Source organism: Miniopterus schreibersii, assembly GCF_964146895.1.
Source record: "Miniopterus schreibersii genome assembly, chromosome: 16".
Classification (NCBI taxonomy): Eukaryota; Metazoa; Chordata; class Mammalia; order Chiroptera; family Miniopteridae; genus Miniopterus; species Miniopterus schreibersii.
The window spans coordinates 1,646,567-1,916,449 of NC_138116.1; the positions used below are offsets into that span (position 1 = coordinate 1,646,567).

The following is a 269,883-nucleotide window of genomic DNA, read 5'->3' on the forward strand; positions in this document are numbered from 1 at the left end:
GGGCTCGGCCATGTGTCAAGGCCACGAATGCCCGGACCATCTGACAGCAGAGGACAGAGAGAACCAATTAGGCCTTTTGAGCAGGGATGTGCCATTTCGAATATGGGGGCTGCAGAAAGCCCAATCAGCCAGGCAGCTGCCTTGCTCCGAGACAGGCATTTATCTGTTGTTGAGCTGCAGGGCCCAGCAGCTAACTCCAAATTATACCGCACGGTCCCCACTGGCCAAGACAGATCAACGACCCAGACAGGCCGGAGGGCCAGAAGCTACTAAGTGAACAGTAGCCACTGTCTCGGGCCCCGTCCATTGTCGTTGGCTCTGCAGGGAAGGCAGCCGGCGGGCAGAGGCCTGGTGCCCAGGAGCTGGGATTGCGACCCTCTCCTTGCTGCCTGCGACTCTTCCAGGCCTCGCCAAACCCCAGATTCCATGTCAAGCTTTTTGCCTCATATGGAAAAGCAGGAAGGACAGTCAGGTACCGGGAGGAACATCATTGCTCCAGAAAGGAAAACCAAACTGGGACCAGTTTTTCACTTGCTTTTAGATTGAGAATGTCTTCGAGGGTGCAGCCCACCCCCAGCCCTGCCCCCGGCCCTGTCCATTGGTGGCAGTCTCTGGGCACTATGTCTGTCTGTCTGTTTGTCTTTTGTTTGGACACAGGATGGAGGCCCTGTCCAACCTGCTGTTCTGTTTGGGCCAGTCTGGGCCTTCTGGCCTGCCCTTGGTGCTGGGTGCCAGCCCTTGCTGCCCTCCAAGGGCCCTGTCAGCCCAGAGGGTCCCCATTCCACTGGCCCTTGACCTTGGCTTTCTTTCTGCCCCCCCTTCCCAAGGCTAGAGACCCTCCCAGACCCTACACCAGGGTCCCTTCCCCTAGGTTAGGAGAGCCTGGGAGGGGGGACAGGGATGACCTGCTCTTCTGATTTTAGGCAAATCCTGAACTGACCCCAGACAGTGACGGTCCCTGTTCTTCCACCAGTGTAGAAACGTTTAAATCCATTGAGTCGGTGACCTGGACAAACGCCCCAGCGGTGGGCCCTGTGCGGCGGCTCCCCACCCTGGGGAAGGCAGGCACCCCATTTCAGGCCCTCATAAGGGATGGGGGAATGTGGGCAAAGTGCAAGAGTGGCCGGCAGAGGAGTGTGGGGGGCTCCCACCCGCCTGTCCGGAGTCCCATTTATGGGGATCCCTGGCGGTGTCCTTTCTGGGCCAGGGCCAGGGCCAGGGCGGGCAGGGGTCCTGCCAGGGGCCGCTGGCTCCCGGGTCTGGAGGAAGGGAGCCGAGGCGGGCTCTGGGCCGGAGGGTGGCGCTCGCGGGGACCGAGCGAGCGCCGTGCCCACCGCCCTGGCGCGGGGGGTCCGCGGGGCCGGCGCTGCGGGCGCGCGGGTGCGTCGGGCGCGGGCGGCCGCCCTCCCGGCTGCGCGGCCTCGGAGCCCCCCCTCGCGCGCGGCGCGCACGGCCCGGCCGTCCCCGCGCTCCAGGCTCCCGCCGCGCGAGCCGGAGGGACCGGGGAGAGGGGGAGAGGCGAGGGGGAGGGAGAGGAGCGCGCAGAGAAAGAGAGGCGGGCGGAGAGGCGGCGGCGCGGCGGCGCCGGGAGGAGCGAGTGCGGAGCGCGGAGCCCGCAGCCCCGCTCCCAGGACAGCGGCCCGGCCCCGGCGCCGGCCCCTCGCGCGGTCGGAGGAGACGCGGCCGCCGCCGGAGCCCAGCCCGCGCGCCCCTCGCGCCGGCTCGCCCGCGCCCGCGCGGCCCCGGGACGCGCTGCCCGCTCGGCGGCCGGGATGCGGCCGGGGCATGGCCGCCGCACCGTCACCTGCCCGGAGCGCTGAGCCCGTGAGTACCGGCCCCGCCGCGCCGGCCGCGCGGGCGTCGTTCCCATCCCGGGGTGGGGGTGGGGGTGGGGGTGGGGGTGGCGCGTCCTGGGAGGGGCCCGCAGGACCCCGCGGGGGGAGGCGGGGCTGGTGGGCGCGCGGGGCTGCAGGGGGCAGCCGAAGGGTGGTGCCCGCTGGGTCAGGGGTCCCTGCGTGGGGTCGGGACTCCCCGCGTCCCTCCGGCGGGGTCCGGGCCGGGGTCTGACCGGGCAGGAGGCCGGAGGGGCGGTTTGGTGAATGCGAAGGCAGGCCCGGGGCTCGCGCTCCGTGGAGACGCCGGGAGTCCCGCGCTGCGCGGCCGCGGGGCTGGGCTGGGGTCGGTGCCGCGGGCGGTGGCGGCTGCGAGGAGGCGGCACAATGCCGGCGGCTCGGGGAACCCCGGCGGGGCGGCCGCGGCGGAGGCGATCCCTGCGCTGCGCAGAGCGGCGGGCGGGAGCGGGGACCCCCGGGCGCAGCGCGCTTCCCGGCCGGCACCCAGGCCCGGGGAGGGAGCGCTGCCCGGGTCCCCTGGAGGAAGAGTTGTTGACCCCAAGGAGTTGCGGGGAGGAAGGGGCTGCCCGGCCCTCGGAGTCCCGCAGTGCGCGCGGGCGGAGCCGCGGGGTGGGGTGCGGGGCGAGCAGGTGCGGAGCCCCCGGGGGCCGGCCGGGGGCGATCCCCGCGAGCCTGCTGAGCGCGCGGCGCGGGGGAGGCTCCACCCGCAACACGGGCGCCGGCTCCGGAGCGCTGGCCGTCCCCAGGGCCGGGCGCACCGGGTCCAAACTTTCTGCTCCAGCGGCCCCGGGAGGCTGCGGGTTTCGGGGTTGTCCTGGGGGCTCCTTCCCTCCGGAGCGCGCGAGGCCGGGGTCGCAGACGCCTGGCTCAGAGCTCCCGGGGCTGCATTTCCGCAGCGCGCTCGCGGATTTGGGCGGGGACATGGGGACCCTGCCCTGGACCCGAGCCAGCAGCCCGGGACCAGGGTCTCGCGTGGGGTGGCCGGTGTCCCTGGGCGTCCACAGCTCCCTCCCTCCCTCCCAGTGGCGACGGGTCCAGTGCGGTGGGGAAAACTCCCCGGTGCCCCCTCTTTCCAGCTTTCCCCAGGGACTAGATTTATTTTTTACTGGTCACTTTGAAAAAGGACTCCGGCGGTGCGGCTCCTCCAGATGCGCCAGACACCAGGCGGTGGAGGCAAATGACAGGGACGTGGCCCCCATCCCTCCGGCGATCCCCCCAACACCCCGGCCAGGGGTGAAGCCGCTTGCCCAGCACCCCAGGTCGCTGGTTTCCTGCTGAGACGCAGCTGGGCTGGGGATACCCTGGGCGCTCACCGGGCAGCCAGGGCGCCTAGCGGCCCAGCAGGTGCAGGCCAATGGAATGGGGTCTGTGTCATGAGGTTTTTCAGCCCGAAGCCGGCTTTGGTTTTACTGGTCTGCAAAAAATAATAATAATTTTTAAAAGTGTTAACATTGCGACAGCACCTGCCCGTTAAGTGCGCAACGCAGATTTGGACGGGTGTCTTAATTAGGCTGCGTGGTTAACGGGGGTGTTACGCTAATTAAAACCAGACCCTCTAGGTGAGTGAAGAGGGTGAGAGGAGAGAGGGAGAAAAGTTGCAGCCAAAGCCCTCCTGATGAAAGCGGGGTGCAGGTGCGTGGGGGCATTACCCTGGCGGAGGAGAGCCCTGGGGTGGGGCTTGGGGGGCTGTGTCAGGGGTCGAGGGGCGTCCCCTCCTTCCCCGCCTCCACTCGTGGGCGCTGAGCTCCCTTAGGCGCCGAGGACCAGGAATGCCGCCTCCGTCCCTCCCTGGAGTCTGGAGGCCTCCCTGCGTGGGCTCGGGTGAGGGAGGCACCTCGCGTTCCTGGAAGCAACGCTTAACTCTTCATTCCCGGCTGGGAGCTTCTGGGAGGGGCAGGGCCGTCCCCCGAGTGGGTGAGGCGGGGAACCCTGAGGGGTGAGGCAGCAGAGGCCGAGCGAAGGGCGTGCTCGGGCGGAGAGGCCTGGGCGCGGGGAGGGCTGGCCAATGGCCTGTGGGTGGTTTGCGCTTGAGGGCTGGGGTTTTCTGGTAGAGGTTCCAACAGCCATCCTTCCCCCGATAAAAAGAGGGCGACTTGAATGAGCGCTCCGACCCACTCTCCAGGATTCTGGGGCTTGGAGAGACCTGCTTCCACCCGGGAGCCTTGGGTCACCTCAGGTCGCAGGGAGAAGCTGGGAGTCCAGGAAAGTCCTGGCAGGCCCAGCCTCTGACTACAGGCCGCGCTGGGCCTTCCCTGCAAACGCCTCTCGCCTGGTGCCTCGGGCAGGAGCCAGGGCAGAGCCTGGGCGTAGTCACCGCCCTTCCGCAGGGACCGGAGGCTGAGCTGGAGCGCAGGCGGCCGCCTGGGCGCGCCCCTGCCGCTGGGGGCGCAGCGGGCGCCGGCACCAAGGACGGGGCCAGGGGCTCGCAGCCTGCTCTCGGCCCTCCCGCCTCTGACGCTGTCCTGGGGCCGCTGGGGAAGGGGAGGGCTCCAGAGGCCCACGTGGAGCTAGGAGAGCCCAGGGCCCGCAGAGAGGCAGAGCAGGAAGGAGACAGGTGGGAAGACCCCTGGGTACCATTTCAGGGTGGACCTTCTGTCTGTCCCCGGCGCTCACTCGACTTTGAGCATTGCCCATGGCTCTTCGGAGACGTGGAGACATATCAGGGACCTCTGGTATCTGGGGATGAACTGGGATGGTAGGGATGGGAGAAAAATGCCACCTCCAGTCCTAGGTCCTCGCCAGTCTGGTCCAGCCCGGGTGCTGCCTCCTTCTTTGATGGCCCCCGCTATTCAACCCTGACACGAGCCCCCATTCCTCTGTGATGTGTCGAAGTTGGGGGCTCGCTCCTGCGGGCAGGGATGCTGGCGGATGTGCCCACCCCCTGCCTGTGCGATTAGGAGTGAAGCAATGTGCACGGGAAGGGAGCTCCTGCCCACCCAGGGGTGTCAGGGCGGCCGCGGGGCGGTTGGAAGGGGGTCCGGAGGAGCGAGCGGGGAGGGTGGCCACAGTGCCGAGCTCGGAATTGAAATGTCGTTTTTCAGCAGCTGCGGCGCGGGGCTTCCCTCCTCCAGCGTGTCTCTCCGCGCGCGCCTGCAGTTTTTGGTCGGCTGTCTCTCTCTGGTTATTTATTTCCACACTCCCGCTGGATCCTCTGTTATCAAGACAAATGGAACCTGACTGGAAGCTGACATTGGGTGAGGGATTTTTTATTTTTAAACAAGTGAAGGAGAAAAACCATCCTGAGGCTTCCCCCGTCCCGCCCCTCCAACAGGGATGCTCCCCCTTGGGCACCCGCCTTTCCCCGAGCCCCCCACCCGCAGCACAAGGTACCCGCGCTCCCAACACGTCCCGCTGGCACCCACGCCTCTCACTGGCCGCAGGACCCCCCGCTGTCTCTCAGAGCCGCGGGCTATTCCCACGGGTGCATGGAACATTCCGGAAGCCCAGACATCTTCTTTTCCGCTGCCTCTCTGAAGTGGCTTCCTCTCTAAGCCATCGCTGACTCTTTTTAAAAATTATATATTTTAAGTTTTTCGTACGGCCCAGCAACCAGACATTACGTAACTTAATATGTGATCGTCCCGATAAATCCCGCACCCACCCAGCACCGCGCCCGTCAGCGGAGCGTTAGCGGCCGCGTGCCCTGTGCCGCGCCTACCCCCCCCCCCTCGGCTATTCTGTGACGACCTTCACCTTTTTGCCCCCCGCCCGGCCCCCTTCCCATCCGGCAGCCACAGAAAGTTCTCTGTATTTGTGAGTCTTTCTGCTCTGCTGGTTCGCTGGGCTTGTAGACTTAGTGGCTGATAGGTATTTATTGCCCTGTTATTGGTCATGTTTCCGATCTCCTTAAAGAAGACCCTTTCGCGTTTCGCGTCCTGCCCGTTTGGCGGCCGTGAACTCCCTTCGCTTTTTCTCGCCTGGGAAGCTCTTTGTCTGTCCTTGGCTCCCAAATGACAGCTTTCTGGCTCCGTCTCCCCCCGTCTCTCACTGTCCGTGTCTCTGCTCCCCTGTCCTGTCCTCTCCGCCCGATACTTTCCGAGTGGCACTGAGCCGCCTGAGAGAGGCGAGGACGCCCTGGGCGCCTCAGCGGGCGGCAGTGCCCAGGACCCCCGGCGGGGCCTTGCTCTGCGCCGGGGATCTGCAGCCAGGAAGATGAGATCCCCGCCTGAAGAGACACCTTGAGACGTGGACCGGTTTGGCTTATAAAATTACACATTTTAAGCGCAACGTGCTTAGCAGATTAATTTGCTATCACAGTTTCTCCAACACGGGAGCCGACACCCAAACATGCCTTAGAAGGTGACTTGAGATAATAAAGAGCCGAAGATCTGTCGCTTCATTTGAAAGTGTTTCCTCCAGTAGCCGGGCCTGGGGGGGCAAGCTCGCCGTGCGCACAGCGCGTTTCGGAAAGTCGCGGAGTGTCGCTGGAGCGGCGCCTGCTGCTCTCGCAGGAGCAGGGTGGCCACCAGGAGGGACGGCCAGCCAGCAGCGTCCTCCGGGCATGGGACAGGACAGCCGATTTTATTTTAAATTTGGGGGCCTGACGGCGCGCTCCCCTGTGTGACGGGGGCGTCTTCCTTTGCATCTAGACTCCACTCGCTCTGTGTGGCTCGGGTTCCTGCCGATCCTCCGGGAGGTGGGCTCTAACCTGTCAGCTCAGGTTGGATGCGGTGGGTCTTAGACTGTGGTTTCCTCTGAGGACCAAGAGCAAAGCCGCTCTTGTTGGAAGGGGTTTTCTTTTCGGGTTTTTTTTTTTTTTTTAAGGTTTAATTGTTGAAAGTCAGAGCATGCTCCTAGCAGTAAAAACGAGGGAGACTATATACGTTTTTAGCTGACTTTCCCCACATTGCTTTGGTTAGTGGTTGTACGAACAGCTTTCTCCCGACTCCAGAATAACAGGCGTGGGAGAAGCAACCGCTTGGCTCCCCCCAGACCCACGCCTGGCTGTCGGCACTGGGCGCAGGTCTCTTCCAGGCGTCCGCGGGATGCTCAGGGGAGTCGGCCGGCCCTTCTGGTCCAGCGTGGAGCTGGGCGGGGCCTGGAAGCCAGGCCGGGAGGCAGGTGGGCAGGTGGGTCTATTTTAGCCCTTTTAGAAAACAATCCGCTGGCAGGGGAGCAAACTGCCTGGGGACAGCCACCTGCCACCAGCCGGGCCGGGCACCGCTTCTTCCAGTTCCTTCTGGGGAGGGCTCGATGAGATCGCAACAGGGATACTTCATCTGGGAGACAGGAGACTCCCGGTGCGCCTCTATCTGTCCGGGGCATCTTGTCTCACTTCGGGATTCTTCCTCCACAGAAACAGACGAGCAAACAGGAACCCAAACCCCCAAATAAGGTCCTCTCCCGGGGCCGCTGGCGCAGTGCAGGGGCGCGCCGTGCTCGCCGAGGGCACATTCGAGCTCCCCTGCGGAGGGAGCACAGGGCCCTGCTCACCGGAGCCTCCTCGCTTGTGACACCAGATGGGACCGAGGGGTGACCATGGCAGGGAAGGTGGCCATTCCCCCCTGAAACTCATGTCTTTGGGCACCAGGCACGTGATGATTTCGGGGCTGGGCGTCGTATCTCTTAGGCAAGGATGATACCGTTCTCGGCAGCGAAGCCTTTTATGTAAAAACGGGAACCTCTGTTGAAGCCAAAGGACACAAAGTTGACTTGTGTGGGTGTCACTCAGAAAATGATTTAAGGAGGCGCAAACACCTGGGCGCCCTTAGAAATGATTTCTCGCTCAACTTGTGAACTCGGGGCCCTCTACTGGATTCAATGGGAGGTGGCTCCTACGTTTTCCGGAACTTTCATGGGAAGGACCGGGCGCAGGGCAGGGCTCCCGGGGCTGGACATGAGAGCGGCTGGGCACCTAGAAGTCAGATCCCCCGCTGGCTCCCGTTCTCAGGACGTGAGTGAGGCCCTGTGTGTGGGGCCGTGGACCCAGCGGTCGTCCTGGCCTGGGCACCCAGAGCGTGGAGGGGCTCCCGCCTGCCTGTGGTGTGTCCCCTCGATGGGCCACTGCCCCCCCAATGCCTCCACCCCTGGAGGAATGCCAGGGGAACCCCTAAGGCAGGCGGGTGCCGCAGCAGGGCTCCTTGCTTTGCAGGCGTGGCCTGGATGCGAAGGGGTAGGACCCTGGGTCAGTGCCCGCTGGATTTTCCATGGGGGGTGGGGGGGGAAGGAGGAAAAAGACCCCTGACACCCCAGCCCCAGCCCTGCCTGGGCTCCTCTGGACCTGGAGTTGCCCCATGGCCCTTCCTCTCAGGCCCACCCCTGCCTTCAGCTCGGAGACCGTTTTGGTTCTCAGGACTCGATGCATGACACACCGAAACACGGTTTTGCAAAACCCATTAGAAATAAACATAAAGTGCATGGGGTTTACTGGAATACTGAGTCCCCCTCGTTGAAGGGACCCTGTGAGGCCTGGCTGGGGCCCCCGCTGCAGGGACGGGGAGGCGGAACCGGAGCCCAGGTCACCTCTCCCAAACTCCTGGTAGCCTGGGATGCCCGCTGCCTACTTGCTGGGTGCTGCCCACGGCTACCTTAGTCACCTAATTTGGGATCTTCGCAGAAGAGAGAAGTGCCGGAGAAATTTAAGGTGCGAATTATTGTTTTTGATGGTGTAATATTATCATCAACACCCCAGACAGCCAGGGCCGTATCCAGGCTCAGCGCCCAGAAGTCTCTGATACGCTGATGGCTGGGAGCTTTTACCTGGTGCCCCGGGGAGGGACAGAGAAGCCGCAGGGTGGTCTTGTGTGATGGGGAAGCCGGTCCCCTTTGTCCTGTCTGCGAAAGCCCTTGGGTTGGGGTCTGGGACAACATTACAGCGTGAGTCCAGGCCACCTGCGTTTTCCTTTCTCACGGGCAGATCTGCCCCTGGATGATCAGGGTGGATGCACCGAGACTCTGCACTCTTCCGACGTCCAGTGTCCCCCGGCCAGAACTGGGGTCCTCCGACACAGTCGCCCTGGTATCGGAAAATGCATGTCCAGCTGTGTCCACGAGTTGACAATATTGCAAGGATTAATATCCGCTTCCCTGACTGGTCCATGCTTAGCAGGTAAAACAAATGTCACATGGGGGCTCCCCCCCACGAGGGTTGAAATCTCATTTTAAAAGTAGAACCACCCTGGCCGGTTGCTCAGTGGTTAGAGCGTTGGCCTGTGCACCAGAGGGTCTGGGGTTTGATTCTTGGTCAAGGGCACGTACCTGGGTTTCAGGTTCAGTCCCTGCCCTGGTCAGGGCATGTGCGGGAGGCAACCAATCCATGTGCCTCTCTCACATCGATGTCTCTCTCTCTCTCTCCCTCTCCCTTCCACTCTCTCTAAAAAGCAATGGAAAAAATATCCTCACTCCTCAGGTAAGGATGAAAAATAAATAAAAAAAATATAAACTAAAATAATAAAATAAAAATGGAACCTGTGCAGAGCAGATGGCAGAACTGAAACCTGGCCGTTGTTGAGGGCGTCAGTGTTCACATGTTCACAACGCAGCCTCCGCCCCGCCCGCCCAGGTGTCCTCTTTTCTTGTCACAAGTCACCACGGAGACCAACTCAGGGAGAAATAGCCACCCCCCTTCCGGCCATGGACACGATAGCGTTTTGCTCAGATCCTAAGAAGAACACTCCTAAGACCAGACTGGGAAATTTCGAACCCCAAGGATAATTTGTCAGAGAGCCGTGGGGGCTAGGAGATGAGGGCTGTGAGGAAGTCTTTCGGCGATAACCGTAACTGGAACGCTCACCGCTCGGAAATGCATTCATATGTCCTGAAATCACAGAAAGTGCGGAGTCCGCTGGAGGGGAAGGAGCGTGCCTGGCGCCTGAGGCCCAGCCCCTGGGCCAGCGCCACCTTCGGGCTCCATGCCTGTCTCCTACAGAGAGGTCGCCGTGCCCACAGCTGTCGTCCAGTTGTACACACAGTGAGGACGGGGTGGAGAGATAGGGTGCCCTCCCCACGGGGTCCCTTCAGGGCTGTGCGGTTTGCCAGCAAGGCAGGGGGCACAGAGACTCGCCCGGGGTCTGGCCCACTTTGTGGGAGAGTCAGGCTGCTTGGGAGCTGGGGCCTGGGAGGCAGGCGAATAGACGGGGCCAGGAGGGCGGGGCCCAGGGCACCCCGTGCACCCCCGCCTGCCTCCTCCCCCTGACGCTGCAGAGACAGTCCTCTGCTGTGTGCAGCGCGAGCACAAGGCCACAGCGCTCAGCTCTCCGCCCTGCCCGCTCCGCTCCGACCTCAGCAGCCTTTCTCCCCCTGCCCCCCTCCGCCTCCCCCCCTGTCACCTTCAGAGCCAGCAGCCGTCCGCCGGGATGCAGGCGCGGGGTTGGCTGCCGCAGGTCAGGGAGCGCTGAGCTCAGAGCAGCCAGGAGGAAAGATTTACGGTGCCTCCCTGCCCGCTGGATGGACAATTAAAGCCGTGCACGGCTGGAGGACAGCGGTGTCGTTGGGAGTCAGGACAGTCGGAATGAATCAGTCACCTTCACTTAGACCCCGAGCTGGCTGCCTCCGGGGCCCTTTAAGGCTGGAGGCCCCCTTGGGGGTGGGGTTGACGGCTCCGGAATGGACCATTGAAGGGCCTGACGTACTCTGAGCGCCACTGGAGTTGGGGCCTGAAGACCCCAGGGGTCTCCTCCCAGAGGGGAGATGAGCTGTGGGGTCTTAGGGGGAAGTTCTGGGTCACACGTTTGCAGGGTGTTCTGTCTCCTGAGCACCTGGCGCCCATGAGAGCCACAGAGTGGAATGCTTGTGGGTCAGAGAGAGACCCCCACATGAGATGAGTGTGCATGTGTGTGCATGTGTGTATGTGCGCATGTTCGTGTACACACACGGTTATGTGTATGTGCATGGCACGTGTGCACACATGCATGTATGTGTGCATGACACATGTGCATAGGTGCATGGTCTATGTGCACACGTGTAAATGTTCATGTATACACACATGTTTATGTGTATATGCACACACAGGCACACGACACACGTGCACACGCGCACATATAACATGCACACATGCTCGTATGTGCATAGGTGCATGTGTGCATGTGTGCGCGCTGTGTGCGGTGTGCGCTTCGCTCCTGGACACTCGCAGGCTCTGCTGTGTGTCTAAACCCACACGTGGCTCCGCCAGGCTGCGAGGAGCTGGGGCCTGAGCTCCGGCCAGGCCCAGGGGCCCTGCTCCTTCCTTGGTTCGCCTTTTATCTCAGTGCCTCGAGAGCCTGGCAGTTTCCTCAGGAAACTTGGTCTTTGTGGGGATGAAATGCCAAGTGCTCCCGGCCCTCCTCCTGGCTAACTGATGATGTGAGCTCGCGTGGGAGCCGTGTCAGTCCTGGGAGCGCCCGCCGCTCGCGCCTCCCCGGCCTGGTTCCTGTGCGGCCCTGGCGTTAGCGGGGGTCCCCGCCAGCGCGCCCGCCTTTCGCTGGCTCGGACACTGCAGTTACTGCGCCGCAAGGCCGAGAGGCCGTGTAGGACTTTTCTGCCTTTAAAAAAGTGTCCCTTTTTTCACAGCCATGTCCCCAGCCCGTTGGCACCACAGCTGTGACACGGGCCTGGCGGTGGCGTCAGGTCCCGGATCTGTAACAAACCAGGTTCGTGCCGTGGACAGCGCGGCGGGCGGGGCGCGCCGGGCTCCCGGGGTGCGCCGAGCTCTGCCCACGGCCGGGGTGGCGCGCGTACCCCCCCCACGCGTGAGCATGTCCCCGGCGTGGAGAGCCCGCTCCCGTCAGCTTCACGGAGCGGCGTCAGTGCCCCGGGCGGCGGCCCCCGTGGACACCCCCCGGGCCATCTGGGCCCTTTGAGGGGCACCGGGCATTTCTGAGCGTGGGCAGGCTGTGGGGGGGGTAGTTTACGCGCGTGCGTGTGTGAGTGTGCGCGACCCTGCGCGTGGGGTCCAAGCTCTTGCAGGGGCCCCTGACCCTCTCCCCGCATTGGGGCATGTGAGCGGGGTGTTGGGATTCTGAGGTTGTGGATCCCCAATAGCAGACTCCTGGGTGGGGGGGCGCTGAGAGGGGCACGCGTGGGAGGCACCCGGTTCCCACGGAGAGCAGGCCTGGGCGGCGGGGAGGGCGCAGAGCCGGGGCCTGGGCGCGTGGTGCGCCGAGGAGACGCCGCCTCCCCCTCGGAAGGCAGAAGTCTAGGGGCAGAGCCTGTACCCCAAACTCGCCAAAGGGCCACTCGGGGACCGTCTTATCTTAAAGAGGGAAGAACTGAAGCCACGCAAGCACGAAATAACTACCGACAACTCGCAAAGTTACTTTTTTAAGGTCGTGAAGCTGCCGTGGTTACCCGCCGGCGTGGTTTCCGTGGTGGGAGCGGGGCGCGGGGCCGGGCACCGTCCTCGGGGTGCACGGGAGGGCGGGGACGCGCGAGGGTTCCAGGGACCGCACCCCGCGAGCTTCCAGTGCCTCGTGGCTGCGACGCTGGAGACAGAAGCGTCTCCCACGCGAAAGTAATTATAGCCGCGCAGGGAATCCGGCGCCGCGGGCCCTTCGCAGCGGGCGGGCGCTGGCTTGGCATCCGGGGTGGGGTGGCACTGACTTGGGGGGGTGGCGGAGCTGGCTGGTGCCCGGCCGGGGGTGCAGAAGCATGTCCGCACCGGCGGCCGGAGAGCGCGTGCCCAGCGCCCGCTGTGGGGTGAGAATCTCGCAGGGGCTTTGGGGAGAGTCCATGGGGATGGCGGGAGAAAGAAGCCAGACCGAGAGCCCTCTGTCCACACTCCTCTCTACGCAGACTGGGAGGAGGTGGCCTCCTGCTGTCTGCCCGGCTGTCTGGGGACCCGCAGGGAGCCCCGGTCCAGGCTCGGCCTGTGTGGCTGAAACACCAGCTAAAAAGGGCAGAGACCAGGCTGTGGGCCGCTGTGTCTCTGTTGCCGCCCCCTCGGGGCCTGACTGCTTTTCTTACACGGATGGACAGGATGGCTGGCTGTTTTTGGGTCCAGGCCAAGGCCCAGTGAGTTGTGGGGCGTCTGCTCCCTGCTGACCATGGGGGTGAAGCTGTTCTGTTCTCCCGGGAAGGCAGGAGCCAGCCCAGGCCGCGTGGGGCGCTGAGCAGATGACAGTGGACGCAGGGACTGAAACTGGGCAGTAAATTCTGGGTGTTGGGGGCTGTTGTGACAGGTGAGGGCCCTGGCACTGGACCCTGCAGCCGAGGATTAGCACTGAGGACCCCAGAGGGCTCATTTTCGGGGCTCTGGTTTCCTCCCCTGAGCCTGGCCGAGAGCAGAAAACCCTTGGTGGGAGGGCCTCCCCTCCCTCCCCTCTTTCCCGGCGGTCCTGGCCCATGCCCGGCGGAACCCCGCGTCCCTCTGGCACACCTGGCTGGCATGGCTGCATCTTTCCCTCACCTCCGTGCCAGTCTCGCTTTTCCACAGACGGGCGGTGACCTCAGGCTCTGGCATCGTCGGCTCCCTGGCTGATTCGGGAGCCTGTGATTTAAGGGCCGGGGTTTTCTCAAGGAAGCGTTTGGGGTGAGTGAGCCCGGGGTTCCCGAGGTCTCCTCATAAAGTCCTTCTGGACAGCAAATGCTGAGGCGGGGCAATCGCCTCTCTCCTGGAGAACCCCACGAGCTGCTTGGCCGGTTAGGTGGGTGGTGAAGGTGAATGGGGAGGCTCTGGATCCTTCCACGGTCCCGGGCAGAGCAGCATGTGGGGCCGTATCTAAGGCAGTGGGCATTGGGGACATACGTGCGTAACGTCCCACGAAGGACGGGAGAGCCGTCCTCGGAGGCCTCTCCTCCTGGATTCCTCCCGCCTGACTGTCAGCATCTGTCTTTCCAGCACTTTTCTGGGAGCTGCCATGAGCCTGATAAGGAGGCATGAGAACCAAAGGTCCCGGTGGTGTTTGCACCTGTTGCCGTGTTCGGTTGTACATTCTCTGAAGGCAGGGCCCTGTCGCCCCCAGAACACGTAGGACGGCTCTCTACTCACGGCAATTTCTCAGTCAGTATTGGGGGGTTCTGACAGCTGGCTGGGTAGGGTGGGGAGCGGGCCTTGTGCCTCATTAGGCCTCTGTCCCGCTGGCCGGCTGTTGAGAGGCCCCTGCGGGTTTCTGAGCCTTGGTTATGTCTCTAGCAGCCCGCCGAGTCCTGGTGGCGTGGGAGGGTGTGCCCAGGGTCTGGGGCGGGGGGTGCGGCCCGAGGGGGGAGGAATGCGCTGCTCCGTCGAAAAGCCACGGTGGTTTCTGGCCTGGCGAGGACACAGGCCCTGGTTCTGCCCCCGGGGTTGGCCACAGCGAGGCGGTGCCCTGCCGGTTCAGTTGGGCTGCGTGTCCAGCCATATCCGCTTCCTTCCCTGCAGCCTGGACGTGCACCGAGGATTGTGTGCCACCGTTTTCCCAGAACCAGGGTCAGCTGCCAAAGAGAGCAGATGCCTCCAAAAAGGGGGCCTTGGATGTGTTTTTGAGCCACCCCTCTGTGCTGGGCTCAGAGCAGGAAGTAGATGGAAGGGAGGGAAAGTGCTTAGCAGGTGCTGGGCTGTTTTGGAAGGTGCTGGAAGGTGCTGAGCTGTTCTGGATGGTGCTGGACTGTTTGGAAGGTGTGGGATGGGACTGTTTGGAAGGTGTGGGACTGTTCTGGAAGGAACGGTTTGGAAGGTGCTGGCTTGTTCTGGAAGAGAGCCTGAGGCTCCTCTGGGTGCGTGACCCTGGGCCGGCTGCATCCTCAGGGTCAGTGTAGCCCCTCTACAGGGGAGTCAGCTTGTGATCATTGATGCTAACGGCAGGCAGAAGTGAAACGGGGAACTCGCTGTGGCAGATGAATCGATATTATTTATATTTAGCGTGCGCTGCATACTTCTCTGCTGGCAGATTGGCCTCCACAATTATACGTTGCGGGATCCAAGAATCTGCTGTCCTCGGGCCAAGGGCTGTCACCTTGCCGTCCCTCTAGGAGGGTTGTTGGAACGCACGAGAGCCCCTCGTGACTTGGCGGCCGGCTCAGAGGGAAGCGCCAGGGCCATGCTTCCCAGCACCTGCCCCGTCCTGCTGGCGGCTGGCACAGCACCTCTCAGAGTCCCCCCTGCGGCTGACACCCCCCCACGGTAGGGGACGGGTTAGAACCGGTCACGAAAGAGCAGGCTGCTCAGCCCCTGGGTTTGTGCAGCGGTTTCAGGCGGGTGCGGGAGGCGGGCCGCGGGCAGTGCGGGTGTTCTCACGGGGAAGCGTACAAACCCAGGCGGTGTCCTTGCTGGGTGCGCCTGTGGGTGAGGGGCTGGGCCTTGGGTGGAGGTGCGGGGGTCTGCGCCTGGAACACACCTGTGCTTCTTTGGGGGGCCCCTGGAAGGCTGTGCGGTGCCCCCGCCCCCCACTTTAGCATCTCAGCCTGGGCACCTGTCCTCTTGGCACCCAAGATTAAAAAATGACCTTGATGTCTAAGGTGCTTTATATTAGACGGTGTAGCAATTTGAGCTTTTATATTTAAACGATGGGCTGTCTCACGCTGCCCTCCCGGAAGGGCGCTGTGGGGTCACCGGACTCAGGGACAGGAGCAGGGGCCCCGAGGCTTGCTGGCTGTGCTCAGCGCTCAGGGGCCCACAGTGGCCTGGGGTGGCTCTGCCCTCCCTGTGATTGGTCAGGGTCCTGTGGTACCTGCATTTAAATATCTAAACAAACCAACGGTGGTGGGAGCGGTGGTGGGAGCAGGAAGGGCTCGGAGAGGGAAGCTTCTGGAGGATGTCTCGGGGTCTGGACACAGGTGTGTTTCCTTCTCTGTCCTTCCTGTGGCCTGGGTGCTTCTGGGGGGCCCCATCCCACAGCTCCATGCGCAGAACCTTCTAGAATGAAGGCCTTGCTCCTGGACACCCCCCCCCCCAGTCTCAGAAAGCTCCCCTGGGATTAGGGAGCCTTCTGGTACCTTCTCGGCCCTTAGCTCTTGGTTCTGTCTCCCATGACCAGGCTCTCACCTCTCTGGCACATAATAGGTGCTTAATAAACGTTGCAAGAAAGCGCTAGGGGACTGTCCTTTTGTCCTGAGGATGCAGACAGACAGCTTTATTTTCCCCAGTTACCTCTCTCCCTCCATATCCCCCTGAACCTTAATACAACTAATATCAGGTGGAGGGAGGGACGGGGGAAGGAGGAGGGAGAGAGTGGTTGACGGAGTCCTGCCTCTCCTCCGAGTAGGGTTCGGTTTCTGTCCTGGAGCCTGCTGGCCCCTGTCCCTCTGTTTCCTCGGTTGGCCTCGGGGCTGGGGCAGGTGACCTTCCATCCAGCCCGGGACCTGAGTGTGCACCCGGTGTGGCCGTCGGGCTCGGCCGTCTCCCCTTCCTCCGCGAGTCACGTAAAAAATCAAGACACAGAAAGGAAACTGACATTGGTAGGAGACGCCTCGCGTCAGAGTTATCTAAAGCGCTCCCCCCACCTCCCCCCCGAAGCTAGGCTGCGGTGGACCCGGGAATGGAGGGAGGGTCCTCGCTGCGCCCCCCGCCCCCCCCATCGCTCTCCCCTCCGCCCTCTCCCTGCCCAGGAAGGACTTCCCAGGGTGTCAGGGCCCTGTGACCTGGTTCTGTAATAAAGAGGAGGCTTATTAGAATTAAGGCCTAACAGCGTTAAAAAAGCAGACTCTGCAAGATTGAGGCCTTCGGGGAATTGTAAATTCTCAGCAAAGGCCTCATTTAAGGATCCGAATAAAAACTCGACACGCATGTGCGGCGAGCACACATGAAGGGACCCTCGGAAAACAAAGGAGCTAAATGAAAGGAAAGAGAGCAAAGGGGGAGGGGGAGGGCAGCGGGCAGGGTGCTGCTGACCGGGCCTGGTTGGATGCGGGCACCTTCTGGGTGGCACCCCTGCCGGGGTGGGCAGCCCGTGTCCTCCGTGCAGGTCTCTCTCTCTGCACCTGTACTGTCCTGTCATGCCACCTGAGGGCCATGACACCACCGGGGGCTGTGACACCCACTGGTGCCATTCTGGACTGAGGGGCTGGGGTCCCTCCTCTCTGTGCCAGTCTCCAAGCTGTGCCCTTCCTCGCCTGGCTGCACGAGCTGACTGTGCGCTGGGGCTGCTCGGGGGGGTGGGGGCTGTGGGCCGCGCCTGGCTCCTTCGGGGCAGCGAGGAGGCGCGGGGCAGGGGGTGTGGCCTTGGGGTGGAGCCCAGGTGCAGCTGTCACGGAGGAGATGGTTCTGGAGGCGCCCAGGTGGACTCATTCCAGCGGTGACTCCCAGAGCCTTGGCCCCTGGCTGCCCTGTCCCCAAGGTGGACATGGAGAGATGAATGCCAGCTACCCTGGCTCCCGGGCAGACGCTCAGGGGTCTCCTTGGGTGCTTCTTTCCTGGTAGGACTGACCCTTCATCCCCAATCCCGGGGCGGGGTCCTGGACAGCAAGGCAGGGTCCAGCCAGGCCTGGGCCACGCCGCTGTGAGCTGAAGACACGTGGCTGAAGGGACAGGAACAGCTCCTCCCTCTAGAGCTGGCTTGTCAGCAGCTGCTCGCAGCCCTATTTCGTACTCCTGGGAAGGGGCCCCGGGATTCCTGGTATGTCGGCCCCACTCCTGAGCCCCTCTTGTCTTAGGAGGTTTGTTGATTTCTTTGAGGCTTGGGGCAGGGTCCACTCAAGCCCTCTGATGACGTGGGTCACAGTAAGAACGTTTCTCCCAGGACTGCGAGGATGTCCCTGTGTCCCCCCTTCCCTTCTGGGGAGAAAGGGGCCACTGGGACCCCAGGGAGTGGGGACGGAGCCTCCGGGTGGGGCAGGTGAGCATGTGCAGTTACCTGCCTCACCGTCAGGGCTCCTAGGAAATGACCTTCATGGTATCCCTGACCTCCAGGCTTCCTTCCCGGGGGTCCTCTCCCTCCTCGTGGCCCGGATGAGGTGGGCTCCGCAGACCAGTGCTGTAGCCCCCCAGGGCCCCCAGGGAAGGCGGCTCGCGTTTCGGGCCATGAAAACCATCCGAGGGGGCTGGGAAGGAAATGACAGTCCCAGACTTGGCACCGAATGGGTTGCAGTTTTCGGAAGCGTACCCGTGTAAAGAATGAGCTCGGCTCTGCAGGAATATTCATTTGCCTCTCAAGGGGCAATTATGTGCAATCCTTGGCTTTGCCGGCTGCTGAGGTCGGTCCCTCCGCCCTCTTCAAGTGACAGCGCGGAGGTTTCAGAGTAACCGTCCTTTACAGTGTTGGCGTGTCTGTGTCTGCCACCACCTGGGCCTGGTCCCCGGGGTCCCTGTCCCGGCATTAAGATCAGGATGGTAAATGAGGAGTGTGTGCGGAGGGGGCAGGGCAGGGGGAGGGCAGGTCGACGGGAGGGGGCGATTGAGGCACCGGTGAGACACCTGGAGGGGAAGGGGAGCAGCCAAATGTGTGGGTGGGCTGCTCTCTGGGGCTCCCTAGGGCCTCCGTGCCCACCCTGGGGAAATTCCCAGGAGGACGGGAGGGCAGCGAGGGGAGGGGCGGGGTACCCTCCCGGTTGCACCCCACCTCTTTCCTTTTTAAATCTGAGGGCTTCTTTCTCTTGGAAGCTGTCACTACACATAAACCTCTCACTGAGGCACGTTCGTCCCTTCTCCCCATGTCAACACTGGCCTCCACCAGGGACTGCCAGCGTCCCCACCCGGCCCCGGGGCCTTCGAGCCTGGAGGACAGAGCCCCCTGTGGGAACATGCAGGACAGACAGACTGAGCGGGTGCCAGGGCGGGCGGCCGTCCTCACCGCCATCCTCGGGCCCCCGTGAGGGGGACCCATGGCGCCTCCCCGCCCATCTCGGACGGTGCGTGTGGCCCACGCGCCCTCCCAGGTGGCTCATCACATCGGCAGAGGTCCCTTCTCCTCGCACGGTCTCCTCGTTCTCGGGGCTGGAGGGGGCCTTGGAGAGGTGGGGCCCCCAAGGCTGGGTGTCCTGGGTCTCTGTCCGTCTTTCTGGCTCGCACGCACCTGCCACAGAATTTCTGGGGCTGGCCAGTTGTTGAGTGGATTTTGAACAGCCTTGCCAGGACCAATTTCTCCATCTGCAGCGGCAAAAGGAAAGAAAAGTACCCTCCAGCGTGGAATTTTCCCAGCTATTTCAAATGGGTTTCATTTCTGTGTGCTTGGCATTGAGATAAGAATTGCCGGCCTTGCACGGATGCAAATTCAGAGCCGCAAAAGGAATATTGACAGCAAATTGCAGCCACAGCACCATCTCTCCTGCGATCAAAGGCCCCGGATGTCGCTGGAGGAAATGCAGCATCTGAAAAGCTTCAAGAGAACACACTCGGCAACAAACAAAACAAGCCTCTCTGGAGGAGCCAGAAGAGAATGCTCCGAGAGCTCTGCAGGGACGTTCCAAATGGCTCCTTTCGTTTCTGATTGAAAATATATTAGAAGAAAAAAAATGTAAACCAGAGATCTCACCAAGGAAATCAGGGATAAACCCTGCCAGAATGACGTTCGCTGCCTGTCTCCGCGGGGTTCTGTGTAATAAGAGAAGCAGGAGGAAGCTGTGGAGCATCTTCATGCCTCTGAGGGAAGAGCGTATCAGTCAGCTACAGCTGCATAACAAGTGGGTCCCAAAACTCGGTAGCTTGAAACAACAGTGTTTCTCCTTACACACGAGTCCACACAGGTCAGCTGGGTACTTTCGCTGATCTGGGCCATGCTTGACTGATCTCATGTGGGTTCACTCATACAGCTGTGGTCAGCTGGTGGGGGGGGGGGCTGGAGGCCAGCTGGACTTGACTGGTTTCTGTTTCATGTGGTTTTCCATCCTCTAGAAGGCTGGTTTCCAAGGCAGGAAATGGAAGTGAGCTTTCCTGTTGAGGCCCAGGCTTTGAGCTGGTGCACCATCACGTCCATGCACGCACACACATACATCTGCACACATGCATACACCCCCCACATGCACACAATAAACAGGCACACACATGCACACACATCTGTGCGTACACATGCACACTTGTGTGTGGAAGGCTCTAGCAGAGGGTCCACCTTGCCTTTGGGTCAGCATAATTCATTAAGAGAAGGTTCTTCCAACTGGCCTGGCTCCAGGGCAGCACCTATGGACACCCAGCCACGTCTCTCTGGGTCCAACTTCCCAACTGCGTGGTTGGAATGGGAAGAGATGCTCCCCTGCCAGGTCCGGAGCGGGAACAGGTGACACCTGCCTCCCCAGGCTGTGGGCACCAGAACAGCCTCTCCCCCGTCACTAGCGGGAGACCAGATGGAAATCCGATCCCCTGTTCTGTACAGTGGGGAAGCACCTGCAGCCTGGCTGGAGGCAGCGGAGAGCATCTGTGGGCCCCGCGGCCTGTAAAGGAGGTGCGGCTCTGACCTTGGCGCACACAGGTGTGGAAGTTGGACAGGTGAGCGATTTGGGGGCGCTCACAGTCTCTCCGGCTCAGCTCATCTGTTCCCATCCATGTGTCCAGCTCCTGGGATTGCAGTCCATCCCCACCGCCCCTCATGGGGGTCAGTAATGTGGGTGAAGGTCAAGGGTAGCCACAGGAGAGGCTCAGATGAGTCCAAGCCTGGGCAGAAACCCTCCTCCTTGGTCTGGAGCCCACTGGCCTCTGAGATGGCCTAAGCGCATTAACCCTTACCCATGTTGGCCTTGGGTTGGCGTTGCTGAGACAGACTCATTTTTTAATCCTAAATATTGGGCACCTTCCTCCCCACACGGTGGAATTCTCACGTGGCCACGTGACCTTCTCGGGTCAATGACCACAGTCACTGATTTGCGGCAGGAAGTCGTGTCCGTCACGCCCGGGCAGGAGGTTAAGATGGAGCATGGTTCGCTTTGCGCTCTCTCCTCTCTGCCGTCACCATGGAGAATGTTCCAGGTAGCGGTTGTTTCCCGAGCCCGGGCGCGAGGGACTCAGTGGTGACAGAGATGTAGTGAGCATGAGGAATCTTTGCTGCTAAAAGCCACTGTGGCCCCTTGTTACGGCCCCTCCCGTGGTCTCTCAGCCCTGCCATGGCGGCCCCTCTTCTTAATTCAGTCTCGGCCGGTGCCCAGGGTGGCACGGGCTGTTAGAACGGGGTGACTGTTGTCTTTGGTCTGTTGACGTTGCCTGTCTGGAGGACAGGATGAGCTCTTTGGCCTGTGAATGTGACACTGTCCAGTGGGGGACTGGGGGACAGTGGGGGACTGAGGGATAGAACCAGGGTCATCAAAGGGGAGGGCAGAAGGAGGCGATGGCAGTGCTGGGGTTAGGAGTGGGGAGTAGAGGTGGCACCGGGCAGTTCCAGGTGGGATGGACCAGGTGAGCACAGGTGTAGAGGGAGGACTGGGCAGGTGGCCTGGAGGACAGCAAGGAGACCGGGCCGCAGTGCATAGAGTTGTGGACAAGCTCTCGGAGGTGCGATTGGGAGGGCATCGGGGCAAGGTTACCCCTGAGAGCAGAGGTCAACCCCCCTCTAGAGAAGCGAACCCCGGGCGGGCAGGAACTGGCTGTCCAGTGCAGCTCCGATGCAAGCGGGCAGCCAAGGCCAAGCGTGTGCACGCGGTCACCCAAGTTCTGCTGCTTCCCGACGGCCCCTTTAGCCTCGTAGCCCCCCCACTGCAGCGGAGAGCCAGCCGGGCCCCCGTTTCCCGAGAGACAGCTCAGCCCCGCTCTCCTCCATCCTCCCTGCCCCTCGCCCCCCACCCCTCTGCCCTGCCCCGAGCTGATCCCAAGGCCCCACAGTGCTGTGACTATCAAGACCCCCAAAATGGGGGCAGTTCTTGGTTTTGGGGGAGCTTGAAGCTAACTGGCTGATTTGACATCCCCTCTCTTGTGGGCTTCTCTGGGGGGAGCGATGGGGTGTCCGCCTGGTTACCAGGCCTGCACATGAGCCTAGCGCTGCACAGGGGACAGGGAGCCCCGTCACACCACGTGGCAGGACCAGAGGAGGTCTCCGGAGGTCACGGAAACGGCCAGGCGAGGGCAGGAGTGAGAGGCAGGGTGGGCAAGAGGCAAATGGGGAGGCTGAGGCCTCTGCGTTCAGAAAAGACAAAGAAACACAGAGGCTCCTGGGAACAGCGTCCTACAGCCGGACACGCAGGGCTGCAAAAGACGGAGGCGTTAGGGGTGGCCGGGGGCCTAGTCTAAAATGCAGCCAGCCCCCCCCCGGCTCCTGGGGGCCGCGATGGACCAGGGGGTCCGCAGCCAGGGCAGCCGTGCGGCCGGGGTAGGTGCTCGGTGGAGGAGAGGCCTGCTGTCGGCCGTGGGCGTGGGCCCCGTGCCAGGAGAGCGGCGGGATTCTGGAATGATCCGCGGTTCCCTCAAACCCACACGCCAGCACCTCCCACACCAGCTCCCTGCGCCTCTGACTTGCTAGAAGGAGCTGCAGCTCGGGTTGATTTTTAGGTTCTTTTATTCTATGTTTTTAAAGCTAAGCCCAGGGACTTCCTCTCCCATAGATGCTGCGCATTCAGACGACATCTTGCCGAGTGGTCTCTGGGCGGGTTTCTCGGCCCAGGTCGGGTTCTGGGGCGGCCGGCGGGTCCCAGCCTTTGCCTTGGGCCTCCAGGGACAGGGCCATCCTGTGTGGGTGGACAGTGGCCATCAGGGGAGGGCGGGCAGGGGCCCGGCCCAGGAGCATCGGGCCGTGGACACCAGCGCTTGCCCTCACTGTCCCTTCTGTCCACATGCCTGGCCGTCTGTCTGCTTTGCATTCCTGACTAACCAGGAGCTATTCGAGGACAGGGCCTGGACCTTGGCCCTCCCCGAAGCTGCTGCGGTTACTCAGCTTCTGACTTCTTTGAACTGTGAGGTTGCCCTGGCATCGCCGAAACCCTGGTGGGCGAGGGAGATGCGAGGGAGGCACCCCAGACGGCCCTTGCTGTTGGACGGGTTCCCGCCGCCCCCCCTCCCCGGCCCTCCGCCTGCTGCCCCTCTGGCAGGCCAGCCGGTTCCCGGCGCGGGAATGAGGATGCTCTGGGGCCAGGTGCAGGGTCAGCGGGAGCCCGAGCTGAGCGGATGCTTATTTTAGGAGCTTGTGGGCAGCGCTGCCCACGCCGGGCCTGCACGGCGGCCCCCGCAGAGCCACCCCGTGGCCGCGGTCCAGAGCCACCCCCGTGCCAGGGACCTAGGCTGGCTGTCGGTCAGAGCTCAGGCGTGGAAGGCGCTCGGGCCCGATGCTGCTGGGCCCGGAGACCACCTTCCCTGATGCCCCTCCCGGCCCCTCCCGGCTCCGCGCCCCCCTCTCCGGGCTGTGCGGGGAGGAGGGGGGTGACCAGCTGCTCCGGGAGCCGGAGCCAATTCTGAACTGGCAGGAAGGAGACGCCGCAAGATGCGTGTGCGCCGGCTCGGGGATCGAAACTGGCGAAGCCGGGCCTGTCACTTTTAACACCGCACTTTCGGAAACTTCTGCCTCTCGTGGGGACCTTGGCACTGGACGTATAAGTGGTTTTACCCCCTCTTGCCCATGTAATATCATTAAGATGGCTTTAAGTTGAGTCTGGCCGGCGTGGCTCAGTGGTTGAGCAGCAGCCCGGGAACCCAGAGGTCACGGGTTTGGTTCCGGTCAGGCGCTTGCCCGGGTTGCAGGCTCCCTCCCCAGCAGGGGGCGGGCCGGAGGCGCCCGTTGATCGCGCGCTCTCATCAGCGTTTCTCTCTCTCTAACCCTCTGCCTTCCACTCCTTAAAATCAAGGAGGAAAACATATTAAAAATACTAGGGCAATTAAAAAATGAGCTTGTGTCTTCCTGTTTGAGGGTAAGTGTTAAATCATCGAGCTCTAGGACGTTTTTGGGAGATGCTCCTTCCCCCGAAGTGTGTTTTCTGGGCCACCTGAGTCCCCTCGGGCCTGTGAAGAACCCACCGCCTTCCTCCTGCTTTGGGGCCAGGTGGCTTCCCTGCCCCGGCGCACCGCGTCTGAGGCCTGGGTGTCCCCGTGACCTCACCAGGTTCTCCAACACGCCGGGCCCCTCTGCTCTGGCGGATCCACAGAGAAAACCCGACCAGGCGGGGCTGGGAGTCAGGTGATGGGGGAGCGGGGAGGGGAGGGAGGAACATTCCACAGGGAGACCGGAGGGCGGAAATGATCCCTTAGACCGGACAGCGAGGCTCTGAACACATCCAGGCTTGAGTCACTGCGTTGGAAAATCCCAGATGTGCCCCTCTCAGCCGCAGTCAGTCACACGGCGTGGCCACAGCTGTGGGGTGGCAAGCGCCCGGCCTGTTAAGGGCACAGGTGCCTGTTCTCACCTTGCAGGGGGAGGGGTGGCTGAGCGTGCAGCTGGCGCAGAGCTTTGAAGGGCCCCTTCTCCCGGACCCTGCCCGAGGGCAGGCCCTCTCCCCTCTCCCCCGGGTGTCTGCAGCCTCCCCGAGGCAGGTGTGGCCGGGATGCGCCCAGGATGCGCCTGTAGCGGGTCTCCCCCGCCGGCCCTTCGTCCTGGCCTTGTCTTTCTCCCCTTTTCATAGCCGCGGGCGGCGGGGAAGAAGCAATCTCGGGTGGCCTGGCTCGGCCTTGCCCCTCCGGGAGCCTTCAGTGGAGGTGGGTGGGTTGGGGGGCCAGAAAGAAGGTGGAGGGGCCCCGGCACAGGGACAAAGAGGTCTCATGCCACCGGGTGATGGGCCACCAGCTAGAACCCAGGACTCCTGTTAGACTTGAGTTTTAGATATACAGTCATTGTGTAGAGTAAGTGTATCCCAGACATTGCAAGGGGCACCCTATCTTAAACGTTTTCACTGTCTAACTGGAATTCCAGTGTCTCTGGCCACGCTCTATTTTTATTTGGGGGTCACCGCGGGCCCCAGAGCCCGGGCGCAGCTGCATTCCTGAATGCAGCAGAAACGCACACGTCTGAAAACTGCTGTAGGCAGTCGAGTAACAGGACAGCTGCCGTCCCTCGCCCCTCTGTTAGCCTAAGAAATAAGCTGATAAGACAGGACGCCACTGTGGACCACCTCCTGAGGACAGGGTCCAGCTCCCAGGGCCTTTGAGCTGGACTCAGCCAGATCCCACCTCTCCCTCTCCCTCACCCTCTCCCCCACCCTCACCCCCACCCTCCCCCCCACCCTCCCCCCCACCCCCACCCTCCCCCTCCCCCCCACCCCCACCCTCACCCCCACCCTCTCCCCACCCTCACCCCCACCCCCACCCTCACCCCCACCCTCACCCCCACCCTCACCCCCACCCTCACCCCCACCCCCACCCTCACCCCCACCCTCTTCCCCACCCTCACCCCCACCCTCACCCCCACCCCCACCCTCACCCCCACCCTCACCCCCACCCTCACCCCCACCCTCACCCCCACCCTCACCCTCACCCCCACCCTCACACACTGACGTGGCTGAATGCCTTAGGGCCCACCACGAAAGGAAGGGGTGTGGGACACACCACGGGCTACAGCGGCCACTGGGGACTATGCCAGTGATATCAGCCTCTGTGTCCCAGGAAATATTTGTAGCATTGACTGGTTAAATTAATTAAGGATTTAAAAAAAATTTTTTTTTTATAGCCAGGGGCTGACATGACAGAATCTGCTTATTTTAAAAAGCGCTCTCCTTGGAGAGGGGGGAATGGGCTGGAGGCGCAGGGCTGGGCCACGTGTCCTTGACGTGAGGCCCGTTGTCCCAGCTTACAGTAGATGTTAAGGAAACAGGTTTTAGAAGAATGAACCGTAGGCACCGTCTGCTCCCTGGGGTGGGGGCGCTGCCTGGTGACCGAGGCACGGGCCTGTTCTGTCCTTCGGGAGATGGCGCGGGGCTTTCTGCTCTCCCGTGGCCTCTGGGAGTTTCGGTTCCTCTTGGGACGGGATGGGGCTGGGCAGCTGGGGCCACCAGGGTGCTTTGGTCCGACGGCTCCGAGGGACGGGAGGGGGAAGCTGGGCCCCACGTGTCAAGTTCAGGAACATCCATCGTCGTTGGCCGCGTTTCCCGAACCCCGATACCCAGCAGCCTTCCCCTGATGCGAGGCAGCGAGATAAAATGAGATGCTGCGCCGGGGACTTAAAACTTAATTAAAACGATACATCACAGATTTAGGGCTCTGGGCTTAACGCAACGGATAGAATTATTCTAATGCACTTGTTTCGGTCGCCGTGTAGGCGGGAGGGAGAGCGGGAAGTCCACGAGGAGATCAGAAACACCTGCTGGCCCTGGCCGGTTGCTCAGTGGTTGGGGCTCGGGCTCTCGGACTGAAGGGTCCGGGTTCGATTCCAGTCCAGGGCACCTACCTCAGTTGCAGGCTGGATCCCTAGCCTCGGTCGGGAGGCGATCGATCAACGTGTCTCTCTCACACTGATGTTTCTCTCTCCCGCACTCTCTCTGAAAAGCAATGGAAAAAATATCCTCAAGGGAGGATGGAAAAAAAAAATAGAAACAGCTGCTATGTGATATGTACGAAGGGGTCCAGCCGTGAGGAAGACCAGGGTGATGATGAAGGGTGACACCCTCGGGGACAGGCGGATTGGGGACGGACGGGGCAAGGCCCGTCCTCAGCCGGGCTTGCTGGAACCGAGTGAGGCCTCCACGTGGAGGCCTTGTGCTCCCTGCGTGTGTTGGGGGCTGGCAGACTCCCAAGGGGCTCCCCCCCGCTGGGGACGTGGGCCTTCCTGCCCCCGAGGGGCCACAGCAGGAGTGTGGGCAGTGTGCCGGCCCCGCGGAGGCCGGGCCGGGCCGTCCTGGGAGCAGCCGCCCAGCCTCCCGGCCTTTGCGGCATTCGTTCGGTCCACGGACCTCTCTTAATAGAGAGCTCGGAGGGAAAGGTCAGGCGCCTTCGCACATATGAATCTCAAATTGATTTTCAAATCCTGAGTTCATCGAATTGGAAGAAAAGAGGGCGTTTCTATTGACTCGGCCGGGCCAGCCCTGCCTTGGCGTGAGCCCAGAGACAAAGGCCTGGCGAGGACGCCGCTGATGACAGCCCCGCCGCTGATGACAGCCCCGCCGCTGATGACAGCCCCCCCCCGCCGCCCGGCCGCGGCTTCCTCTGCCTGGGGGGCGGCGAGGCCCCCGAGCTGTCCCGTGAGGTGGACGGGGATCCGTCTCGTTTGACAGAGGAGGGGACTGAGGTGCCCACGAGCCAGGCGGTGTTCCCAAGAGGAGGCCAAGCAAAATCGCAGGCGGTCTGCCACTGAGGTGCAAGACCGGAACCTGTCCCTCCAGGCGCCTGCACCAGCCGTTAACCCTGCCGCTGGCTGCCACGTGTCCCCCGGAGCAGTTCTCAGCCGGTGGTGCTCACCCTCCGTGGAGTGGAAGAGCCGGGACTCTGCTTCTGTAGGATGGGCAGCCAAGGCTTCTGCCCCCGGCGTCCAGGGCGGCTCGGGCCCTTCAGGCCCAGGGGCGAGTCAGCGTCGAGGCCAGGGAAGCCTGGGGAGCTGTTGAGGAAGACTCTGGCTCTGGCCACTTGTGTGTGTTTTTTTTAATCTTCACCAAAAGATATTTTTCCCATTGATTTTTAGAGAGAGTGGAAGGGAGGGAGGCATGGGGGGAGGGAAAGAGAGAGAGATGGCACATCAATTGGGTGCCACCCACACACGCCCAGAGCGGGGGCAGGGATTGAACCTGCAACCCAGGTACATGCCCTTGACCGGGAATCAAACCCTGGACCATCCGGCGCTCAGGCCGACGCTCTGACCGCTGAGCCACGCCGGCCAGGGGGCCGGCCCCTTGTTTCGGTGGAGGTTCCACACCCAGCGTGGTGGGGCCTCGGTCGGGACTGTGGCAGCCCTTTCCAATAACTTCATTCAAACCGCTCCTAATTGGTTGAACAACAAATGGAGGCTGATTAACAAGTGGATGGAACTGGGAGGGAGGTTTCGCGATGTGCCCGGGGCTCCGTTATCACCCACTTCCTGCTCATTAGGGCGGCGGGTGACTCTGATGGGGACAGGTGGCAGAGTTATCAAATCTGGGCCTGACACAGAGCTGGGAGCCGTGGCGAGAGCATTTTGTAGACACAGACTCAGGATCTAAATATATCTCAGCAGTCAGAGTGATGTGGGGGAGGGAATCTAGCAAGATACATTTCACTAGGAGTAAACAGAAAGTACTTTATTTGGGTCTAAGTAGCTAAGCTCTCCCAGCCGGGTGCTGGGTGAGGCAAGGCTAGGTGGTGGCAAATACAGGACTTAGCAAACCACAGGGTTAACCAGCAGTGTCACGGGGCTGCACTGGGAATCCAGAGTGGCCTATGGTCATATTAACAGAAGTATTATTTCTGGAAGAAAGGAGGATACTCCGCTCTGTCTTTACTCAGATAAAAGCACTGCTGGGTTCCCATCTTCAGGTCTTTGTGCCCCACTTTTAAAAGGGACTTTGAAGACCCGAGTCAGCTTCTAAAATGAATTCCACAGCTGAAAATATCATGTGCTAAATTTATTCTCCGTTACTTAAAATATTTTTTATGATTTTAGTAAATATAGGGTGTTCCCCAAAAATGCATACACATTTTGAATAATTACTCCAATGTTTCTTTTCAGATTTAACCCATTGGAATTAATGATTATTCAAAATGTGCATACATTTTTTGGGGGGGACCCTGTATTTTCTCTTTGCAAAAAAAAAAAAAAAAAAAGAGAAAGCACAGAAAATATAACGATAGGAGCAAATATTAGCCTTAACCGAAATCTTCCCACCCAGAGATAACTACTTTAACATTTTGGTATCTTTCCTACTAGTCTTTAAAAAAATATATGCAGCCCGGCCGGGCGTGGCTCAGTGGTTGAGCATCGACCTGGGATCCAGGTGATCAGGGTTTGATTCCTGGTCAGGGCACATGCCCGGGTTATGGGCTCGATCAATGACTCTCTCATCATTGATGTTTCTATCTCTCTCTCTCCCTCTCCTTTCCTCTCTCTGAAATCAATAAAGATATATTTAAAAAATAAAAAAATATATGCATTTTAAAACAAATTTAGGGTGATGTTCACGTATAGGCTATATCCTGTTTTCACTGAATGTTATATGGTGAACATTGCTCCACGTTTTTAACCAGAACCACCATACGAGTGACTGCGGATGTGCCTGCTGACGGGTGTCCTTCAGATTCATACTTGGTTGCCTCCTTCCCGACCGTTGGCTGGCCGGGTGGTTTCCAGTTTTCCCCACGTTGTAAATAATCCCGCGATTAACCTCCTTGTGCTATACCTAGATCGGGGCCTCCGATAGTGTCTCCGGATCTATTCCTAGAAGCAGAATTCCGGGGGCAGGGAGCACAGGCACCCCCACCGCTCCTGAAACAGCTGGCCTCGGTGTGCCCGGGCCATCGGCCCTGCCCGCCTGCCCGCCAGCGACCCGGCGAGCCCGCGCACGGCCCGCTCCGCTGTTGTCTTCGGAGGCCTCTTCCCCAGGGGAGCAGGAGGAAATGTTATCCCCTGGTTTCCATTTGTTTCCTTGATTGTCCTGAGGGGGCTGACTTGCCCGTGGGCCCTCCCCCCACCGCCCGGTTGGTGGATGCCCTGCAGCCGGCCAGCTCCCGCCCCAGCACAGCACTGTCCTCCCCCACGGGGCACACATCCTGGGGTTTCCTGGAAGCGGGGGCTGTGTCACCTTCACTTGGCCCAAAGTGCGGGGAGGAGGCTGGCTTGCTGAGCGGGAGGAAGTCAGGTTGGCGTCCTCCGGCCAGGCGCCTGGAGAGTTTGGGCTGAGGGTGGGCAGGTGTGGGTCAGAAAGAGCTGGAGCGGCCTGCCTGCTTTAAATGCTGGGCATCCCCCTTACCTGGGTGACCTTGGGCAGGCCACCGGCCTTCTCAAGAAAGCCTCGGGTCCCCCATCTGCACTGGGACTGAGCGTCGGTGGGGGTGGGGGGGCAGGCGCAGAGCAACACGCCGCTCGGAGCGTTAAGCAGGGTCCGGCCGTGGTTAGTGGTCGTTTACCCTCCGATACCTTCCTTCCGAGTATCGTTATTTCAGTTTCCCGCGTCTGTGTGAACGCGTACGTGAACCACGAGAGAACACGCTTCCTCAACTCCGGCCTCCGTCCGGCCCAACACATGCTTATTAAGGGCGCAGCCTGCGGCAGGGTGAGCGCCGGCCACGCGGGGAGGAGACGCGCGCTGACCCAGATTCCAGGCCGCGGGGATTCCGCGAGGCGCGGGGAATTAACGGCGCTGCCGTCAGACCCGTTCCAGTTTCAGCAGTGCGACACCCTTTCCCCAAGCCAGGGACTTTAAAAAAACGCTAACCCGCGATGCTGGCGAGGATGTGGCGAGGCAGGCACTTCTGAAATCGCCCTGAAATTGCCCCGGCCCGTTGGGCTCAGTGGTTAGAGCTTCGGCCTGCGGACTGAAGGGTCCCGGGTTCGACTGGGTTGCAGGCTCCGTCCCTGGCCCTGGTGGGGGACCGGGGGGGAGGCAAATGGATGTGTCTTTTCCTCTCTCCCTCCCCCTTCCACTCTCCGAAAAGCAATGGAAAAAATATCCTCAGGTGAGAATTTAAAAAAATAAAAAAAATAAATAAAATCACCGTAACGTCAAGTGTCCCCTCTGTGGGTCAGAGACAAATATGCTGAGGAGCGTCTGAGTGTCTGTCTGCACTGACGAGGGTGCTGGCCTGGGGGGAGGAGGGGGCCCTTGCCCCGCAGACACCACGTTCCCACGGGACGGTCTCGGCGCCGCGCGCGCCCGCCTTGGGCCTGATCAGCCTGTCCCTTCTCGCCGAACGTTTCCCAGAGGTTTCTGTTTCCCCCCAAAGCCTCACGGGCTGTTCCCCACACGCCGAGCATCTCGGTGGTGGTGGGCTTTGTGGGTCATCCGCCCGGTTGGCTTGTTGCCTCAGGTGAGCTCCTGTCAGACGCTCCTGGAGGGGACGTCGGGAGGAGTGAGGCCTCCGCCTCGCCTGTTTCATCCCGACCGGTGTGTGGCACGGAGGCGGCGGGCGGGCGGGCGGGCGCCGCTGGGCGCGGGGCCTCGGCCCCAGGTTCTGATCCCGCCGCGGTCTCCCCTGCAGGGAGGGAGGCCGGCTCCCAGGTGCCCTGTGGACCTGAAAGTCCTGCAGCTCTGCTGAGTCTTCCCTGCTGGGATCCTGGGGCGGGGGAGCCCCTCGCCTGGGTCCGGCCACCCCGTGACCACATCACTGGGGTCCCTGGTCCTGGTGGCTGGGAGGAGGAGCGCTGGGCATGAAGGCAGCAGGGCCCTGGCCCCTCCGCCACGATCCGAGCCCGTGGCCCCCCCCAGGCACTGTGGCCGTGGCAGCCGGGCTGGTGCTCCGTGCGGTGCTCTGTGCGGGTTTTCCGAAGCTGCAGGGGATGCCGTGGTGTAAAATTAGTGTTGCCTTGTTGGCCTCTTTCAGGCTAATTCGGAGTGAAATGTTTTAGCAGTGGTGGGCTGATTCTATCAGGACGACAAGACCTAATTAAATTCCCTCCGACCGTCCGGCGGTAAATTATTTATATCCAGACAGATGCAGTCTAACCGCCAGCGTCCAGCTCAGCTCAACGTGTATCTTCCGTGGTTTTTCGAGGGGAGGGGAAGGAAACGGGAGACCCGAGTACCTGAGCGAGGAGGCAGATGTGAGGGAGAGCTGCTCGCGGGGCTGCCTGCTGATGGGGACACCGAGGACGTGGGGGGGTCCCCGACAGTTACGGCCTCCCTGACAATCTCCTCCCGCTTGGGAATGAAAAAAAAACAACAGGAGTCAACAGACCATGGAAAAGTCATTGTTTAGCATGATCTCAGCTGTTTGGGGAGAGAATCGATTTCGCTAATGAATTTGCTAATGCATGTCACAGAGACGTCCTGCCCTGCCCCTCGGCCTGCGGTGGCCGCCGCATGGCCGCCAGCTTGCATTTTGGGATGGAGCGATGAGCCTGGTCTCACTGTCCGTCTCTGTGTCTCGCCCATGGTGGGCCCATCTAGGATACACCTTGGAATTCATCAAACCCCCACCGCCACACACCAGGGGACAGCATCTTTGTCAAACGTTCCCACCTGTCCCCACCAGGTGCAGGTGGGGATGGAGACTTGTCCTGCCCTGGGCCTTGGGAAGAGGTGAGGGCTGCCCTGGGGACGTTGGCTGCTGGCCTGTGCTGAGGTCTATGCTGTGGCCAGCACCGTGGCCTGTGCCACGGTCTGTGCTGTGGCCCGCGCCATGGCCCACGCCGTGGCCTGTGCTGTGGCCTGCGCCGTGGCCCATGTTGTGGCCTGCGCTGTGGCCTGCGCCGTGGCCAGCACTGGAAAAGGACTCCGTTTGCGGTGCTTGGTTCCTCTGAGGGTGAGGACACCCACCTCAGGGCCCTGGCTGTGCTCGCTGCAGACCCTGTGTGTGGCCCCGGGGGCTGTCGCAGACACACAGCACTCTTCAGCTTCAGTGGTGACACTGTTTGGCTGACGCAGGGGCCCCGTGGGGCCTCCCACACCCCCTTGTGCTCTCCTCTCAGCAGCTCCCAGCAGGCCCACGCCGCCTCCGCACCCAGGGCCTGGGGCTGAGTGGTTAACTGGCTGACTAACCCAGTCCCCACAGCGCAGGGCGAAATGGCTGCTTCAGTCATTTTCCAGATGTGTCCAGTGACAACTTTGTTTTCCTCCCAAGCAGTGAAAAGCTGAGGGGGGACCTTGCATCAGATGGAATCAACCTTCTAGACACCTTCGGACTGGGACGTCTCACCTCAGCCCGGGCCTGACAGTCCTGTTAGGGACAGTCCACCCCTGCTGTACCCCGCCCCACGCCTCCGGGGGCAGCTGAGCGGTAGGAGTTTGACGGGTCCTCATGCACATGCTGGTTCTCCGAATCGGGCGGCTTCCCTGACTCTGCAGTGGGCACAGACTTCTGTCACTGAGCTTCCCCCCCAGGGCACATGGCCTCCCACGGAAGGGGGTGGGGACGTCACAGCACCCTCCCCCTCCCCCATGTTGCATCCCAGCATGTCCAGCCCAGACTCCGTGGCTATCCGACGTGGCCGCCTTCCCTCGGCTGAGGTTCCCCCTGCTTGGGCAGCATCTGTTCCAGGCTGGGATTTTCCTTCTCTCCTGGACTCGAGTATTTTCAGTGTTTCTTCAAGCTGAACCTCAGCTTACTTGGGAGCCACTGCTCTTCCTGCAGGTCATTTCTGTCACCTGCCCCTCCCATTTCCCAGCCCCATGGCAGCACCTGCCCACCCGCCCGCCTGCCCGACTCCCGGCAGATCTTGCTGCTGACCCACTTGTCTTCCAGACCATCAGCTCAGATAGTAGATGAAACTGGAGCCTGTGGTGGTCGGGGTGGCCTCCCCGGAGACCCCCTCCTGCCCGATGCCATGGCACCTGCCACGGGCCTTGGTTTCCGTGGCCCTGCCTGCCCACACAGGCTAGGAGTTCCAGCGCTGTGGCACATGGCCAGGGTTCGAGTCCCGCCCCACTGCCCATCCTCCAGTCTGAGGAAGATGGAGCCGGGCACGGAGAACCCTCACTCTGGGCTCAGCAGCCCCGGGAAAGAGGCCTTGGCCTCGGCCACTCACCGCCCCGCCCGCTCTGGCCGACCCCACCTGCAGGAGGATATGGATCCCCCAGGGAACTGCCACCTCAGGGCGTTTGAGTCTGTGCCACACACTCGTCAAATATTTTCTTATTTCGCCTTTGTCAGTAAATATTTTGCCACACACACACACGCACACAGTCTTTCCAGTTAGCTGTGTGGAATCATAAAGTGGAACCTTCCACGCCCCACTGAGAACCTCCAGGGACAGTGCTTAGCTGAGCGCCCGCGAGGGCGAGTGTGGGCGAGGTGCCCAGAGGCTGAGCGCGGCTCCTGGCGGCGGCCGGCTGTGTGGCCAGGACCGGGGCGGCGGGGCCGCTGGGCACACGCAAGAGGAAACCCACGTCCCAGGGGGAGCTGGTCGGGATAACGGGACGTGGAATGAGATCGTCTTTCGGGGAAAGAGTTACGGGTTCCTTCTAGTTTCCACGGAAGTGTGTGGAAGGGAGGGCAGGAATCGGGGACAGCCGGCTGGAACGGCACCGGGCACCCTCCTTCCCCTGCGCCCTCAGGGAGAAGTGTGCAGGGGCCGGGGCAGGGTCTCCGGATGACAGGCGGCCGTCCTGGCGCAGCCCTGGGGTGTGCTCCCCGGGCTTCCCGTCACGTCAGGGCTCCAACGAGGCAGGTTTGGCCTCTTGATCCCAAACCCAACGCAGGATCTCCTGCTTTTCCATCTGAGGTGCTTGCTTGGAAGTCGGGGAGCCAAGGGGCAGGAGGCCTGGACCCAGTGCTTCCTGGAGCTGACTTCTAACGCCCTGTCCTGGTGCGAGCGCCGGGGGAGCCTCAGAGCGGGCGCCACATCGCGTGGACTTCTTATTTATTAAAAAATAAATGTCTTTATTGATTTCAGAGAGAGGAAGGGAGAGGGAGAGAGAGAAACATCGATGATGAGAGTTGCCGATCGGCTGCCTCCTGCACGCCCCCCGACTGGGGACGGAGCCTGCAACCCGGGCCTGTGCCCTGACCGGGAACCGAACGGTGATCTCCGGGTTCGTGGGTCGACGCGCAGCCGCTGAGCCACGACGGCCGGGCCTCTCTTTTTTACAAGTAGGAGCTATGAAGGATGGTCTCCGCCGTGCGAGAAAAGCAGAGCTGTCCTCGCCTGCTCCCTGCCTGCGCTCCTGCCCCCCAGCATTCGTTACCGTCTTTCTAGAACAAGAAGTTTTATTTGTAGGAGGTTTTTTTTGCCCTTAATGATACGGTGGGTGGTGGTGGTAGCATGTTTTAATTCTTTGTTCCTTTTAATCCCTTGCCGCTTGGGGGAGGTGACAGTGTTGAGTTTGGGGTGCGGGTGTGGGGGGAGGCGTTCTCTCGGAGAGAACGGTGAGCAGATGTTACGCCCCCGTGTCTAGAGGGCGGGGGACTTGGAGGACGGCGCTGTGTGGGGGTGAGGAAGGACCCGAGTTATGTAAGAGCCCGAGGGGGTGGCTTGGGGACGCCGATGGGGCCGGGGAGGCAGGCTGACCCCCTCCTCAGGCCTTCAGGAGGGCGGCCAGGAGCCTGGTGGCCGCGGCGTGGCAGGCCCCACCCGCAGGTGGGCGTCAGGGTGTCATGGTCGGCGTGGCAGGTGGGAGACGTGGAGGGTGGAGGAGCTCCGGCAGGAGGCCGTGCAGGGACCCGCCCCTCTTTCCCCGTCTCAGTCCCCGGCAGCCAGAGACAGACCTCCCGCGGGTCCCCAGTGCGCCTCCACCGACACCGGTGACCAGGAGCGGCCCAGGGGCACACGTGCGGGGGCCTGCCGGTGCCGGCCCCTTACAGACAGGGCTCGGTCTGATCCTGCAGGTGGGACCGTACCTGCCCAGGTGACACGGAGACACTGACGGGGCCACGCCCACCAGCTGCACAGTCACCCGCTCTCGGGGCCGCGGGGAGCACTCCGGGCTTCCCAGGCCGAGCGCGCAGACAGAGCACGTGAAATAGCTGCTCCGTAACGTCCTTCGGGGCTACGCACACCAGCATGAGACTGTCCTGGACAGATTGGGCTACGTAAAGTATACTGTTAAAGTTAATTTCCTCTCTCTTTTTTTAATCCTTTAAAGGGTGGCTCCTAGAAAGTTTAAAGTGGGCCACACGCCCTGGCCGTGTGTGGCTCAGTCGTTGAGTGCCATCCCATGAACCAGGGGGTCACCGGTTCGATTCCCGGTCAGGGCACATGCCCGGCTTGCAGGCTCGATGCCCAGTAGCGGGCGTGCAGGAGGCGGCCGATCCGTGTTTCTCTCTCTTCTCTCTCACGTCAATGTTTCTCTCTCTCTCCCCCCACCTTCCTCCTCCCTCCCTTACACTCTCGATGGAAAAAATGTCCTCAGGTGAGGATTGATCAAGAAAAAAAAAAGAGGGACCACCCAGGTCCCCTCTGCTCTTCCTGGCCTCGAGTCACCGGAGCACAGAGAGCAGAGCTGCTGCCCCTCGAGGGCACGAGGCTCGGGGTGCTGCCGGCGTTGGCACAGGGTGCAGGGTGGCGTGTCGTCGGCCCCTCTTTTTACGTCCCCATTTGTGACACTGTCCTTCGGTTCCTCTCCCCTGCTCCCCGTTAAGCTGTTAAATCACTCCATTTATTTAGTGCGCGTGTTTCTGAGAGCTCATTTTTATCGCGGTGAAAACCGGGCTAGCTCGTGGCCACGTAATGGAATTGCATAAGTACGCCTCTAGCTTGGAATCTAATTTATTTCTCCTGTTCATTACGGGGCAGAGGCCATTACGAAATGTATAAATATCCCCCCCCCACCAGTGCTGGAATTGAAAGGCTGGGGCTGGGGCTCCTTCTGTTCCGACGACGCGGCCCTGATTCAATTTGAAGCTGGTTAGAGCTCAACACTGGGGCATAATTGACAAAGATCGGTGTGGGCCACGCTGCTAACGTCTCGGCCGGGGCTCCCGACGCCCGGGACTCGACAACACACGGGCTGAGCGCTGAGACCTGCAGAGCCTGGGCCTCTGGGGGAGGCTGGGGACGCCCCATGCCCAGCAAGGGTGCAGCAAGGGTGCCCTGGCTGCAGCAAGGGTGGCCGGTGGAGGCCACATGGCACAAGCAGGACTAGCTGGGCTGGGGACATGGCCAACTTGAAATCAGAAAGGAGTCCCTTCAGGAGCCCCCGCTGGGCTGGCCTCTTCTAGCACAGGTGACTGACCCACCGGAGCTCGGGGTCCTGCTCTAGGAGCCCCCAGCAGGGTGCATTTGATGTGATTGCCCGACTCTCAAACCGCAGCTAAGCCCGAGAATGTCCTCCTGGACGGTGTGTGTCGTCACCAGGAGAAAAAAGTGTTATGTTGGCTCCAGTGGCTGAGACCTGTGAACTCTCTTCCGTCCCCTCCCCTGTCGTTCGGGTTGCCAGGTAAAACTCAGGATGCCCAGTTAAATCTGCATTTCAGATGAACAACAAAGACTTGTTTGTATAAACATGTGCCGGATATCACGTGCGTCACACCTGTATTAAAAAACACCTGTTGTTCATCTGAAATGCAAACCTAACCGGGCGACCTGTGTCATTTGCTCAACCTGGTGGCCCTGTCACCACACAGGACAGATCGCCACAGACCCGGCAGCTTCAACAGCAGACATTTATTTCTCACAGTTTTGGAGGCTTGAAGTCTGAGATCAGGGTGCCGACGGGATCAGGTCCTGGTGAGGGCTCCCTTCCTGGCTTGTAGACAGCCGCCTGCTCGCTGTATCCACAAATGTTGGAGAGAGAGACAGTGTGCTTGTCACTTTTTATAAGGGCACTGATTTATGGGGGCCCTACTCTTATGACCTCATCTAACCCTAATCACCTCCCGAAGGACTCATCTGCAAATACCATTGGCTTAGGGCATCAACACATAAATTCTGCCCTCAGGGACACATTCAGTGCATCACCCCTGCAGTAAGAGGTCAGCCCTGGGGAACCGTGACGCCGTTTCCTGGTGGAGATGTCACCCGCCGAGGGGCACTCTCTTTTGAGCGTCATGTCCTCAAGTCAGACAGCATTCTTGGTTTTTTGATATTGTAGACTTTGGACTAAAGAGAAAAAAAAATTTTTTTAACCGTCTTTTCCTGCAATCATAAAGCTGATTTGGTTCCAAAGGGCATTTTCCTACTTAATGCTTAATTGCAATGTCCTGTGTTGTATAAGTGTCCTCACCTGTCCTCAGTCATCCTTTCAGTATGCCTGGGCGAATTCAGCCATAAAAAAAAATGATGCTGCAGCCTGGCCGGCGCGGCTCCGTGGTTGAGCATCAACCTAGAAACCCGAAGGTCGCAGTTCGATTCCCGGTCAGGGCACCTGCCCGGGCTGCGGGCTCGATCCCCAGTCGGGGGCGCGCAGGAGGCAGCCGATCAGTGACTCTCATCGTTGATGTTTCTCTCTCTCTGAAATCAATAAAATCATTTTTAAAGAGACGCGTAGAGGAATACCTAATGATCTAGCATGAGACACAGTTAAGTGAAGAAAAGACAAAATGGATGGTACAGTGTGATCCCACCGGGAGCCGCAAATACGCATCCTGCGCGTAGGCAAGCCCGGGAGGGCGCGTGCACTCGGAATGTTAACAGGAGTTATTTCAGGTTAGTGGGATTATGGGTTATTTTAAATTTTCTTTCTTTTTTGCATATGTGTAGTTTCTAAATTTCCTACTGCGAATATGTTTTTATTTTATAATAAGTACAAAATCATAACCACGGATCTTGCCAAAGGCTGCTCAGTCGCCCCTCCTACCCTGTACGGCTCCGCGCTCAGCCCCAGGTCCCAGGGGGAGGGGCACCCAGAGCTGCCCTCCCCCACCCCTGGGACCCGGCGCTGGGCCGAGCTGACCCCGCTTTTCCCTAGCGATGAAATGACCCCAAGGCCCTCCCTGACAGGTGCGGTTATCCTCTGCCCTGCCCAGGAGCAGGAACGCATCCCTGTGGCCTTGCATTTGCCCTGGGGTTTCAAAAGGTCACCGTGCAGGTGATCCGACAGTCGCCGCCCTGCCCAGGCCACACCCGTGTCCCCTCTCCAGCGTCATCAGGGTGGGGGACAGAGGCAGAGCCCCGGGACTCCCCTGGCTGTTCTGTCCCGCAGAGCAGCCGTGGGAGGAGGCTCCTGCCCTGAAGGCCGGGACCTCTGTCACTGACCTGGGTCACCTTCCTCTCCTCTGACCTCTCTCCAGTGCAGTGACCTCAGACCTCGGATCGGGGCACGTCCCTCCCTCGCCTCCCGCAACGTACGGGCCCCTCCACCTGCAGTCTCGCGCCTGCTGTCGTCCTGCTTGGAGAGGCCTCGCTCCCTCTGTGGGGGCCGGAGCTCTGCGTGCCCCCCCCCAGCTTGCCGTAGGACCAGCATGTGATAAGAGTGACAGCAGAGAAACTGAGCCTGCCCCCCCCCCCCCTTCCTGGCTGTTATTCTGTCTCCCGGCGGTGACCCCTTCTTAAAACTAGCGTTCGCTCGGCCCACCGCTGGTCAGGCGGCAGCGGGCCAGGAGCGAAGCGTCTCTGGGATGAAGGTGAGTCACTGAGGACATGATTGGATTTACAAAAATCGGTTTGACACAAATTTTTAGGAATCCATCTGGGCTCGGTGAGAGGTAGAGCCATTCCCTCGTCTGGCTTCCCGGGAAGCTTCTGTTCTGGGGAGAGTGGGTGTATTTGCTGCCAAAAGAGGCTGTATTTTTAGCCAAATGTGAGAAAGGGAAGGGGGGGGGGCGCCCGGGGCCCAGGTCCCCTGGGTGGGGGGGCACGTGCTCGAGAAATGGTGGTGCAGGGGTGGCCTTCGGGGCTGGGTTGGGACCAGGCCTTGGAAGGGCCGTCACCTTTTTACTTTGGGGGAAGACGGTCCCTTCCGCGAGCGCCTGCGGGGCTGGGACGCGGCGGTTATTGCGTCTCCTCCCCCAGCCCATGCCGCCCGCAGATAAAAACTCAGAAACAAGCAGCCACCGCGGGTTCTAAATTTACAGGGCGCTTGTCCTTCGAGTTGCGTAAAACTGAAGCTCCTCAGATGCCGAGGACGCCGAGGACGCCTGGGCCCTGCAGACAGGCTGTGGGTGGGAGACTGGGGCTTGGAGAGTGGACGAGGCGGGCTCAGCGGTGGGACCCCCGGGACCCCAGGGCCAGGAAGGCCTCGGAGCAGGGCCCGCAGCTGAGTGTCACCCGGGTGAGCCAGCAGCGCACTCAGTTGTAGGCATTACGTTCTCCCTAAGTCTGATTTTGCCTTGAAACTGCTCCGGCCACTGGATTTTTATCTTGCCTCCTAATTGCCCCCCTGGTTTGGGCTTCCTGTCCCTGCGGCACAGCGGGAACGCGGCCCCCGCTCCGTGGCGCGTTCGCCCAAAACCCAGCGTAAAATCGCGGTCACGGAGCAGGTGCTCACCGGGCCGGCCTCCCCAGGGTTCCCTGGGTGGCTGACCCCTCTCCAGGGGTCAGTGTCTGTGCTCCCCACTGACCGTGACCCCTCCGGGCGCTGGATGGAGGCAGACTAGCTCCCATTCAGGGGGCGCGTTGGGAGCAGGGCCTGCGAACCTGCTCGGTCAGGGCCAGGGAGCGGGTATTTCCGGCACGTGGGCCGGACGGTCCCCATGGCAGCAACTCGGCTGTGCCGTGGTCGCAGGAAAGCCACCACGGAGGACACGTAAGGAGGCTCACGGCTGCGACCTGGTGACACTTTGCTGTGAAGACAGGCTGTGAGGCTGTGGTGGCAGAAGCGTCCTCGGGGCATGAAATGGGGTCTTAGGAGAGACAGTCCGGGGCTGGCCCTGGGGGTGTTTTCCTGCCCCCCCACCTGCTCACGCCGTTCCCCAGGCGGGTACTCGGTGCCCCTGCCTTCAGCCTGCCAGGTTTCCCCGAGGCCCCGGAGGGGGAGCGAGGGCACAGTGGGCGTTAAAAATAGACGCTGCCCCAGTTACACCTGGGAAGTCGCAGGCGGGGGGGGCTGCTGGGCGACATCCCCGCTGCGGGAGGTGTGGGCGCGACTCCGCACCCTCTGAGCCTCCAGGGGGATTCCTCCCTCTCCTCCGCCCCTGGTGGCCTGCGGCCCTGGGGGGTCCTCAGCTTGTGGCTGCAGCACCCGGTCCCCGCCTCTGTCGTCCCCTGGCCCTCCGCCTGTGCGTCCCTGATGGCCTCTTGTAAGGACACCATCCTATGGACTGGGGCCCCCCGACTCAGCGGGACCTCGTCTTTACCTTCATCTCAATCCCATCTGCAAAGGTCCTGTTTCCACACAAGGCGCCAGGGGTTAGGATTTCACTTTTCAGGGAAGGGGACACCATTGGACCCGCTGCACATACCGAGCAAAGCTTCAGGGGGGCGGGATTCGGAGTGTTGCTCTCCTGGAACCCGGCCGCGCCCGCCCTCCCTCCTCGGGGGGCCCCCCTCGCTGGTCCCAGGGATGGGCTGCCTGCAGGCAAACACCCCAGACTCCGTCCCAGGTGCACACTTCTATTATTGTGGCTGCCAGCACGCCAGGACCAACTGGGTTTACAGAAATAAAGCGCATCATCTGCTGTGTGCGCTGCGCCCCCCGAGGCAGGTTATTAAGGGGAAGCGGGGAGTGTGGGAGCAGATGGAGGAGCCCAGGATTTGCATACGGCACCATTTGCAGGGCTCGAAGCCCCCGTGGAGGGACCATGGGTAGACGTTTACCGCGTGGGCCCGGTGGGGAAACAGAGTCACACGATCAGCCACGAAGGCGGATACGCGGGAGACCACGGCCGGCGGGGCGGGGAGCGGGGAGGGGAGAAAAAGCTCAGCGGCATTAAGCACCCCCACATTGCACCGCTGCCCCCGGCCATCTCCAGAACTCTGCCGTCCTCCCAACCTTGAAACTCGGTCCCCACTGAACACTCACGTCGTGGGCCGTCCTGTCCTCGAGGTTCGTCCGCGGTGTCCTATCAGCATTTCCTTCCTCTGTGCCTGGGGGGTGGGGGGGATTTCGCTGCATAGATGGGCCACGTGTTCATCTGTTGATGGACGTCGGGCGGCTTCCCCCTCGTGGCGACTGCGAATGTTGTGTAGAAGTCCCTCCTCGAGACCCGCGTTCAGCCGCTTTGGGTAGATGCCCCACAGTGGAATCGCGGGGAATTTAAACCTTTCATTGTAACCCGTTACTCCCGTGTCTGGGGCTTGCTGGTACCTCTTGGGGGGACGCAGACACAGGGCACGAAACGAAGCTCCCGCTCCCGGTCCTCCTTTTACTCATCCAGAGGGGCCAAGTCCGACACCTGCGTGTCCAGGGTCCATCTCTGTCCCCAAGGGGCCCGCAGCTGGGAACCTCCCAGCTCCCCCCGGGCGCGGGTGAAGGAACGCAGCTCCCAGGGCACAGGGGCATGGAGGCAGCTGCCCGGCGGGGTGCCCCCGCCCCCCCCCCCATGGCTCAGGTGCTTACCGAGCACCTCCGTGCCACGCAGAGTGGGGGGGACCGTTCCCGGCCTCAAGCGGCTCAGCGTGAGAGAGAGGACACTGAATGCAGGGAGGACACTGATCCTGGGGCGTGGAGGTGAGCAGGGGTGGCCTCTCAGGTGGCCTCCGAGAGCGGTTGGAACACAGGAGGGGTCGTCATAGCTTCTTCTCAAGACCTAGGGAACTTTTGCTCACGAAAGTCTGTGGTGAGCCCCCTGATGGGTAAACACCAGTGACATTCTCTTCTTTACTCAGATGAGACCCGGCCTCCTGAGCGGAACCCCGGGGCCTCCCTGGGGGAGGCAGTGTGTGCATGTCCGTGCATGTGTGTACATGCATGCCTGTGTGTAAGTGCATGCATGTGTGCATATATGTGCACGACTATGCATGCATGCTCGTGTTTGCACATATGTGCATGGGTGTCTGGGTGGGAAGACTTTACTTCAAGTTGACACCACCTTAACATGACAGGAGATCTCTTAAGACATGAAAATGTGTCCTGAAAATAGCTGGAGGGAGCAGATGGAGGAAGGTAACTTGGGGGGTCTCCGCCGGCTCGGGCGGCTATAATAAGAACTCCATAGACTGGGCGCCCGAACAGCAAACGTACATTCCTCGCGGTGCCGAGACGTGTCGGCTCCAGGAGTCGTGGGCTCGCTGTCCGCGGGCTCCTGGGTGTGCAGGCCTCTCGCTGTGTCCTCACACGGCAGAGAGCCCGTCCTGAGGGCTCCACCTGGTGACCTAATCACCTCCCTAAGACCCCCCTCTACCGTCACACTGGGGGCAGCTTCGCCATGCGGATTTGGGGGGACACGGATTCAGTCCCACAGGGCTCCTGGCCCTGGTGACAGCAGGAGGCTCTGTGTCTGGAGATGCAGTTTGTGTCTGCGGCCACGGGGAGTGGATGTGGAGGGACAGGCTCCAGACTCTCGGACGTGGGCACAGGGACGCCCCCAGCAGGGCCTTGGGCAGAGCACGTTCCAGAAGGGGCGTCGGGGGCAGGCTCCTCCTCGAAGGCGGAGGGGCACGTGGGGCGCGTGGGGCGTGCGGTGTCTCTAAAGCACCGTTTCCCCGCGTTGGAGGCAGACACGCGGTTTAGGCTCATTTCCAGGCACCCGCTGTCCCCTGGCTATGAGAGGGGGGACCCTCTGTGTCCAGAGGCTTTTTTCTGGTGACTTCAAGAGGTTCTGACAGTGAGGACAGGGCCGGCTTTGCCCATGTCCACCTGCAGAGCCACCCTCGACTAAAAGCTCCGCCGTCACTGTCTGGGAATTAGAGCAAGGGCCTCACATTGTCACCTTGTTCTGAGGCCTGAGGTCCCGGTAGCTGGGCCCGATGGGGGTGACTCTCTGCATGGCGAGGCCTCCGGGAGGAGCCCCGTCTGGAAGTGACCCCGCCGTGCACGCTCCCTGCAGCCGCCGCTAATCCCGTCCTTGAGCCTGGCCGGCCGAGACCTAGTGGCAGGTGCTGGCCTCTCGGTGGCGTGGTGCCGGCTGCCCCCGGGCCCCAGTGCCAGGCTCAAGTGGCCGAGGACATTAATCACTCTCAGGCCCGTGTCCCTGGGCCTGTCGGGCAGAGGGAAGCTGGCTGCTGGGCCAGCTCGGGGGGCAGGGAGGGTGACGCGGAGCGTGTCTGTCTGCTGGCGGAGCAGGCTCTGGGGTTTTAATGAGCGTCCCTGGCTCCGGCCCCCGGCCCAGCCTGGGCCCTGGGGGAGGGCAGGTCGGTTTCCTGCGGCTCAAAGCTGCTTCCTCTCTCAGCCTGACCTGCCCCCCCGTCCCCACTGCCGTCCCCCGAGATGCTCCGCTCCTCCCCAGCTCTGCCCGACGGGGAGACGCCTCGGTGCCTACGCCTGCCCCGCTCGCTCCGTCTGCCCCAGCAGAGCCTGGCGGTCACGGCCGGTGCCACGCTGCTCAGCGAGCCCTGTGCTCAGAGGAGACAAGGCCGAAAGCCGGGACGGGGCAGGCCCTGCCCCAGGGAGGCGCCCCCGGTCGCGGCCCAGTTCCCGCGGCCCCGCAGGGCTTCAGGCAGCTCCCTTGACGCTGGCCTCAGTTTCCCCAGTGGCACAGGAGAGACTTGGGGCCCACAGCAGTTCAGGTTCCCCACGACCGCTCTCAGCCCCGGGATCTGCTAGGAGGACTCGGAGCTCAGCAAAGTGGTTCCACTCCCAGGAGCAGAGGGGCCCAGAGTAAATCAGCAAAGGGAGGCGGCGGGGGCAGGGGCCAGGAGAGACGGGCGAGAGCCTCCGGGTGTCCTCTCCGGGTGGACAGGGGTGGACAGGGGTGGACGGTGCTCCCAGCAACAGTGGACACCACCACCACAGAGCATCGCCAGCCAGGGTCGCGCACCTGAGACAGAGCTTTTATTGGGTCTGGGTCACGGACACATCACTGACCACCCAGGCGGCTGACCTCGGTCTGCAGCCCCTCCAGAGGTCCCGCTGGTACACGTGGCTCAGTGGCCCCCCCGCCCTAAATCACACCGTTAGCACAGACTGTCGGGGCGGCCCAAGGCCCCCAGGTAAACAGAGATGCTCTTATCAGGCAGGCCCTTCCGAGGGCTCAGGGGGACCTCCCAGGAGCCAGGGACAAAGGCTAAATCTTTTTGGGGGTAAGGTTAACCCTTTACTGCGCAGGCCCCAATGATTCCGGCAGTGCAGGCAGGAGAGGTGAACGAGGAGACCCCCTGGGGCCGCTTCACCCCGATCTCAGCCCGGGGGGGGGGTGTGCGGGGTATCAGTGAGCCCCAGGAGGACGGGCCCCTGCTCCGTCCCTTCGTGTCTGTGAGGGGCTCTGTCCCCCTGGCACGTCCTGAGTCCCTGGGGCCTGTCTCTAACTGGGTGGGCTGCGTGGCCGGGGCCATTTGGGAACGAGGGGCCCTGGGAAACCTCCAGCGTCCCCCGCTCGTCCCCTGGTCTGCCTGGAGGGCGCGCCCCGGGGCGGCAGTGGGCCTGCGGGCTCCCGGGGACAGTCCACCTGCCGAGAGGGCAGACGCCCTCCAGGAGACGAGCCTCGTGGAAGCAGCTCTGTGTCGTGTTCCGGGTTCAGAGCTCAGCGGGCTCCCCACGCCCAAGCGGGTGGGTTTACCTCCGGAGCCTCTGTTTGGGGGCCCGGGGGCCCCAGGCCTTTGGGGGACCCTCCAGCGCTGAGCCTTCTCCTGGCGCTTCCTGGCGCTTCCAGCCCCTCTGCACCTCGCCTGGCAGCCCCGGGGGGGCCCTTCCTCTGAGGAAATGTCCTGTGTGTGCCTCTCCACCCTCCACACGATAGGAAAACAATTTTCCAAATTGTTTCTCTTGGGAGCAGGAAACCAGGAAAACGTGCTCACTGGGCCGGGGCCAGCTCGCGGTCCTGCTCAGGCGCCCAGTCCAGCCTCACGCAGATCCCCGGGGGGGGACCCCAATGTGTAGATGGGGAGGCTGGGGCCTGGCTGATGGTTGCAGGCCATCCTTCCGGGCCCCTCCCATCACTATTGGGGAACCCAATGAATATCGAGCAGATTCCCCCCAAACCCAGGCCCGAGCTCCACTGGTCCCCGGGACCCTTCTCTTGCTGTGTCCTGCGTGGGTGTGAGGTGAGTGGCAAGTCCGGCGACCCTGGGCTGTTCCCACACCTTCCAGCTGGACTCCAGCTGGGAAGCAGGTCCCCACCCGGCCACCGTGCCGACTCCGGTTGCCCCCCTTTCCCTGGCCTCCCCTCTCCCCCCAACAGCAGCACCTCTGCGTCTTCCAGCGGCCGTGAGTCCGCGAGTCGGGCGGCGCACTCTCCCGGGTGATGGATCGCTTTCATCGCCTCGCCCGGTGATTAATTTCCCGTAATGGTCCCAACACCCAGGCTGCGAGAGGAGCGAGAGGAGAAACCCTACCGGATCCACTTTGTGCCGGGAGTATAAATGAATTAGATTTAATTTCTGTTTAATTGTTTCCATAGCTCAGCCTCTGCTGACTTCACAGGATAATTTATTTTGGGGCCCGGGAAGGAGGGGGCGGCTCTGCCCGTGGACACTGTTTAATTACACCTGATCGTCTTATCTCCTCGTGATTACGGGAGGCGCTCGGGCCTCGCGGCCTCCGTCTGCGCCGGGCTGAGTCCCCAGCAGACCTGGGCCAGCGGCGCTGGAGGCTGGAGCAGCTCCGGGGAGCGAGGTGTTGAGTCGGGACCGCAGAGGGGGTGCCTGGAGCTGCTGGCTGGACAGGGCCTTAGGAGGGACAGAGGGGAATGTGCCTTTAGAGGTGGAAATTTCCCGATGTTGCTGGTGCCTTTAACAGAAGATAACTGCCCCCCCCCCCGCCCATGGGCACGGTGGGGTTTGCAGCCCTGCCTCCTCAGGGGTGCTGAGGTCAAGGGTGGGGGGGCAGGTGGGGCTTTCACTGCCCCTCTTCCCAGGTGGTCCGTAGGGCTGGGCTGACAACGGTCCCTCCACGCTGAGTAATGGAGCACCTAGGGGCCCCCGGCCCCCGGGAAGGGGCCCTGCATCCCCCGCTGCCCCTCCAGGTGCAGTGTGTTCGCTCTCGTTTACGTTTATTGTGGTAGAACGGGCATGGTTCAGACGTCCCCGTTCTGGCAGTGCCTACGTGTCCGGCGTGGCATTAAGCATATTCACATGCTGTGCAGTCATCACTGCCGTCCATCTCCGGAGCTTTTTCATTTTCACAACCTGAAACTGTCCCCGTGAAACACTCACTTCCCCTCCCCTCCCCCAGCCTCTGGCATCTACCACCCTCACCCTGTCTGTGGATTCGGCCGCCCCGGGTCCCCCCCGTGAGCGGGATCACACTGTACTTGCGCCTCTGTGTCTGGCTGACTTCAGTCAGCATCATGTCCTCAAGGTCCATCCACGGAGAGGTGTCAGAACGTCTGTTCTTTTAAGCCCGCGGCTACTCCACTGTGTGGATGGACAACGCTTCCTTTCCCCTTTCACGGGCGAAGTCACGGGTTGTGCAGGTGACTTTGGAGAATGCATTTGGAAAGGTCCGGAGTCCACGACCCATCTGGCTCCTCTGAGCTCCTTGTCCAAGTCATCTGAGTGTCCCCTGACCCTCACGTCATGTCAGGAGTGTGGCAGAGATCAGGGCCCTCGAGGCCCCCCTCTGCGGATGACCTCGGGCCTCGGGCTTGTGCACAGCTGCGGCCACTCTGCCCCGGCGTGAAAGTCAGGGGCAGCTCTTCCCGAGCCGGCTCCATCCCATCCTCACCGCAGACCCACGAAGAGGACGGTGCCTCCGCGTGCAGGTGGGAGACTGAGGTCAAGGGTGGTCAGCACCAAGCCTCGAGCCCATGTCTTCCAGACTTCGTGGTAGCACCTGCTACCCGACTTCGTGGTTCATCTCAGGGTCACCTCCTCCACCTCGCCCTTCCCGCCCCAGCCCCATCCCACGCGGGCGGACCCGTGGCTCCCGTGGACCATCCTGTGCAGGCCTGGCCCTCAGAGCCCTCAAGCACTTACCGAGTTTCTGTGACCATCTTCCTCTGCAAGACCGAGGGCCTACTGGGCAGGACTTTGCCCCTGAATTATCTGCGTCCCAGCACCAAACACAGGGTGTTAATACCCGAATGAGTGGGTGACGTGTCACACAGCGCGTCAGCCTATGACACACACACGTGCTGTTTCATTTGTGTGGCATTGGAACATCCATGTTCCTGCAAATCCCCCTCCCCGCGGGGTTCTGCGCTTTCATCCTCAGGAGGATGCCCCGGCCTCCCCGGCTCCCTCTGCTGGTGAGCGGGTGCTGTACTCCACCTTGCGGGATGGCAATGGTCCCACCAGGAGCGTCTGCCTGTCAGCGACCCAGGTGTAGCCAAGTCTCTTGGCTCCTGACGCACGTGGCTCACGTGGACTTAGCCATCCCCCGCCTCCCCCTCTTGTTGCGGAGCCGCTGCCCGGGGTGCGCGCTGGCCTGGGGGAGGTGGAGCGAGTCCTGCCCCTCCCTGGGGCTCCCAGGGGCCCTGCCTGGGCCCTGGCTGCCCTCCCTTCCCCTCCCGCACCTGGCTAGCACGGTAACCGCCAGGAGGAAGAAGCCCAGTGCCTCGGAAACGTCCCCGCTCTCATCCCCGCCATTAATCACCAGCTCCCGGGGCGCCAGGCCCCTGTTTAAGAGGCACCGGTGGTTCCGAGGTGAGCGAGGCTCTCCAACCTCCGCTGTTAATCTGCTCCCTGCGAGACAGGCTACCTCACTCGTTAATCACTCGCTGTAATTACAGCCCCGACTTTGCGCCGCGAATGTTAATTGACGCGCCCGCTGGAGGGCTGTGCAAACACGTGTCCTTCCCCCGTGGCCCCCGACGCCAAGGTCATGGGATTTGGCAGGACTGACGGCGCATAGAAATGAGCGTGCCGTCCGAGGGCGAGGTGGCCGGCTGCCAGCAGTGGCTGTGTGCCTCGCTCTCTCCCACGTGTCCCGCATGCCTGCCAGACCAGGCCGTGGGTCCACGTGGGCCACGCTGGAGAGTGAGGGCCGGGGAGCAGCAGGCCGGGGATCTCGGGGTTCAGAGCTGAGTCCCCTGGGGGCTGCGGAGGGCCACCCGGGCCACCCCTGCGTGGGCAGGGTCTTCCTGCCTGTGGGACGGGCAGGTGGCTTTTCTGTGGAAACTGTGTCCACGGCTGGGAACCTGGCTGCTGTTTCCTCAGGTGTGTGAGGCCACGTGCGCCAACACCTGGAGGCCGGAGGTAGTTTTAGGGGCGGCCCTTCCATTTATTCCTGCTGCGAAGTTTATTTTCCTGATTGTGAAAGTGACATATGCTTATTAGAAATGATGTCGCAATGCCTCCTTTTCCAGGCGTTGGAGCCCGGCAGGAGGGTTTTGCTAAATTACCTTACAGCTGGGGAAACCGAGGCTCAGAGCGGGCTGGAGAGGCCAGCTCAGTGGAAGCACAGGCTGGAACCTGGGCCCTTGCTTCTGACCTGGAGCTCGGGTCCCCGGGTCCGCTGAGGCCCCGTCAGGCTCTGGGTGGCCTAGCTGCCACTCCGTCTCGGGGACCCCTTAGTGTAAAGGGAGCCAGAAGGGAGCTGGGGCCTGCAGCCAGGGCCCCAAGAACAGAAACATTCTCAATATCGGAAGCGAGGACCCTCGGTCCCACTGAGGGCTGCTGGCTGCCTCCTGGGGGTGGGGTGGCTGCAGTGTCACAGCCAGTGATGCCAAGAAGTTGTCCGGGGCTCAGCCCTTCCCTGCAGGCCTCCGGCGATGACGGGGCTGGTGGGGAAGCCCACAGACTTTCACTGCTTCACAACCCCGGGGCCCTGGGCCGGGGTCTCAGCCCCCCAGCGGGGCAGCCGTGGGAATGGCCAACGTAGGGACCGGCCACTGCACTTCTCCACCCTCCCCTGCTGACTCGTTTCTCCGCCGTGACCCGAGGCTCCGTCCTGCCGAGACCTGCTGAGCCGGCGACTATGATCCCTGCCCCTCCCTGCCCCAGCCTCCCAGCCTGTGACGAACAGGACGCAGTGAGGGCTGGGGTTCGGCTCGGTGCCTCCGTCCTCACGGCCTCTCGCACCGTCTGGGGCTCGGGCCGTTGGTTGCTGGCCGGGATGCTCCGCGGACCGGGGCAGGGCTGCTGGGACCCGGGCCCGACTGGCTCCCTCCTTGAGAAGGTTGACAGCCCTTGGAACCCAAGGTTGGCCAGGACGCGGAGGTCACCCGGGCCAGCTTCCTGCCCAGCAGGCACCTGCTCCCAGCTCCCCCGACAGATGGCCGCACAGCGGCTCCTCGACCGGCCCCGTGATTTATGGCTTAGTGATCTCAGGGCCAAAGGACAGCTGAGAGTCCTGTACCTTTCTCCTGTCCTCAGAAGGGACCCGCAGTCATTGCCACCAGGCAGGAAGCTGGCACCCTCGGGCCCCTTCCACTCCTGACCCTCCTATTCTGTGTCCCGGGCGTCTCTGTTGGAGGACAGCCTTGGGGTGCAGGCATTGGGCGGTGTCTCTGGCCCTTCACCCCTCCTCCGGTTTCTCTCTCCCTCCTCACATGCCTGCCTCTCTCGGTACCTCCACCCATCGCCTGGGAGCTTTAGAAAGTCTGCTCTGAGTGTTTGGTTTGGATGACAGTGGGGATGGGGGAGCACCTGGGGATGTTCACGGGCAGGGGCAGGAACGCCGAGGGGACGGGTTCTCTTTGACAAGTGTGCTGCTCCCGGTGGCCTCGCTGGAAGGAGCGTGTAACAGTCCCCAGGGAGGGAGGCCGGGCGCCGGGCCTGGGGGCTGCAGGGGTGGGGCCGCGGGAGCAGGAGGCCAAGTGCTGCCGGAGTGGGCCCAGGCAAGACCCTGCGCCGTATTTATCACCTCGTATTTTCTTCGAGGGCCCCCCAAGTCGTGTCAGCTCCAGGGTCCCGAAACCTGGCTTCACCTGGCCTGAAGGCCACTGTGGCCACCCCCAGGAGAGTGACCTCACCCAGCCCGTCCTTCAGGAAGAGAGGGAGGAGGGCGTCGTGGGAGACATGGCGGCCGTGGGTCCCGGTCTGAGCTGGGACTCGGGGTGAGAACAGGAGGGGTCGTGGGACAGGATGGCACAGCGAGCCCGAGAATGGTCCGGCCGGGGCACCGGGGCTCGAGGGCCGGGCAGAGCGGCACGCGGGTGGCACAGCCCAGGCGCGGAGCCACCTGCACTGCGCGGGCCGCCGGCAAGAGGGGCTGGCGGTTTGTTTTCCGCAAGGGTCCTCCTGTCCCCAGCGGCGTGGTCCTTGGTGGCAACCGAGTGGCTTTGAAGCCGCCCTCTCTCCTCTTGTTTATTAACACAAGCGTTTGCTTTGTATCAAAAAAAGACATTTGCTTCAAAGGCATTTAACTTTTTCCTCCTTCAGGTCGAAGGAAACGTCCTTCTGTCTCTGAGACCCTGAAGCCCTCTCGCTGACACGCGTCCCCGGCACTGTCCACCCCGAGCACGTTCCGGGAAGGACCCCCGAGGGGCTCCCCGCTGCAGGAGACCAGCGGGCCTGCCAGCGCCAGGTAAGGCCGAGCCCGCCACTCCTGTCTCGGAGGCTGCGTTGGTGTCACCGTGGGATTCTCTGCGCCGGGGCTCTGGGGCGTCCTGCTCGTGTTCGTGCGCAGACCACAGTGCCGTGGCCTCGGGGAGACTCGGGTCCCCAGGGGTGCGTCGGGCGGAGTCGTGTGAGGGGCGGCTGCTCCCTGTGCCCTGAAATCTGCCAGCCTGGCTGCGGAGGAGCTGAGCGGGGAAGGCGGGGGGACGGGCGTAGCCTCCATTGACTGGTGTCCGCGCGAAATGCCGGAGAGGCCACCCCTCGGGGCTGCGGACGCTTCCCGTCGGGGCTTCACCCGTGTGTCGGGGCGCGTGCGAGCGTGTAGGAGCTGCGCAGAGGGCGCGCTCGGGGCGTAGTCTGCGCCCCACCTCAGACCCCGCCTGTCTGCCCTGGCGCCCGTGAGGGGCACCGTGCGACTTCCCATAAGGACCTGCTCCCCGCACCGTCCATCACGCCCGCTCCTGTCTGCTGGTTTTTAAACGCTGTTAAGCCGGGATCCATCACAGGCACCCTCGGGCGCCGCGCCGACACCCAGGCTGCCCACATCGAGGCAGACGTGTCCCGGGGCGGGGAGGGCGAGCGTGGCTTCATCTGGCGACACCGGAGCTAATGGGATGGATGCTTCTCCGACGCTTGCAGTGGGTACATTCCTGCCACCCCGGGGGCCCTGGCTGCTGCTGCTGGGACAGGTGACCCCCCCGGAAGATGCCCTGGGGCTCCTTCCTCACCTGACCGCTCCTGTGCCTGGGGCCCGGATTTCAGGCCTGGAGCTGCAGCCGGCCTTGGGCGACCGGCTCCTTCTAGAAACCCCCTCGGTTCCTCTTGCGTCACTAAGCGCGTTTGGAGAAGACTCGGGAGGTGTGCAGAGGGCAGCTTTAGTCTCCCCGCGTCTCCTGTAAGGGTTCGAGGAAGGCCTGGCCCGGTTCCGCCGCGCTGGACTCCCCTGGGCTCAGCATCCGTCTCACTGACTGGGGCTGGGTTTGCCCCCAGGGGCCCCCCGTCCGCCCCACACGACGCCCGACCTCGGTGGCATGGGCGACATCTCGTACCACCTGCCTCCGGCGTCTCCTCTGTCTGCCCCGCGTTGGTTGACGAAAGGGTAAAACGGCTGCCTGGCACTGGTGTGACATTTTTTAAATAGCAGAACAGGCCGATGTCTTTGCTCGGTGGCTTCTGAGCTGAGACGGAGCCGCCCAGGGCCCGTGGGCCAGGGCGGGTCGGGAGGGGCCGTCAGCACGAACCCTCAGAGCTGGAGTGCAGCCGTTAGTCACTCGCGTGTTGAGGCATTAGGGACAATCGGGGGTGAGAAGAGCTTCCAGATGTAGCCGGAGGCGCTGCTGGCGGCTCCCCAGATGGAGACGGTGCGAGGCGAGAGGCAGGATCCACCGGTCTCCTGGGAGCGGGGCCTGCGGGGATGGGGAGCCTGTAGGCGGGGCTCTGGGGCCAGGCGCTCTGTGGGCGCGTCCGGGGCTGCCCCGGGGACCGGGGGGCCTAGAACAGCAGAGGTTTCCTCTCTCCTTTTTTTTTTAAAAATATATCTTTATTGATTTCAGAGAGAGGAAAGGAGAGGGAGAGAGAGAGAAACATCAATGATGAGAGAGTCATTGATCGAGCCCATAACCTGGGCCTGTGCCCTGACCGGGAGTCGAACCCCGATCGCCTGGATCCCAGGTCAACGCCCGGCCAGGCCGCAGATGGTTCTGAGTGGCCTTGTGTCCTGGTGATGCTGAGTCCCGGCGGGAGGGCGGAAGCGCGCAGGGTTGGCCCCCTGTAGCTGCCAGGGGATGTAGTCAATGGGGATGGCGACGTCACGGAAGGGCCTGGGGCACTCGGAAGACGCGGCCGCGTTCAACACAGATCAAACAACACCCCCGTGGACATGGGGGGACACACACCGTGAGCCCAGCGTCCCTAAGGCAGTGCCGGGGGCTGGAGACGGGTCGTGCGGACGTCCTGGGGCGATGAGTGTGTGAGGAGTTGTCTCGTCCAAGGTCCTCCTCTCAAGGTTGACAGGCGCGGTCCCTGCGCATTGTCACCCCCCCGTGGGCTGGGTTCCACGAGGACACAGCTACAGTGGGTGAGGAACGGGGGGCCCACCCAGAATTTGAACCCACAGGGGCTCTCGGGACAACAGGGGCCCGAGGTGTCTCCTGTGATGCGCGTCCGAGCTGCTCAGGGTGAGGCCGCGGACCAGAGTCCCCGTGAGCGCGGCCCGGTCCCGGCAGGATGCGGGAGACGCCGGGAGGAAGCGCGGGGTCGTCTGTGGCCATCCGAAGGAGCAGTCCTATGTCTGCTGAGTCGAGTAACAAGAAACCGGCGTTGGCCCTGGTCCGGTGGCTTAGTTAGTTAGGGCATCACCCCGTGTACCAAAGGTCGCGGGTTCGATTCCCGATCAGGGCATTTACCGGAGGCAATTGATCGATGTTTCGCTCTCCCATGGATGTTTCTCTCTCTCTCTCTCTCTCTCTCTCTCAGAAAAATCAATAAAAAACCATATCCTCAGGTGAGAATTAAAAAAAAAAAAAGAAATTGGGGTCTGTATTTTGTAAGTCTTATTTATTCTATTTTTCCAGTAACTCCTTTTGTGTAGCTTAAAAAACACCCCAAAACATAGATCTACCATGAAATAGAAATAAAGCAAGTCCTTCACCGCGGACTGTGTGAGAGGCGCCGACGGAAAGGGTGCAAAGCAGACCCCGGGGCTGGAAGCTCTGCCAGCTCCTGGGAGATGCGGGGACACCCCAAGACTGCTCAGAGCCGGGCCACCCGGCCCGAGGGAAAGAGGAAAGCTCCCGGGGATGTCGAGTCTCGGCAGGCGCTCTGTTCAGACGCCCGACCCCATGTCCATCCCCAGGGCGGGCGGATGAGAGGCCTGGGGGGGGGGGGGGCGCCCACTGAGGGACACCCTTCCCCTGCTGTGGGCGCAGGGGCGGCCCAGTGCGGAACCTTCCGGCTGGGGCGCTGGCCTCCGGCCGCTCCCGCGCGTTAACATGCAGCGAGCGTGGCGCTCGGAGAAATTTAGATTTTTTTCCGCGTGTGTGCTTGCATGTAAATGCGGGTAGGTGCTGTCCTGATTGATGGCAATTAGCATTTTCTAACGGGAACAGATGTTCCGATTGCCAGGAGGCTGGTACCTAACGCCCACGCGCCATCTGCTCGCCGGGCAGGGCCGGAGGGAGCGCCCGGCCCGCCGCCCTCCAGGCCCCGGCGGCGTGGACCTGACAGGATCGCGGGCGACTCTTTCTGGAGGGGAGAGAAAAAAAATAATAATAAAGATGTTTCCAGGGTTATAAATAGTTCCTGCTGCTTATCATGGGATGGAGCGCTCTCCCCGAGCAGCAGCTCAGGTTTCTGCGCGGCGCGAACAAAGGGAGGAGCGCGGCCCCCGCTCCACGTCGGGGCGGGAGGCCCGGAGGCCACGGTCCCCCCAAGAGCAGGGGCCGGGTGAGGGTGGCGGGGAAGGGGAAGGGAGGCTGGCTCATTACGCAGGACCCGTCGCCGCCCTGGGCCGCGCGGTGGGCGGGCCTCGGAGCTGGGCCCACCTGCCTCCCCACTCCCTCCCGTGGCTGTGAAATCGGGGGCGTAGCCACCCAGCTTCTCCGGCTTCTGCAAGGGGGGGGACAGTGCCGGCCTCGTGCCCAGCACATGGCCGGGCCTGAGGGGCACTGGCTGGCCTTGTCCTCAGCTGTCCGAGGGGCCGTGGGAGGCAGGTCCTGGCCTCGGGGTGCCTGCTCCTACCCCTTCTCCCCGGGCCAACCGCGGCGCCGGCTCTTAGCACCCCCTTCCAGGAAGGGCCAGGAACCTATCCTCTCTTTCTCTTTTTCCCTTTTTGGCTTCTTAGAGCAAAACCGTTTGTCTGTTTTCCTGCTATAAAAAGCGTTGCCTCCCTCCTGTCCTTTCCTCCCTCTCCGGGCGCCTGGTAACGGGCGGTGGCCTCCCCCGGCGCCTGCGCCTCGCCGCCTCCTGCAGGCAGCTGTCTGCGGGGGAATCTGTTGCCTGTCTCCGACCGCCCGACAGATGTACCGGGATTTAATTGGGGCCCGGCAGCCCGGCAGCCTCCTCTGTGGGCTCAGACCCCCACTCTGCCAGGCTCATCTGTGTCCCTGTTGTACCCACTGTCGGTCTTGGTGGCACCTCCCCCAACCCCTTGGCGGGCGTGGGGGCCCACCCATCACCGCCGGTCCCGCCTTCTCCGCTCCCTCGATGACATTTCCCTGGCAACCTTCCTGCGCTTTGGCGGAGGGGAAACAGACTCGTTCCGTCCCCGCGGCGGGGAAGGGAGCGAGGGTTAGTGATGTCACCGGCTCGCTGAGGGATCTTGAGTTCTCCGGTGTGTCCCCATCTGGATTTCCTGGTCTGAGTCCAGCAAAGCAGGAGTGAAGTTCCCGTAATTGGTGGCTGCCAGAGCCTCAGGGTCAAACCAGGAGGCGATCGGTTCTGCAGAGCAGCCCCAGGGAAAGTCACGGGTGCTGCCGCTGGTGGCCGTGGTGGCCGTGGTAGTGGTGGCCGTGGCGGTGGTGGCCGTGGCGGCAGCAGGATACTAAGAGGCTTGGCCCTGCCCCGTCCTCCGCGGAGCACACGTGGGCTGAGTGTCTCCGGCAAAGGCAGGGGAAGCCCCCCCCCGGCTGGAGAGAGCCTTTGGGACTTTTCAATAGGTGGCCAGTGGGTCAGGCCGCGGCCTCGCCTTGGAGAGGTCTCTTCTCCACGCGCTCACTCTGAGCTTTCGCTCTGCATCCGTGGCCTGCGCCAACCACCCCAGAGACGTTTATAACCTGGCCTCAGGGTTTCTCGGCCTCTGCCCTCTGGACATTTGGGGTGGGGTCAGCCCTCGGCGGTGGGGGCCATCCTGGGCGTGGTAAGGTGCTGAGCGGCGTCCCTGGCCTCCACCCCTCCCAGCGGGGGTGACGCAGCCGTGTCTCCAGACAGGGCAGTGTCCCCTGCGGAGGCAGTGACCGGCTGGGAACCGTTGTTAACTGGTCCCGATGACTTCGCCTCCAGCCTCTGACATTTGGGGGGTGGGGGGTTTCCTGCGTGGTGGACACTCCAGCTTCTGTGAGCATTTACTCCTGTAGCAGAGCTGTGCAGGGGTCACCGCTGCTGTTTGTACCCGCAGAAGGGACCCCACAAAGCAACCCACATAGTCCCAGTGCCCACCCTCAGGGACAGGTGTTCTCGTACCTGCTGGGTGCTGAGGGGTCTCATGCTCAGCCTTTGGGGTGTGGCCATCACGGGGCAGGTCTGGAGGTCTCTAGAATTGGGGCAAGCCAGGGGCAGTGGACGTGGCCTCCCCAGGAACACGGGACAGCCCCCGCCGCCCCACCCCCACCTCACGTCCTCCTGCCGGAGCCCTGTCTCCTCAGCACCCATGCTCTCCGGGGGGTGGTGCCTGTGTCCCCCTGAGCGCACGGCCCCAGGACTCCCTTTCCCTGAGAAACACGGAGGCCGGCCTGAGAGGGTGGGGGGGGCACAGCCTCTGTTCTTCCAGCTGCCCCCACGGGCCCACTCGCTAGGGGGACTGCCAGCCCTTCCCGGATTACACGGCCAGCCTCCAAATGCTGGGCCCCACAGAGGTGACGCCTCTGTCCCCAGGAGCCCCACGAGCTGGCCTGGCCTGCTGGCCGCATCGGGCCTGAGTGGGAAGTGTGTGGGTGTGTGCAGGCTTTGCAGGTGTGAGTGGGCATGTGGGGGGGTGCAGATGTGTGCAGATGTGTGTGGCCCCACCATGGCCGGGTTCCACAAGCCTCTCCGCCCCCCAACACCAGCGTGCCCCCCTCCCAGTGGGTCTGGGGAGCAGCCACAGGGCAGGCCAGACGCCATCTCTGCTGGGACTTGAGCTCACGGGGACGCGGTTTGCCTGCCCCCTCGGCACCCCTGCACTCCCAGCACCTGTGAGGGGACCTCAGACTGCGTGGCTGGTGGGGAACAGGTACGTGGGACCCAACTCGGTTCCCAAGGGCCTGGTCACTCCGTCTCTGGGACGTGAAAGGAGGCCCCATTTCTAAAGCGCTCTGAGAATGTTAGGAACCCGGTGGGCTGCTCGCCCAGCTCGGTCTGCTGCTCAGCTGGAGCCAGTTAGCTCATGGTCCAGGTGGTCAGCACGCCGGCCCCGCGCTGAGTTAGGCGGAGCCTCACGCGTTCAGCGATTCTGCGAAGCCGGCAGAGCCCCCCTCGGAGGCTTGTTATGACCGGGGGGCAGGGGGTGTCGGCGTCACTGGTCAGCCGGGTGCTCGGGAGGGACCTGTCTTGGGTGTTCAGGCTCAGGCGTCCAGACCTCACCAGGACGCCCTCCCGGTCCTCTGAGCTTTTCCCTTTGTCACCTTTCTTCACGAGGCACCTGCTTCCCTCTCACACACCCGCCTGCCCCGCTCCTGCAGCGTCCTGCTTACTCATGGCCACTCAAGGTCAGCAGAGACTGAGCGTTAGGGGAGGAGAGCTCGGCTCGCCTGCCCCCCGGCTAATCAGGTGTGTGTGCGTGAGCGTGCATGTGCGTGTGTGTGCGTGCACATGTGTGTGTGCAATGTGCTGTGTGCAGTGAGTGTGCATGCAGTATGCTGAGTGTGTGCACATGCATGCCGTGTGATCATGCACACACATGCTCATACCCGTGTATGCACACTCGTGTGCACTGCGTGCTTGTGCACACGTGTGTAAAAATGAGAGTGAGCCCAGACCTCCTAGAACCCTCTTGAAACCCCGGGCCCGCCCCCTGCAGACCCCAGTCGTGGCCACTGCCTGCTGGATAGAGCCCCCGGGGAAGTTACTGGACATCTTGCCAAAGGAGAGGAGATTTGCAGCGTGTTACCCACGTTTATTAAAAATCAATGACACAACAGAGCGATTCCCTTCCGTCTCCCTGAAACAGTATCCACCGCGGGAGCAGGTGGGTGCCCGGGCTGGGGGCGGGGTGGCCTGGCCCCCGAGCCCTGTGAGCGCCAGGCTTCCAGCCGCGCCCCGCCCCCGCGTAGAATAACCCGCTGGTCCCGGGCCCATCGGAGCGGGATTTACGGCCGGGCCGCGCAGGCCTGCCGTGCGCCTCTCTCGGCTTTATTCCTGCATCCATCACGCAGCCCGGCCTCGGCGCCAGTGGGACAGTTAATCAGGCAGACTTTCCACCCTGTCATCCTGGGATTCTGCCGGGAGAAAACGTGAACCGTAAAATTAAAATCGCGGGGACTCGGGAATTGGGGAAGCGAGAGATTTCCCAGCTCTCCCCCCTCCAGCCCCAGACACACCAAAATCCCGAGCCGCAGGACCCTGCACCCTGAATTGGCTTCCTCCTGCTGCCCCGGGCGAGCTCCAGGCCTGGTCCCCCAAACTCCACCCCCATCCCTTGCCCGGCCCTGCTCGGCTCTCTGCTCCTGGCCCCAGAGCCAGCCCTTCTGGAGGGAATACAGGTGACCGCCTTGGCTGGAAAGGTACCTGGGGGATGCGGGACCGAGTCTGGCCTGGAGTCTGACTGGAGGGGGAAGGGCGGGTCCCGGCACAGGAGCAGCCTCTCGGGCACCTGGGTGCCGTGCCCGCCCGGCCGTGCCCGCCGCCCCTGTGGTCCTGGGCCAGGCTCCGGGAGAGGGGGGCCCAGATGGGAGCGGCCCACGTCCGTGCAGCCTGGCTGTGCCGACGGGTGCGGGGGCCGCATTTTCCAGCCGTTTCTGGAGATCCCAGAGAACTGGATCAGCTGCTAGCGTGGGGACGCGTGGCCTCGGCTCTGCTCATGTGATCTTGGAGAGGAGGGGGTGGGTCACTTCCAGATCCTTCCAGGCCCTTCTGTGGAAAGTGAGGTGTATTTTATTTAATGTTTAACTTTATATTGTGGAGGATCTGGGGAAAGGGGAAGAGGGAGAGGAAACTGGAGTGCTTGGGGGCCCGTGGGATTTGGACCCTACGGTCAGCCGCCCCGTCCAGCAGCACGGGGGGGGGTGGTCAAAGCTCCCCATCAGCTCCATGTGCAGCCCCAGGGGTGGTGCGTGTGCGCGTGTGTATGTGGGTGCATGCACATGTATGTGTGTGCAGCAGGGTGGGTGTGGCAGGCGCTGGGACAAATGTCTTCCCAGATGCCTAGAGGGCCAGGCAACCAGGCCAGATGCCTTCTTGAGAACCCCTGTGCCAGGAGATCCAGGTTTCAGGGTATGCAGCCGACGTGGGCCTGGGGTGGGGGTGTCTGGAGAGCCTGGTGCTTAGGGATGGGGTCCTGCGATGCTGCACTGCTTGGGAGGCCCCTGAGAACCCGCCCTCCGTGACCCCCGAGCCCGGTGTCGGGCTGGTGGCTGAGGGTGACAGTGATTGGCAGCTTCGGCTCAGAGGTGCCGCGGGCGCTCTCGCCCGGCGCAGCCTCCCTGCTCTCGTCGTTTATTTAATCATCTCTTTATGATTCTGGAGGAGTCGCCCGAGGAAAGGGGAGTGAGGGGGTTGGGCAGAGAGACCCCATCCAGGGAAGGAGCTTTGAATGAGTAATGTTCCCACGGGCGGCTGTTGGTCAAGGCCAGGCGCCTCCCAGGCTTTGGGAACGGGCCAAGGCCAACGTCCGACCTCCAGGGGACAGGGACTCCCCGAGTCCCGGGAGGGCCGCGGTGGGGCTGACGTTGGAAATTTGGAAGGAGGGGGGCTCGATTGCCCTGAACTTCCCAAGGTCCCTGTTAAGGAGGGGAGTCAGGCCAGCTCGGGGGTGGAAGTCACAAAAATGACCAGGCCACCAGCAAGGACCCGCCTCCTGTCCCTGTCCCCTGGGAGGCAGAAGCGTCACAGGCCCTGGATAGGAGCTGGGGGGAGGCAGTGGGGCAGCAAAGGGAGCTAGAGAACTTGACCATCCCAAATGGACCAGCTGCTTCGAACCAGGACGGAGGCTGGACTTGGAGGGTGCCCTCTGCCACCAGGCCCCCTCTCGGACCCCCCTCTTCCTCTGGGGATGCCCAAGGCCGAGTGCACATTTCAGATAACTGCCCCCTCCCCCTGCCCCGCACGGGGGGGGGGGGGGGCTGCTGCTGCTGATCTGCCCGCCCCTCCGGAGCTGGGCGTCCTGGGCAGCACCGTGCCCCCTCGTCTCCGCAGTGCCCACACGTGGCAGATGCCTAGCGGCCGCCTGCTGAGTGAGCAGCCGCCCACAGCCCTGGGAGACCCATCTGCCGCGTGCACCCACCCGGCATGGAGAACGCCGAGTTGGCCCCGGGGAAGCCAGGAGCCAGCTCTGCTCCCACACAGGCCTCCAGGGAGGGCGCTGGGAGGAGGGGGCACCGCCGGGGAGAGCGTGATTGTCACTTCCATGCCTCGGAGCATCCGAGACCCCGGGACGTCCCCCGGTGACGCGTCCCTGGGTTTGGAATGCACTGTGTGATTTGGCTGTTGTTGTAGATTTACCTTCCTAATTATGTTTGGCTTAGAACAATGTTAAAATTGTTTTGCATTCCCAAGTGCAGGGAGCGGGGCGTGGGAGGAGGTGGCAGGGGATGCTCGAGGTGGCAGGGAGAAGGCACGCGGGAGCTGAAGGCTCCGGGAGGCGCCATGCGCCGGGGACACGGAGCCGCCTGTGCAGAGGGCCGTCAGCAGGCAGGAGCCAGTGTGGGTGCCGACGCCCGCCGAGCCGGAGGGGCCCGGGGCCTGCGGGAGGGCCGGCGCTCATCCGCGCGCTGTGTGCCGGGCACCGTGCCGAGCACATTCCTCGAGTTGACCCATTTAACCCACAGCCACCCCGATGCGGCGGGCGCCACGCCACCTTCCTTCCACAGAGAGGTCAAGTGAGGCTGGTGCGTGGCTCGAGTCCCCTGCCACAGGCCGTCTCCAGGGAGAGGGGGGTTCCGAGCCCAGCCAGTTTCCCCAGGTGGCCAGAGGAGATGGTCCAAGGCTCGGGCATGTCTTACCCAGGGAGGGTGTCTCCTGCCATCCTTCCAGCCCTGGAGGGCGGGTGTCACCCTTAGGGGAAAGCGGTTACTTTCACGATGCCACCCTCACCTGGCCAGGTGGGGGAGGCCGGTCCAAGCGCAGCTCTGGTGGGACCAGCTGCGGGGGGTCCCCAGCTGGATAAAACCCCGGGGGGCCTTCCTGTCCTTTTGCAGAAGAGAAACGTGGGCTCACAGAGAGGCCACCTTCCTCCTCACCTTTGCACGTGGACGCAGGTGCCTTTCGAGTTCGAAGGCCCGTTTCTCACGTGCTCGGACCAGAGTGTGCCTGGAGCGGGACAGCCATCCTCCGAGGGTCGCTGCTTCCCCGGGGGCCCCCGCGTGCCTGGCCCTCCCGACCCCGCGGCCTCACATGCCCCACGAGCCGTCTCACGAGATGCAGGTCTCTCCCCGTCGATGTTCTGAAGCAGGATCAGGTCTCCCGGAACGTTGCAGTTAGTGTGGCTTGAGGAGGAAGGAAGCCACGTCCAGCGACCCCGGGGACGCTCCCGCCACCTTCCGGCCCTCAAGGACTCCGAGGCCCGTCAGAATCCAAGGTGTGACCCCGTGGAGCAGACAGACAGGCAGACGGACGGAGGGCCCCGGGGGACAGGCGTTAGCTGGGACACGCGCGGGCGGCAGGCCGGCCGCCCCCCTCACACTCTGAAACCGTCCTAGCGCGAGGCTTCGCCTGGGACGTCGGTGCCTGACCCGTCCTCCTGTGGAAGGCGGGGAGTTGCTCACAACTAAAGAGTAATAGCGACGCGGTGAGACGGGGCCTCGCTGCACCTGCCCCTCGCACACGGGGTGGGGCGCGCAGGCTGTTTTCAATCATCTCCATGGCGACAGAGACGCTGTTCACGGGGAGTTTTCCCCTTTTCCGCAAGGCGGTCGCTGACTTACATTTTATTAGAAAAAGCGGCTGCCACGTCCCTGACGTGGACAGAAGTGGGACCGGGGGGCGGGGAGAGGCTTTGGGGATGCTGCCCGGCGGGAGCGGGGTACGAGGCGTCCTTCCAGCTGCCCGAACCCGGCCCAGGGGCCCCCGAGCCCGTCCTGCACCCACCCCTGCGAGGGCACCGTCTCGCCCCGCCCTCCGTGCCCGCCACCCCCACTCCCCAGGGTCCCCTCCTTGCTCGGGGCAGCCGAGCGGGTCCCAGCGTCTCCGCGTCCAGCACACGCGAGGCCAGGGGCCGCCGGCCGAGGGCCCAGCGCCCAGGGCCACCGGCTGTGCCGCGATGGCGGGGCAGCTGAGTGCCCCACGGAAGCCGAGGTGAGCGGTGCGGGCCGGGCCGGGCCGGGCCGGGGGGACGGCGGTGCGGGCTGGGCCCCGGTGGGCTCGCCGCTGGCCGCCGCTGCCCAGCTGAGCCTGCCAGAGGGGGCGGGAGCTGGGGTCGGTCTCCGGCTGCGGGTCGGCCAGCACCTGGAGCCTCCCCCCCGGCCCTGGCCGTGGACGAGCCACGCTCCGGTGTGCTCGGGCCGCGGGGGGGCAGGACGCCTGGGGGCCTCGGTGCCGGGCGGGAGACGGGTGGCCCACGGCGTCCTACAGGCTCCTGCGCTGTCCGGCCCTTGGAGCCCCGGTGGGCGGGGCATCGTTTGGTGCTTTAGTCCCTCCCTGCGCCCCTCAAACCACTTTGGGCCACACGGGTTCAGAACGCCGTCTGGATGCAGCTGGTCCTTTTTTTTTTTTTAAAATATGTTTTGATCGATTATTTTAGAGAGGGAGGGAGAGAGAGAAACATTGATGAGACAGAAACATCCATCGGCTGCCCCCGGCACGCCCCCTGCCGGGGAAGGAGCCTGCAACCCAGGGAATCGAACCCGTGACCTCTTGGTTGGGTGGACGCTCAACCACTAGGCCACGCCGGCCGGGCCTGCAGCTGGTCCTTGAAGGGGAGCCAGGCCCGTGGCTGGCTGTCTGCTCTGAGCTTGGGCCCTTTTTGGACAATTTGGTCTCTAAGTGGAGGAGATGAGAGGGCGAAGCCGCCACAGCCAGTCGTCCCCGGGGTGAGGAGACGTCTGATGACACACGGACAGGGCTGTGCCCGCGGCAGCCTCTCCCCAGGGGGGCGCTCGGCCCGGCTCCGGCCTCCGGTTTTGGTCGCTCTCGCCTTCTTAAGATTCCGCCCGCGGGTGGCGCGCTCAGGCAGTTCTCGTTCCCCACGTTGTGTTAAAGCAGCAGAGCCTTGGGGAAAATGCCCGGTTTCCTGGGCGTGGCGGGGAGAGGGAGGAGGTGACTCGCTTTCCGGGGTGCGGCTGGGGGAGCCTGGGGCTTGGGGTGCCCAGGGGTCTGGGGGCCCCCATACTGGGACGGTTGTTCCCCCTCCCCCGAAAGCAGGCAGATCCACAGAGAGACAGTAGATCACCGGGGCGGGGCCAGAGGACGGGGGAGGTGACCGGGAAATCTCCCCGCGTGGTGGAAAAGGCCCTGACTGGACAGAGGTCACGCTGTGGCTCGGTGTGAGGTCACTAAATGCCACCAAACTGTCCACTTAAAGTGGTTAGCTTTGTGTTACGTGAATTTCACTTCAGTAAATTAAGAAAATTACTTGGCGGGAGAGACCATTAACGGGAGTAAAATGCTGGCGGTAACTGATCAGCGAAGGTTAACCGTGGCTGTCACCCTGGCTGTTACTGTTACTGTCGTCAGATGAGTTCGGGCCTCGGTGGTAAACGTGTGTTAACCGTCCGTTTCCCAGAGTGGAATCCGACAGCGAGCGCCTTCTTAGCGCCGTCCAGGGGCCCTCGCCCCGGGAGCCCTGAGCCAGGGACCCGGGAGACGAGCCCGTGGCGCCTGTGGTTTGGGAGGTCGCAGGCTCTGAAGCCGCCCAGTGACCTGGGACCAGCGCCAGGCGGGAGATCAGGGCTCCTGGTGCTGCTCAGAGCCTGGCTGCCGCTCTGGGGCCCATCTCACCGCCGTGAGAGGGACCGTTCGGGGACAGCCACCGCCACTGCGTGGTTGCCCAGGATGGGTCTGCTTGGCACGCAGCAGGCGTGGCAGCCAATCCCCCCGGGCGGCCAGTGCCATCGCCCCACCCCCGGGGGAACCTCGCCTTTCCCGCCGCCTCCTTTGCGACTCTGCAGGAGTCCGCCCCCCTCCTGGTCCCCCCCCAGGCCCGGGGAACGTCCCGTCTTCCAAACAACTCCCGCCGCCTGGTTGGAACCCGAGCCCCGCGTGGGGCCTGATTGACGCCTCGTGTTGTGAGTGATTGTGTGTTTCCATCTCGTGTCTCCAGCGGAATTACAGGCCCGGGGAGAAGGCGGGACAAGCTCACCGCACCCTCCTGGGCGCGGGGCCGTCAAGTGAACGCGCGCCCCTCCCGCCTCCCGCCGGGGCAGCCCCCCTGACAGCAGGACGCAGGACAGACGAGCCAAACCTGCACTGTCTCCTCGAGCCACATGCTTGTTCGTGCGAGAGGTTTGTGCTCGTGCCTTGGCCAGGTGCCTGCAAACCCGCAGGGACGCGGGTGAGCGTCCCTCGCTCTGTAACTCGCGCTGGCGCCCGACGGTCGCTCTCGGACATCCCGCCGTGGACCATCCGCAGGTCTTCCTCGGTGGCTTCTACAGGCTTCCAGAAAACCCAGCTGCATCCCATGTCTCTGTGCGTCCCCAGGATGTGCCCGCGGGCAGTGGGCACCTGGTGGACACTTAGCACTGGCTGCCGGGCCCTGCGCGGGCTGCTGCAACGGGACGTCTCGGGTGGGGCGGCCTGCTCGTCACGGTTCTGGAGGCTGGAGCCCGGGGTCGAGCGGGTGGGTTCTGATGGGAGCCCTGTCCCGGCTGGTGCACAGCTGTGGTCGCCGTGTGCCCTCACTCGGCAGGGAGGGCTCTGGCGTGTCTTTCCATGAGGACACTGACCCGTTTTGCACAGGGACTGTTTGGGATGGGGGTGCCCTGCTCTGGGGCCCTGGCTACCCCTGGCCTTGCCAGCTGAGGGCCTCTGGGAGGGTCTGGCACCCGGGTTGACAGCCACCAGGTCCTCAGGACAGGTGAGCCGAGAGGATGCGTGGGCAAGGGTCCTGATTTCCACTAGACGGAGGCAAGGATGGGGGTCTGAGTGGGGCTCCGGGGGGATGACCCAGCCACTTTCCTTCTCTGCCAGGCCAGTGCCTCGGGGTGGGGAGCGGGGTCCTGGGCTGGACGTCAGCCCTTTAAACAGCAGAATGAAGGGAGGCCTGCACACCTGCATGACTGCCCATCCTGGGGAGCCCATCCCCTGGGGGCTTTGCAGGTGTTACCTTGAGGCAGCCCTGTGACATCCTGGAGGGTGGGGCTGCTCGTGTCCCTGGGTTAGAGATGAAGAAACTGAGGCTCCGAGAGGCCGAGAGAGCTGGGTCCGGGTCAGAGCCAGAGGTGTGCTGGGCCTGACCTGCGGCCACGACCCCAAACCTGCTCTGCGCTCAGGTGCAAGGTGCTTCCTGGCCCTGTCCCGTCCGCCGGCCCGTAGCCGTCCTCTCCTCCCCGCCGTCTGGCCTCCCGGATCACAGAAGGGGCCCCAGGCCCAGACCACCTTCTCCTGTGCCGCCCCAGGGGTCTGCCTCACCCATGGGCCCCTCCTCGGCGCCCCCGGGCCCCTCCTCGGCGCCCCCAGGCCCATCGGCAGGACCTCACAGCCCCTCCCTCCTCGCGCGCAAACAGACTCCCCGCTCCATTTATTTCACAAGAATCCCGCTGTAATTAGGTTTTCCAGCTCCCTGCCTGTCCTGGGCCCGTCGCTCCCTCAAACAGCGAGAATTCATTCGCACCTGCTGTCAGAGCCGCTCTCCCGTTAGGAAAATAATTAAGCCATCACCGCACATCAGGGCTAATGAATCACCGCTTCTCATTCGTTCGCAGGTCGTTTGTTTGCTCTGCTCTGGCAAAGGAGGTGCCAACTCAGTCTGAGCAGCTGCCAAGTGGGTCTTTCTCCTCCCCCCCCCCCCAGAGACCAGCTTGGTGCTGAGCGGGGCTGCCGGCACCCACGTGGGCACCCACACACGGCAGCCCCCAGGCACGAGCTCCACCAGGGCCTCTACCAGGCTCCAGGGCCGGGCCTCTGGTGGCACCTGCTTCTGCTCTTTGCCGGCACCTGGGTCCCAGGTAGCATAGGTGTCACCTGAAGGACACCTGTAGGAGTGTCCTGTGGCTGACCAAACAAATGACCCCAAACTGGGTGACTTTAAAAACCACAGAACTTTGTCATTTCACGATTCTGGGGGCCAGGATTCTGAAGTCCAGGTGTGGACGGGGCCGCGTCGCCCCCTAGTGTCTCGGGAGGATCCTTCCTCCCTCCTCCGGCATCTGGGGGTGGCCAAGGACCCTTGGCCTGTAGAATGTCACTTCACCTCTGTCCCCGTGTGTCACACACCGCTCTCCTTTCTCTGTCCCTGTCACTGGATCCAGGCTCCACGTGATCCAGGGTGATCTCTGGGGACCCTACGTTAATCACTCCTGCGGAGACCCTCTTTCCCACTCACAGGCCCCGCCCGGGGTCAGAACCGGGACAGATCTTTTGGGGGAAGGTAGAGAACATGATTCAGCCACTAGGGGAGCTAAAACCTGTCCCCTGCAGGCAGCTGCATCCACCAGGCGCTCGGCACCCGAGCACCTTCAGGGCCCCTGAGGCTCTTCGCCTGTGCATGGCCTGCAACCTGGCCCCTTCCTCCAGGCCACCTCATCTCAGGCACTTCTGGGCGGCTACAGGTGGGGAACTCCACAGCCCACAGGCGACACCTGGGGCCCTGAGCCCCCAGCCCCGCGCCCCGAGGCAGGCGGCGGGCAGGGGACCTGGGAACACGCCCTCTGCAGGCGCGGAGGCCCTGAATCTCGCAAAAACGGTTAATCAGCGTGAGAAAAACGCTCGTTGACTGTCTCAGGGTGGTGTCCCTGATTGGTTGATTGGCTGTTGACTGCACGTGCCCACGGGCCACGGGCCACGACCCACGACCCCAGACCTGCTCTGCGCTCTGTCCCATCCTTCGGGACTGTGTTTTCTTGACCTTTCTGCCCTTTCTTCCTATTTTGGTTAAAAGTTAGTGACCTGATTCGAGCTGAAGTTCCTACGTTCGCCCACCTGGTGGCGCGGGTGAGCCGCCGGGGGAGGGGGGAAGAACAGTTCCCAAGGTTTGGGCTTCGGCCTGAGCATCAGCTTGTGCCCCCGGCTTCCCCGGGCATCGTTCCAGAACCAGCCCCGGGTGAACCCGGTCGGGGGGCTGCTGTGAACACAGCATTTTAAGAGGCTTCTCGCCTGCGGGTGTAAAAGCGGCCGCGCCCAGATTAGTTTAGAAAGTATGGGCTTTTAGAATGTTTTCCTGTTGTAGCTTGTTCTTGGAGGAGAGCTCTGTGCACACTTGCCCTGGTCAGCGGTGTGAGCAGGAGAGGCCGAGGCGACGCGTTCCCAGCCCGGCGCGCGTGGGCGAGTCCCCGAGGACCTGCCTCCAGCTCGTCTCCTTTACTTGTCTCCGGGGTCTGTGGGTGCAGAGTGGACGGCAGAGGACCACGGCCCAGCACTGAGGTGGCAGCCGGGGGAAGGTCGGATATCACGCTGGGCTCTGTTTCCAGGTGGCCAGAGGAACCCCACCTGCGCTTGGAGGGGCCTGGAATTGGGTCCACGGGCCCCCATCCTGGTGGTCAGGGTCCCCTCTGCGTTGCAGGGCTGTCCGAGTGACCGGTTCCTGGCAGAGAGCAGTTTGTGACCCCTGGGTGATGTGTCACCCTCGGGCCACTCGTTATTTCGCATCCTGGGCCTCTGTCCTGTTGGCTCGGATGCCAGGGCCGCAGGTGCCAGGGGGAGGCCTGGGGTTTAGGGGCGGAGGGGGTGCAGGTGCGCGGAACGGGCCCTGCAGTACCAGCCGGCACCACGAGGTGGCGCCGAGGACGCAGCGGAGAGCGCAGGCCTCCCGGGATGCGGATGCTCACCTGGCCTGTTCCCGCGTCGCCTTCCTGACAGGTGGGGACCACCGACCATTTTGTCTCCTAATAACCCAGTCAGGTGGGTCGGTGGGGGTGTCGTTGGTGGAGGAGGCGCCCCCGAGGCCTATGCCTCCCTGCTGTTGGCAGGTGGTCTCACAGATGACACTAGGACCAAATTCTGAAAGCCAAGACCCGTCTTCGTAAAGGTTTTCAAGGAAAAAAACGCCGTGGGGCTGTTTTGCGTCATCTCTTGGTCCCATCACGCTTGAGGATGTCTTTGAGTTGCAAGTTTCACCGGCACTTGGTAGCCTAATTTCAGAAGAGGAAGCGTGTGCCCCTGAATTCATACCTGGGGTTTAACAAGCCTGCGGGAGGGCAGGCGAGGGGGCCGTTTCTTCCCAGAAGCTCAGAGGCGTCATTACGTGTCAGGAACACGCCGGGTTTTGCTCAGAAACAGAGACGCTGAATCGAATTCCGTGACAAATCCAGTTTGCTTCTGGCTCACACTGTGTCTTGGGTCACTGGGGTGGCTCTGGGTCGATGTCGCCAAACCCCAGGACGCAGGCTCACGGCAAAGAGACGCCGTGCACACGGCTCCCTCCTCCCTCCCCCTCGCCAGTGCCTGAACCCAGTCACGGATGGCGAGGGGACGGGAGGGGCAGCCCTGCGCTGGGCCCGGCAGTGGCCACCACGAAAGCCAGGGTGAAATAACTCGCTCAGGGTCCCACCGCTGGCACGTGGCAGGGGGCAGAGTTTCAGGCTGTGTGGCTACAAGGTCTGTGCACAGAGCCGCCCTCGCCACTCCCTGAGTTTGCATTTGGGAAACGGTGACGTGACCAGCCCGTGGGAGGAGAAGGGCAGTGGGGCCACCAGGTGCCTGCTACCTCGGTTTACCCACCACGGGCGTCCTTTCTCGCGCTCACGAGGATCGAGGTGACCGATGTAGAAGAGGAGGGTGCAGTCGGACAGAGGAGTGTTTAAAAACACGGCGGAGAGGCGGGGGAAGCCAACGGACAGATGCACCTGCCCAGGCCAACGCTGGTCAGCACGTTGCCATGGCAGCAGGAAGCCTGGGATCCGCTGACCCCGCGGGCGGTGCTATGCACGCTTCTCCCACCAGGTGGCAGCAGTGCCCTCTCGCAAAACACCTGCCGGGCGCGCTGGGGACCCGGGGAGGGGCTGGGGGTTTCCATCCGACCTCGCCTTTTACAAATAAAGGCACCGAGGCCCAGAAAGGGGGTTTCCCGCCCCAAACATATGCGCTCTGGTGGTCACGCAGGACCCAGTGGCCCCTGCTCCCTGCACGCCCTCCCCCCTTCCAACATACACACACAGGCTGCTCAGCCTGGGCCTCACTTCCAAACCCACCCCACCCCTGGGTGCTAGCACCCAGCCCGGCTGAAACAGGTGGTGACGCTCAGGTGGGCAGACAGGACGCTGTAAGTGACAGTGAAAGGGAGGCATCAGAATACCCACCATGAAGATGAGGCAATGAGCCCGGCCAGTGTGGCTCAGCGGTTGAGCATCGCCCTGGGATCCAGGAGATCCAGGTTCGATTCCCGGTCGGGGCACAGGCCCGGGTTGCTGCTCAAACCCCAGCAGGGGGCGGTCAGGAGGCAGCCGATCGGTGACTCTCATCATGGATGTTTCTCTCTCCCCCTCTCCCTTCCTCTCTCTGAAATCAACAGATATATTTTTTTAAATGAGGAAATGAGGCTCAGAGGCGTCAGTAACCTCCCCCAGGCCCCCCACCCCCACCCCGAGGCTGGCGGGATCAAAAGCCCCGGCTGCTTTCTGTCTGCGGCTTGGAGCTGAGTGTTGGGGCAGAGTTTGCCTCTCTCGACGGGACGGGCCCCATGGCTGGCATCGCTGCTGCCTCGGAGGGAGCGAGTCTGGTGGCCAGGGGTGTCCCGGGCAGTCCCCTCGGCGGTGCAGCTCTGTCCCAGGTGGGGAGCCAGCCGCCCGGGCCCAGGGCCGCAGGTCCAGGTGCGGGGCCCTCATTGTGGATGCGCCGCCCGTCAGCGCCAGCGAGGGAGCCTCGGATAAAGTGTGTCCGTGAAGAATATAATTGAAAATCAAAAAAGACTTTGTTAATTCGATTAGTGGGACCGTCGCTGGACTGTTCTTCATCAGAAGAGATTTAATTTTGACACGCAATTAAATCTTCCTGCTGCGAGATCAGCCCGAGCCCGGGGATGGTCGGCAGCGGGGGGGGGGGGGGGGTGCCGGCAGAGGATGGGTGCTCAGAATTGGGGGGGGGCAGTTACAGATGCAGGCAGTGGGGTCTTGGGAGAGGAGGGGAAGGGGCTGCCGAGGGTGGGCTGGCGCAGGGACTCGGGCGAGGGCAAGGATTTGAACAGAGAGGCAGTGAGACAGGGCTGGGGGTGCGGGGGAGCCGCGGGAGCCTCAACAAGAGGAGGGAGAGGTGTCCAAGCTGCTGCCCAGGTGCCCGCTGGCCTGAGAGCTGTTCTGTGACGCTGGAGGGTAGATAAGGGGGAGCCTGGTCACATGTTCGGGCCGGGATGGCAGCTGGTGGCCTGAAGTCAGGAAACATCCCACATCGGGACCTGGGCCTGGACGTCCGCCTTGCGGGGAGCAAACAGGTTCCTGCAGGGGACCCCCCAGGTCAGCGATGGAGCCAGCATCTGACTACTGCCCCCCTCTCCACGCTGGGTCCCGGCTCCCCCCATCTCCGAAGGCAGGGGTGTCATTGTCTCCGGTTAAACCACGTGGTGCCTGTCTGCTTAGAACATCACCTGCTTCTTGTAGAATCTGGAAAATTGAGAAAAGTGTGGAGACGGAGGGATTTTGAGACAAAACAAAAATAAGCGTAAAGGGGCAGGATTGGAACAGGCACCTCTTAGCCGCTCTGTTTCGGACCGAGGTCTGGTAACCCCTGGGGGGCAGGCAGCTCATCCGCGGTGTCTGTCCCTGAGGCCGGGCCCGGAGACCGTGGTCCTGACCGTGACCCGCCAGCCCCTCCAAGCACTGGGGACACGTCGGGGAGCCACAGACAGCCCCGTCCCTGAGGGCCAGACGGACACAAGCAGATCCGAGGAGATGCCTCAGGGAGCCGCGTGCTGTGGGGGGCAGTGGTCACACACCAGATGGGCCGGAGGTCGGTCTGGGGTGACGCAGGGGAGGGGCTGTACCCACCCGAGTTTGGTGCCCCAGGAGTCACACTGAGGGCCAGGGACGGGCAGGTTTCCGAGGTTTGGGAACCGGGGCAGGGAGCAGAGGCCACCAGCCTGAGGGTCATCAGCCCGTCCTCCAGGCTCCGCCTCCCACCATCAGTGAGAGTCGAGGCTCTGCAATTAGCAAAGGTATCAGTTAGGCCCCGGCCCTGAAGCACTTGGGTAATTGTATAAAAAACTACATGAACACCACGCATAGCTGTGGGGAGGCCGGCGACAGGAGGGACACGCCTTCCCGAGTTCCCTGCCTCCCTGCTGGCCTCCAGTTCCTGCAAACTCTGGGTCCAGGGCCTCAGCCCCGGAGGCATGGAAACCAGTCCAGGGCCTGCGCCATCCCAAAGGGGCAGGTCGCGTCCCAGTGAGCCCGACACCTCGGCATATGCAGCATTTTTAAGGGCTACCTGTCATATTATTTTAGTATCTTCCCCGCCTGTTCTTGGGAGAAATATTAGAGGCCAGGCAGCCTCGTCCACATCACAGATTAGCACAGGGAGGCCTCCTGCTGGGTCCCGCCGCCTCTGTCCAGGCCTTGCTCCGGGAAGGGAGCCAGCCGCTCCATCACGCCCGCCTGAGCCCCTGTTCCTGGCCTTCGGGGCGGAGCTGTCGTTGCATTGGGGGGGGGGATGGAAGCTGAGCCCCTACGGGAGGCAGGATGCTCTCCAGGGCTCAGGGCTCAGGCGTTCAAGGGGCCCCAGCGCAGCTCCCACGTGCCCTGTGCTCATGAGGACGCGCCAGGACCCTGGCCACTCGGGCCTCGTGGCTCCCTCCTCCACAAATATTAAAAGTTATCGTTTAAGACAAATATATTATTACGTATTAAAACATCTTCCTTGACCTAGAAGTTCCTTTATTTTTTTATTTTAAAAGAAATCCGAACATTTTCGTGGGCCCTGTTGCTGAGCCTCCTGAGCCTGAAGGGCAAGAGCTGTGCCCTCCCTTGGGGGTGCTGGAGTCCCCGCAGCCAGGAGTCACTGCCCAGCGGCCCTGTCCACCAGGGGGCGACCCTGGGCTCGCAGGGTGCTCCGTGTGGAAGGAAGCTGGAGCTCCTCGGGGTGGGAGGGTCAGCCGAGAGCCTTCCCCACACGGGACACGGGCCTGGGTGTCTCCAGTTCTGCAGAATCCTGAAGGGACTGAGTGGATGGATGCTGGGTCCCTGCCCGTTTCACCGCATACACGGAACCTGGGTGCCCCCCACGCCCGGAAGTTACTGCCCAGGTGGAGCTTCCAGCTCGGGTTGGCCGCTGCCTTCTAAGTTACGGGGCAGCCCCAGGCCCCAGGGCCTCGGCCTTCTTCCCGGGAAAGTGGGCTCCACGGAGCAGCAGGACTCAGAGGTGATGTCGCTGAGCACAAGGCGTGTGTTGGTATCTGTGCAGGGGCCTGGGCTCGAGGTTTGGGTTGGGGCTGAGTGAGAGGTCCCCGTGGTCACTAGAAAGCTCCCCGCCGCGGGGTCCCGGGGCGTGGAAACGGGCCTGTGGACCCTGTGCAGACGAGCCGGCTGTGCCCGCAGTGGAGGGACGGCGGGGGGAGGCGTCGGGCCCTGCTCTGAGCCCCCGGCGCGGTCTGTCCTCAGCGTGCCCGCTCCTGGCTGGAGCGAGATGACTGAGCGAACACAGCCGGCTGGGCCACTGAGGCCGCCGGTAATTGAATTGAGCCAATTTGTTCGCGGTGGAATATTACTTCTCGTACAATATTTGAAAAAGAATTCAGCTAAACGCTTGGCGTTGAGTGAGCGTCGGGGGCAGGAGGCTCCTGTCGGCCAAGGCCCGGCCTCCTCCCCTGTCCGCAGCTCGGGTCTCCCCAGCCTGCGCCAGGGGGCGGCCCCTGTAGCCTCCCCGGCCCCTCCCCCCGGTCCACCCGAACCCTGGCCTCGCTGGCTGGCTCGCTGAGGGACCAGAAAGGCAGCTCGGAAATGGAAACTGGGTCTTTCTTTCCTCCCCAAATAAACCGTGGGGATGGAGCGCGGCGCTCAGATCAGAGCCCCAGGACTCGCCGCTGCGGCCGGGATCTGGGAGGAAACAGGGAGGTGTGTGTGCAGGTGGAGCAGAGGGCGGACCCTGCTGGGGTGGGACGGCCGGGCTCCGGACATTCCGACTCCACGTCCGCGGATAATCGGGTGGTGACCCTAGTTACCGCGTCCCATCCCCTCGCCGTGTGCTAGGCGAGCTCCTAACGCTCACACAGCACCCTCCCTGCGCCCTCACCCACGCAGTGGGAAGCACACCCTCAGCCCCGGGTTACAGTTCAGGAAACACAGGCCCAGAGAGGGTAAGCAACTTGCTGAGGTCACACAGCGGGGCAGGGCAGGCGGGCACCCAGGCCGTAGCCACTGCAGTCACCCCGAGCGGCACCTGTGGGGGCACCGGGTGTTTCACCTGGAGCTGCTTCAGTTCTGTGACCTTCTGAGCAGGAGGGTGGTCCCGGAGCTGGTTGAACTGGGAGCTGGGATGGTGCCCTTAGGGCTTCCAAGGGGGTGGCCTGGAGGATGGGGGTGGGGTCCCCCTGGAGGGCGGCCTCGGGCCTCCGAACACAGAGCATAAACAGTTTCTCGGTACCGAATCTCAGTTTAACGCACCAGGCGCGGCTCGGTCCATAAAGAGACCTCCCCAGGAATCTTTTCCAGAAAACAGCCCTCATGTTGGACACGAAGCACCGTCTCCAATTCACTGCCTTCACACGGAGTTGCTACAGCAGGTCGCTGGCTCCTAAGCTGGGGAAACAGAAAAACGCCTGCGAAAGGGAGGGGCGGGCGACGCGTGTGCGCACGTGGCCTCTGCTCCCGGCATCTCCTCCTCCCAGCGCAGTTCAATTTAAACTAAACCCCATGCCAGGGGCCCCGCCCCCTCCAGGTTTTATTTGCCGGCCCGAGTCTCCTGCAGCAGCCAATTAGCTTAATGAGCCTGCCTCTCTCCCTCTATTAGAAACCCAGCCTCTGTGTGGGAGACTCGTCCTTTCCAGGGGAGGGGCTCAGCCCTCTCTACTTGGGCGCAGAGCCCACCCCAGGGGGAAGCTGGCCCCTGGGTCCGGGGCCCGGGCCTCCCCTCTCTTCCCCTGTCTCCTGCCCTGAGCCCCTTCTCGCCCTGGGACCGGCTCGCGGAGGAGGCGTCCCGGGTGGTGTGAGCTCAGAACCGGACAGAGCCCCTGGGAGTCCTGGCTCGCACGGAGAGAGGAAGGGGCCGTGTCCTTCCAGGGGAGCCGGGGGGCCGCATGAAGGCTGGGAGGACCCTGCGGGGCGGAGGGGGGGCTGGGAGGTGCTCCCACCCGACCGCATCCCCTGGAGCTCACCCACGGCCTGCGTGGTTTCGGCGCCCCGGGTGGGTTTCACCACCCGCAGCCCTCAGCGCCCTGTGAGTGGGCAGTGGCCTTGCCTGGCGAGGTGCCCGCATGCCCAGCCTGCTCTCAGGGCCCCGGTGCCGCTGCTGGTCTCATGTCAGGGGCATGCCCACGCCCGGCACGGGTCTCTGACGTTCCCCCGGTGTTTCTGCATTTGCCAGAGGCGCCCCTCAGAGCCAGTCAAAGGCCAGGGCTCACAGGCCTCTGTCCCGTGCGCCAGGGCGGGTGTCGGCTTCTCAGGGTGCCCTTGTCTTCATCTCGGAGCTGGTGGAGGGGACGCGGCCCAGGCACGGCGCCGTCACCCGGGAGGCTGACTCTCGCTGTCCGGGAGAGCCCGTTATTTCAGGCCTCGGAAGGAGGCCTCGGGGCCCCTCCGCGTGCGGGACAGAGGCTCCCGTGCCCCACAGCGAACCAGAGCGTCCAGCCGGCATGCACGGGCCTGTGCACCCGCAGCCTGGCGCTGCCCCCAGCCCGTCTCCGGGGCCGGCGCAGGTGCTGCCGTGCCCCCCCACGCCCTGTCCTTCCCCGCTCCCCCCTCCCGCCCCGTCGGCCACCCGCTCCCTGCGCCTCGCAGCTCACAGCCCGGGGCCTGTTTGTCTCCCAGGGACTCTGCCTTCCCACGGTCCGCCTCGGGCTGGGGATCCTGGCCAAGTCCCAAGCGCCTCGTTTAAATCGGGGCTGGGCTGACAGCTCCGGCTTCAGAGAAAGCCTGAGCGACACGCGGGTTTTCCTGAAGTTCGGGGAATATCTGCGAACCATGGAAAGTTCCAGGCTGCTCCGCCTTGCCTAACAGACCCGGCCACGTGGCGGCCACGTGTAGGCTCCGTGACTGAGTGCGCCGTGGGCGGGGGACACCGTCCAAGGCGGCTGCGCTATTTACGGACTCGGGAACCTCGAGGGAGAGCCAGCACCCTTGCATATTGACATGGAAATGGCAGTTAACTGCCCAGATAGGACATTTTTAGAACGTGTTTGTTGAAGTTTTAATGAACAGATAAAAAAACAAATCTGCACTTGCCTCGCGAGCCGTGTAAAGATGCCCGGATCGAAGCGAAGAGGCGGGAACCGGCCGCGCCCCAGCTCGGGGGACTCAGCAAACAAGCGAGGCCCAGCGATAAGCTGTCCTCGGGGTGGCCCCTGAGGAGGGGGCGGGTGGGGGTCACCCTCTTCCAAACCGTAGGAGCCAAAGCTGGGTGTTTTCTGACATGGGGGTTCCTCCCTTTGCCCGTTTCCTGTCCTTCCCCTGAGAAAGGAGCCTCCGTGGCCGAACCTGACCTTCTGACAGTGGGAACAGCACAGCCAGGCTGCCGGCTCCCAGGGGTTACTCACAATACGCACGATTGACCTTCACTCCGCCGTTTATCACAACTCATTTAAAACTCACAAAGCGGCTCAGCCTCCCCCTATGTCATTTGTTTCTTAAAAAAACAAAAACAAAAACAAGGAATTTGATCCCGAGCAGTTTTCCTCTGTTAAAATCTGCGATCCCGTGTTGGAGTTTCCGTGGCAGAGTCTCCCGAGTGGGGCTGTGAGAGAATCGCACTCTCAGTGGCTGACACCAGTGACCCTATAACCGAACGCAGACGGAGGTGGGGACCCCCGGCGTCTTCCTCGCGCCCCCGGGATGGTTTGACTCTGTAATAGGGGTTTGGTCCGAGCCAGGAACCCTCCACTGGCAGCTGGTGCCGTTCCATCATCTTTGAGGCTGGTGCTGTGGGTTTAGCTCCCCGGGGATGTGGCATCCAGAGGATCTTCCACGGCCCGGCCCGGCCCGGGCACCCTCACAATGCCCGGCCCACGGGAGCCCCGGGCGTGGTGCTGTCTGGGCAGGTGGGGAGGGTCCAGCACCCTCCGGGCGCTTGGGGACAGGGCAAGGCAGATTCTCTCCTGTCTCCAAGCTGCTCTTGGGCCTTGGTGAGGAGGCCGGACTGTGGGATGGAAATAATATGCGATTGGAGCTCAGAAAGGGGGCCGGTGAAGACAGGAGGTCAGGACAGTTGCATGGAACAGGCAGGATTTTGAGTGGGAGGCGAAGGCCTTATGTAGAGGATGGGGGGCGGGTTATCCAAACGGCGAAGCACCCAGTGGGAGGAAGGACACGTCTGACTCAGGACGTCCCCTCCCGGTCTGTCCTGAAATCCCGCTGGAGAAAAAATAGCTTGTTTGGAAACTGGCAAGTGGGAGTTGCTAAAATACAGAAGGAAACAATCCTCAGTGTAGCCATTTTTAAAATGAAATGAATCAATAAACACTTTTATTGAATCAGAAAACAAAAGTTAAAAAAACAACCTATGGAGCTAATAAATGATTCCTCTCTTTTTAAAAATTTACCGAAAGCACCTCACTCTTTTCTCCCCCTTAATTGTTTTCTCATTCCACGTGTGCACATGTGCTCGTGCATGCATGCACATACTTGCGCGCACACACACACACCCCCACACACCCACCAGTGTTTGGGCCGCAGACCCGACAGGCATCTCGCTCAAGTTCTTACAGAAAGTCGAGAACGCAGATGCTTGAGTTTGGCGCTGAGTTGGGGATCACCCCAAGGCTGTCTCCCCGAGTTCACACTCCAGTTTGGGCTGGGGGGGGAGGAGTTTACGAAGACCGGGTAACATCTGGAGCTGGACCACGGGAAACCGCCCGGGTCACACGTTACATAACCGCGTTCCCCCTCCTGTCAGACACTGAGCGGGGCTGGAATTTTCCTCGCGCTCCCAGAAAGACGATTTAAAAATAAACAGCCGACTCGGGCATATTCAGCTCTTCCGTTTCTATCGTGCGTTGAAACCAGTGGTCCGGGAGCCCCGCTGCTCAGCCAGCAGTATCTGGGGACCTGCAGGGAGGGCCCCGCCTCCTCTGTGGCCCCAGGGCCCCTGGGCTTCAATTCAAGCAGAGAAACGAGGGGTGGGCACCCCCAGCAGCGAGGAAAGGCCTGCCTGGGGAAGTCAGTAGCAGTCGTGCAGGCTCCTGGAAACAACTCAACCTGCTTGCAAACAGCCTGTGACCCGAAGCACGTGGTGTGTCCCGGGGAAAGTCACGCTTTTCCTGCCGCCAGGCCCCCAGTGCCCCCCCCACTGGTGCCACATTATCATTAGGAAGGGTCTGGTCCAAACGGGGCCCTTCCACTCCCCCCCAGCACCACTTTCCTGCCACATCCTGCGTTCCCCGAGTCGTTACTTGGTACATTTCCACCCGAAAAATAGGCTACGTCCATCGCGGGGTCCTGTTTTAGACCAGGAGGAAGGATGTGAGAAGTGGGTTCCACGGAGCAGAATGACCCCGTCTGGGGACAGAAAGAGGGGAGGCCGGCCGGGAAGCCCCCTCATCGGAAGGGCGGGCTGTCGGCAATGATATCCATTAATAATCCTGGTTAGAGGGGCAGACGAGCCACTGGTGAGAGCAAACCGAGCCCAACTCTCTGTGAAATGAGCTAATTATATCCCTTCGTTTGACTTGGGGAAGACTGAGGACCCCCATGCAGGGATGCAGAGCCCGTCGAGCAACCGCCGGTCTTACGGAAGTAACAGTAATTATAACAGCCCGACAGAGAGAGGAACATGAAAGTGCAGGAGAAGATGCATTTGAAGAAAATGTGAGAGTAAAATGTCTGCCATTAAAAAAAAAAAAAAAAATGAATGGCTCCAGGTGAAAAGGGTCTTAATGGGTCTAAGAGGACAGCTGAGGGGGAAAAGTTAAACCTACACACGATGAAATTGGGGGAAAAAACAAAGAATTTCCAGAGAGGAGAGAAGATCACATGCGAAGAGCAAGAGTCCTGTGACCGTCAGGGGTTTTCATATCGACGGCAGGTGCAGGGGAAATGGCGGGATTTGCAAGAACAAGAGAAAGAACTCAGCGTAGAATTTTACGTGCGGCCAGTAGTCATTCAGATGTGATGCCGTGGCCAAATTTCCACGATCCTCTGTCCTGGGTGGTGTGATAAAGGAAGAAACAGAAACTAGAGGTGCCAGGGCTGGCAAGGAAGGGAAATGATCATTTTCAGACGATATGGCCATTTACAGAGAAAGCCCCCAAAGCATCCACAGATCATCTTTCAGAAACTGGAGAGTAGGCTGATATAAGATTCATACACAGAAATCCGTGATGGTCTATAATACCAGCAGCAAAAACCAAACAACCTAGAAAACATAATTAATGAGAAAAGACCATTAATAATGACCTCAGAAAATGTCCAATACATGGCAATAAAAATTTTTAAATGTTTAATACGCAGACAGGCAAAAATGATAAACCTTTACCAAGCGTAAGTGAAGGATCTTTGAGAAATGGGTAGGAAGAGTTTATGTCATTAAAATGCCATTTTCCCCATGTTGAGCTATATTGACTCCAGCCGATGGAATTCCCGTCAACATCCAAACAGAGCTTTTTTCATGGGATTTGGCAAGGCGGCCTTACCAAAGGGTCAGGGACTAGAACAGCCAAAGAGAAGAGCACAGAGGGGGCACCTTCCTGCACATCAAAAAACAAACAACCTAGTTGACGTCCCGTAACTAAGACTGTGGTCATATCACAAGGGTTGACCAGTTGACCGATTCCCGGGATTCCCGGGATTCCCAGGATTCCCAGGATTCCCAGGATTCCCAGATCCGTGGACTCGTGGAATTCCAGTTCATGGCACAGGTAGCATTTCAGGTCACCAGTGAAAGGAGGGGCTGTTGAATAAAGAGAATCGGGGGGCGGGGGGGGGGGAGCATGACTGCAGATCCCTACCTCACACCGTATTTTAATCAACCATGTCGTATGGAGGAGTTAAATGTCGAGGAAAATGCAGGTGGATCTTGGGTTAGGGGAGAAAGGTCCTAGTGAGACAATAAAAGTGAGAATGAAAAGTATTGACTCTGTTAAGAGTAAGGAAAGGTTAAGAGCTTTAAAAAAAGAATATGCTGAATGGTTTTAAAAAAGTGGTAACTAGAAGAAAATATTAGCCACACGCATAACTGATGAAAGGTTTATATCAAGAACCTGGAAAGAAATGTTACAAAAACAGGAAGAAAAGTACAAAGTAGCCGCTGTAGAGAAAAAGGCAGAAGACAGGCGGGAATTTCATGCAAAAGTTGATATGTAACCAGCAGGCGCAAGAAGAGAGGTTGCACCGGGGGAAGCGCATCCAGACGCCCCGGGCAGCATTTGAGGGGAGGGTTAGCGAGCCCGTCCTTTGGGAGGGTAAACACCCCAAATCTATTAGGGGCAGATGTGCCGTGAGCCCCGACACTGGGTGCCGGGAGAAACGGGAGGGAGGCCGGCGTCCTGGGTCCGGGGGGGGTCTTGCCCAATGCACGTCGAACTTTATTCCTCCAGCTTGGGAAGAGCCGCCGCCTCCGTGCTGCGGTGGGACGGCCACGGCCTGGGTCTCGCTTCATAGAGGGGTGGCCGAGCCGGGGCCCCCGGGAAAGACACGCCGCTGGTTGCGGTTTTAGGGATGGAGGCCGTCTTCCACGCCCCTTGCGTGATTTCCCGAAGGAAAGAGAGGAGCTCCGCCCCTCGGTGTGGAAGCGAGCGCCCGCCCGCCCCCTCCCGTTTCCTTCTGCGTCCGTCCTTCCTCCTGTCTTCCTTCTTCCCTCCCTCCCTCCCCTTCCTTTATTTTTAAAAAAATAGAACTTGACAAGTCCTGTAAATAATCAACATTTAAATGCACTTAGAAGAATTACTAGAGAAATCTTATGACAGTCCTGTTGTAAAGGGAGTCACTCCGCCCCCCTTTTCTTATGTACTTATTACATTTTAAGAAATTTCAGTGACAGTTGACGTACAACATTGTGTTAGTTTCCGGGGTGCAACAGAGCGATGTCATCGGACATTCGCGTGACTTACAAAGTGGTCCCCGGACAAGCCCAGCACCCGTCGGACACCGTGGGTTTTCTTATTTACAGTTTGCCGAAGGCCATAGTTGGCTTTTTTTTTAACGTGTTGGGACTGTCTCCTCTGTGTCTCCCGTTGGGATTTTCGATGCCCCTCCCGCCGCCTTTGTGCAGGAAGCCGTGTCGGCGTCCCCTGCGGTGCCTCTTGGCCGCATTTGGCTCCCCCTCTTTTTTCCGTGAGCAGAGTCCCCGGTTCACTGGCAGGCGCGTTGGGGTTGGGGACGGTGTCACTCAGGCCTGAGGGACGGACCGAGCAGGCGGGTCTCCTGCAGCCGGGCTCAAGCTCTCGCCCAGCGCATCCCGGCGCCGCCTGGCCCTGCCCAATGCGTCCTGGGCTCAGCAGAGGAGAGAGGAGCCCCTCCGACCAGCAGCCCCCGGCCGAGAGGAGAGAAACACCAACAAACGCCCAAGAAAATCCAAATAAATGTCGCTGAAGGAGCAGCGGTCGGGAGCAAGGAGGGGCAGTTCTGGCCGACGCCTCGCCCGCCGGGCGCAAAGGCTAATGTTTCATTCACGAGGCCGGAAACCCGGCGTCCCGCCCGGGCCGTGCATCAGCCGGCGTGATGAATATTACACGAGGCAGACCCGGTCCAGCAGGAGCCCTGGCACGCGCGCGGGCGGGGCAGTGAGGGGCTCCGGTGGCCGGATGGCAGGTGACAGGTGTGGCAACACCGCCCACTCGCTCGCGGCTCGGGGGGCGCCAGGAGGGGCCGGACCCAGGATGCCGCCCAGCCCAGCTCGGGGCCAAAGGAGACATTTTCCAAATGAATTCCATCTCTTCCATCTCTTTGCATAGGAGGGTGTCACCTGCCTCCACCGATGTCGACGTTTCCGTACATCTGGAGCCGCCGGCTGCAGATCAGTTTCCCGGGGCCCCGGCCGGGGGTCCCTGGGCAGCATCCCCGAGCGAGCAGGCGGGGCCCCCACTCTGCCTGCTGAGCCGGTTACGCAGAGAGCCGGGACCTGGACAGGGACAGGGAAGAGGCCGCCTCCTGGCTCTGTCCCCAGGCACCGGGAGGCCGAGAAGGAGCCTCAGTGCGTCGCCTGCGCCGCTCAGGTGGCCTGCAGGATGCGCGGCGAGGGCCAGGGCAGGGGCACACCGTCCCCCCGGCCTCCTGGCTCCCTCCCTGCCTGCTTGCCCTAAAGGCCGGACGCCCGGGCGCAACTAAGTCACAGCAGTTACACACGACGGGGGCAGAGCGCGGGGAGGGTTTACCCGTCGGGGGGTCCTCTCGGTGTGGAACAGTGTGAGGTGAGGTGGGGAAGCCGCAAGAGAAGCAGCCTGCAGCGTGGGAGCTTTTATCCGGGCGTTTCTGTGCGTGTGCGTGTGCGTGTGCATGCACGCGTGAGCACACACACACCTCCACAGGCACACGCCTGGACCCCCGTGTGGGTAACGGTGCAGGAGCCCACACGTGCACATGTACAGATGCCCACAGTGCTGTGTGCATGACTCTCCACACACACACGTGCATGTGTGCACGCCTGCGTTCCCGTGTGCATGGCTACGCAGTGCACGTGTGTGTGTAGCCGTGTGGCCATGCCAGCGCTCCCGTGTGCGCGGGTGCACACCACAGACTCTCAGAGATAACATTTAAATCCTCTGATCAAGTGACTTTTTTGGGGAAACCAACTGCCGAGACCCGGAGGCTGTCATTACGCCGCGTCGAGTCCCCAGCAGGTGTGGCGGGTTCCCGTCGCTCAGACCCGGAACCGAGCGCAACGCCCGCCCATCCGAGAGGTCCTCACGCAGAGGCCGCCGCGTGGGGGGCATTTTCTCCCATTTCAGCGAACGGCTGTTTATAAAGACCCTTCCCGGCCCTCGCCAGCGTGCTGACTCCAGGGGTTTGCTTTCATGGTTGGCAACGAAGCCCAGATGTTCATTACAGATGTTTTCATCTCTTTCTTTCCCTTATTTTTTTTTCATTCATCAAACAGAGTCAGGCATCAGGGCCCCCGTCTCCAGGTGTTTGAGCGCCCGGCCTGTGTCACGAAGCGCCAACAATCACACGCTCATCAAACCGTGGGTTCCCTTCCATCACCCCGAATTGTGCCACTTTTCAGATGTGTTGAGACATGCGGCAAAGTCACACCGCCCCGTCCAGCTGGGGCGACGTGCAGGGGTGCACACGAGGGGCGGGGACAGGCCAGGCCTCAGCGGGTGACACTGGCCCCCCCCCCCCCAGAGAGACACAAACAGGATTGAATTTCTGGGAGACTGAGCTTGGGGTGTGCTCAGGTTTCCCATCAGCAGGGGAAGAAGGTGTGAAGGCCGGTGGAAGAAGGGGGGCAGTGAGTCAGGGTTCTGCTTCCCCCAGCAGCTGTTAGCCCCGGACCCGTTTCTGCCCGGTGTCCCCAGTGCCCAGCATCCTAGGACATAGGGGCTGTGAAGCACCCTCACCCTCCTACAACCCAGCCCACTCACTTCATACACGAAAAAAGGGGACTCGGGACAGGGAGATGCTTGAGCGACTCGCCTGAGGCCCCAGTGTGAGGGCAAAGCCAGGACCCAGCATCCTCAGGCTCCCGCCTCCCCGCCTCCCCTCCCGCCCCGGGCAGCGTATTGATTTATCACGGTGCCTCCCTGACAGCTGTGCTCAGCCCAGTCCCTGCTTTGCTCAGCAGCATAAAAAAATAAAATAAAAGAGCTACAAATGGCTCCTTCCCTCCTCGGGCTCAGATTCCAGTCCTGAGCAGCTGCACTGATTTCCAACTTGGAAACAGAAGCCAAGCCCAGATGCGGCAGATGAGGATGAGGGCGTGGCAGGGACAGGCCGGGGCTGGGAGCTGCAGTTCTCACCTGCTCTGGCCTTCGGGTGACCACGCGTCCCCTGGCCACTGGGGGCCGGGCCAGAGCGGCCGTGCCCGGAGCCCTGCGCCTGCTCCCGGAGCAGCCGTGGGGAGGGGCGTCCCTCCCACCTGTACCCCCATCTGGGCACACGAGCGTCCAACCTGAGCTGGGACTGAAAACGGAACCATCCCAGGCGGTGGGGGTGGGGGTGACTGTCAGTGGGGGGTGGGGCATCACTGAGGAGGGGCCAGGCCAGGCTGGGGAGGACCCTCCTTGCTTCCATGGGCATGAGGACAGTAAACGTGAAACTGGATTCCAGGATCTTCCTGCAGTGCCCACGAAGGGCCTTGGGAAGGTGTGTGTGGTCTCCAGCACGCAGACCAGGGGACCCTATGAACAGTGGGGCAAGCGACAGCTCGAACTCAGTTCAGAAAGACGCGACGTCATGCCCGGCCTCTGGGAGCTTCTCGTCTCTGGAGATCAGGGACCTGCATCTGTGGAAATGCCCAGAAGTGCTGGCTGGTGCCTGGGGGACCTCCGGCTGCAGCATCGGCCTCTCTGGGGCCCAGGAAGGGACAGGGAGACGTTTGCATTGGGCCCCTGGGGCCAGCGTAGGGTGGGCCTTGCACCCGTCTCTGAGGGTTATGGCTCTGACTCAGCAGGGAAGCCCGTCCGAGGCTCTGGGTGGGGACACTGTCCATGCGGGGTGACTACAGAGGCGGGAGGGACATGAGTTAGAAAGCCTGGCCAGGCCACCGTGGGGACCAGGGCCCACCTGTGAGGACAGTGGGCTTGAAGGTAAAAACACAAAGAGGACACCGAGGCCGACCCCAGGAGGAGGTGTGAGAGCAGGACTCCACGTCCCCGAGGCTGGGGAAGGCGGTTGTCACGAACAGGCACGGGGACCCATGAACGAGGCCCCGCTTCGTGAATGTGTCAGGTCGAGTCGTCTGGGATGGGGGGGCAGGAGGCCCAGGAGATGGTTGGAAATAGAGGTTAGGGCCCGGGGGCTACGGATGTAAGCTTAAAACAATTTTTAATTAAAAAAGGAATATGTATATATAAGTATACAGGTTAGTTAATGAGACAAGACACACTCATGAAAAAACCCCACCCAGAACCCTAGATGGAAATCATGCAGAGGCCCCAGGCACAGAGCGAACGGCTCGGCCCCCGGGGGACCGGAGTGGCTGCTGTGTTTCTCTGCTTGAGTCTGGTCGTCGGTAACCCCCCCGGACTGTGCGGGGCTGGAGGGGGGACCGTGTGGCACCTTCAGCCTCCACGCCCGTGTGAGAAGGTGGGTGGTGGGGAAACGCCGACGGGAACCCGCTCGCCCGGCCAAGGGCCCCGGTGCCCCCGCCGCCAACACCTGGGGCAGCTGTGCCCTGCGGGAGCGGCAGGGACGCCACCCAGGGAAGGTCGCATCGATCCCCCTCCCGGTTCCTGACGCGGCTTTCGGGAGGAGCGGCCGCCTGATTACAATACCTCTGAAGAGCCGTGAGTTACAGTAATGGACACCCTCCTGGCTGTCGCCCGCTCGTAAATCTGTCCCCCTCTGGAAGTGCAGATGGTCCATAACCGTCCATCACGCGCAGTCCGGCGGCGGACGGCTCCCGGGTGGGTTTCTCCTGAGAGGCTCCTTCTCCGCGAGCTAAACGGAGCCCCAGCTCGCGGCCTCTCCTGATGGAGTGTGAGGCCCGGCCCGCGCGGTTTGGGGGGGCGGCCATAAATATCCCCGAGGCCGGAGCTCAGAGCTGGCAGGCAAGAGAGGGGCGCCAGGCGGCCGTAATTACATTCTGTTCTTTTTATTTTTGAGGGACAGCAGGTGGTAATGTCCCGGGAAGGGGTGAGTCTTGTGTGACCTTTGTAAGGAGCTGCCTCCATCCCAAGGACATGGGAAGGACTGAGGCCAAGGGGCCATTGGTCGGGGGATGTAGATGGCCGGGTAGTTGACATCTAGGGATAGATTCCCCAGTCTTACTGGGCTCATTGGACGATCCCTCTGAGCTAAAGCTATATATTCTGGTGGGATGGCCCAGGTTGTCTCCAAAATTCCTGCCAGGCGTGGGCCCAGGGAGGCCCCGCCCCACAGGCGGCCCAGACCCACTTGTGTGGTTCCCAGGAATGAGCCCCTCACTGTCTCCCGGGAGAGGCTCAGGTGGGAACAGCTCACCTGTGGCCACTCTTGTTCAACACACACGTCAGGGGTGGCGGGGGTGCTGCTCCCGGGCTCGGGGGGGTCCAGGCCTCAGTGGCTTCCCCATTATCTGCAGAGAACCGTGTGCCTGCCCGGTGAGCTCACCACATTTCTGCAGACCTCCCTTCTCTGACCCTTCCTTCTCTCCCTGCTCCCAGAGGACAGTCCTGGGGGCCGGGACCCCGCCGGGGCCTGCAGCCCTCCCCCCATCTTCTCTCCCTGCCCAGAGGCAGGGGAAGGGAGGGCTGGGCTGCGAGGTTGATGAACGAGCGTCTGCCTCCTGCAGGTGCAGCTCCCTCTGCCAGGTGGTGCCCTGTAGCTGGCGGGGGCGGGAGGGCCGCCCTCCCTCCCTCCCCCCGGGAATGGGCTCCTCTGACTCCAGGTGCGGGAGGCTTTCTGAGCAGCAGAGCTGGGGGTTGGGGGGTCACAGGCCAGACACCGGCTGGTCCATCTGCAGAAACACTCGCCCGCCGCCCACCCGAGAGGCCGCCCCACGGACGCGGCAGGGGAGCCGTTGGGCAGGGCCCGGGGCCGCTGCACCTCCCCTGCACCCTTGGGAATGGGGCTCACCATGGGGGCTTCCCTACGCCCAGGGCCCCGGAGTGGAGCGCACACCCTGGAAGCTGAAGCAGGGCCCCCCACTTGTTACAAGATGTCAGCTGGTTCCGAGGCCGCCACTGGCCCACGCCGGACGCTCGGGAAGCAGAGGACGTGCTTCGAGCTGCCCCTGTGGTGTGAGAGCCACCCAAGCCCCACAGCCAGGTCCCCCCAAGCCCCACAGCCGGGGGGGCTGTGAGCCATTTGCTCCCCTCTGCTCTCAGCCCTCTGCCCCTGCAGGGAGGCCCAGAGAGGATGGCAGGGATGCCCGGTCGCACGCCAGTCCCCGGGCCACGCCCGCACACCAGCGCGTGGTGGGCACAGTGCAGGGGAGGGACAAGCTGCGCAGCACCAGCAAGCACCCCCATCTCCCCCGGGCTGCACCCCAGCACCCAGAAGCCCTCAAGGGGTTCAGCTCCTAGGAACAGGCACCCGAAGATTCGCAAACAGCCTGGAAATGCGGAACCCCGAGTTCCCCCGCCTGGTCGGCTCGGCACAAGCTGCCTGCCCAAGCGGTCGGTCTCCCTTCACCCGCCTGCAGCAGCGAGCCGGCTCCGGGCTCGTGCCCGGGGGGCCGCGGGCGAGCGGGCCTCTCTTGCCACCTCTCGGCAGCCGCAGCGCCGGCCGGGCCGGAGGAGCGCCGAGCAGGGCTGCCGCCTCCTCTGCGGTCCTGGCAGCATCGGGCACCGGGCGATAGGAAGGTTGGGGAGGGTCCAGGAGGGCGGGCCGGTGCGGCCACAGGTGCCCAGCCTCTGTGGGCGGCCTCAGCGGCCAGTACAGGCCTCCTCTCGGCTGCAGAATCCGCTGCCTCGCCGTCGCCCGCGTGGACTAGGACTGGGGCTGACAGACTCGATTCCCGGCTCTCGGGGCTCCACAGTTCTCCAGTGCACGTGGCGGGGCCCCCTCCCGTGACTGGGCTGCAGCAAGGACACACGGACACTAGGGGACGCGAGGCCCCTGGGATCAGTTCCGCACACGCCGGTGCCTCTGAGGCCTTGACTTCACAGGACACAGGCGCCGGTCTGTGGGACGCACCTGTGCTGGCACCTGCCACGCACGGCGTTTATGATGGGAGGGGGTCAGCGCCAGGCTTCAGGGAGCCGCACGTCCAGGGATCCCTAGGCAGTGCGGGAAGTGGCACTTGGACCTGCTGGGGCCCGCGCTCGACCCTCCCTCCAGCCCGACACCGTCTCTCATTTTCTGACTGATGCCTGGGGCTCGTGACCGTGGCCCAGCCGCCTGCCCCCGTGCTGGCCCACCCCACGGGCTCCTCTGGGCGCTCTGAGTTGGGCTGCGTATGCCGGTGGTGCCGGCGCTGGGAAGGGGCTTTCAGGCCGGAGACTTTGGAAACTGCGGCGCCGTTGCAGCCACCAAATGTCGTAGATCCCCTGTGAGGGCCCGAAGACGACTCCGGACATTGTCCCCCAGAAGTTGTGTGTCTGCGCAGGGGTGACGGGGCTCTACAGGCCGTGGGGCTCTGCCTGTCTCGGTGCCGGGCACCTGGGCCACCTCTGCACGCCGGCCCCGGGGCATGCGTCTCGTGAGTCCTGGGAAAACGAGCTCCTCTGAGAAGCCGCCGCCCCGAATCCGTCACGCTCCACGCGCGAAAGGGAGAGGAGCGAACTGACTTTGATGAGGGGCCGGCTGGGTGCCGGGCTCTGTGCTGGGCATGGTGCCTGGGCACGCTGCCTGCCCGTCTCGTTTAACGGCCTGGCACACTCTTCCCAGCCCTTCAGCACCGCGGTCTCGCTGAGACCTGAGACCATAGCCGCCCAGCCTCCGCCGCCCGCGGGCTGCTCTGCGGGGCCGCTCCCGCCCCCCCCTTGTCGCTGTCGGTGTCAGTGCCCCCAGAGCCCAGCTCAGAGCCCACCCCTGCCTGCGTGTCTCCGCCTGCACCCACCTCTTCTCTCTGCACCCTGACACGTTTCCACGTCACTTTTTGCATTTCTTCAGTCGTCATAGACGTTCATGGAAAGTCGGGGCCGAGTCAGAGGAGGGAGGCTTTGGTTTCAGCTCCTGAGCTAGGACACGGATTCCTGAAGGCCGGGCCCCGATTCTGTTTCTTGGCGCCCGCCGGTCCCCAGCTCGCAGGCTCTCTGCGCGGGGTCAGCTTTTAGTAACTTCTCCCTTCCTTCCCGGTTGCAGTTCGTCAAAACTTTATGGCAGAAAAGCAAACGCAGGGAAAACCGTCCGGGCAGCAGGTCACCCGAATCACCACCATCTGCCCGTGAGGAGGGCGGCCCCTCTCCTCGGGTGGGCGTCTCGGGTCAGCCCCCGCCCCGCCCCAGGCCTTCCCTCCTTCCGTGGGAAATCCCAAAACGCAACTCTTAGCACAGGATTTCCCAGTAAAACCCCATCAGGTGAATAACAGCAAATAACAGCCCCACGTCAGTGCTCAGGCGGCTCGTTGCTGGAGCATCGGGGGGAGCAGGCGGGGTGCAGGCGGTAATGGGAACGTGAAAGGAGGCGTCCCCCTGGCTCCTCTTGGCGGGCCTCCCCTGCAGGTGTGCTTTCTGGATTTTATCACGTGGCTGGGGCATCCGCGCCGGACCCTCTCCCACGTGGCCCCCTCCACCCCTTGGCCACGGGGTAAGCAGCTAACATGGGGCATCCAGGTTATCAGGCCCGGGCACTTTCGTGTCACCTGCGGGAGGAACTCACCTCGGGCCTCGCAAGGGCGGGGCTGGCAGTTGTCAGAGAGAAGCTTCCGTGTCCTCAGGAACTACGGACAGCAGGCGAGCGGCTGGCGAGAGGGTGACCGACTGACCACGCGGGGGGCAGCCCCGGGACGCGTTTGTAAAGGGGGAGGGGCACCTCTGGAAGTGACAGAATGGTGAGCGGAACTCCCATTCCTGGAGGGTCACCAAGAAACCCGCCGATGGAGACACGGACGTCCGTGTCTGGGTGACCACCGTCTCGTTGACATAAAGGGCAAGATTTGTCCGCCAGATCTAATCTCCCCGCCGAGGGGATGGCCAGGTGGAGGGGGAGACACGCTGCCCGGGGCTTGCCTTGGCCTCGCCAAAGGTGGAATTCTCTTTTATTTTTTTAAGACCGTGATTCTAACCATAGAGCAAGTGTCTAGACCAGCTGCCGGTCGCCTGGGAAGCAGCTAGTTGAGGAGGAGGAGTCCAGGGCCCAGGCGGCCTCGCCAGTCTGCAGACGGTCAGGTTTACCTTGTTCCCCCGGAAGGCACAGTGCCGACCCCACTGGGTGTCCCGGGGAGAAACATGCCCTTTCCCAGGTCGCCCCGCCTGCCATAGACGCCGCGTGCTTTCCACACCTGCTGGGGACGTGGCTGCCGGGAGAACGCTGCAGGGTGGCCGGCCTGGCCCCCGAGGGAACCGGGGGTGCTCACCACTCACCCTGCCTGCAGCCCAGCCCCGGCCTCACTCCGTTGGAACTGGCTCTCGTTCTGAGGCTGCCCTGGGCCCGGGCCAAGGCCTCAAAGCTTGTCCATGGACTTGACTGCGGAATCAATAGCAACTTCCTTATGGCCATTTTGTTTGGAAATAAACATCTAAATTTGATGCATTGGGTCTGGTTTAGTGGGTAGAGTGCAGACATTGGAATGTGAATGACCTGGGTCTGCAGTTTCAGGCTGCATGCGACGGAGGCCTTGGACGGGGGACAGTCCCGGAGCCACAGTCCCTCTGTCTGAATGATGGGGCGGCAGTGGGGTGGGGGTGGGAGGGGAGTGCGGGGAGAAAGCAGAGGGAAGCACCGGCCTCTGTAGGTGTTAGCTCCTTTCTTTTATTTGAAGGATGTGTGTGCTTGCCAGTGTGTGCATGTGTGTGTGCCTGTGTGTCCCTGTGTGCATGTGTGTGTGCATATGTGTGTGTGTTTACATTGGGCAATCAGAGAGCTTGAAGCTAGGATTGCCAAGTAAAAACACAGGGTGCCTGGTTAAATTCTAATTTCAGGTTAACAGTGAATAATTGTTAGTATCACTACATCCCAAATATTGCCTGCTGCACACTTACACGAAAACATGTAAACTGTCCTTCGCTGTTTGAAATTTACCTGGGCCTCTGATGATGTTATTTGCTAACCCTGACAGCCCACCTGGACCGCCGTTCATTTCAGTCGTCAGGCGAGGTCGATGGGCGCAGGTGCGGGACCGGGCCGTGGTGGCGCTGGGGCGGGGGCTGTGTGGGGAAGGGCCCCGGTCTGCTTGGCCAAGCTCGCCAAGCCCACGCTCCTTGAGTCTCTGGCCAGGTCACCTCTTGTTTTTGGAGGTCCCTCGATTGCGTGGGGCAGAGGTGAGCCGCTCGTACAGCCCTGGCTGGGAACAAAGCAGCAGCCCCAGCCTCGGCCACACGGGGCTGCCCCGAGTCTGCGCGGGGCCGCCCAGCACCCCTGGGGTCTGCCTGCCGGGCTCCACCTCCTCCCTGCCCTGAGCACTGGGTGGTGGGCTCTGAACCTCACCCATTCCATGGGTGACAGTTGATCTCCCTGAAACAGGACCCAACAGAGCTCGGAGCAGCTGCCAGACAGCTGCAACCCCTCCTTCTCGGGCCCAGCACCCCACAGTCCTGTCCTAGCCTCCCTCCCCCTTGTCTGTTCGGCAGCCCCCAGCCCTCTTCGATTTTTACTTGGAGGGTTCCACGCGGTGCCTCCCGCTGCTCGGTGGGTGCTGGCGGCCTGGCAGGCTCTGGTGCCACCAGCAGGGCGCATCTCAGCAGAGGGGCGAAGCAGCTTCCCCCTGAAGACCCCTCCCCCTCTGCCAGCGGACCCACCCCGAGCAGCGAATTGTTTCCAATCCAATCTCGTTTTTATTGAAGTTCTCCCCAGGGTTAGCTCGGGAGACTTCTCCCCGGCCCCCTCTGCGTGCCCTTATTTACCAGAATCCCCTCGGCTTGGCATTTAAGCGTCTCCATTAACATTTCGCGCATCTCGCTCATCGCGAGCGCGGGCCCTCGGAGACCTCCGGGTGGCGGGCGGGCGGCAGCCCGCGGAAACGCCAGGCTTATTTTAATTGGTTTGAAACTGTCGTTGTCGACCACCGAGGGGTCCCGTTCCCTGAGTAATGACCTGGAATTTGATCATGTGGCTTTTATTAGCTTGTAACATGGCAAGTGTGACCGTGTGAGATCAGAGCCAGAGCTGAGCACGCACCTGTCTTCTGTGGCTCTCTCTAACCGGGCACCCCCTGCCCACCGTGGCTCTCTCTAGCTGGGCACCCCCCCTGCCCGCTGTGGCTTGCTCTAGCTGGGTACCCCCTGCCAGCCGTGGCTCGCTCTAGCCGGGCACCCCCTGCCCACCGTGGCTCTCTCTAGCCGGGCACCCCCTGCCTGCTGTGGCTTGCTCTATCTGGGCACCCCCCCTGCCAGTCGTGGCTCGCTCTAGCTGGGCAAACACCTGCTCCTCCATGGCTGGTCCTGCCCAAAGGGGGCTGCTGAGGGGTTCCCAGGTCTGTGCAAGAGTTAACATTGCAGATGGGGAAACTGAGTCACCATTGGCCAACCTTGGCAAGAGGACAGTGTGGTAGTCATGAGCCAAGCTCTGAAGCCAGGGTCCCCGAGTTCGGTTCCAAGCTCTGCCCATGTGCAGGGTGTTCACCTCAGGCAGGACCTTCAGGTTTGTGCCCGAGTTTCCGCCGGCATCACCGGAAGGGTTCACGAGTCATAGCACGGAAGACTTTACTATCCTACGCTCCTGGCCTTCCCTCCTACCCCCATCCTTGCGTGTGCTCTGGCCCGAGGAAGACTCCGTGACAACCCCAGCACAGGTCGTTAAGCCAATAAAATCTTAGGTACACTGGCCCCAGAGACCCCTGAGGTCTTCCTGTGTTCAGGGGAGCTGAGGGTTTACTGGCCCATGTCTTGTGTGCTGCCTGGGACGGGGGGTGTCCCCATCCCAGGAAGGTTCCTGTCATCTGAGAGCCCCCCCAACACCGGCCCCTGCCCTCATGGAGGCTCTGGCCATGACCTCCCGCCCACCTTGCCCCGTCCGAGGCTCTCAGGCTGAGGCCCCTTCCCTCCCTTCCCGCCTTTACCCGGCCTGGACTCAGGACGTGCTCCCTGTCTCTTGTTCTCTGTGTCACTGAGAATCTCCAGCCCGCCCCCCTTTAAAAAAATCTGCCTGGGCTCTCCTCTCCTTTCCCACCCTCTTCGACATCTCCCGGGACTTTTCCTGGGGTGCCTAATCCCGGGGCTGCAGTGTCTCCGGCACGGCCCGCCTCCCTGCACGCCAGCCCTGGAATCGATTCCGAGAGCGATTAGCTACACTCAGCAGCGCTGCTCACTGTGGCATTTGCTTCCCAGCTATTGACACATCAGCACTGAGAAGCGACGGTCAGGAAGGGAGGGGTAGGGACGGCTGGCCTGCCGGCGGGACCGTGGCTCTCAGAGCGAGACAGGGATTTTGAGGCCCAAGTGGAAGCCGGGCTGGGCCCCGGGGGTCTCTTCACAGACTCGGTGGGGGGCAATGCATTCCCTCCCTGCCTCCTTCCCCAACCCTTCCATGCCACTGGGGGGCACAGCTCCTCCCCGCCAGCAGGATCTGCGTGCTGGGCAGAGCATGGGGTGGGGGTGGGGCAATGGCATTTATGGTTCTGTTCATGGAGTGCAAGCTGGAGAGACCCTGAGTCAGTAGGAGTTCTCAGAGCAGCCGACCCACAGGATCTGTCGGTCGATCTTCCTGCACATACATACCTGGCTGTCATGAGATACACAGGTAGGTAGGTAGGAAGATAGATAGATGGACAGTAGATTAGGTAGGTAGGTAGGTAGACAGATTAAAGAGGTTTGTCGTAAGGAATGGGCTCACGTGGCTGGGTGTGGCAAGGCCGGCAGGTTTGAGAAGAGGTTAAGTGCCTGAGAAACTGCCAGGTGCACCCACCGCAGGTCCTGGTCAGCCCTCAGCCCTGGGATCCAGCAGGGAGCTGGGGAGGGACCCCAAACCGGTAATGGGGAGATGCTGAACTTTACCCCCAACAAGGGTCTGTTGACTGGAGAGATGAATGGGGCCGTGCTGGGGACCGGTGACATCGCTGTCCCACTGTCATCTGTCTGGTCATTGCTGGTCCATTGGTGCCCTTTGCTGGTGCCCCTGCATCCGTTTGGACACAGAGTCCCACCGCTGGGGGTGGCAGAGCTTGGCATCTGTTGCCGCAAGTGGTGAGCAAGGCCGCCTAACGTTTTTCATTTGTGCTTTCAAAGACTCTGTTCCCGCGACACTCCATCCTGTGACACTTTTAATCAAGAGCGTGGGAGAGCCTGAGATCGAAATGCTTCATTCTTGTGTTTTCCCCTCACAGCGCAGCCTCAAGCCAGCCGCGAGACGAAGGAGCCGCCCGCCTTCCCCGGAGCTGGTCTGCGGGCCCTCGGCGGGGACCCGTCCTGGGAGCCGCTCTGCGACAGGTGAGTGTCTTTCCTGGCGCCTTCTCTCCACCTGAGCTGGTTCTCAGATCCGGGCTGCTCAGAGGCCGGGCTGGGGCGGGACTGTGGCCTGGAGGTGTTGGGGGACCCTGCTGGGAAAGCGGAGGGTCCACACCTGCCCACCCCTTGGTTCCTGGACCCGTCGCTCTTTTCACATAAAATGCAAATCAGTGAGTGTGTGATAGATAATTAATAGACTGATCAGCCAGCAAGGGAGGTGAAGAGATAAATAATTTTAATTACCCTTGGGTTGCCCATGAATTCCCTCACTGCCTTTTTATTAAACTCTGCTTATAGGAGTCGTTTATACTGCTTGTCATTTCTGCACGTCCCTCCCCCGCTGCCTCGGTGTCTCCCGCCAGGCCTGACCCGGGCTGGAAACGCTGTGTGACGGCCCGGCTCCGGTGGCGTGAGTGTTGGGGTTGGCAGAGACTAAGCGAGTCTGCTCAGCTCCCCCAAGCCCACCTCCGCCCCGACACGCACGGCCTACACTTAGGTGGACTTAGGAAACGTTATGCTTGGCACCTGCGCGTGGGGATGAGCTCACCGTCCTCCCGAGGGATGACCTGGCCTATGAAGAGCCTTGGCTGAGGTTCCCTCCTCGCTTGGAATGCCAGGAGAGAAAGTGGGTTAATAAATATAAAAAAAAGTCCCTCAAGAGGGCCTGGGGCCAAACTCTGTCCCAGACGCTCCAAGAGTGTGGTTGACAGGCCCAGATAGGGTGCAGGGCTCCCCGTTCCCCCAACTCCTGGTCTTCCCGGAGTCCCAGTGCCCAGCCGGTGGGTCTGAGGACCTACGGTGGCCAGGCTGGCAGAGACAGGCTCTCAGGTTTCCACGGAGGGTGGAGGAGGTGCTGGCGTGGGGCGGTGGATAGGGCTCAGGTGTGGCCTTCGGGCACGTGGGGCCCGATAGGTGGAGTGTGAGTTGAGTCCACAGGGGCCCACGTGTCCCTGGAGACATGTGGGTGAGGTCAGAGGCCCGGAGCCTTGTCTGCTTGGGGAGGGGTTGATGATTGATTAACAACAGCCAGCCCTGTGCCTCCTGCCCCAGCTGGGCCTCATCCCGGCCGGGCCCTGCTGACTCAGCAGCAGCCGACCGACAGCAAGGCCACGTGGGGCCGGCACCCGCCCCGAGCTCGGGGGGGGGGGGGGGGGGCTTGCTCAGTGTCCGTGGAATGAGTGTGGGACCCGTCAAGAAATGGTGTGAGGGGAGCCACATGGGAGAGGGAGGGACTGGGTTTCCCTGTGGGAGCACATCACCCCCAGAATGGTATCCAGACTCCCGGGTGACCTCGTTGCCGCAGGCCCAGGGCCACCTGCGGAAAATGCGGAGTCAGAGCCCAGAACCTTTTCATTGACTCTGGCAGCAGGTGCTGGAGGTAGGAAAGACGGACAGGAAAAAATGAAGGACGCACGTTTTGCAAAAGTGGACTCGTGCCGTGTTTATTGGTTCGTAACCCGGGTTCTGCTGCTGCTGAGCAGTATTTTGCAGGGGTGTGTTTCTAGGCCGGCGCTCACCTCGTATTTAATGATCAAATATTGTTTCATTGCGTAGAAATACCTAATTTACTTAACGGGCCCCCTTCGGGTATGTTTCCAAGTACCTAATTTACTTAACGGGCCCCCTTCGGGTATGTTTCCAAGTACTAAAACGGGCACCAGCCGCTGACCCTGTTCCCAAAACCCTGTGCCTCGCTGTAAGAATCCGGAAGGTTCGTTTCCCAAACCCGCGTTAGCAGGGCGCCTGCGGAGGAGCTGCTTTGAGAAACGGGCCCTGCGGGGCTGAAGCGCTACAATGTATCGACTCCGACTCCTTGCCTGCGGCGCTCCCAGGTCAAGGGGAAGTTCGTGGGGGCGTGTACACACGCGGCACATGCACGCACACGTGTACGCACACATAATACACATGCGCACACATACACTTACACACAGTATTTGGACATTTCTCCCTATTGTTGGCCGAAAGGTGGGCTTAATTCAGTTCATGAATAATCACCTCTCTGTCCGGTTGTGGGCTCCCTGCAGCCGTTACTGGGGAGTCGGCTACCTGCTCTCGCAGGCAGAGGGAAGCGGCCGCTGATGGGCAGCGCCGTGCTCCTAGACATGCGCCCTGTGACTCCACGGGACGGGTAAACCCTCGAAGAGAAAATACTTAGGGAACTTTCAATAAATGCAGGTGTGAGAACCCCAAGCCCCTGCCTGTGGGTTTGTGGGCTGGCTCCTCCTGAGGCCTCTCTCCTTGGCATGTAGACGGCTGTCCCCTCCCTGTGTCCTCAGGGTCGCCCCTCTGTGTGTCTCCTGATGTCCACTTCTCATAAGGACACCAGTCATGCTGGGGTCAGGGCCTATGCCAGTGACCTCATTTTAATGAATGGACGCCCTTAAGGACCCTCTCTCCAAATACAGTCACACTTGGAGGAGCTGGGGGCTAGGGCTGCAACATCTGGATTCGGGGGACGCAGGTCAGCCCAGGACAGAGCCGAGAGGGTCCAGCATCAAGCCTGGGGGAGCCAGCACGGTCCTGCCGAGTTTGCATCCGGCAATGGTGCCCCACCCGCCGCCAACGTCGTGCTCTCTCTGGCGTCTGTATCGCCAGCCCCCTCCGTCCCGCACTCCGCCTTTTACCTATCAGCTCGATTTCTGGGTCCGCGTCTCCCCCGTTCAGCGGCATCTGCTGCTGGGGAGCTCTGGACAATGCTGAATCCGAACAAAGCTCTCCGGTTACAGCCGGCTGCCCTCCTGCCGGAGTGGCAGCCAGCAGGACGCTGGCCTCACACAGCCACCCACCTCCAATCGACCCCGTCACCAGGACAGGCTGCTCGCGCCTGCCTCCCCTGCCACAAGGTCGCGGCTCTGTGGCATCAGATGGAGTGACCTGCAGCCCCCACAAAGACCTCCAACCCCCCACACTCAGGGTGCAAAAATGTGCCGCAGAAACGTGAAGAGGGGGGTCTCATCCTTCCAAGCTCACCCTGAATGTGCCATGTGCGAGGACTGACCGCGTCGTGGGCCACCATGTCACCCTGTCCCTGCTGTGTCCCTGCTGCGAAGGCTCAGCTTTCTAAGGCCGCCTGGGGCAGGCCAGAATCTGCACGCTGGTTGGCTGGTCTGTTGGCCTGACCGCTCTGCCCTGGACAGGACACATTCCCCGTGTCCTGTGGCCGCCGCTCATTGGCTGGCACCAAGCCAGTTGACATCTCTGCCAGGTCACCAGGTGTTCATCCTGTGCCACCTTGTCCCTCATGGCGGCCAGAGTCTGTTCTGCTCGCAAGGACCCCCGGGGTTGCTGCAGATGATTACAAAGGGTCTCAGTGATGCCGTGGTGATGGCCCCAGGAGGTCACCTGACTGGGCGAGGCAGATTCTACTTCCCCTCTGGGGCTGGCCCAGGACGTGCCACTCCAGCACTGAGGTTCCCTTTACATCCAAGGGGTGGCTCCCAGATGGACAAAGGGCACCTTGACTGCAGATGAGGCATTGATGGGAGGCCCCTGGAGCCTAGGACAGCCGTGGAAGGTGCAGCTTCCGAACCCCTGAGCTGGAGTCCGGGGGTCAGGGGTCTGCTGCAAGCCTCTCATTCAGCTCTGACATGACCCCAATCGGGGGGCCTCAGACCCGAGCGTGGCTGCTCAGGGGGAAGGGGGCTCCATGGAGCTCCAGGCGAAGGCTGCGGGCCTTGGAGCACTTGCAGAAATGAACAGAGAGAGACACTGTCCGAGATCAGGAGAGAACCGCAGCTGGTGGGGGGGAGGGCTGATGGCAGCTTGGCTGTGGAGGAGGCCCGCCGCCCGGCCTGGGCACAGTCATCCACGGGCACTTTCCTGGGAGCCCAGCTCCCTGGGGAGGGGACACTCGGGGATCACTGGTCAGGGGGCCACACCCTGTCTGCAGGACATTCCTCTTCTTGACAGTCTCATTACACTAATCATTTTGGGGTGTATGTCTAATGTAAAGTCTACCCATAAAGTCACGGGACATGATGCAGTTATTACGTAATGGGACTAAAGGCCCTAAACCAAGTAAAATCAAAATCGGACTGTGTGTGTGTGTGTGTGGACAATGGTGACTTTCTTGGGGGGGTAAACATTTTAAAAATATCTTGCTGGTGGCAGGTCATTTTTTGAAAAGTTCTTTAGTATTTTCTTTTTGAGTCTGCGCACGGGGGAGCCCCATAAATTCTGAGCTGAGGAATCTGGCCGTGTCAGCAGTCTGTGAAATGAATTGATATTAAACGCGACAAAAGTCTCTCTAATTCACCTCGTTTCTGCCTCCCCCTTCTTGTCCCCCCAGACCCCCCCCCCCACATGCTGTCATTGAAAAGTGGGAATAGAGATGGCCATTCCGATCAGGAATGACTCAAGCTTATTTGTTATGTGACACCTCAGTAATTCAGGATTACTTACAGAGAGCTGCACTTTTCCACGGTCCTGCCACAAACAGATGGACAGGCACCCCCAACGTGCCCACGCACCCCTCACTCCCCAGCACTCTGATAAAGGAGTGTCTCCCGGTCAGCGCAGACATGCTGGCTGTCCTCACACTGTCCATCCCTCCCGGCCGGGTCACCCCCCGAGCTGTGCCCTGAGCAGCCCCTCGGCCCACGGTTTCCCTCGGGAGTTGGGGGCAGGGCAGGAAACTGCGTGTGAAATGGCGAGAACGATTGAAAACTTGGAGGAAAATAAATAACACAAAAGGTAAACCAATAACTCCCGGTCCTTCAGTCAGCACCATCCCTGCCTCACGCTCAGACCCCGTAGTTTTGAGTTCGGGGTCAGGCAAGCACGTCCCAGGCCGCCCACGGGAAGCCGCCTTCCCCTGAGCTGGAAGCCACTTGCTGGAAAGGACTCGGCTCCCACTCAGGACACAGAGGCCGGGCGGCAGGCAGCCCTCCCCCCTCGCCAGGTTGAGCATTATTTCCTTCCCCCTGCCCTCCCCACAAAACGAATCTTGATTTAAGAAATCAGTCCCGGCAGCTGTGTTGAGTCCTTAACATGCTCCAATTGCCAGGATCTGGAAAATGTGCTGCGGGCAGGCAGGGCTGCCTCCAAATGCATTTCTAGCGGTGGATTTAGTGCGCACACGCGGCAGAATTTATCTGCATACTGCTCATCTCCCGGGCCCCAGCCACCGGTGCCAGATAGAAACCATAGCCTCCGAGAAGGTCCCGAGAGCTGAGCGCGTCCGTGGCGGCCACTCTCTCTCCCATGGAGCCTCTGACAAGGGCCAGGTGGGGTTGGACGGGCGACCCGGCTCCGAGCACAGCTCACGCCCCTCGTCTCAGTGGAAAAATCGGGCTGGGTCGGGCGCTGTCTGTCCCGTACAAACCTCAGTCCCCCCCGCCGCCTGGGCGACTCTTCCTCGGGAAGAACAGAACTTGAGGGAGGTGTTAGAATAGAGGGCTGGCGTGAAAATGGGTGAAAACCAGTGACAAGCAGTCGTGCTTCAGTTTGACGAAGGCAGGTCAGCAGTGACGTGAGCCTTCCTGAGTTCTGGCTACTGGTTCCAGGTGATGGGCGAATGCCAGGTGCTCCTAGGCGCGGGGCAGAGATAAGCCAGGGCCATGCCCCCAGCGCGGAGCTTCCCGGGTGCGTGGCCGCCCCAGACACACTTGACCCGGAGGCCTGCAAATCCCCCTCCGTCCCGTTCCAACCCCCGGGGCCGGCTAGCTTAACGCAGCCCCAGCAGCTTTCTTATCTCCCAGGCCCCCACTCCACGGGTAAAGTCGCCCAGAATCCAGCATTCGGCATTGCAGGCGGATCTGTGGCACCAGGCACCGGCGAGACAGAAAGGGACCCTTGGAAAAGGTGCTCCAGTAGCCACACGCTTAAATCCCCCGGCCTTCGGAGCCGACGGTTACGCTGCTCCTTTTAAAACACGTGTGTCTTCTCTATCAACGTAGAGCCGCGTGGGGCAGCTCAGTAGCTCTCTTCCTGAACTGCGGGCTGGCCCTTCCCTCCTCCGCCCTCAGCACCTCTTAAATTTGCTCTCCCCAAGTCCCAGGAGGGGCCAGCAGCATGAGGAGGGGGCGGGCAAGCGAATCCTTCCAGAAAGCCACCCGGGCCGAGCTGACCTGCCCCCAGGAGTCTGCCTCGCCCTGGCGGAGACTGCCCCCAGGCACCCGGCCGTCTCTGGGAGAAGGTGGCGGCCGCTTCGAGGGCGGGTCAGCCAGAGCTTTGGGCAGGAAGAACCGATTGTGCATGTTGGGGAGCCTCTCCACCCCCGTCTTCAAGCACAGAGAAGCCTCTGGAAGTCAGTGAGATGCACAGAATCTCCGCTCGTCCGTCCACCCTGCAAACCCCACGGCTTCTCTGATGTGGGTGAACCTTAATCCCAGACATCACTGACTTCCCTGGGCCTGACCTCCGAAGGCCCTGAGCGAGGGTCATTGGTGTCTATCCCGGAGTCCGCTTGCTAACTGCTCGTGCCTGGGCTTCCACCCCCCTTCCCTGTGACCCCTGCGTGCCCGGCCCGAGGCTGAGACCCCCCCGTGGGCCATGTACCTGTGTCCCCACAAGAATCCTACAATGCTGGCCCAGCGTGAGAGCCACAAATCTCCGTTTTCCAGGCGAGGAAACTGAGGCTCACCCCCCCCCCCCCGGTCTCACCCCACACCTCACCTCCAGTGTCTTGGAAGGTCCTGGGGGTTTGCTTCTCCCACCTGCTCTGGCTGTTCCTCCAGGACCTCACCTGTTGGAGGCACCTGTGTTGGGGGTGAGCCTGGCTTTCTTTGCATCCCTCTGCAGGCGGGGCTGGAGTGTCCCTGCCCCCCCCCCCCAACCCGTGTTATTAGTTATTTTTAGCGATCAATGTTATTGACGCCTGGTTCACCGGAGAAAACCACCGGAGAGCTGTTCTTCCAACTCATTACATTTAGAGTTGAACTATCCCCTTTTTATATAAATTCTGACACATAAAGATAAAATACGCCGCTTTCCGGGGTAAGCTCAGAACCAGAGGCCAAGAGCTGGGAGCAGCTTTAAAGGGGACTGCACGCCGGGAGGTCCCCGGGGCCTGTCCTCTGAGCTGGGTGGCTGGGTCATGGGGTCAGAACTGCCCGTGGAGAAGCACGACCCCTCAGCCGTCCCCAGCACTGAGAGGAAGAGACAGGAAGTGGTGGGTTCCACAGAAAAGACGGGGGTGCCCTGGGGGCCTCACTGCTGTCTAGAACATTCTACTCCCACCACCTCTCTGATGAACGCTGACATCAGGGAAGGTGTAGGGTCAGATGTGCTGATTTGGGGTCATTATATGGGGGGGCTGAAACGCGGAGGTAGATGAGCTTCTTGATGCGGGACCTGGGGGGGGGGGAGCCCCAGAGCGGGTCAGCTGCTCTTTACCACGTGCCTGCCCCCGGGCGGTGGTTGGTTTTCAGCATCTTCTCCCTGACCCTCTGCCACCCCTGGGGGCAGGTGGGCCCACCCCCCCTGCCTCGATGTCCTTCCTGCAAATGAAAACTTGCCCTGTACCTGGGCGCACAGGACTCTGCCTGTGTCTCTGGTTCTCGTACAGTCAAGGGGAGGGCTGCCTGCCGGGGCCCCCGGACATGCATCTACTCAGATGATGGTGTTGGCCTGCGCCGGGCGGAGCCGGGGTCAGTGTGACTCTCCAGGGTCCCGCAGGGCAGCCCCCGCTTCCTGCAGCCTCCACTGCGCCCGAGGGCTGCCTACCCCCCCCCCGGCACTTTGGACCTGCCTCGCGCCGCTGGACCGGCAGGAGCCCCTGCCCGGGCACCCACACACCTGCGCAGGGCCCTCCGGCTCCACCCCTCTCCTGCTCCCGCCAGGAAAGTTCGGCTTCCGGCTAAATAAACGTGGGGTGCATTGGGCCACCGGATATGGCCGGGTCCGAGCCGCTGGTCCCGTCCATTCAGTCATTTTTCATCCGAATGAAATTAAGCGAGAGCAGAAGAGAACCTGTTTCTGAAAAGGACCAGCATCGGCACATCCCGTAGGGGACGCGTTGGACACGGAAGCTTGCCCGGCTCCGTTCAGGGGCTCCCCTCCCCTCTCCCTCTCTGCTTCCTGTCACCTCCCCTTGGTTGTACTGGGGGAAAGCCGGCCCCCACTCCTGTGTCCCGTGTCCCAGCCCCAGCCCCGGCCCCGGCCCTGGCCCCTTCATTACCGCCGGGGTCAGGAATACACTGCAGGGCATTCAGGCAGCCCCATCTCAAGAAACCAATAAAGAGCCCAGGACAGCCTCTGCACGATGTCACTCTCCTGTCGTCCTGCCCCCCCCCTCCCCCAAGCCCCCAGTGTTTTCTTTCCAGATGTATTTGTCTCAGCAAAGTCCAGGGCTTGCTCAACGGAGATCAGATTAATGGGCTGTGCCGTGTTGACGTGTCTGTTTTAACCTAATGGCTGTTTATTTCCCTGGTGGCCGCTCTGCTCATTAGGGTCCCTGAGCGCCCGAGCTGGCCAGCCTCGGGGCTTGACCAGTGAAAGCCTGTGCAGACACTTACTTAAAAAACACTCAGGCCACTTACTGATTTTAACACCCTTTGGTGTGTTAAAAGCCCTGGAGGAGGGCAGTTAAACTGGGAACCACCAGGCGTGAGCCCCACCCAGCAGGATCCCCTAGGGTGGGACCTGAGCAGGACTGCAGCTCACAGGGCTGTGGGCGCTGTGTGAAAGGGCAGTAGGGATGTCCCAACACGGCCAGCCGGCCGGCCCAGCGTGACAGGCCACACAGCCACACAGGCCCCTGGTTGCCCAGGCTCCTGGAAAATCCCCAACACGATGCCTCTCACTCCCCACCCCCAACCCTACCAGGTTGTTCTCAGTCACACACAGAAAATCCCAAGCTGGATGGTAGGGACTCGGTTCCCAAGGCCACACAACTGGTCTGTACCAGGAGCTGGAACCCAGGTCAGCCCGGCTCCAAAGCTCTTGCTCAGTCAGGCCCCACCTGCCAGCAGAGGCGGGGCACATGGTCAGATGGCCCTTCCATCCACTCGGGTGCTGGGTCTCTGCCTCTCCCTGCCCACTCCTGGTCGATGGAGGGTTCTTCTGGAATGTACCAAGTAATACACGCTAGACGTGAGGACCCCACCCGCAGAGAGCCTGCCCTGGCTCCGTGCTCTGTGTCCGGCCTCAGGCTGGAGGGGAAGCTGGGATCGGTGGGGATGGAACCCCTGGAGCACAGCCGGCCCATGCTTTAGACCCTCTGGGACTCCCCGTTTCACCTGTGACACTCAGTATTGCCACAGCCCCTGAGGTTGGATTGTGCGTGTCTGCATCCCAGGCTGTCCTTTCCAGGCTGCTGCCCTGAGCTGGGTTCGGACCCTGTCGTCCCCACCCCTCCGCAGGGATGCCCTCAGTTTGCTTGGGCGGAAACTCGGAGCCTGCAGGGGGCACGGCACCCAGAGCACTGCGGGGACAGGCTCTTCTGGAGTGTCCTGCCCGCGGTGGGGGTGGGCAGGGCCTGTGGCTGCCAGGCGGACAGTGCCAGGGCTCTGGACTTGCACACAGTGACCCCTGAGTCTGGAAACAGGTGTTTCCTACAGACCTGCCCACTGTCCTCTGCAGGCTGCCCATTTCCAGGCCACCCCCCACCCCCACCCCAGCCAGCCACCCCCCAGACTTGACCCTCAGCAGCTGACTTTGCCCAGAGGGGTTTCCGAGGCCCCACAGGGTAGCCTGCCAGCCCCCCTCCCACCAGGCCATGTGCCGGGGTGACTCAGCTTGTCCCCTCCGAGGTGCACCCCATTGTTTCTAACTGCGGAGATGGGACTGTGGGTTAATTTACGGTGTTTCAGGGAGCTGGGTCTGGGAATATCTCCTAGCCCTTAAATTAGTCATGAGCCGGATCCCACCAGCGCTATTAGAACCCTTGGCTAATGAGTATTTATGAGCCAGGGATGCGTATTAACCCGGTTATATTAAATATTAAACTGGATTGTAACACTTGTATCTGTATTTACAGTACAAGGTGCGGAATGAGCTGCAGCACCCCCCCCCCCCAGCCCTGGAGTCTGGGAGGCCCCCGAGTGGTTCAGGACCCGGACAGGGTGGTGCAGGGTGGGGGTCCCACCAAGCTGAAACCCGGGGCCCTGAGCAGGCGGGCAGCCCCAGGGAGCCGGGTGGGTGGTGCCTGGAGGCGCAGGGCAGCATGGCCTGGCACCCACAGCTTCCTCTGGCCCCTGGCGAACACGCTGGAAGCCCAGTGTGTGTGAAGGTGGGGTCCGCCTCGCCGCGGGCTCGCGGGCGCAGGTCCCAGAGCCACACAGACCCGCTTGTGAACCCTGCCCCTGCCCCTCACTAGCCCCGCGAGCTGGGCAGGTATACGGTCCGTGCCTCAGTTTCCCCTTTTTAATAAAAATAATGTCTTTATCGAGATAGAATTCACTTACCACACAATTCACCCATCTCGTGTGTACAGGGGGTTTTGGGTGTCACCCCAGAGCTGTGCAGCCATCACCACAGTCAACTTCAGAACATTTTTATCACCCCCCAAGAAACCCTACACCCATTCCCAGTCCCCCAAATTCCTTGAGGAGGATTCATTGGCGGGGAAACATTGTCAGACAGATGGACGCTGACGGCGAGGCCGGGCCAGCTGTGCCTGCGGGCCCTGCTGACACCCGACCGTCTCTGCTTGAGGCCACCGTGGTGCCGGTCGTGAATCTGGGGCACACCTGTGCTGAGTCACTAGCCCTGGAAGAGACGTGTCCACAGGAACACCGTGCGGCCAGGAGACGGGTCAGCTCCCCACTGGCCAGGCAGGGCCAGGCCGCACCGCGGCAGGAGGCGTCTCTCTCCACTCTTGGAGGCAGGGACCCCTGCAGCCCCCCTCTTTCTGTCTCTGGACCTGTCTGTCGCCTGGACTGTTTTTGCTAAGAAGCTGGTTCCTGGCCCTGGGACCCTGCAGCTGCCCTGTGCCCTTGGCCCTCCAGCCTCAGTCCCAGCATGGCTGAGCCACATGGTCCCACCACCCATGCCCTCGCCACCACAGGACCGGGGCTCCCAGGCTCCCACATCAGCTGGTTGTTTCTGCCCTGGCACTGTCCGGGGCACTGTCCACAGTAAAATGAAGGTCGGCCCTGCAGGAAGGAGGGGGGACATCCCAGCAGAAGTTTACAGAGACGGCCCCCGCCGGTCACGGGCGTGCAGCCCTGGTGGAGAACCCGCCACGCTGCCCCCTGGTTGTGCAGCGTGTGTGGCAGCCAAGCTTCTGTCCTGCCTCAGCACTCTGGATGCCGGGCCGTATCGGGGGCCCCGCCTCAAGCCAGTTCTGAGTCACCTGGAGCCTCAGGTGCACCCGACCTGCCCAGGGAAGCAGTTTAGAGGCTCACCTGGGAAATCTCCGGGGTGGGAGCGGATTCACCTAATGGAATTAGAAAATGGAAAATACTGGGGATCTTGAAAAGGATTCGGAAAATGAGCCCTTTTTGGAAATTGGAAAGTCGCCAACATCGGCCCAGGGACCTTGGAAATCGAGGTTTCAAATGGCTTTTGATGAGTCCTTCCTGCGAGACCCCCAGGAAGGGGACCAGGGAGAGAGGACAGTGTCTCTGCGAGTTAAACCCTCATTAAGTGGGAGGCTCTGAGTCCTGGGGCCAGCTGCTCCCAGAACCACCTGAAGACAGCTAATAATTGTGACCCCCAGGGCCAGCTTTGGGGGAGAAACCGCTGTTCAATTGAAAACCCTAACGGCCGCCCGGGGAGCCGGTTTCGCTGGGAGCTCTCCCACGGGCGAAGGGCGGTGGTTTTGCTCGTTGGAGCTCCTGGCTCCGCTCTTGGCCCTTCGCACACGGGTTGCTTTCCGGACAGGCTCACTGCTGTTTTTATTCATGGCCACAGGTCTGCCTTCTCCTGGACAAGGGTCCCCTAGGGCAGCGGTGACAGCCAGCCCCGCCTGTCCCAAGAGCTTGCCCACTCCAGAAACAAGCACATAACTTACCAACTGGAAAACCGTACTCGGGGCCTGGACTTGCCGAGGGCCAGGGAGCAGCACCCGGAGGGCCGGGCGGGGAGAGCTGGGGAAGCTCAAGGAGGAGCCCGGCCAGGGCCAAGCTCGGGGCCGGAGCGCGTGTGAGCTTCCCGTGGCTGCTGTAACACAGTGTCCCAAACCAGGTGCTGACAACGAGGGAGGCTTATTCTCTCCCTTTCTAGAGCCCGGGAGTCTGGAAGCGAGGTGTAGGCAGGGCCGCTCCCCCACCCCCAGGTCTGTAGGGGTTGGTCCCTCCTTGTTTCTTCCAGTGGCCCTGGCCCTCCGTGGCTTGTGGCTGGGTCACTCGTCTCTGCCTGTGTCTGTCTTCACTGGGCCTCCTCCCTGTGCGTCTGTGTCCAGATCTCCCTCCCTTCTCTCTCCTTTAAAAAAAAAATTATTTTTATTGATTTTAAAGAGAAGGAGAGGGAGAGATAGAAACATCAATGATGAGAGTCATTGATCAGCTGCCTCCTGCGTGCCCCCTACTGGGGATCGAGCCTGCAGCCCAGGCAGGTGCCCTGACCGGGAATCGAACGGTGATCTCCTGGTTCATGGGTTAATGCTCAACCGCTGAGCCACGCTGGCTGGGGCCCTCCCTTCTCTTTTAAGGACATGTGTCATCAGATGTATGTCCCACCCTAAATCCAGGCTGATCTCATCTTGAGATCCCTAATTTAATCGCATCTGCAAAGACCCATTTTCCAAATAAGGTGCCATGTGCAGGCTCTGAGGGTTGGGCCTCGGACGCATTTCGTGGGGAGCATCTTTCTCCCGGCCGCAGCCGTGTGCCTTCATTCATCCACAGTGCCGGGTTCCTCGGCGTGTTGAGAGCCATTCCATGTGCTGGAGATTCGGGCGACAGTCGGCAGTGCCTTCGATCCCCTGGGGCCTTGGTTCTGGGCGGGGGAGTGTAGCATTTGGCATCTTTGGTCTGCCTCCGAGGCGGGCCTCACCTGGAAAGAAGGCAGGGGTGGCTCACTGAGCCCCGGAGCGGCCTCGGCCTCCGCTTCCTCCCGCAGCTCCGGCTGGGCTGCCGCGGGGCGTGGGAGATGCTGCGCCGGCGCCGAGCCCTGCTGCGAACAGGTAAAACCTGGCCGGGAAGGGAGGGCACCCGCGTCAGCAGAAAACCCCTGTGCCTCTCCAGTGTTCTGAACAAATAACATAAATTTAAAGAGCTACGGAATTTACAAAGTGCCCATAAAATCCCCACATTCACTTGGATTGCTCCTTAAAAGTGCTGGCCCCCTTCCAAAGTGCTGAGCTGGGAGAGAGGAGCAGGGAGGGAGCCGTGAAGCAGCCGCCCTCGCTCCAGCCAGCGTGCTCCAGAGCCCTCGGCCTCCTGAGGCTGCGGTCATTCACGGCAGGAGAAGGCCCCGCCAGGGACAGCCCTTGAGACTCTGAGCGCCTTACTAGCCCCGAGCAGGTCACCCTCCCTGAGCTCAGGGCCCGAGCCCGCTCGCCCAAGTGGCAGCCACCCCGAGCAGCCAAGGGCACGTTCTCGTGGGGTGGCAGCTAGTGCCCCACCGGTGGCAGCCTTACCTGCGGACCGCACCTGTGCACCTGTGCACGCACTCGGCTTCCGCAGCCAGGGCCCCTGAGATGAAAGGAGGGGAAGGCGGCTAGAGCAGGGGCTCCCTGGCCAAGGTCTGGACACAGCTGTCTGGCTGTTCCCTCATGGCCGAAGGCACGTGGGACTCTTTCTGTCCCTTGGGAATGACAGTCTGTTGTAATAATGGAGTCTGTAGTGCCCGGTGCCACGTCCACGTGGCTGCTACTGGCCTTGGCGTGTGTGGGGGGAAACCAGGGGCAGCGAGGCTGTGGCTTGCTGGGGTCATGCAGCCTGTGTGCTGGGGCCTTGGTTTGAGCCCCTGGTGTCTGGTCCTTGCTTGGCAGCTCTGTCCAGAGGCCTACCCAGGCTTTGCACTCAGGTCTGGGTCCACTCTCAGTATGACCTCCCACTGCGGGTGCTGGCAGGTCCAGGAAGGGCGATGGCTTGTCTCACCTGCTTGCTCAGGTCTCCAGCCTCTGACACTCACAGTTCTGTCAAGGGGTTGAGGTCGGGGATGACCCCTCTGGCTCCTGTCACCACCTCCAGAGGCCACCAGCTCGGCTGGCAGCCTTCCTCCCACTAATGAGCTCTTTGGCCAAAGCTCTGTGGGTTGGCCCAGCACTGCCCAGCTCGGAAGACTTGTCTCCCTCCCAGAGCCGGTGACCACTTAGGCCACCTGCCTTGCTGACCCTTGGCCCCAGCTTGGGGTGGGTGCAGCACCAGAGAGCTGGCAACGGACGGGAAGGGCCTGGCAGGCTCACCGTGATGTGTGTGGACCCGTTGAGCTGGGTTCCTGCTGCCAGTGTGCACGGGCCATCTGGGCCCGTGTGGCCAGAGCAGGCCAGGCTCACTGCAGAGCCCAGGTCCCGCTTCTCCTCGGCAATCAGGGAGCACAGGGGACCGAGACCGATGCTAACACATCCCTGCTCTGCCCCCTCCCGGGTCCTCCCGCGTCTGTCCACTGAGAGCACCTCCCTCCCAAGTTGCAAAGCGGCCTCTTGGCCCCTAAAAGTACTCCTCCCCCACCCCCCATGCATCACCTGCCAGAAGAGACTAATTTGCAGTATATCTGCTCTTTCTAGATGGTGACCTTCTGTCCCTGCTGTGACCTTTCCCATTAGCCTCTGTTCCAGGCGGCTACCCTGGGCCTGGAGGGGCTGGGCACCCAGAACACCTCCCCACACAGATGGCAGGTCCTACTGGGGGGCGAGGGGGCGGACTCCTCTCAGGATGGGCTCTGCACCCGCCCCCCTGCAGCCCCTCAACCGGAGGAGAGCTCGGCCCCGGGTGCCGTCTGCGGGGTGGGCAGTGCCATTGGCTGCCCTGGGCGCCTGCCAGCCAGTGCTCTGGGAGGGGGCCCTGCCTCGGGACACGGCCCTCGACACGCCGCGCCCGGTTCTGCTCCACATTTGCTCAGGCCGGTGGGTGGAGTTGACAAGGGAGAGAGAACTTTGACGTTTCTGGTTTTGAGCAGCGACTTAGGGCTGCGGCCACTTAGAAAGGGCAGCTTCCCCCAAGCAGTGCTGGGGACATGGGTCTGGGGGCTACTCGTGCTGGGACGTGTCTTTGGACGTGGCACGGAGCGGCCGCTTTCTCCTTGCCCGGCAGGTGGGCTGTGCGAACCCGGTCAACCTGGTCGGGCTCAAGGTAACCCAGGCGTCAGCTGCCAGGTCAGGACACACTTAGACAGCCAAGGTCTCCAGAGGCCCCTCCCCGGCGTCCGGCGTCAGCGAGAGCGTGTGTGGCTGCAAAACTCCCCTTCCCCAGTGATTCCCCTCTCGCCATGGAAGGGGCGAGTGGACCCTCGGGCTCGCAGGGCGGCGTGGGGGCGCCCCGCTTCCTCAGCCCCGGCTGGATGGCAGCGTGGAGTGCATGGGCTCCCCACCCTCCTCCCACCCCCAGGAGAACGCCTTCTCTTTCTTAGAAGAAAGGTGGGGAGATGACACGGTGTCTTCCACCCAGAGACGCTCTCCTTCCCACAGCCAGGGCTCTGCGATTTACATTAAGGGCTATAGCAGGTCGGAGTAAATGGAGCAGGTTTGCAATTAGTTTTCAAAGTACTTATCTCATTAAAGTAAATGAATTATTGATTTAGTGACACTCATGCTTTTAGTGAGTGGCGTGGTGCCATCCTCACCGGGGGCCTTGGCTCCGCCAGCCGGTGGCCGGCACAGGCAAACTTGCTCTGTGCGGGGTTTTTTGTGTTTGTTTTTTTTTTTTTCATTTTAATATTTCCTTCTCGTTATTTAGATTTGTAATTAAAGTGGATTCACATGAGAAATGAGGGGTCGGTTTATGGGAATAGAAGCTCCAGAGACGGCAGCTCGCCTCCCTGCAGGAGAGCAGAGCGCCCAGGTCCCTGACCTGGCGGCTAATGCGGGTGGGGGCAGGTGGGAGGAGAGCCCTCGGGGCCGGAGGGTTCGGGGGGGCCGCCGCCAGCCCCTTTCTCTGTACCGCGGAAGTTCATGGCATTGGAAAGCTGCTCCCCAGATTCCTAGAGGACGGTGACCAGGAGTTTGTGGGGTGCCAGAACCTCAGCCCCAGGTTGGAAGAGCCGGGAGGGGGGGGTGCAGCTGGGATGGCAGCTGAACCCGCCCGTCCACGCTGGGCGCAGCATGTGGGGGGTGCAGGCGCCCCGGTGGAGGCAGAGAGAAAGGCGGGGGCTTGGTTTGGACTCGGCGTCCACCCCAGCTGCTCCGCTGCCCCGGGGTGCCCAGTGGGGGCTTTCTATCCCGGGGTTCTCTGGAGGGGAGGTTGCAGAAGGGGGCGGAGAAACCCAGGGACGCTGCCGTTGAGCCCCCGGTGGCCCTGGGGTGGACACCAGCGGCCCCGAACCAGGCCAGGTGCCGGCTGCCGGACCCCGAGCCCCCCGCCCTGCAGGTGCTGACTCGGCGTCTTCCCCAGTCCTTCCCAGGAGGTGCCACCGCCGGGGAAGATGAAGTGCCGTTAGAGGCCGCCGGCTCTGCCAGCCTCAGCTTCCGGCCGCCTCGCTCCCACCCGTGGTCCAAATGAACGCGGCCTTGCCCTGAGTGCAGCCGGTGGGGACAAGGCTCCTGCGTGGGGGTGGGGGAGCGCGGCCGTGCCCGTGAGGTTGCTTTAAACAGCTGTAGCGGGACAGAGGTTGGGGTACCCACATGTCACTCAAAGCATCATGAGCGGCTGGCCACTGGCTGGGCGGGGCCTCGCATTCAGGCCTGAGGCACCTCACCTCTGACTCCCTGACTGGACAGCTGTGCCCCCTCTCGCCCCATGCCCAACATGCCCCCCGGTTGCCCATGTCCTCTCTCAGGTCAGGACCTGGACCCGACTGGCTGGGAGGGGGGAGGGCTTGGGCAGGACCCACAGGAAAGCCCTGGTCAGGGGTCAAGTTTCAGAGGGGTCGGCTAAGGAGGGGAGAGTCAAGCAGACAGGCACAGGGGGCCCACGGAAAAGTCATCTGCCCTCTGGCCGGGGTGACGGTTCCTGCCGAGGGCAGACAGCCCTGGGGACACAGGTCTCATCCAGCCCCTACCTAGAGCCACAGCAGGGATGGGTGGGGCCTGGCGGCAGGTGTTACCCCATACATCACGTCACCTGCAGGCCCAGCCGTTTCTCCAGAACATCTAGCCTGTGGGAGACCCAGAGTAGCCATCGCCCGGGTTTCTGGTACATCCAGGCATCATGGCCCAGCCAAGACGTGGCCCCAAACACAGAAGGAACCCACGCAGGACACATGAGCCCCTCCCGGAACGTCACAGTCACTCTCATGAACTTCCAAACATACTGAATGACTCCTGGGCCTGGGCATCAGGGACCCAACAGAGAACTTGCCTCCTGGGCCTGGGCATCAGGGACCCAACAGAGAACTTGCCTCCCAGGTCCCACTTGCCCAGGCCCTGGCGTCCAGGCCACTTCCTTTAGTCACCAAGGACCTGGAAACAGTCTTGACACCAATGGGGAGAAGGCTCCTTCTCCAGTCCATTCTCTGCGAGCTGCATGGGGAGAGGGCAGAGCTGGGGTCTGGGAATCCAGCCCAATTTGCGTGTGAGCCCCTCACCCACTTACGTCTGCTGTGTGGCCTTGTGCAGGGTACTCAACCTCTCTGAGCTTTGTCAACCATAATCCCGCCCTGCCTGACATAGTTGGGGTAATTAAAGGAGCACCAGCGTGTAAATCATCTTGGACAGTGGCTGGCACACAGTAGGTGCTCAACAAACTGCCGGGAGGCTCCCTCGATCTGCCACACCGCTGGACCTTCGTGGCACCTTTGTGGCAGTGGCAGCTTCCCTGGCTGGACAGAGACCACCCGGCTGTGACCTGAAATTCCAGAGCCGCCCCCCCCTCAGCCCCTCTCCCCCAGTGACGATCCCAGGGCGGCGCATCGAGGCGGCCACTTGCTGGTTCAGATGTGGCTTTAAAATCTATATCTTTCTTTGTGATAAAAAGAAATTTCATTTAATTAAAAATGTTGACGTCGTGCCTGGACACCCCGCCAGAGAAAGCGGCTATAAATTAAACATTAAACCTTTAATGGTCCATAAAGAAATGCTCGTTTCTGGTTATGTATATACGGGATATAAATAGACGGAGAGAGGGCTTTTTCGTCGGGGAGGCAGACTTTTCCTAACCTCAGCTGGATAATCTCATTAAGTGACTGTAATTAAAAGTTAAATTGCTTCTGTCCCCTGCCCCCCCCCCACCGGCTCGGGGGTGGGGGGGTCGCCTCTGGCTTTAACTGTCTTTGGGAAACACTCAGTGTTGGGTCAGGAAGGAGACACGGCGTCACCCTCTGAGGTGTCTGTCACCCGCCACAAGGTCCCACTTGGGCCTGTCCAGGCTTCGGTTTCCATGGTTCCTGGCTCCCTTCCCAACGGCGCCCCCACGGCTGGTCGGCAGCCCGAGGCCTTGGCCCGGAGGCAGAGGCCACTCAGAGAGCAGGTTTGCTGCGCTCCCGCTCCCCTCGGAGCAGGGCAGCCACGGGAGGAGGCCAGGGGGCTCCCACAGGCTGGGCCGGGGCCCCCGCTCTTCCCCCCGGGAGGGAGGAATCGGGGTCGGGAGGCTCCAAGACCTTCGGGTCCCTCCGTGAATCAACGGCTCTTATTTTGAGCAACGTTGGAGAGGCTGGATACGTGCCTGGCTCTCTGTGCGCATAAATGCTTAAAAAGGCAGAAAGGGGGGCGGGGAGAGGGGTGAGGCCGGGCGTGGTGAACAGAGGCGGGGTCCTGTGGGTCGGGGCCCCTTCCCTAAGAGGAGGGTATTAGTTTCCTGTTGCTGCTGTAATAAACTTAGTGACTTGACCCATGCAGATGTCTCACCTGACAGTCTGTGGGTAGAAGTCGCCGTGGTCCTGGTGCCTGCCGGGCCGCGTTCCTTCTGGGGGCTCGAGGGGACCATCTGTCTCCTCGGCTTCAGCTTCTAGAGGCGTCCAGTCCCTTCCTGCCCCTTCAAAGCCAGCAGTGGCCGGCTGAGCGTCTCTCACAGCAGGTCCCATCACCCTGACCTCCTCTCCTGCCTCCCTTTCCCGCATCTGAGGACCCTGTGGCGACACTGGGCCACCTGCAGAGTCCAGGACACTCTCCCTACTTCAAGGTCAGCTTGTTAGCACCCTTGATTCCACCTGCAACCTTAATCCCCCCTTCACCACATTGCCTAACACAGCCACAGGTCCCACGTGAGGCCACGAGCCACGTAGGAACGCCGCCGCGAGCAGCCCAGCCTCCCAGCCTGTGCCCAGGGACAGAGGCACCCATCTGTACGGCCCACGGGGCGGACTTTTGATAATTTGTGGAAAGGGCTCCCGACCCGCGGAGAACACAGCACCTGCTCAACAAACGGGAGTTGCTCTTGTTTGTGTTTTAAGACTCATCACCCCCCCTTCCCGCCCCGACCGACCACATCCCCCAGTCACAGTCCTGGCGTCACGCTGAGGCTCCATCCCCTCTCACCCTCACGAGGGCACCAAGCGGAAGGTGCGGTCACCACCCCACTCTACAGATGAGGAAACCGAGGCACTTGGCGGGCGAGTAGCTCGCAGAGGGCGCGACGGCCATGCCAGGCTGGCTGGGGTGGCGGGTTAACCCCCTGCTGTAAGCGGCCTGCACAGCCCGGGTCTTCCCTCCCCGGGAAGAAGAGCTGGAAAAAGCCACGGGTCCCCCGGCCCACGCCTCTTCCCAAAACAGAAATGTCTGCATTGCGTTTCTCTGTTTCTACTAGTGATTTTCCAGCTGTTGAGTTGACTCCACACGGCTCAGCGCGGCTCCCTGTGAGTCTGCCCCTCACGGCAGCCAGCGGGGGATGCGGCGGCAGGGGGGGCTTCCCACCGCCCGGGGCGACCCCGGGACCCCTGCCGCTCCAAGGACTCTGCAGGCGGCGTTCCCAGCACCCAGCTCCCAGCCCTCTCCGCCCACGATCTGCTTTTATTTTGCGAGGAGGTTGATGGAGACACATTTCTGAAAGTCTTAGAGGAGCGAACAGTTTGGTTTCTTAGGGGATTTGCTCAGGAAATGAGATTTTGCCCATTTCCCAGAGGAGAAAGGGCAGGTCTGAATTATTGATGGCAAAACATGCTCATCTGAGGAGCGGATCGTCTGCGTGCCGCGTGGTGCCGTCTGCCCCACGTGCCGTCTGGCTCCCCGCGCTCCCCGCCGCCCTCCCCACCCCCCCGGTGCTGCTCAGAGTCGCCGCTGGGCAGTGCCGCCCACCAGCACCCCCGCACCGCCTCTGCCGGGAGCCCGCTGCCCCGGCCCAGACCCGCCCCTCTCCCGGAGGCGGCCGTCTTTGCGTTTCAAGGGGCACCCCTCGGGGTATGTGGGACGGGCCTCGAGGCCCAGGGCTGTGGCCGTGAGCCCCGCCCGGGCTGGCTCCCCAAACTCCAGAGCAGCCAGCTTTTAAAGAAAGAGAAGGGCCGGGAGCCAGGCACCGCAGCCAAGTGGGGACTGGCCGGCCGCCCGCCTCGCCGCGGCCCGGCTCCATTTCAGCTGAGCGTTGGGGAGAACGCGGCGCACGGCTCGGCGCTCCGTGGGGACCGCGCGGCCTCCGTGGCCCTTTCGTTTGCATTAGAGAGAACAGCCTGCTCAGCGCAATCAGACACCGGCCAGGGAAGGGACCGGGGGCCAGGCGGTCAGGGGGCCCCGTCTGTAGCACCTACGGGGCCAGGACGGCACCGCCGAGCCCCTCCTGCTGGACGCCATCCGTGTTGAATGAACAGCCTGCGACACTGGGGGTTGTAACGTTGGGGGCCGTCTTTGGGAGGAACTAGGGGGAGAACAGCTTGAGATGAGACTGGTGGTGTGTGGCCTGCGCTCTAGAGGCGGTTTGGGGTCCATTTCCGTCACCACATAAAATAACAGGGACATGGGTCAGTAGATGGCAAGGCCAGGGAGCAGGGAAGACACCGGCCCGGGCTCGGGAGTGTGGCAGCGGGGGGGGGGCCGTGGTTTGTTTCCCTGAACTTGCTGGTGGCCGAAGCCACGTGGGAAACGTGGCCACTTAGACGATTCTTGTCTTCAAAAGTGGCTTAAGACCCAGATGTTGGACAGACAAAGGGATACACAGAGTGTGGCCCGTCCGTCCAACAGGGCGTCACGCCGCCTTTAAAGGGTGCGGAGCCCCGACACCTGCTCCCTGTGGATGGACCTGGAGCCGTTACGCGGAGTGAAATAAGCCAGACGCAGAAGGACTGACACCGTGTGGTCCCACTCATGTGAGGGACCCAGAGTCATCCCGTTCGTAGGGACAGAGCGCCCAAGGGTCGTGGCGGGGCGGGGGGGCTGGTGTTTCGTGGAGACAGAGTTTTACTCTAAGGGGAGAAAGTTCTGGAAATGGATGGTGGTGATGGCTGCCCAACAACATGAAGGTACTTAACTGGGCACCTAAAAACCGTTAAATTGGAAATTTTATGTTATGTATATTTTACCACAATAAAAAAACTCAAACAAACAAAAACCCCAAACAAATAAAAATGCGGATTCAGACGACCCTTCAAGGGAGCAGCGGTTTCCTGGGTCCTTCGCTCTGAAAGGTGTTTCTCGGGGCCCGTTTCTCTGACACCACGTGACGTGCAGAGTCCTGCCCCGTGGACAACAGCTGTGGCTCCGTGTCCCTCGAGTTCGTGTAAGAGATCAGCTCTGGGAGGGGTGACGTTACAGGGGTGTCACGGTCGGAATAATGTCCTGGAGGGTCGCCCTGAGGAGGAGGGAAGAGGGGGCCGCCCAGGTCTGGGAACCCCGCTGCTCCAGGCCAGGGCAAGAGGGGTGCAGGCAAGGGTGGGACAGACCCCACTAAATGGGCTAAGGCCTGGGGCTGCCGAAACATTTCCACACACGCTGGGCGGCTTAAAACAGCGGAAATGTGTTCTCTCTCAGTTCTGGAGGCCAGAAGCCTGAAACCAAGGGTCCCGTCCCCTCCCCTCCCTCCTCGCCTCTCTCAGCTGAATTTCTTTACAGAAGGAAACTTTAAAGTGGTCCTGCCATCATGATCACTGTCCACGTCGCGTTTAAGCCACCCACCCACCGTTAACTTTTTATTTATAAGATGGAGCCCTTCACCTCCAGGTCCCCTTAGAGAGAACACAAAGTGGACGCTCGGTGAAACCCCAGGAGACAGGTTTTCAAAGCTGCCCACACGCATTTCTAACCTCCGGAGAAGGGGGGGGGCTCGGGGCGCCGACGCGGCTGCGGGCCCTGAAGTCGGCTCCTTGCCCGGGCCTCCCGGCCGGGCCCCAGGTGTGAGACCCGCAGGCACGGGCCCGGCGGGGCCGCGTCAGCCGAGCTGCTCCTGGAAGCTGCGCAGGATCCCAGACGACACGCAGGCCGCTCCTGTGCCCTGTGTTTCAGGGTCTCGGAGCCTGTCCCTCCGTGAGCAACTTCCGTCGCTTACCTTCCACGCACGTTAGGTCTGCAGGGCGACTCCACCCGGGTGTCCTGTTCCCCTTTGTCTGGCCTGTGAAGGAAGACGGGGCCCCCAGCCACGCTGGGTGCAGACGGACAGCGCGAGGCTTTAACCTGGGCGGGTCCCCCCGCCGCCCAGGGAGAGGAGCCCCCCAGGCCTGTGAGTACAGGGCGCCCCGTTATCACCCTAACACCCTCTCCTCTCTCTCTTCCCAGGGCCCACAGTGCCTCGGGGGACGTTGGCGGCACAACAGGTAAAAGACTTTCTTTTTTCCTCCTGAATAGTCTTCGGCAGATGTGAGCATGTTGGACGCCTCGGGAGCTGTGGACAGTGAATGTGGGGTTCCCGGGGGGGTCCCTCCGCTGGGGGCGGGGGTGAGGTGGGAAGGTTTAGCCGGCTTAGCACACGCAGAACGTGCGTCTGTTTTATTGGGGTGTTTGCTTTCTTGCTGTTGGGTCCTTGAGTTTGGGGGGTTTCTCTTGTGTACCAGATACAGGTCATTTATCAGATGCATGTTTTGCAACAATGTCTCCACTTGACTTTTGGACCGAAGGGAATATCATGATAATTGTTTTAATGCCTTCGTCTGCTAATTCTAACTGTGTCGATTCTGGGTCCGTTTTAAATGGTTCGTTTTCTGTCCTCGCTTTGGTGACGTTTTCCCGGAGTCTTGAGGGTCTTTGATTAGATGCTGGACGTTGTAGCATTAGCGTGTTGGGTGCTGGATACTTTTATTCCCACAGATATTCTTGTGCTTCGTTCTGGGAGGAGCTAAGTTACCCGGTCCTCTCGGATCTTATTTTAAGGTTTGTTAGATGGAACCCGGGCCGTGTTTCGTCCCCGTCTGATGATCCCAGTGCTAAGGCACGACCCTCTGAGCGATCGACCCATTGCCCCAGGAGCTGAGAGTGTCCCTGTCCGGCTGGAGCGTGGATTTCTTTTTCTCACGTGGTTTTTTAAAATTGACTGTAGAGAGAGGAAGGGAGGAGAGAGAGGTAGAAATATTGGTGAGAGAGAAATATTGATCGGCTGCCTCCCGCCTGCCCCTTAGTGGGGATCGAGCCCGCAACCCGGGCATGGGCCCTGCCCGGGAATCGAACCAGGGACCTCTTGGTTCGTGGTTGACGCTCAACCGCTGAGCCACAGCGGCGGGGCTGGAGCGTGGATTTCTTGAGCGTGGGTTTCTGGGCCCTTCCCATCCGCGCCTCCGCCGGCCACACCAAAGGAGCCAGCTGACCAGTGTGTGACCCAGGAACTGGCCGCTTCTTGGCCCCGGACGGCTCTCGCATCCTTTGAGAAAGCGTGTCCACTGTCAGGGTGGGTGTCCGTCCAGTGTCCTGGGACCGTGTGACGCATTGCACAGCTTTTTCGGGAATATCAGGTGTCAGGAGAGCTCTGGTGTATACCCACATGCGTGCTTGGACCAGTGCATCACGTAGGCTGTCGTGGTAGAGACGAGAAGGGTGGGGGAAGGTGCCCCAAAATGTTCCCCCAAACCCATGGCCGTTTATTCTAAGGCCAGAGCTGCATTGCACCAGCAACCTGGGCACTGCTTGTGGGAAAACCAGCTCCCAAACTGTTAGTTCCCCGTCACAGGGACAGGACGGGGTCCCGCCGCCTCCCTGGGTTCGGGATCTGTCCAGCTGTGGTTCGTGCTGCCCGTGAGGGAAGCAGGCCACGAAACATTGGAGCCGGGATTAGAGCGTGGCAGAGAGCGGAGCCCGTGTGTGCGCGCGTTTGTGCGAAAGTATAAAACCCCGAGCCTGTGTTTTCCCCGGGGTATTAATTACAGTTGGAGAGGAGGCTTGTCCGGGCGTGTTCTGCTTGGCCGGAGTAATTTATCATCCGGTTTCGGGGAGCGGGAGGCGGGTCACGGTGCAGGGAACAGGACGCACATCCCTCCCGCAGACTCCGTGGCCGCCCCACCTCTCGGGGGGGGCAGCTTTGCTCCCAGCTCGCGCCAGGGGCGGCAGGGGGGGCTCGGGAGGGGAGGGAAATAGTGAGGCCCCCGCAGGACCGCGCGAGACAGAACCGGGAATGGAGAGGCCGTGCCCGTGCGTGGCCGGGGGGAGACACCGCCCGTCTCCCGTCCCCTCCGACACCTGCCTGCGGTCCAGAGCAGGGCGGAGCTGCGCACAGCCGGCCGGCCCGGCCGCCGCTCCTCATTCCTTTTGCTGCTGAGCCCGGCAGAGGCCAGTGGGCTGTGGGCCTCACCGGGAGGCTGCAGAGAGCACAGCCTCTATCCCAGCCGGTGGCTTAAAAAGCGGTTTAGCTGGTGGTAAGTTCAGTGTCATGAGGGTGGCTGTCCTCCTCCGTCCAGGCGGCTCGGCGTTTAGACCGAGCGGCTTATAAAAACAACAGAAGTTCCTTTCTGGCGCTTCTGGAGGCGGAACGTCCGAGATCTGGGTGCCAGCTGAGGGCTCTCTTCCCAGCCACAGCCTTTTCGTGTCCTTACGTGGCAGGAAGCAAGGTTTCTCGTGGCTCCTCAAAGGGCACTAATCCCATCAGGGGGCCCCAGCCTCATGACCACATCGTGCCCTAATCTCTTCTCAAAGGCCCCACCTCCAAGTACCGTCACACTGGGGGTATCTCAACACGTGAATTTGTAGGGACACACTCGATGCATCACGGTCACCAAATAAAGTGTCGTCCAAACCGGAGGTGCCATTACTAATTACGGTGTCAACCAGGAGTGTCCCTGGCAAGCGGAGGTGTAGTCACCCTAAAAACAGGTGCTGCCTTTGAAAGCCAATTTCATTCGGATTGTGTGAGTAAAGGTACATCCCGAGGTTGTAGAAGGCAGGAGCTGGTGGGGGCCACCCTGGAATGCTGGGGTCACCTTGGAGGCGCCCACTGCGCACCAGGGGGACTTTCCTGGAACATCTCACGATGAGATGGGAGCTGTTTGCCCAGAGGAGGCAAGTCTGGGCGGCCAGAGGATGTGTCCCGGGGGATTCGAGGGCCGGGCCCGCAGAAGGCACTGGTGGCTCACTCTGCGTGACCGCAGGTCAGCTAAGGTTAGCGAGCGGAGTCTGGAGGCGGTTTCAGAGGCTGCCCAAAGGAAGGACTTCCCGGCAATGACAGCCGGCCGGTGACGGATGGGTGGGCTGCCTGAGCCCCCTCCCATCCGTGGACTCTGCAGAGGGGTCGCTTATGTCCGGAGGGAGGGCCAGGGGCCTTCGCAGGCTCTGGGTGGACTTCGCAGCGCTCGGCGGCTGCCATAAGTCACCGTTGGGGACAGAGAACCTGCAAGCACCTCTTAAATCAGGACACGGCAGAGCCGGCAGGTGTGTGGGAGGCGAGCTCAACCCTGCCCTCCCTCCACCCACCCTCCCCTCTCCTCCTGCCCTCCCTCGGCGCTGGGGTGGGCGTCCCTCCCGGCCCCTCTCCTCTGCTGAATTATTGAGAGTGGGGTTTGCTTTATTGCGGAGCAGGAGGGACAGTGCGGAGAGCCGAGCTGGGGATGTGTCGCAGGCCAGGAGAGGCTCGGCCGCCCTCAGGGTCCCCTCCCCGGCCCCTTGGCGGGGGAGCTGCTCCCTGCCCCGCCCCTTCCTTCTCCCCAGTCATTATTCATTCATAACCCCGAGGACGCTGTACCCTCTCCACGTCCCAGGCCCCCCGTCTGCAGGGCCGCGGATTGAATTTGCGGCAGATGTCACCACCTGGGTGCAGTGCGTCCCTGTGGCTGACGGGCTGCAGCCCAGAGCAGACGGAGGACCCGCTGGCCTCACCCCGGGCCGGCACCGCTGGGCTCAGCCGGGCGCGGGGCAGTCACGGGCGGGCGAGGCCCGTCCTAGAGCCTCCGGGGGGCAGAGCAGGGCGAGCCCTCCCTCCCACGGCCCCGCGGCCACACCTCGGGGAAATGGGCCAGCAGACCACAGGCCGAGGGCGGACAGGTGGCCCGGGGAGACCGAGCAGTGGCCCAGGTGGGTGAGCACCTGCAGGGGCCGGGCGGGGCCTTTGCCCTGAGCACGGGGAGCAGGAACGGGGAGTGGGGACAGGGCCCCCGTCACGGGCACCCCAGCCTCCTCCGCCTCTAGATCGGGCAGTGGGTGGCTTCGTAATTGACTGGCACCAGGCGGAGATGCCAACGCAAACCGTCTCCAAATTAGCAGTAATTGCTGGAGAAATAAAGAGCAAACAGGGTTGAACGAGGTTTTCTATAAATATTATGTTTTCTAAAGTTTGCCCGGGGGTAATCGAAGCTGTTTGAACGCAAGCTAATATCCTGTCTGTGCATGAGAAAGCCTAATCATGAGGATTTAGGGTTCTTCTTTCCTGGGGCCGAGGATCCAGGGCCCCCTGGGCGTCCAGCCTGCTCTCTCCTGGGCTCTCAGGACGGGCACCCCCAGGACTCAATCCGCCTCACCTGCCGGCGCCTCCCACGCTCTCTCCCCTCAGGTAGATGCCGGGCCCCACCTGCTCCCCCCACGTGCAGGCCTCCAGGGCGATGTCGCTTTTATTAAAAATCATTAAGCAAAGTGACACTGGGCGCCATGTCCCCATGGTGAGTGGCCGTGGGGTCAGACGGCCCCACGCACCGCCGGAGGGGCGACGCCATCAGGGCCCTAACACCCAGCGGAGCGTCTCGGGCTCTCAGGGAAGGAACCCGCCTTCCCTCGATCACGTTTGTGGGAGCGCCCACTGTGTGCCAGGCTCAGCGGGTGCACAGGGTGCTCAGTGGGCACTCTCACAAACAGCAGTGGGCCTGCTGGGGCGTCTCGGGTGCTGGCAGCCCTGGGAGTGGGCACTATGCCCGGTCATAGCTTCCTCAGTCTCTGCAGGTCCTGGCCCCAGGCAATGCCAGGTGAAAAATGATGGGGAAACGGGGGCACCCGGGCTTGTGTGCAGGGTGTGGCCGTTACAGTGTCAGGCTAGGACTCCTGCTGCCCTTCCGTCCGCCGGGCACACACATTGTTATGGTGGCATCTGGGGGGGAAAAGTCAGGGGGAGAGGCCGTCCTCATAGCCCATCTACATCTGTTGGCCACCCGGTCACCGGGCTGTCCAGTCTCCCGGTGTGCGTGGTTGGTGCGCCCTGGGAGGGCTGGGAGCATCCGCCGTGGAGGGACTTGGGGCTCATGAGGCTGCGCTGATCGGTTCCGGTAAATAAGCCCTGGGGTCGATGTCAAGTTCACAGCCGCCCGCCCGCAGCCGCCGGGATTCATCGGGTCCTCACGGGGTAATTGAACGTTGACGCGATGGGGACCCCACCCCTGCCTCCTTCACGTCTGGATGGTGGGTCTGACCTCCGCGGCTTTCCTGGGGTGGGCGTAATTATTTTCCCTGACCTGAGAGCCAATATGAGGGCTGTGCCCACTGCTAAGTGCATTTGTCCACATTATGTGCTCAGATAGGAGAGAACGGACCACAGGTTGGTCCGCGGGCCCACCGGGCCCGCCGTAGGGTGGACTTGGGTCAGGATGTCATGTACGTGGCTTCCCATAAGCTCCCCTCTAAAGGGGGTTCCGGCTTCAGCAGTGTCCACGTCAGCCCTGCCCGCGTGCCCTACAGCCCTCAGAGTCTGTGTGTGCCCCCTTCCCAGGCACGGGGTTCTCTGGCGAACGTCCACGGGGTGTGTGCTTGTGGATCGCAGGAGATGGTGGTGGCCAGAGCTTTGAAGGCCGGCAAGCGCTGCTGGGTGCAGGGATTTGCAGTCAGTGCATGAGGCGGGCGCCCTGGATGCAGCCCCGGCGTTCTCCTGGGGCTGCCCCTCCCCCGGTCGTGCTCCAGTCCCCGGGTCTCTCCCCGAAGTCTGTGTACATGGCTCAGCAGGAGGAGCACAGTGCATTCCAGATGCACCCCAGGGCCTGGGCTGCTCCCCCCGGAGTCTCCCCGCTGCACCCCCATGTCAGGGACTCCTTCTCAGTGTCTCCCGGAGCACCCAGAGGACCCCGGCCCTTCTCCCCCTAAGGTGCTGATGTTACAGAGGCGTGCGTCACCCAGGACTCTGACAGCTCTGAGGGAACCGGCTGCAGGAGACAGCGCCGTCGGGGAGGCGTCGGTGGGAAACCGAGCGTTCGGGTCGTGGGCCGCAGGCAGCTGGGGAGAGGGGCCTGGAAGTTGAGCTAACTTTTGAGGAAGTTTGCCCTTGTCTGCCCCAGGCTCTCCGTCAGCCTCCCCCCGCCGCCCACCGGGGAGTCAGGAACGTGCAGGAGAGAGGAGGCGGCGGGAAGGAGCGAGGGAGGCCGCGAGATGCGCACAGCCCTGCTCCCCCGAACCCAGCGCCCAGCTCCCGGGCCCACAGCAGGGCTGCAGGTGACGCTCAGCTTCTGTTCTCAGCGTTTCTGTGGCAGCCGGCAGGATGCTGGGCTTGAAAAGCTTGGAGCACGGAGGGGGCTCTGGCACCCCTGACAACCATAGCGTAGCGGCGAGAGGCCTGGACGGTGGGTTTTGGGGAGTCCCTGCACTTCTCCGAGCCTCGGTCTCCCCCACGATACCCATCCGTCTCGCTGGGTTGTGTGAGGGACACCGGGTTACAGATTGGAATGTGTGTCATGAGCTGGCATGTGGGACACAGGTGCCGGTGTCTCACTGTGGCCTTGGCGCTGGGGCCCTTCAGAGCTGGAAGGACACCGGGGTCATCCCCCCTCCCCCCCGCCTGGTGCACCTGTGCCGGAGGCATCGCCGTGTGGACGGGAGGAGGCGGGTCGTGGACCAGGGCGGGAGCTCCCAGGAGGCACAGCCGCTCGGCCCAGCGGGGAGAACGGCCCCGAGTTCCGCCGCAGCATTAAGGTGCCAGCCGGCCCATACTCTCCCGACAGGGCGAGGCCCCAAGGGGGCAAAATCAGTTGGCGGTCCGAAGAAGCCAGGCACCTGACAGTCACGGGCACACATGGCCTTAGTTGCGGAGGGTCTGGGCAGGACCACCCCCCGTACCTGGAGATGTCGGTGTGAGTCGGGGCGTGGGGAAGAGACAGGGCGCAGAGAGGTGGGTTCATGTTTTCTCCTTCCCTCCCTGTCCCACAGCAGGAAACGGGGTGGCCATGAAGAGGGGTGTCCCATTCCACGCAACCCCCGTGGCCACCAAAGCTCATAATTCTAGAGGGAAGCTGGGTTCCCCCGCCCCAGCCCCAGCTGCCTGGAAGACGCGTCTGTCGAAAGAAATATCTGTTTCCTGGTTTGCCCTGGGGATGAGAGCACTCGAAATAGAAATAGAGCCAGTGGAGGGAGCAACGGAAGTGATGGAGAGACTCACACAGACAGCGAGACACGGAGAGAGACGCAGAGAGGAGCCGGCGAGAGACAGATCAAAGCGCGGACGCTCCCCAGGGAGGGCTGCCGTGGGCACACATCCCCGCGCCCGCCTCCGGGGGACAGAAATCACGGCTCCTCGGAGCCAGCACGGCCCCCAGGCCTCCACTTAGCCCACCCATGCCCGGCCGCCCCCACAGGCAGAGCCTTGAAGCAGAAATGCAGGCATCCTCTGCGGGTCCCCCTGGGGGACATTATCCAGAAGGAGCCCGGCGCCCACTGCTTCCTTTTCGGAGGGTGTCGTCCACCCCCGGGGGTGACCTGCGGCTGCTGGGCCCGGCGTACATCTAGGGCACCCCCCTCGCCCCCGATCGGCCTGGGTTCTGAGAATGCGAGCAGGTTGGGGCATAAGCCAGACAAACAGTGGTCAGGACGTTAACTCGGAGGCAGAGATAAGCGTCACCGTGCGTTTCAGATTCCAGGAAGAGCCGTCTGTGGAGGCTCCGCTCTTTCTAAAGGCCCGGGGACATTCCACCCATTTGCATAGATAATTAGTGGTACGTTCTGTAGGAAGACCTGGAGAATGGGGCACGTTCTCTCCGTCCAGGAGGAGAGAAGGGAGACCATGCCGGCTGCCTCATCTGGCCCCTGAAGAGAGAAGAGACCGAGAATGAAGCCTGGCGTGTGGAGGCGCTCTGTAGATGTGGGGCGAAGTCATTAACACGATTTATTGAGCATCTACTACATGCCAGCTCCGGGATCTCTGAGTCCCCCCAGCCCCGGAGGGAGGTGTCGCCATCCTGTTCCGAGAGATGCAGCGAGTAGAGCTGACGGTGTCCAGCCGCTCACTCTGAGTCCCATGGGTACTCAGGGCAGAAACGGGCTTGCCTCTAGGTTGGGGTGACCCAGAGCCTGTGGAGGCACCGCTTCCTACCAGTGGAGGGTCTGGAGGTGGCCACGTGGGTGCGGTGCAAGGCAGAGGCCTGGGATTAGTCTTCAGACAGGCTCGGCTCTCTCTGCGCCCAAGTAGAACGGGGCAAGGACTCGGACCCCAGGCCTCGGGCTCCAGTGCCCACCCTGGGCCACCTCTGCTTCTCCCTCTGATGAAACGAGAAAATGATCTGCACCCTCCTCATCGCTTCTCCCCACCTCCGGGAGGGCTGGGTGCAGACCGAGGCTGAGGGTGTCTGGTGCCTGACCCCGGCCAGTCCCCAGTGCTGTGAGGATGGCGATCGTTGCTGCCGAGCCCTGGATCACTGGGATGGAATTTCCGAGGCCTCTCCCTCTACACCAGAGACAAAAATCAATAACTCACCCAAGAGCCAAATGCAAACTAGTTGAGCATCCTGGGAGCTGGCTGCTGGGATGTGTTCTCCGGGTGCAGGTTCAGAGGCAGAAGCGACAGCTGTGAGCTGGGCCCAGAGCTGACCGGCGCTCGGAGTCCTGGTGCCCTTGGCCGGCTCTGGGCAGGAGGGGAGAGCAAGAAGGAAAGCCAGCCCACCCCCCAGCACCCCCACTCAGCACCCACCACCCAGCACCCCTGGGCTTGAGAGCAGGACAGAGCAAACAGAAACGGAGCCACACAGATGGACTGACATGGGGCAGACCCGCCGATGGACGTCTGCATTGATAGGGAATCCGGGGCGCTTCCCGCCAGCCCGGACCTGAGTCCTCGGGGCCCCACCATGAGGAGAGACCCAACTGGCTGTTCCTCTGGGTCCCTTCTCGCTAGGTCACCACAGGCCAGGCGTTGTCGCAGGCAGTGGTGACGACAGTGAGAACATAGTGCCGAGGCCAAGTGTGAAGACATCGTCCCGGTACGGGAGACCCGAGCGGCCACGTGCCCACGCCTGCCTTTCAGCAGCCACGTGGGAAACGTGGCAAAGAGAAACGGATGAGATTAGTTTTAACAACCTACTTGGTTTAACCTAATATATCCAAAATACACGAATTATTTTCCAGCCTATTCCACCAAGTCTTCGAAACCAAGCTTGTGTGTGGCACACACGGGAGCCAGTGGCTCCTGGGTTGGACGGCGTCGGGTCTGCAGAAAACTCCGGAAGAACCAGGAGGCAGTTTGTGCCTGGATCCCCTGCAGAACTCCCTTCCTCGGCACCAGAGTGTCCTCACTGCAGGTCCCCTTGGGCCGTCGGGGCGACCGGGGTCCCTAAGAGGGGAAAGCTGCCAAGCTGCCCATGCCTGTTTCTCCGTGGCAGCTGCAGGAACGCAGGCCGCACCGTGTGAAATACGGACGAAGTCGGTGTCTGTACCAACAAAGCCGATTTTTTTTTTTACCAATATTTTTTTTGCGAGGAGAACTGACCCCCTGGACAGGGAGAACCCCGGGCTTGTCCGGCTGCTCCTGTCCATGTCCGTCTCCACCCTTCCCCCTCTGCAGGTAACCGCAGTCCTCCCCCCACACGCTCCCTGCCTTCCCCACACCAGGGCTGCCCCCTAGCCCAGGACACTGCCTGCCCCGGTCACCACCTGCCACCTGCCTGAGTGGCAGCCGAGGCGGCTTTCCTCTTATTTATTTATTCATTTTAATTGGAGAGAGGGGAAGCGAGAGAAACATCGATGTGAGAGAGAAACGCCAACCAACTGCTTACTGTCCGTGCCCCGATCGGGGGCTGAGCCACAACCTGGGCATGTCCCCTGACCGGGGACTGAGCCCGACGCCTTGTGGTGCATGGGCCGGCGCCCCAGCCCACTGGGCCGCACCAGCCAGGGAGTGATAGTCCTTTGAAACCGCCTCCAAGCGGACATCGAACCACCCTTCGCTCCAGAGAAGCACCCGGACAGCTCAAGCCTCCGCCGACCCTCTCCACGGCGTTTGCTCTCAAAAATACAACTCCAGCGCAGCGCGGGCTCCAGCCTCCCAGCGTGGATTTCCAATTACCCGCCCTCGGCCGGGTGGCAGTCGCTTCATTATAATTCTGTAATTGCCGTATAGGATTCCTATAAATTTGCCGTTAATTTTAACCACTGCATCCTTCCCTGAGAAAGTGTAGCAATCATTTGAAAAATCTATAGACGATATATTTAAGCGGATAGAGGCAGAGTGGGGGGGTGATCGATCCGGCGGGGTGAGGTCTAAGGGATACCCTAATAAAAAAGGCACCAAGGGGGAGCGTGAGCAGGCGCGTCCGGGGCTTCCTTCGACTGCCGTCAGGACATTTCTTCCTAATAGACCGCGTGCTGGTGGCAGCGGGGATTGATCGGAGCCTGGTCCGGGAAGATCCTGCTCTGAGATGCGACCGGCTTTGCGCGCTGGGTTCTCCCTCCCGGGCGCGTGCCCTGCCCCCACCGGGAGGAATTGACAGGCCGGCTTCCTGGGGTAACCCCCCGGGTCCTGCCGCTCTCGGCGCCTCCGGAGTTGCAACACCGACCAGGTCTATAAAAGAGGCTTCCGAGGAAATGGCAGCCGCCCAGGCATCGCTCTCCCCCAACACCCACCCCCAGCCAGGCAAGGAACACCCAGCCCCCTTTCAGGAGATGCTAATGAGGCACGTGGGGAGGGATGAGATTCAGCCCGGAGGGAAACTGTTGGACCCGAAGAAGCTGCAGGCACCGGGGATGGGCAGGGAGACGGCCAGGGAGCCCCAAGAGCAGCCTGCTTCTCACTGGGGACGTCCCGGGTCCCAGCATGAAAAAGCTACATGGAGAGACGGCCACCCAGAGGCGGCTGGCCAGGGCGTGCAGGGCTCCCTCGGCTTGGGGGACATTTGGGTGAAAGCTGGCCATCAGCAGGGCTAGCCGCTGGCACCTCCAGCGAGACGGTGAGGTCACTGACACCCGTCTGGTTTTGGCTCAGGGAGGAGGGGATGTGCCAGGTGCTGGAGGCCGGGGCTGGCAGGAGCTGTCCCTGGTGCTGAAGGACTCGAGCGTGCGGGGCTGACGCCCAGTCCCTCCAGCTCTTGCTCCCGGCTGCCCGGTGGGTTTCAGCCACAGGCACCCACGGTCGGCCGCCGTCCCCACCCCACTCCCCTGGGAAAGGGAGGGCTACTGGGCAGCAGCAGCGATGAGAAATCGGGCCACGGAGCGACGCGAAGGTCCCCGTGTTTGATCTACGGCCGGGCCGGCTCCTTGCCGCGTTCCCGCTTGCGAGTTGGGCGACCTGAGAGAATTAAAGCTGCCTTAAGTACAGTTTCTGTTGGCTGTGTATTAATCAAGCAGGAATCAGAAGTCGCCGCATCCCGGGGAAGTGAGGAAAGGAACAGACGGCTCCTCCCGTCCTGATGCAGCAACTCCCAGCAGGAGGAAGGGCTGGGAGATGCTGAGGCGGCGCAGGGCCCTCAGCCCCTGCCAGCTCTGCCCAGGCCTCCTTGCCAGTGAATTCTCAGAAACCTCATGCCTGGGAGCCGGAGAGTTGCGTTGGTGCCAAAACAGCGCCGGACCCCAGGGCTAGGGTGGGTCAGGAGAGAGAAGGGCTCTCGCCCTCCCCGGGACCAGAGGGAGCAGGAGTGTGGTGGGGGCCCCGTACCCCCACCAGAGACACCCGGCTCCCCCGCCCTCGGCAGGCTGTAGGGAGCCTAAGACACCCAGCAGCGTCCCTGCCCCTTCCTGCGCTGCACGCCCAGTGGGCTGCAATCCACCGGCTTCCCTGGCGCGTCACAGCCGCCGGGCAGGGCTGGTGCCAGCCGGGGTCCCGCCAGCCCCTCTCTCTTCCATGCCCCGGCTCACTCCCCTCAAAGCCGAGAAAGAAAGGAGCTCCTTTGGGTCCCCTTGTCCTGGGGACGTGGGGAGGTGAGTTGGCAGGTAAATGTCTGTCCCTTGGCTTCCTGGCAGACAAGCTGGTCCCGGCCCCTCTGAGCCCTGCGATGAGCTCAGTTCCCACGAGGCTTCATCAGGAGCCTCCGACTCCCACCTCCCGCCATCTCCCTGCTCTGGGGCTCAGCTCCTGTCCGCGGCTTGGCACTGGCCACCTGGCACAGGGCACCCACCTCCTCAGGGCCATGGTCTTCACTGGGACAGCACTGTCCCTCTGGGCGCTGTTGCCTTGGGCTCCTAATGAGCTTTTAATGAGCCGATGCCTTGGTGTTAGGGCCGTGAAGGGGCAGGGGAGGCACTGGGGGCCAGCCCCCTGACGTTGGTTTTCCCGGGGAATTGAGGTTGCCTTTTAACTCGCTGGGTGCTGGGTGCTGGGGGCTGGGGGCTGGGGGCTGGGGGCTGGGTGCTGGGGGCTGGGGCTGTACGCAGATGCCTGATCCCGAGTTGTCCAAACTGGCTCAGCGTCGGGAGGACCTGACTTTCACGTCCTTGGGCCTGGGCCACCGCTCGGCCGTCACTCCCTCTCTGTGGGGCTGCCCTGGGTCTGTCCCTTTGCGGCCTCTCCTCACCCAAGGCTGAAGGGAGGCATGTTGGTTTCTCTGTTAAGTGAGATTCATTTTAATTGACGGCAGAGCTGAGAGGCCAACTGTTTCCGTGGCCGTCTTTGTGGAGACGGGACACACGGCGGTGGGTGCTTCCCGCCCTCCCCAGGCAGCTCGGCCCCAGCGCCTGTGGGTGGAAGAACAGGCCTGAGCCCTTCCCGCTTAGGGGCCCTGAAGGCTCTGCTTCTCCAGTTTGGTTCTAACCGAACTTGACACAAATTCATGCCGGTCACAGCGCCGGGAGAGTCCCAAGCCACCGCCACATCATACGTACGGTCCTCCCCCTCTGACACCCTGAGGCGTGCGGGGCTGTTGTTGGGCCCCTCCCCTGGAGCCCCCGCTTTGTTCTGCGGGTTCTGGGGGTGACCCCCGCCCCCCCTGGGAGTGACAGTGCCTCCAGCTGCGGGTCCAAGCTCCCCCTTGGGGCTCCTTCGAGGCTTTTCCCCTTTGAATAAAATGAAGATGGAAAAGGTTTGTGTGAGACACGAGGCGGAATTTCTTGACAGTCAGGTTGATAAAAACCTGAATGGGCTCCCCAGGGAGATGCCAGGGTCTCTCTCGGCGGAGTGCTTCTAGGAAAAAAGAGACAGCGCCTGTCCCCGAAGGCTAGTGACTGCCGGCGAGAAGGCAGGAGGCATGGGGCTGGACAGTGTGACCCCAGATCTCCTTCCGTCCCATTGCCAGTGCCCCGTGGCTGCTCTCGTCCCCTGCGGGCCAGGAGGGGTGACCGGAGAGAGGCGAGTGGCTGGAGCTGTCCCTGGAGCTGGCATTCAGCCAGCGAGGGGGGGCCAAGGTCAAGTTTAGCGCTCGAGGTGCCCCCTCAGTGGGCCACGCGGAGCAGTGAGTTACGTGGGTTTTCCGTGGCCCCACAACCTCTGCCAGCGATAAACCTGTAACATGAGACCTGCGCTGGCGTGGGCCGTGGCTGCCACCAGTCATGGCCGCACATTAAGGGCATTTCATCTGTGAGCCAGTCACGGCTCGAAGCGCCACCTCCAGATCGATATGCCGACTCCTGTGCCTCTCAGGACTCTTTTCTTTTTCGTGGTCATTTGTGGTGCCCCGGGATGCCACGGAGACACGCACAAATGTGGGTGGGACAGGAGCACTCCCAGATCCACGAGGAGCCCCGCAGAAGGGCGTCCTCACTGCGGCGGCAGCTTCCCCCCTCGGCCCCGCCACCGGCCGGCAGCCCTGCTGCGCTCTCCAGCCTCCCACTGAGGGAATTCACGGTCATCGATGGGGCCCGCAGGTGCCCGAGCTGTCGCGAACCCCGATGACGTGGACAGGTTGGGCTTCAGGCCGATCCTGCTCAGAGAGGGAGCCCAGGGCTAACGGCGGGGGTGCCTCCCCGGACACAGAAGCCACGCAGGGCGGTGGCAGGAAGCAACGTGGAAAGTCACGTGAGCCTGTGAGCCGGGCGTGTTCCGCAGCCTAAACTCTGCCCCTCGCTCACGTGTGACCTCGGGCCGCCTCTGTGACCCTCAGAGTGTCATCCCTCTACCTTCCCCATCTACCTGGAGAGGACTGAGCGAGACGAAGCGCGCTCGGTGGGGCTGGGAAGGTTAGGAGAGCGGCGAGCGGCGCTCGGTGCTGCCAGTTAGCAGGCGGTAAGGGTCCCAAGGGACCGGTTCCTCCCCCCACACACTCTCCCTCCGGTGAAGTTTAAGCAAACAGTCCGGCTTCTGAGGCTCTGAGAAAAGTCCCTCCTGCCTGGCCGGTGTTGCTCAGTGGTTGAGCATCGACCTATGAACCAGGAGATCGCTGTTCGATTCCCGTCAGGGCTGCAGGCTCGACCCCCGGTTGGGGGCGTGCAGGAGGCAGCCGATCAATGATTCTCATCATTCCTGTCTCTGTCTCTCTCCCTCTCCCTTCCTCTCTCTGAAATCAATAAAGACGTATTTTAAAAATAATAAAAAATTGTCAAAGTCTGCCCCCTTCCTCCTCTGGCCCCCGTGGGTCCTGGGGCCAGGATCCCGAATGGCGGCTTGGCCACAGCTGGCACCCAAGTGCTCAGCTCTGCCTCTCCGTGGCTCTCCCGGCCGTGCCGCCTCCTCGCCAGCAGCTCGTGGCCCAGATGCAGCTGGAGCCCTCAGAGAGCTTTCCAGGGCGGCGGCTGCCGAGGCTTCTCGCCCACCGGCCGAGCGGCACCGCACAGGCCGCTCGTCTCAGAGGCTCTTTGTGCTCTGTGCTGGGCTTGCTCCTGTCTCCAGGAGAAGGGAGAAGTCCTGGGGCTCGTTGGAAATAAATAAAGCTTGGCATCGGCGCCGCGTGGAAGAGCAGGGTGGAACAGCACCCGTGGCTCTCCTGAGTACGTTTCCCCAGCTCCCGGGCCCGGGGAGAGGGACTTGCCAGGGGAAGGTGGACTTACAGCTCAGCCTGGGCAGTCCTGGTCTGCCCGTAATCTCGGGCCTGCCCTTTGCTTTCAGTCTTCCGGTATTTATTATGTTTAATTTTGCTGGGACATGGTTGTAAGTGAGACGGATGGATCCGAAGCAAACGCCTCTTAATTAAACAGATAAATAAACTTCCTTTCTCGCCGATTTTTACTTTGGCTGCGACGTGGGCTGGGGCCATAGGGACAGCGTCGGCGCTGCACGGAAGAGCAGGGAACAGCCCCTCGCACGCGGGTGCTGCCCCGGCAGCCTGGGCCGGGCCTGGCTTTCCCTCCACCTTGATGAGCACTTGGTGTCTCAGGGATGCACCAGGGCCCGGGGGTGGGGAGCGCCCCCAGGCCTGAACTCCAAGGGGAGGCCCTGGGGGTGTGGGTGGGCCCCCTGCTGGACCACTCACTCCCGTCCTGTCCACAGTTCTCCTTGCAGGGACTCCCTGGCCAACTCCCCTGCTCTTCTGGGGGAATTAGACACACCAGGGTGAAGCAGAAAAGCCCCCCACTCCCAAGATAAGGGAGCCACCACCTGCGGGGGTCTGAGGGGTCCCTATATTTTTCAAGAAGGCCAGAGCTCTCTCTGTCCTCAACCTGACCTCTTCCTCATTGTGTCTGTGGGAGGCACCCCGAGAACCCCGCTTCCTCCTCGCTCCGCTCCTTTACCCTTCACTGTGGAATTGGGGCATGAGCTCCCCAGAGAGTGTGCAGTTGGTGGTGGGGGTGTCTGGTTGGTTCACATAATAGAGGTTTCTGGGGTCACCCCACACCCCCTCACACATGTGCAATGAGCTGTGCCCACCCCAGCCTGGCCCCCGTGGAGATAACACTTGCAGTTCCGCCACTGTCCCCTCCCTGGTCCCCCAGGGCTTGTCCCTAGCCTGCGCCAAATACCCTGGAGCTGGGCAGGAGGCCTGGCTCTGCGGGAAGCCGGGAGCACAGTGTATCTGTAGATCTTAGCCCAGCTGCAACCGGAGACGGTGAGCTCACCCCTTGTCCTGGGAAGCCTTTGCCAGGCCCCATGCTGTCCTCTCTGCCTGGCGAAGCCCAAGGATGGCAGCCTGGGCACTCAGAACAGGAAGGAGCAGGCCCATGAGTAACTCAGCCCCCCCCCCCCCCCCGGCCTCCCCTGAAGGGGCCGCAGAGCCTCCTGTTTCCCGCTGGAAGGTGTCAGTGTACAGCCTGGGAATTTCCAAAGGGTGGGGTGGGGGTGTCGTCAGAGGCAACACTCCCCCAAGTCATTTGGCCACAGAATTGCCAACTTTTTTTTTTTTTTTTTAATCATAGGCCATTTAAACACTTTCTGGCCCATATTCTTCCCGGGGTCTCCTGTGTCATGTCACAGAAGTGCACACCAGAGAGGCGGAAGGTGTGTGCACAGCTCCGTGGGCCTGGGTCTCCCGGGCAGGCTCGCCCAGGGAGGGCGGGAAAGCCAGGCCTTGCCCTTCGAGGGGCAGGGTGGGCGGCTGTGCCTGCACCCATCAGACTCTTGCAGGGAAGGAAGGTGACAGGGGTGGGGCAGGAAGTTTCCAGGAGCTCTCGGAAGCCTTGGAAGCAGCTGGGCCGTGTGAGGCGCTCCTTGGCTGGTATTTATAGTGGTGCCCAGGAGCGTAGAAATAATTGCAGCTCGGTTCCTGCCTCCTAACAAGGCCCTTCTCAAATTCAGGGTGAACGGGGTATTTTCTCCCCTGGCTCTTTTTTTAAGTGGTGAATATTAGTGCTGGATGACAGCTCCTCCCGGCTCCCCTCACAGCCTTCCTTCACCCCAGAAGCGGGGGCCGCAGCGCCCCGGGCCCCGGCTTCCCCACCTGCCGCTCAGGCTGCCCACCTGGCCCAGGAGGCACCAGGGTCTCTAGAGGGCTGGGGCGGGGGGGGAGGGGGGCTGAGACTACTGTACCCCAGGGCCTAATGTGCCACTCCTGTGCCAGGCACTGGAGGTCCAGGTGAGGACAAGGTTCCTGGCCTTGAGGATGGACAGACACAGAAACACTCACGGAAAACAGAGCCGAGCCCCTGGGGCGTGCCTGGGAGCACTGTTGGAGGAGCACTCAGCACTCTCCTTTCTGCCCCAGTCCATGCACGAGGGGGTGGTCCTGACACCCAGGCATCAGGACGTCTACCCCAGGGGCTGATCTTCTTGCCACAGCACCGCCTCAGTGCCTGAGCCTCCTGGACCCTCTGGCAGCGGCCAGCTCACCATTGGGACAAACTGGAGGACAGGCCCAGCCACTCTTGCCCCTGCCAGGAGCTGTGCCAGGCACCGGGTGACGCTGTGGGCCAGCCAGCGAGCCCTGCTCCCTCTTGACACGCGGACTCTTGGAGGGGAGACCAAGAGGAGTCCAGATGGGCTGCAGTTGAGCTGTGCCACGGCCTGACCCACCAGAGATGCCTCCCAGTGGACTGAGGCCTCCCTCGCTCTGCCATTTAGGAATTGGCTCCTAGTGGAAGTCATAAATCCAGACACACCACGGAGGCAGCGGCCCCCGTCCTGAGAAATCAGCCAGACACACACGCTGTTCAAGAGGTTTTCTTTCCCTTCTGTTTTGCTGTTCTCGGTCTCCCTGGAGCCTGGGTGTGATTAGCTGCTGATGGAGGCAGGTGTCCAGACATGCTCCTGGGCCTGACACTCTCCGGAGGTGAGACTTGAAGGCAGGTGGCTGGGCTGAGAGGCCCGCAGATGACCAGGTGCCGAAACCGATCTGGCGTTAGCCACTACTCTGGCCGTTTCAGGGCCAGTGGCTGAGTTCAGGGGTCCCCTCTAGGAGACCTCCCCTGACCACACCCCATATCTGAGCTCCCACTCTCCTGACTGTTGTAGCTCTCAGCAGAGCAGGCTGCAGTCTTGGTGTGCTGGCTTGGTTTCCCCACCTGACCGTGCTCACCCCAGTACAGTGTCTGCACACAGTGGGTTTTCAACAAGAAGCTGTGTCGGGCACTGTTCGGGGTGCGCTCCCGAGGCCTCTTGCGGGAGGGTACAGCCTGGGTCTCAGTAGATGTGCAGGTACAGCGGGCAGCCGGCGAGTGAGTGCGTGACTCCCGGGCAGGGCGGACTGGGAGCCGGGGCTGAGGGCGAACGTTTCCCCAAATTCCACAGTGTCCTCCGGGGCAGGAACAGCCATGACTGATGGGGGCTGCGACGGGAAGGAAGGGGGAGGCTTCCGAAAGGGGAGGGGCAGGAGGCCAGGGGTGCTGCTTGTGCTCTGGCAGCCCGGGCCACTCTGGGTGCCACACTCCCCAGGAGAGCCCTCTGCCAGGTACCCACCTGCAAATGCTATGCCCGGTCGGGTGCTGCTGCCCTGGATGCCTGGGCCTGGGCGCCAGGCCGCCCCACCGGCGTCTTAGGCTGTAGGGGCACCTCCTCTGAGTGACCAGGTTATAACCCGTGAACCTGAAGGCAGGGGAAGGCCTCCCCGGCCCACAGTCAGGCGTCCCCACCCCCGCTGTGTGCCATGCCATCACTGTGGCCAGGCGGTCAGCTCTCCCCCTGCGGTCTCTCCCTGGACTCTTGTCCCTTCTATCCGCCTCCTGCCCGACAGCACCCCTCTCCCTCTAAGAGAAAGGTGAACTGGGAGCGGCCTTGTTTGAGAGACGTGGGGTCCTGAGAGGAGGGTATCCAAGGGGCACGCACCTGCCCGCCCGGGTCTGCAGTGAGCCACAGACAGACCCTCGCTGCCCTCCTCTCTGCTCCTTCCTGAGTGGCAGCATCCACGTGGCCTGCAGGGAGGGTCATGGGGCATTTCAGACGTGGTCTCTCAGTTGGGTGCAGAAACCAAAGTCCAGGGAGCACAGCGGCTTTCCTAAATCACACAGCACACGAGGGGGCCTCCATGGGACTCCAAGGCTGGGGGTCTGCCCATTACCAGTGGGTTCCAGCCCTGCCTCCCTCCAGGGCAGGGCTTGCTCTTCAAAGTGAGAAGAGGGGAATCCCAGGTGCCTCTAGGTAGGACAGGCGAGTCCGGAATTGCTGCTGGGTACCTGAGATTCGCCCCTTTCCTGGGAGATGTGTGCATAAGTGGGGCGAGAGGCTGGGTGTGTTCTCCGTGTCTCTGCCTCTAACCACGGCGAGTGGCAGACCGTCCCCCTCACAGCCCACAGCCAAGCTCACCTGTGGCTGGGCCTGGTCAACCAAGCTTGGCCAGTGGGCATCTGGCAGGTGTCACTGCATGGCAGGCCCATTGGGGGGGGGGGGTGGCTTGTGAAGCTGCAGATGTTTGTGGACACACACACACACACACACACACACCTGCCACAGTGGTGTATAGGGACAGCCAAGACCTGTGCCAAGCGCTATCAGGACTCAGGGGTGGGTACCCCTGCACTCCTGCTGGGTGGATGTGTGCACACAAGGTCCAGTGTGTTTGAGCGTGGGGAGGGGGGATGCACTGTAGCCAGCGCCCCTTGCCCCCTCCCCCATATTAAGGATCCACAAGACCATGTGCCTGTGGCAGGCAGGGTGCCTCACGGGGGTCTGGGGAGATGCCCAGGAGCTCCAGTTGGGTTTCCCAGCCCCGGACAGCGGGAGAAGCGGGCCCGCGCGGAAGCCTCTGCGTAGATGGCCTCATTACATCACCGACATACCCGCCACCAGGCCGGCCTCCCGTAGGAGAGGAGCTTCTCCCAACGCCAAGACCAGGCAGAGCAGCTCCTCTCCGCAGTGGCCAGGGAACGGGGGGAGGGCGCAAAGGCAGATTCCAGACCCCGCACCCCAGAGCCGGCGCGGGGTTCCCAGGAGGGGGAGGGCGGCGCGGCCGCGGGAGGGGGCGAGGCCGGCGCCCAGGCGCCAGCGGGCAAGGGGTTAAGCGTGGGCTCAGCTGTCGTGCCGCCTTTCCGGGGGCTCTCCCCGGGGCGCGCGGGGCTCCGTGCGCTGTTGGAGTCCGCCGGGGACTCCCCCTCCCACCGCTACACACGCGCGCACACGCGCGCACTCGCACACGCACCACTCTTTGCAGACGGGGCTCCGGGCGCTCCAAAGTGACGGACTCCCTCCCCCGCTCCCCGCGCCCGTCCTCTCGCGCGTGGATCCTCTCTTGCCATATTCTCGCGCGCGCTCTCCCCAGCCTCCCCGCCCGGGCAGGGGAGCACCGGGCAGAGGCGCGCGGCTTCCCCGCCGTGCCCGCCTCCGAAGGCGCGCCGCGAGGGGGAGGGGCGGGCCGGGGGAGGAAGAGGAGGAGACCGAGCCCGCGAGGGCGCCGGGGAGGCAGGGCGCGCGCACACGCCGAGGGACGCGCCGAGGGTGCGAGCCGCGCAGCGAGCGCAGAGCCGCCTCCGCCGCGGGGCGCCCCCCTGCCGCCCCATGCTGTGCTCCATGGCGAACTCCGGCTGCCTCCTGCTGTCCAACTCCGGCAGCATGCTCCCGCACTCCGTGCCCTGCCCGCCCACCTTCCTCTACCTCCAACAGGTAAGCGCCCCCGGCCCGGGGGGCCCCGCGCGCCCCCCGCCCCGCGCACGTGCGCCCGGCCCCGCCGCCCACACCCGCACTCGGTCCCCACGGCGCGCTGGGCCCCTGCTGCGCTTCCCGCGTCATGGCGCTGGGTCCCCGTGGGGGAAGCTGCGCCCCTGCGCCGCGGCCGGGCGTGGGGGTCGCCCGGGGCTCGCACTGCGCAGGGCTGGGGGACCAGAGTTTGGGGCTTCGCTTGCAACTTTTCTGAAGGCGCGGGAGGGGGTGGCGGGCGGAGTCTCCGGGGAAGCCGGAGGGGAGGGGGAGGGCGTTCTCGGCGCCCTGGTCACTTTGGGGAACTTCGCGTCGGCCAGGGGGGGCGGGGTGGGGAGCACGGCCCCTCTCCAGCGGAGTGGGGAAGGCCAGGGGTGGACGGAGACGGAGGCGGCGGCTGCGGCGGGGACGCCGAGCTCTGCTGCAGCGGGAACTGCGCGTTGGGCCTACGGGGAGGCGGGCCACCCGCCTGGTGGTGCTGGCGAGGGAGGCCCGGGGAGCTCCACAGGGAAGGGGGCTGGGGCCCGACTTTTGCAATATGCGGGGCTGTGCGGGGCTGCGCATGAAGCTCGGCCGGCCAGGAGGGCAGGAAACCCGGCGACTCTGAGCCCCCACATCCCCAGGATGCTCCACGGGGAGGTGCGCACAGAGCATCGGCTGCCGCCTGCCCGCTGGCCGGGTGTGGGGGGCGGGGGCCCTGCCATCCCACCCAGTGCAGAATTAGTGTGGTCCTAGGCCTGAACTGGGGACGGACCAGGGATCCCTTCGCCTTCCCCAGGCCCCTTGGCCTCTTGGGTCTGCGTTTCCGGTGCTGCGTTTGCCAGAGCCTGCGGGGGCTGCAGTACCCTGGCTGCCCACCCTCCTGGCCTGTCTCCCCTCCCTCCCTCCCTCCCTCCTGGGCTGTGGGGCTGCCTCCTCTATCTTTAGCGCCTTCAACCTCTGCGTGGGTCTGCAGGGGCTGCGGGCTACTTGGGGAGGCCTGGAGTCTGAAGGGGGAAAACATCGAGGCCAGAGAGCTTCACATGGACTGTCCTGGGGCCTGCCCGGCCCAGCAGGGATGCTCCCGTAGGACTGGCCTGTGCCCTGGGCTGGGCATGGAGATGGGAGGTAGGGTGCCACCCTGAGGCCGATGGTCAGGGTCAGGCCGGGCCTGGTGGTCTAGGTGGTCGTGTCTCTGCTCCACCTCTCCCTGTGTGGAGGTTGGGAGGAAGGAACGCAGGCAGAGTGTGTTTTTTGGAGGCGATGAGAGGTTCCAGGTGAGGCTGGGCCTTTGGGTGGTGGGTTCTTGTCTTCTGATGCCCCTTGAGGTCTCCAGAAAACCCAAAAAGAAGGAACCACGGGAGGCAGCTCAGGAGGAGCTGTGGACAAAGATGGGCCCTCAGCGCTGAGCCAGGGCCCCAGCGTTTGGTCCGCCCGTTACAAGGACTCACGCAGCAGAATTGCCAAACATGTCAGCAACTGCAGAGGCAGGTCCAGGGGACTGCACGACAGGAGCAGGGGTGGCCAGGAGCGGCTGGCAACCCAGAGCCCTTGGTCTCACTGTCCCCAGGACCACCTGTGACATTTGGGCAGTCCTGGACACAGCTCGGTGGCAGCAAGAGCAACTAAGGGGCCCCAGACCCACTGAGCCAGGCTGACTCCCAGAATTCCCCGTTGCCATTTGAGTTGCAGACAGTCGGGGTGCACCTCGCCGCAGGTCTGCTTTCTGGCACCTCCCAGATGTCCACAATTGCAAGGATCATGTGGGGGTGTCAGGGGTGGGAACTGGAGATCTGCATTCCTGACAGGCTCCCAGGTGAAGTCAGTGGAGCTGGGTGTGCCCCACCCCCACCCGGCAGGAATGCCTGGGCTGCTGGAAGAGGCTCCAGGTCCCCTGGCAGAGTTTGGACTGGGGACTGACCCCCAGTATATCGGCTGTGCCGTCTTAGGCAAGTCAATTCCCTTTCTGAGAGAGGGCGGAAACCTGCAGACCTCCCGGACCGAGCGGCAGGGCTGAGGTCAGATGAAGCCGACGACAGCCTCCATAGAGTGCCAGACAGACAGTGCCGCTGTCTTGATGGAGTCAGTGCCCTTGGTTGGGGTGGAGGCACCAACAGGATGCTTGGGGAGGGCACCCCAATTCCTCCAGGGCTGGGTGAATGCATCCCCAATGGGTGGCACTCGGAGCATCCCCATCCCATTTGGGAGTCAACCGTGAACAGTTGCTTCTGGAAAAGCTGGCGCGTGCCCATCGGGCCAGGCTTTGAAGCACCTCGTTTCCTTCCGCTGTCTGCAGGGTGCCGTGTGTCTCCGCAGGGTGGGAAAGTTCTAGAACGCAGCCGCTTCCTGGCTCTTCGTAGGGCGCAATTGTGTAGGAGCACATGCAGCTCTAGTGGCCCAGGGCTAATACAGAACAGACAGTGACATAGTGCGGGAGTTGGGCCATCCCAAACCACCTCTGGAGAGAGACGGAGGCTTCCGTGTCACCTGGACGTGGGCAGCACAGAGGGGGGCCTGGGGTGCCCCCCCGCTGGGCCCTGGCATCGGGCTTCCCTCCCGGGCAGGCTCCTGGGGAGGGCGGCAGGTGCTGGATGCAGGCTGTGCGTTCGTCTCAACAGCGAGTCTGGTCGCAGGCGCAGGAGACGGGAAACCAAGCAAGACAGGAGACGTGGTTTGCGGCACAGGGAGACGCAGCGTTGAGACAGGCCAGCTTTGGAAATGGAGTCTTTGGAAATTAGAAAATAAAACGCCAGCCAGTGGAATTCCATCTTCTCCGGGGAAGCACCAACCTCCTGCTGTGTGGTCTGGACCCCGAGGGTGCTGAGACCGGGCTGCGTCCCCCCAAGACACTGCGGCTCTGTAATTAATTAGAGGCGCGTGTTGTCACGCACACGGCCTCCTCTCGGCCACTCAGCCACGCTGATATTTTTCAGAGTTCTAACCGTAGGCAGGACGACTTCGGGTCACCCAGTGCCGGGGGGCATCACTGCGGTGTGGGTTCTGGCTTTCGTTACGAGCTCACCAGAATGGCCCTGGTTACACTCAGGTCCCACCCTGCAAGGCCCGGCCTTGGTTTCCCCACCTGCCCGCCCACCTAGAGGCGAGGCTCCCTGTGAGTACCGGGGCCCCTTTCCAGGGCAGCCCAGGTTATCGGTCCCCCCACATCTGGCCCTCGGGGGGACCCTGGAGGAGGGGACTTGGGAAGCTGCTGTCCCTGCTGCATTATGGCCAGTGAGGAGTAGGACTGATGCTGGTCACCCTTCCAGGCAGGAGGGACCTTGCCTGGAAACCCAGACCATGGACAAGGCTCCCGGTGAGGCCCTCCCTGGGCTCCAGTGGGAGACGGTTGTAGAGAATGGGAGAAAAAACCCCAAGCCCACAGCACGGGGCTTTGTCACGGTAATTACTTACTATTAAGCTGCAGTGCCCTATAAAAGGGAATCTCATCCCTACACGGAAAGCCGGGAAGCTGCTCCAGGGGAGAGAGCCGAGTGCCTGAAGTTTGTGGAAAGGAGTGTCGGTTGGTGGGGGAGAAAGGGGGTCGCCGGCCCTGGAGACGTGAGCTCCTGGGGCCTCCCTGGGGGCTGTGTTCTGAGTTCTGTCGATCGTGTCATTTTTATGTTCTTGATCAAGATGAGAGCTCAGGTAGCCCTGGTTGCCAGTCACCGCAGTTTCTGGGAGGCTGTGGCATTTCTGTCCGGTTTCGGGGTGCGGGGTGGATCGTTCCTTGGAGTCCTCCGAGGCAGAAGCGGTCCCGCGGGGTGTGGGGCCCAGAGGCTCGGGGAGCCGGGACTTTCGGGGCTGTTCTGAGACTCATTAGGAGGCTCTGCTCCTGTTAACGGCGGCGCTTCGGGGAAGCAGAGCTGCTCGTCGCAGGCCCCGTCAATACGGGTTAATTACAGCCGCGAAGGTAACGCCCTCCATAAGGACGCGCACCTGCGTGTCGCCGGGGTGTGACCCCAGGAACCCCGCCTGGGACACACTGTCCCTCGGTGACATAAGGTGCCTGTGAGTGCACCCTGACGGAGGGACAGCGACAGAACACAGTTGGCCCACCCTCACCTTCAGAAGTCCAGGCTGCTCAGCCTGGTCCATTGTCCCAAGCCCTGTCCTTAAAATCATCCGATGAGCTCTGGCCCGTGTGGGTCAGTGGTTAGAGTCTTGGCCCTTGGACCAAAGGGTTTCGGGTTTGATTCCTGATCGAGGGCACGTACCTGGGTTGGAGGTTTGATTACCGGCCCCCGGTCGGGGCCAGTGCTGAAGGCAACCAATCAATGTGTCTCTCGCATCGATGTCTCTCTCTCCCCCTCCCTCCCTCCCTTCCACTCTCTAAAAGTCAATGGAAAAAATATCCTTGGGTGAAGATTAACAAAAAAAAATTTTTTTTTTAATTATCCTATGAAATAGAGAATTTAACCAGATAAGTAGTTGAGGTCACACAACCCTCATTCTAAATTGACCCAGCTGGTCAGGAGCCCTCCCCACCTCACGGGAATCCTTAGAGACCAGCACTGTGTTAGCCGCCTGTGCCTTGAATGTCCGTCTGTCCGTCCTTACGGGAGACCACGACACCCTGCCGCGTTTGCGTTGCCACAGCAACTTGGTTAGTTCCTCGGGTTCTTTCCCAGTGTTCGCTCCTTGGGGGTTCATGTTTGGCCTGGAGTCTGCTGAGGGTTTGCTCATGCACACGTTACAGTTGAGGAAACTGAGGCACAGAGAGGTTAGGTAACACACTAGCGGCGGCCGGCGAGCGGAGCTTGGATGCGGCCTGGGCGGCGGGCTCAGGTCCTCGCCTCCTGGGAGCGGGACTCGGCTTCTGTCCTCCAAGGAAACGTGGCTCCGCCACAGCCCGCGCGTGGCCGCCACTCGCTCGGCTTCCCTGCGGGATGTGAGCCGTGTGTCCCCGACACCTCACCGTGTTTCAGATGGACCCTCGCGGCCTGTCTCGATTCGTGTTCCGCGGGGTGCGTGGGTTTCTCCGCGTAGCCGGGAACTGGAGCATCACCTGGCTGGACACATGATGAACGTGGGCGACAAGAAGGGCACAGAGTGGCGGCTGAGGGGCAGCTCCGGCCCTGGGCACAGGTGGAGGGGGGCTCAGTGCAGGGCGGCAGGATGCTCTGCGCCGAGACCTGGCAGAGCTTGGAGGCTGCACGTCGGGGAGCAGCCTCGGCCTCCCAGCTGCCCTGTGGGCGTCTCTGCCCGGAGGTTGGGTGTGTGGGGCTGGGGACAGGGTCCACCCCTGAGCCTGAGCCGCTGCATTCCGAGTCCTGACCTGCGTGACGGGGGCCTGGAGGGTTGGGGGGGGACAGTCCGAGTCCTCCCCGCAGGGGGGAGCGGCGGACTCTTTTCCGGGCAGCCTTGGTGGGGTTTCCCGGGTCCTGTAAGGAGGCTGCTTCTGTTTCTCAGGGTGAAGGCTGATGACTACAGTTCGGGTCACATACCCGTTTCCCGGAATCACACATGAGTGACTTGTTGGCTCAGCCATCCTCCTACCCCCGCCCCAGGGATCCCCAGTAGGTCTGGGAGGTGGGCCCCCCTGCACTGAGGCTCTCTGGGACCTTGTGGGGTACAGAGAAAACCTGCCCTCCCACCTGAGGACTTGGGTGCCGAGTGGGCCGGCCGGGGGCAGAGGAGCAGGCATGGCGGGCATGGGGCTGAGCCCGCAGCCGGTTGGCGTGCCGGGAGGTCAGCAGAGGGCAGGGAAGAACCCGTAGCCCGGCAGACTGCCCGTGGCCTCCCTCTCCCTGGGCACAGCCAGGTGCCCGCTGCCTACCACACCCGCAGGGCAGGTGCTGAGCAGCACAACTTAGGAACCACACGGTGTCATGGTCCTTGGAGGCGGCGAGGCCGAGGCCCCAGCCCCAGTGTCCTCTGTCTCTTGTCCTCAGCTTGGGACGCCCACTGGCAGGCTGCTCAGAGCAGAGGATCAGGTTGCTGGGGAAGGCAGGAGCCTGGCAGGGCCTCAGGCCAGCTCTGGGTGGTGTCTGCCACCCCTGGGTCACAAGCGGAGGTCCCATGGGCAGGGAGGACATCAGGAGGGAGGTCACCGTTCCTGGCACTGTGGGACCCACGGGGGCCTCAGGGGCCTCTTGTAATCAGGTGGAGTCTGACCCAGGCCCTGGGGGGCAGTGGCCCTGCTGTGAGCCTGCAGAAGGGACCCCCTCTGCTCCTCAGGGATGGGGCGTGGCCACCACCCCAGGCTCTGGGGACTCCAGTGACGCTGTCCCTGTCCCCTCCAGCACTTGTCTCTACTTCCCGATGAGCCCTCCACCTCTAGCTTCTGCCTGCGGGTCAGCTGTCGGCCCTAGAAGGTTCTTTGCTACTCAGCCTCTCCTGCTTTTCCACCTGTCCTACTTTCTCTCCCGCATTCATTTCCTCTCTGCTTTTCCCGTCACCCCGACTTCCTCCCAGGGGTTCCAGCCCCTCCTCACCCCTGCGCTCCGGCCAGCCTGCGGGGCCCCCCGCCCCTCCGTGGCCTGCCAGCCTGTGGTCAGATCGCTGTGCGGTTCCATCCAGGGCTGCCCTGAGGTCACGAATGGCTTCTACTCGGGACAAGCAGGGCTGACTCCAGCCAACACCCACACAGGGTGGTCCTGAGAGGTGTCCTCCCCCACCAGCCCAGACGGCTGTGGGTCCTACAGCATCACCCCCAGAGTGTGGTGGGAGGGGCTGACAGTCCTGCGCCCTCTGGGGACCAGCCCTGTGGCCCAGAGTGTGCTCCTGGTCTTTGGGGACCTTTGTGTTCTCATCTGCAGAGTGAGGGTACCAGGTACCGATCCACAACGGGCAGGGGGTTCAGGGATGTTTGAGTTCTGATCGCAGCTCCACCCGACGCGCCGCTTTCCTCTTGGGCCTCGTTCCTCCATTAGTGAGCGAGCCAGGGCCAGGCCAGGCTGGCAAGTAGAGTTAGAAATACAGAGTGTGCGTGGGGATGTTTTCCGTTCCAGGGGTCTTTCCAGGGTCCTATTTTCGGGAGAGGGTGGTCCTGACAGACCACACCATGACTAGGCGAGGGTGGTTTCAACCCAGATCTCTGCGGACTGTCTTCTGTCATCTCCCAACTGTAATATTGGTTGCTGTGGGAGGTGGTGAGCTCCCCGTTACCGGAGGAATTCAATAGAGGCTGGCTGTCTCTGTCTCAGAGGCTCTAGATTAGAGCAATGCTGTCGAATAAAAATATAGTGCCAGCCAGTAGGAAAGTTTCAATTTTCTCGTAGCCACTTAAAAAAAGTGAAGAAAAGCAGATGAGGTTGATTTCAAGGGCCCATTTCCTTTAACCCTGTACAGACCAAACGCCGTGCGGCTGATGGGAACTGGCACGCTCCTGTTTCTGTGCTGAGTCTTTGAACCTGGCGTGGGCTCAGGCGGGGTGGCGATGAGAAGTTGGGCAGATCCAGAGCATTTCTATTGTCGCAGAAAATTCTGTTGGATGACGCGGCTCTAGGCCTTGTTGCTCGGAGCCCAGTCGGCAGGCGCAGCAGCAGAAAACCAGCAAAACGCAGGCCCTCGGGCTCCCCAAACCTCCCCCTCAAAGTGGGGGCGTCACATGCTGTGTGTCGGGGGGGTGAACGGGGTGGCCTTGAGACCCCGCCTGTGCCCGAGGCTCTCAGAGCCCCGACATGCTTCCCGACCGCAGGGGCTGGCCCCCGGCGCCGGGCTGCAGGCGGCGCCTTCGCCCACCGCGGCCAAGTGGGAAAGCTCAGAACCCGAGTGCGGTCGTTTTCTTCTTAAAGAGAAACCTTTCACGTCATGTGTGTGAAATGTCCATTTTAGCTAAGTGGCAGTGATACCCACTGTTCCTCCTTTAATGTCCGTCTTTGGTAAAATAAAAGGTTGGCGATTCGAATCACTGTCCTTCCTCCCCCTTCCTGAAAATGCATTTTACAGAAGCCTGGGCCCAGTGCTCTCTCGCAGAGATCATTAGGCCAAACGGTCCGTTTTTTATGAAAAGTTTTCTTGGCGCAAGGCCACACTCGTGCGCTCACGTGCCGTCTGTGGCGGCTTCCACGCCGCAGTGGCTGAGCGGAGTTGTTGCAACAGAGACCATATGGCCCACAAAGCCCAAATATTTGCCGGGAGAGTTTGCCAGCTTTCTGGGCAAGGTTTGCAAACCCCTGGCCCAGAGCAGCCCTGTTCTCGGAGGTGCGACAGGGACCACGCGTGACACTGGGTTCCCAGCAGCCACACCTCCCGAAGTGAAGAGAAATGGATGAGATGCATTTTAACGATTTATTACTTCACCCAACCCCAAATCTTTTCATTGCATCACTCAACCGTTCTCAAGGTGACGGAAGCGCTTGGCATTCTTTTTTCATGCGAAATCTTTGAAATCCACTCGCGGCCCCTTGCGCATCGGACCAGCCACGTTCTGAATGCTCAGGAGCCACGTGTGGCTGGCGGCTGCTCGGTCTAGAAGGAATGGGGCTGGTTCCGAAGGGGGGGATCGGGGGGATGGCTGGAGGAGCTGGACGTCGCCCTGAGGCAGGGGAGTCCGTGGCCAGGACCATCCTGCAGGGAGGCAGCAGCTTATATGGAGAGACCTAGAGTTGAGTGGGTTCAGGGCAGATTCCTGGATCAGCTGGTACCTGGGGTGCGAGGGAGGGTGGTGACCGGATGTCTCGGGGTCTAAGCTGAGAAATGTGGACTTTTCTCAGTAGGCAGTGGGGACCACGGAGGGTCCTGGAGCAGGGCAGTGGGAGATCAGATCTGCATGTGAGGAAGATTAACCGGGATGGAAAAGGAGACTGCGGACCAGGGAACGGCCCAGACAGAGGCCTGGACAAGACCTCAAGGGGCCTGCCCAGGGCGGGCAGTGGGGGGAAGATGGGGTAAATGGCTACAGTTCTGCAGAAGAGGTGTCCCCCAGGCGTGGAGGAGGGTCCATGCGGAATCGGTCATCTCTGGTTTGAGGTTGGAGCTGGCCGGTGACCGGTGAGCTGCTCAGGTGGCTGTGGCCCCAACCCGGTCCCCGGCTCCTTGGTGGGAAAAGGCCCCCCCTCCCTGCTGGCCCGGGAGCCCTCCCACGGGCACCAGGCCGGCTGCACGCCCAGCGAGGACCCTCGGTCCTGCCCCCTGCGCTGGCCTCCTTTCCAGCCTGTTTGGCTGGACCGGGGCAAGTGCCCCAGCAGATGTGCACATCTGGCTACACCCTTCTGGAGGCTAAACACCTTCGCCTCTTGTTGTGTCTTAACATCTGGTCCAAGCTGAGCTGCGGCCGAGGCAGCCCCTCCTGGGCCCCGCCGTCCCCAAAGTGAAAGCTCTCCACAGCTCATTTGCAGGGTAGATGGGATAAGAACCGCCCCCCTCCTGCTCCAGAGGGGGTGGTGGCTCCCCAGCCCCAGCCCCAGCATCCCTGAGCCACTCTCACTAACACCTCGGCAGAGTAGAGGGTAGAGGCAGGTGGCCTTGGTGAGTGCCTCCTGGGTGGTAGGGGAGGGGACCAGGTGCACCTGTGGGAGGGTGGGGAGGTCACAGGGAGAGGTGTCGGCTCCCATCTGCACCACCGAGGAAGGTCTCACAGGAGGAGGCTGGGCTAGTCTAGGCCTGGGGCCCGGCGGGGGAAGGGGGTTGGGAAGAAAGGGGCTCGGGGATGACAGGTCAATCAGGGGGTCCCCTGAATCTTCCCGCCCTCCTTCCTTTTTAACTGTGTAGTTTATATCGGTGGGTGTTTTATTGAAATATAATTCACGTATCATAAAATACACCCTTATGAAGGTGCAGCTCTGTGGTTTTTTGTAGAGTCACAAGGTGTGCAGCCATCACCACTATCTAATTCCAGATGGTTTCATCCCCCCAAAAAGCTCCACGTGCACTAAGCCATCACTCCCCTTCCCCCCAAGCCCTAGGCCACCACCAATCTGCTCTCTGTCTCTGTGGCTCGCCTGTCCTGGACACGTAACAGAGACGGGATCCTACGACACGGGGCCACAGTTCCGTGGGCCCTGCAGCGTGGCCTCCCTTGGCGGGAAGTTGTGAGGTGTGCGCTCTGCCCTCAGAGGCCCGCAGACCTGGACGCAGGGGCTTCTTGGTCCTGGGCCGGGTGTGCCATGTAGGGTCAGCCTCATGTCAAAGGGCCGACGGGTGAGAAGGGTGGGGAGGAAGAGAAGGGACCCCTGCCCAGCTCGGGGTGGGCCCTCACCTTCCCCAACTCTGTTTCCTTATTGCTACCCTAGCATCTCACTCCGAGCCTTGCCCCTGCCTAGGGTGCGTGGGAAGAGGCACCCAGACCCTGTGGCTTCTGCTATAACCCGAGCCACAGGTCAGTGATGGCTGCCCAGTGAGCAAACGTTGTGGTCCCGAGCAGAGGGGGTGCCCCATCCCAGACGTCTGAGGCCAGTGGGCAGCTGCTGCCTCCATCCCTCCTGCAGAGCCAGCTCCTCCCGGCTCACATCCAGCCAGGGACCCTGCCCATCCTCAGTCGGAGAGTCATTACCTCCTTCCTCCCTCTACCCTCCTCCCTGGAAATTGCTAGGGCCTTACGCGAGTCTCCCAGCACCCCCAGATGTAGGCTACTTGCCCATTTTACAGAAGAGAAAAACTGAGGCACAGAGAGGCTAAGACTCGGTAGGGTGACATGCCCATCTTGCCCAGGTGGCCATAGCCAGACCCTCCCTGAGGGACAGCTGGCCCTGGGTCCCCACCCAAACCCACTTCCCCAAAGCTTGACTCCCAAGGTTCCCACGTGGTCACTCTTTTGAGGGCGTTTCTAGGCTCCCACGGGGCAAGGACTGCAGTCTTTTCCCTTTTCTGTCTTTAGCAGCTTTGTTGAGGTGTAATTTGCATGCCGTGAAGTCTGCCTCTGGGAGGCAGTGACTTCCCAGGGGTGTACAGTTGCCCCCTTAGAGCCCCCTACCCCTTTCTGCAGCCTGGCTCCCCGTGGGTGGCTTCAGGCCCCCCTTCATCCATGGCTGGGGGTAAGCCTACTTGATTCTTTTGATCTTGGCTTAGAAATCGTCCCCTGCAGCCATTCCTGCTGCCGCCTTGCTGGGCTGCACCGCAGCCCTGGGCGGCCAGCGCCTCCCGGCGGGCCCCCGGCACCTGCCTTGACCTCCTTTCCTGAGTGCAGCCCCCGCGGGTCTCCCACATTCTGTCTGGGGTGAGGATTTGTCCACCATCTGAGGAGCAGGACAGGGATGTGGGTAAAGGCCAGGTCTGTGGCCCAGGGTACCCAGAGTGCCATTGTAGCTCTGTGCGCCCTGGGTACGGAGACCTGCAACGTTTCACCATCTCCCCGGCCTCAGTTTCCCTGTCTGTAAACCTAGCCCTGTGGCCATGGTTCCTCCCCAAGCCAGAACTCAGCCCTGACGACCTTCTGACCTCACCTGTCTTCTGGAAGCCCGCAGAACCTGGGAGGGGAAGGGGGATATCTGAGTGCAAACCCCCAAGTCACCGTGAGGCAGGGCTCCTGCTGATGCCGAAGGAGGGCCAGGGACCCCCTGGGCAAAGCCGGAATCCCTGCTGGACCCCGAGCCGGCTAGTAGACCGAGAAGGGAGTGGCGGGCAAGACACGCCCACCGCGCCCTGGGAAGGCCCCATCCCGCCTGTGCCTCAGTGGGCCCCAGGCCCCCGCCCCCAAGAGAGGGGCCCCGCCCGTGTCCCCCGCGCCTTCGGAGCCCCCGCCAGGCTTCCCCGAGCTCGGTCTGCAGTGAGAGCCACAGGAGACGGAGACTGAAGTTCATTTGTGAGCTGCCTTGTGTTGGGGGCTCTTAATTAGGACCTAATTAGACTAATTAACTTTCAGATGAGGAACTTGGCTGTTTCTCCCTGCTCCCTCCCTCTCTGCTGCTCACTCTGTCCCCCTTTTGGAGAGCGAAGGAAGGGCGAATGTTCGAATGTTTGGGTGGTTTGCCGCAGCCTGGGGGTGAGGGTGGGGTGCCGCCCCTCCCGCCGTCCGCCGGGCACCCTTCATTCTGGCTCCAGGGTGTGGCGGGTCCTAGCGGGTAATGCTCGTTTGGTTCCTGGTGCCAAGCGTGGCGTGGAACATGAGCAAGACACTGGGTCCCCAGAGGGAGACGGGTGCAGGGAGACGAGGGACGAGAGAACTTAGGGCGTGCCCAGCCCAGCCCATCCGCTTGGCCCCCTGCCTGCTTCCCAGACCCCCACCCTCATGCAGCCCTGACCCTGCACATCCCCCCCACCCCCACCATGGGCTCGCATCCCTTAGCCCAGGTGCCATCTGTGTTTTGACCCCTGCCCTGCCCCCCCCCCAGCACCATTTTCCTTGCTTGGCCAAGGTGGCCATTCATTCCCAAAGGCGGCCCTGATTCTAAGCACCTTCTGCCCTCCACTGGGAGCTGAAAGCCGCCCCTCCAGACTGAAAAGGGAAATGCTGCCCACCCCCAGGAGGTGTCTGACCAGGCGGAGGGGGGCTCTGTCTGCCCTCCTCCAAGGGCCATGCCCCCAGCTGCCTGCCTTTCCAGGGGATCAGGGCTGGCCAGCATGTAGGTATTGGGGGAATGTGAAGGTCAAGTGGTATTGCCCCCAACAAGCTTGGCCAGGGGCTGCTAGCTGGCCTGCCTACCCCCCTAGACCTGGCTTGGACACCCCCCTGCCTGCTCTCCATCTGTAGCCCCTTCCCCGGGGCCTGCAGGGCCAGCCGGTGGGTAACCTGGGGATTGTAGCTGAGCCCACCCTCCCAGGCCAGTTCTGTCCTTCTCCCGGTCTCACCCTCCCCAGAACCAGACTCCGGGGCATTCCTGATGCCACCGCCTCCAGCTTCCGTAGTGACTTCCCCTCTGCCTCCGTCCCAGTGAAGGGTGAGGGCCTCGCCGTGGCCCTGCCAGCAGAGGGGAGCAGGAAGCTGCTTCTGCTGACTGTCTTGACCATGCTCAGGTCTGGGGCAGGGGGCAGGTCACAGGTGCCACCCGCCCTCGGGGTCCTGCGCCCCCACCTGCCCGTTTGCATGGCTCAGCAGAAGGGTCAGGCTTTGGCAAAAGCCCAGAGGAGGCCGGGCAGGGTGGGCTGCGGTGGACTCGTCTGGACGCCATCTGGCCTGCAGCTACTCGCAGCAACCTGGGCGAGGAGCAGCTGAACACGGGGCGACGGGCTCTGCATCTGGGGACCCCGGCAGTCCGGGGAAAGTGGGGCGCCCTGTCTGCGAGGCTTTTGCATCAGTTGGATGGGAAGCAGGCCCAACGGGCTGGCCAACAGGGACTGAGGGGCCCAGCACTATGTGGGCGCGAGCAGGGAGGAGCTGGCCCCTCCAGTGGTCTGAGGGGCTCCCTTCTTCCTGTTCAAACCCTCTGCTGTCCCCTCTCGTGTTCCAGTGACTTAATATTTGGCCTGGGTTCCTCCGCGTAGGCTGTTCCCCTGGGTGGTAGCGTTTGACAACAGAGGGCTCTGGTCAGGGTCAGAGGGTCTGTGGGATGCCCCCACCTCTCCACACCCCACCCAGAGCTGCACCCCAACCCACAGAGCAGACTTGCAGCCTTGTTTTCAGGATCTGGGGTTCCCTGAAAGCTTGGTGTCAACACCTGGTCTAGACACCCCAAGGCACTGAAGGTCCACGCCCAGCTCTGACACAGGACCAAGCCAGGTGGCCTCTCTCCCCCAGAAAGGCCCCGGCCTGCTGCTACCCCTCAAAACTCTGTGTCCCCAGTTCAGTGACAACTGGCACCCTCTTAAAGGGCCAATGCACAAAATCTCATTTGCAGCCACTCACCCTGGGCTCTGGTGGAGGCAAGGCTGCAGCTCAGTATTCAACGAAGGAGCCCCTGACCACCCCCCACCCAGACGTCTCTGACTCCTGATCTAGTGGTGCAGGGGCTCTGAGGAGGGCCAAGGCGTCTGGAGAGGCCGGGAGGTGGGGGGAGAGGCGGAACAGAGGTGCGCTGGGCAGGAGGGGACCTTGCTTCTCTCTCCCTCAGCTTGAGCCTCTGGGTTCAGGGGTTGGAGGAGCATGGGGACCCTGCCATTTCTGTCCCTGACTGTCTCTCCCTCCGCCAGTCCCCGCCAGCCCTGCACCAGCTCTCTTGCGTGAGCCTAGGATCCCCTTGGTGACTCCTGTTCCAGGTGGCACCAGGGGACGCTCTGAAACACTGCAGTTTGGGAACCACCAGATCCGGAAAGTGGGCGGTTGGGATTTTCCATTCCAGCCACCTGCATTTCCCGGCTCTGCTCCCGGCCCTCCCGCACGGCCTGGCACTCGGGCCTGCTGTCCACCCGCCTGCCCTGCCCGTGCCTCACCTGCAGGGCCCTGGCCCCCCGCGCCTGCCCCAGTGGCGCCCCACCCTGCCCACCCGAAACACCCCAGGGCTCTGTTAGCACAACTCAGTTCGGATGTCTGATTAGTCCTTAGGAGATCGCGGGGTCAATTTTCCACAGCTCCTTCCTCTCCATTTAACTAATTTAACTGCACGATTGTTACAAATTTCATTTTATTATAGCCCTGCTTCTCAGTCCAATTGAATTACTAAAACCTCATTTTCTCAGAAGTGCTGAATATGTAACTAGAGGAAAAATTACACTCCTGTCTGCCTATTAGGACAGTTCATGCATGTGCGAGCCGCGTGGCATGTGACGGCCACACGGTCCGCCTGCGTGCGGTGGGCTCGGCCGAGGGCTGGCTGGAGACGGGCGGGAGGCCCCGCGTCCTGTGTCGGCGCCGCGGAGGGCAGGCCTCAGGTGGGATCCCGGTCTCGGCCCCACCCTGTCCCCGAGGGGAAGAACATGTGTGTGCAGACAGCCCCCCCGATTGCAGGAGGGAAAACCACATTAGCTCCCGATTACAAGTTAAACAATATCTGTGGGCCATTGTAATTAAAGGGAAATTCAATTCCATGCTGATGCCCCATTATGCCCGGCTCTGCCAGGGGAAGCCGGGACCGTGCAGCTGGCTTCATGGGCCTGGGGCTGCAGGAGCGGGAGCGGGAGTGGCGGCGAGGTCCGTCCCGGTTCTGCCAGCTCCGGTCCCCGGCGGGGGCCTCTGGGGAGGAGGCTGCGAGTTATTTCTGATCTGCCTGGTCCCGGGAATGTCCTCCGCTCTCCGCCCCCAAAGGGCGCACCGTGTGGTGGCTTGTGTCCTTGGGCAGCTATGGGTTTTGACTTGTGGCTGATGTCAGCTCTGCAGGAGGCCCCTGTCGTGTGTGTCCCCCCCAGTGTGCACGTGGATGGGGGAGGGACCATACCTGGAGCCGGAAGAGCAAAGCTCAGCTTTGGGGAGAAAACCGTTTGTCCCCCTCACACCCCAGGCGGGGTTGGGGTGCAGGAGGACTCCTGTCCAGAAGGGGTGAGGTCACACCCGGCTCTGATAGAACAGGAGTGGGGCAAGGGCCAGGCCATAGGGTGTGTCCAGGCTTCTCTCGGGGTCTCCTGCACTCATTGGCAGCAAGGGACCGGCTTCTCGGGGCTCCTTGGGGGCCTCCCCCAACCTGACCTGCACTCTGGGTCCAGGAGCACATCTTTAGGCCTCACCTCCATGACTTCTGCCGGTCCCTGTGTTGCTCCTTCCTTGGCGCACTCCTGTGCACCCCTCAAAGCTCTGGCTGAGCCAGCCCTTCCAGGGAGCCACCCTGAGCGCCCCGTGGCAGCAGGGTGCGTCCTGTCTCCCCGCAGCAGCAGGCTGTCCGCAGAGGGCCTGTGTCTAAGCTGTGAGGTTCTGTAGGGCAGGGGCCTAGCAGATGTCTTCAGCGCCCCGCCCGAGAGATGTTTATAAAAAGGGTGAATTGGGGGGCTCTCCGCCTCTGCCCTGCTACTGGTCCGTGGGCCCCCCGTCTCCAAAGAGGAGCGGTGTGTGGGAGGCGAGGGGCTTGGGTGGGGGCAGTCCTGGCTCCAGGGTAAGTGCCCCCGGGACTGCCCAGACTTGAGCACCTAGGCCTGAGCCCGCCCAGGAAACCGAGGGTCCGTCCCGCTCTGGCCCCTGCAGCCCGAGGTCCCTGTGCCCACCTCGTGCTCACTTGTTCGTCCTCTGCATCTGTCCCTCACGTGTGCCGGGGCGGCCAGGGGGTGGCAGGGTGTCCCACGCGGAGCTCTCCTGCCTGGCGCTGCACCGCGTTTCCTAATCCCCGGCTTTATCTGCCCGCCGCGGACTGCAGAGTCCCCGGGCCAGCGCTGGACCCTCACTCACCACTCACGCGGCGCCCGAGGGCCAGGCTGGGGCCACCGGCGCATTAGCTGTTTGCTCAGACTGCAGAGCGGGCGTGGGGGCCGGGCCGCTGCGGACACGCAGAAGCGCGGGCACACGTGTGAATACACGCGCCCCCGCGGCTGAACCGGGGCTTGTCAGCCCTTCCGTGAGGGGTGGGATGCGGCCCACCTGCACCTTCCTGGGCGCGTGGGTGGGGGTGGGTGCGGGCGCGGAGTGTGTGGGGGTGTGCGTGGCAGTGACTTGCACACCACGTGAGTGTGAGAGGGTGTCCAGCGTGATGCACGCCCAGGCCGCGGAGCAGGCAGTGTGGGCCCCAGGCGAGCTCCGAGTGCTGGCGTGGGGCGTGTCCCGTCCCGTCGGCTCATTAGTTCCTCTGTTTCTCTGGTTCCACGAACGACTGCAGACTAGGGCCCGCCACGGCGCAGCGCCCAGGACGCGTGTGTGAGCCTCCCTGGGTGGGCTTGGGAGTGGAGGTTCGTTCCTGCCTGTGTTTGTTTCGCTGGAGCAAAGCCCCCGGAGCCTGCGGCCGTCCTGGGGCAGGCCGGCTCTGTCCCCACTGTTACGGGCTGGCGTGTAGAGAGACTCCCCCGGCCCTTGGCCAGGAGACCCTGACCCAGGCTTGCTCTCGGCAGCCGCTGCTGGCACGGGGCAAGGACTCCCACTGCCCCTCTCCACGCCTGCCTCCTGCACTTGTCTGCCCCTGTCCCCAATCCCCCAAACCCCCACCCCCACCCTGGGACGTGCAGACTCAGCAGGTCCATGGCCACCACAGCCACTGTCTGCGAGGTGGAAAATGGAGAAGCCTTGGACCGTCACCCCCCCCCCCCATGTTCATCATCTGCCCCAGGTGCCTGGGTGCCTGCCCTGGGAGCCCAGGGCGATGCTGGAGCAGAGGCCCCTGCGTGCTGGGCCCGGGCCCCTGTCCAGGCGCCTTCCCACCTAAGCTCGGTAATTTCTGAGTCCTGGCCTGAAGTCCCGCCCTGGCCCAGCCTCAGGAGCCTTCATTCCCTTACGGTTCACGCTCTCCTGCCAGCAGACAGTGGCTCCAGCCTCAGTGCCAGGGGCTGCCCTGAGAAAGGGGCTCTGTGGGGCTCCTGCGGGGGGTGAGAGCCACAGGCAGGTGCTGGGTGCCCCTGCCCAGGGAGTCTGGTGGGGGAAGGGCAGTACCTGCCTGGCCCGAGCCCTTTACACCTTTTAACTCTTGCACAGCCCCCCGAGGGGGGCACCCTGTCACCCCATTTACAGTGCAGGAGACAGGCATGGGGGGGCACTAGCAGCCTGCCCGGCAGTGTCTGTAAAATTGGTTCCCCACAGGCCAGGCAGCTTGAACAGCAGCCGATCATCTCGGCCGGGAGGCTGGAGGTTTGAGATGAAGGTGTCGGCAGGGTCGTTCTGAGGTGCAGCCTCTCCTTGGCTTGTGGACGGCCGTCCTGTCCCCAGGTCCTCACTCCGTCGTCCCTCTGTGCGTGTCTGTGTCCTGGTCGCCTCTTCTCACGAGGACGCCCGTCAGATTGGATGAGGGCCACCCCGTGACCTCATTTAACCTTAGTTAGCTCCTTCAAAGCCCATCTCTACATGCGGCCACCTTCTGAGGCGCTGGGCTTGGGGCCCCAACACCTGGAACTGGAGGGGATGCAGCTCAGCCCAGAGCAGTGGCAGAGGGGCTGCAAGGCGCCGGGGCTCAGAGGCACCCCGGGCACGGCCTCCCGTGTCGTGCAGTTATTATCAAAACCAGCAATAATTGTCAAAAACGTCCAGGGCCGGATGGCCGGTGCGTGGAGGTGCCCTCGGTCATCTTGGCCATGGTGTGCCCAGCAAGAGAAAGCAAGGCTGCCCTCAACTTCCAGGGATGGTGGAGGTGGACAGCTTGGCCCCGTGACAAGTGCCTGGGTAGGACCACTCCTAGCCCTGCCTCTGCCCTGCCACCGGATGGCCTCCCCTGGAAGACAGCTCTCGTGGGGCTTGGGCCCCGTGCATCTGCGCCCTCAGGGACAGCCTCCTGCACCGGGTCCTCAGAAGCTGCCGTGCTGAGTCCTCGGGGACATCATTAAATGGCGCGACCCGGTTCTCACTCTGAGTTTGATCCATCAGCTTGGGGGGGGTCGGGGATCTGCACTTCAGTAGGGTCCCCTCGGGGTCTCTGATTTGGGTTCCTCCAGCCTCGGGGTGGGGGGGACGGTGCTGTCCCTGTGTGTAGAATGGGTGAGTGGGCGCTTGGTGGCCTCTTGGAGCCTGGAGAGGAGGAGGGGCAGGCTGGTGGCACAGAGGAGGACTCTGTTGGCCAAGAGCCAGCAGAAAAGCTCCTGGCCAGGAGTCAGTGGACTCTGAAGCCGCAAGGGCCAACTGCAGACTGGACAGTGCCCAGGTGCTAATGGGCACCAGCCCCGGCCAGGCCAGGACAGAAGCTGAGAAAGAGCGTGAGGACAGACAGACGGGGGTGTGGGATGGAGACTGAGAGTGAGAACAGACCAAGACTGGACATGAGCTGGAGAGAAAGAAGGGGAGTGCCCATGGGCAGAACAGGGTCTCCCCAGGTCCTGGGGGCCCTGCAGGGCTGGTGTCCTTCACCCCCTCCCCACCTCCCTGGCCCCCGTGAGGGGAGGAGGCTGCCCTTGCCCAGAGGCTGCAAACCAGACAGTGTGGCTCTGTGGTTCGCCAGGAATGAAATCCATTCTCACCCAGTGACCACAGTGGAGTCAGACGCTGCCAGCCAAGGGCACGGAGTCCCTGCTCATGCCGAGTGCCCTGTGTCCTCTGAGCTCCTGTCGAAGGGCCATTTTCCATCCACAGGAGCTGAGGGATCCCACCAGCCAGCACACCTGGTCCTGCGGCCCAGCACAGGGGCCCAGGTGGGGTCAGGCACCTGCACCTTAATCAGGTGACGGGCCAGGAGGTCCATGGGTTAAGCTGGGCCAGCCGACTGTCTCTGTCACGGCTTCTCAGCTCTGCCGCTGCGGCTTAGAAACAGCCATGGACAGTGAGTGAATGGATGTGGCTGGGTTCCAATAAAACTTTATTTACACAAACAAGCAGGGGGCTAGCTTTGTCCCATGGGCTCCAGTTTGTCAACCCCTGGTCCTACCCACCTTGGTACCCTAGGCCTGCCCAAAAGGGGTGGGGGGCGCAGAAACCCAGTCACCAACCCAGTGGGCTAAGGGGAGGGTGTGCCCTGCTCTTGGCAGGACATGGGGCCCCAGCCCTCTGTGGTTTCTGTCCCTTAGGATGGGGAGTCTCCCAGCCAGGGGCTCTTCCTCTGGTGAGCAACCTAGGGAGACTGGCCCTGGGTGGATGAAGAGTGGAGACCAGGACAGCCACGGTGGGACCCCGAACCTGAGCCCTGGCCTAGGAGACAGACACTTTGTTCTCTCCCTGGGTGCTCTCTGCGGCCTAGAGCTAGTCTGAGGGCCTGGGAAGTGTCTCAGAGCCGTACAGTGAGCCAGGCATGCTCCTCTGAGACGTCGCGCACAGTCGGCCACTCCCCAGAGCAGCTGCCAGATCAGACCATGGCCAGAGGAGGGCTTGGCCTGGCTCTGCTGTCACCCAGATGGGGGAGGCCCTGAGAGGTGTGGACCCAGAGGGGCTACACTGGGGCCTCTTTGCAGGACCAGCTTGAAACCCCCAGAGGCGCCAGCTGCTGTGCGCCCGGGAGCCGCTGATGCTGAATTGGCTGAAACCGGAGCTTCCTGGGGCCAGGGAGGGGAGAGGTGTTGGTGGGGAGCCATCGGACAAGAGGGTGCCTGGGAGCCTCTGCCCAGGGGGTGGAGGGTGGGCCGGCTCCTTCCCAGTTCTGCAGCGCTCAGGGGCTCCCACAGCCTGACAGCCCTCTCTGCCTCCCACTGGGGAGCTGGTGTGTACCCCCGTTCTCTTCCTCACCACCCCCACGCCCCGCCCGGCCCAGTCTCTCACCCCCACGCCCCAGTCTCCCCCCTCCAGGCCCGCCCGGCCCCAGAGCCTCTGTTGCACGATATCATTTCATAATACTCTGAAATATACATGAAGTTGGCAGAATGCAGACAAAACTGCACCATTTACTGCATGAATATTTCATGCTGGCTTCTTCGCTCCGAGGTGTCCATCTGATGGAGCTGGGAGCCCGCTGCCCGGGACCTCCCTGCCCATTTGTCTCCTGCCCGAGAGTGGGCTGAGCTGGCCCCTCTGCCGAGTTGGGGTCACCCGAGAAGGAGGCACCACACTAACGCTGAAGGGTCCGGTGGTTGTTGGGAGCTGTGGGGGCTTGGGGACGTGGAGTGGGCCCTGAGCTACTCTGGGGCAGCCACACCCCCACTTTGCGGGCTGAGTATTTGGAATAAAATCTTAGCTTGGCAGAGAGCCCTGGGGAGGGGCGGGAACCCCAGGCACCCGCTGGCCGATTTCCCATAATGCTCCGGCATTGGCTGGGGCTGGCCAGGGCCCGCTGGGAGAAGGGCGGCGGACTGTGCGTGCGTGTGCGTGTGTGTGTGTGTGTGTGTGTGTGTGTGCACGCACACGCTCGCACCTGCGTGCGGATGATACGGAAGTATGCGGGTGCTCCGAGGAAGCCGTGGGAGAGGCCCTGCCCCTTGCCAGCTGAGCAGTGTGAAGCCCCCACCCCTCGGGGTCCCCACCCCCAGCCTGCCCTCCCTCATCAAAGCAAGGACAGGTCGATGGGACAGCTGCCATGACTCCCACCAGGCCCCACCCCAGGCTCTCGGCCACGTGGCGACTCTGGAGAAATGCCTCCTTGTTGTCCCCACGTGCTCTGGACACTGTGATGTCCTTTCCCATCACCTCGGCCCTAGGAGGCCTCCTTGCTCAGGTCCTGGGTCCTTCAATGCAGGTGCCAGACTTACTTCACCCAGCATCCCTTCTACCCATCAATTACTGATTCACTCGTTTATCGAGCTCCAGCCGGGTGCCAGGCATGGTGACGGCACTGAGGCTACAGCCGAGAACAATATACGCGGTTTTCAGTCTCCCGAGACCCAGGAACAGCACACAAAGAAACCAGGAAAGTATTTATAAGCTGGACTCTGTGCTGTGAAAACAGGGCCCCAAGATGAAGGCTAATGGTGGGACCTGCTTTAGACGGGGTGACTTTTCAGCTGAAGTACTGGCAGGAGCTGGGCATGGAAAGAGTAAAGGGAACAGCATTATTGGCACAAGGAGTGGCATGTACAGAGGCCCTGAGGCAGAGGGAGCTTGGGTGTGTTCAAAGAGCAGAAAGAAGGCCCCAGAGCCTGGAGCCAGGTGCCCAAGGCGGGCTTGGAGAGGGAGGCAGGCAGGTGTCTGCCCCTCGGGGCAGGGGTGTGGTGGGAGGGGGCAGCACCCCAACCGTGGGTACAAAATGTCAACGTCCACAGTCCCAGCTCGGCGGAAAACAGGTGGGCCCCGGGAGGAGGTGGAGAGCCGTGTGCTGAGGCCGAGGCTCTGGGCCAGAGGGGATTATTTCCCTTTTCCGTTTTCTTCTCTGTGTTAGCAATGTTTGTGCTACAAATGATGATGGGGAGGAAGCAAAAAGGAAAGAACACTGGACGGGAAATCTGGGCGCCTGGCCCCTGTGCTCGTTGCTGCTGTGTGTCTTAGGGCAAGTTCCTCGGCCTCTCTGGGCTCTGCTCCCCAGGAGCACTGACCCACAGTGCGTCCCAAGGGCCCGTCGGCTTCAGTCACCTGTGGGAGCCCCACCCACCAGCTCTTGTGGAGAAAGACAACTTCCCAGCTGAGGGGGTTTGGAAATTCTTTCAATCAGGCTTGAAGTTCTAGAAGGCCCTCGCCCCCCGACCACACCCTCGGCACCTCCCTGCCAGACTGAGTGCAGGGAAACAGGGTGCCGGGGTGTCTGCTGCTTATGGCCCTTCTCTCACCTGCTGTGCCCACCCCCCACCCCAGCCTGCTCCAGATTGGGGTGTGCACAGCTCTGCAAAACGGGAGGGGCTCCAGGACAGGGGCAGGAAGCGGGAGCTGTTTGAAGGTGTGGGGGTGAGGTGGGGACAGGGAGGGGCGAGCCCCCCGTGGGCAGAGTCAGCAGGGGTACAGTGTGTGGGGCAGCAGGCCCCCCCAACCCCAGTCACCCACGGACCCCCTCCTGCCCCTCCTCCCGAGCAGGGCCAGGCGCATCCCTGAGCGCGGCGGGGCTGCCGCGAGGGGCAGGGGGCCCACAAAATCACACGCAGGCGAGCGAGCGCGGCCACAGCAGCCAAGGGGGGAGCTGGAGCCTGAGCCCCCGCGCTGCTCTGCCCCGTGCCCGCCTCGCTCACTTCATTACTGTTTCCATAGCTCCTGCCGCAGCCCTCCCGCCTCCCCTCTGCTCCCTCTGTCTGGGCCTCGCAGGTTTCCTTCCCTTCCTCCCCCTCCCTCCCCTTCCCTCTGCCCCTCCCCCCCCCCCCCCCCCCCCCCGGGTCTCTGTCTGGGGGTGGCTCCTGCCGACCCCCGTGTGCAGCATGCCGACCTGTGCAGGGGTGCGGGCAGGCCCTTGTGGGATGTGAAACAGAAGGATCCTGCTCATCCCACGGGGCCGGGGGGTCCCAGCAACTGAAAAATGACCACCCCGCCAGGGTTCCCCCTAAGAAAGCGGCTTCCCGCCACCATGGCGCCCCCTCCTGCAGTGGCCTGGCCTGCAGAGATGCCCAGTGGACACTACGTGCATGGTGACAGATGGCAGCCGTCGTGCCAGTTCTTCCTCCAGGATTGGCCTCTCCTGGGAGCTGCCCGACCCCACAGTGTCCCGGGCCGGGGGCTGGGGCTGGGAGTCTGCCGGATGGGAGAAGGCTCCAGAGAGCACAAGGCCGCGCCCAGAGCCCTTGGAGCGTGTGGGGGTTTTCCTGGCTGGCAGGGGAAGGCAGCTTGTGCGAGGTTCTGCGGCAGAAATTTTCCACGGTCGCCCCCGAGTCACGCCTCCCAGTGTCTCACACGCCTCGCTGCCTCGAGCTCCTCCATGCAGACAACCTGCGTCCCTCGAGCTGCAGTCCGAGCCCAGCCCTCCTGCCCCACTCCCTTCCCCGAGCCCAGCCCTCCGGTGTGGGGTCCCCACACCACGCTGAGCTGGAGCCTCCTGGAGCCACCCAGCCCCACCCAGCGTCCCTCTGCCCAAGGCCTGCAGCCAGACGCCCGGAGGGCCCGCGCCCTGCCTCCCTGTTCTGAGTCCCAGATGGAGGCCTCCACCTCCTTCCAGTGTTGGCTGGATTCGGAACACACACACACACACACACACCCCCCCCGTGTAGCCCCCTCCATAACAGCCAAGCCCTCCCACCCCCAGCAGCCTCCCTGGGGCTGGGAAGCCTCAAGCCCTGACCGGTCTCCTCTGGTGCTTTAAGGTGCCCTGTCACCAGCTGGTGTCCGCAGGCCAGATGTTTGGGATCCACCCTCCCAAAGCCCACAGCAGCAAGGAGGGAGGGATTCTTGTTAGTGTTTCTCAAATGAATTTTTTTTAGCCCCTTGAAATTCCTGGAGAGAGCCCCAGACTGCCCCTTCTGCCTGCGACGGTCTTAAAAACTCAGGAGCCGAGGGTCCCATCCTTTCCCGTCCTCTGGGGAGTCCACTCTTCCCAGCCTGTGGAGGCCCCCAGAGGTTCTGGGAGCGCAGTGGGACGGTCTTCCCTCCCTCCCTCTGCCCTCAGACCCTGCGCCTGAGCCCCTGGTACAGTGTCTCCGGTAAAATCACTTCCAGTTGGCAGACTCTTTGTCCACCTGGGCACCGTGATTAAATTTCGTGTCTTATTTCGCCTCCAGCCACCTGTCTGGGGGCTCGGTTTTTAGTCCAGAGAGGTTGAGCGGCCCACGGAAGGGGCCAGGGCTGCGGGGTCCTCCTGCCACAGCTCTGTCCTGGTCTCAGAGTCCAGTGAGGCTCGGCGGTCACGTGGCCAAGCGCTGCTCCCCACCCCTGGGCCACAGAGACCGAGAACTGGCAGCATGAGCGTCTAGAATCATCTATACCAGGCCCACCCGAGACCAGGAAAGCACTTCAGAGTGAGGCTGCCCGAGTGAGGCTCGGGAGGGACCCAGGCTGGGAAGCTGGGGAGGTGGAGACTGCGGGCGGACAGGGCAAGGAGCGTGGGTGGTCACTGCTCCCTGGACGGAGGGCAGCCCCGCTGACTGCGTGCAGGCCTTGCCCGCCTCTCTGCCGAGGATGTGCTCCTGGAGGTGCCAGCTGGCTGCGGCTCTGGGGGGTGGTCCCCGCGGCCACACCCACCCGGCCCCAGCCCGCTGTGCCGCAGTGGCGGCTGCTTTGTATGGACGGCGCAGCATTTTGGGTAATGAAATATTCACAGGTCAGTGACTCCTTGAGAAATGATGGGGATCAGTCAATTCCTTTTCAGGGAGTAATTTTCTTCCCCTTCACAGCCCGTGTTTCATGTTGACTATCATTAGCATGAGCGGGAGGCCGGATCGAAGGCACTTGTCAGAGCTGGGGACGAGCTGCTCCCTTGTCACAGGCGGGGCTTGGGGCCCCACCTGGACACCCACGTAGGGTGGCACACAGGGTCCCCCGCAGGCTCGGAGCCAGGGGTGTGGAGGGCTGGCTGGTAGCCCTGAGTGCTGCCGGGTCTGCCAACCTGCCTCCCACCTGAGCAGGAGCAGAAGTGCCCCCCCCCAGTCTCACCTGAGAGGGGGCCCCAGGGGCCCCAGGGGAGCGCTCCCTGATTTCAAGCCAGGGCCTACCTCTCGGGCCTCTCCTGGTGCACAGCTCAGAGAAGGTTCTCCAGGGGGTGGGGACCGGCCCTACCACCTTGTACAGCTGCTTCAGACTTTGGGCTCACATCCTAGCTCCGAGTCCCCAGGTCACATGTCTCCGCAGGTGGGCTCACCTCCTCTCACTTGGAGCCTCGGAACAACTCGGAGGTGGGACTCTCCAAGATGCAGGCCCGGGGACCACGTCCTGGCTCAGCCCATCCCAGACCCAGCCAGCTGCCCTAAAAGAGGAAAATAAATGGGCTGCATCCCTCTGACCTGAGCTAGTCCTGGGAGGTGTGTTGTGAATTCCCTGTAGACAGGGGCAGGGACCCCTTTGCTCCAGGTGTCCCTGCCGCCCCGCCCAGGCCCAGACTCTGTGGAACCGGGAGGAGGCTCTTGCCGAGATGCAGGGAAGGGGGCCTGCAGGGTCCGGGAGGGGCAGCGTTCCCTGGGACCCTCTTGTCGCCTGTCCTGGTACTTGCCCCTTGGTGAGGGTCCAGAGGCAGAACCCAGCACTGTGAGAACCCTGCCCTCCCCCCAGTGCCCAGACCCCACTGTGAGGGACCCAGCCTGAGTCAGGAAGTGACTGCTCTTGGCCTGTTCAGGAGACCCCAGGCGACCCCACCAGCCAGTCTGTGTGGGAGAGGCAGGCTCTCCACCAGCCAGAGCCGCCCCACCTGCACACCCCTCCCCACCTGCACACCCCTCCCCACCTGCACACCCCTCCCCACCTGCACTCCCCTCCCCACCTGCACTCCCCTCCCCACCTGCACTCCCCTCCCCACCTGCACACCCCTCCCCACCTGCACACCCCTCCCCGCCTGCACTCCCCTCCCCGCCTGCACACCCCTCCCCACCTGCACACCCCTCCCCACCTGCACTCCCCTCCCCACCTGCACTCCCCTCCCCACCTGCACACCCCTCCCCACCTGCACTCCCCTCCCCACCTGCACACCCCTTCCCACCTGCACTCCCTTCCCCACCTGCACACTCCTCAGAGAATGGTCTGGCCACCTAGCCCTCTGAAGCTGTCGGGTTGCAGCCCTAGTGTGGGGAGATCTGGCCACCTGGTCAGTCCTCAGGGGTCAGCAGGTCAGGGAGGGGTGTCACAGAGAAGGGGCTGCCTAGGATGGAAATTCCATTAGTGCTCAGCCATGGGCAGCAGGGCCTGTTCAGAGAATACATTCAATTAAAAATTGATTTTTCAGTTTAATCTCAATCATAATGAGCCACACTTAGACCCTCCCGTCTCCGGACAGAGCCACCGTCACCCGTGGGCCCAGCCTCAGGGGAAATGATGGATCGAGGGGCCCAGGCGTGGAGGGGCCCGTCCTTTACCGAGTTTGGGAATAATTACAATGAGGCGCGCGGGGCTTTGTTAAATGAAAGTGTCCTGGTGGTGAGCCGAGTTTTATTTACTGCCGGCTTGTGTTTCCATGTGGCTGCAGTTAAAAGCTGCAATATTTAATTTCCCTGATCCAGGCAGGATTTCAAAAGCATCATAAAACCGCCCTGGCTGGTTTTGCTCAGTGGTTAGAGCATCAGTCCTCAGACTGAAGGGTCCCAGGTTCGATTCCAGCCAAGGGCACGTGCCTCGGTTGCAGGCTTGATCCCCGGCCCCAGTCAGTGCTTGTGCAGGAGGCAACCAATCGATGTCTGGTCCCCACTGCTGGTCTACTCAGACATTGGGGACACAGCTGTGCACCTGGTGCCTGGCCAGAGGGTGGCACCTTGACCTCACCCTCTGGGGCCAGCGCTGGGGCTGAGAGACAGGAAGCTCAGTCGTGTAGGAGCTGTGGGACTGTGGGCAAGTCTCAAACTCACCGAGTCTCAGTTTACTCACCTGTACAATGGGTGCAGTGGTGCGAGCCTCTCAAGTGTAGTGAGGAGCCTGTGAAATAGAGGCAGGAAGGATCTGGTACGTGGACGTGCGTGGCTGTCAGAACTGGGTGGGCAGAGCCCCCTCCCTCCAGGGAGACCAGGACCCGCAGGGAGGCCCCAGGTGGAGCAATCTGGCAGGGATGGAGCCAGAGTGTGGGCAGGGGACTCAGGCATAGCCTGGCTCAGAGCCCACCCCCACCTACCAGCAGAGGGCCAGGAGACCCTTACTCTGCTCCTCTAGGCCTCAGTTTCCCCATCAGTACTGTGGGGACAATGACACCCACCTTGTCCAGCTGGGATAAAGAGTTGGTCAGATGTCCTCGAGGGACACAGGCTGTGCGCCCCTCCCCCCCCCCAGGCGTCATCACTGCAGAGCGCTGGTCCCGCCCTGGCCACAGCCTCTCCAGGCCGGTGCCTGGTTCCAGAAGGTCCTATTTCCACCTTAGGGGAGGGTCTGCTGCTTTCACCTGGTTGTGAGGGCCAAGTCCTGGTCCTAAAGAATTGTCCCGTCCTGTCCCCACCCACAGGGAAGTCAGGAGGGCAGCTCGTCCCCCTCCCTGGCTCTAGAGCAGTGACCCCTGACTGCCCAGCCTCATGGGTACCGACCATCATTCTCGGCAGCAGGAGAAGATAAATGTTTTTAATTCAGGAAGCTTTTCCTGACCCGATGAAAGGGAGTGAATCACTTCCCAGGCCCCGGAGCCCAGAGCTAGGACCTGGTCACAGCAGAGCCGGCAGCCCAGGGGCAACCAGGTGGGGTCACTGGGACAACAGGTGGACATGGGGCCGGGGCCACCTGGTGTGTTCTTCTGTGGCGAGGCAGGAGGGGTCGCCTGGCATAGGTTTGCTGTTTGTGCTTTCCCGGCCCCCGCTGGCGCTCTCTGTGTGGCCCGGGTGTGTGCACACTGCACGTGGGAGGCGTGAATGTGAACGTGGGCGTGAGCATGCACCCAGGCGGGACTGTGAGAGTGTGTGCGTGTGGGCGAGGTGTGCGTGGGGCCCGCTTGGTCGCTGGACACAGTGTGACGTGGTGTGTGGGTGTGCATGGCCTCAGGAGTGAGTGTGCACGGAGTGAGGGCCCGTGCTATGTGCAGGCATCACTTGTGAGTGTGATGTGTTGCACACAGGTCTGCAGGCGTGTCATGTGCGTTCCAGGGTACCCCACACCAGAGAGTGCCTGGTGTGTGCGCTCAGCCACGTGCACCCAGGGTCCCCAGAGATGACACGGGGCCACACGAGCATGCCTGCATGTGTGCATGTGCATGCATGTGCCGCCGTGACCAGGGCGGCTGCGGCCTGTCTCTGCAAGCACACATGTGCCCGTGGATTCTGGAGAAGAAATGTTTAAAAATGGAGTTGTCAGCCCCGAGTTGACAGGCGCAATCAGCAAAGTGCAGCGTCGGCAGGAAGGGCCGCGGCTCCCTCAATTACCCGGAGGAAACGGCCGTTTGTGCTGAGGAGGCAGAGTGTGGCTGGAATAAAGCAAGTGGAGCAGACCCAAAAACTTCATTAATTAAAGAAACTCATTAATGAGGGACATTTAATCAGCTGAAGATTAGATCCACGCTTGCCGCTGCCATGAGCCAGGCGGGCGCCAAGCGGGAAGCGAAGCCGGCGGCCTCCCCCGGAGCCTGGGGCCAGGCGCCAGCGGCGGGCGCGAAGAGGGGCCCAGGCCGGCCCGGGTGGGCTGGGGCGCGAGGCGTGTGGAGGGGGTGCTGTGAGCGCGGTCACGTGGAGGCAGGTTCCAGTGACGGTTGGTGTCAGGAGTGTCGGGGTCAAGAGGGCTTGACCGAGGGTGATTCTGCCCCTAGCGGGGACGTGTGGCGGTGCAGGGAGACATTTTTCGCTGTCGCAACTTGGGGGGATGCTGCTGGCATTAGCGGGTAGAACCCAGGGATGCTGCTGGTCCCCAGGCCCACTGCCACAACCCCACTGTGTCCAGCTGCAGAGCAGCCACACGGGACAGTCCCACCAAGAGGCTCTGTCCTCACCAAGTGCCCCAACCACCAACTCTCAAGCGCCCCCATGAAAGGGGCCACCAGGGGAGTGGCCGCAAACAAGGATAGATCCCCGTTCTCAAGTCAGACACCCCCCCATGGCGTTGACTGTGGGACGAGTTATGTAATCTTGGTTGCCGGGAAATTTACCTCCCTAATTACATTCCATGGATTTCCATGTGAATCCGCCTCCCCAGAGTTCACAGCAGCCACAAGGGCACCGTAGGAGGGAGGTGGGACGTCTGGAGCCCGAGGCCACTGGGCACAGACCGTGGGATGCACCCAAGGATGAATCCTGGTGCCCATTCTACCCCCCCATTCCCACCTCCTCCTGCCCACCTCATGTCCTGGGCACCATGCTTAATACCCTGTTCCATTTGCTAAATGGAGGCCACGGGCCATTAATGATGCTAATAGTTCTCAATGAAAATGTAGGGGACAGCTTCCGGTGGCAGAGGTTGTCCCGGGGCGCAGAGCCAGCTGCCCTGGACCCTGGGGAACAGTGCCCTGCGGGCTGCTCTCCAGCCTCGTGGTCAGGATGGATAGGTTCTTGTGGCACTCCTGCTCCGGGGTCACCTTGACAGCTGTCCATAGCTCTGTCCTCACAGGCCTTGGAAGGAGCTTTGGCCCCGGTGATGTTCCCTCCACCCCACCGAGTGGGAACCTGGTGTCCTGTGTACACCTGCTTGGAAACGCACAGTGACATCTCAGCGAGCCTCGGGGGAAGATGGAGGGGCCGAGCGAGATGGACACCACAGGGTGTGGGCATCCTGGAAGGCTTCCCAGAGGAGGTGTTTTGAGCACTCCCAGTGTGGAGGATACCAGTGGAGGAGGGAAGAGGCCCACTCACAGCAGAGAATCCCTGCACAGGGCCTGCCCATGAGCACAGCCTGGGCCATGTTCTGCACTGTGGTGCCCCAGACACAGGAGGTGCTCAGCAAACAGCTCCTGATGGGGGAGTGGGGAGGTGACGCCCAGCCGAGCCGCGTGGGAGCCGCCGGGAGACTGGTGGTTTGAGGCTGGGCCCGGGCCCCCCTCCCTCGGGCTCCCCAGCTTACATCTCTGTCTCCGAAGCGTCCTCAGGCTTCTTCCTGACCCCTTCCCTTGGCAGCCCCCAGCCAGCTCAGCTTCACCACCTGCCCTGCAGAGACCCCGCCTGGGCCTGCGACTGTGGACCTGGTGGTGGCATTTCCTTCCCCTTGGTTGACAGCGGAGGAGGGCCGGCTCCCCAGCACCCCCGGCCCCCTGCTTCCCCAGTCCCATCAGGCAGGTGGCTCCTTGCTGATTTCCTCGGGCAGGTCGGAGAGTGGCAGGGAGGTGAGGCTGAGGGAGACAGGATTTATGGGGCCACGTTATTTATGTGTGTGCAGTGAGCTTGGAGGGAGTTAGGGCTTAATCGTGTGAAATCCGTTCCCTTGCCTGGGGCTTTTCAGCCGAGATCCGAGCCCCGCCGATGCAGGAAGGGGCTGAAGGGGGGTGGGCTCTGCAATGCTCCGTCCTGGGGTGTCTATCCTTCTGCTGGTTGTTGGAGCGGGAGGGCCCCTGGGGTCCATCGGGGACCCGAGGTTTTGACCATTGTTTACGCCTCGAACCCCTTTAGCATCTGGTGAAGCACATGGACCCCTTCCCCCAAAATGGTATTAAATGCATAAAATAAACTACACAGGATTACAGAGAAAGCCGTTTTTATTGAAATACATTTATCAGAAGAGAGAGCCTGTGAAATGTCCGTGGCTTCTTTACTGACGCGTGAAACAGCCAGGCCCAGGCTGGGTCTGCTCGCCAGCCGGGGTTGGGGGTTGGGGTGAGCGTGTGTGGCCCGGGCACAGTCAGAAGGACCTGAGGTCTCCGTTGGTGACAGGGTCTTGGGTGGGATCCCACCCTGGGGTCACAGGTAGGAAGCTGTCAGGAGACTGGTCCCAGCCCTGGCCAGTGTGACTCAGTGGTTAGAGCATCGCCCTGTGGACCAAAGGGTTTCGGGTTCAATTCCTGGTCAAGGGCATGTGCCTGGGTTGCAGGTTTGATTGCAGGTCCTGGTTGCGGGAGGCAACCAGTCTGCGTGTCTCTCTCTCATCGATGTTTCTCTCTCTCCCTCCTCCCTTCCCTCCGCTCTCTGAAAAAAATCAATGGAAAAAATATCCTCAGGTGAGGATTGCAAACATAAGAGACCGGTCCCATGTTGGGGTCTCAGTGGGGACCCGGGTGCCGCCCCGTGTGCTCTGGGCTCCGTGCTCGGGGCAGGCTCGTTGCTGGGGTGACCCGGCTCCTCACCCACCCACGCAGCCCGTCACCCACCAGCAGCCCGGTACCCCACGCGGTGTGGCAGAGGCTTGAGGCCCAGCTGGGAAAATGAGCAGCTGCGGCCCAGGGGGAAAGGCGAAAAAAGTGGGGGACACTCAAGATTCGGGGGGAGCTGGTGCCTGGTCACGCCTGCCCCTCGTCACCGACAGGAAGAGCAGGACACAGCACTCGGTGGAGGATCGTACACTTGGGCGACTCCGGGTCCTGTCCCCCGCGGGGCTCTGCCTGGGGGTCCCCTGGAGCCCCTCTAGGTCTCAGGTGGGCGTGGGAGCGGACAGGCAGCCCCCCGCTGCCCTCCGGTCTGTCTGGGCAGCCCAGGCGCCAGACCCCGCGTGGAGGAGGAGAGGGACCTGGGGCCAGAGGCTGCCGGACACATGACCTCGCGGTCCCCGGGTGAAGTAATACGGGGTTCACACGCCACCCGACAGCCCTAATTAATAAAAGATATCGAACTGCCTGCCAGGAGCAGGATGGATCGGATGGGACGGGAGGGGCGCGCGCTCGGGGGGTTCTCCAGCCCCCTCCCGGCCAGCGAGCGGCTGGCTCCCCTCGGACCTGGTCCCGCCCCTGGGGCACCCTCCGCAGCCTGCAGAGCATTCCCGGGAGGGAGGGCGCCCAGGAAGTGGAGTGGGCTTAAGAGGATGGGAGTCGGGGGGGGGGGGGGGGGTCAAGGGTCCAGGCAGCACATTCGAGAACCCTGGCTCTGCGGGGAGGCGGTGCAGCGGGTTCGTGGGCTGGCGGCTCTGGCTCCAGGAGGGTTTTCCTGCTGGGGAGACGGCTGAGCTGGGAGCACGTGCTGGGGAGAGGGCTGGGCCCGGTCTGCAGTGGAGGCGGCTGGTCATGGACCGGAGCGCGGCTGTCCATCCCCGGGGCGGGAGGGGACACGAGGCAGGCGGCCGGTGCGCCGGACATGCCCTCCTGTTGCCCACAGAGGGCAGTCAGCGGGGTGTGCTCAGGTGTCTGACTATCACGTCACAGACGTCCCCAGCTGTCCCATCTCGCGGTTCCTCGTGCGCACCCCAGTCCCCTCGGACGCCAGCACCCAGTACCCGAGTGAGCCCCCCTTGCGTTGTGTACAGGCTCCCTGGCAGGCTGGGCTCCAGGCTCCACCAGTGAGAGTGACTGGCAGCTGTCACTCAGCCCGAGGGGGACCCCAGGAAGAGGGGACTGGGAAAAGTTGGGGTGGGGTGAGAAGGAGGCAGATGGGAGCGGAGCCTCGGAGGCGGCAGGAGGAGGGGCGCCGGGAGACCTCAGCTAGTGAAGGTTCTAATCAAATATTTATCAGTTAATTGATCTCATGAGCCGCCTCTCCCTCCCCCCTCGCCATCCCACCCACAGTTTCCTCCCCGCTCTCCTGCCCCCTTCCTCCTTGCCACCCCAGGTGCTCCTCCACCCCGACCAGCTCCCCCTGCCAGGGGCCTCTCGCCCTTCTCTCTAAACTGGGAGCTGGGGGGCATCGCCAACACATTTGCTAACAGCGGGTCACGGGCTTTGCATGGGGAGTGCATGTGTGTGCGTGCACACCTGGGCTGCCCTCTGGTTCCCTCTGGTTGTCAGGAGCTCGAGCGCTGTCCCAGTTTCCGCAGAGAGAGGGAAGGACACAAGGACAGGACTTCTGCTTACCGGCTCAGAGGTCACCCTAGGAGTCAGGGGTGTCCAGCACTGAGATAGTGGAGGCTGGCATTGGGGGTTTGGCGAGCAGGGTGGGGCTGGGCCCTGGGCACAGAGCTGGCCTCAGGCCTTCATCTACAAGGGAGGCAGGCAGGCTGCCGGTTGGGGGAGGGGGGGCCTGGCCCAAAGGCAGAGCATCCGCAGGGTCTCTGACTCACTATCGCCCTGGGGTGGCCAGGCCTCTCTGGGGACCTCAAGCTGTAACAGCTGATTCGACTTCTGGGGCATTGTCTGAATATACTCCCACGGGACTGTAGACCCCACAGAGGTGGGCTACCCACCCCGATCCCCAGCCTCCCCGTGAACGGGTGTCAGGTGAGTAAGTCACAACTGAATAAAGGCTAGAAGAGAGCAAGTCCCGGTGTGATGGGGGAGCTTGGGAGCGCACATGGGGTCCTCCCGAGGCGCAGGGAGGAAAGCAGTCGTGACTGTCTGACTATCCATGCCTGTGCGAGGGTCCTTTCTGCAGCCGGGCTGCTCAAGTGAGAGCTGGCACCTGTCCTTACAGGTGAGGGTCACTCTGTCGCCTTAGGACACCCTCAGAAGGCCAGAGAGTGCCTCACCTGCTCAGAGGGGCTGCTGCGAGCCTGCCCTCGGCGAGCATCTCTGGTGAGGGATGGGGAGTGGGAAGAGCCAGAACACCACCCACCACCCCCTCCCTCCTCTGAGGCTGAAGGACTTCCACCAGGGCTGCTTTTATGCCCCACATTGGTGGTTCCCGCAGCACCCCGACTGCGGAGCAGGGGAGGTCGGGGGGATGCTGAGAGTCCACACTGACAGCTCCCAGGGGATCGTGTCTGGGTTTCCTGGAGCCTAACCAGCCTTCTCTCTCCCTCCGCAGGGCAGTCAGGACGCCACGGCTCCGCCTGAAGCAATGGCTCAGCCCTACCCCCCCGCCCAGTATCCCCCTCCGCCACAGAACGGGATCCCAGCCGAGTACGCCCCGCCCCCGCCACACCCCACGCAGGACTACTCGGGCCAGACGCCAGTGCCCCCAGAGCACGGCCTGACCCTGTACACACCAGCACAGACCCACCCCGAGCAGCCGGGCACCGAGGCCAGCTCACAGCCCATTGCTGGCGCCCAGACCGTGCCGGTAAGGGGCCCCTGTGGCCCGGAGCCTCAGGGAGCAGGGCTCACCCAGGGGGGTGGCTCAGGAGGGCAGCGAGGCGAGCCCCTGGGTGGAGGGGCAGGTGCCGTGATAGGGGTCCCAGCCTTGCAGTTCTTCATCATCTCACAGCAGGCATCTTCCTAGTGGCACCTGCTCAGCCAGCCACAGCGGGGTGCAGGGTGACCCGCCCACAGCAGGCCCACCCCCTCCAGCTGCCCCCGCTTCCTGAGCCAGACTTCAGCCAAACTCTCACCCCCTCTGGGAGGTGGAGCGTGTCCCCGGCCACCAGTGACCCACTCCTGGGCAGCAAGGGAAATGGCGGAGGCGGCGGCCTGGGGGCCTGGTGGCCTGGTGTAGGGGGCGAGCGGGGGCCCGGTGGGAGCGAGGCTGGGGCCTCCGAGCTGGCTCGGTTGCAGGCGGGCCTATCATTTCTAATCACTTGTAATCTACCTGCTTGGCTGCCCTCCAATCAGATAGCTTCAATTATGTGGTTGTAATGCAGCTCCGAGGAGAAAGGGCTGAGCCTGGCACTTTCCTGCTGGGAAGGAGTGTGGGAAGGAGTGGCTGAGACCCAGCGGCCAGGCGCAGAACCCAGCCTGCCTGCCCCAATCTGTGCGCCCCAGTGCTGCTCCCGGTGCCCACCCCACCTCTGCGCTGGGCCTCCGGGGTCATCCAGCGTCCCTGCTGGCTCTGCCCCAGTGCTGGCTGCCTGGGCTGGGCAAGGGGCCAGCAGCTCCGAGCTGCCCAGGAGCAGCGCAGCCCTGTCAGCTCCCAGTGGGTGCACCCTCCACCAGGCTCTCAGCCCTCCCCCCGAATCCAGCCGGACTCCCACGGTGCTGCGTGGGTACAAATATTGCCCTCCCTCCCCGTGGGGCAGCATCAGCCAAGCTCTCTGGAGAGACAGCCCACCCAGCTAGGGGCCCGACCCTGGTCTGGGCCGGCCAGGGCCCTTCCTTCCTGCTCCGAGTGCTGCCCAGCCCGAGTCTTCTCGAAGCCATCAGACTCCTCCCCGCCCTGCCGTGCTGGGTGCGGTGTCTCCCCCAGACACCCCCAGGGTTTCTGCAGATGGAAAGAGCCAGGCTCATGGCCTCAGACCTGGGAGCCAACTGTGCTTTCCGCTGCTTCTGATGCGCAAACCCATGACCTGCGCGCCCTGAAAAGGTGGGTGGAGCCAGGGGGCTTGCTGCGAACGCCATGAATGTGCCACTAGCTGCTGGTCCCTTTCTGATGGACTGCGGTGGTCAGGGGGCCTCTGGTCAGGCTCATGACCTCACAGATGGTGAGCCTGGATTCGCCCGGATATGCCCAGGAAGTGGCACTGTTAGGAGACCAGATGATCAAAGTGGGGCCAACAGCTGATGCCTGTGTGGCAGAAAGAGCCAAGGCCTCCTGGACACCAGGCCCAGGCGCAGCCTGACCGCGACGTGGCAAGTCTGCCTTCGCTCAGCAGATATCTGTTGGCACCTGCTGTGCGCCAGGCACTGGACAGCACTGAATACACAGGAGTGGTGACCGGCCCTGCCCCATGATGGCCATTGCGTCTGTCCAGCCAAAGGCATAAAATTGAGGGTGTCAATCGTGGCCTCTGTGGTTGTGAGAGTCTGTGGGCTCTGAGGAGACCCCAGAGTCCCTGAAAGAAGTCCCCACAGAGAGCGGTGAGAGGCTCCCAGGGACAGCGCCCATCCTAGGTGGCAGCAGCCTGACCTCCCTTCCTTCAGCTCAGGTCTCCAGGTCCTGTTCAGGGTCAGTGTCTGCAGGTGTCCTGTCTGGGGACCGGGAGGATAGGCCGTGCTTCCCCAGCCCCTGGGCGGAATGAGCAATGCAGGTGGAAATCACTGGCTAGCAGGCGACCCAGAGCTGTCGGCGAGGCCTTGGCCCCCGCCTTGGGCGTGAGCACTCTGGCCCTGAGCATTCCAGTGGAGCCTTCCACCTCGGGCGGAGCCGGAGAGGGTGACCCACACCCGTCCTGCTCTGAGAGTCCAGGAGCCGCCGCCTCCTCCAGAGAAGCTACTGGCGCTGCCACCTGGAGGCTGAGCACCTGCGCGCTGGTCAGCTGTCCTGTCATCCTCAGTGCTGCTCCACCAGCTCACCCAGCCTCCGTGGGCCTACCCCAGGCAGCCCGTGTTCGGATTGGGGATGCCAGGGCGCAGGCCGTGCGAGCCCCTGGCTTTTGTCCAGACTGGCCTCTCCTGTGTGTGATCCCCTTGTCACCTACATTCTTCTGGCAAAAGGCAACGTGGGGCACACAGCGTGCGGCGGCCCCTAAGACCTGGAAGGTGGTGGTGTTCAAACAGAGCCCATGGTGGACACCCAGCTCTGCCTGAGGAGGGGTTGCCCAGTGCCCCCAGGTTAGAACAAGACATCACGAATGGACGGCTGGAGGCCACAGGCAGAACACGCTTCCTCCAAGGCCACCCCGCTGCCCACAGGGTGAGCCGTGTCGGGCAAGTGGCCGGTGGCCATCACGCAAGTTCCCAGGAGGCTTTGAGGGGGTGGGGTGAGGGGAGACGGGGCTGCAGAGAAAGGAATTGGCAAGACTGCATCTTGTCTCACGCCAGCAAACCTTGGCTCCATCCCAGCACTGGGGTCCTCGTCTGCTACCTGAGAGCCCCTGGGCCCACGGCCCCTGCCCAGGGCCCTCTTGGCCTCTCCCTTTGCTGGGCTTGGGGTGGCCTGGGCAGAGGGGGCTTCAGGCTCCTCAGAGGGTAGGAAGGGCATCCACGCCTGGCCGAGCAGGCCAGCTCCTGGCCTTGGAGGGGGGAATGGCTAAGGGGACACAGCGATGGGGAGGCTGCAGAAGCAAAGCCAGCGAGACTGGCTGTGGGAAGGAAGGGGTGTCGTGGTGGTGTTTCCTGTTTCCGTGCATTTAGGCACTGAAGCAAAGAGTGCTTTTAAAACGGGGAGCCCCTGGCGAAGGAGCACAGGCTGCCTGGGCAGCCATGATAAATGGCGGGAAGGTCTCGCCTCCCCTCGGGCAGCCAGTGCCATTACACTCTGGGGTTGCTCAGCACATCTTACAACTTTACAGCCATTGAGCCCATTTATCTGCCTGTGTGTGCAGCTGCTCGGGGCCAGGGCTCCTTCGTTCCTGGTGTCCTGGCCCCACGTGAGCCTCAGCCCCCCCCCCCCCCGGCCCCTCACCCCCGTGTCTCTCACCTCACCCTCGGCTGCTCACCCTCGGCCTTTGGAGGGATCTGGATCTTGTTGACACTCAGTGGGCTCAGTCTCCTGGGGTCCTCCGCCCACTCCCCATGTACAGCTCCCCCGTCTCTGGGTGACAGCCAGGCCTACGAGCCAAGTTAACCACTGCCCTCTGCTGGCTGGAAGTCAGCGCTGCATGTCCCTCTCCCTGCTGCATGGGACACCACGGCCACCCATCTGTGCCAATTCTGCCACAGGTTCAGGGGACCTACTCTCCTCCCTCACTCTCTCCAGGCAGAGCGGAAAGGACCAGGTAGCTTTGCTGGAGCCATGGCCCCCCATGCTTTCAGCTGGGGTCCTGTCCTGGGAGCCGACTCTAATTCAAGGATGTGTCCAAGCAGTGTCCTGGGGAGGTGACCCAGAGAAAACCTTGGGAGGGGAGTCAGGAACCAACAGGGAAGGAAGGAGGAAATAGAAGTTTTGTTTTTGTCTCATACCCATGGTGTTGAGCTCAACCCCACTGAGGGTCTGGGGGCAGAGGAGCCCTGTGGCAGGGAGCCTGGCATCTGTCCACTCACCCTGTCTGCCACCACTAACTAAGGCAGCTGCTGGACACTTACGCTCCAACTCACCTCTCCAGTGGGTTAGGCCAGAAGAGTGGTCACCGGCTGGCAGTGGGTGGCTCTGGTGTCCCTGTAAGTGGCATACAGAGGGCCTCGGGCTCTGGTGGACAGTCACAGTGAGCTGGCCAGACACCTGGGTCAGCAACCAGTCATCACCCAGCCAGCATTGATGGAACACCTGCCCCAGGCCTTTGGCATCGAAGAGTCCTCAGGGACTGGCACAGGCTAAAGGCCAGCCTGGCGGTGAGCTGGTGGCCCGTCCCTGGAGAAGGGGCTCCACCCCAGAGGAGCCTTGCTCATGGCCTCTTCCGAGCCCGGTCTTCATGGGGGGCTGGTGGGAGTGGGGTCCCTACTTAGCGGCAGCCCTGTTTCTTGAGACCCAAGATTTCTTTTGAGAGTGTTTGGGTTTAAAATGAGGACCAGCTATAAAGGACGGGACTTGGTCACCCTGTGTGTGGCCCCCAAAGTGCTGAGCAGCAGAGTGGGGCTAGAGTGAGAGGCAGCCCTGGGTGGCCGTGGGGTGAAGCAGCACCGCTATAGATGTGTGTGCCAGGTGGCGGGTTTGAAAGATGTCCACTTTGTCATCAGGCCTTGAAGGCCAGAATGGTCCCCCATTGGGGAAAGGGGGAAACTCGGGACCTCAAGAACCAGACAGTCCCTGGAGCTGGGGGACCGTGGTCAGACCTGGGCCAGGCAGCAGAGAGCAGGGACTCACGGGGCCTCGCGCCGGCGTCTGGGGCACGGCTGGGCAGAGGCCCAGAGGCGGCAGCGCTGGCGCTGAGGTGCTGCTGGGCCGTGCCCTGTGAGCATTCTCAGCCCAGACTCCCCGGCGGGTCCCGGCCCTGGGAGGGGAGTCCGAGAGGTGCGGAAACCTGGTCTTTAGACACCCCCCCCATGGGATGGGAGCTGAGAGCAGCCCTCTCTCCACAGCAGACAGATGAAGCGGCACAGACGGACAGCCAGCCGCTCCACCCCTCCGACCCCACAGAGAAGCAGCAACCCAAGCGGCTCCACGTCTCCAACATCCCCTTCCGGTTCAGGGACCCCGACCTGCGGCAAATGTTCGGGGTGAGTCTTGGCCCCCGGCATGCGGCCCAGGTGCCACGGTGGCTCCCCTGGGTTTCCTGCCCCTGCCGCCTCCTGCCTGCTGGTCCAGCCAGCTCTCCCTTGAGCCTGTGGGGTGGAGGGAGGAATGGACGGGGCAGCCCACCACCTCCACCGCCTGTCCTCAGGCTTCACAGGGTCCCCTGGAGGCCGAGGTCAGTGCCCGTGAGGTTATTAATCCGCTGCCGACCCTGGCAAGGGCTCCAGGACCCCTGTCTCCTCAGAGAGCTCCTGGGGAGGGGCAGCCGGCCTCCTGCCCCACCAGCAGCCTCTCCAGCCCCTGCCCCTGCTGTGTAGGTTTGTGCTGTAGGGTTCCGGCCAGTTGTGGGGTTGTCATGGGAGCTGCAGGGAGCCCTCTAGTCCTGTGGTTACTTCATTCTGTTACTTGACTGAGCACCCAGCAGGTGCTGACACCTATAGGGCGCTGGGCTGCCCGGTGGGTGAGTGGGCAGCAGCCAGGCATTCGGCCCAAAGCAGTGGAGCCCTTTGGCTCCCGGCTGCCCCAGCCACGGAGGACACCTGGGCCTGGCCCGTGTTCACGCCTCCCTGCCCTCCGTCACCCCAGACGCCCTCCTGCCTGCCCTGTGCCACCCAGTGATGAGAGCGTCCGAGGAGCAGGCTGCCAGGCCAACAGTCTTAACCCACCATCTATCTCCTGTCTCCCCCACCCCCTCTCTGTCTCTGCAGCAATTCGGAAAAATTTTAGACGTGGAGATCATTTTTAACGAGCGGGGCTCCAAGGTGGGTGCCGCCCAGAGGCCGCCACCATTACAGCGCCGGCTGTAGGTCCCGCCAGGCTAACCTGTGAAATGTGCGTTTCCTTCCTGGAGAGCTTCGCGCCCGAGGACCCCTGAGCTACACGGGTGCTTGTACTCCCCTCCTCCCCCCCCACCCCCCCCCACTGTCTGTGTCGTTGTCATTGCTGCTGCTGCTGACGCTTCCTTCTCTCTGAGCTGCCGGGACCTCTCTGCACCGGGCCTGGGCCGCTCGGGCCGGGGCCTCCTGGGTCAGCCCGGAGGCGTGGGGGAGGGGCTGCGGGGCTGGCGGCTGGGAGGTGCCCGCAAAGATGAGCCCTGCTTCCCACTCTAGGAAAAGAAGACACTGCCACCCCCCCAACCAGGCTTCTAGGGCAAAGGTGGGTGGGGCTGCCTCCCTCAAGTCCTGAAACCCAGCCTCCCGTCCCCCAGGTGGCGTTAGGGCAACAGTCCTGGACCCTGGCAGGGTCAATGTCCCTGGTAGCCTTGACTATCCCCTTGGAGTTCAGGCCGGGCTGAGGCCAAGCCAAAGGCCGGACCCCTCCTGGGCACCTTGCCAAGGGCACCGGGAAGACCTCTGGGCTGCCTGAGCCTCTCCTTCAACTCAGCTGACTCAACCCCCCTTTCTCTCCCCCCCATTGCCCTGCCCCCCCCATGCCTCCTTTTTTTTCTTTCTCTCATCCTGTGTCTTTCTCTCCGTGTCTGTCCTTCTCTGCTCACAGGGCTTTGGGTTTGTAACTTTTGAAACTAGCTCAGATGCTGACCGAGCCCGGGAGAAGCTGAATGGGACGATCGTAGAGGGACGGAAAATTGAGGTGCTCAGATAAGTGCTGCGGCGGGGACACCCATCACCCCGGGTCCCCCACCCAGCTCCCTACCACCCTGCAGAGCACCAGGCCAAGGCCCCCAGAACAGGAAGCTGGGCAGGGGCAGGGCAGAGCCAGCCCGTCACCTGCCACCCCTCTGGGTCTAGACTTCAGGCCTGCCCAAGGACCCCCCACGCCTGCCTCTCCTCTCCTTCCTGAGAGAGAACCCCCAACTGGGGGGATCAGCCAGATTCTGGGAGGACCCTGGAAATTGTGTGTTTGAGGCTTGGGAGCTCCAAGGACTGTGGCCAGCCCAATCTGTACTCCAGTTAGGAGGGGGCCATAGGTCCCCCCTGATTCCTTTCACAGGGAGCAGCAGCTGCCCCCTGACTCCCCCATGCTGCCTGCCTGAGGTTTCCCCCCTGCCCTCACCCCAAAGGGCCAGCAGCAAGTGACCGGGGCCTAGAATGGCACCCAGCCCAGAGGAGCAGCAAGAAGGAGGCCAGGCCCCCCAACACCCCTGCCTTCTCCCTGTCCCTTCCCCAGAGGGCTGCATATCCCTTGCCAGAGGTGGCTCTGGGTGCCTGGGAGCTGGGCTCCCCCATGGCAGGGCAGCCAGGGGTAGTGGAGGGGGGCCAGCGGCTGGCATGAAGCCCACAGGAGGGGCAGTGGAGAGGTCTGAGGGGAGGGTACCCAAAGGGCAGAGTAATGGAGGCACTGACCTTGGCCAGGCTCTGGCCCAGCACTTGGTGGCACCTGAGGCTGTGGCCCAAGGCCCCAGGGGCTTACCCTGGCCCCTTCCTTGGGTTCAGCCACCTGCCCTGTTCTCTGCTCTCTTCCAAAGAGGCCTTCTTTCTTCCCTCCTTCCTACCACCCCATCGGGCCCCCGGGGCAGTGGCCAGGGGCCTAGAGGTCTGGAGAGTAGGACTCACCCCCATGGCACCCGCCTGCCTCTCCCTCATTGGCCTGGTCTCCTGTGGGCACATCAGAAAGATCTGGCCTGGGGGGAATGGGGCAGAAGGGTAGCCCTTTCGGTGCCTACAGCTAGGAGGTCTCTGCCTACAGCCACCCGGAGTGGAGACTGTCTTGGGGCAGGTCAGTTAGTTGGCCTGAGAGCACTTGGATGAGCGGCCACCAGCCAGCCTCTCCAGCGACCTTGGGTTGCCAGAGCCGGGTGGAGTTTGGTTTGTAGAACAGCCGTGTGAGGGTCGAGAGCCAGTGAGTGTGAACGCAGTGCCTGAGCCCAGGGCCGGGGCCAGGCCAGGCACCGGCCAGTGCTGGGAGCAGCGGCGGCCAAGGCTCCCGGAGGCAGGCGGCACAGACAAGAGAGGGGGGCAGGCCAGAGTGGAGGCCAGGCTGTCCCACGCCTCTGCCTAGGTGCCCCAGAACCTCCCTCCCCACCTCAGCCGCCTCCTCTGAGGGGCCATGGAGAAGTGCAGGGCAGGACTGGGGCAGCCCAGGCCCCTGAGGCTCACTCTCCCCTCCCCCTCTCCCCCCTCTGGGCAGGTCAACAACGCCACGGCCCGAGTCATGACCAACAAGAAGACTTCGAACCCCTACACCAATGGTAAGGGGCCCGGGACCCCTGGGAGGCTGTAGGGTCCACCACCGGCCAGGACGGAGGCCCTGGAGGAGCCCAGGCTGCCGGAGGCTGGCCTCCCTGGACGCTGGGTGCCCCAGTGTCCCAGCTCTCCTGTCAGAGGGGGACAGGTTGGCCAGCAGAAGGAGAGCGGGGCTGCCCACCCCCACGTGCATAGTTGGCGAGACTCCTGGGCTTTCCCATGCGTACGTGACACCCGGAGGCCACGAGGACGGGCCAGGCATGGTGGCCCGGTGGCCACTTCCTGGAGCATTTCTCATCTCCAAGTGCTGAGAAAGGGCCTGGGCCAGAGGCTCAGGATTTAGTGAGGGCGGGGCAGTCCCCCAGGCCTTGGAAATACTGGGAGGTCCCGCCGCCAGAGTGAGTCCTGCTGGCCCAGCCGAGCTGTCACACTGTGCACCTGACCATCAGCACAAGTGGCCGGTCCTCTTCAAGGACGAAGCAGCGTATGCTGAGTGCTGGTTGCAAAGAGACGTTGAGAGAAGTTCACTGTGGAAAACAAACTCACTGAGTTGGAACAGGTGTTACTGTTTATGGAAAACAAGAGACTGCCCAGGTGGGTCCCCAGCTGCCTCTGATCTGGGGTCCCTGACAGCGCCCTGCGCCAGAATCAGCAGGTGGAGGCACCCAGGAGTCCAGAATCAGCAGGTGGAGGTGCCCGGCCATCTGAGAGTGGACCCAGAAGAGCCCCCGGGGTAGAAGCTGGGGAGGCGGGCTCAGGTATTTCCTCTGGGACTCTGCTCCGTCGTGAATTACCACCCAGAAGACTCTGTTCTTGGGCCTGGAGGTCCTCCCAGGAGACCGAACATTTCCTCCCTCCTCACCTGAGATTCCTGACCCCAGCAGCAGCATTCAGACACAAACACCTGTGCGGTGGTGCGATGGGGACCAGTGACGACAGCCCCCAGGCTCGTGGAGAGTGTGGAGAATGGGCCCTGGAGGAACAAGGCCACCTGCCCACAGTGGGACACACTATCTGCCCGGGGCCAGAGCCCACTCAAAGCCGGCTGGTTTCCACCCCCGGAGGATCAGACTGTGAGGTCCCTGGCGGGAGAGGAAGGCTGGCCCTGGAGCAGCCACCTACAGAGAGGGAGAGGCCGGTGCAGATTACAGCTGGGGCCAGGGCCCGGCCAGGAACCTGGGTCTGGCTCTGCCACGCACCAGCTCTGGACGAGAGGCTGCTGTGCCTCTCGGCCTCCACTTATTCATCTGTAAAGTGGGAGGGCGGACACCAACCTCAGTGGGCAGGTTCCAAACAAGTGGTACATGTAAAGTGCTCAGGAAGGCAGCCCAGTGCCCCCAGGAGACAACACTCCCAGGACTGGGCTCTGTCTTGCAACCAGAACCCCTCATCCCAGCGGGGGGAGGGGGGGGGCACACATTTACCTAACATGCCCCACATTCCCTTCCTAAAGCTCCTGCGGAGATCTCAGACCCCAGGGTGCTGGGGTGGTGCCCTCCCGGCATGCTGGGGAGGGCCACAATTTAGAAAGAATCGAGAAAACACCCAGCCAGTGCGTGGGAAGTGATCCAGCCCCTGGGATTAGGAAGCAGAGAGCTCAGCCAGTGAGGCTGCAGCTTTGGAAGAGGGGCCCAGGGTCTGTGTCCCCCTCCTCCAGGCCCTCGGAGTGTCACGGGGAGGGCGGTCCCCAGGTGTAGTGTGTGGTGGGGAGAGGAGGGGGAAGATGGTGATGGGATCCTTTGCTTCTGATCTAGGCTGGAAGCTCAACCCCGTTGTAGGCGCAGTCTACGGGCCCGAATTCTATGCAGGTAAAAGGCTGGAGGGGTGGAGCGGGGATGGTGGGAGGTGGCCGGGCTGGTGTGCCCAGGCAGGTGTTGCGGTCAAGCGGGTGGGGGTGGGGCCAAGGTGGGTGTGACCAGATGGGCAAGGCCAGTGTGGCTGCCCTCACCCTGCCTCTGCCTTCCCACTCCCACTGTCCCCTCTCCTGTCCCCTCTCCTGCAGTGACGGGATTCCCCTACCCCACCACGGGCACAGCCGTTGCCTACAGGGGTGCGCACCTACGGGGCCGGGGCCGGGCCGTGTATAACACGTTTCGGGCTGCGCCCCCCCCGCCCCCCATCCCAGCTTACGGAGCGTGAGTACCTGGGGAGCACGGGTGGGGAGGCATGGAGAAGGCCCAGGGGGTGTGGGAGGCCTGGGGCAGCCAGAGGGCTTAGGCAGCCTTTCCAGGGCTGCGGGAGGCTTGTGGGAACCCCCAGATCTGGCACTGCAGTCACATCTTGCTCTGCAGTACCCCAACCCCACCCTGCCACAGGGGACCAAAGGCCACTGGCATTTAGGGGACATTTAAGCCCCTGCCAGATGCTTAAATGGGATCCCCGTTGGGCCTGGAGTTCAGCGGGGGCCTCCTGTCAGCCCATGCCGGACCATTTCCCTGGGGCTGTGCCTTCCTCCACCTCAGTGGGGGGACAGCTGCCTGGGGGGGGGGTAGCAAGATGGGCCGCTGGGCCCCTGGGTTTGTGGGAGAAAGGAGCTGACCAGCAAGGGTGTTACTCTATTGTTATACCAAAACAGGGCACTGGAGCAAACGCTTGTTAAAATGCCAGTCCCATGGGCAGGGCTGGCACCCTGCCCCCTCCCTCCTCAGCAGACTCCGGAGCCGGCCTACCCCGCCTCTCCAGCCTTCCCACCACTCTCTTGTCCGTTTGCTTCCAGGGTCGTGTATCAGGATGGCTTTTATGGCGCCGAGATTTACGTAAGTGCAGCCCCGGGGAGGGAGGGTGGCACCTAGGCCTTGGTCCGCTTCCAGGAGCAGTCAGTGTCCTTCCTACCCCCGCCCCACTCACTACCCCCGACCACTCCTGTGGGCCAGGGCATTGCACCTCTGGGACCTCACACAGCCAAATCTGGGGGACCCATGCACACGCTGAGAGTAGTAAGGGGTCACCTAACAGCCCAGTGAGCCACAGGCATGTCTTCCCTTTTTTTTTTAATGTTTTTTAATTATTGATTTCAGAGAGGGAGAGAGAGAGAGAAACATCCATGATGAGAGAGTCCTCGATCGGCTGCCTCCTGCACGCCCCCAACTGGGGATTGAGCCCACAACTGGGGCATGTGCCCTGACCGGGAGTCGAACCGTGACCTCCTGGATCCTAGGTCAACGCTCAACCGCTGAGCCACGCCACCTGGGCCATGCATCCCCGTTTTGCAAGGCGTTGTGTGATGGGTGTGGCTGAGTGGAGGAGTGAATGAACAAATGAAGGGAACAGACACCCCACCTACCCTCGAACCCTGCTGCTGGGCGGTGTGCAGTCCTCAGACCTCCTTTAGACCGCGCTGGGCACCCCCAGACCTCCCCAGCTGACCCGCCAAGGTTGAGAGGCTGTGCCCGCCCCACTAAGCCCCGTGCGTCTCTCCCTCCCCTCCTGCAGGGAGGCTATGCAGCCTACAGATACGCTCAGCCGGCCGCGGCAGCCGCCTACAGCGACAGGTACCACCGGGGACAGCCGCCACCTGGGGCAGGGAGCCGAGTGGGGAGATGACCACCAGCTGCTGCCAGCAGGGCTGGGCTCAGACACACGGGAGGCCTGACCCAAGGCTCGGGGCCTGAGGATGGCTCCGCCTAGTGGGCGCAGGGTCTGGACAGGGGGGAGCAGGTTTGAATGGGCTTGGAGACCCCAGAACAGCAAGCAAGCCCCCCCAGTTCTGTAATCACTTCCTGCGTGCACAGTGGGGGGAGGCTGTGGCCCCCAGTTCTCAGGGAGCAGAGAGCTCCCCGCCAAGCTCTGGAGGCCCCAAGTGAGAAGTAACCCGGAGGCTTCCCTTTGGCCCTGAGCGCCTCTGCTGTTCTTAGAGCTCCCAGGTCGGAGACTCTCTGGCCCTGGGAAGGAAGGGTGCGGACTGTGCCCATCGCCTTCTCTCGGGTGCGATAGGACTGGGGCGTGCGTGACACTGGAGAGCGGTGGCTTCTACCCAGTGGCTGGCACTGGTGTGTTCTGAAGTCGGGAAGTGTCTGGGAGGAGGCGGGAGACCTGTTGCCACCTCTCACCTGCCCCCCCCCGCCCCACACCCCCTCCCTGTGCTGTCTCCCCAGTTACGGCCGAGTCTACGCGGCTGCCGACCCCTACCACCACACCATCGGCCCCGCGGCGACCTACAGCATCGGAACCATGGTAAGGAGGCGGGCGGCCCGGCCCTGGGCGCCGGCGCGACGAGGCGGGCATGGCACTGGGCCGGGGTGCGCGGGCGGGCCCGTAAGAAACCAACCCAGACCTCAGACCAGCGCCCCGGGCCTGGAGGCTGGGAGGATCGAGGCCTGGATTTGAGCTGCGGGGAGGGGACTGCCCCTTTGTGCTCTCGTGGGGTCAGGAGGAGACAGGTCTGCCCGGACAGTCAGCTGCCCAGTGAGGGTATCTGGTCCCCTGAAGTGTCCGGGTGTGGAGCTAAAGCCCAGCCCGGCCACCCCGTCCCGCCAGGAAAACCCGCCAAACCTTCCCAGCAGAGGCTCCAGAGGCAGGCAGGGCCCCCTCCCCTCCCCTCGTGTGGGTGTGTCTGTGCCATGGTTCCCCCTCCCCGTGTCCTGTCACCCCCTGCTGTACCTTTGCTCCCACTGAGGTGGGGACCAGGGCTGCCCCATTTCTCACCTACACCTCTGGCTGCCGGCTGGAGCCCCTCTCCTGGGGAAATGGGGCTGCTCTCCCCACCTCTGGCAGCTTCCAGGGGGAGAGAGGGGGGCACCCTCCTGACAGGCCAGTGTGTGTGTGTGCGTCCATGTGTCCAGCTGTCAGCACATACAGCCCAGCTCACTCTGTCCCCCAAAATCCGCTTCCAGTGGACCCCTCCTTCCTGTGCCCAGCCCTGCCCCACCCGGGGTCTGTAGCTAGCTTGGCGCCCAGCATCAAAGATGAAAACGTTTGGGGGTAAGAGGGAGGAGACTCAGAGCCAGCGTGGATGTTTTTTCATCTCCTTTGGTTTTGATTCCTCCCTCCCGATTTTTGTTTCGTGTTTTTTTTAATTTTTAACAAGCCTCACGCCCACGCAGCCACAGGGGGAGGCCTCTCGGGGGCCCACCCCCCGCAGGATGGAGGCCCTGGTGCAGCGGATCGTGGGCCCCTCCACGCAGCTGCTAGCGAAGGGCCCTCTCGTGGACTCACAGAGGATTCCCTCTTTTCTTTTTTCTTTAAGATTTTCTATTTTTTCACCCCAACTTCTCTGGCGCTTGCCGTTCTCTTGCCTTTTCTGCTAGAACCGGTGGGTGGGGTGGGAGGTTCCTGTGGAGGCCGCCCTGACCCGGGGCCGGAGACAACAAGAATGTCAGAGAGCTGTCCACTCCGAGGGACCAGGAGCAGGGCCCCTGTGACCCTGAAGGCTGCTGGAGCTGGGCAAACAGGCACAGCCCCTCCTGTGGGAGCCAAGGCCAGGGGAGCCCTGACAGGAGGTCCCTTCCCCCTCCCCGTGCCTGGAGGGGCTCCGTCCTGCCCCACAGCGGTCCTGGGGCGCTGAGGAGGCCGGGCTCTCACTCAGATGAAGGAGAAGCGTACGGTGAAGGGCCCAGTGGGCCAAGAGCGTCCCCAGGAGACATCTAGTCCGTTGTTATCCAGGACTCCAAAGGCCACAGACCCCGACCCCCCCCCCGCTGCCACGACAGCCCCCCCCATCCTCCCCAAGGCAAACCACGAGTGGGGCAAACAGCGGGAGTTAGCGGTTTCTCTTGTTTTTCCTTACTTTCTTCCTTTTTGCTTTCCCCCCACCCAGAGGTGGTACTGATTGGCTGTTTTCCATCTTTGATGTTGCAGGCTAGCCTCTGCCGAGGAGGGTACAGCCGCTTCACCCCCTACTAGCAAGAGGCCCAGCCCCTAACAGCATTCACAGGCTGTCTAGTACCCACCAGCCCCAGCAGTCCAAAGCCAGGCACAGCCACAGGAGGACAGTGCGCCCCGGTCAGCGACACCGCTGACCCCTGCGACGCTAGAGTCCATAGGTCTCACCTCCAGCAGCCGGGCGGGCTCCCCCCACGAGGGCGTGTGTGTCTCTGACCCTGGTTACCCCGTATGTCTGAAACCTTGGTTCCTATTTTGACTTTGTTGATGTTGTGTGTCCCCCCAAACCCCAGCCATTTCAGGTACGGTATGTGCTTAGGGGGAGGGGCTAGGCTGGGCAGAGGACCCCTCCCCAAGCGCTAGCCATAGAGCCACACCCACAAGGGTGACCCATTCCGTCCCGTCCCCGGGGTCCACAGAGCCACGGAAGATGCCTCGCCCAGGAAGCCACCGAGCCAGCCCCGGCCACAGCCCTTGTTCCTCCCCTGGGGTGCTGGGGGCAGTCCGTGGGTTTGAGGCCTGGACAATGTTCCCCAATGTTCCCCGGACCCAACTGGTCCAGGAGTGGCGACTCCACCTGCCTCTCCCACCCAGCTGACACTAACATGGCTGATTACATTTTATTGACTTTTCCTGCTAGTCCTGCAGGAGCCACACCAGCCTCAGAGGTTTCCTAGCCTCTGATGTAAGAAACCAAAGTGAAGGAAGGAATCTTCCCGCTAGGAGGCCTGGCGGCCAGACAGCTGCTTCCCCTCCCCTGCAGGCCCCCCTCCCACCGTCCTCCCTGAGATGGGGTCTTGGCCAGCCTGGCCCTGGTGTTGGTACTGGAGCCGCAGGACCTTTTTCCTTTCCCCAAGCTTAGGAAGGCCTTTTAACCAGGGTCTGTTTCAGAGGGGGAGGGCCTGAGCAGGAGAGCAGGTGGGAGCGGGCGACGCCCACTTCAGGCCAGGCTGGGGCACAGTGCTCGGTGTTGGCCGTTCGTCCAGAGGCGCTCGGAGCTCAGTGCTGCGGCCCCGTTGCTCCCACCCTTCCCAGGGCATGTAGCTCTGGGACGAGGTGCTGGCTGGGGCTGCAGCCGAGGAGCCTCTGGAGGAATCTGCCCAGACAGGCCAGGTCCTTGCCACAGGCACCTTACAGGAAAAAATGGCACGGGCCAAGGAAGCCCTGGGGTGGCAGCAAAGGTGCCAGAGCTGGGCTCGCGTGGCTGCCGGCCAGCTGGAGGGGTGGGCCCCCGCCAGACAGGGTGTAGGTTCCTTGCTGGTGGGGTAGGCAGGTCAGGCCCAGGTGCCAGCCCCGCACCCCCCACGGTCTGGAGCACCTCCTTCCCAGCTGCCTCGCTCCACCCCGCCCACATGGCCCTCCTGCCAGTGCCAGAGCCAGCCAGGCCTCGGGCCCCTGGGAGCAGATGTCCCCTCCAACTCCAGCTCACGCGAGATTATGGGCCCCCAAAGCTGGGCGGGGGACAGGTGTGGGTGGCCGGGGGGCCCAGGGCGCGTGCCTGGCGCCCGCCTGCGGGTCTCGGGCCCTGTCCTCCCAACGCACCAGCAGTCGCTTCCGCGAAAGTGCAAGACCCTCTCTGTTTCTGTTGTAGTGAAACCTTCCACCGTCTCCTTCTCGGACCGCGAAGGGCAAAAACAAAAAAACAAACAAAAAAATCACAAAACAAAAAACAAAACAAAAAAAGATGTTAAGATCCAAGCAACAAAACCAACCAAACCAAGATGCATCCGCCACGTCCAGGTCTCGCGTGCCGGGGCACCGCAGCAAGGAGCACGTCCGCCCGGCCCAGGCTCGGGCCCAGGCCCAGGAGAGCCGGCCGCGCCCCTCCCGACCGGGCCAGGGGGCGAGCGAGAGGGGAAAGGGCCTCGGCTTCCTACACAGTCTTCCTTTCCTGGCCCCCAATCCAGAGGCGGTGTGGGGCCCGAGGGGGGGAGCCTCAGGCCTCGCAGGGAAGAGCCAGCCCGCAGGACTTGACCTTTGTCGCCAACTGTGCCAGTGGAGGGGACGCTGTGCCGGGGTGGGCACAGGGAGGGGGGCAGCTTTTCATTCCCGGGCTCTGGCTTCGGCCCCTGCCCAGTCACCCTGTGTCGCGCTCTCTGGGACCCAGCTCACCCTCACTCCATGCCAACAACGCCCATGTCCTGCAAACCCAGGGAAGGCGTTGGCAGGCCGCCAAGGCTGTCCAACCAGCAGCCCTGGGGTCCAACCCCAACACCAAGGGCTGATGTGGTTCCAGAACTAGGGGGGGCACCCAGGCATCCCTCCCTCCTCGGGAAGGGGCTCCCGGACTTCCCAGCCAGGACTGACTCCTGTACCTAAGAACGTGGGACGGTGGGGGCCTCCAGGCCAATGACTTGCTCGGACTGGCCGTGCCCGGTTCCCTTTCTGGAGGAGGCCCTGAGCCTGGCCTGTGGGAGGGATAGCTGACCTCATGGTGCCTGCTTGGACAAGCCCTCCCCGCCACTCTCCTGCAGAGAGCCCAGTGCCGCAAGGGAGCCAAGGGACGGGCCGGCGCCTGGCTGCACAGCAAGCTTGGGAGTCACGGTGCTATGGGTCTAGAGGCCAGACCAGAGCAGGGGGAGGAGGGCCGCAGGGGGAGGGGGCAGCAGACGGCAGTAACAGGGAAAAGCCCCTGGCCAGGCAGATAGCTGGAGTCGGGGCAACAGCAAAAAAACCACAACCAACCAACCCAGGCTCCCAACAGGGCTCCACTACTGTCTCGTGAAACTTCAGAAGTAAGGCCGACACCTCACTTTGTATCTGCATCCGCTCCTGGAGCGAGTCTCCTTTTCTAGTCCCGTGTACATAGCCCTGCCCAGCGCGCCCCTGTACAGAGCCCCGCGGAGCTGGCCCCTTTTCTCGCAGCCGCTGAGCCCGCCCCAGCCCAGGACTGCAGCTAGGCCCTGGCTTCCTTTCTTACCATTCTGTATGCTTCCCAGGTGTGACCATTCAAATTCGCAGTATTATTAAGATTATTAATAAAGATTTCTTTCTTCAAATCAGGACAACTCTCTGATTGGGCAGCTCCCGGGCACAAGGGTGGAGGGCCCTGGAGGGCAGGCAGCTTGTCCCAGGAGACAGCCTGCCCGCGCTGACCCCTGGTGGCCCGCGGGGAGTTTGGGCAAGGTTCTAGCGCCCGGACCTCTGCTCCAGACCGTCCTCTCCCACCCCTCACCCCAGGCCCAGCTGGGTGTCCCGGGGAGTGGGCTGCTCTGGGCGCTGTCAGGGGCACTGTCAGGAGCGCTGGGGCCTGAGGGCTCTAAGGTCCGCCCACAGCGCACGCCGCTGGTGTGCGGGTGGAGCTGCGGGCAGGGGGGCCCTTCCGGGGTAGCCCTCTAGAGGCTCCAGCCCGTGTGAGCCCCGTCCCTGGAGGGCTGGGCGTGGAGACGCGCATGACCACCCTCCCACCGCCCCGGAAGAGGAGGGGGAACCAGGAGGGGGAGCGGCAGACACCAGACCAAGAGCTCCGCGCCTTGGGCTTGGGGGCTGGGACAGGGCCAGACTGCAGAGCCCGCGGCGCCCACCGAACCCGCGCCCCATCTCCCGGACTCAAGTTCTTCATCTTCACGAGGTCGGGTAATTTATTTCGGAGCAGTTACACCCACGGGGCGGGGGCGGGCTTAAGTGCCGACGTATTAATTATCCTGGGCTCCAGCCCTGACTGGCGGTGGGACGGGACCGCGCTCCTGGGGAGCAGGGCTGTGCGCCTCTGTGGCGCGGTGCTCGGCTGAGCCCCTGCTTCTAATTGCTTGCTCACCAGACTGTGTGAAAATAATTGCCACTATAAATTTTCCCTCCTCTGCATAAAATATCCGGGGGAGCCCGCACTTTAAAAAGAATGGGCTCCGTGAGATAGGTTCCAGCTGCGTGGCCCGCTTCAGGTGCCCGGCCCGCCCAGCCCGCAGGCTCCCAGGTCGGGACGAAGGCCAGGAGCCCCCGGTCAAGGACGGGAGGCCAGAGCACTCAGGGGAATTGTCAAACCCGAGAAAAGCCGAGCCCGCTCAGGTGTCTTTCTGTCCCGCAGGAGCCCTCCCCGCCCCCGAGCTGGCTGGGCCACGCGTGTGGGGCCTGAGAAGTGAACGTGCCCAATTGGGAAAGACAGGGAAGGATTCCTGTGTTGTGCTGTGGAAGGGGTGTGGGCACCGGGAGGCAGGGCAGGTGGAGATGGAGCCCGGTCGCCCTGAGCACCCCCTCTGGCTGTCCCGCAGGCTCTGACTTTGCCTGCACAACCCTGCGCCCCTGCACCCCTCCGGGTGCCCTTGGACCGAGGGGAGAGGCAGGGGTTGCACTGCCACCTGGTGGCCTCTCCCCTCACTACAGCACAGTCAGGTCTGCGGACTGGGAGCCTGGACACAGGCAGCTAGGAGGTGACCACTGTCCTGGTCCTTAGCACCACTCCCATCGTGTAGCAGGGGTCGAGGACAATAGGGATGCACTGCCAGGAGGCCTGGGGTAAGAGACCCCAAGAACAAGGGACTTAAGGCCTTTGTCCCCTCTCGGGCACTGGAGAGGATTACCTGAGGCCCAGGAGTGGGGCCAGCAGGGGAGCTGTGTGGCTGGAGAAGCCACCTCCAGGCTCACCCCCTCTCCTCCCCGAGCAGAGCCACTGCCACCCTCAGCACTCAGGGGAGGAGGAAGGTGCTGGGAGACAGCAGCAGAGAGGCTGCCACCCCATACCCTCCCTGGAGAGGCGAGGAAGGCTGTGGGCCGGCTGCACACCTGGGCCCGCCTGGGCCCCCTGCTCCCCAAGCCTGGACTCTCCCTCACCCCACAGAAGCCAAGCCCAGTGCAGCCTGCTCCACACCAGTTCCGCCCATACGTACAATCCTGGAGAGATATAGCAGGACATGGGCCAATGGGAAGGCTCCCGGCCCAGGGGGACAGTAAGTTGGGAAAGCCACAGCACAAGGTGGTCCAGATGGTGGCAACTCACCTTCCCAGGTGGAAGTGCAGCCCACGGGGCTTTGGCACTGGGCTCCCCCTGCTAAGGGGAAGCGGGCCGGTCCCCAGGTACCATCTGGAGTACCCAGCACCCCCCTCACTGCACCCCCACGGGGCGTCTGCTAGCTGTCTGCACCCACAGGAATGTCCCCAGGCCCTGCTCCAAAGCCTCCCTGCCATGATTTTAGCTCGTTTCTATTTGTTCCGTCTGCAGAAAAAAAGGTCACCATTCTCAGCATTAGCCTGTTAGGAAATGCCCTTTATGGAGTTTTCTGGACTCGACTTTCCCCAATCCTTCCACTTTTCCCTGGGGACTGAGTACTACAGAGAGGGATTAGACAAAGACGAGGCTCCGCGCACCTCAGGGGATCAGCACCCAGCAGACCAACTCCTTGGCCTGTTACCGATGTTCCCGCCCCGAAAGCCACAGGACCTGGGGTCTCCTGCTGCCATCTGCACAGTCTGCGCCCCAGCGTGGAAGGCGCCCTAGCCAGGGGGTGGGCACCGACTTCAGAGTCCGCTCACGTGCTAGGCATGGAGTAGAGCACGGCCACCCTGCCCCACTCGGCCTGAGGCACCAGGAACCCCTCCCTGGGGACGGGCTCCACCAGGAACTCCACGCGGCCGTCCTGGCCGGGCCCAGGCTCCGCCACCGCCAGGTCCACGACCCGGTACTGGTTGACAAAAGCCAGGCCCAGGAGCGTGGGCTTCTCCAGCCCCGGCCCCCCGCCGGGAGGGCCGCCTCCTGTCCCCGGGCAGCAGTGGATCCGGAAGCATCGCACTTGGGGCAGGTGGTAGGACCAGTGCAGGGTGCAGCTGAGCCGGAGCCCGGCCTCAAGGCCTCCCTCGGGGGCCGCCCGCTGCCAGCGCGCCCTGGACACGGCGACGGACTGCACCTGGGGCAGGGGGCTCAGCAGGCTGTCGGCGTCCACCACCTGGCAGGAGAGAAGGCTCGGCATGGCCGGAAAGCCCCGGACGCCCCCACCCCACCTCCCTAAACCAGAGGGGAGAGGACAAGGGTGCCAGCTCGGGCAGCGTTCTGCCTGCTCGGCAGGGGACAGACGCCTCAGCCACGCCCCAACGAGGACGAGGTGTCTCCCGGGCACCTAACCTGGATCTCTCCAAGGCGACAGACGAAGGTCTCCTCGCCCTGGCTGCCCGGAGGCCGGGAGAAGCTGACGAAGAGGTCCTGCAGGAGGCAGCCCCGCAGGCTCAGCTCGTAGCAGCTGCAGGCACACGGAACGGGCTGGTCACGGGCCACCCAGCTCGGAGCCATCAAGCTGGCTGGTCAGAGGCGCCAAGTGTGGGGGGAAGGCACCCATCCCAAAGTGGACCCTGCGGTCAGTAAGGAACCCCGGACCTGAGGCTCAGTGACAGTGACTGCTCCCAGTGTCCTGAGCTAGTTTGTGGGAGCTGCCTGAAACTTGGGGCTCAGTCCCGTGCCCCGCCATCCCTCTAGTTCTGGGGTTTCTCAACAGAGGACCCCTTACTCCCCAATCCCCAGCACAGTGCCATCCCCCATGGTGACTCGACAGGAAGGAGAGGGACTCACCGCTGGACCCAGCCCCCACTGAGCTGCTGGCCACAGCGGGCCGCCCATCTGGCCAGCTTGGTGGGGGGCACCCGGAGGGGCCGGGGTCTATGCCTGGAGCTTGTTTCTGCCGGGAAAGGGGACACAGGACTTGAGAAAGAGAACAATACACAGGAAGCCACACCAGAAGGAGTCACTGAGCAGGGGCCCGGGAGCTGGGCGAGACTCCCTGGTGGCCCAGGCACTTGGCCGTCCAGGACAGGCTGAGGCCACAGGGGAAGGAGACCAGGATGGAGAGGAGGCGGGTATGCAGAAGGATGCCCAGGACTGGCCACCTCCCTGACCCCTGGGGTATCCTCCTTGTCAACGCCACGGCCGGCAGGAGGCCTGCTCCCCAAAGGGGGCTACAAGCCAGAGGTTTTGACAGAGAAGCGAACCTCCCTGTCTAGAGCGGACCACAGTGGCGCCATCAACTGCGGAGGCGTAACTGCCCAACACCGCCCACACTGCACACCCCCCAAAGACCTTTCAGGATTCCCCTGCCCCCCAGGTGTCCTGAGAAGGGAGAGGCCTAGAAGGAAGGCAGGAGCCACCCTGTCCCCTCACCATTCAGTGCTGAGATGCCACCAACGTGACAGCTGCCCGCATCCCCCGTGGTGAGCTCCAAGGCCACCCTGACACTCGAAGGCCCTTCCAGCTTGTACACCAGCGACAGGAAGACCTTGGGGGGCACCGGGACATGCAGGGTGAATAACCTGGAGGAGGAAGGTCCTGGATGAGAGGCCACAGGGACACGAGCAGACACCAGGTGGCCAGGTTGCACCGCCGCCCTCTCCCTCCAGGGAAGGGGAATTTAGGTGGCAGAGGCTGCCACGCCCCAGTCCCGCCCACGTGGGGGACAGCCTTCCCCCAAGGCCAGATCCCCTTGCGGCTGAAAAGTCTCAGTTCTGAAATCCTCCACACACGAGGAAGCTAAAGTAGTCCAGTCACAGGACAGGGCGCGGGCGAGGTGCCAGGGCTGGGGTAGGCCGGTTTCCACTGGGGACACTTTCAGTTGTGCAGGATGAGAAGTGCTGGAGGCTCACACCAGCGAGCGGAGTTCACACTCCTGTACACTCAGAGCTGATAAACTGTGTCACGGCTTTGTATGGCAATAAAAAAATCGTGGTTCTATCCTCTGGCCTCCGCTGCCCAGTCAAGCGGACAGACATGGACAGTGGGAGGAGCTGGTGACCCCCACACACCCCGTCCCGGCTCATGCACCTACCTCACGGCCACGTCTCTGACCTCGGGCGGAATCACCCCCTGGATGAGCAGGGAGCTGCCCCCGTGCCAGGCGTCCGCCAGGGAGCTGTGCGTCTTCACCCAGCCCTGCCCAGTGCCCTCCAGTCTGTGCTCCCCAAACAGGGGCTGCAGTTCCTGGGCACTGGGGTGGGACCAGGGCCCCACCGCCTCCTCCTGGAGAGAGAGGCAGGATTGGAGGTGAGCTGCGGGCAGACAGTGCACAAAAGTGACAGGAAGAACAGAGCCGCCGTCGTCCCCGCAGAGCACCCAGGCCCCTCCCACCTCACCCAGGCAAGGCCCCAAGACTCGGAGAAAAAGCAGCTCCTTTGCCACCACGTGGCACAGTCAGGAAGCCCACTGCCCCCATCACCCAGCTTGGTGGCCCACAAACCTGCCCATAGCAGACTCTGCGAGTTCCCATGCCCAGGCAGAAGGAGGTGACAAAGGGCAAGGAGCAGATGCTGTGGGTGGGCAGGTAGCGAGTCAGCAAACTCCAGAACCTACAGAGAAACACGTGGAGGCCGCAGCTGGAGTCTGGAGCGGAGGGCGCTCGACCACCCCTGACCTCTCCGACACAGGTCTCCTGCACCGCCTGCAGTGGCGCACCCCTAGACCACAGATGTGTGGGAGGCGCACGTGTGGGATGCAGCCCCTCAGGGTCTCTGGGTCTGGTCTCTGGGACCCTCCCCCCTGGAAGCAGGCAAGGTGGTTGAGCCCCCCGGAGAGCAAGGCCTGAGCTGCTTCAAGAAGTCAGAGTAGTCGCCTGAGACCTCTCGCCACCATCAGCCACACTCAAAAGCCCCCGCCGGGCAGGACTCACTTGTCCTGGTTCTGGAAGAAATCTGTCTTCTCCAAACACTCGTACACCCATCCAGGCGCGAACAGGGCCGCCGAGAACCCGTGCTTCCGAATCAGCTCCAGGGACTGGGGAGACAGTCAGGGGGATGCTGGGGACACCAGGACGGACCAGGGTCCAGACGGGGCCTAGAGAGGAGGCCAGGGCTGCCCTCTCCCTCCCAGCTTGGCCTGGTAGTTGAGGTTGACTCCCTTTGGTCCCACAGGTGACCAGAGTGGGCACTACAGCAGGAAAGGGCCTGGTAAGCAGGAGCCTGCAGGTGGGGTGCTCACAGCCACCTGTCTGTCACTACACGTCCCACTATGCCGTCAGACTCATGGCGGGTGAAGAGACTTCAGTTATTGGATTAAATTAATCACTTAAGCTCCACTAATGAGTGAGAACGTCCCTGTGGCCCCCCGCAAGGAGCAGGATCGACAGCCCAGGAGTCAGGGTGACTCCTCATTTATCCCACACAGGTACACCAGCCCTGGAGCCCAGGCCCATCTCTCTCCTCGCTGCCAATGGGGCTCAACTTGCCAGAAAACCTCAGTAGCCACTGCACTAGCAGCCCCCGAACTGCTGGAGTTCCACCTCTGTCCTTGGCCCTGAGCTGCCTGTGAAAGGAAGTCACCCGACGGTTTAAGATGCCAGCTCAGTGTCCTCCGAAGTGTGTCATCAAAAAGGAGGCAGAGACCCACGTTGGGCACTGGCACCTCTAGGAAGTACCATCTGACCGCAGAAATGGGTGGATGTTAGGACTTTGGGGCACAGCTTGGCCTCAGGGCAGATCACTGATGTTCCTTGGTGCCTCAGTTTCCCCACTCTGGGAAGGATAACGGCGCCTCTTTCCCTTGATGGGAGCTGGGATGAAAGGCCCACAGCAAAGGAGGCCTCTCGTGGGAGGCGCATGGGCCGCTGGGCCACACCGCAGCCTCCGGGGCCACCACTCACCTTGTTGGTGTCGAACCGGCCCCCGACGACGTTTCCCCGGGCGAACACGTCCACTCCCACGTAGACGTCGGCCAGGCGCTCCCCGGCCGGGCCCCGCATGCGCTCCAGGTGCTCCTCCCCCCAGTTATAGTTGGTGAAGATGCCATCGCAGGCATCAAAGAAGACCCTGCGAGGGGCGAGGGGTGGGGACCCAGGTGAGGGGCCGAGTGCCCATCCTGTGGTCTCAGCCTTCCTCCCCCTCCCAGCACCTGCATCCACTCACGACCACAGGCCGTGGGCTGCCTCCAGGACCGAGAGCAGGGGCCCAGCCCATTCCCATACCTACAGGCCCCTGCACAGCACCCGGTGACCAGGCACGAACCACCTCTAATGGCCAGGTGACCGGAGGACTCTGCCTTCTCCCTCATCACTGCAGGTGGCGCCCGTCCTGGGGGCTCACCTGTTGTGTTCGTTGAGTTCATTCTGCCACTTGAGCTGCCCACTGCTCACCACACTGTCGTACCAGAGCACCAGGCCCCCCGGGACCTGCTGATGGAGCTGAGTGGTCAGGTACTGCAGAAAACGGGGCGTGTTCCCCACGGCAGCCACCTGGAGAGAGGCCCAAAGGTGTTTGTCACAAGTGTCCGGTGCAGAACAGACAGGACACTGAATCCCACAAAAGAAACAAAGCCGTGGCCCCAGAAGCCTCTCAACCCCACAGCTACTGACTGGGGGTCCAGCCAGGTGCCGACTCTCCTTTCTGAAGCGGGAAGGACATGGGCACAGCAGTCGGGGAAAGATCAACGCCACGGAAAGGAGTGCGCCGGGAGAGGAAGCTACACGCACAGCCCAAGCCGAGCAGAGGCGGAGGACAGGTGTCCCCTCAAAGGAGTCAGAGGAGCAAAGCTCGGCCACCCGTGGTTTCCGGACACGGCTCTCCAGGTAACGCAGGCAAGCGCTGGCTGTCACTGGGAAGCAAGAAGCGGCCCCAGCTGCTGTAACAGGGAGCGGGCCTGGGTGCAGGCGAGGCGAGGCGCGGCGAGGCCAAGGACACCGTGGAGGGACACCCGTGGCAGCAGGGGCTGGGCTGGACCGGCGCCACGAGAAAGGCAGTGCTCACACTCAGGGAGTTCTCAATGTTGACCAGCCAGCCATCGAAGCGCAGAAACTGAGCCATGAGGACCAGCTGATCCGCCACCGCCTGGTACGAGCGCTCGTCCCCCCCCAGGAAGGCCTCGCACAGCTGCCCACCTTCTTTCCACTCGGTGATGAAGGTGCCTGCGGGACAGGAGAGCAGGAGGTTGGGTGTGGGGACGTCCCCCTCTGACCTCCGCCTCCGCCTCGGCCCTGCGGTCCCTGCCCCGGGCATCACCGGGCCAGCTGTGAATCAGACGCCCGGGTGGAGCCGGCGTGGGCGTCAGCCAAGCCAGTAAAGGACCCGATGCAGGCGCGGGCTCGAGACTCGCGGCTGCGCCCGGGGTCAGCCCCCGCCTGGTTTTGTAAACACGATTTTACTGGAACGCAGCCACCGTTTGCTCGCCTGTTGTCTGTGGAGGCTACTGTCTCCTCGGCAGCTAAACTATGGCCCAGTGGCCGGCAAAGCTCAAGACGTTTACTCTGCTCTCCAGCCCTGTCATCGCTGGGTCACCGGGCAAGGGTGCGAAGGAGCGTGGCCGAGTGGGAGGCGCCTCTCGGCTCTTACCCAGCACGCAGACCCCGTGCCTGTGCGCCGCGTTGGTCCAGCACACCGGGGGGACGGTGACCATGTGATGGCTGAAGTACACAAAGATGTCGATGTACTGCCAGTGGTAGAAGGCATAGGGGTCCTGCGCCGCTGAGCCCTGAATAAACCTGGGGACAGAAGCAGAACCAAGTCAGGACCCACGGAGCAGAACAGAGGCACAGTGACCTCCAGGTAGAGACGGCAGCCCCCGCTCGTAAGACACCGAGATTTCACTGCCGCCTCCGCCTCTACCTGGGCGGCCAGCTCGGACGCGAGCCTTCCTGCCCGCCGTCTGTCCAAGATTGTTTTCTGGACAGTGGAGATCTGTGAGCTGATACGGGTGCCACTCAGGGGCAAATGTCCCTGGCTGGGAGCGGGAGGGACTTGTGATAGCTTGACGCATCCAAGGCCAGAGCCAGGGGCCGAGGTGGAGTCAGAGCCCAGGTAAGGAAGGAAAAGCAAGGTATCGGGGGAAGAGCCGAGTTCCGGGCCAGGTCTCAGAGCCGACAGAGGGGTGCCTACCCCCGGCCCACCCCCTTTTCTTCCCCGTGAAGCACAGAGTTGCTCTCTGCCTGTCTCCCACCACCCCATCCAGGGCTCTTTCTGCCGTGCGGTCCCCTCCCTCCCCCTCCCCTCCAGCCACCAAATGAAAACAAGCCAAAAAGAAAAGCAGGCGAAGCCCTCGCAATGTCCTCACTTGTCATCCAGGTACCCGCCCATCATGTCATGGCAGAGCAAGGTGCGGGGCCGCCGGCTGCTCAGGGGGGGCTGCCGACACTGGGCGGGCACCAAGGCCACATTAAAGCCTTCCTCCACGGCGGGCGTCCACGCCAGGAGCTCCTCCAGCGACGAGAAGTAGAAGCTGACGGGCTTGGTGGTGTCCTTGTCATAGTATCTAGCTGGTCAGGAGAGGGAGCAGTGGAAATGGTGGGGTCATTCATGGCGCTCTGACCATAACTCAGAGAGCTTGAGGCAGGAAGTGGTTGGCCCGGCCGCCCCAGGAGTGAGCTCGGTGACGGTGCTGAGGGCCTCGGCGCTTCTTACCTGGCAGAGGATCCGGGGTGAAACTCACCACCTCGCGGAAGACTGCTTCCTGTGGGTTGTCTTCCATTCTAAGCAAAGAGGGAGTTTTGGGGCATATTCCCCCCCCCAAATAAAAGGGTACAGAAAAACACTCAGAAGCACGTGGGCCAGGCCCCACCTAGACACGTGGAGGGAGAGTCTCCGGCTTACTTTTTTAATGCAAACCGTGGAAAAGGGCATCAGACCAAGGACAGCAGCCTGTGACAGCAACAGGCTTGGACCCTGAGGCGGGCGACCCCCTCCCCTCGCAGTGAACCAACACCTTACCCTCCACAACAGCCGCCCAAATATCGCCCTGCAAAGCCCAAAGGTGTATATATATCTACAGATATGTCTATATCTGTAGATATATATACATAAAGTCTCGCAGGTTTTGCTACAGCCAAGGAGCAGGGCACCTCAAAGAACTAGAAAGTTTAAGGGCCTACGACAGCAGGGGCCAAGCTTTCTCTCCGGTCCAGGTTTCCCGAGGTGTGTTCCCTGGAGCCCCAGCTCCCCAGGGGGGGGCTGTAAAGGGGTGTAACCTAGGGTTGCCACGGAGGTTCGCTCTGGGGAAAAGGACACCTTTGGTGCCTTAAGTTGGAAAACGCTGGATAAGTAAATTAAACAGCTTTCGTTTTTTAAATCATTATTATTCCTTTTAGGGCAGCAGTGAGAGGACACTGCGCTGCCATTCATGGGTCCTGGGCCTCAGAGCTGAGATTCTCTGAATCTGCAGCGTCCAAGGCCACCCCATCCGCCAGGTCAGCTAGTGGCCCGACAGGGAGGGAGGCCCCGGCCCAGACGGGCATGTCCGTCCCGGTGTCCCGCTCACGCCTCTCTGCCTTTGTCCATGTGGTCCCTCCAGCTGGACCCGCCCTCTTCCTAAAGATCCCGCGCAGAGGCCCCGCTCCGGCCAGCACCCCTCCGTGTCCAGCGCGGGCGTGGGCGCACCAGCCGGCCCGGAGGCAGCAGGCGGGACCCGGGCCGGGGAGGCCGCTGGTGCGCTCATCTCGCGGACAAGCAGCCGCGGGCCCCTCCGCCCCGCGTCGCACCCGGGTCCCGGGGCCTGTCCCGCGCCAGCTGCTGTGCGGGACCCGCGTGGACAGGAGGCGGGGGGTCCGCAGACCGCCGTCCTGCGCCCCAGCCCACCTGCCGGTCACCCCCGGGGCCCGGGCCAGGCGCGCACAGCGCCGCCCGCCGCCCGCCCGCCCACCTGCTCCGCTTGGGCTCCCGATGCTCCTCGGGGATCGCCCGCGCCCGCCGCCCGGGCTCGCGCCGCACCCGGGGCGCCTCCATGACACCGCCGCGCGCCGCCACCCACGGCCGCCGCCGGCCAATCGCAGGCCCGGGCCCGCCCCGGGGCCGCCCTCCAGCCAATGGGGACCGCGCCCCCCCCGGACCGACCCGCGGACTCGGGCCGGGCGGGCTGGTGGCCGCGCCGCCGGGACTTTGCGGGCGAAGGGAGGCCTGGGGCGGGGCCTGGGGGGCGGGGGCCTGGGGGCGGGGCCTGCGCGGGACGGGGGCGGGGCCTCGGGGGCGGGGCCTGGGAGGGCTTATGGCCGCACCGCCCCGACCTTACCGGCGGAGGGAGGCCTGGGGGCGGGGCCTGGGCGGGGCCTCGGGGCGGGTCTCGGGGCGGGGCCTGGTCGGCTCGGAGCCCAGGTTACCTGAGGCTCCTCTGCGCGATTTCGCTCCTCCCGGGCCTGCTGCTCCAGGTGAGCGTGCTTTTGAAGGTCACGAAGGCAAACAGCCATGGAGGCGAGATCTGAACTCTCGGTTCATCCCACCCGTTTACAGATCATTTTCACAACAAGGTGAGGCCGTAATCCTCACTTAGGTAGGAACAGGGACGAGTGTGAAAGGCTCCCTTCCCCTGTTAGCAGAGGAACCAGGCGTGTCATAACCTGCTCAAAAGACAACCGAGAAAGAGATCGGTTTCGAGATCAGGGATATTGAGACAGGTAACTCGTTTTTCCACAGGGTGGGGGTGAGGGAGGTCCCTGGACCTCTGGACACATGAGTTTGCACCTCGTAAAAAAGACAGGGAGAGGCTAGGTTCACAGAAGAGCAAGGGTGTGCGGTGAGTCCGTGGTGCATAGCTTCCCAGGGCGCGCTGAGGGCCCCCGAGTGCCCACGGCTGGAAGTATCTCAGAGGTGGCATCGCCCCCACACCTTGAGCACAGAGGAGTTCGCAGTAAAGGCAACAGAAGGGGGCCTGAGCAGAGAGGAGGACAGGGCCTGCGAGGCCCCGCAGAGCCACCCTTGGGCCGGCCCAGTGTCCCCTCACCCAGCCCCACGGGCTCTGCCACTGGGAGTGTCCCAGCTGCGCCCCAGCCAGGTCGAGTGGATCTCTGTTCTCGTGGACTTTGAGCTTTACGAGGCCCCAAAGCTTCCATAAACCCGAGCGTGGGAAGATGGGACGATGACTAAGACTGTGGAATAGGGGCCCTGGCCGTGGAGCCCGAGGACCGGTCACTCAGGAGCAGGGCACAGGATCCCAGGGACCCAGAGATCGTAAAGGCCCCAGGAGTCTGCGGTGAGGAGGGAGCAGGGTCGCCACACTCACGCTGGCTGTGCTCAGGTGAGCTCAGGAGATGTGGAATCCTTGTTTGGTCTGCATGGAACCAGGTGTTCTCAGCGCTCACCTGCAGCTTAGAGGTGCAAATAAATAAATAAACATTTCATCCTTAGAATGAAAACATAGTTCTTAGACATACTTTAAATGGTCCTTGGGTAATGCTCAGTCTCGGGGGAAAAAATAGGTCAGGGTCTCCCTTCTCTGCTCCTCTCTGTAGGTTCGCCTCTGCTCTAAGGAGCAGGGAGGCATGGGTCACCTGTACACCCTCCTGAGGCAGGGAGGAGTTGGGTCTTGTGGCCTCTGCACAGGCCCATTTACTGTCTGCTCAGCCAGCCCCTGTGGCTACTGGTCTCTCCGGGGATCAAGATGAGCCTGGAGGTCCCTATACCTGCCTTGAGCTCACTCTGGTCCCCACTGGGCCTCCAGACCCCTCTGAGGCCTGGTTGGCCCCCCCTAAAACCCTAGTCCTGTAGGGTTAAATTCCAGATAAACAACGGCCTTGGGACATGCTTACACTAAGCAATTATTTCTCATTTATCTGAAATGCACAATGAGCTGGGATCCTGTATTGGCTAAATCTGGCAGCCCTCCCAGTAAATCAACACCTTGACCTTGCTGTGGACCACCCTGCCCTGCTATAGGGCCCTCCAACACCTCCCGGTGGGCTCTCGCCTGTCCTGGGCGAGAAGTGACATGAGAGACTGTGGTTATGCCTGGAAAACAGAGGGGCTTGCCCTCCACTTTTCCTTCCCTGCCTCCTGCTGGCTGCCAGGTGGGTGTGAGGATGTGATGGTGGGAACTACAGCAGCCATTGGAGGCTATTAGGTGGAATCCACATGTGGAGGACACAGAGCAACAACAGAGAAGGGGCCTGGGTCCCCAAAAGCGCAGACCACAGTATTGCCCTGGACTATGTGTGTCCGGACACCTAAGTAAGGAAAATAAACTTTGGTCTGATTTAAGCCAATACTATCTGGGTATTTATTACAGTAGCTGACTCTGACTACGACAAGGATAATTCGGGAATTTAGAAAACTCCAAACAATAGCCTGTCTTTTTTGGAGAAATATTATCAGCTTACTCCTTCTAGGTGCATTCCTCCTGTGATCCCTCTCCCTTTTCCTTCTCTCAGACTGACGCCTCAGAGCCACTGGGGGTGAGCGAAATCACTTCAAAGACTTCTGAGCTATTGAGTCCTTTTATAGAATTCTCCTAAGTGCTTGGCAAAGGCTTAATGAATGAAAGGACACTGGGCTGGCCTCAGGCTCCGGCACACTCACCTTTACTCCCACTGCAGGCTGTGCCCAGGCACCTGCCCAAACATCCTGCTCAATGACAACCTACCACGGCCTACCTATGCACCTCCACCTGTGAGCACAGACTCGCTCCACCATGCTGAGTGGCAAACGGCCACAATAAATGGCAGGTCACGATAAATGACAAACTGCCACGATAAATGAAAAACCTGGGGTGCCCGCCCTTGCCAGGTCCCCGTCTTATTATTTTAACTGCACAAATATTACTCATTTTCTCCTTTTAATTATTCAAAGCACTGCAGATACTGTTAGTTTTTTCTTTAATCTACCTCCCTCTTGGTTTCCTTGCCTCCCCCTCTCTATCCTCAGAGGCCCCTCAGTATCCCCCCAGTACCAGCAGTTTGGCCTGTGTCCTTCCAGATGTTTTACAATTCTTTTATGCACATGTATGTACCTGAAACTATGTAACATTATTTGTGTTTTCTAAAAACGGTATCATGTTGTTCAAATTATTCCATGTCTTGCTTTTTTCACCTGGCAATATTATTTTTAAAAAATCAAGCCACATTAATTTATACGGCTCTAATTTGTTTGTATTTACTATTTTTTAATACACCGTCATTTTACCAAATCACAGTCTACTCACCCAGCTACCCACTGGGGACATTTAAATCGCAAGCATTTGTTTGCTTTTATCTTTTAAATGTTACAATGGACATCTTTGTATAAACTTTCTTGGGTACACGTATGTCTTTTTCAGATAAAAACAGGAGTAGAGTTGCTGACTGTAATCGCTTGTACATTTTCCATTTTAACAGTCAGTACCAAACTGCCACCCACAGGGGCTCCCCCGGACGGTCTCCCCAGCTCGGGATGAGTACGGGTCACACCGAAACCTCTCCAGCACCGATGTTATCAAACTTGAAGATTCTGTGCCCACCTGGCAGGTGCACGTAGGCGTCTCGCTGCTGTTTGACCTTGAGGTTGCCCAGCTCTCAGTGTCGTTGGGAAATGACCTATTTCTCCCGTCACGATCCTTTTGTTCCCCCGTGTAGTCTTTTCTTTCTGGTGTGTGTGTAGGAGTCTGTCGTATACGCTGGGCTTTGCCTGTCACCTACGTGAACGAAGCGGACAGGCCTGCCGCTCGCCGCTGCGCCCGTTCGAGGCCTGGCGCAGCGCAGGTGCCTTCACCTTGCCGGAGGCCGCGCCTTTGTTAACTGCGCCCTCTCTGGCTCTGCCGTTGGCGTGTTTGGGGAGGCTGTCCCGACGTCAAGGTCATGGAGCTGTCCTCCTGCATTTTTAGCTGACAGTTGCCCTTTAGACGTATTTGTTTTCCTGTTTACGCTTGGGTTGTTGTTGTTACCTGCGAGGCTTCCAGCTGCCTTGGGAGGGCAGAGCTTTCAATCTGCCTCTTCCCAGTCGGATTTCTCTCTCTTCCTGGGCCAGTTTTGCTAATCAGTGTTTTCCTAGAAAAGTGTCCATTTCATGGAGGTTTCTGATCACAGTTTTCAATCTCTTGGGCATGCCTCTCTTCAATCCCAGCGCTATTTGTGTCTTGTTTCCTTTCTCCTTGGTGTTTTTTGGCCGAAGGACTGTCTATTTTATCAGTCGTTTCAAAACACCAGCCCTGAGTGTTGTTCTATTTCCTTGTTTGTTTTCTGTGCCCCTGTTCTCATGTCATTTCCTCTCCCCTCATTTTCTTTGGATTTATTTTGCTGGTTTTTTGTGTGTGTTTTTTCTGGTTTCAGACGTGGACAGTTTGGGTGACTTATTTTTAAACCTCTCTTGTTTTGCTAGGACGCCGATTGGGGGATGCACTTCCGTCTGCGGGTGACTCACCGCGTGCGCCCCACCGGTTTTGCTGCGTGGTACTTTCATTTTCATTAAGACCTAATGACTTTGTAATTCCTGTTAGCTGCTCTCTAACCCGCCCAAAGTGGCCCAGCTGCAGTAGATTCACCAGCCTTTTCTCTTAGCATTTGTATTTTTGTATCTTTTTTTTTTTTAAAATACGTCTTTATTGATTTCAGAGAGAGGAAGGGAGAGAGAGAAACATCAACGATGAGAGAGGGCCATTGATCGGCTGGCTCCTGCACGCCCCCGACTGGGGACCGAGCCCGCAACCCGGGCATGTGCCCTGACCAGGAATCGAACCGTGACCTCCAGGTTCATGTTTTTACTTCTAGAGTTTCCGCTTGGTCCTTCACTGTTACCGGTTTCGAGATCTCTGCCACTCTTTCTCAGTCTTGGGAAGGGATAAACTTCAAATGCAACAGGCACGGTGATTTTAATTTTTGATCGTGGTAACTCTACTGTGAGGGTTTTACCCACGTGCTGAGCATTAAATACATGCTCGTTGGGCATTTTTAATACGCAGGAACCTCAAACCGAAAGGGCAACTGCCTCAATGGATCAGGTGGAGCGTTTTCTCCATCTTCAGGCAGGGAGGTTTCCGAGTTATCTCGGGTACGCGGGCTTCTAGTCCTGTTTGTGCGAATCCCGTGGTCCCCGCCTGGCCACCTGCACTATGACACAGGGGCTCTGCTTCCTGCTGCCCCGGGGGAGCTGGTTGCCCGGGCGGGGTTGAGCTCGGGGCGTTTGAGGTCGCCATGCCTCTCCAGTGCCCCGCTCCAGCTGTGTGGGGACTTCAGAGGAAAAGGCATGGCCCTCAATGAGCTGTTCCCCTGGAACGCTTCCCTTGGCACCTGGGTTTGAGTGATCTCACCCACCCACGGGTTCCAAAATGCCTGTTCAATCACACTCTGGAAGAAGTAACCCCAACACCCCCTCTCACCTCACTGGCCCCTGGCCCCAGCCTAAGCGGAGCCCAGAGTAATGAGACCGGCTCAGGGGGTTATGCTTTTGGAGCTCCCGACCTTCCCAGACCCCAGCAGAGACAGATCTGGCGTCTGTGTCTCTGGATGCGGGTGGTTGTTTATTTTCTGCAAATGGCCTTATTGTTTCCATTTGGTCCACAGCATGGGAGAGGGCTCCAGGGTAGTTAAAAGGATGCCTTGTAGCCCTGGCAGGTGTTGTTCAGTGGTTAGAGCGCCGGCCTGCACAGGGGAGGGTCTTGGGTTCGAGTACCTGTCAAGGGCACATACCTGGGTTGCAGGTTCGATCCCCGGCCCCAGTCAGAGTGCAAACGGGAGGCAACGAATTGATATGTCTCTCTCACATTGATGTTTCTCTCTCTGCCCCCCCGCCCACTTCCACTTTCTTTAAAAAAATCAATGGGAAAAAATATCCTCAGGTGAGTATTAACCAAAAAAAGGATGCCTCAGAGTCTCAGGGAGAGGCTCAGGCAGAAAGCAAACCCCAGGGCGATGGGGCCTCTGGGCTCAGTCTAAGGCTCCTTCACCTGCGATGCGCCTCCGGGAGACATGCGCCCCGCGCGGCCTGCGCAGGCGAGTCAGGTGTCGCCCATCTTCCTGATGAGCTTCACTTGCTTATCCGGGAAGTCACAGGGCCTGGTCCAGGTTCCCCTCCAGGACCACGGCGGCTTCCCCGACACCCCGAGTGTCACCCACTCATCGTGGGGAGGCCTCTGCCCGTCCTGAAGAGGACCCGGGCACCGCGCTGGTTTCGCAGCCTCGAGAGCCGCCGGGCGCCCTGGCCTCTCCTCGGCCAACTCGCAGCGCTGCGGTGGAAACAGAAGCCCGGAGGGAGGTAGGTGCAGGGGCCGGGGCTGGCGGGCCTGCGCCGCGGGGGAGCGATTCGGGAGCTCGTGGCTGGTCCTCGGGCCGAGGATGGCGAGATGGTTCCAAAGGTGGCGACTGGGGAGGACGTTGGGGGCGGCCGGAGGCTGGAAGAAGGGGCGTCCCTGGTCTGCTCTGTCCAAACGCTGTTGAAGCAGGAGACAGGTTGGGTCGGGGCAGGGAGCAGCTGGGGGGGGGGGGGGACTGCCAAGGGCATTACCTGCTGTCCATTTCTTTATAACTTACTGAGATAAAATGTACATACCATGCAATTCACCCACTTAGAATGTATAATTCCGTGGTTTTTAGTATATTTGCAGTTACACAACCACCAATCAATTTTAGAATATTTTCATCACTCCCAAGGCAAACCAAGTACCTTTAAGCCATCACTCCCCGTTTCCCCGCCCCCCCCCCCCCAAGCCCTGGAAACCTCTCGCCGACTTCCGTCGCTGTGGCTTTGCCTGTTGTGAACATTGCACGTCAATGGACTCAGACAACACGTGGTCTTTCGTGACCGGCTCCTCTTACAGGGTGCCACGTTTCTGAGGTTTATCCAGGTGGTAGCAGGTGCCGGTACGTCACTGCTTTTGACTGCTGCTGATACCGTTCCACTGATGGCAGAGGCCACATTTGTTTACGCATCAGCTGACGACATCCGGGTTGTTTCCACTCCTTTGTGTACTAGGAGTAACGGCGCCGTGAACATTCACCTCCGGGTGTTTGTGTGGACGGGTTCCTGTTTCTCTGGGGTCCATACCTAGAAGTGTCCTTGCCGGGACATCTGTAGCTCAGTCTGACATTCTGAGGACGAGCCAGGCTGTGTCCCACAGCAGCCGCCCCCTCGGACGCGCCCACCGGCACCACGGGAGAGCCCAGCTCCTCCACGTCCTCCCGGCACTTGCCCTTTGATCGCAGCCACCCCGTGGGGTGTGAAGCCGGATCTCGCTGTCGTTTTGACTTGCATTTCCCCGGCGACTCATGATGCGAGCATCTTTTCCTGTGCCGATTGGTCGTTGGTGTCTGTCCTTTGGAGAAATGTTCATTGAGCTGCACTGTGCATGTTTAATTGGGTCGTCTCTCTGTTTTTGAGTTGTGAAGTTCTTCATGTGTTCGAGGTTCGATCCCTTATCAGATCTAAGATTTGCAAATATTTTCTCCTATTCATATGAGTTGCCTTTTTCTGCACTTGTGGAAACTGTTGCCTAATACAAAGTCATGGTCATTTACACCGAGGCTTTTTCCTACGAATTTTATAGTTTCAGCTCTTATATTTAGGCCGATGATGCACTTTGAGTTGATTTTTGTATGTGGTGTGAGGTAGGGGTCCGACTCCACTCTTTTGCACATTTTAATTATTCACTGGAACTTTCTCTGTGTGTGTTTTTCATGATCTGGACAAGAAGGCCTCATTTTATCCCAATTACTATGACCCAGTGAAACGAACGTGCAGTCATGCTGTGGTGTTCCCATGGTGAGCCCTAGAGGAAATTAAACACACGCAAACACAAACACACACACACACACGATGACCCAAGAGGACTGGATGTGCCCTGCTCGCCGCTCCCACCCTTGGCTGCACAAACTCCTGAAAGTCCTGACATGAGCAGTTCTTCCCTTCGGCTGACTCAGCCGCCGTTTCTAAATCCTCTGCTCAAACACTAATATGTACGCTGCACCTGAGTTTATCAGGCCTTTGCCAGGGACGCTCAGCCAGTTCCTTCCCAGCTGGGGTCCTGCGAAAGAAAGCTGCTTAGGGTAGAGTCGGAAGGCGCAGTTGGCTCTGGGTTGGGCAGGTGGTTCTCCTGAAAAGAATGACATCCATGTCACCCTGCAGCTAAGGTCCCAGAAAAGTCCCCTGGCAGGCCAGTCCCATGTTGTATTTGTTATCAAGCCCCCAGTGCCCAGCAGAGGGGCGCGTGGTGATACTTGGAGAGAAAATGCCAGCGGGAAGGGAGTGGACCTGGGGCTGGGAGGAGGGGGTGTGGGGAGAGCTGAGCGAGGGACATCCAAAGGGGCAGTGCGTGGGGCCCAGAGCAAATACCGTCCCCTCTCCTGTTTTGGTGTGGCCAGCAGGGGGACAGGGGCCACACGCTCCCTGTGACCGTCCCTCGAGAGAGGGCTGGCGGGGGGGACCCTGATGAAGCTGACTAGTCCTCTCCGTGCACCTTTGGGGAATACGCTCGGCCCGACTCCCGGCTGCATGGAGAACACGTGCCCTGCCCAGCGGCCTCGGCTTCGTGGGGCGGGACCTGCTGTTTGTCCTGCAGGAAGCAGGATGGCAGTGTCTGCCCCGGTGTTCTGGCCTCGGCCCAAGGCTGAACGCCTGCACGGCTCACCCGGGACCCGGCGAAGGAAGGACACCTGCTGTCCGCCTGCCTCTGAACTGCCCGCTGGCAGCCGGATCAGGGCCTGGCCACGGACCCAGCTGGCAGGCAGCGTCTGCTCTCGGCCACTCAGGCAGCAAGAGGACTGGGGGGGGGCTGGGGGTGGGGAGCCTGCAGGGCGTGCCAGTGGGTCGGTGCTGTCCTCCCCCACAAAGATACAGCCAAGTCCTACCCCTGCACCTGTGCACGTGACCTCATTTGGAAATAAGGTCTTTGCAGATATAACAAACAAGGATTCAAGAGGAGACCATCCTGGATTAGGGCGGACCCCTCATCTGGGGACCGGTATCCTTAGAAGAGAGAAGGGAAAGAGATGTAAGAGACACAGGGAGGGGACTGAGAGAAGACAGACAGACCCTGGAGTGATGCAGCCATAAATCACAGAGCTCCTGGGGCCACGGGGACCTGGAAGCAGCAAGGAGGGACCCTCCCTACGGACCTGGGGGCGGGGGGGATGGGTAGTCCTGCCTACGCCTTGGCTTTGGACTCTTGGCCTCAGATCTGGGAGAGAACTGGCCACTGTTGTTTGAAGCTCTCAAGCGCCTGCTGGTTGTCGTGGCAACCCAGGCAACAACAGTCGTCCAAGTCCTGCCGGCCACTCAAAGGCACCTCCAACCACAGGGCGTCCCCTGGCCGTGTCCAGCGGAGCCTGGGAAACATTTCCCCCAAGGAAAGAGGCGGGTCAGGGCCCAGCCAGTGCTCACTGGGTTCCAATGTCCCCAGGTACCCATTTGAGGGTCCTCAGGCTTCCCACAGGCAGTGGGTAGGGTTCGGAGGTGACGATAGGAAGGTTCAAAGATCAGACTCAGGAGCCACGATGCTGAAACGCAGGATTTTGAGTTTAATGTTTTCTGAAAGAGCGTCAGGATGGCAGGAAGCGGCGGCGGGCACCCTACTGGGTGGCATACCCGTGGGAGCCCAGGTTGAACGTCTGACCAGCAGAACTCCTTCAGAGGGTAGATGTCTGGACCCGGACCCTGTGGCCAGGCCCAGGGCAGAGGCGTCGGTCAAGACCAAGGGTCCCCAGGTGGTGGGAGGGAAGCCTTCTGGAGGAACTTAAGGGCCCACGCAGGTAGGAGAGTGACCCTGGCCCTGGGCATTAATCAGAAGCAGGAAGGGCTGCAGGGCCAATGTAGGCTGCAGGCCAAAGCACCAATCCCGGCAGCAGCCCACCCCAGGCATCCCACACCCACCTCAGAGAGGGGGTCTGACCGCATGGTTGGGACAAGCCTTTCTCCTGGCACCAGGGACCGAGTCCCAAGATGGGCCGAGGGGGACCTCCAGCCCCTCCCAGCTCCCTCTCGCTCCCACGCAGTGTTCAGCTGCTGGTTGGAGGCCTCGGGGAGGGCTCCGGGGCTGAATACTGAACCCTCTGGAAACACAAATCTGAGACGGCGTGCCATGGGGTTTATAGGAAATGTCTAGCCGTGATGGCTGCTACCGAACCAAAGGCCTGCTGCCTCCCGTGGGTGACGTGTCTGAGAGGAGGAGCAGAGGTGATGCCAGGATGGTGGGCACAGAGGCCCTGCCCAGGGCTCGAGGGAGGGGGAGGAGTGGAGCAGAGCCGTACGAGGTGTGCGGCTCTGCCCTGGTGATCCTGAGCTTTGCTCCTCACAGAAACATCTGGAGGTCCTGGGCCCAGAGTCCCTAGCTGCTGCCAGGGGCCTGCGGGTGACAGTGAGCGAGCTGCTTTTCCCAGCATGAGACCAAGACCCAGGGCTTGGCTGTCCTTTTGGAAGCTGACATTTGCTTCCCCAACCCAAACCCCCTCACTATTGTGGCTCAGAAAGACCCCTGAACCCTCAGACAAGGCCACAGAGATGTCCACAGGATGTGACATCAGTTCGGCTGTCCACAAGAAGGTTCGTATGTGGCCTGAAAGAATTGAGCCAGATGTGGTCCACTATCAATCTCCTGTTAAAAGGAATCTCCTGCAACCTTGAGAGAAACAGGCCTCCCCCGGGGTCCAGGGCGGCTGTGGGAAGGCAGTGGCTTCCTCTCCCAGAGGTTCCTGCGCTCGGCTCAGCTTTCAAAATTTGCATAATTACTTTGAGCAACAGAGAAAAGATGACTTACTCTGGGACACCGACACCGTGCCACGTGGCAGGGGACCGCGCGGAGGTCACTTAAGGATATGTCCACAGAGGGGAGCTGGAGGTCCCGGCCACTCTCAGGCATCTGCGCCGTGATTTCATCTCTGGAGGCAGCAAGGCCTGGGACCACACGGCTGTTTTCCCTCCCATTCTTGCGAGGGGCCTCATGTCGAATGCCAAAGCTGGGGGCGTGGGGACTGGGTAACCCAGAGCGAGGGGAGAGCTGACGGTGTCGGCCTGGTGCTGGACCTGGTGCTGGACCGTGGGGTCCAGGCGAGCGCGAGCGGGGGAGTCAGCCTGGCGGAGCGGCGGGAGGCCAGGCGCCTAGGGCTCGGCCGCGTGCTTGACCAGGTAGCCGCTGAAGGTGATGTAGGTGTCGAACTCGTCGCTGAAGATGGCGTTCTCACGCTCGCCCTTGAAGAGACGCACCCACACCTCGTCCTGGTCCCGCAGCTCGAGCATGAGGCTCTGGCTCTGCATGATGCTGCGGTCGCTGACCTGGGCGTACAGGATCACCACCTCCTCCGCGTTCCTCATCACGTGCAGGTACGTCTCCTTCTGGTTCCAGGTGTGCACGTTGAGGCTGAAGAAGTAGATGCCGGGCACGTAGCAGTAGAACTTGCCCGTGAACATGTTGAAGTGGCCGTACAGGTTCACGAACTCCGTGTCGAAGATCACCGTCTGGTAGTAGTCGTTGCTGTGCAGCGGCTTCTTGCGGCCCACGGAGAAGGCCGCGTAGTGGTTCTTGCAACGGTCTCCCGGGGCCCCCATGGAGCCTTTCTGCCCTTTGGGGCCCATGTGGCCCCGGGCACCTGCCGCCCCGGTTTTGCCGAATTTCCCTTGCAGGCCCCGATATCCCCGGTCACCCTTCTCCCCTGAAAGGGACAGAAAAACACACGGCGTCAAGCAAGCGGACCCGACCTCAGGGTTCTATTTTCACCCAGAAGCAACAGTTATTTTTTTCCTTCTGGAAAGTCCTGGCAAAGCAAAGGGAACATATGGGTTTGTCCAACGGCAACAGGCGCTGAGTCCAGGCCGCGGCTCACGGCGCAAATGGACTGCAGATGTTGGCGCAGCCCAGGGACCCAGGACCCGGCCACGTGTCTTCCCAACGCTGTGATTTTGCAGAATTACCCACCGTGTGCAGGACCTGGGCATGCGGGCGGCTGGGGTGGAGGGCTGGGGGCAGGGAGGGGAGCGCCAAGCCTCAAAACAGAGCCCAGAGCCTATTGTGTGGACACAGGTGGGGGAGAGCCGATCTCTCCTCTTGGAAAGGGGCCAAGAGCCTCAGAAACGGCATTTCCTCTCCCCGCCCTCTGACGACAGCCTGCCTCTGCTCCGTGCCTGAGGGAGCCGTCCTGGTCCCCCTCAACCCCATCTGGACAGAGACGCCCCACGCCCGGGGGAAGGCCCCTGGCTCAGTAGCACACTGACCTTTCAGGATGGTGATATTGATCTGTGGCACCGGGACAGCGGGGTACACGGGGGCACTATGGTCACAGCAGCGATAGCACCGGGACGCTGGGGGCTCCTCGCCCTGCCGGGGACTGTATTTGTCATGCTCCCCTTCAGCCCTAGGGGAATAAAGACATCCCAATGAAAGCCATAAGCCGTCAGAGCTAGGAACCCCTCTCTCCTCTGCCAGGGGGCCAGCATCGCCGACTAGCCCCCTCGCTCTCTCAGACATGAGGGGCTACGCGAGCTTCCCCTCGACAGGGACCCACTGGCTCTTGGTGAATTCTGGGGCCCTCAGATTTGGGAGAGAGACACCCCCCCCCCCCCCCGTTAACAGCAATTGATAGTAATGGAAACAATAATAACAAAAACAGCAATCAGCCGGCTGGTGTGGCTCAGTGGTTGAGCATCGACCCATGAACCAAGACGTCACCAGTTCGATTCCCGGTCAGGGCACAGGCCCGGGTTGTGGGCTCGATCCCCAGCAGGGGGCGTGCAGGAGGCAGCCGATCCATGACTCTCATCATTGACGTTTCTCTATCACTCTCCCTTCCTCTCTCTCAAAAAGACCAATAAAAACATTAAACACACACACATACACCCCACTCCACCCCACCCCTAATCATTTGTGGGCGATGCCAGACAGAGGCTGCTTGGAAGAATCTGCCCCTGAAGGAGGAGGCCTTTGGGCAACGTGACGATGCTGTGACTGGCCGTCCCCTTCATGCATCTGCGATTCTAGAAGATGCTAGATGAAGCCGACTCCCTGTAAATGAGGGAGTTCGACCAGATCTTTGGGGTCTCTTCGAGCAGAAGCAGCTGGAGACTGGTATTTACAAAGCAGCGTTGGAAGACTGGCTCCTGGGCTGGGTGGACGTGACAGCCCCATGCTGCCACCTTGTGGCACAATGCTGCACTGTACTCTCACCCACAGCTCTGCGCCCTGGCTCCAGGGCCGGGACAGGACCCTCTGGGAGGTGGCACAGTCCCTCTCAATGTGCCAGCACTTATCTAACTCCACGCCAGCTTTCAAACCCCAGGACAATCGAGGAAAGGGATCTATATGCCCTCAATCCGCGCCTGGGAGGCTCCCACGTGTTCAAGACACAGTCGCTCCTCTGCCTGGTCTCCCCAGCACCCCCACCCCAGCATCGTAGGCCCCCAGCCACTGCATCAGGTTATGGGTGTCTGCCCCCCACAACCTCAGAGTTCCTGGAGACCAGGGACTGTGCCATTCATCTGTGTATCCCCGGTGCCCAGCAGATGGCCGGACCAACAGTGGGCACTCAATGTTTGTTGGATGAAAAGGAGGGGCGATGGGGGTGAGGGATGTGACTTTGCCCCAAGGCCTGGGCAGTCCCACTGTTCTCTGAAGACAGTGAAGCCTTGGGTACCAAGTCAGCCCAGGGCTCAAATTAATGAACAAACTGAAAGCTGGGGTCAGGCTGTCACCTGGGCGTCCAGGACTTCACTTTTGTTTTTGTTACTCCTTACCTGAAGATATTTTTCCCATTGATTTTTAGAGAGAGCGGAAGGGAGGGAGGGAGGGAGATATATATATATATATATATATATATATATATATATATATACACACACACACATATATATACATATATACACATACATATATATATATATATGTGGAGAGAGAGAGTGACATGTGAGAGAGACACATGGGTGGGCTGCCTCCCACACATGCCCCGACCAGGGCTGGGGATCGAACCTGCAACCCAGGTACATGCCCTTGGCCGGGAATCAAACCTGCGACTTTTGGTGTGCCGGCCGACGCTCTAACCACTGAGTCCACCGGCCAGGGCTAGGACCTCACATTCAGTGAATGACGGTTTCATGAGTAGCCCGAAGCATCTTGGGTACTCCTACAAAATATCCCAAACAGCCAAAGTCTATGTCACTGAAGGTCGTGTTTGTGGAGACAACGCCACTGGGAAGAAATCCGTAACTTTTCCAGGAAAGCTGCCGCTTCTGTTGCCAGGCATCAGCAGTCCTCCCCCATCCTGCAGCTTGACCCGATGGTCAGGGTCGTGGAGACCAACCGGCTCTGGGTCCAGCATCGTCCCTGCTCCCACTTCCTAGAGCCCAGCTGAGCTTCTCAAAGGGCAAAGTGGAAATGGAGAGACACCGAGGGCGGGGCAGGGTTTTGCTCTGCTCTTTAGTTAAAGATGTGGCTGCAAAACCCCACCCAGATCCACATTCCTCTGGACTGGAATGAGGCCGGGTCACTGTTCTCAGCCTCAGATAAGGTGCCCAGGTCACTGAGCAGGGAAATGGCTCGTCTGGCCTCCAGGCCCAGCTTCCTCAGACTCCACGGAGCTCCTTCGCATGGAGAGGGGAACAAGCCCCGTAGACGCTGGAGCACCAGGCTCAGCCCGGCCAAGCTGGAGCTCCCGCAGCCTCACCTGCAGCCTCACTTGCATGCGCACCCCAACCCGCACCTGCAGCCTCACCTCTCTGCATGGTCCAGGAGTGGCTCCTCTGTCCCCTCCTGCTCCTGCTGTTCCTGCTGGCCAGGCGGCACACGGCCCAGCACGAGACTCCAGGCGAAGGCCAGCAGCAAGCAGCACGCCAGCGCGAGTCCCAGTCCATGGGATCCCATCGTCCCGCAGCGCCCTGCTGGGAGACACACACTGGGAAGGATGCGGTTGTCAGGGGCTCCACAGGGGCACCCAGCTGCCCAAGCCCACCAAGCCTCCCAGGATGGGACCCCCCGGCCATGGGGTTCCGCAGACGGTCATTTATCAGCCTTATTAGGACAACAAGCAAAATCCCACATGGGTTTTGGGGATCACTGTGCAGCGACTCTGCCCCAGCCGGCACCTTGGGAACCGGCGAGTGGGCAGGTGTGCACATTGCTCTGTGGCCACCAGAGGGCGACGACCAGTGAGCGTCCCGGAGCATCCAGTTTACAGAGTGTCAGGCGGGGCCCAGCCCCAGCCCCAGGGGGCAGCTGTAGTCCTCGGAGGCCAACCCCATGTCTCACTCACCCTGCTCTGGGAAAAGCCACAGACAGGACCCTTCTAGTCCAGGACTGAGACGGTCCTTCCACTCAGACATGTCCACGGGGGGCCCAGTGAGCCCACTCGGGTGGTGCTTGGGTTTAAAATAGGCAAAGCACCCTACTGGTTTTTAGTGAGGGGTATCCCCCCAGCTAGCTGTGGCCAATCCTCACCCATCTTTGCTCATAATTTAACACCTCAAAGGACCTGTGGTGATGTAGTTTGACCGTCTTTGGCTGCCCAGTGAGAAAACCGAGGCCCAGTGGGAACAAGAACTGCCGGCCACGTTGGGGTGGGATCAGGTCATGACTGAGACAAGCCATACAAGCCAGACAGCAACCTCCAAAGTCCTGCACCTGATCTCTTCTAATTCCTCTTTTACGTTTAGGGAAACCGAAGCCCTGAGACGGAGTTCTCTGTTGTCAGGACTATCTGCCCTGATAAATGCCGCTTCCCCCCCCCCCCCCCCCGGGGAGCCGGGGCTTCCTTCAGACACCCACTGTGCGGAGGCCTGGAAGTGGCGAGGGCGTGACCCTCTGCCCTGGGCCGGTCTGTGGGGTTCCCGCTTACACCCCATGTTAGGGGCTCCCTGTCACAGCTCTGGAGAGACCCCGTGCCATGTCAAGAGGACAGAGGGGAGGCAGAGAGCGGGGACCAGAGCCTGGGACAGAAAAGGCAGATGTGATGAGACTCAGAGCCGGGAAGACGCCCCCTCAGGAGCCCCCTTCCTCCCAGTCACCCACCTTCTGCATGACCACCACCCCTCCACTGCAGGGCGTTAGCTGGGCCCCTGCCTCCAAGTTCTCCACCAGCCAAGCACCAGGGCCCAGAGACCCTTCCGGTAACTGAGGCCGCTTGGACCAGCCTCCCACTCAAAATCTTTACGACCTCCCTTGGCTCCTTGGCAGGACAAGCCTGACCCTCCACCTCTGTCCCCACTCTCAGCTGCTCAGCACAGCACCCCTATACCTCGAATTTCAACGCACACATGTAGCCTGGGAATCATCAAAATACAGATCCTGCTTCACCGGCCCTGGGGCGGGGCCATGAGCATCTGCATTTTCAAAAAGGCCCAGGTGCCGCCAGTGCTGCTGGTCCGAGGACCACGCGAGGGCCAGGTTCCAGTCGCGCCCTCACACGCCCGCCTCCACCCAGCAGCAGGCCGCCCTGACCCTGGCCGGGAGCTCTCCTCTCTGCTACCAAGAACCCGGCTAGCGGGGCCCCGGCCACGGGCACCGGGCGCCGGGCTGGGCAGGCAAGTACCGTTCCGTTCACTCTCGCGGCCTCGCCCGTTGGCGTTGGGCCTGAGAACACGGCCTTTCATCATTTCACCCCGTCGCAGACCCCGTATGAACCTGCGGTGACGCCCTTAAGGGGACAACATTCACTCATCGCGACACTGAACTTACTAATGGAGAAACAGACGAAGGGAAGTGGTCAGCCTGAGATCGCCCAGTTTTTAAGCACAAGGGGATGGAGGTGGGGGATGCGCGCTGGACAGGCTGCCCTCAGGTCACGTCAAAATCTTACCCGGTCTTCAGGACCCCGGGGGCTCAGGGCCTCCTACGTCACCTGGAGCCTCCCCAACCCGCACCGGGCGCTAACTCTCCCTCCTCCTCGCGTTCGCTCCTCACGGCCTCTTGTTCTTCAACATCGCTTGGCCCGTGAGACTCCACACAGCCCACGGTGACCTCCCCCGGGCCTGGGACATCCTCGAGTACCTCTCGGACCAGCCTGAACTTGACTGTCACTTGACCCATTGAATTCTCTGTATCTGTTGATTTCCCTCTCTGTGCTTCCTGTTTTCCTCGCAGCCTTAATCATGACTCTCTTTTTCTTGTAAATGCCAAGCTTGCATCTCTTGGAAGGAAGAGAGGTTTTCCTTTCTTTAAACTTTTTTTGGTGGGGGGAGAGGAGCAGGGGGATCCAAAATAATGCATTTTGGAGAAGCCGGGAAACAACAACAGGAAGTGAAGAGTGACCTTGGGGTCGTGCCTCTGTCCCCGGGACTCCTCAGCCTTGGCACCACTGACATTTGGGGCCGGGCGATTGTTTGTTGGGGGGACCGTCCTATGCATTGTAGGATGTTTACCAGCATCGCTGGACGCCTGCCACCCACTAGATTCCATGAGCACCACCACCGCAGCTGAGACACCCAAAAATGTCTCCAGAGTTCGCCCATGTCCCCTGGAAGCAAAAAGCACCCCCCCCCCCATTGAGAATCGGTGCCCCACCCCTGATGGGAGCAGCACTTTGCTCGTTGCCGGGTCTCTTTCTGGCAGGGAAGAGGGGTTTTCTGTGCCCTGATCGGGGGAGGCGGGGGCCGGGTGCAGCTGGCCTGGGGGTGAGGGTGTCAGTGGGGTGGACCTACGTGACAGGCCAGCAAAGCATCCGAGGCGCAGGGCAGACAGCGAGGGCAGCAGAGGCCAAAGCAAACCCAGAGCGAAAGCTTTTCTTCTTCAGAAATACCTTCTGCACCACTGTACCAAGCCTGGTGGCCAAGCCCGCATCCTGACCGTGTGTTCATTTAGTCACGGGATGACTCGACCTCAGACCAGACTCGGCTCCAGGCTGCCCTGAGCGTTCCCACTGGGAGGCGTCCCCTACAGAGGGACAGGTCTGCCCCCAGGAGGGCAGCGGAGGCAGGTCCCGGAAGTGGCCCCCACGGCCGGCCACACGTGGCCCAGGCCCTGGGCTGCCTTGCGGTCGAGCCATCTGAGGTCAGTTCCAGCATGACTCAAGTTCTGGACTCCCGTCTCCCAAACCCTGGGAAGAAGTCCTTCGCCAGGCTCCACGGCAACCCCGTGAACGCCTCTTCCCTTCCCCCTCGCCTCTCGGACCTGCAGCTCCTCAACCCTCCCCATCGGCCGCCAGCTTCACCACCCCAACAAGGAACAAAACGTTCGAGCAGGAGGGCGGATGACGGGGGGACCCTGGGCCAACTGCAGGATCCGGAAGAGGTGGGAGGCCCGGAGACACTTCCTCGTCAGCAATTTTCATTCCCCCTCAGCCCTGTGTGGAGCTGGGTGCACCCTCGAAGGGGGCAACACCCCCAGACACGTCCAAGTTTCCCTCTGCTTAAAATCGGGCCTGTCCTCTTTGGCCCCGCCCACCTCCTTATTGTCACAAGGAGTCTGACAGTCGCCTCCCAGAGCTCAGGCACCACATGTTTGTACTTTGTCTCGCTGCCACACCCAGCCCAGCACCTTTTGAGGAAGGCATTTTATAAACATGGTTTTCCCTCTCCCTTTGTCCCCATCGGGTGGCCAGCTGTTCCAGAGGGAGAAGCCTAGGATCTCCCTGGATTAGCAACAATTAGAAAACAAGCCCAACAGCCCCTGTAGCCCCAGCAGCTCCTCTCAGCAGAAAATGCCGCTGGAGCACGGCTCGCTGAAGGCCCACCCTTCACACAGTGGGGTTTGGGAGACAGGCATCCAACCCCAAACTCAGGAAGGTGCCCAGCAGAGGAGGCAGAGGGTCCCGGGTTACAGCCAGGGTCAGAATGGCAACATTGAAGCAAATGGCTACAGCCAGGGTCAGAATGGCAACATTGAAGCAAATGGTTACAGCCAGGGTCAGAATGGCAACATTGAAGCAAACGGTGAGTGGTGACATTCTAAGCGGCGCTGCCCGATGCATGGCCATGAGCCACATGTAGCTATTTCATTGCAAACGGATTAAAATTCAATAAAATTCAGAATTCAGCTCCTTCAGAACACAAGCCACGTTCCCAGCCCTCGGTAGCTGCCCGTAGCTGGTGGCCACCGCGTTGGACAGCCCAGGGCAGAACTTCTCCATCGTTGCAGAGAGCCCGAGAGCTGTGTCCCAGCACGATGACGCCAGTGCTGGAGGAGGGAGGGACTGCGAACAAAGAGCAGCCAGAAATCTGGGAGTCATTTAGGCTCCTTCCTCTCCTGCACCCGCCACATCGAATCAGCCACCAGCCCTCGTTAATATCGGCTGAAGGTCTCTCCTTTCCACCGCTGGCCTGCATTGCACGCTTTCCAGGAGCACTGGCTGTGCCGCAGACCTCAGTCCACCCAACACCAGTATCTTCGTCTGGCTTTTGTGGGGCCTGGACATCACCCCCAAATTCTACCTGCATCAGCTCGGACCTTCTCCCACACTAACGTCTTCTAGGTCAAGGATGAGTTGTCGCTCAGCACCCGACCACTCCTTGTTTCCACACAGCCTCGGCCATTCCTCGGCAACCGCCTCCTGCTCCTGCCCCCTGCCCCCTGCCCCCTGCCCCCTGCCCCTCCCAGTAGCCTCTCCACCAGAGAGGAAGCCCGAGGCCTCCCCCCCCCCCTTACAGCTGCCAGAATTCTCCTGCCAGACAGACGCTCCAAGCTCTCCAGCTGCTGGGGGAGGTCTCCTGGCTTCAGATCCTGAGGTGCCCAGCAGGGAGAAGGTGTCATGTTGGGATGTCCCTTTGGCCCTGATGACCATCAGCGTTTTCCTCCCCAGAAGCTGTTCCTCACACTCAGTGTACACTGACCACACTCGCGACGGGCAGGAGGGAGGCAGCGTGGCGCCCAGATGAACAATGCATGGTCCCCGATCCCAGAGCCCGTTTCGTATCTTATTTTGCCTCCTAGGACTGGGCAGCCCCAGCTCAGTCCCGGACCCTGCCCCCCCACCCCCGCTCTCCCCAATCTTGCAGAGACTGCAGCAGTGGGGGTGTGGGATCAGGTCAGTGGGAGGTGAGCAGCGCCTTTCCCGGAGCCTGGGCATCCCGGGCCATCTCACACTCTGAATCTCCCTCTTTTCCGCTTTCCAAGAAGCAGCTCGGCTCTTGGGCTTAGAGGAGGAGCGTTTATTTCTGAAGGTCTGAGGGTTTATTTGTTTACCCCGAGGCCCAGGGTCAGGGATGGAGATGGGGCTTTCCAGTGATAAGGGAGGACTTCTTTCCCTCACGTGGAGCAAGGTCTGACTTGGGACAAAACGGTGAAGGAAAGAGGGGCCAAGACTGCCCCCTCCCCCCCCCAAAACATTCCCATCCTCTCCTGGGGAGCTAACAGCCAGGAACTGCTCACCTGGAGCAGAGTCGGACGCAAAGTTTCTGCCCAGGCCCTGCAAACGGGGACCACGTGGGCCGCAGGCGGCAGGCCTCTGGGGGCACCTGGCCAGCCTGGCCCAGCCTCCGCAGCTCCAGTCCCGGCCCCGTGCAGACAAAGATTTCCTTGACTGGGGCGCTGTCCTCAGATCACCTCCCAGCTGTGGGCCTCTGGCGGCGGGCTGGCCACTGCTTTGAGAACCGGGTGAGAGAGGAGCCAGTGACAGCTCATGCTGTGCCTCGAGCCCTCTCTGCAGGTGGCCTGGCCTTCAGCCCGCTTCCTGGCAGCAGAGACGCCCTTGGGGAGCGGCCCGCGCCCAGACAGGAGGAAAGAACCGGGGCCCCCGGGGCCCCCGTCCGTCACACTGTCCTTTCACGAGCGGTACAACCGTCGTCGGTTTTCTGGAGCCTGGATATCAACTTAGCAATTTTCAGCCGCCCGCAGAGGAAGCCTGGCAAAGACAGAACTCCGTCCCGTGCCCACTGGCCTCAAGGGCAAGAAGAGAATTCAGCTCAGCATCCAATCAGCCCTGCTGCCCAGTCCAGCCAGGACGGCTATGGCCCCAGTCACCGGCGTCCCTCGATGCCAGCCCTCTGTGGAGTGACCGCCAGGGACGACCGCAGCCTCTTCCTCCCCAGCTCCACCGTCGCCCGCTTCGGGATGGCGGCTTTCCTGGCTGTGCCCCGGCTCTCAGCCCCTCGCCCCGACACCCTTTCTGCCTGTCCTTTCCTACACAGTGGCATCAACCGAAAGCTTCCCAGTGTCCGTCCCCACTCGGGCCTGGTCTGTGCTCTCCAAAACAGTAGTCACGAGCCGTGGGGCTGGCTAGATTAGTTAAAATAAACGAAGACATTCTCAGTCCCATGAGCATATTGTAAGTGGCCGCCTTCCCGGACAGCCCAGCAGGGACAGCATCCCTCTCTGCAGGGAGCTGTCCTGGCAGCTCTGGGCTGGCCCCAGGTACCTGACCGTCTTCTGACCGTCTCTGCTCTGTCGTAGACCCCTGGGCCCCACTGAACTCCCTGTCTCCTACCCCAGCGCCCATCATACCGGCTTCCCCTGTGGAAAAGTCGAAGCCGCTCACACAGGGCCCGGGCCAGAGAGCTGGGAGCCATAAAGACTCCAGACGCTCCTGCATCCGCCACCTCTGACCCATCCCCACCCTCCTGAAGGTCTCTCTCTAACCCTAACCCCCCCGCCACCCAGCCTCTGTCACCACTTCTCTGTCGGCTCTTCTCCGGTCTCCCCGCCTCTCGTTTCTCTTCCAAACTGCTCACCAGAGGCAGCTTTCAAAACTGCAGAGCGGAGCTCCACCCTTGGCTTAACAGGAACCACATGGAAATAAAGGGACTGTCTGAACCCCCAGCTCCTGCCTCACTTCTGGCCCCCCTCATCCCACCCGGCTCCTGTGTCCTTCACTCCAGCCATCTGGAGCCACTCGAAGTCCCCAACACAAGTCCCAGGGTCTCATCCTATGTCTCTTTCTCCCACCACCTCCTTCATCCACATGCTCCTCATATCCAGCCCAATGCCGCCTCCTCCGGGAAGCCCCCTCTCCAGCATCCAGTACAGGCCCGCCTTGAAGGTTGGCTGGCTGGCCTTCGGTACTGCTTGGCCTGCACACTCACTTCTCAGGCTATTCCCAAGCAGCAGAACCACCATGTGAGAGGACTCCGGGAACACACAGTGCAAACCTCCCCCTGACTCGGGGTCGGGTGACGCAAGGCACAATATTAAATGTCCTGGGGACGCAGGATCCTGGTGTGGCCACCCAGCCGTCTCTTCCTCAAATGCTCCTCTTACCTGCACTTGGGAAAACCTAATGCTTCAGAAAGAGGTGCCGCCCACGGCCTCCGTGAGCCAGGACGACGTGCCACCTCAGCGTCCTGCGGAAACAGCCTAATTATAACGAGGGCTACAGCCTCAAAAGCCTTTCTCTATTACAACCGCTGGTGCAGCATAGGGGGGGGCCTGGCGGGCGTGCTCAGTGGTTAGAGCATCGGCCTGCACACCGCGGGGCCAGTCGGTGTGTCTCGCTCCCCTCCCCGCTTCCACTCTCTCTTAAAAAAAATGGAAAAAAATATCCTCAGGTGAGGATTTAAAAAGGGAGGGGGGGCCCGGCCAGGCGTGGCTCAGCGGTTGAGCGTCGACCTAGGATCCAGGCGATCGGGGTTCGATTCCCGGTCAGGGCACATGCCCGGGTTGTGGGCTCAACCAATGACTCATCATTGATGTTTCTGTCTCTCTCTCCCTCTCCTTTCCTCTTTCTGAAATCAATAAAAATATATTTTTAAAAAAAAAAGGGAGGGGGGCTAGCTGAGAACCAGGACACCCACTTCAATAAACACGTCAGTGATGCCGGCATGGGGTGGGGCTGCTTTGCCAGCAGTGCCCTGGGTGCCTCTGCAAACGGATGACTATGTGCCCACACGGGAGGCGTCCATCAGCCGCGACGAGTGAAGATGCAGGCTGCTGACACCCACACGTCAATACATGTCCTCGCGGGCGCGCACGTGGGCACACACACACGCACACACACGCACACACGCTCGGCCGCGGAGACCCGCAGGCCACCCACCTAGCTGCTAGCAGCCGTCATCTCCGGGCGATGAAACGCGGATGTTGGCCGTATGCTTGCTGCGCTTCCCTGGGTTCGGGCCCTATAACAGCCGCATATTTTTTCCCATAAAGTCCACATTAGTTTCCACTTAGAAAAATGACAAATAAGCCCCACCCTGGGACTGAGGGAGCATCTTGTTTATTCCAGGGAATTTGCCTCTACGCATAGAACAGCAGAAGGGAGGAGGGGCTTCAGGGAGCCGAGGCAAATCCGTGGCTCTCGCAGGGCCATGGGGAGCATAAATGGGCCTGGCGCTGATGTCCCACAGTCTTTCTCGGGTATTTATTGAATGTGTACTACGTCCCAGGCAGAGGGCGGGTTCTGGAACACAGGGAGAAGAGCAGCCCTCGCTCGGGGGCAGAAGGCCCCGTTGGAGGTGCTGGGGACACGGGTCAGGCCGGGGACGGACACCTTACTGGGCTAGGGTCAGGCCAGCTGGAGAGAACTGGTCTTCCAGAAGCAGGATGTTCGTCTGTCCCTGACACACTACTTAGTGGTGGCACCTGCTACCAGAGGAAGCTGCCCGTAGCCCTGAGATGACTCCACGGGGCCAAGTCCCTGAGCCCATCGTCGGGATTTCTGCACAGTGGCCACGCAAGCTGACGGCCCATCGTCTATCAGAGACTCCCGCTAACAGCCCCAGCTGTTAGCACCGATGAGATGCCGGGCTCTGGGCCCCTCACCCCAGGTCCCACAGTGGGGATGGGCTGGAGCTCAGGTGAGCCCCAGGGATGTCTGACACTTCATCTCGAGGGGTCCCAGGAAGATGGCAGATAGGACAGGCTCATGCAGCCAGCTTGCAGTCCAGCAGCTCCCGGCTGCCATGTGTCCAGCTGCTTGGCCCCCTTGGTTCCCCCTGGAACAGCAGCTGCACGTTGGCTCTGAAGAGCTTACCGCCAGCTGGGCCTGCGCATTCGTTCATTCGTTCGTTCTGCAGATTACTGAGGGCCTACTCTCCGCCAGGTGCTGAGATTTCTCTAGGGATGCCAGCCAGCCAGGAGTTTAATTCCTTTGGGTGCAGGCAAAGCATTACCGGGAACACGCCCCTCAACATATAAGGGGCGTAGCTGTGGGACGTGCATTTTTAGGGCACTCACTGCTTTTGCAAGGTGGACGGAAACCCCAGATGGAAAAGGGAGGACAAGAAGCCCACGTCCTGAGAGGGTGGCAATGGTTTCGTCCAGCCCCCAGCATCCTCTGATGGGAGGAAGCCCATTGGATCGCTGCCTGGGGACCTCGTGGGCGGACCCCTAGTAGGGGCACCTGCAGAGAGGGGATGGGAAGCAGGAGACTACGGGAGCTGGGACAGAAAGGGGGGCGGGCACTGGCCTCTAGCCCAGGTCCCCAGCTGCCTGGCCTGGCCCCGCCCCTCCTTAGGTGCCATTCTCAGAGTCTTCTCACCCCCGGGACTCACAACTATACCTTCATGGGGGAGGGAAGTCCTGATGCCTGAAGACCCAAAAACCCCATGGACACCTCACCCCCCTGATCCACCCGTCTCTCACCAGCACCCACTCGATTCTGCACAGAGAGAAAGGGCCCAATTGTTTCCAAGCACATCTCAGTCCCTACCCAAAGACCAGCCCCAGGAACCCCTGGGGCGGAGTTGCAGGGCCAGCCTAGCCTGACCGTACCCCTTGCAAACCCACCAGGGCTCGAGGCTTTCCCAGATGAGGCGCTTTCCCTTCGGGACAGGGGTGTAACCCATGGCAAAGGATTTGGGGCATTCCACCAAGGGTGGCCTGACCAGTAGCCAGCAGGGACAGGGGACCCAGCCCAGCACAGGGCACCAAGCACTTGGTTTCCCGATGTCCCACCCCTCATGCACCACCCCCTGCCTATCTGCCTCATTCCCGTGCTCCCTGCCCACAGCCTCCTGCCTGGCTTTGTCTCATTTCAAAGAAAATTCCTCCAGGAGCCAGGGAGATGGTCAGACCCCGAGGCCCAGCCTGGCCCACAGCCATGCTCATGGCATCCATGCTCAGGGCAGGACTCCCCAGTTGGACTGGGCCATCCCATCCACAGCCGAGAAGGGGTTGACTCCAGCGGCCTCCAGAGCAGGCCAAGAACACCCGTGATAGGCTGGGGGGGGGGAGCTCCAGTGCCCCTGCTCACATTTGCCCCACTCTGAGCCCAGCTCTGGAAAGCAAGCGTGGGAGAGGGTGAGTGGCTTCCCCAGACAATAAGGGCCACTTGTGTCTCCCATTTCACAGGCATCTCTCAGTGGGACCCAGAGATAAAGATGGCCCTACGAGCCCCACCGCATCTCATACCCCTGAGCCCATCCCAGAGAGGCAGGGAGGTAAGTGTCACTGAGGTTCTGCTGTGGGGCTCGGGGAGGAGGGGAGAGCCATGTGCCCGGTTCTGAACGTCTGCGGTTCCAGAGTGCAGAACGGGCCCTGCCAGGCCAAGGACCCCGCATGGACCCCGGGCAGGCTCCTGAGAGTCCCAGATCCCAGGACTCACAGGACCGGCTCTGGGGCTGCCCGAGGGCATGGCAGGAAGCACCATGCAGGCTTCGATGGCCCTGTCACATTGTCCTCTACGTGGCAGACAATCCTTGCGCTACGTGAGGGTCGGGGAGATGCCTGGCCTCATGTGACTTTGAGAGGAGGGAGAGTCCAGCAGGTAAAAACAGGGCAAAAATAATAACCCCCAGCCTACGCTGTCGTTACGCCACCAAGATGAATCGCTGCGGAAGGCCGTGCCCCCCAATTAAACATCTCTGGGTCCTCCGGGCAGGGAGACGGGGCTGCTCCCAGTGGGCTGGCAGGCAGAGCTCCCGACCCGCGGCTTCCCAGCCTCCCTTTCCCAAAGGCCCAGAAGCCTCGGCCGCTCCCGGCCCTAGGAACAGGGACCCAGCCCAGCCGCCAGCCCGGGGACATGCCTGTGCCCAGGGAGGACTCCCAGCAGCACCACTGCATCTACGAAATTCCTTTCATCTCTGTTTTGATGGGTGAAGCTCAATGCCAAAATACTTGGTCTGTGAGTCATGCTAATTACAGCTGGTGGTTGAGGGAGGGCTCGAGGCACCGGGAACAACGGAACGAAGAAATTGTGCTGTGCTGGTTCCCGGAGCAGGGAGGTGATGTCCCAGGAAGGAGGAGCCTGCGCCCTCCCTGGGCCACGTCGGCTTTCTCAGCTCCCACCGGGGAGGTGCCCCTTGCTGCCGGGTTGCACCTGCCCCGGACAGGTGGCAGCACCCTCCGGCAGAAGGGGGCCCACCCAAGCCCTTCTGCTCAGAGCTTCTCTGTCTCCCTGACGTGCTGTTTGCAGGGAGCACTTTCCTTGGCATCACTGGAGACTCGAGGTGGGAAACGGAGGGGAGAGCTCGAGAGGAGCGAGAGGAGCGGCCAGGGCCCCTGGGAAGCAGGACCCGGCTGTCCTTCTGCCCCAGGGCACATTCTCTGTTCTCTCTGGGCAGCTGGGAAGTGGGAATTTGGAAAGGAGAAGCTCCGAGTTCCAGCCTCAGCCTGGATTGCTGTGCATCCTTCAACCAATCGCATCCCCTCTCTGGGCACAGAGACGCGGGTCTGAGTCTCTGGTCTTCATCTACCACCCGTGGGCAAGGAGTGAGGCCTCCCTGAGCTTCTCAAGGCTGAAAGCGCCACGGATAGGACTGTTGAGAACACTTGCTCTGGATCACAAACACACACACACACACACACACACACGTGGCTCCCGCTAGTTTTATTGCCGTGGTTGTTGTTGGGTTCATCCCTAAGCTCCTCTCATCCACTCAGCTCTCAGGTCAAGAGGGTGAGTGGGGAGGAGGGATGGGCGGGGACAAGGCAGCCTTCTGACCCCCCATCTCCCCTCCACCTGCGTTTTCTGTCTCTCCTGCCTTCCGCAGGGACACCGAGCAGGCCTGGGGACGTCGGAGCTTCCCCGCCAGGCAGGCCTCCCCCTGCAGCACACAGCAGGCCAGTGCCTCTGTTCGGACGGGCTCATGGGCCAGCCTCGAGTGTTCCGCACTATAAAAAGCAAAGGCCCAGCAGCCTCTGGGGACCTCGAATCCTCCCCCGGGGACCCAGACTCAGCCAACAGTTGAGAAAATTCCGTTTCTCAGGACGCTCCTTGATTTCAAAACTCCAAGTGTGCCCAACTGCCTCCATTCCCAGAAACTAAGTGACAGGAGAGACAGAAACCAGTCCCAACGAGGCGGCTTCCTCCCCATTTCCCGCAGACGGGAGGACTGCGAGTGCCCGCGGCACAGGGGTCCACGGAAGGCGCTGGGGCTGCCTGGGAAACAGGCAAACACCTTGTGGGGGCCCAGGATGGGGGGGACCATACCTGCAGCATGGCAGTGCCCTGGGGAGCTGGGCGGTGCGTGGGGGCCGGCACACAGAGGCCTGTGCAGGCCAGAGGCCGGAGGACTCGGCTCCGGCCCTCTCCTAGCAGTGTGGGCCGCAGCCGGGAGGGTCCCCGGAAGAGGGGCACTATTGCTCCCTCTCCAGGCAGGAACCCTTCCAGGAGCACCAAGGCTCGAGTCAGCATTTCCTGTCCTGAGTGGGGTCCAAGTTGGCCCCAGGCAGGGCCGGACAGACCTGGCTTTCGGGTGGTCCAGGCGTTATCGGGGGACGGGAGGCTCCCCACAGGTGCAGAGGGGACTTGGGTACCATTTCTTTTCCTTTCACACCTTTGGAAAAGCACCAGAGAAGAGCAAGGCAAGATGAACACCCCACAAAACACAGGGAGACGTCCCATCATTCCTGACAGCGTCCCTGGGCCACAGAGCCCCTGCTCCTGAGTCGCAGAGGGGGCCAGAGTCGGCCGTCCCCCCTCCTTCAGAGCCGGCTCTCCTGCAGAGCAGGCACCGGGACCTTCTGCGGCTCCCAGTCTCTCGGCCCTTTTGCCACAACTGCCACCGGGGCCCCTCCCACTGGGCTCCTCGCCCGCCTGGCAGCTAAGGTGTCAGCCCCGCTCGGCTCTGGCGCCCAGGCTGAAGCCACGGAAGGAGCCAGTCAGCGCTGGGTCCCTCCGGCCACCTACCTCCGGCCGGCGTCCCCGTCTCGGCCTCTGGGCTCTCGCGGCGCCGCCTCTTAGAGCATCTCCCGGCAGCGGAGCCTCTCCCGGGCCGAAGGGGGGAGAACAGACTTGGCGGCGGAGAGCGGGGAAGAGGGAAAAGTCCTCCGGGGAGAAGGCGCGGGAGAGGGGAGGCCCACGCAGGCAGCGGCCGGTCCCAGCCGTCCGGGCACCTTGATCTCCTTGGCTCCGAGGGCTCTCTGGCCAGAAGCGGAAACGGGTTTCTCGAAAGTGAAGGAAGAGCCGTAGAAAGCAGGACGGACGCGTAAGGAGCAAAGCCCAGCCAGATGTGAGCGGCCCGAGCCTCCAATGCTCCCAGTGTGTTTTATCCAAACAGCAGCCGCGGAGAATTAACTGTGTGTGTGCCCGGCGGGCAGGGAAAGCTGGCTGCCCTCCTCCTGGCCCCCTGCCCCTGGGGAGCCTGCCCCGGCTGGGACAGGGGTGGCCACTCCCAGTGTCTGGAAGTCCCCCCTGGTGTGGGGGTGGCTGGGAGCCCAGGATGAGGAGGATTGGGAACCCCAAGTCGCCTAGTGGCAGGGGGGTGGGATTCAAGGAGCTCAGGGGGCACCTGTAGCCAACTGGGAGGGATCGAGTCCGCAAACCGTGGCAGATCCAAGACACGTCTCTGATCAGGGCCTCCATCTGGGGTCCAGGGACCACCAACAGGTTGGGGGAAACCTGCGAACGCCCCGAGCGGAATGCAGAATTGCATGCGTGCACGTGTACGTACGCGTGTGTGTTGTTGGACCGTGATGGTCTGTGGCTTTGACCAGATCCAGGGGAGCGGGGTTTCCCAGAGGTCAGTGTGCGCGGGGGCGGGGCCAGGAGGGACGGAGCGTTTCTCGGTCTCATTCCTCGATAGGAGAGACGTTCCGTCCATCTTATACGCGAGTTCTCTCTAAGCAAGTCCCTTGGCCCCACCTCACAGCCCGATAGCCGCCCCGAGCTTCCTGGGAGCTGCACCCCCCCCCCCGAAAAAAAAACACTCTGAGCCAGGCCGGCTTATTCTGGAATCTTATCATATCAGGAGAAGAGATGGGATCTGGCCAGAGAAGCAAAACTCTGCTGCAGTCACGGTTCTTTCTTTCTGAGCCCTCACTCCCCTCCCATGCCCTCTCCGACCTCCTCTGAGGTCGTACCTGCACTTTTAAAAAAATACATATTTTTATTGATTTCAGAGAGGGGAAGGGAGAGGGAGAGGGAGATAGAAACGTCAATGATGAAAGAGAGTCATTGATCGGCTGTCTCCCGCACGCCCCCTGCTGGGATCGAACCCACAACCCAGTCATGTGCCCTGATCAGGAATCGAACCGTGACCTCCCCGTTCATGGGTCGATGCTCAACCCCTGAGCCACACCAGCCCGGCCTACCTGCCCTTCCTGTCTCCTTGTCCCTCCACTCAGGGCCTCTCTCTCTGGCTGCACCTGGACAGAGGATGCAGACCCTGGGATGCCGGTTGGCGATGCTCAGGGCAAAGCAAAGAGCCTGCGTGCGGCTCACTCCCCCTGCCTTGGAATATCTCTCCCGTGTCTGCTCCCCATGTGTCTGCCTGGAAGAAATCGGGGGGAGGGGGGTGCATGCCTGACAACCACTAGCCACGCTGAGAACACAGAGGTGGAAGCAGAGGGTGGGCTCTGGGCGGGGGAGCCAGTGAGAGACCAGTGGCCACTCCACAGACACCCAGCAGCCACCCCGCACCGCGGGAGCAGAGGGAGACGTGTGCCCGGTCCTGCGTGACCTGGAGAGGCTCACGGACTCTCTGGAAAGATGAAGAAACCGCATTCCCATCGGAGACACTGTGTCCTCGGTGTCAGAGGACCCGAGACTTGCTCACGATGTCTGGCTCGTGTCCGAGGCTTGGCCAAACTCGTGTCCCTGGTTCATTATCGACACAGGAAACCCGGAGATAAGCCCATCTCCGTCCTGCGCGGAACGGGGAGCTTTCCCGTCAGCCAGGCCCGGGCCCAGCACGGGACTCACCTCCTAGTGTTCCGTCCTCAAATAGCCTTGGCACCGGGAGACTGCGGGACAGACACCACGAGAGAAGCAGGACCTTCGTCTCGGTCGTTTGAGGATCCGGGTGTTTCTCGGGGGAGCTCCCTGAATGCGGTGGGAAAGCTCCCCACGGCCCCCCCAGGGGCCCGACCCCAGAGCTCAGCCCACAGGCCGCGGGGCTTCCGAGAGAAACAGGCGTGGAGACGGGGGACTTGCTCCCGCCCCCGCCCCCGTGCAACCAAGATGGTTTCAGGGTTGAAGAACTAAATGACAGCTACCTTTAAGATAATCCCGAGGCTTGGACCCGGAGGCCCAGAGCGGAGCAGAGCTCTGGAAATGCTGCCCCATAAGGCTCACAGCTGGGGCGGCCCAAAGTCCTCCGCGTGGGGGAGCCCAGCCTCGGGGGCCCTTACAGTTCCCTTACCTGCAAAGCAGAGAGGGGCCCCGGGGCTCTCATCGGAACCGGCGAGGCCGCTTGTGTTCCGCTTGAGATGCGAGGAGCACACAGCGCGTCTTCCCCCCGGCTCTGGGGTGGCGCCCCCTCGTCCCACACTTGCCTTTCCTGCGCTGGGATCGGCAGGCGCCACTTACCACCTCCCAGTTGGAGTCACCTTGTTGTGCTGAATTTAGGGAAAAACTGAGTAGTCAGAGCTTGTTGTATTGGGGGTATTTGGCGTAAAGGATTAAGACCTGTAAGTCCTCACGCTGTTGACGAAGGGTTGCTGGAGCGGGTACAAAGCGCTAGGATGTTTGTTATTTTTATTTTTAAAATATGTCTTTATTGATTTCAGAGAGAGGCGGGGAGAGGGAGAGGGAGAGGAGAGAGAGAAACATCAATAATAAGAGAGTCACTGATCGGCTGCCTCCTGCGGGCCCCCTGCTGAGGATTGAGCCGCAACCGGGGCAGGTGCCCTGCCCGGGAATCGAACCCTGATCTCCTGGTTCATGGGTCGACGCTCAACCGCTGAGCCACACTGGCTGGGCTGGTTATGATGATTATTCTAAGTGTGAGCGGAGCCCCCACATCTCCAGAGAGGTCAGAAAAGGGGTTGTTTGTTTTCCTTGAGGCAGAAACTGGGCAGCGGGTATTAACTGTGGCAACAAGAGACGGGGTTTCTTGGGAATTCGTGTGAAACGGAGGCTCAGACGGGTGGGGAGCTCGAAACAACGGCCCTGGGGTCTGAGTCCATCCTGGGTAGCACCTCCCTGGGCCTGTCCTGGCCCACGGCTCAGACCGACAAGCAAATGGGCAAAGATTCCCAAGGCCGGGCTCCCCAAGAATGCAGGTCAGCCTTCAACAAAGGAAGTAAAATATGTCCCCCAGACACAGAGCTGGCCAGGTCCCCGATGCCCTTTGTCGTCAACCTCATTTGCTGCTTGAAAAGCGTGAGTAGGGCGGGAAATTTGGCCAGCCAGGGGCGGCCTTCCCGGCGGCTCGGTTCTCTTCCGTGGCCGGCCATAGTTTCCCTCGCAGAAATGAGGGCAAACGTTCCCAGCAAATGTCTTCCCGTGGCACAGAGTCCTGGCCAGCTCTAGGACAGGAGTCATAACAAAAAAAACCCCAGAAAAACCAGCATTGACAAATCAGGACCCAAAGCCAGCAGCAGCGCCTGGGGAAGATTTTGTCAGCCTTGGATGGGTCAGAGGCCAGCGCCAACCAGAAAGATGCCCCCTCCCCCCATAGAGCTGCAGGCCACGCCCGTCCTGGAATTCCCTGGGAGCTCACACCTCCTACGCCGGGACGTCTGGGCCAAACCCCCAAGGCTTCCTGAATATTCCCAGGACTAGGGCAGCTCCAGGGCCATAAAGCCCCGAGGCCCTTGGGAAAGAACGGTCCCGGATCGCTGCCCAGGGGCAGCATGCTGTGTCCTTCCCCGCGGGCCAGTCCTCTCTCCCGGGGCCTGTCCTGGCTCCTCCCTACGTCTGTTTTCTCATCAATGCAGAAAACGATGTGACCTTTGGTTCAAGTGTGCAAGAGGCTAGGTTCCCGATAAGCCCAGCCGGTCGTTAGCACCCCTGTGATTTTTCCCACCGAGGCCCTAACTGGCTGCCTCTCCCGGCTATTTTGGGCCAAGCTGCCCAGTCATCCCAGAAGGGCAGGGACTGGTATTGCAGCCTTTTAAATTCTGTTCCTGAAGGTTAGCCGCAGGCAGGCTCAGATGGCGGGGTCCCACTGCCAAGGGTGGGGGTGGGACAGTCTCTGCGGAGATTTGGAGAAGGAGCCCAGATGGAAACTTGGCAGCCGGACCGGGCCTCCCTGGCCGCTGGCCCCGTGTTCCTTGCTCCTGGATGGTGGTGCCCGTGGTCTAGAAGGTTCTGGGCAGGTGTGGGGCATCAGGACTGGCAGCTGCAAAGACTGAACAGGCCGATCTCCTGCTTTCTGCTCCCCACACCTGGAGAAGACCCCCATCTAAGGAGCACAAGGCTTTCCAAGGACGGCCCCTGTGCGCGCTCGATGCAAAGTGCGCAGTCATGGGTAAGAAGCTACACGCGCAGTCTTACTTTACCACTTAGGTGCTTTCTGACCCTCATCAAGCCATGCAGTGCCGCCTCCTACCTCAGTTTCCCCATCTCTCAACGTTTCCTTTCCTACTTGGGGATGTCCTTTTTGGGACTCAGAGTTAGGCAGGATGGGCAGAGACAGAAGTTAGGCAACCGTTTACTTAATAAATAAAATGGGAGGGCCCCCTGGTGGATGCGCGGTCCCAGCACCGGACTTCTGAACGACCGAGTGGGTGAGTCAGCATGCGCATGAACGGCCAAAGCCACGGATTCTTCGTCTTTTACGCAGAGCCACAACCGAGAGGAGAGAATTCCCAGGAGAAAGCCAAGGTGACGTCCCCCATGACGCAGAGAAGACCCAGAGATGGGAATCAAAGGGACACCTACGTGGCCGTGGCCGCCGAGTCATTGTTGACAGTGAGGAGCAGTTTCCGGGCACAGCCTGACCCGACGTCGGTGACCTTCTTCCGGGGCTCGATCCTGCGGACATATCACAACTGCGCTGGAAGAATAAGTCCAAGGACGTGCCCTGGAGCGTCGCTCTGATGGAACAGGGTGGATCACAGGTATCCCAAAAGGGCCCCCTCGAGGGTCTGGGAAAGCGGGTGACAGACAGCTCAGCCCCACCCGGGAAGGCCACAGCCACACTCTTCAGAGAACGGAGCAGCTCTTTGTAAAATGAGATGAACAAGCTCGAGTGTGAAGCGAAACATCAAAAACCTTATTGGAAAACAATAAAAAATAAAATAAAAGACCGATGTACATGGAAAGGCAAATTATGTTCTTGGGTAGAAGAGTCAATATCATAAAAATCTCAGTTCTCTCCCAAGCAATCTACAGATTCGAAGCAATTCCATTCAAAAGCCCAAAAGCTTGGGGTGGGTGGGATGCGGTGGGGAGGCAGGGGTAGTTGTCCTAGTCTATTATAAAGAGGTACCTGCCGCACTGGCCGGTGTGGCTCGTTCGGTTGGGCGTTTTCCTTGCACCAAAAGGTTGCAGGTTCGGTTCCCCGCCGAGGCACATGCCTAGGCTTCGGGCGCTCTCCCTAGTAGGGGGTGTGCAGGAGGCAGCTGATCTATGTTTCTCTCTCCTCCCTTCCTCTCTCTCTAAAAAAAAAAATCAATAAAAAATTTTTTTTTTAAAAAAGAGGTACTAATGAGGACAGTGGTATTGGAGCAGATATGAAATATTATACCAATACAACAGAATGGAGCCACGTATTTGGAAACTTGATCTATGAGAAAAACTAGCATTGCACACATATTGATGGGGGAAGGGATAGGTTATTTCCTAAAAACAGCACTGAGAGGTTCAGCATGTGCAGAAAAAGAAATATATAGAGCCAAAAAGATGTAAGAAAGATACACAACCTCTCAGGCGTCAGACCATGAGAAGAATCTGCGTGCCATCAGATTGGTAAAATTAATACACCCGATAATATCTGTGGGGCAATGGGATCTCTCATCCACTGCATACGGTTTTATTTCATTTTGTGAAAGTTATTATGGGCCTATGTATTGTTTAGGGATACATACCTATTTGCTACAATTATAAAATAAAGCATGAGAATGATTGATGCGACATTCAAGATAGCGGTCACCCCTTGGGGTGGGAGGGAGCTGGGGACCAGGAGAAAGTACCTGGAGAGCTTCCAAGATCATAGGACTAATGTTGCATTTTTTAAGCTGGGAGGCATGTAGAGATACAGATACCTTAGTAAGTAAATGCTTGAATAATTTTAAATAATTTTTAGTCATATATGGTATACAGTTGGAACTCAGGTTAGCATGATAGAAAACATAAATGAATTCAAATAAAGGTTCGCCGCCCCCCCCCAAAAAAAATGCAGAACTGTGTGTTTAGCACATTTCCACTTGTTTTTTAAAAAGGTAATTTAACGTATGTGTTTATGATTTGTTCGTGTGTCACAAAATATTTGGAAGGATAACCACAAGAAACTAACAGTAGTGCTTGCCTCTGGGGAGGGAACGCAGATGGGGTGGGAGGGATGGTTGTTTTTCACTGCGCCCCATTTATATAACTTGAAATTCCCTTTGCCCGCCTGTGACTTGAACCAAAGGCCCCTGGGACCCAGAGAGGTTTGGGCGCTGGCGCAGGCGGAGGGTGCAGACCCTCCAGCACCCCCCGCGCCCTGCTGCTGGGTGACTCCACTACCACCCGGTTTTGTGTGTTTTTCCCCCCAGGATTTCTAAAATGAGCATCCTTGCAGGACTTGGGGGTCAGAGGCAGGACTGCCTTTGAACGTATTCCACCAACATAGCTCGGGAGCTGGAGAAACTGGATGAATCAGAGACCCTGATTCGGGGAGGGGTTGTTTGACCGCAAGTCAGGGGAACCCCGGCGCAGACTTGTGCGCTAATTTTAGCTTTGGAAAGTGTTCCACATTCCCGCGTGGGTGCTCGGAAGAACCAAGGGGGAGGGGGCTCTAAGAACGGGGGTGGCAGAAAGAGGCGTAGGCAAGGGGTCCTATCATCTCAGCTGGAGGAATGATAACCTCCCACCCCTGGAGCCTTCACCTAAGCCCCCTCCCATTTCTGCTCGGCCGAGGTTCCCGGTTAAGTCCGTGGAAAGGGCCTGCGGCAGGCGGCTCAGGCCCCGCCCCACCAGGCCCCGCCCCCGCCCGCGGCTCCTCCTCCCGCACCCGCGCGCTGAGCCGCAAAAACTACAACTCCCAGCAGCCCCTGCCCGCGCGGCGCGCAGCCGCAAAGCAAAGGCTGCCGGGAGCGCGTTGCTCGGAGGCGGGGCGAGCGCGCCGGGCGGAAACTGGCCGTCCGCTCGGTCCCGGCCCTGCCCGCAGCGAGGCCCGCCGCCCGCGGGCCCGGAGCCGCCCGCACCGGGTGAGTGAGGCCGCCCGCGGCCGCCCGCGCTCTCGCTCGCGACGGGCTCGCCCTGGCGCCGGCCGCTGCCCCCTGGCCCAGCGCTCCCGTCCCCGCTCGCCTCCCTCCCGCGGGCGGCTGTCCCCGGACCCGGCGGCCGCCCCGGGCTGAGGACACCTCCCCTGTGGCCTGGGGACTCCTCACCCTGTGGCCTGGGGACTCCTCCCCCTGTGACCTGGGGACACCTCCCCCTGTGACCTGGGGACTCCTCCCCCTGTGACCTGGGGACACCTCCCCCTGTGACCTGGGGACACCTCCCCCTGTGGCCTGGGGACACCTCCCCCCCGTGACCTGGGGACACCTCCCCCCCGTGACCTGGGGACTCCTCCCCCCCGTGGTCTGGGGACACCTCCCCCCGTGGTCTGGGGACTCCTCCCCCCCCGCCCCCCCCCCCCCGTGACCTGGGGACTCCTCCCCCCGTGGCCTGGGGACACCTCCCCCCGTGGCCTGGGGACACCTCTCCCTGTGACCTGGGGACACCTCCCCCTGTGGCCTGGGGACACCTCCCCCTGTGACCTGGGGACTCCTCCCCCTGTGACCTGGGGACACCTCCCCCCGTGGCCTGGGGACACCTCCCCCCCGTGGCCTGGGGACACCTCCCCCTGGGACCTGGCAACTCCTCCCCCTCTGACCCTGATCCACACTTTCCCTTTCTGATTTGTGTGGGACACCTGTCCTTGACGACAGCCCTTTCCTGTCCCTGATGACAGCCCTTTCCTGTCCCTGATGACAGCCCTTTCCTGCCCCCCTCTGATGTCAGCACCCCTACTCTGACCTGAGCAGGGCCTCCTGACCAAATTAGGGTCCCCCCCCCCCGTCTGACTGACACTTTGTCCCACCACCTTCCTCACCCCAACCCAGGCTCTTCTCTCCTTCCTTTTGCACCCAGACTGCACACCCTCTCCCCTTCCCTGCCCTCCCCCTCCCCCTGGTCTGGGACCTCTCGCCCCTGGGGACCTGCACCTCCCTGCTCATCCTTGCGTCTCGACATCGTGCCTTTCCCTTGTGCTGTGTGTCCCAGGCTTGACAGGCCCCTTGCACCCGCGGTCACCCTTCCTTCTCCCGAGCACCCTAGTACCCCCCGGGAGAGCATGTCTCTTAGCACTCCAGCCCGGTTTCTCATTCCTGTCTCGGAGTATATGCCGGGCAGCTTTCCTACCACGTTTTCAACAAAGCATATGTTTGGGAACACGCGTGTGCAGGTGTGGACTGAGGTTTCTCGGCGTCTCTGCAGCCTGTCGGTCCCTCCCTTAGGGGAGCTTCTTTGAGGTGGATCTTCCTGGGCTGGGCTGCAGACGTCCCCCAACCCCCAGCTCCACCCACCGGCCTCTCCTTGGAAAAGTCCAGCCCGAGCCTGTGGACAAGGCGGGGTTTCTTCCTGAGCTGCGTGGCCTCCTGGCGCCCCTTCCTGCTGGCCTCAATGAGCCTTCTATTCCGCCCTGACCGCCCGTTGAAAGGCAGGTTAACGGGCCGGCCTTCTCGCCTCCGGACTTCATCAGGACGTCCCATCCTGTGTGGCCCAGAGCGTCACCTGGAGAAGCGTGGTTGGGTCAGGCACTGTCACAGGTCCCCACTGTGGTCTGGGGACAGAGGCCTCTCTGTCGTCTTACTCTTCTTCTTGTCCAGATGAACCTGACCACACAGGCAATGTCCCGTCACAGGTGGGGGAGGGAATCACATTCCAAGTGTACAGGTCACTCTGTGTCACCGCATGATCCCGAAGTCGAGGTGTAAATCTGATCATTTCAAACCTTGCGTGAGCTACTAGTTTCCTTTCTTCCCCCTGAAGCTGTGCCCCAGATGTAGTCCACGCCCTGTTTTTATGGCCAGTAGCAGGTAAACACGTAGGTTTAAGCCGTTGGTCCTTGAGGACGTTTTTACCCACCAGCCCACTTTTCCTCTAACCTGCCACGTTTCCTGAGCCCGCGGGGTGAGGAGAGACCCAGGGTGCGGTGGGAGCAGGTCTCGCTCTCATGCTGTGTTCGCCCCCACTCCCGAAGGCGGCCTTTGGGGTGAGCTCATGCCAGGTTCCCCCAAATACACATGGCCCCTTTCATCTGAGCCTCAGGACTTTCCAGGCGGCAACATGGCAGTTGTCACGCAACGGTATAGGGTGAGGTGTAGATGCCGTAGTGTTTGCTCTTCCAAAAGCAGTGTGTCTCAGGTCTGGGAATGTGGTCCAGAGTCCTGGAGTGGGTCAGGATTACCACAAGGAAGTCGTCTCTCAGTTGTACAGATTTCTGTGGAACGGTCTCCGGGATGGGGGTGGAGGGTGAGGGGAGACGGTAATTATTCTTTGTCCTTCATTAACACTGTAGACTGTGGAGATTTCTGGAAAGCTTAGTAAATGCCAACATTAAGGGGATTTAGAACTTTTATAGCGATTTAGGACTTTTATGTTGATTTAGACGGAGGCAATTGCTTAGGAAAAAATCCTGATGCTAGAGAAGTCTCTTTGGGAAGATGTTCGGTTTCCCTTTTGCGTGCCTTTCAAGTCCCACTTGTTTATCTGTGATAAGTGCTATCAGAACATGGAACTCATAGCTCCAGGTTCTCAGGCAGGGGAATGGGCCATGGGAAACGAGGCAGGAGTGGGGCTCGCGACGGGGCCATGAGCACACGTGTGCATTAGAGGGACAGCATGGGTGTGAGTGTGAGGTTGGAGCCCTGCAGAATGGCTCCGAGGGGTCGCTGTGTCCCGGGAGCCCAGCACTGAGGGCAGTGGGAGAGAAGATGGGTTCAGGCAGGTGTGTCCACCGTCATTGGGAGCATACACACCTCCTCCCAATCTGGGCCCATTGTGGGATTATTGCACTCCCTATTTTCTGGTTCCAGAAAACAAGCCTGATGTTAGTGTTGTCAGGGGTGGCACTTTTAACGGAGAGGGCAACATTTTGGCTGAAAGTCCTCCAAGTGTAATGTTGATGACACAGAGTAAGCATACACAGCCCGCCGAGGTGCAGTCAGTACAAGCCAGGAGAGCCGTGTGTGGATGCTCCGGCCCCTGGGAAAAGGTGGAAGTTCTTCCCCTGTCCCCAAGATGTCCACGTCCTAACCCCCAGAACCTGCAAATATATTACACAGCAAAGGGGGATGGAGGGAGCAGCTGGAATTAAGGGTGCTAATCAGGTGAGATCATCCTGGATGCCCAGGAACACCCAGTGTGACCACAGGGTCCTTACAAGGGAAGAGGGAGGCAGAGGAGCCTTGGAGGGAGGGCAGGAAGACAGAGGTGCAGCAATGCTGGCTCCCAGCAGGAGGGAGGGGCCGCAAGCCAACGGACCCTGGCGGCCACTGGAGGCTGGAGCCGAACAGCCGAGAGCCTCAGAGAGGCGGGCCCTTGATCTTAGCCCAGCGAGACCCACATCGTGCACCGCCTGCGGGGTGCACGGTGACTGCTGGGCAGGTTAAGGGGTGCAAACCTGCCCAGTTTGCAGTGACGTAACAGCAGTGATGGAAAATTAATACACTCCTCTTGGGTGGTCGGCTTAAAAATGAGACTGAGAAATACGTGACCCCGAACTGTATGTAACTGATTTGGTGAACGTGAGTGCCTGTTGTGTGCCCAGGGAGGGTGGGGAGGCAGCATTTAGTGGTATCCAGAGAGCGTTCCTTCAGCGCTGGCGGCAAAGTCCTGGAGGTCAGTGGGTTCAGCTCTCCTTCCAATCAGGCAGTGCACTTGGGCAGCAAGCAGAGTGGGGGGCTGCCCGCTGCCTGGACCCGGGCTCTTTAGGGCCATCTGAGACCGCGGCTGGTGGGGAAGGAAGGCAGCTGCTCTGCAGGAGGGGCCTGGGAGGAGAGGGCTGCCCTGTCCAGGGCGCAGGGAGGCAGGAGCTGGGAGGGGGCCTCCTCACCTCAGACCAGGGCTCTCCCTCCCTGCCCTCCCCAGATCCTGAAGGGGAGGAGCCATCACCTCTGTTTGCTCTGCCACCTGTCCGGACCACTCCCGAGGGAAGCCTGAGAAAGCCACCCTCTGGGCTGTAGGCTGTCAGGAATGGCTGCCCCCTTCATCTGAGCCTTGTAGAACCTGGTGGCAGGCCCGAGGATGGCCCGGGAAGGTAGGGGTGTCTGAGCCAGTCCTCACTCTTAGCCGAGGGTGGAGGGGCTGCTCGCTCCTGGGGCAGGGAGGGGGCGTCTCCCTGGGTGCTGTCCCCCTTGGCGTCTGGGAACCTGCCTGCCTGGCTGATCCAAACCTGTTCTATAAGGAAATGCTGGTCTGACAGGAGCCAGAAACTCATGAGTGTCAGTGAGCTGCTCCTCAGACAGACCACCCTGGAAGTGGGAGGGAGATTAGGACTCGAGCCTTCTGGGTGGTTGTCCCTCCTTGTGGGTACTCTTTCCAGGGCTGCTGCCCCGCAGTGTGGCTGCTCAGGAGAAAGGAAGCCAGCTGGGGTGCTGTCCCCTGGGGTTCCTGACGGAGAGAACTTGTTGGCAGGCCCACCTGGACGGGTGAGCCTGGCCAGCCAGAGAACCCGACATTTCACTGTAGCAGCTTGGCCCCAGTTTTCCTGACGATGTAAAATTAGCCCGCGATGCTGCAGGTGGTGGGGCCGGCAGCCTTCTTGGCACAGTAACGCACCCACACGGCTTAGCCACACTCAGGAGTGAGGGCAGGGCGAGCCCTGGGTGGGCCTGCGTCTGGGAACAGCTTTGTCTCTTTCTCCTCTTGCCTTCACTGGCTCCTTTCTGCTGGGGTGTGTGGCTGGCAGTTTTTTGTGTGTGTTGGGGGTTTGTTTTGTTTTTAATAAAAGTGCAAACTGTCGCTCTGCCCCAGGCCTCCAGCAACAAGACACTGCGCACAGCTTACCACCCCGACCCAGGTGCCTGAAGCCCTGACAGCTGGGCAGCGGGGCCTTGGGGTGGATCCGTGTACCAAAGGTGGGGCGAGGGACAGGGAGGAGAGGGGCTGTGGAGGAGGTGGGTGTGTCCTTCCTTCAACAAGGGGGCCGGGGCCCGAGGCCCAGCCAGGCCCCAGGTGAGGCAGTGCGGACTGTTCAGACTCTGGTCTCTCAGTCATTGGCATTAACAGGAAGGTGCCAAGGGACAGATGTTGCTAAAAACAACCATTTCTGTTGGGCTTGGATCCATTCTATATATTTATCTTGAAAATCACAGACGTGTAACCCAGGAGGGGTAACGATTCACCTGCTTCACCAGCAGGCGTCTGCCGTGTGTGCCATCGAAGGAGCTGGGGCCGGGATTGAACAGAGCAGTATCTGTACGTGTTCTTGGTTGATGCCAGGGAAGGAGATGGAGGTGCTGCCAGGAGCAGACCTCCAGGGAGGGCTTCCCGAAAGAGGCAACATTGGACAGAAGTGCAGACCTGTGCCCTCTGTCCCCTGCCATGCTGACCCCTCCTCCTCTCCCTTTTCTGCCCTCCCCTCTTAGCCCCAGCCCTGCTCTTCCCTCTCCCCTGAGACCGAAAGCCCCAGCCTGCGGGGCTGTCCCTCTGAGCCATCCCTCTCGCCAGCTGGGGTGGAGGAGACGGGATCGTTTTGCTTTGGGAAGACTTCTCATCTTGCCGAATGAGAGTAAACAGATCTCGCTAGACTCCGGGTTTCACTGAGCTGAGGAGGTGATGGTGACTGCCACAGCGGGTGTGCTGTGTGTTCTGGATAAGGCACCTTCCCTAGGTTGTGACCTCTCGTCTCTCTCCCCTGTGTGCAGGTCCCTCCAGCCCTCCGTTTGGCCGGCTGCCAGCGCTCCAGCCCCCAGCATGGAATGAATCTATGCACTTCTTCTGGATAAGTGTGGGGGGCCTTCCCGCCCTGGCGTCCATGAGCAAGGCCACGGATCCCCGCTTCCGCGCCCGCTGGAAGGTGATCCTGCCGTCCGTTGTGGGCGCCGCCGTCCTCTGGCTGCTGTGCTCACACCGCCTGTCCCCAGTCAGGCCCCCCGTGCCCAGTGCCCACAACCAGAAATTCGGCCAGGAGGCCATTGACTGGTACAATGACACCTATCCCCTGTCGGCGCCCCAGAGGACGCCAGGTGGGACCCGGTACCGAATTGCTCTCATTGCCGACCTGGACACTGACTCAAAGGCCCAAGAGGAAAACACCTGGTTCAGTTACCTAAAGAAGGGCTATCTGACCCTGTCCAACAGCGGGGACAAAGTGACCGTGGAGTGGGACAAAGGCCACAGGGTCCTGGAGTCCCACCTGGCAGAAAAGGGGAGGGGCATGGAACTGTCTGACCTGATCGTCTTTAATGGGAAGCTGTACTCCGTGGATGACCGGACCGGGGTTGTGTACCAGATCGAGGGCACCAAGGCCGTGCCCTGGGTCATCCTGTCTGACGGCGATGGAACTGTGGGGAAAGGTAAGTGGGCCGGCGCTGTCTCCGGGGCTCCATGAGGTGCGGGGGCCAGCTCCATGGGTGTTTGGCTCTGTCCCACACTGCTCTCAGCACCTTTGGGACCACTTATGTCTTAAGCAGTCTCTTAAGAGCACACTGGGGTTACCCTGCTCAGGCACCTTCCCCGGAAGCCCTGAGGTCTGAGTGTTGTCACTTTGAATTGAGTCTTTTGAGAAGGTACACTTCTCCCGCCCGGCCTCCCCAGTCTGGAACCCCGGCAGGAGGGTCTGTGAGCAGTGACCCCACTTGGGTGGATGCCAACCTCTGAGCCCCTCCATGCCTGCGGCTCTTCTGTCACCCAGGAAAGGGTCACTGCCTTCAGCAGTTGGGAGGAGACCAAGGGGGAACCCCAGGGGCCAGGGAACTTCAGACAGGCGGCCGCAGGAGGCGTTGGCCACAGCAGGTGTTTACCGAAGCTGCTGCGTGTGGCACACTGTCGCTGTGGGTTTAAACCTAGAAAGCTCATCCCACGGGGGGCTGCCTGAGGCAGAAGGAGACACCTTGAGAAGAGGACTTTGGAGGTCAGGACGCTGAGGGGCGGACGGTGGTGAGGCGGCAGCGGCAGGAGCGTTGACGTCGATTTCACCGGCTGTCACAGCAGAGGCCCGGGGTAGCCACCCGAGGCACGTGAGGTCGTTCCTGGAGGGCAGGAGCGCAGGCGCTAGCTCCCTGTGTGAATTGTTTTGGGGTCTGCTCTGAAGAGAGCGCTGGCTGCTGACCCTCCAGGAATGGGGCTTGAGCCAGGCTGTCTTGTCCACTCTCTGGTCACTGGCTCAAGTGAAGTTTAATACGGTGGCGGGACCCCCAGGAGCCAGGTGCCAGGTGGGCAGAGGGCCAGCTGAGGTCTCAGCCCGCCCACTCATCTCCTCTTCCCCAGGCTTCAAAGCTGAGTGGCTGGCAGTGAAGGACGAGCGTCTGTACGTGGGCGGCCTGGGCAAGGAGTGGACCACCACCACGGGGGAGGTGGTCAATGAGAACCCTGAGTGGGTGAAAGTGGTAGGCTTCCGGGGCAGCGTGGACCACGAGAACTGGGTGGCCAGCTACAACGCCCTGCGAACTGCTGCAGGGATTCACCCACCAGGTAAGAGCTGGGGCCCAAGGATGTCTGCAGTTTTGGTTCTTGCTCAGTTTGTTGACTTTAGGGGTCTGGTGGCTGCTCCTCACAGCCAGTGAATTCTGGGGCAGATGAGGCATTTTCTCTGTCACCCCTCTCGCCCTGACTCATGGCTCCTGCTGGCCCGGCTGAGCCCAGCGTGGCTGTCCCCGGGACAGAGGAAGGGGGCCAAGCTCTGGCCTTTTCCCTCCCCTCCCAAGAGTCATCATCGTTGTGGTAGGGAGTGGCGATGCGGAGTGGCTGGCCAGCTCCAGGCGCGGGGGATGTGGCTGAGGGCTCCAGCTCGGCCCTGTCCCCCCAGTGGACGGTAGTGACGCTGCCTTTGCGGCTGGGCGGTGCCCTCCTGCCCAGCCACCTCGTTCCTCCGTCACAGAGCAGCCTTGTTCGTCCCGTCTGCTCCCCTCCCCTGGCACTCTGCTCTCTGATCAGCACCAGGGAAGCAGAAGGACAGACAGACCGAACGGCAATGGCTGCTCAGCAGCTCTGGAGAAGCTGGGCCAGGGAAGATGGGGCCCGGGACAGGACAGGCTCCATCGGCTCTGTCCATCCCTGATTCTCTGGGTGATGAGGACAGGCCCTGAGGCAGCTTCTAGGAAACAGGAGAGCTGGAGAGAAGCCAGGCGGTGATACTGCTCACGGGGGCTGCAGCCTCGAAGCGTGTGCTGGGCACAAGGCCACTGCCCAGCAGCCCTGGGCCCTGCTCGCCTGCTGCCCTGAAGCCCAGAGCCCCTCGCACCCCAGTCAGCATGGTGGGCCAGGCCCACCCTGACGGCCCTGCCCTGTGTCCCCAGGCTACCTCATCCATGAGTCCGCCTGCTGGAGCGACACCCTGCAGCGCTGGTTCTTCCTGCCGCGCCGGGCCAGCCACGAGCGCTACAGCGAGAAGGACGACGAACGCCGGGGCACCAACCTGCTCCTGAGCGCCGCCCCGGGCTTCAGGGACATCTCCGTGCGCCGCATCGGGGAGGTGGTCCCCACGCACGGCTTCTCCTCCTTCAAGTTTGTCCCCAACACTGACGACCAGATCATCGTGGCCCTCAAGTCTGAGGAGGACGGCGGCAAGATCGCCACCTACATCATGGCCTTCACGCTCGACGGACACTTCCTTCTGCCGGAGACCAAGGTTGGAAGTGTGAAGTACGAAGGAATAGAATTTATTTAAATTTTAAAAATCAAGACGTCGGGCAAGGCTGAGGAGTGGACGGTTTTAAGCTATGTAGGGACTCAAATCTATAAAAGCAGAGGGCTTTCCTTTCCTGGTATTTGTTTTGCTGTTTTTCTTTGCGGGACTCCGAGGTGGGTGGGTTTAGAGGCCTCCAGAGTAGGGAGTTAGGGGCGCGGCGTGTGGAGCAGCCCAGACCCGTCTTCTCGGAGCTGGGAAGGGCCTGTCCCCAGGCCAGTCTTAGGGCTGCTGGTCCTGCGCTCTGACACCTGGCGGCGGAAGCTGAGCACTGCAGGCACCGCAGCAAGGGCCCCGCGTCTGCCCGGCCCGGGGCCCCCTCTGCCTCCCTTTCTCTTCTTTCCATTGTTCTTTTGTTCAATAAACGTTTCTTCAGCTCCTGCCCTGTGTCCAGCACTGAGCCCCTGGGGACACAGCAGTGACCCTGAAGTGCGCCTTCCCATCAGGAACTCCAGGTCCCGCCTTTTCCTCCTGCCCTCCTGCTTGGGAAGGACCGTGGACTCCCTCCTCAGGACTCTCTGGGATGTTGCTGGGCTGTATGAGCGAGGGCCGGCCCCTGGGAGCACGGGATGCTACAGGAAAGGTCGCTAGCCCACCGTCTGTCCCCAAGCCTCACATCAGACAACTTCGATTTCACACCCCGGTTTCATTTCCTCCCTTCAGGAAAAGTCTGTGGCTCCGTAGCTATTTGAAGTTTTAATTATTAACTTACTCTAATTAAAGCAGTTCCCTTTCTTATAAAAGGGAACCGCCAAGTCTCATCACACAGAGCCAAGTCCCGGGCTAACAGACTGTTCCCCCAGTGGAGGGAATTGTGACCAAGAGCTACAGTGGGTGAGGCAGGTTTTACCCACCTGTGAGCCCTTGGCCAAAGGATGCAAAATACGGAACAGCATCTTCTCCAGCACCAGAAACTGCCCTGCCTGCAAGGACTCCCACGAGTAGCTCGGATAGCGTTGCTGAGTCCAGTGAGACCCCGGGTCCTGGCGAGCCTCGGCCCGGCGCCGTGGATGGGCCTGCCGGCCCTGCCCGCACTCTGCGTCCCGCCCTTCGTCCCCCCTCTTCCCGTGGGAGTTCCGCAGCCTCTTCAGGGAATCCTCCCACAAACTCTGGCTTGTCTGGGCCCTGTGGTCTATTCGCAATGCCCCGGGGGAAAGGCAGAGGGTTTGGGACAGAGGTCAGCCAGGACCCAAGCTGAGGGGGCCCCTGGCCCAGAAGCTGCCTCACCCCCAGGAGAACGCAGGGCGCCTGGATGGTAGGAAGGGCCGCCTCCCACTCTGGCTGCTGCTCTGTGGACCTGTCCCGAGACTTCTCAAGTTTGGAACTGCAACACAGCCACCAGGAAGGAGCCCAGTGAGGGTCCCTCTTCCTTGAGCTGCTGGTCATTTGTTTTTTCTATTGAGCCACAAAAGTGAGAGAACAGAAAACGGGCTGTTGACAGTGACACGATTATCTCAGCGCAGCTCCCACTGGACCTGCCTTTTCTGACGGTGCCTGGCGGGCTCCCTGACCCACCTCCTTGACAAACGGCAGTGATGTCAGTGCTGCGAGATTTAAAAATGCAGAGATGGAATTAGGAAGGTGGGGAGACTCGGGACAGTCGCCACGTTGAGACCTTTCTGAGGCTTTTGTGTTGAGGCCTTGGCAGGGCCAGGGTGCCCAGAGCAGCCTGCTCGCCCCACTGTGACTTTGAAACATTTTAAATAAATATTTGCCGCTGTGATTGTAACAATTGTGCTCCTTGCTGGAGCCATTGTTCTGTGAACAATAAAGTGTAGAGGGGCTGGGAGTTCTTTGTCTCCTGCTCTGTGCTGGCCTCCTGCCCAGGGCCCTGTGCCCGGGGTATGGGAGGGATGTGATGCCCGCACCCCTCACCACAGGGTGGCTCTGTCCCATGGGGTGGGCAGCCCTGCTTGGTCCCCATGTGCCGTGGAGTTCACGGGCAGCCGCCTTCGCAGACCAGGGGAGCCTCCTGGAAACCGAGGCACTGAGTCCAACTTTTCAGAGCATAGGCTCTGCGGTCACTCCCGGCTCTCATCCTGGCTGCCTGGGCTCAGGCCCTTCTTGCCGCCTGACCCTGGCAGGGTGTCTGGCTTCTCGATGCTTTGATTTCCTCATCTGTGAAAGGGAGGTAGTGACAATAGAGCTATTCACGGGCTGCCGGAACACTGGGTGCATTCCCACGCCTCAGGGTGTTGGGAAATTACCCAGTTACCTGGGAGCGCCGGTGTTGGGTGGGGCTCAGGCCAGAGGTACAGAGTGGTCGGGTCTGCAGGAAACAGTGAGTTCAGAGGACAGGCACGGTCCTAGGAATGAAGCCTCGGGGACACCGGAAAGGAGGGACTGGTGAAGGAGAGAGGCCATCAGACGTGGAGGGGACTGGCCGAGCAGTGTCAGAGGCCAGCATCATGGTCTTCCTTTGGTCCCTTCAGACCCACTCTGTTCCCTGTCCTGCCCTGTGTCCCCAGAGGCTGACCTGAGTGAGCCTCCTCCAAGGCCTCGGGGGCAGGAGAGAGCAGGGCAAGCTGGGAGCCCCGACCCCATCTCCCGAGGCAGCTACCTCTGCACTCTCTCCCCACTTTGTCCCTTCTGGCCTGGGAATGGGAACAGCTCCAGGTACCACACTGTAAATAGTACCCCCTTTTTCTTCAAATTATAAGAGAATGTTTATTTGGAAAGTTAACAGAGGTAGTAGAGTGAGCCAGCTGGCTAGGCTCAGGAAACAAGTTAGCAGCAGAAGAGGGGTCTTTGGAGCTTAGGAGAGAGAAAGGCGAAGGTAATGCACCTGGGGGAGAGGGGGGGCGGGGAAAGGCACGAGGTGCTCCTGAGGGGGAGAGCACCTGTAGCCCCTTAAAGCCTCCAGGGGTTATCTGAGTCTAGAACCAGCCATTCCTGCTGGGAGCCGGAGGGGACAGCCAGGGAGGACAGTGGATTCCCAGGGCTGCGGAGGTCAGTAGGAAGGCCTGGAGAGTGTCCAGAGCTGAGCAGGTGGATGAGGTGTTCCTGGCGGTTCCGGGAGAAGGGGGTGGGCAGAGGCGGGCATGGAAGGGGGCACTGCACATGGAGTCCCAGGAACCAGAAGTCAGTCCTGTCCTGATCTGCTGGCTCACACGGGAAGGGACTTGTGCCTGTGTGGCACTGCCATGGCCAGCGTGCAGAAAGTGAACCAAAAGTCCTCTGAACTGGCTGAAAAAACAAAATTAATTTCTTTCCAAATGTTGATCTTCTTGTGCACTTTAAATTGGTAAATTTTATGGTAAATTACACCTTAATAAAATTGTTAAAAGGTTTAAGTAAAGCAAAAATAAAATACCCTCACAAACCCGGCCGGTGTGGCTAAGTGGTTGAGCATCGACCTGTGGTCCAGGAGGTCAAGGTTCGATTCCTGGTCAGGGCATGTGCCCGGGTTGTGGGCTTGATCCCCAGTAGGGGGCGTGCAGGAGACAGCCGATCAATGACATCATTGATGTTTCTATCTCTCTCCCTCTCCCTCTGAAATCCATAGAGACATATTTAAAAAAAAAATTCCAAGCCAAAACGGCTTTACTGGTGAATTGTACCAAGCATTTAATCAAGGAAGAAATTAACACCAATCCAACACGAAACCTTTCATGATCTAGGGATTCAGGAACACTCCCCAGCGGCAGTTTATGAGGGCACCGCTGCCCTGACACTAAAACCAGGCAGATGTATTACAGGAAAAGAAAACCAGACCAGCATCCCTCATGGACACAGATGCCAAAATCCTTGGCAGAAACTCAGCCAATTGACAACATCCAGCAATAGATAAAAATGAAAACCCTCCACGACTGCAGGTTATGCCAGGATACAAGGGTGGTTTAATGTCCTAAGATCAGTGTGACCACCCTGTTACCAGGCTAAAGAGGAAAAGCCTTGTGACAATCTCAAAAGATACAGAAAAAAAAGCATTTGACAAAATCCAGCACGTATTCATGACTGAGAAACACAGCAACGACAAAAAATTACCGCCCAGCCGGCGTGGCTCAGTGGTTGAGCGTCGACCATGAACCAAGAGATCACGTCCCCAGTAGGGGGCGTGCAGGAGGCAGCCGACCGATGTTTCTCTCTCTCACTTTCACCCGATAAAGGGCGCCCGTGAGAAACCTGCACGCCCCTCACCTCGTACCTTGTGGGGAAAGGCGGGACCAAGGCAGGCTGTCTGCTCACACCACTCACTCCCCAGTCATCCTGCCGGAGGTCCCAGGCAGTGCAGTTAGGCAAGAAAAAGGAAAGTCACCCAGGTTACGAAGGAAAAAGTAAAACTGCCTTTGTTTGCCAAATGGCAAGATTCACTAAGTGGAAAAGCCTAAGAAATCTTTAAAAAATAACCACTAGAACTAACCGTGGAGTCTGGCCGAGCCACAGGATACACAGTCCACACACAGAAATTAATTTTATTTCTATGTAGCTGCAGTGAACAATTGGAAATGGAAAAATTTTTAAACAATGTCATTTACAAAAGCACCAAAAAACCCAAAGCAGCCCTGGCAGGTTTGGCTCAGTGGTTAGAGCGTCGGCCTGTGGACTAAGGGGTCCAGAGTTCGATTGTGGCCAATGGCACGCACCTCAGTTGCAGGCTGGGCCGCAGGCCCTGGTCGGGGGCGTGCAGGAGGCAACCAGTGGATGGATGTCTCTCTCACATCCACGTTTCTCTCCCTCTCCCTCCCTCCCGCTCTCTCTGAAAATCAGAGGAGTGAGGAATAACAACAACAGGAAGTGCATAAGATCTAAATAAACATTTCGACAACCAGGAGGGATGAGCGACAAATAAGCACAGGCGAAGACGCTCAGCCTCGTCAGTCATGAAAACCGCAGTGAGAGTCTGCTGCACACGCACCGGAACGAATAAAAGTAAAGGGGCCGGCGGATGCCAGTGCGCAGCCAGGGTGTCGGCAGACCTGGCAGCGGCTCCTGCAGCCCGATGGGGAACCAGCAACGACGGGCATTCACCGTGAGGCAAGCGAAACTGCTACGCGCCTGCTGAGTAAAAGCAGCCAGGTGCAGAGCGCACGAGGCTCTACAGCAGGCCAGGCCCCGGCACGGCCCGTCCGGCAGCCAGGGACAGGGCACGAGGCTCTACAGCAGGCCAGGCCCCGGCACGGCCCGTCCGGCAGCCAGGGACAGGGCACGAGGCTCTGCAGCAGGCCAGGCCCCGGCACGGCCCGTCCGGCAGCCAGGGACAGGGCACGAGGCTCTGCAGCAGGCCAGGCCCCGGCACGGCCCGTCCGGCAGCCAGGGACAGGGCACGAGGCTCTGCAGCAGGCCAGGCCGGCGGCACGGCCGGTCGCCGGGCTTGGGGCTGGTGCAGGAGACTGGGAAGATCGGGCCTGATGAAAACGTCCTGTGTGTTATGATTGCCATCACCTGTCACCATCAGAACTCATTAAATTAATGCATTTTATCCCACAGAAGTTACATCTTGAGCCAATGGTTAAAAAGAAAGACAGAAAAGGGAATCCCAGCCCTGCCCCTTCGGCTGTGTAGCTTTGGGTGGTTCCCACCTCTCCGCCGTCTCGTCTGTAAAAGGGTTGATTAGGTGGAGGAAGCCGCTCCTGGCTACATTTATCAGCGTTGCAGGCCCTGTTCCTACTCTGAAAGCCCCTGGCACTGTCACCAACAATGTGTCCTAGCAGTGTCATCCACACCCTGTCTGGGACCTGCACGGTCTCCTTGTCACAGCCGAGCCACATTGTTAAAATTCAACCATGGCTGTCAGCCGTCTTGCTCCGGTTATCACGTCTCCCAGACTGCGGCCTTGGGAGGCTGCCATCACCAACATCCACATCAGAGCTGAGAGGGGAGAGAGGGGCCCCCCCAAGCCTCATGAGCAGCCAACCCCAGAAGAAACCTAGGACACGTGGTTTCTAGAAATTGAAACTAGACTCAGTTTTCTGAAGCACTGTCTGGGACCAGCTTGACTGCGCTCCACACTGGGTCTTCCGGGGTGAAGGACAGTCTGCAGAGGGTCCTGCTGCAGGAAGGCAGGGGTGCCCTGGACGCCCACCAGCATCGCGCAGGCAGGTGAGCAGCGCCTCGCTCTCAGGTGGGTGTCCCTCTCCTTATCCAGTGTCATCCAGTGGGCGCCAGCTCTTCCTGTTTGCTGCTCCAGAGCCTGGGGGTCGTTGCTGCTGCTCCCTGGTCCACGGGGCCTCCTGCGCAGCCAAGCAGGTGTTTCGCTGCACGAGGACACCAGGGTGCTCTGCACGCAGCCCACGCTTGTCTGTGACCTCTCCGTGCATAGCAAGGCCTGCTGGGCCTCTCTCTGCCTGCGCCCTGCACACCCTGCCATCCCTGCTGTCCCTACCTTCCCTGCCCTCCCCGCCTTCCCTGCCCTCCCCATCTGCCCCAGCTGACAGGGACTGGTTTTCTGAGGTGCACTCCTCTTTCCTCTGTCCTTGCTGCCCTGAGACACCCCCAGCTCCCCCTTCATCTGGGCAAGTCCTACAGGACCTTAGAGGACCACCCCTCAGGGGAGGCCAGGGACCCCTGCTGGGGCACCCATCACCCTCTGCCCCCTGCCCTCTGCCCTCCACAACAGAGTGAAGGCTGGACGAGACTGGTCCTGGTCCCAGGGCCATCAGCACCACTGTCTCACTGCCACATCTGCTGCTGCAGCCGGCCTGGCCATGGCCCTCCCACGGCTCCTCTGGATGTGGCTGCTGGTTGCAGGGACACAAGGTGAGCTGAGCCGGGAGCCATCCGGCAGCTGCCTTTCCCTTACCGGGTAGGCTCACCTCTCCCCACCTGCAGAAGATCTAGGCAACGTTGTGCCTGGTGCCAGTCCCCGGGGTCAGCTCAGGCCGGCTCTCCTGCATGAAGCCCCAGGTGTCCCAAGTTGTGTGGCTTTACCTTTTGGGGGGATACCCGGGAATTCTCCATTCCATCCAGCTCCCAGGGGACAGATGGGGAGGGCCGGGAAGGTGGGGTGAGCAGGAGGGACCACCTGACCAGCCAGATGCTGGGGGATGAGACCAGGGCCCTTTGCACACAGACCTCGAGAGTCATAGACACTGGTCCTCATGCTCCTTACCCGGAGCCCTGGGAGGCCTTCCTCATCCCAGTGACCCCGGTGACCCCACGAAGCCTGCTGCACCCCAACTGAGAGTTGCCCTTTGACCCTGTCAGCTCCAGCGGGGGCTGAGCCTGGGGGAGGGGGTGCAGTCAGCAGGCTGGGTCCTGGAAGCACAGTGTGGAGCCGGGACCCCGCTTTCTCCCTGCACCTGGCTTGTTCTGCCTGTGTTTCCCTGGTTCCTGGGCCTGTTGCCCCAGGCATTCCCCACCCCCTCCAGCAGCCCTTGCTCGGTGCACGGCTGCCCCCAGACTGACCTCTGTGTCCCCTCGGGAGCCCTGCAGGCGTGAAAGATGGTGATATGCGGCTGGCCAATGGGACCTCTGCCAATGAGGGCCGCGTGGAAATCTTCTACGGAGGCCAGTGGGGGACAGTGTGTGACAACCTGTGGGACCTGACGGATGCCAGCGTCGTCTGCCGTGCCCTGGGCTTCAAGAATGCCACTGAGGCACCAGGCAGAGCCACCTTCGGGCCAGGTAGGCCAGCCTGTCCCCGATCCTCCCAAGCAGCCCATCCTAGGAAGGGACCTGGGACACGAGCACATTGTTCCCACACCCTGGGCAGACAATGCTGGGCCTGGTGCAGGGAAGGCACCCCCACTCCCGCCCACTCACCCCGCAGTGGCTGTGAGGAGGCTCATGGGCACGTCCCTCGGGATCAGCTGTGGCTGTTCCCTCCAGCCCAGAAGCCCCACTCCTGGGAATTTATCTTCCTGAAACAATTTACCCCCAAAAGAAAAATCTGTGCAGGAAGATTTCCACAGACACAGTGGCTGTGATTCCTAAAAATGGGAAATAATCGAGGTTTTTAGTAATGTACTGTCCATGGAGCAGACAGACATGAGAAGGAAGGCCCGCTTGTGGCATGATGCCACGGCAATAAGCGGGAACCCACAGTCAAGGAGCCACCAGTTGTCCCAGGTGAAGGACACACTCACGTAACACAGAGCTCTAAGGGCTCGGGACTCTGGGGGTTTCCCATCCCTGTGCAATCCGGGCAACTGTTCTTTGCCTGGCTTCTCGAGGGAGCCCGGCCCAACCTCCTGTGTCCGTCCTTGCTGTCCCCCCAGGAAAGGGCCCTATCATGCTGGATGAGGTGCAGTGCGTGGGGACGGAGCCCTCGCTGGCCAACTGCTCCTCCCTGGGCTGGCTGAGGAGCCAGTGCAGGCACAGCCAGGACGCCGGCGTCGTCTGCAGCAAAGGTGTGTGTGGGGCTCGCCCATCCCACGCCCCCCAAGGTGCTGGCCCCCCCCGGGGCCCTGGGCCCAGGATGGTGGTCCTGCCACTCCCTGGCCCTCCCAGCCCATCATACACCTGGGCACAGGTTTGCAGGTGACCCCCACTCCCCAGGTGGGTGGGACAGTCTCAGAACCCGGCCTCCCAGCTACCAGTCCTAAAGTCCCCGACTGTCAGGCAGTGAGCCCCGTCTCGAATGCCCAGGATGTCTACAGAGTGCAGGCTTCTCTCCTTAACCGCCAACATTTTATCTCTGCTGGTTCCCTACAGAAGCCCGTCACATAGGCCCCACCCACCCCACCAGCCGCTGACCGTGCTGGGGTGCTGCTCTTTCTTTTTTATTAGAGAGAGAGGAAGGGAGAGAGAGAAGCATTGGTTACCTCCCACACAGGCCCCTACCCAACAAGGGATCGAATCCCACAGCCTGGGTGTGTTCCCTGACCAGGAATCGAACCCAGACCCTTCGGTACACAGGACGATCGTCCAACCAATGGAGCCACACCGGCTGGGGCTGGGGACATTTCTTTCTTTCATTTTTTTAAATATATTTTTATTGATTTCAGAGAGAGGGAGGGAGAGAGAGACACATCAATGATGAGAGTCATTGCTCGGCTGCCTCCTGCGCGCCCCCTGCTGGGGATGGAGCCCACAACCCGGGCCTGTGCCCTGACCCGGAATCGAACTGTGACCTCCTGGTTCATAGGTTGATGCTCAACCGCTGAGCCACACCAGCCGGACTGGGGAAGTTTCTTGATGGTGGGAGGCCTGTTACAGACAGCCCAGCCACCCCCGTCCCTGCTCCGTCAGACCAACAGGAGCCCGGGCTGCTCTGGTTGTCAGTCCCGAGTCCCAGTTTTATGGTTGTTCTTTGCTCCCTCACGTCCACCTGGGGCTTCTTCCTGGACTTGCACACGGGGCCTGGGGGGTGCTCCAAGGGAAGCCAGGGTGTCTTCGGAAGGACAGAGCAGCTGAGTGGAGGGCTCGCACTGGGGAGGGGTGCAGGGGGCCCCTGGGCTGGGGTGGGGTGCAGGGCAGGAAGCACTGATAGCCGAATCCCGTGGTGAGTGGTGGCCAGAGGAGGCTCCTGAGAGTCTGGGGTGTGGGGAGGAATGAGGGGACTGAGCCCACCAGTTTAAATGTTGCAATTAATCTAAACCTAATTGTGGCAAAGAGAGAACAGGTGGATTTAGTTCCCAGTGATGCTTTGGGAGGGGCGTGAGTCCCCTTGAACCACCCTCGGTGCCCTGAAGGTGGCTGCTAAGGACCGAGAGTTCTAGCACTAGGGTTGCTGAGAGACCCTCAGGCTTCAGACGTCACCCCAGGGAGGAGGTCTGGTTTCAGGAGGTAACATCTGGGTGGGATTTTAAAAGGATGGGGCCTCGGGCTCTGGAAGTCAGCATCTCCAAATCCTCCACCTGGAGGGGCTGCCTGGATCCAGGGGAGCAGATGAGTAAAGCAGGGGTGTTCGACAGGGTGGGCTGGGAGGACTGTGGGCCAGAGCACCCTGTCTTCCAGAGCAGACGTCCCTCGTCTCCCCAGGAGTAGCTAAGGCAGGGTCAGAGGCTGACATTTAAGGGAAGAAACTGACTCCAAGGAGGAGAAGTACTTCCGGGTCACAGAGCAGGCGTGTGATGGGCCCACGCTCGCCTGAGCCAGCCCGACACATTCCCTCTGCCCTTTTTAGAAACCAGAGGCACCCATACCCTCGACCTGACCGGCAAGCTCCCCGAGGCCCTCGAGCAGATCTTTGACAGCCAGAGGGGCTGCGACCTGTCCATTGAGGTGACAGTGGAGGGCTCCGAGCACCTGCGCATGTGCGCCCACAGTCTGATCCTGGCCAGCAACCCCGAGGCCCAGGCCCTGTGGAAGGAGCCAGGCAGCACGGTCACCATCGAGGTGGACGCTGAGTGCCTGCCTGTCGTCACAGACTTAATCAGGTGAGTGTGCTCAGGGTGGGGCTCTGGGCGTGTCAGTGTCCCAGGACCCCCCAAACCCCCCTGCTAGCGCGTGTCCACGTTGTCACCAAGGTGCGTGCTTCTGAGGGGATGTGCTTTGAAATCATGGACTTAAAGAATCGCATGTATTAAAACTGCCCTCTCTCCTTCTGATGACCTCCATGGCTTTCTATGGCTGAAAGGGACATGCAGGAGTTAACAGATGGCATTTAAAACAGATTAGCGTAGCTTCTTTCCAGCCACTTGTGAGAACCTGTTGGACAGCCTGAGCCATCCTGATGGGGTTTATTTCTAGGACGTATCTGAGAATGAGGCAGGTGCCTAGCCAGCCTCTGGCAAAGCTCAGGCTCAGGTGTCCTGGCCTCTTGGCCCTGTCCAGGCCCCAGAAGGCCTCAGGAGATCCCTCCCCATAGGGGCCAGCGAGCAGACACTCCCCTTCCTGCTGCCCTGTGGCCACACGCAGCTCTGTACCAAGACCTCTGTCAGTTACCCCGCTCCTTGCCAGTTTCCGTGGTTTCTCAGGGTCACTAACAGCCCCCACCCCAGCCTTTGGTACTGTTTTCTACTTTTCAGGGTGTTTTCAGGGTCAGGGAACCATTATGACCCCTATGCCCACCACTCAGGTGCCTGCCGAAGGCTGAGGGGCAGGCAGGAACCCGGGGGTGGGGGATTGGCTGGGTTGGGAGGTGAAGCAGCGTCCTCCAGGGACCCACCCACTTGTTGGTGCCCAAGCAAGAGAGGTGGGACCCCCCCCCCAGCTGTCCTGCTGTCCTTCGGGGCAAGGGATGGAGCCAGGCTTTTAGCTTCCACCCACCCCTCCAGGTACTTTTATTCCCGAAGGATCGATGTCTCCCTGTCAACCGTGAGGTGTCTCCACAAGCTGGCCTTTTCCTATGGGGTTGAGCAGCTGCAGAGCTACTGCTCGGGCCTCTTCTCCTTCTTCCTCCCCGAGGACCCCTCCTTCCAGACGGCCCTGGACCTCCACGCCTACGCACTGGCCACACAGGACCCCCTGCTGGAGGAGCTGTGCGTAAAGTTCCTGGCCTGGAATTTTGGGGCCCTGATAGGGTCCGAGGCCTGGCCACGCGTCCCCACCGCCCTGCTCCAAGCTCTGTTCTCCAGGAGCGAGCTGGCCGTGCCCAGCGAGCTGGCCCTGCTGATGGCCCTGGACGCCTGGAGCCAGGAAACGGGAACCACCAACAGGGACGTGGAAGGCCTGGTGGAGAGGGTCCGGTTCCCCATGATCCTGCCCGAGGACCTCTTCCAGCTGCAGTTCAACCTGAGCCTGTACTGGAGCCACCAGGCCGTCTTCCAGGAGAAGGTCCTACAGGCCCTGGAGTTCCACACCGTGTCCTTGGGGCGCCTGTCCCGGTTCCGAGGCCTGAACCTCTCCTCGGACGCCTACCAGCCCCGGCTCTACACCTCGCCCACCTGGAGCGGGTCTGTGAAGAATAGATCCCGAGACTCCTCCCCCTATCAGAATAATTTCTACAGCTATAGGTCCTACCACACCAGGGACAACACCTACCAGTCCTTCAACACCCCACCGCACCCCAGCTTCCTCTTCCAGTCCAGCCAGGTCTCCTGGTCTCTCATCTACCTCCCCACTGTCCAGAGCTGCTGGAACTATGGGGTCTCCTGTTCCGCTGACGAGGTCCCTGTCCTGAGCCTCTCCAAGTCTGGCTACTCGGATCCCACCATTGGCTATGAAAACAAAGCCCTCATGCTCTGCCAGGGCCGCTTCGTGGCCGATGTCACGGGTTTCAAGAACGGGAAGGCCATGGTCCCCAATGCCCTGGACACCAACAGCTCCAGGAGAGCTTCCCTCTTCCCCTGCCTGGAGGGGTCCTTCAGCAGCTTCCGAGCCGTGATCCGCCCCTTCTACCTGACCAACTCCTCAGCCCTGGACTAGGCAGGAGGCTGCCCTCCCAGGGAGCCGAGCCGAGCTCCTTTCTCTCCACAAGCAACCACCTCTCACAACCGGCCTCCAGATGGCCCCCTGCTGCCACTGATCTCTCTCTCTCTGAGCTTAAAGAAAGTACTGGAAGGTTTCAGCCCGGAGGCCGAGAACCCCCAGTTTCCCCGCTGCCCGGCTGGCTGGTCAGGAAGTGAGTGAGAAGACACGATCGTCGTGGCTGCTGGATTTCCACCGCCTTTCACTTGCTCAGCCCTCTGTTGTCCCTTGTCGCGGATCATTAAAACCGTGCAGTGGCCCCAGGTCCTCTCCTTCATGCAGAAAGGGTTACCGAGTGAGTCTCTTCTGCGTTTCTATGTTGGGTGTGCCGGGCCCCGGGGTACAGGGAACAAGCAGACCCCGTCCCTGTCCTCACGAAGCCCCAGGCTAGCGGGCGAGACAGGCAGTGATCGCAAGTACACACACACCGGGCACTTGAAACGGGCCGTGGTGATGGAAACCCGGGTGTGCGGTGGCGGTGCCGGCTGGGACCGCCTCCAATTGGATTCTGAACAGGACGGGGCGCGTTCCGGGGAAGGAACAGCAGGTACAGGGAGTCTGTCCTCCGTAAAGCCTCGCACGTGTGTGCACAGGGATGGGAACAAAGGTTGCCACGTCAGCGTTGTTTCTAAGAGTGAAAACTCGGAAACAACTCAGCTACCCATTGGCGAGGGGCCTGACGACAAATAAAAGACCCCCGGTGGTGTAGGTCAGGGGGAAGAAGGGTGTGGGGGAAGGTCCTGGGCGGCCCCCAGAGTCAAGGCAGAGGCAGGAGGACCCAGCCCGGGGTCCCACGGGGACGTCCAGTTAGAACAGCAGCGCGGGTTGCGGGTTCCGGGTTCCGAGAGCGGGGCCAAGCATTCCAGACCGCCCCGCTTCCCTGCGATGCACCCCGGGCACAGGGTCCCCGGGCCGGAGCCTCCGGTTGGCCGAGCTCGGGCCACGTGCCTGCCACTCTCGGCCAGGGGCTCGGAGAACGAGCATCTGGACTGTTTTGGCCTCGGGAAGGGGAGGCGGCCCAAAGCCCACCCAATGGGAGGAAGGTTCAGACGCTGGGCAGCCAAGACATCAGCGACCCCCCCACTCCTTCCCCACCAGCATGGGAGAAACGAAGGCAGAGAAATGGTCCTCCGCCCGCCCCCCTCCCCAGGGCGGCTTCCCCTTCCCCAAAGGGAGCCCAGGCCCTAGGCTCCAATTGCCACGCCCAGCTCCAGGCCCATCTCGGCCACTTATTTGGCAATTCCTTGGTTTTTTTGTGGTTGTTGTCATTAATCCTGACCTCAGGATTTTTTGAGAAAGTGGAAAGGAGGGAGGGAGGAGGGAGGGGGGAGAGAGAAACATCTGCGTGAGAGAGAGACGTTGATTGGTTGCTTCCCACAGGAATCGAACCCGAGACCCCTCCGTGCGCAGGCCGGCGCTCTAACCACTGAGCCAAGCCGGCCAGGGCTCCTTAGCATTTTTGTTGTTGTTTTGTTCTGTTTTGTTTTAAGCCTCACCAGAGGACATTTTTTCCGTTGCTTTTCAGAGAGCGTGGAAGGGGAGAGAGAGACGCATCGACGTGTGTCCCACGTCAGGGGCTGCCTCCCACGCGGCCGGTCAGGGCTGGGGACGGCCTGCAGCCCGGTGCGTGCCCTTGACCGGGATCTAACCCGGCTTCAGTGTCCCGGCCGGCGCTCCTGGGCCACACCGGCCAGGGCTCCTTCGCATTTTCTAAGTCGTTTATTTAAACCGCACCGTGGACCGCCACCGGCACCGCCGTCGGGCGCAACAGCGGCAGAGGACAGAAAGGAAGCTCCCGCGTGTGCGACAGACGCTCAGCGGCGACCCCGAGAGCCACCGTGTGGGTGCCGCCGTCAGCCGCTCCCCTCCCAGCGGCCAGCACCTCGCAGCAGAGGGGTGGCCCCGGGCGGGGAACACCTTGCGCTTTGGAGGGGCAGCTGCGTCCCCCAAACGTCAGGGCCGGCCCAGCGCCATCCTCATGCCCTCTTTCTTCACCCACGGGATCTGCCCAAGGGCACGGGCAGTGCCCAAAGCCAGGTGCCAGGCTCCCCTTCCCGTCGGGGGGCACAGAGGCGCCTCCCGGAGGAAGCAGCCTCCTCTTGAGTGCGAAACCCCTCGAGCAGCCCTGGCTGGGTTGCTCAGCGTCAGCGCGTCGGCCCGCACGGCAGAGGGTCAGGAGCTGGGCTTCTGACCAAGGGCAGGTACCTGGGCTGCAGGTCTGACCCCTGGCCCCGCGGTCGGCACCTGCAGGAGGCAGCCCATCAGCGTTTCTCTCTCACACTGAAGTCTGTCCCTCCCTCCCTCCCTCCCTCCCTCCCTCTCTAAAAATCAATGGAAAAAAGAATGGCCTTGGGTGACGATTAAAAATAAATGAGGGAATGACTGACTGAAACCTCTAACCAGCAGAGCCCGGAGTTTCAGGGACCAGAGGCAAAGCACTAGCCCCCGGGTGCCTGGGTGCGTCTTGAGCACTTCTGAGCGATCCCAGGAAGGAGCCAGGGGATCCCCACTTCCTCTGCCACAGTTAGGAGTTTGGGGAGCCTGTGGTGGGGGTGAGGAGCATGGGCCCCGTTGGAAACGCTGTCCCTCCGGCCACGGCAAGTCCTGGCTGCTCCGGCCTCACGCCCAGGTCTGGGCCACCGACAGGCTTGTGGCTCCTTGAAATGCCTGGAACTCGAGGTGACTTCCTCCTGCTCCACCCACGTGGCCCAGGGAGAAGGTGGCCAGCCCAGGCCTCCCTGAGAGCTGGGCAGAGAAGGTTCAGTGTGGCCGCAGCTGATCTGGAAGAATGTCGCTGGGCGGGCGGGCAGGGGCCACGCCTGGGAGTCGCAGACCCAGGAAGGAATGCGGAGAGCCTCTGCTCCCCCCGCACCCGCTCCCGCGGCTCCCTCTCCTCCATGCCCGGGCCAGATGTGCCCGGGCCAGATGTGCGCCCGGGCTGGCGGGGCAGAGGCTCCTACGGAGGCCCCTGGGGCAAGACATGGGTCTTGTTTCGAGCTGGAATTGGAGGGAGTGGGAGCTCTGAGACCACGGGCCAGCTCAGGGCGGCTTCCGCTCAGGCCCTGTAAACCTGCAGTTCTCAGAGTGGGTCCGACCGGCAGCGCCCGCGGCCCAGGGGACTCGTTAGTGATGCGAATCCTCTGGGCCCCAGCCCGGCGGAGTCAGGAACCCTGGGGATCCTGGGGCACTGAAGCAAAGCCTGGTGTCTGCACCAGTGACCGCCGCTGCGGTCACGTCGGCGTCCTGGGAAGCTCGCAGAGTCCTGCCTCCTTCGCCCCTGTGCTGTCGCTCGGGACGTGTCCGATGTGCTATCACTCGGGACCAGATGGGAGCTGTTCTCCCCACTGACACCCGTCTGTGGGGTTGTTTCCAGCACCGCTTCCCAGCTCTCTGATGCTGATCCCAGGGCCAAGGGTCCGTGCCACAGGACCCCACTCCGGACTCCAGTGGCAGCCGGGGCAGCGGGGGTCCATCTGCTAGAACGGCCCCAGGACTCAGGGAAACACTCTACTACCGTCACTGGTATATCATAAACAGGAGCCCATGTGGGAACAGGCCGAGGGAAGAGAGGCCCGGGCGGGGGCTCCTTGTGCCCTCTGGGTGCACCACCCTCCCAGCACCTCCACGAGCTCACCTAGGGGGAAGCTCCTGGAACCCCATCATTTAGGGGTTTTATGGAGGTTTCATTCCACAGGCAAGATCAGCTCAGTCTCCCACCAACCACCCCTGAAGTCGGGCGGGGCCGAAAGTACCAAGCTTCTAACCACGGGGGTCCAGTGCCCTGGTCACAGGCCCCCGCCCTCCCAGAGTCACCTCCTTATAGCATAAACTCAGGCGTGGTCACGGGAGGCTCATCATGAAGCCCAAAGAGGCCCCTCTCACCCCAGTCACTCAGGAAATTCCGGAAGTTAGAGCAGCTCTTGTACCAGGAACCGGGAAGAAAGCCTAATATGCACTTTTTATTATGTCGAAATATCAGAGCCCCCCACTCCACTCGGGGGGGTCCGCCCTGCCTGTGCCGGCTTCCCGGGCTCCATCGGGGGCGAGGGAGGGGCTGGGCAGGACTGCCCCAGAGCGGGGGAGGCGGTCTCAGGTGTGCAGAGAGGAGGGCCTGGGGCCCGGGGCAGGGAGGCGGGCAGGGGGAGGCGAGCGGGCAGCTGGTCCCCATCAGGCCAGCCTCAAGCCCGGCGAGGAAGCCACGTGCAAGAGGCTTTGCTTCAATCAGGCGGACCCCAGGCGGGGATGGGTCGCACGGGAGGAGCGTTGCCTTAGCAACACAGACTTAGGGGGTGGTGATGGTAACAGGGCTGCTTTTGACCTTGGCCAGCTCCTGGGGCCGGTGGCTTTCTCAGCTCCCTGCTTTGCCATTGGGGCCGGTCCCAAGCCTGTGATGAGACGCGGTTCTGGGGGGAGGCCTTTGGTGACCCCTCCCTACCACCCTCTCCTCTCCCAGGCCCGTTTGAAAGCGCCGACACCAAAGCCTAATCCCTGTTTGCCCCGGAGCGTCCGGGCCACACCGGCCGCTTGCTCACTCGGCAGCCACAACCCGACAAGCGAGGGAACCCCTGAGTTCCAGGTGAGTCTGAGGCAAAAGGTGGTAACAGCCTGAGAGCCGTCTCCAGCGGGACCCCTGTCTCTTTGCTGTGTGACCTCAGGCAGAGGCTTCACCCCTCTGAGCCTTCGCTTGGTCTCCGTAAAGGGGGTGCTGATAACACGCCTCACTCCCTGTCTGCAGGGCTGTCACCGGTACCCCATGGCGGGGGACCTGGAGGCTCCCCTGGGCCGCAGTCCCCTTGTCCCGACGGGGAGGGTGTGTTTGGATGTGGTGTCTGGAGGGTCCTCCCCGGGTGCAGAGACAGCTGTCTTCGTTTGCTTTGTCCTCGCGGGCGGAAGGGCCGGGGGAGCTCCCTGGGGTCTGTTTAATAAGAGCACGAATGTCCTTCGGGAGGGCTCCACCCTCAGGACCTACCCATCCCCCACTGCCCCACCTCCTGCGCCATCACCCGGTGGCAGTGGGGGGTGGGGGGTTCAACCTTTGATTTTGGCCGGGGAGGGACACAAATTTCAGTCCTTGGAGGGGTGTTTGTGCCTCTCCCATCGTCATTGCCAGACACTCGCGAAAGCTTTCCGCAGCCCCTGGGGTTATAGGCAGCGTTGGGCATTTGGGGTCCAGGCTTTGCAATCATTCAAAGGCTTCGTGTTGATTGGGGTTCGGGGAAGACGAGAGGAGAGCTGGTCCCCGCGGGTGCGGAGCCCACACTGGGCTGCCCCCCTCAGGGGCCCGGCCTGGGGGACAGCCAGGAGGACTCGTTCATCCCTGACCACACGACGGGCGGGGAAGCTCCCCGTGACCTTGCCGGGCCTGTGGGACACGTCACAGGGAGCCCGCCTGGTCTCACGCAGGTCAGAGGGTCTCTGAAAATGATTAAAAGTTCCAGCTCTTTTGAGAAGGAGTCTCTTCACTTTTGCACGTCGGGTGTTTCTGGGCTGCGGGTGGCCAGACCCCAGGGGGCCGGCGGCCTGGAGGACCTGGGCCCCGTGTCCCCCCAGAGGGGGGTCTCGTCCTGAGCTCGCTCAGGGTGGGGGTGAACGCCCTCCGTCGGAGGAGGTAAAGGAGGCCAGCTCCCCCTTTCGGCGGTCAGGGTGGTCCAGATGCCATGGCCCCAGGGGCTGACCCCCGAGGGAGGGAGTCATCAGCCTGCCGGCCCTGGCTGTCCCCATCCTGGCACCTGCTCTCCACACAAGGACCCCCCAGGGGGAATCCAGAGGGAGAGGGGTCCCCGAGGCCCAGGAGGAGGAAAGCTAGCCGGGCCCCTTTAAGGATCTGCGCTGCCAGAGGAGAGAAAACGCAGAGCGAGCCCTTTGGTAAACATCTGAGGGCAGCAATAACAACTACCAGCTGTGAGAGGGGGCGCAGGGGGGCGCCGAGGGGGACGGGGGAAGGCCGGCCTTGCGCCTCGCTCTGCTGGAGGGTGGGGACCAGCCCAGAACAACGGGCAGAAACAGGGAGAGTCGTTGGTTCGAGGGCAGAGGACAGTGGGCAGGCCGAGCCGCCGCTGAGCCGACCACCTGGGCCTAGCAGCTCCCGCTTCCCCAGGGGCCTTTTCCGAATGCGGGAGATTGTCAGCCCCTCGTCACAGTGAGGACAAAGGGAAAGGAAGGTTCCAGTCCGTGGGAGTGGAAGGGAGGGGAGGGAGAGCCACTCCCAATACTTCAATTGCTTGCCCCGTTCTTTGTCCATCGGGGGTGATGTCCCTTCTCTAGATCTCACCTTGACCCTCGCCTTCTCCCTCTGGGAAGTCTCGCCGCAGCCCCCTGTGGGGCCTGTCTGCCCCGCAGCTCTCTCCAGGCCAGTCCCATGGGGCCACCATAGCTACTCTTCTAAAGTACCCAGTGGACACGTCCCTCTGCTCCAGCCCACACAGATCCCTGTGAGGATAGGAGACATTCGTTAGGATGCCTTGGGGCATGAGTAACACATGCAGTTCAGAAAGGCTTAAACTTTGGAGGGTGTTTTTGTTTGTATCGCCTGGGAGGTTCAGAAGCTGGGTGGGCTTCATGGATGGTGGAGCCAGCAGTTCAGCCGCGTCCAGAGGACCAGGTTCAGGGCCACGTGCCCATCCTACCGTCTGTAGCACCAGCTTCCCTCACGGTGCCACATCAGCTGTGGTGGCTCCGGCTTTGTACCACGACATCCAGAAAGCAGAGCAAACCTCTTTTCAGAACTCTTGTTGTAGTTATCTATTTCTATCCATCAAATCACCCCAAAACTTAATAACAAAATCTTTTATTTTGCTTATAAATCTGCAGTTTGGGCAGGACTTAGCATGAACGGTTTACCCTTACCCCACATGGCATCACCAGCTGGGGCAGCTCAACTAGGGTCTGGAGGCTCCATTTCGAGACGGTGACATGACTGACCACTCCATAGCAAAGTTCAGGACTTTTGGCTCCTGACTGAAGAAAGCAGCTTGAATGTGGAAACATGTAGCCTGGTTGCACTGGGGGCACTGGCAGCTATTTTGTGACCATGAGGCAATCCAACTTGAGAAAGAAGCACACAGAGGAGCGGAGAGCCTTGACCGAACATGGCCATACCTGTGCTCCCTTGGGCCTCTTCAGTTAAGTGAGGCAGTAAATCTACTTTACTGTTTAAGGCTGTGTGAGCTGGGTGCAGAGTTACTTAGAATACCTTAACCAGTACAGGAGGTTATTGTAATATTTCTCCTATTTCAGTATAGGGATTGTCTGTATGTCTGTCTACTCGATTAGACAACAAGCAGCAGGGACCAGGCCTCAAGCATTTCTCTGCCCCCAGTGCCCAGCACAGTAAGTGACACTCGGTTATTTGAATCCTACTTGGAGAGACAATACATGAGAACCACAGGCGTAGCTACGTTTCCAGAACCTGCAGGTGTTCACATCATCGCCCTGCGCCCTTCTCTGCCCTCAACCTGCTGGTGCTCCTTCACCGGCTCGTTTCCAAAGCCCACGCGGTCCACATCGCAGTGGCTCCCCCCAAGGTGTGACTGTGGTGGAAGAAAGACAAGAAAGGCAAGTCAGTCCCTCTTCATCGGAGCAGCCAAATGCCGACAGAGACTCGCAGGACTGCCGTGGGCGGCGGGGCGCAGCCGAAGGAGGGGAGCCTCGGCGTTTCTACACCATCAGCATATTTCACGGCAGTCAACTCGGCCCGGTTCCTGTAAAAGCCGTCAGCCCCGGACGCGCGGCCTTTCTTGTTTTGCTTGTTCAAGGTTAACGTCTCACAAGGCAAATATCCTCCCGCTCTCCAGCCCCACCGAGGAGGTTTGGCACACGCAGCTTTGCTGAGCACGAGGGAAGGAAGCCTCAAAAAAATAAAAGACGTGTGTCCTGAGAGCGCTTCTGGGAAGAGAGCCCCCGGCTCACCCCGCAGCCTGCCCTCCACGCAGCGAGTGGGGCCCAGGACTGTCCCCTGGGCCCGTGGCACTTCCTTCAGAACCAGCCGGCTGGAGCCCAGGTCCAAGGCCAGTCCCAGGACGGTGGTCACACGTTTTCACCCGTCTGTGGGAAACTGGCAAGATGAAGACAATGTAGCCATGTCCTCAGAAAGCTGGCTCTTGTCCTGACACTGGGTCTCAGTTTGGTTTGCTTTCCACTGCAAATAAAACACCAGCTCGACAGGCACAACCAAAAAGGATGGTTTACACATCTCACCCCAGGGACCCCGGGGCCAGGGCCCCGGAGAGCGTTCGCATGGGGGGCTTGCGGCTCTGGGGGCCGTGCATGGCATCGGCGGCGGGCAGCTGTTGGGCAGATTTGCACCATCCTGACGGCAGTAGAACCTTCCTTTGTATTTCCCTGTCCTTCCTTCTGCTCCAGTCGCTTCCTCAGGAAGCCAAGGGGATCATTGGACCTAGTTCTGGGATGCTGAGCAATTTCAACCGACAGGATTCCTGCCACCTGGTGACCTTTCCTCCCAGACAGTCACCCTGCTACAGCCAAATGCAGACAAACTGTCGGCGAGAAATTAATAGCTTGACCCAACTAAGCAATGACTGTGGTGTCTATATAAATAAAATTGTCTTTGCAAAACCAACTGGACAGGTTTTTGAAAAATGGGGATGTGTTTGGAATGGTCTGACCTAAAATAGAAGCCTGGCCAAATAACTGGCCAGCCGCCGGTGCAGGACTGAGCTCTAACCCGAGGGCATGGCCGGGAGGTGCCGCTCTGGGTGCTGGTGAGGTTTCATTTCTCGTTCTGGGCAGTGGTCATGTGGGTGTGCTCACTTTGCAGGGGGTTGTCCAGCTTCTGTGTATATGTTGTGATTGAATTTTTAAAAAAATGTCTTCCGGTATCTCTCCAGCAGGGGACCCGTGATGTTTCTTTAAGGGGCGGGTCAGAGACGGGCACTCTCCCCAGGCAGCTGGAGTCTGGAGGGTGACCTGTGGGAGGGAGGAATCGTCCGCAGAGGTGGCCCCACGTGAGACTCTCCAGGCCACCACTCTGGTTTGTGGGTGAGCTGCTCATCTTGTGAGTGAGGGACGAGGGGTGGCAGCCCCAGCCGGCGATGTGCCTGAGAAACGCTGCAGGGACCGACTATGCGGGCACAGGTCTGGGAAGGGCTCTCTCTCCACGTGCCCTCTTCTGGAACATGAGCTGGCCCAGAGATCTCTGCCTCTGAGAGGCTGTCATACCCTGCCTGGGACTCGCCACCATCACACCAGCCTTCAGTAGATGCCTTGGTGTGGCAAGGTCACCCAGTATGTCAGGTCATTCTTTTTGATGGCCAAGTAACAGTCTCTCGTGTGCATACGGCACATTTTATCTGGTCAGCATGTGACAAACATTTGGGCTGTTTCCACCTTTTGCTATGATGAACACAATTCACACTTAAGCCTTTTTTAAGCGGCAGTTCTGTGCGTTATAATCGCTCTGTTCCCTGCACAGATATGAGCAGCAATAATAATAACTACCATCTACCAAGCACCTACTGTGTGCCCACCAAGCACATGCTGGGTGCTGAGCTCCAAGCCGGGCTGTTCCTATGTCAACGGGGGGTTCTCGCCATACCCCGGTGCGTGTGGGAGGTGTTACTGTTCCGCTCTGTGGACGGTGGAGCTCGTGTCCAGAGAAGTAAAGAGGTTGGCCAATGTCACAGTGGAAACGGGACTCGAACCCAGGTCTGTCCTGCAACAGAGTCCTCCCGTTGTGTTTATCTCATTTTTGGCAGGGGACCCTTCTTGAACTGGATTTTGCATATTTTGGGGTCTCCCCCAAACTGTAAGCCTCTTCAGGTTGAGGACCAGGTCCCCCGATCTGTCCCCTAGGCTCGGCCCAACTCCCTGGTTGGCGGTTCCTCCCACGCGTGTTCGCGGAGCTGCTGTCGGGTTGCCGCCTGGGGGCGCTACGCTCGGGGCTGCTCCGCATCCCTCCCCTCGGCCTCCTCCTGGCTGCGGGATGGGCGCACGGCGCAGGCCTGGCCAATCACAGCCCTCAGTCCCTCTGGCTGCAGCGATTGGCTCAAGGACTCGCTTAGGATCCAAGGCTGGCCAATCGGAGCCTTCCGCGAGTATTTGCCATAGTAACGGCTGAGGCCACCTGCCCGCTCGGTAGGGCTGGGAGCTGGAGGGACCAGCGAGCTGGCGCTGCCATGGGCGACCCCATCCTGCCCCCCGAGCGGGATGCGCCGCAGATGTTAAAACCGGTGTTGCGGGAAGAGGTCCATGTTACCTTCTTGGGTTAAAAAAAAGCAAGAGAGCCCGACCGGGCGTGGCTCAGCCGTTGAACATCGACCTGGGATCCAGGCGATCCAGGTTCGATTCCCGGTCAGGTCACATGCCTGGGTTGCGGGCTCAATCAGTGACTCTCATCATTGATGTTTCTGTCTCTTTCTCTCCCTCTCCTTTCCTCTCTCTGAAATCAATAAAGATTTTTTTTTTTAAATTATAAAAAAAAAAAAAATACATGTTTAAAAAAAAAAAGCAAGAGACAAAACAGTGCCCACAGTGTTACCTGGTGTGTGTGTGTAGCTGTGCAAATGTGAAAATGGAAGGCAGATGCCCGTATATGGACATGGTTCTCTCCGCATGAGTATTGGTTACTTTTTTTTTTTCTTTTTGTTTATCTGAACTTTCGAAAACTCAACCTGGATTCTGTACTTTTGAGAAGTTTCTGTCCTTTCTCTCCTGTTTATTTTAAGCTAGGTTTCACGCAGTCCCTCTCGAGTAGTCGTTTCTGGCACATTCCTCTCGGGGAGTAAACAGGCTCGGCCTGAGTCATCTCGTTTGCCTTTCTATGGCACAGGCTTTTACAACAACCCCAAGATCTGCCCTAGCTCCAGGCCCCGTCCACCCTGGACCACTCTGCCCACCGGGTCCCCTCTCGGCCACCACCAGGACCCTCAGTCCCCACTGCCTGAGTGATGTCATCCCCGAGTGTCTTCCAGAATCCTGGAGAAAGCTGGGCCTCCCTCCCCCACTCCTCCTGCTGGGTGTCATGTTTTCATCCTCAGCTCACAAGAAACCTGCAAAAAATATTTTCTTTGGCAGCCGTTTAGAGAGTAGCAGCCCCAGACATGCCTTCCAGGCGACGTCCAAGCCTGGAGTGGCCACGGCCGTCCGCAGCTGCCAGGAGACGTGGTCATGGACAAGGCGAGGGCTCGGACCACATCGTTGTGAATCGGGCTCTTTCTCCCATCGAGATCGTAGAGATCACAAGGCCTGGGAGATGGGGCCCCACGGAACCCACCAGCGGACCGAACCTCTCCGAAGCCAAAGCCAGGGGGTATGGCAGGCCCTCTGGAGGCCCAGACCCTGACCACCTCCTCCCACTGCTGAAGGGTCTCGCAGGCAGGCAGTGGAGGGCCCAACTGCACCCCTATTTCTCATGTCTCCTTGTGGGAGGCACTTCCTGCAGAGGGGGGTCCATTCCCACACCCCTCTGAGCAGGCCTGTCCTCCCCACCCTAGGCCCTGACTACCCGGTTGGTGCTGGTGGCCACAGCCTTTGAGTCAAGTGTGGGTGGTCACCTGACCCTGGCGGAGCCGTCAGATCTGCACCTGCAGGGCCGTGACCCCAGAGAAGGACCCAGGTGAGAGTGTTTGAACTAACAGGGCGGGCAGGGTGGAGCCTGGGAAGGCAGAGAAAGCAGGGAGAGGACCGGGTGAGGCAAGGCCTGTGGTGAGATAAGACCCGGGGGAGGGAGAGGGGGAGCTGGAGGCAGGAATTAGCCCGAGGGCTGTCCACATTCCTGGGGCCAACGGGACGTTCTGTGCGTAAGTGACGCGCATTCCCTGAATCCTTGGAATAACACCCATTTTAATTCGACTATCTCATCTGGGTGTTCATTCCTTACAGCCCAAAGATCCAGGCTGGGCTATACCCCCACTCATCCCCGCCCTGCCCGTTGGCTGGGAGCCCCCCCCCCCCTTTGCTGTTCATTTTCTTGAAGAAAGTGCTTCCCTGGGACTGGACGCCTCCCCTGACCAAGGTGTCCGAGGGGTGGGGTCAGGGCAGAGGGGCCTTCAAGGTCAGGACTCAAAGTCCCTGGGGGCTGTGGTGGGAAAGGTAACAGGTTTGGAGGGCTGGCAGATTTGGGTTTGAATCCTGACTCCAGAAGCTTCCAGCTGTGTGACCTGCTTTGTTTCTTGGCCCCTTCGTAGTATCACCCAGGACCCACCGTGTGTGACAGGCCTTCCCAACGGCTCCTCTGGACAGCCCTACTAGGGGGACCCATGTTCCAAACAGGGCGCAGAGAGGGGCGAGGCTAAGCGGTCAGTCATGCCCAAGCCACCCAGCTGGCCATGGGAGGGAGAGCCTCCATCAGGGAGCCGGCTGTGCCCAGAGAGAAGAAAACGTCTCAGGCTAAGATAAACCCTCATAAAATCGAATGAACATCCTCCCGTACCAGGAAGAAGAGAAAGTGAATCTTTAAAAAAAAAAAGTTATTTCAGTATTTAGGCATGAGCTGCAAAGTCATGGATTTGCTTCAAAATAATCCATAAGGGGTGGGTGCTGGCGAAAGAAAACTGGGCACGCCGGTCGTTTCCGAAGCCAAGCATGGGTGCGTGGGTTAGTGCTCCGCTGCTCCCTCTCCTTGTGAATGCGTTTGAAGGTTTTCATGATAAAACGTTGGTTTTAAAGTCGCAAGTAGGAACATGACCAGAGTTGAGAAGGCATCCGGCATAGGACATCAAGGCCCGACAGGGTCCCTGTGGGCCTGCCGCTGACCGCTGACCCTGTTCTCCTGGCCCCTCTCCCCCGGTGACTCCCGTGTGGTCCCAGAACCCTGGGCTCTGGGTAACAAACCTGCCTCTTGGGGACATGTGTTTCCAATCACTCTGCCCAGCCGTGAGTCACCACCAGCAGCTGCCGCCTGTTTCCATCCCCAACACTCACCTTCAGACTTGCCATGCTGACAGTGGGGCCCTACCCCCACCCCGACTCTGCGCTCAGCCCCGGGGACCCTGCCTGAGCAGCTGCCCCCAGCTCTAGGCCTCGCGGAGCCGGTGCTTCTGTCCAGAACAGGCCCCCGCCTTTCAGGTTATTCTTACCAACCTCCAGGTCTCCTCTACCCCAGGCCGCCTCCACTTCACAGGTGCCCGGCACCTGGCACCCGCATCGCTGTCGACTCTGTCAGTGTTTCTACTGACGGGCTCGAGCTGTAGGAGGGAAGGGGCTGCTCTGTTCTGTCTGAACCCTCAGCACCTGCGCCCCAGGGCACCCACCTGGTGTCCAACACATACGTGAACAAATGAATGAGTGAATGAATGAATGAACGGATGAGCTGTAACCTTAGGATGTAGAGGGTCATGGGGAAGACAGACATGGAAACAGTAATCATGAGAGGAGTCCAGGCCGGGGCTGGGGGGGGGGGCGGTTTCCATCTCTCCCCACTTTGGGCCACCTGCTCTCCACACAACCCCAGCTGGGCACCTCCTGGGACAGAAATCAGCTGTAACCCACCTTTGGCTGGCTGCCTGGGGCCAGGTGAGGAGGAATTTCAGCCATGCCCAGGCTCCCTGGGGAAGGAGGCCTGGAGAGGGACCTGTGTCCCACAGGGGCCTGGGGGGTCAGGGAATGCCTGCCAGACTCGGGGACACATGGGGTGCCCCCTACCTTCCTCGAGGAGTCAGACCGCAGTTGGACTCCATGGGGAGTTCTGTGGGGGCCCCAGAGCCCCTTCACAACTGCAGGAAGCCCAGCGCAGCTCTGGTGCTGGGAGGCCTGGCCCACCTAGACCCCGGTGCCCTCCCTGGGGGCGTCCAAGAGACACCTGTGAGGGGAGGCTGAGAAGAAATCATGGGGACAGCGGTCAGCCTTGTCCCAGGGGCCCAGGAGCACCAGGACAGAACCAGGGACCCCAAGGGAGAGGAGATAAGCAGCCGACTGGTGTAGGACTGACGGCTCACAGGATCCCCCTTCTCCTAGGGGCCGGACAGGCTCAGGGAAACACAGGGACCAGAAAGCCAGCCGCTGCCTTTCGGCCCCTCGTGCCTGCAGAGCTGGGGAGCTGTCTGTGAGCTGAGGAGAGGGTGGAATGACCGAGTTGATGAGCCAGACCCCAAACTCCAGGAATGAGCTGGAACAGTGGTCAGGACTCAATGACTCACTTTCCGAGGAGCCCGGCTTGTCCCAGCCTTCTCAGGGCTCTGCTGCCTCTGATCTCTTTGTTGGTGACCAGAGCCACCCCCAAACTATGCTCTTCCTGTTGTCCAGCCCTGGGCCTTGAGGAGCTCTGTCCCCTGGCCCTCTCCCCGCACTGCATGGGGCGATGTCCAGGGCCTGGGACCTATTCCACAGGCTCTCAATCTGGTCGCAGCGCAGGGCTGGGGGTGAGGTGGTTTGGCATCTCATGAGACAAGAACCTGGACTCGGGATGGACGGAGCTCGGGGCTGCTGACCACAGGGCTGACCTCATGGGTACCTGAAGCATCCCAGAGAAGAGAGGGACCCAGAGAGAGATGCGGGGTGGGGGGAGACTAGGCTGGAACAGAGCAAGAAAAATAGGACTGGGGAGAGGGAAGGAGAGGGAGGCAGTTCTTGGGCACAGTCCTAATCACAGCCTTGAAGTGAAATTTACTGCTGTTCTCAGCACGGGACGCCAACCAGAGCCGCCACACCAGCCCCCTTCTGTTTGGATTAGGTGATGACATCATGGCCGTGGGCCCGTCACTCCCAACACCAAAGGGAGAGGAGAATGGCGGGTAGGCGGGAAACCCGAGCCTCCTGCCTCTGGGCTTCCAGGGAGAGGAAACCGAAACCACAGAAACTCAGCCTCAACAAACCCCTGCTGAGCTGGGCAGCCGGTTCCCCAGGTGTCCGCCCCTCGTCCCCAGCCCCTGGTCCCCAGCACGCAGGCTGAGGCGGCTCCCTGGCCCCGGGTTCCCATCCCTGCTCCCCGGCCCGCTCCCCAACCCGCCCACGGAGGAAGCACATGACCACGTGCCCAGGGCCAAGAGGAAATAGCCTGGGCATGAGAACATGCGGCGGCCTGCAGAAGCCCCCGCAGCATTGCTCCGTCCCTTTGTTTTTCACGGGAACAAAGTCTAAGGGAGGGTCCAGGGAGGGCCGGGTGCGGGCGATGCGGGAGGCAGACAGGTGAGGAGCGGGAGCTAAAGCGGAGGGCAGAGCTCAGGTGCGTGCGCCTGGGAACCGCGGACCCTCCCGCACTCCTGGCTGGAGGACATGCAGGGTAGGACCCTCTGTGTCACGGGAGGAGAGTCCACCTGGACTGAGGCCAGTACCCAGAAGGGAGCCTGCCTGGTAGGAGAGGGCGGGGCAGGTGACAGGTGCGTGGGCAGAGAGTGAAGGAGATAGGCCGAGCCCCGCCTTCTTAAAGACGCCCGTGGATGGCATAAAATACCGCCCGGGATGGACCCGCAAAAGAAACCCCAACGAGAGCGGTGAGCCAAGAGCACTGAAGGGGAGGGAGGGGGTCCTTTGAAAGTAAATGCCTTGAGGAGCTGCCCCCAGGGAAAGTCGGAGAAACCGCCTCACTCTGCCCAGGAGCTGTCCTTTTTAGGACTGAACCTCTTTTGAATATTGTTTCCCTGACCAAGGAGCAGAATGTGACCTCTGCCCTGTCACCTCAGTTCCCACCACCTGGAGTCACTTCCCTGACTTTTTGGTCAACACCTTTTTATAGGACTGTGTAGTCCATGCATATGTTTAATTTCCCATAAAAGAAATACGATGCATGCTGTTTTCTCATGGACGCTTTTAAGAAACAGTCTTTTTGGCATTCCTTGCCCTCCCTCTCTCCCGAGAACCAGCTGGGACAGAGAGGTTTGTCGGAAACACACTGATAGGCAGGCAACCTTGTTTATGTCTCTGAATTTTGCTTTTTTCACGACCAAAGATCTTTATCACTTAGGGCTTGTCAACCAGAGTGGTTCTGCCCCCCCTCCCCCACCCCCTCCCCCGCCAGGAGGCATTGAGCAACGTCTGGACATATGCTGGGATGGGGTGCTATTGGCATCTGGAGGGTGGAGGCCAGAGATGTTGCTCAACACCCCTCGGAGCACAGGACATCCCCCACCAGAGACTGATCCAGCTCAGAGGTTAGTGGTGCCGAGTCCGAGCAGCCGGATTAATAATAAAATTAGTGAAATGAAATAAAAATCGAAAGGGGCTTTAGAGAGTCACCACTGGTCACGAAGACGCTAGGGGGACTGTGCAGTGGACTATGGCCCACCTTCGTGATGTAGATGGCTCCGTCATTCCAGACTCCTTCCTGTCACCTTCAGGATGTCCTGTGGTCAACAGTCCTCCACCTGGGAATGTTGGGGACAGATATCCGTGCTGGGTGGCACCACCTGCCTGCTGTGGCCATGAGTCTGATGCCCAGAGGTGATGGGGGCCCATGGTGACCCTGAAGTCAGCAGTAGGTTCCTCTCTGAGGACCACACATCACAAACCAGACACCTTGGGATAGCCAGGCACATGGACCCCACCCCCAAACACACATACACACACATACACACACACACACACACACAGCCACCCTCTCCCGGCTGCCCTCAGACCTGCCCAAGATACGTCCACTCTTTCGGGAGCAGCTTCCCGGGTACGTGGGGCCAGTTTCCATGCCCGTGTACCCTAGAGCATCTGGCTCTCCGAACCGGCCGGGAGGAGTGTGGGGTTCAGCTCCCCTCCAGCGGTCTCCAGGGAGAGAGCACTCCGGGCTCAGGAGGAAATGGAGCTTCTCCAGACGGGGAGAGTAAGTCCACTGGGCAGAGGTGCTTCCAGTGTCCCCCGTGAGCCCCGGGGACAAAGCCTGGCTGGTGGGGCTCCTGCCCAGGCCTATAGGTCATTCTGACTCTGTTTACCTGAGAAGGAGTGGGAAGGGGGGTGGGGGCAGGCCTTGGCACTTCTGCCTGGCGCTGGACAATGTTAACTCCGACAGGCCAAGCCCAGGATGAGTTTGCTGGGTGTGTGTAGACTGGGAGGGACCGTGATGACAGCCACAGACCAAATCTTTGGGGGGGCAGGGGTGAGGCAGGGGCAAGGTGGGGGTTCCTGGTGGGCAGTGTGACCCAGGGAGTGTGGTCTGAGGGTCCTAGAAGCCCTCTCCCCAGCGGGCCTGGCAGGCACTGCCCCCTCCTCTCTGTCCTACTGGGAGGCACAGGCACAAGGCCAGGTCCAGCAGGCTGTGGCCAGAGCGCACACGGGCGGGTCCCTGCGGCTCCCCTGCCAGCCCGCCGCCAATATGAAGGTAGGGGAGGCGGCTTAGGAGGGAAGGTGGCTGATGGAGGTACCAGCTCCGGGTCCTCCTGCCTCCTTCCCTCTCTTGCCTGAAAGGGAGACGACTGACCCTGTCCTCCCTCCTTGGGGTAGAGGTCAGAGGTCAGCGCTGCAGCCCTT

General features: G+C 61.4%; 5 protein-coding genes across 14 annotated transcripts; 3 read left to right on the top strand and 2 right to left on the bottom strand.

Moving 5' to 3' along the window:
• The first annotated feature begins 1,730 nt into the window (after positions 1-1,730).
• RBFOX3 (RNA binding fox-1 homolog 3) lies at positions 1,731-185,759 on the top strand. 5 transcript variants are annotated; one of them, XM_081161190.1, is made up of 15 exons: positions 1,731-1,824; positions 50,243-50,387; positions 92,432-92,534; positions 115,111-115,148; positions 168,683-168,937; positions 173,647-173,784; positions 174,508-174,561; positions 175,298-175,390; positions 176,888-176,948; positions 178,698-178,751; positions 178,946-179,078; positions 179,519-179,699; positions 180,376-180,434; positions 181,038-181,116; positions 184,355-185,753. In XM_081161190.1, exons 5-15 carry the CDS (start codon positions 168,716-168,718, stop codon positions 184,355-184,357), a joined length of 1,077 nt encoding a protein of 358 aa, XP_081017316.1. In that variant the 5' UTR covers positions 1,731-1,824; positions 50,243-50,387; positions 92,432-92,534; positions 115,111-115,148; positions 168,683-168,715; the 3' UTR covers positions 184,358-185,753. The 5 variants fall into 5 exon arrangements, with proteins under 5 accessions (XP_081017316.1, XP_081017318.1, XP_081017315.1 ...); XM_081161192.1 differs by having other exon boundaries at positions 1,739-1,824; positions 179,660-179,699; positions 184,355-185,759; XM_081161189.1 differs by lacking the exons at positions 1,731-1,824; positions 50,243-50,387; positions 92,432-92,534; positions 115,111-115,148 and adding an exon at positions 135,061-135,244.
• Positions 185,760-187,943: 2,184 nt separating this feature from the next.
• On the bottom strand, positions 187,944-196,382 carry ENGASE (endo-beta-N-acetylglucosaminidase). 2 transcript variants are annotated; one of them, XM_081160868.1, is made up of 14 exons: positions 196,289-196,382; positions 195,055-195,122; positions 194,708-194,909; positions 193,990-194,138; positions 193,408-193,565; positions 192,748-192,896; positions 192,309-192,474; positions 191,340-191,443; positions 190,911-191,019; positions 190,503-190,693; positions 189,842-189,990; positions 189,257-189,362; positions 188,816-188,930; positions 187,944-188,639 (listed from the first exon to the last, which is right to left on the bottom strand). In XM_081160868.1, exons 1-14 carry the CDS (start codon positions 196,369-196,371, stop codon positions 188,226-188,228), a joined length of 2,163 nt encoding a protein of 720 aa, XP_081016994.1. In that variant the 5' UTR covers positions 196,372-196,382; the 3' UTR covers positions 187,944-188,225. The 2 variants fall into 2 exon arrangements, with proteins under 2 accessions (XP_081016994.1, XP_081016995.1); XM_081160869.1 differs by lacking the exon at positions 195,055-195,122 and having other exon boundaries at positions 196,289-196,381.
• A 9,431-nt stretch (positions 196,383-205,813) lies between these two features.
• Positions 205,814-224,956, bottom strand: C1QTNF1 (C1q and TNF related 1). 4 transcript variants are annotated; one of them, XM_081115836.1, is made up of 4 exons: positions 224,229-224,956; positions 211,011-211,173; positions 208,522-208,661; positions 205,814-207,962 (listed from the first exon to the last, which is right to left on the bottom strand). In XM_081115836.1, the coding sequence occupies exons 2-4, from the start codon at positions 211,157-211,159 to the stop codon at positions 207,412-207,414; spliced, it is 840 nt and encodes a 279-aa protein (XP_080971962.1). In that variant the 5' UTR covers positions 211,160-211,173; positions 224,229-224,956; the 3' UTR covers positions 205,814-207,411. The 4 variants fall into 4 exon arrangements, with proteins under 4 accessions (XP_080971962.1, XP_080971961.1, XP_080971963.1 ...); XM_081115835.1 differs by having other exon boundaries at positions 211,011-211,176; XM_081115837.1 differs by lacking the exon at positions 224,229-224,956 and adding an exon at positions 213,090-213,302.
• A 6,559-nt stretch (positions 224,957-231,515) lies between these two features.
• CANT1 (calcium activated nucleotidase 1) lies at positions 231,516-242,092 on the top strand. Its single transcript, XM_081162705.1, has 4 exons — positions 231,516-231,616; positions 237,323-237,973; positions 238,887-239,090; positions 239,915-242,092. Exons 2-4 carry the CDS (start codon positions 237,385-237,387, stop codon positions 240,283-240,285), a joined length of 1,164 nt encoding a protein of 387 aa, XP_081018831.1. The 5' UTR covers positions 231,516-231,616; positions 237,323-237,384; the 3' UTR covers positions 240,286-242,092.
• A 4,117-nt stretch (positions 242,093-246,209) lies between these two features.
• Positions 246,210-252,825, top strand: LGALS3BP (galectin 3 binding protein). Of its 2 annotated transcripts, none has more exons than XM_081162703.1 (6): positions 246,210-246,367; positions 246,863-247,002; positions 247,678-247,869; positions 248,463-248,594; positions 250,313-250,565; positions 251,406-252,825. In XM_081162703.1, the coding sequence occupies exons 2-6, from the start codon at positions 246,951-246,953 to the stop codon at positions 252,493-252,495; spliced, it is 1,719 nt and encodes a 572-aa protein (XP_081018829.1). In that variant the 5' UTR covers positions 246,210-246,367; positions 246,863-246,950; the 3' UTR covers positions 252,496-252,825. The 2 variants fall into 2 exon arrangements, with proteins under 2 accessions (XP_081018829.1, XP_081018830.1); XM_081162704.1 differs by having other exon boundaries at positions 246,212-246,345.
• The last annotated feature ends 17,058 nt before the right edge of the window (positions 252,826-269,883 follow it).

Coding starts and splice junctions, on each gene's coding strand:
- CANT1 (XM_081162705.1), top strand. CDS start 237,385: ATGCACTTCTTCTGGATAAGTGTGGGGGGCCTTCCCGCCCTGGCGTCC. Junction 237,974..238,886: donor CGATGGAACTGTGGGGAAAG/GTAAGTGGGCCG, acceptor CCTCTTCCCCAG/GCTTCAAAGCTGAGTGGCTG. Junction 239,091..239,914: donor TGCAGGGATTCACCCACCAG/GTAAGAGCTGGG, acceptor CTGTGTCCCCAG/GCTACCTCATCCATGAGTCC.
- RBFOX3 (XM_081161189.1), top strand. CDS start 135,140: ATGCTGTGCTCCATGGCGAACTCCGGCTGCCTCCTGCTGTCCAACTCC. Junction 168,938..173,646: donor CTGGCGCCCAGACCGTGCCG/GTAAGGGGCCCC, acceptor CTCTCTCCACAG/CAGACAGATGAAGCGGCACA. Junction 175,391..176,887: donor TAGAGGGACGGAAAATTGAG/GTGCTCAGATAA, acceptor CCCTCTGGGCAG/GTCAACAACGCCACGGCCCG.
- C1QTNF1 (XM_081115836.1), bottom strand. CDS start 211,159: ATGGGATCCCATGGACTGGGACTCGCGCTGGCGTGCTGCTTGCTGCTG. Junction 208,662..211,010: donor CTCCTGGACCATGCAGAGAG/GTGAGGCTGCAG, acceptor TTATTCCCCTAG/GGCTGAAGGGGAGCATGACA. Junction 207,963..208,521: donor CAATATCACCATCCTGAAAG/GTCAGTGTGCTA, acceptor TGTCCCTTTCAG/GGGAGAAGGGTGACCGGGGA.
- ENGASE (XM_081160868.1), bottom strand. CDS start 196,371: ATGGAGGCGCCCCGGGTGCGGCGCGAGCCCGGGCGGCGGGCGCGGGCG. Junction 195,123..196,288: donor CGGGAGCCCAAGCGGAGCAG/GTGGGCGGGCGG, acceptor CTCTTTGCTTAG/AATGGAAGACAACCCACAGG. Junction 189,991..190,502: donor GTCAGAGACGTGGCCGTGAG/GTAGGTGCATGA, acceptor TTCCTCCTCCAG/GTTATTCACCCTGCATGTCC.
- LGALS3BP (XM_081162703.1), top strand. CDS start 246,951: ATGGCCCTCCCACGGCTCCTCTGGATGTGGCTGCTGGTTGCAGGGACA. Junction 247,870..248,462: donor CAGAGCCACCTTCGGGCCAG/GTAGGCCAGCCT, acceptor CTGTCCCCCCAG/GAAAGGGCCCTATCATGCTG. Junction 250,566..251,405: donor GTCGTCACAGACTTAATCAG/GTGAGTGTGCTC, acceptor CCACCCCTCCAG/GTACTTTTATTCCCGAAGGA.